This window comes from Zosterops lateralis, assembly GCF_965231275.1.
Source record: "Zosterops lateralis genome assembly, chromosome: 24".
NCBI classification, from domain to species: Eukaryota; Metazoa; Chordata; class Aves; order Passeriformes; family Zosteropidae; genus Zosterops; species Zosterops lateralis.
The window spans coordinates 4,502,822-4,710,581 of record NC_139784.1 but is presented as its reverse complement, the minus strand read 5'-3'; the positions used below and the strand labels follow the sequence as shown (position 1 = coordinate 4,710,581).

The following is a 207,760-nucleotide window of genomic DNA, read 5'->3' as shown; positions in this document are numbered from 1 at the left end:
TTGGGACCATTGAAAATTTTAAGATGGAAAATAATAGAACAAAACCCTCAAGTTATAGGGCAGAGAAGGAAAGAGCAGTGGGATCTGAAATCACAAGTGATTGGTGAAGAATATATCAAAAGAACAGGGAAAAGGTATAAAACCCAGGTGGGAGCAATGACTTACAAAAGGTATTAATAATAAAAGATTCTGGTAGATATTGGGTTCCTTTAGAGCCAAATTGGTATTGGTCCATCGGGAAAAAGGAAAGGGGGTGTATTTACCATGAAGGATATAGACTATACGAACGTGCTGGAAAAGGAATAAACCCTTTTTGGGGAGTGAGAGAGATATCTAAATATTGGGAATATCCTACAAAAGTACAAGATGATTTCTGGAAAGCCTCTGAGCACCTATTTTGGATCTGTGGGAATACAGCATACACCCATCTCCCAGGGGACTGGGGAGGGTGTTGCACTGTAGGGATTATTAAACCTGCTTTCTTCCTCCTCCCAAAGGAGTTGGGATCAAATCTAGGAGTCCCTCTCTACAATGACCTAAGAAAAACCAACTGAAAGAAACGGCATATAATTGACATGGGGGGTACCCAGAGTTGGAAGGGAAAAATCTGGACCCCAGAAGAAATAGTCAAAACTTACAGGCCAGCCACCTGGGCCCAAGATGGATCCTGGGGATACTGTACCCCAATTTACATGTTGAACAGAATCATTTGACTCCAAGCAGTACTTGAGATTGTTTCCAACAAAACAGCCCTTGCTTTGGACCACATTAGCAATCAGCTGGCCCAGACTAGAGCTCTAGTCTACCAAATCCAACTCGCAGTAGATTATTTATTGGCTGGTGAAGGGGGAATCTGTGGCAAGTTCAATTCTTTGGAGTGCTGCTTGGAGATCGACGAGAGTGAAGTAATCAAAAACATCTCTAAAGAAATATGTAAAATTGCATACATGGGTACCCAAGATTGGACTCCCCTAGTAAATTCTCATTGGTGGAATGATTTTTGGTCATTTAAAGGAGGGTGGTGGAAGAAAGCAGTGTTTATCATAGCAAGTGCATTCATAAGTTTTTTGTTCCTACCATGTCTACTCCCATGCCTAATACGAACAATAACATTCACAGTCCAGGCAAGTCTCCAAATCCCAGGGATAATCAATCAAAAGTAAACCAAAATGATGACAGTAGAAACTCAAAATCAAGAACACAAAACTGCTCGAAAGGTATATGACCAATACCAAAAGTTTAAAAAATTATATTCCCAAGAGCCAGAAACTGCAAATTGATGGGGGCCAAAAGGCCTGATCAAAAAGACAGAGGGGGGATATTGTAAGAAATGGGAGTTCCTGAGATTCAGTTGAGTGTTGTTAGAATGCCTTCTCAGTTGGATACTGTTTACCTTGCCTGTGGTGAAGCTTTTCTCTGTCAAACACCGTTTAGCTCAGACCTATTGTTATTGTAATTGCAAATGCCTTTGCTAAATGTTTTTTCTGTTAAATGTTACTTACCTGGGACCCCTTTCTTTGAAACTGTATGTTCCCATCAAATAGCCCCTACCCCTGCCACTGCTCCTGCTCCCAGCGCAACCACATGGCAACTGATGACACAACCCGACATGCAAACGAGGAGGCCTCAAGTGCTCATGGGACACTATTCGGACATAAAACTCTTAAAAACAACAAGCCAACTCAAAAACAAGAACTAAGAATAACCACAGTGGGTCAGCAGAACCATAGAGAACCTCAAACCAATCACAGCTGAGTTCCACCTCATCATCATAATTAAACATCACTCAACCAGACAGACACCCCTAGACCAAACGCCCAACAGTGTCCCCCCAAGGACTCTCCTGACAAGGAAGCCCCAGCTCTACCACAAGGCAGAGCTGAACACCTCCTCCCCTGGGTCGTCCATTGGGAGCAGCAGCGGTGTGCACAACCCCTCAAGTCCCCACCTAGAGCTGATCTTAATAAAGGCATTAAAAAGGAGCTGGTCTTCTTGCCCATTCATTTCAAAAGGACTCCATAGTTGAAGTTATCCACAGCCCCTGTAATAGGCTCTGCTCAAGGAAGTGTTATGGAAGGAACAGCCATTTTGAGGAAAAAGAACACTGGGGAGGAGGATACAATTGCTCCACCTGGAATAACACTGGGCATTAATAACTCTGGTGTGAACACCCAGGGAACACTGCTCCTGCCCAGGTGGTGATTCAGGGACACCCCCCCCTCCCCTGGCCCCGGTTAGCAAAGTAAGAGAATCAATTTACTCTTTGCTTTCTGTTTGTGAAGGTGCAAGGTTCACAGTTCCTGTACTTAGCAAATACTTCCACACCTTTGGCAGACAGCCAGAGGACTTCTCCCCAGCCCAGCTGCTCTCCAGAGGCCACATCACCTCAGCAGCCCCACGGTCTGCTCTGCACACCCACCACCCCACAAACAGGTAAGTGCATTACCCCAGAGATTTGGGGAGGATTGGTGGGAGCTCGCTCTTTATGCACTATTGTTTAGTTTCTTTTCTTCTGGGAGACTTCCAAGGGAAAGAGCCCGGAAATGCTACTAACATTGAGCACACAAAGCTATTTGTCTTTGGAATGCTTCAAAATGAAAGAAAGTAGGCTTAGATACAGGGACACAGGGAAGAAATTCCTCTGTGTGAGGGTGGTCAGGCACTAGCACCAACTGGCCCACATCCCTGGCAGTGTCTAAAGCCAGGCTGGATGGGGCTTGGAGCAACCTATGATAGCAGAAGGTATCCCTGACCATGACAGAGTGAGGAATGGGATGAGCCCTAAGGTCTCTTCCCACACAAACCACTCTGGATTGATGAACTTCCATTCTCCAGCTCCATCCCGTAAAACACCAGAAAAGCGAAATTGAAACTCTCTGATTAAAAACAAACTGTCTCAGAAAAGAAACATGGATTTCTTTCTGCCCCTCAAACACCAGCTCTTCCCTGCAGACCAACAGGGGCTGCCCAAGGAGCTGGACTGGGCTGATTTCTCTCTCTTTTGGTGGACATTTGTCCCCAAAATCACCATCCTCACACTCTGCCAGCTCTGTTCTCTCTGCACAATCACTGGTATTCACCTGCAAAGGCAGATGAGGCCAAACAACTCACAGCCCCTGCTGCTTCCATTACAAATACTACCTGTAACAACCCTGTGAAACTTGTGTTCCTGGGTAATAGCAATCATTCTTTTGAAAACTTCTTAAAAATGACATTATAACTTTGTTACAATGTCCTGTTTAAGCTGTTCCAGGGGAAGTTTAGCTTAGACATCAGGAAAAGTATTCTTCACTGAAAGAGTGAATGGTTACTGGAGTCATCTGCCCAGAGAGGCAGCTGAGTAATCATACCTAGACATATTTTAAAAAAAGACTGGATATGGCACTCTGTGCCACGAGAAGGAACTGTTTGGTCATGGAGTGGACTAGATGATCTCAAAAGTCTTTTCCAAACTAGTTCATTCTGTGATTCTGTGACTCTATGCTATTATTTCAAGTAATTTGGCTTAATTTGTATTGCCTCTTTCCCAAGGCACAAATCCATTTGGCTTTGCTTCAAAACCTCAATCACAGAAGAATGTTTAAAAAAATCACCAAATTCACTGTTAATCAAATGAGTCCCTTCAAAGACTTGGTTCCTGTTGAGAGCATCGCAGACAATGAGCACTTCAGGCCTCTCTGTCTACTGAGAAAAAAAAGAAAATCAAAACGCATATTCCACCCAGCACCTTACTACAAGCGAACAGGGTTCACACTGGATGATGTGCTGCTGCCTGGAAAAGATGGTCAACCCATAGGTAAAACCCAGATTTATTAATATAAATTGATCAAATACCATAGAAAATCCTTCTGAACCGTTTGTGTGAAAACCGCACCATGTTCCACCTTTCCTGTGTGATATATTTACAGTGCTGAGTCTGTGTAGTCCTGTTTAACATAACACATGAATTATTTCAGAATCCATCTATCAAGATTCCAGCCAATTTACTCTCACAAAAACCAGCACTGACCAAGTTGATGGAGGTCTCAGCATTTCGGTTGACCCTGCAATTGTAAGAATGCAAGGAGCTGACTTCTTCTACAAGGGATTTTCTATCAAGCCGCAGAAGAAGAGCGTATCATTGCAATTACTGGAGGAACTGAGAAGAGAAAGGTAAGGAATGACAAAGGAAGCACACAGACTCTACCTTCTCCATTCAGCACAGACCACGTTAACAATAGGTTTTCAACAGCCAAAAGATTAAGACCATAGGGCATGAATTCCCTCTAACTAGGCCAGGTTAGACAGCAAATGGAGTGACAAGGTCCCCCTGACCCTCCTCTTCTACAGGCTTATTCCCTTGTTGGGCTTTGACACTGGCAAAATCCCAGGCACTGAGGAAGATTGTTTGCTCTCTCTTCCTTACTACATCTGGGCAGAGCAAAAAGAAAAAGTTAAATGAAGGGCTCATGAGTTGAGATAAGGACCTTGAGAAAACACTCAAAGGGCAAAACAGGTTCAATTTAGATGTACAAAGTGAGATTATTACCAACAAAAGCCGAGCAGGATAATGAGAAATGAAAAAAGCCCTTAAAAACATCTTTTTCTCCCCCAGACCCTCCCTCCTTGCCAACAACACTCCCAGGGAAAGCCCATGGGGTTGGGTTTTGGCCACTTCATCACCCAAGGTTTTCTTCTCCTGCTCAGGAACAGGAGTCCTGCCCCTGCCACACTGTGGGCTCCCTTCCCATGGGAGACAGTTCTCCATGAACTTCTCCAGCATGGTTCCACATCTCACCAGCAGCAGCCCTGCCAAAACTGCTGCAACAGGAGTCCTTCCCATGGGCAACAGTCCTCTCACAACTGCTGTGCTGTGGGTCACTCCTCCACAGGTGCAGTCCTCCAGGGACAGGCTGCTCCAGCCTGGCAGCAGGGCCCCCTCTCTCCACTGGCTCTCCCACTGCATCACAACCTCCTCCAGGCATCCACCTGCTCCAGCATGGCCACCTCCCCATGGGCTCTGGGTGGATCTCTGCATCCCTGTGGAGCCCCATGGCCTGCAGGGGCACAGCTGCTTCACCATGCTCTCATCACAGCCTGCACAGGAATCTCAGCTCTGGCACCTGCAGCACCTCCTGCCCCTCCTTCTCCACTGACCTTGGTGTCTGCAGGGTGTTCCCCTCACATGTTCTCACCTCCTCCTCCTCTTCTCTGGCCAGGAAAAATCTGTGTCCCAATCTGTTTAGATTTCCTCCTGAAGTATGTCATCACAGAGGTGATACCAACATCTCTAATTGGCCCAGCCTTGGCCAGCAGCATGTCCATCTTCAGAGTCATCAGGGATTGGCCCTGCTGGACATGGTGGAAGCTTCTGGCAGCTTCTCACAGAAGCCACCTCTGTGGACCTCTGTTACTAAAAACCAGACCATGGAAAACCAACACATCCTGCCAAGCTGTGTGAGCTGCTCCTGGTGCTCCAGACCCTTCCCATCCTTTTCCTCTTTTAGGAAAATCAACATGGATCATTCCTTCATCCGACAACTACAGAGAACAGACATCGAATTATACCTGGTCACTGAAATCCTCGAAGCCTCAGAGGAGGCTGTGTACAAGGAATCCACCAAGGCAGGAGGGGGCTTCAAGGCCAAATTTTATGCTACATTCTCTGCACAGGTTTGGCTTTTCTTTCCTCCTTCCTTCCCCAATATCTGCACCCAGGTGTTCTAACAGATTGTTTTCCTTGACCAGGGTACCAGAGAGAACTCCCAAAGCATAGCCATACCCAAGGGCTGCACCCTGGCCTTCAGGATCATCCAGATACACATTAGAAATGGAGAATGGGGTAAGCAACTTCCAGAAATAACCAATTCCCACATTCTAGAAAAGGTGCAGAAGGGTAAGAATATTTTATGAAGAATCACCTGGCCCCAGATAAACCCTAAACTTGTTTTCAAGGAGAGGGAGGCAGCGTGAGGGACTGAAATCACCTGGGGGAGCCCAGACAGCCCATTCAAGGTCAAAGAGCTACACAAGAAAGATGCTGTTTGGTGAGGGCTCAGTAAGAAAAGGAAAGAAGGAAGTCTCAGATTTACTTTTCAGGAGCTGCAAAGCTCCTGCTGATAAATGGCACAGAAAGCAGAGTTTGGATTTGTTTATTTTCTAATCTGAAGAAGTGAATAAAGGGGAAAAGAATCAAGGTGAAACCAGTGGGAAGGCTGGTGTAGAATACCATAAATGCCCTTTTTGTCCTCTTTCAGATCTGGGTTATTTCCCAAGAGGAGACATGGTAAAGCCAACTCTGCAAGGTGAGCAAAAGTAATGTATTTTTGAGCTTCCACTTGCACAGCTTTTACATGCTTTGGGTAAAAAGGAATCTCCTAGCACAAAACAAACAAAAGGAGTTATTTGCATGTGCTTCTTCCCTGAGACATCACAACTGCCCAAACCGACTTTGCTTCAAAAACACACATAACAAGTGTTTCAAACTCTAGGTTTAGAAATGCCTGTGAACTCCTAGAACTCAAGTGACAGATTTGGATTCCTGGTTTGCAGGCTCATGGAGAAAATTAAGAGTAGAGGTGACAGAAGTTAAATACTCCTGCCGGATTTTCCTCGAGTTGTCTTCTGACCTGCTGCTCATCATCTTAAACACCATCAAAGCTGTCATGAGAGACAACAACCTCCTTCAAGAGCTCAGCCAGAAAGTAAGTGAAGCTCTTCTTACTGCCACCTTTTAGAAATACAGACACATCCAGGACCACACCTCTTGCCCCACAACTCACCTGCCCTGGGCCACAACTGTCCATCCAAAATTCCCTCACTCAGCACATCTCTCTGTGCTGGACAAGCAGCAGCCTCTGACCTCAAATCCTCACATTGCTTTTCCTTGCTCCTTGCAGATGGAAGAAGTTGCTGAGCAGAATGATGGTTATGAGCTGAAAACTCAGAGCCCAGACTTACAAGCCCTGTTCAGCTCCTTACAGCATTCTCCAAGCGATCGTCTCCTTCAGCTGGCAGAGGGAATCACCTACGTCCTTGACGCTTTGCATGGTGAGCCTTTGGGTCTTTAAGAGGGAAATCAAGGCAGGGATGACTCCCAGTCCTGCCATTCCCTCCTGCCGCCTTCTCATACTCCTCCTCCTCCTCCTCCTCAAGTGGAATCTACATCCCTGTCCCATGGAAGGGAGGGGAGAGGAGGGAAACCCCCTCTGCACCCATCCAGGGCCTCCTGCTCCCTCGAAGTGTGCTCACAGCTTCCTCCCAGGGCCCAGCCCACATCTCTGCTCTGCTGACCAGCCACAGCACCCAAGCAAAGGGCTGCAGCTCTGGCTGGGACAGTTAGCTTGGATATCAGGGAAAGGTTCTTAGCCCAGACGGTGCTCAGGCACTCAACACACTCCCCAGGGAATGGTCACAGCCCCAAGGCTCACAGAGCTCCAGGAGGGTTTGGACAATGCTCTCAGCACATGCTCAGATTGCTGAGATTGTCCTGTGCAGGGATGGGAGTTGGACATCAATTATCCTTGTAGATCCCTTCCAACCCACTATTCCATGATTCTGTCAGTAACAGCCAGATCACTCTCACACTCAGCCTGCACAAATCATTTCCATTAAAAGATCCAAAACACCTTTGGCCAAAGGAGCATTTCCTACAATGAAATGATCACCCTTCCCATCCTCTTCACTCTTTCCCATCCTGCTCTCCATTCCCATTCCACCACTGACCTTGGTGAGAGGCTTTGGATCCAAACCCAGTTTCTTTCTGCAGAGTTAATGGAGGATCAGCTGCTGCTGCTGCTGGAATCCTTGGAAAGGAAGATTGTGTCCCAACAGCAGAAGCTGGTGAGAACATACATCAGACTTGGCTCCTTTCAATGGGGCGCAGATTATTTTAATTCTAGCAACATCTCCATAGTGATATCACAAGTTCTCTACTGGTTAAAACCTTGATTGTGCTTTTTAAATTGTTGTTTTAAGGTTGAAAACCTACTGACACCTCTCCAGATGTATCGGGGGTGGCATTTCAACGTGGATGCCAGCCTGCTCTCCTTCCCACACAAGGAGGAACAGATGTTAACCATTGCCCTGGTGGAGATGAGTGGAGTGCAGCTCCAGGAAGATGGATCAGCTCTCCCTAGGGATCAGCCCTTTGAGGATGTGGCAGCCCTGTTTGTGGCCCTGTACGCCCTCAACCTCCTGAGTGCCTCCAAGTAGGAGGTGCCTGTCCCTGCCCAGGGAAGCCCCACACAAGATCTTGGGAAATCTCTGCTTACAAGAGAGTTTTCTCTCCCAATATCATCCTCAACGCTGCATTGGTAGGCAAAAAGATTATTTAAGGCTGCAAAATCAATTATGAATGCTAAAGGCTGGATATCAAAGTGAATTTCTCTGTCTGTCTCCCCAAGAATACTGAGGGGCAACAGGAAACATCCACAAACTCAAATAATCACAGGCATGTCACAGGTGCCTCATGTAATCCTGCTTCCCTCAAAATGCTGCTGCTATTTCTGCAATCAGTAACTGGGAAAGGGATGGGCAAAGGGAATGGAAAGGGAAAGGGAAGGCAGAGGGAAAGGGGGAGATCCAAGGGGAAAAGGGAAAGGACATACAAAGGCAAAAAGGAAATGCAGAGGAAAAGGGAGAAAATAAAAAGGAAACAAAAGCCAAAGGAAAACATCAGCAGTGATTCACCCTGGTCCTCCTCTGGTTAAGCAGGAGGTTCCCTTAAATGCTGGTTGTAGGAAGTGGGGAGGATCCCAGAAGTTTCACTGTCCCTTCCCTGGTCCCATCTCCCCAGGATGCTCAAGAACCACAGGCAACACTCCAGAGAAATACCACAAAAACTCTCATTATCACTTTATAAATAAAGAGTAGCTTCTTGATTGGGCGTTCTCTAACGCAATTTCTGAATTTTGTGTGTTTTCATTCCCATGGCACATCTGACAACCTCAGGTCTGAGGCTGCACCAGAAATAAGGGGCCTTGCTGTAGATACAGTAGTCTCATATGAGGAACTTTCTAAAATAAAGCACAAATATTTTGATTACTCCTTTGCACAACAGTTTAAGGGAGGCTAATAAAAGTGAAGCGTTTAGGTAAAAAAGTGCATTTGCCTTCTGGAATCTTCACATGGATGGCTTTTGCTGTCATACAGGCATGGCAATGACTATGGGCACCATGGAATGGCTCAGGTTGGAAGGCACCTTAATGGTCATCCATTCCTGCCTCCTGCCATGAGCCAGGACACCTTCCACTAGCCCAGGTTGCTCCAAGTCACATCCCACCTGGCTTTGGACACTCCCAGGGATGGGGCAGCCACAGCATCTCTGGGTAACCAGTGCCAGGGCCACATCACTATCCAAGAGGAAATTCTTGTCAATATCCCCTCCCGAGTCCATTTCTCCATCTGTAAAAGAGGAACATTACCTGGCTCAATAAAGTTGAAGCATGGAATGATGAAATGGTTTGGCCAGATGAGACTTAAAGTCCATCCAGTCCCACCTGCTGCCTACAGTAGGGACATCTTCCTGTCCAGACTGATGTTGGAAGCTTCCGGATATTGTTTACATCTCCTGCATCTGTAGAATTTTGAGTTATCCACAGCCCCTGTAATAGACTTTGCTCAAGGAGATGTTACGCAAGCAACGGCCGTTTTGAGGAAACAGAACACTGGGGAGGAGGATAAAATTGCTCTAGCTGGGAATAACTCTGGGCAATAATAACTCTGGTGCGAGGAGCCAGGGATCTGACAGCACAGATCACATCTAACGCTGCCCTGCCCAGGTGTTGCTTCAGGGAGCCCTCCCGTTAGCAAGGTAAGAGAATCAATTTACTCTTTGCTTTCTGTTTGTGGAGGGGCAAAGTTCACAGTTCCTGTACTTAGTAAACACTTCCACAACTTCAGCAGAAAGCCAGAAGACTTCTCCGCAGACCAGCTGCTCTCCAGAGGCCACATCACCTCAACAACACCACGGTCTGCTCTGCACACCCACCACCCCACAAACAGGTAAGTGCATTACCCCAGAGCTTTGGGTAGGGGAGACGATTGGTGGGAGCTCTCTCTTTATGTGCTCTTGTTTAGTTTCTCTTTTCATCCTGGAGACTTCCAAGGGAAAGAGCTGAGAAGCGCTACCAACATTGAGCACACAAAGCTATGTGTCTTTGGAATGCTTCAAAATGAAAGAAAGTAGGCTTAGATACAGGGACACAGGGAAGAAATTCCTCTCTGTGGGGGTGGTCAGGCACTGGCACCTACTGGCCCACATCCCTGGCAGTGTCTAAAGCCAGACTGGATGGGGCTTGGAGCAACCTGTGATAGTGGAAGGTCTCCCTGACCATGACAGGGAGAAGAATGGAATGAGCCCTAAGGTCTCTTCCCATCCAAACCACTCTGGATTGCTCAATTTCTCCTCTCCAGCTCCATCCCATAAAACACCAGAAAAATGAAGCTGAAACTTTCTGATAAAAACAAGCTGTTTCAGAAAACAAACATAGATTTCTTTCTGCCCCTCAAACACCAGCTCTTCTCTGCAGACCAACAGGGGCTGCCCAAGGAGCTGGACTGGGCTGATTTCTCTCTCTTTTAATGGACATTTATCCCCAAAATCAGCATCCTCACAGTCTGCCAGCTCTGTTCTCTCTGCACAATCACTGGTGTTCACCTGCAAAGGCAGATGAGGCCAAACAACCCACAGCTCCTGCTGCTTCCTCCCCAAACACTCCCTTTAATAACCCTGTGAAACTTGTGTCCCTGGGTAATATCAGTCATTCTTTTGAAAACATCTTAATATTTAAATTCTGACCTTGTTACAATGTCCTGCTTAAGCTGTTCCAGGAGCAGTTTAGCTTAGACATCAGGAAAAATATTCTTCACTGAAAGAGTGAATGGTCACTGGAATTGTCTGCCCAGAGAGGGGGTGGAGTAATCATCCCTGGACATGTTTTAACAAAGACTGGAACTGGCACTCTGTGCCATGAGGAGGAAGTGTTTGGTCATAGGTTGGACTAGATGATCTCAAAGGTCTTTTCCAACCTAGTGAACTCTGTGATTATGTGCTAATATTTAAAGTAATTTGGCTTAATTTGTGTTGTCTCTTTCCCAAGGCACAAATCTCCTTGGCTTTGCTTCAAAACCACAGCCAGAGAAGAATGATTAAAAACATCATCAAATTCGTTCAAAAAGAAATTGATGCAAGTGAAGAACTGGTCCCTGTCAAGAGCACGGCAGTCAATACAAACTTCAGGCCTCTCTGTCTACTGGAAAAAAAAAGAAAACCAAAAACTGTATTTCGCTCAGCTCCTTACTACAAGCGAACAGGGTTCACACTGGATGATGTGCTGCTGCCTGGAAAAGATGGTAAACCCATAGGTAAAGCCCACATTTATCAATATGAATTTATCAAATACCAAAGATAATGTTTTTGAACCATTTGTGGTTCAACTGTTCCATGTTCCAACTTTCCTGGGTTTCATATACTTACAGTGCTGAGTCTTTGTAGTCCTGCTTAACATAACACATGGAATTATTTCAGAGTACATCCATGAAGTTTCCAGCCAATTTACTATCACAAAAACCAGTGTGGACCAAGCTGATGGAGGTATCAGCATTTCATTTGAACCTGCAAATGTAGACGTGCATGGCGGTGCCTCCTTGTCCAATGAGTTTTCTATCAAGCTACAGATGAAGAGTGTACCTCTGCAATCGCTGGTGGCACTGAGAAGAGAAAGGTAAGGAATGACAAAGGGAGCTCATCCCCCTCCAGCACACACCAGGTCAACAATAGGTTTTCAACAGCCATAAACCAAGATTAATGGCATGAATTTCCCCTAACCAGGCCAGGTTAGACAGCAAATGAAATTATAAATTCTCTCCTGATCCTCCTCTTCTACAGGCTCATCCCCCTGCTGTTGTTTGATACTGGCCAAATGCAAAGCACTGACAAAAGTCACTCACACACTCTCCCCTGATACAGCTGGGCAGAGGAGACAAAAAATATTAAACAAACACTCCATTAGTTAAGGACCTAGAGAAAACACTCAAAGGGCAAAACAGGCTCATCTTACAGGTACAAAGTGAGATTATTACCAACAAAAGCCGAGCAGGATAATGACAAATGATCTAAGCCCTTAAAAACACCTTTTTCTCCCCCAGACCCTCCCTCCTTGCCAACAACACTCCCAGGGAAAGACCATGGGGTTGGGTTTTGGCCACTTCATCACCCAAGGTTTTCTTCTGCTGCTCAGGAACAGGAGTCCTGCCCCTGCCACACTGTGGGCTCCCTTCCCATGGGAGACAGTTCTCCATGAACTTCTCCAGCGTGGTTCCACATCTCACCAGCAGCAGTCCTGCCAAAACTGCTGCAACAGGAGTCCTTCCCATGGGCAACAGTCCTCTCACAACTGCTGTGCTGTGGGTCACTCCTCCACAGGTGCAGTCCTCCAGGGACAGGCTGCTCCAGCCTGGCAGCAGGGCCCCCTCTCTCCACTGGCTCTCCCACTGCATCACAACCTCCTCCAGGCATCCACCTGCTCCAGCATGGCCACCTCCCCATGGGCTCTGGGTCTGGATCTCTGCATCCCTGTGGAGCCCCATGGCCTGCAGGGGCACAGCTGCTTCACCATGCTCTCATCACAGCCTGCACAGGAATCTCAGCTCTGGCACCTGCAGCACCTCCTGTCCCTCCTTCTCCACTGACCTTGGTGTCTGCAGGGTGTTCCCCTCACATGTTCTCACCTCCTTCTCCTCTTCTCTGGCCAGGAAAAATCTGTGTCCCAATCTGTTTTGATTTCCTCCTGAAGTATGTCATCACAGAGGTGATACCAACATCTCTAATTGGCCCAGCCTTGGCCAGCAGCATGTCCATCTTCAGAGCCATCAGGGATTGGCTCTGCTGGACATGGTGGAAGCTTCTGGCAGCTTCTCACAGAAGCCACCTCTGTGGACCCCTGCAACCAAACACCAGGCCATGGAAAACCAACACATGCCCCCATCTGTGTCAGCTGCTCCTGGTGCTCCAGACCCTTCCCATCCTTCTCCTCCTTTAGAAAAATCAACATGGATCATGACTTCATCCAACAACAACAGGAAAGAGGCATCGAACTATACCTGGTCACTGAAACCCTCGAAGCCTCAGAGGAGGCTGTGTACAAGGAATCCACCAAGGCAGGAGGGGGTTTCAAGGCCAAGATTTATGCCACATTCTCTGGACAGGTTTGGATTCTCTCTCCTTCTTTCTCCAACACCTGCACCCACCTGTTCTAACAGGTTGTTTTCCTTGACCAGGGCACCAGGGAGAACTCCCAAAGCATAGTCATAAAGAAGGGCTGCACCCTGGCCTACAGCATCAAGCCGCTTTGCATTACAGATGGAGAATGGTGTAAGTAACTTGCAGAAATGACCACTTCCTTCATTCTTGTAAAAGGTGCAGAAAAGAACATGTTATGAAGAATCACCTGGCCCCAGATACACCCTAAACTTGTTTGCATGGTTAGGGAGGCAGTGTGAGGGACAGAAATCATCTAGGAAATGTCAGATAACCCATGCAAGGTTCAAGATGCTCTTTGGGGAGGAGTCAGTAAAGAAGGAAGGAAGCCTCACAGCTAAATTTCAGGAGCTGCAAAGCTCCTGTTGATAAATGGCACAGAGAGAAGAGTTTTGTTGTTTCTTTTCCTTTCCTACTGAGAAGAGACGAGACAAGGAGGAAACTGGGTGAGTGACCACCACTAGGAAGGCTGGTATAGAAAACTGTCTCTTTTCTTCTCTTTCAGATCTGGAATATTTCCCAGAAAATGATGTGAAAAATAAAGGTTTGGTAGAGCAGGGTAAGTAATGTATTTTACTGCTTCCACATACAAAACTTTTACCTGCTTTGGTTAAGAAGGAATCTACCAGCATAAAACAAATACACAGGAGTGATTTGCATTCGCCTCTTCCCTGAGACATCACAACTGCCCAAATTCCTTATCGCTTCAAAAACACACAAACAAGTCTTTCATATTCTGGGTTTAGAAATGCCTGTGAACTCCCAGAAGTCAAGTGACACATTTGGACTCCTTCTGGTTTGCAGTTGCCTCACTAGGAAAATTAGGAGAAGTGGTGTCAGAAGTTAAATACTCCTGCCGAATTTTCCTCGAGTTGTCTCCTGACCTGCTGCTCATCATCTTAAACACCATCAAAGCTGTCATGAGAGACAACAACCTCCTTCAAGAGCTCAGCCAGAAAGTAAGTGAAGCTTTTCTTACTGCCAACTTTTAGAAATACAGACACATCCAGGACCACACCTCTTGCCCCACAACTCACCTGCCCTGGGCCACAACTGTCCATCCAAAATTCCCTCACTCAGCACATCTCTCTGTGCTGGACAAGCAGCAGCCTCTGACCTCAAATCCTGACATTGCTTTTCCTTGTTCCTTGCAGATGGAAGAAGTTGCTGAGCAAAATGATGGTTATGAGCTGAAAACTCAGAGCCCAGACTTACAAGCCCTGTTCAGCTCCTTACAGCATTCCCCAAGAGATCGTCTCCTTCAGCTGGCAGAGGGAATCACCTACGTCCTTGACGCTTTGCATGGTGAGCCTTTGGGTCTTTAAGAGGGAAATCAAGGCAGGGATGACTCCCAGTCCTGCCATTCCCTCCTGCCGCCTTCTCATACTACTCCTCCTCCTCCTCCTCAAGTGGAATCTACATCCCAGTCCCATGGAAGGGAGGGGAGAGGAGGGAAACCCCCTCTGCACCCATCCAGGGCCTCCTGCTCCCTCGAAGTGTGCTCACAGCTTCCTCCCAAGGCTCAGCCCACATCTCTGCTCTGCTGACCAGCCACAGCACCCAAGCAAAGGGCTGCAGCTCTGGCTGGGACAGTTAGCTTGGATATCAGGGAAAGGTTCTTAGCCCAGACGGTGCTCAGGCACTCAACACACTCCCCAGGGAATGGTCACAGCCCCAGGGCTCACAGAGCTCCAGGAGGGTTTGGACAATGCTCTCAGCACATGCTCAGATTGCTGAGATTGTCCTGTGCAGGGATGGGAGTTGGACATCAATTATCCTTGTAGATCCCTTCCAACCCACTATTCCATGATTCTGTCAGTAACAGCCAGATCACTCTCACACTCAGCCTGCACAAATCATTTCCACTAAACCATCCAAAAGATTTTTGACCAAAGAAGCATTTCCTACAAGGAATGATCACCCTTCCCATCCTCTTCACTCTTTCCCATCCTGCTCTCCATTCCCATCCCAACACTGACCTTGGTGGGAGGTTTTGGATCCAAACCCAGTTTCTTTCTGCAGAGTTAATGGAGGATCAGCTGCTGCTGCTGCTGGAATCCTTGGAAAGGAAGATTGTGTCCCAACAGCTGAAGCTGGTGAGAACACACCTCACACTTGGCTCCTTTCAGATTATTTTAATTCTAGCAACATCTCCATATTGATGTCACAAATTCTCTACTGGTTAAAACCCTGATTTTGCTTTTTTCATTGTCATTTTAAGGTTGGAAACCTACTGACACATGATCTGGAATATGACATGGAGCATTTCTACGTGGATGCCAGCCTGCTCTCCTTCTCAGATGTAGAGGAACAGATGTTAACCATTGCCCTGGTGGAGATGAGTGGAGTGCAGCTCCAGGAAGATGGATCAGCTCTCCCTAGGGATCAGCCCTTTGAGGCCGTGGCAGCCCTGTTTGTGGCCCTGTGCGCCCTCAACCTCCTGAGTGCCTCCAAGTAGGAGGTGCCTGGCCCTGCCCAGGGAAGCCCCACACAAGGTCTTGGGAAATCTCTGCTGACAAGAGAGTTTTCTCTCCCAATATCATCCTTGTTGATGCTCAACGCTGCTTTGGCTGGCAAAAGTATATTTAAGGCTGGAAAATCAATTATGAATGCTAATGGCTGAATATCAAAGTGGTTTTCTCTGTCTGTCTCCCCAAGAATACTGAGGGACAACAGGGAAATCCACCAGCTCAAATAATCATGAGCATGTCACAGGTGCTTCATGTAATCCTGCTTCCCTCAAATTGCTGCTGCCGCTTCTGCAATCAGTAACTGGGAAAGGGATGGGCAAAGGGAATGCAAAGGGAAAGGGAATGCAGAGGGAAAGGGGAGGTACAAGGGAAAAGGGAAAGGACATACAAAGGCAAAAATGGAATGCAGAGGAAAAGGGAGGAAACGAAAAGGAAACAAAAGCCAAAGGAAAACATCAGCAGTGATTCACCCTGGTTCCCCTCTGGTTAAGCAATAATTTCCATTAACTGCTGGTTATAGGAAGTGGAGAAGATCCTAAAGGTTGCACTGACACCTCCCCAATCCCGTCTTCCCCGGATGCTCAAGAATCACAGACGGCACTTCAGAGAAACACCATGAATACTCTCACTAAAATTTTATAAATAAAGAGCAGGTTCTTGCTAAGCAACTGTGTGTTCTCAAAAGCAATTTCTGAACTATCTGTCTTTTCATTCCCATGGCACATCTGACAGCCTCAGGACTGAAGCTGTACCAGAAATAAGGGCCCTTGCTGTAGTTACAGGAATCTCATGTAGAGAACTTTCTAAAATAAAGTGAGAATATTTTGATTACTCCTTTGTACAGCAGTTTAAGGGAGGCTAATAAAAGTGAAGTATTCATGTACAAACTTCCACTTGAGTCATGCAATCTCTACATGGATGGCTTTTGCTGTAAAACAAAAATGGCAATGCATCCAGGAAACATGGAATGGCTCGGGTTGGAAGGCACCTGAAAGCTCCAGGGACATTTCCCACTCCTTGCCATGGACAGGGACACCTTCCACTAGTCCAGGTTGCTCCAAGCCACATCCAACCTGGCTTTGGACACTCCCAGGGATGGGGCAGCCACAGCTTTTCTGGGAAACCTGTTCTGGGGCCACACTGCCCTCACAGAAAAGAATTTCTTGCCAATATCCCCCCCTGAGTCCGTTTCTCCAGCTGTCAAAGAACAGCACTGTTACATGGCTCTGTAAAGTTGAACCGTGCAATGATGGGATGGTTTGGCTGGAAGGGACCTTAAAGCCAGTCCAGCCCCACCTCCTGCCAGGGGCAGGGACATCCTCCTGTCCAATCTGCCCTGGGACACTTCCACCAATGGACTTACATCTCCTGCGTTTGTAGAACTTTGAGTTACCCACAGCCCCTGCAACAGACTCTGCTTGATGATTTAAATGGAAATATTGCGCAAAGAACTGCTGCTTTGTGGAAGTGGAACACTGGTGCTGAGGATGTAAAATTGTTGAAGTGATCTCACAGCTGGGGACACTTCCTGACAAGCTGCTGGGAACAGCCAGCGATCCTCCAGCACGGATCGGGTCAAACACTGCCCTGCCCAGGAGTTGCTTCAGGGAGTCCCCCAGTTGGCTCCTGTACTTAGCAAACACTTCAGCAGAGAGCCAGAGGACTTCTCTGGGCTCTCTGGAGAGACCAGCTGCTCTCCAAAGGCCACATCACATCAGCAGCCCCATGGTCTGCTCTGCACTCCTCCCACCCCTTACAGGAAAATGCACTATCCCAGAGCTCTGGGCAGGGGAGAGGATTGGTGGGAGCTCTCGAACTGCTCTTGTTTAGTTTCTCTTTTCATCCTGGAGACTTCCAAGGGAAAGAGCCCAGATGTGCTACCAACATTGAGCACACAAAGCTATGTGTCTTTGGAATGCTTCAAAATGAAAGAAAGTAGGCTTAAATATAGGGACACAGGGAAGAAATTCCCCTGTGTGAGGGTGGTCAGGCACTGGCACCTACTGGCCCACATCCCTGGCAATTTTCAAGGCCAGGTTGGACGGGGCTTGGAGTAGCCTGTGATAGTGGAAGGTGTCCATGAACATGACAGGGAGAAGAATGGAATGAGCCTTCCCATCCAAACCACTCTGGATTGCTCAATTTCTCCTCTCCAGCTCCATCCCACAAAACACCAGAAAAGTGAAGCTGAAACTTTCTGATAAAAACAAGCTGTCACAGAAAACAAACAGGGATTTCTTTCTGCCCCTCAAACACCAGCTCTTCCCTGCAGACCAACAGGGGCTGCCCAAGGAGCTGGACTGGGCTGATTTCTCTCTCTTTTGGTGGACATTTGTCCCCAAAATCAGCATCCTCACAGTCTGCCAGCTCTGTTCTCTCTGCACAATCACTGGTGTTCACCTGCAAAGGCAGATGAGGCCAAACAACCCACAGCTCCTGCTGCTTCCTCTCCAAACACTCCCCATAACAATCTTGTGAAACTTGTGTCCTGGGGTAATATCAATCATTTTTTTGAAAACTTCTTAATATTTACATTATAACTTTGTTATAATGTCCTGCTTAAGCTGTTCCAGGGGAAATTTAGCTTAGACATCAGAAAAATATTCTTCACTGAAAGAGTGAATGGTCACTGGAATTGTCTGCCCAGAGATGTGGCACAGTAATCATTCCTGGATGTGTTAAAAAAAAAGATTGGATGTGGCACTCTGTGCCATGAGGAGGAAGTGTTTGGTCATAGGTGTGACTAGATGATCTCAAAGGTCTTTTCCAAACAACTTCATTCTGTAATTCTGTGCTAATATTTCAAGTAATTTGACTCAATTTGTGTTCCCTCTTTCCCAAGGCATAGATCCATTTGGCTTTGCTTCAAAACCTCAACCACAGAATAATGTTTTAAAAAGCCACCAAATTCATTCAAAATCAAATGGATCCATTGAAAGGATTGGTCCCTGTCGAGAGCATCGCACACAATGAGCACTTCAGGCCTCTCTGTCTACTGACGAAAAAAAGAAAATCAAACACTATATTCCACCCAGCTCCTTACTACCAGTGGACAGGTTCACACTGGATGATGTTCTGCTACCTGGAAAAGATGGTAAACCCATAGGTAAAGTTCAAATTTATCAATATGAATTTATCAAATACCATAGGTAATATTCAAGAATGGTTTGTGACAAAAATGTACCAAGTTCCAGCTTTCCTGTGTGATATACTTACAGTTATGAGTCTTTGCAGTCCTGCTTAACATAACTCATGGAATTATTTCAGAGTCCATCCATCAAGATTCCAGCCAATTTACTCTCACAAAAACCAGCACTGACCAACCTGATGGAGATCTCAGCATTCCATTTGACCCTGCAAGTGTCGGGCTGCAAGGAGCTGCCTCCTTGTCCAATGAGTTTTCTATCAAGCTACAGAAGAAGAGCATATCACTGCAATCACTGGAGGCACTGAGAAGAGAAAGGTAAAAAATGACAAAGAGAGCACACATCCTCAATTCATCCCCCTGTAGGACACACCAGGTTAAAAATGAGGTTTCAACAGCCTAAAACCAAGATTAAATTAATGAATTTTCTCTAACTCAGCCAGGATAGCTAGGAAATGAAATTAGAAGGTCCTCCTTGACTGTCCTCTTCTATAGGCTTATTCCCCTGCCGTTGTTTTACACTGGAGAAATCCCAGGCACTGAGGAAGGCTGTTCACTCTCTCTCCCCGCTGGTACAGCTGGGCAGAGGAGAGAGAAAAATATTAAACAAATGCTTCATGAGTTGAGATAAGGACCTTGAGAAACACTCAAAGGGCAAAACAGGCTCATCTTACAGGTACAAAATGAGATTATTACCAACAAAAGCCGAGCAGGATAATGACAAATGAAATAAGCCCTTAAAAACACCTTTTTCTCCCCCAGACCCTCCCTCCTTGCCAACAACACTCCCAGGGAAAGCCCATGGAGGTTTTGGCCACTTCATCACCCAAGGTTTTCTTCTGCTGCTCAGGGACAGGAGTCCTGCCCCTGCCACCCTGTGGGGCTCCCTTCCCATGGGAGACAGTTCTCCATGAACTTCTCCAGCGTGGTACCACATCTCACCAGCAGCAGTCCTGCCAAAACTGCTGCAACAGGAGTCCTTCCCATGGGCAACAGTCCTCTCACAGCTGCTGTGCTGTGGGTCACTCCTCCACAGGTGCAGTCCTCCAGGGACAGGCTGCTCCAGCCTGGCAGCAGGGCCCCCTCTCTCCACTGGCTCTCCCACTGCATCACAGCCTCCTCCAGGCATCCACCTGCTCCACCATGGTGTTGTGGTTTGAAAGCAAAACGAGTGAGAGGCTTCAAGTCAGAGATATAATTTAATGAGAAGAAAGGTAAAAAGGTAAAAATAAAATAAAATAAATGCAATAACACAAAGGATCACTGACAGGGTCAGAATACAACCTGAGCAGGATGGTGGAAGCAGTCCAGGTGAAGTGCTCTTCCTGAAGCAGTGATCCTGTAGAAAGGTCTGGGAGCTCTGCTCCTCTGGGAATCCAGTGGGTAAGTGCTACTTGCACTGTTCTAAATCTCAGCTTATATCCAGGTGAGAATGCTTGGCTCCTCTCCTTGGGCAGAGCATCTCACAATAGCATGAGAAGTGTGAAATCGGTCCTTGATGGCCCATTAACAGAGATAACTCCTGGAGGGAGTTACCTGTGACTCATGGGTCATTAGCAGAAGACACCTCAAAAGTCATTAGCAGAAGACACCCCAAAGGCATTAATGGGCTATTAGCAGAAAAGGCAGGGGGATTGGGAAAACACTAGCCCACTTGGTTTAACAGTTCATGAAGATGGTGATAGAATAAATACTTTGTGTACATCCTACACTGCAACCCAGGACATAATCCACCCCTTATTCTATTACCATCTACATCATGTCCAAATCAATACATTCTTACAAAGATATGCATACACATAGAGAATAAAATGTTACACACTGTTCTCACTTAAAATTAAGTCTTCTTGTGGTACACAATGGGTTTCCCCATTTTTCTGCATTACCTACCAAGTGTGACTAGGTCCTTGAGCAAAGACAATCCCACGGATGGGTCTGCCTTTTCCTGAGGGGGGATTTATCCAAACAGTCTTCCTTAAAATGCCTTTCATATGTACTGCAGGGACTTTATCCACTGTGTGCAAGGGTTCAGACTGGGCAGGACCACCTTGATTAATAGACTTTCGGGTGTTGACTATCCAGGTAGCTTTGGCTAAGTTCATTTCCCAATTCTTGAAGGTCCCCCTGCCAAGTGCCTTCAGGGCAGTCTTTAGTAGTCCATTGCACTGTTTAACTTTTCCGGCAGCTGGTACGTGATAAGGAATGTGATATATCCATTCAATACCATGTTCTCTAGCCCAGGTGTTTGTAAGGCTGTTCTTGAAATGGGTCCCATTGTCTGACTCAATTCTCTCAGGGGTGCCATGTCTCCACAGGACTTGTTTTTCCAGGCCCAGGATGGTGTTCCGGGCAGTGGCATGAGGCACAGGGTAGGTTTCCAGCCATCCAGTGGTGGCTTCCACCATGGTCAGCATGTAGCGCTTTCCTTGGCGGGTTTGGGGAAGGGTGATGTAGTCAATTTGCCAGGCTTCCCCATACCTGTACTTCAGCCATTGTCCACTATACTACAGAGGCTTCACTTGCTTGGCCTGTTTGATTGCAGCACAGGTCTCACAGTTGTGGATGACCTGGGAGATGCTGTCTATAGTAAGGTCCACCCCTTGGTCATGGGCCTATCGGTATGTCGCATTTCTTCCTTGATGACCAGACACATCATGGGCCCAACGAGCTAGGAACAATTTTCTCTTGTGCTGCCAGTCTAGATCCACCTGTGATACTTTCACCTTGGCAGCTTTGTCCACCTGCTCGTGGCTGCGATGCTCCTCATTAGCCCGGTTCTTGGGTACGTGTGCAACCACATGTTGAACTTTCACGGTCAATCTCTCTACTCGGGCAGCGATGTCCTGCCAAATGTCAGCGGCCCAGATGGGTTTTCCTCTGCGCTGCCAGTTGGCCTTTTTCCAGCGATTCAGCCATCCCCACAGAGCATTAGCTGCCATCCACGAGTCAGTGTAGAGATAGAGCCTCGGCCATTCCTCTCGTTCAGCAATATCCAAAGCCAGCTGGACAGCTTTAAGCTCTGCAACCTGACTCGACCCTCCTTGTCCCTCGGTAGCCTGTGCAACTTGTGTGGGGTTCCAAACTGCAGCTTTTCATTTCTGGTTAGCGCCTACAATTTGACAGGAGTCATCAGTGAAGAGAGCATATCGTCTTTCAGTCTCCGGTAGTTCATTGTATGGTGGGGCTTTCTCGGCACGCGTTACTTGCTTTTCTTCTTCGTCAGACGATAATCCAAAATTCTCACCTTCTGGCCAGTTTGTTATAACTTTCAGAATCTCAGGGTGATTTGGGTTTCCAATACGGGTGCACTGTGTGATGAGAGCAATCCATTTGCTCCATGTGGTGTCAGTGGCGTGATGTGTGGAGGGAACCTTTCTCTTAAACATCCACCCCAGCACTGGTAATCGGGGTGCCAGAAGCAGCTGTGTTTCAGTACCAATCACTTCTGAGGCAGCTTGAACTCTTTCATAGGCGGCCAAGATCTCCTTCTCTGTGGGAGTGTAGTTGGCTTCGGAGCCTCTGTAACTTCCGCTCCAGAATCCCAATGGTCGGCCTTGAGTCTCCCCAGGCACCTTCTGCCACAGGCTCCAGGACAGACCGTTGTTCCCGGCTGCAGAGTAAAGCACATTCTTCACATCTGGTCCCGTCCTGACTGGGCCAAGGGCTACTGCGTGAGCAATCTCTTGTTTGATCTGAACAAAGGCTTGTTGCTGTTCAGGGCCCCAGTGGAAATCATTCTTCTTGCAGGTAACCAGATAGAGAGGGCTCACAATCTGACTCAGGAATGTGCATCCTCCAGAAGCCTATGGCACCTAGGAAAGCTTGTGTTTCCTTCTTGTTGGTAGGTGGGGACATGGCAGTGATCTTGTTTATTATCTTTGTGGGGATTTGGCAACGTCCATCTTGCCACTTCACTCCCAGGAACTGGATTTCTGGAGCTGGTCTCTTAACCTTACTTCGTTTAATGGCAAAACCAGCTTTCAACAGAATTTGGATAATCTTCTCTCCTTTCTCAAAGACCTCCCCTGGGGTGTTCTCCCATACGATGATGTCGTCGATGTACTGCAGATGTTCTGGAGCCTCACCCTTCTCCAGTGCAGCCTGGATCAGCCCATGGCAGATGGTGAGGCTGTGTTTCCACCCCTGGGGCAGTTGGTTCCAGGTGTACTGCACGCCCCTCCAGGTGAAAGCAAACTGGGGCCTGCACTCTGCTGCCAAAGGAATGGAGAAGAAGGCATTGGCAATATCAATGGTCGCATACCACTTTGCTGCTTTGGACTCCAGCTCATATTGAAGCTCTAACATGTCTGGCACAGCAGCGCTCAGAGGTGGCGTGACTTTATTCAAAGCACGGTAATCCACCGTCAGTCTCCATTCTCCACTGGACTTACGCACAGGCCATATTGGGCTGTTGAGAGGTGAATGAGTCTTACTGACCACCCCTTGGCTCTCCAGTTTACGAATCATCTCATGTATGGGAATTACAGAGTCTCTGTTAGTGCGGTATTGGCGGCGGTGTACTGTTGTTGTGGCAGTTGGTACCTGTTGTTTTTCGACTCTCAGCAGTCCTACAGCAGAGGGGTCATCTGAGAGACCAGGCAAAGTATTCAACTGTCTGATGTTTTCTTTCTCAACTGCAGCTTTTCCAAAAGCCCAGCAATATCCCTTCGGGTCTTTGAAATATCCATTCCTGAGATAGTCTATGCCAAGAATGCATGGGGCCTCTGGACCAGTTGCAATGGGGTGTTTTTGCCACTCGTTCCCAGTTAAACTCACTTCAGCCTCTAATACAGTCAGTTCCTGGGACCTTCTTGTCACCCCAGAAATAGAGATGGATTCTGTTCCTACATACCTTGATGGCATCATGGTACATTGGGCCCCAGTGTCAACCAATGCCGTATATTTTTGTGGGTCAGATGTGCCAGGCCATCGGATCCACACAGTCCAGTAGATCCGATTATCCCTTTCCTCTTCCTGGCTAGAGGCAGGGCCCCCCTATTCCTGGTCATGGCATACATTGTTCTCCTCCTGTACGTATGTTTCTGAGGTCCCTTTCAGAGGATCAGTCATATCATCATTCCTGTACCGTCTGGAGTTCTGAGAGACTGGGCCAACATTGATTCTAGATGGGCTTCTTGTGGTAGGTGTTCCTCTTTTCAGTTCACATACCCGGGCTGCTAAGGCGGAGGTGGGTTTTCCATCCCACTTCTTCATATCTTCTCCATGCTCTTGAAGAAAAGACCAGAGGTTACCTCGTGGTGTGTATCCTCTCTCCCTGGCTGGGGGATGCCTGCTCCTAATGGCAGAGACTCTCGTCGGCTCTGGTGAGATATGATAAATTTCTTCCTTAAGTTCTTTTAATTTCTGATGGCCTTCTTCAATCAAGCTCCGGACTTGCTCAGCCAGTCTTGTTTCCACAGATGAGACATGGGTGCAAACTGGGGCGATGACAGTGTCCTCGTAAATTCTTAATTTATTAGCCAAGACACCCACCTTGTCCTCACCTTCCCTCCATTGCAGTGTTGCCAGGTAACGTGAGTGCATCTCTGGTCCAAGCCGTGCAAGTCTCAGCCACATCCGTGATGTGCACTGGACATCATCTGGGTTTTTAGGAAATCTCTCGTTTTCTGAAAAAATGATCTCCAGCACAGCCAATTCCCTCAGACATTGGATACCTTATTCTATTGTGCTCCATTTGCCTTGGTGCACTTGGAGGTCTTCTTTACAAAGGTATCTGTCTTTCACACTTGTCAGCAGTCGCTGCCAGAGGCTGAGAGGTTCTTGGGTTTTCCCAATCCCCTGGTCAATGACCACATCCCGGGACAGCGATCCCAGTTGCCTGGCCTCAATTCCATCCAGAATGGTGTCATTGGCTGCAGCGTCCCAGATGCGGAGCAGCCAGGTCAGGATGGACTCGTTGGTCTGGCGGGTAAATTCCCTTTGCAGGTCACGCAACTCACCCAGGGATAGAGAGCAAGTAATAATCTCTATCTCTGTCTCCTCTGCTGGCTGCAAAGGTCCTGCTGCATTCTCGTCAGTCACTACGCGGACTGATTTGCTCCTTGACTTCTTTTTCTGAGTGGTGGCAACTGCTACTGGTTTAGGTGGTTCCAGTTCAGTGACGGTTTGTGTGGAGATGTTGACGGCACCTTTGGTTCCTTTCTCCTCTGTGACAGTCTGCGTAGACGTGGACACTGTTGCCTCACTTTTGGCTTCTTTCTCCTCTGTGGTGGTCTGTGTAGATGAGGACACTGTTGCCTTGCCTTTGGTTCCCTTCTCCTCTGTGACAGTCTGTGTGGATGCAGACACTGTTGATTCACTTTTGGCTTCTTTCTCCTCTGCAATAGTCTGTGTAGATGCTGATGATGTTGCTTTGCTTCTCTTTCCCTCTTCCTCTTCCTTAGGAACACGCTGTATCACACCAGGTAGTGTTTTGTTCCTCAGTATGGTGCAGAAAAAACAAAGGGCTGTGCAGAGAAGAGAAAGCAGGGATGACAATAACATAACACTGTCCTTGGCATCCAGAGGGTACTCAGTATTTTCAAAAACTGCTGTGTTATGCCTGAAAAGCTGGAAAAAATCATTCTTTACTCCTCCCCACAGGGGCTGAGTGAGATTGTTGAGGCCCCAGATGTAGCATCCTAGACCAGGACATGAATCCAAAACTGGGTATATATTTTGAATGCTGTTCATTGCCTCGGAGCTTATCAAGCAATGGACATAGTAGACCAATAAGGCAATTTTAGTACCATACCCTGGTCTACACAGGAGCATTAAGACCAGCAGATAGTGCCCCATGTGTGGAAAAATATAGAGAGATAGGTATAAGACACATGTAAGCATGTTGAGCATCATAGCAAACAGGTGTCTTCTCAAATACAAAACTGTAGTTCTGACTTTTCTCAGTGCCTCTGCCCCACGTCGGGTGCCAAAAAATGTTGTGGTTTGAGAGCAAAATGAATGAGAGGCTCCAAGTCAGAGATATAATTTAATGAGAAGAAAGGTAAAAAGGTAAAAGTAAAATAAAATAAATACAATAACACAAAGGATCACTGACAGACTCAGAATACAACCTGAGCAGGATGGTGGAAGCAGTCCAGGTGAAGTGCTCTTCCTGAAGCAGTGATCCTGTAGAAAGGTCTGGGAGCTCTGCTCCTCTGGGAATCCAGTGGATAAGTGCCCTTGCACTGTCCCAAATCCCATCTTATATCCAGGTGAGAATGCTTGGCTCCTCCCCCTGGGCAGAGCATCTCTCAATAGCATGAGAAGTGTGAAATGGGTCCTTGATGGCCCATTAACAGAGATAACCCCTGGAGGGAGTTACCTGTGACTCATGAGCCATTAGCAGGAGAAACCCCAAAAGTCATTAGTAGAAGACACCCCAAAGGCGTTAATGGGCCATTAGCAGAAGAGGAAGGGGGCTTGGGAAAACACTAGCCCACCTGGTTTCAAGAGTTCATGAAGATGGTAATAGAGTACATACTTTGTGTACATCCTACACTGCAACCCAGGACAAGCAGTTTAAGGGAGACTAATAAAAGTGAAGTGTTCAGGTAAAAAAGTGCATTTGCCTTCTGGAATCTTCACATGGATGGCTTTTGCTGTCATACAGGCATGGCAATGACTATGGGCAGCATGGAATGGCTCAGGTTGGAAGGCACCTTAATGGTCATCCATTCCTGCCTCCTGCCATGAGCCAGGACACCTTCCACTAGCCCAGGTTGCTCCAAGTCACATCCAACCTGGCTTTGGACACTCCCAGGGATGGGGCAGCCACAGCATCTCTGGGTAACCAGTGCCCGGGCCACACCACTCCATCCAAGAGGAAATTCTTGTCAATATCCCCTCCTGAGTCCATTTCTCCATCTGTAAAGGAGGAACATTGCCTGGCTCAATAAAGTTGAAGCATGGAATGATGGAATGGTTTGGCCAGATGAGACTTAAAGTCCATCCAGTCCCGCCTGCTGCCTACAGTAGGGACATCTTCCTGTCCAGACTGATGTTGGAAGCTTCCGGATATTGTTTACATCTCCTGCATCTGTAGAATTTTGAGTTATCCACAGCCCCTGTAATAGACTTTGCTCAAGGAGATGTTACGCAAGCAACGGCCGTTTTGAGGAAACAAAACTGGGGAGGAGGATAAAATTGCTCTAGCTGGGAATAACTCTGGGCAATAATAACTCTGGTGTGAGGAGCCAGGGATCTGACAGCACAGATCACATCTAACGCTGCCCTGCCCAGGTGTTGCTTCAGGGAGCCCCACATTAGCAAGGTAAGAGAATCAATTTACTCTTTGTTTCTGTTTGTGGAGGGGCAAAGTTCACAGTTCCTGTACTTAGTAAACGCTTCCACAACTTCAGCAGACAGCCAGAGGACTTCTCCCCGGACCAGCTGCTCTCCAGAGGCCACATCACCTCAACAACACCACGGTCTGCTCTGCACACCCACCACCCCACAAACAGGTAAGTGCATTACCCCAGAGCTTTGGGTAGGGGAGACAATTGGTGGGAGCTCTCTCTTTATGTGCTCTTGTTTAGTTTCTCTTTCCATCCTGGAGACTTCCAGGGGAAAGAGCCGAGAAGCGCTACCAACATTGAGCACACAAAGCTATGTGTCTTTGGAATGCTTCAAAATGAAAGAAAGTAGGCTTAGATACAGGGACACAGGGAAGAAATTCCTCTGTGTGAGGGTGGTCAGGCACTGGCACCTACTGGCCCACATCCCTGGCAGTGTCTAAAGCCAGGCTGGATGGGGCTTGGAGCAACCTGTGATAGTGGAAGGTCTCCCTGACCATGACAGGGAGAAGAATGGAATGAGCCCTAAGGTCTCTTCCCATCCAAACCACTCTGGATTGCTCAATTTCTCCTCTCCAGCTCCATCCTGTAAAACACCAGAAAAATGAAGCTGAAACTTTCTGATAAAAATAAACTGTCTCAGAAAACAAACAGGGATTTCTTTCTGCCCCTCAAACACCAGCTCTTCCCTGCAGACCAACAGGGGCTGCCCAAGGAGCTGGACTGGGCTGATTTATCTCTCTTTTGGTGAACATTTGTCCCCAAAATCACCATCCTCACAGTCTGCCAGCTCTGTTCTCTCTGCACAATCACTGGTGTTCACCTGCAAAGGCAGATGAGGCCAAACAACCCTCAGCTGCTGCTGCTTCCTCCCCAAACACTACCTTTAACAACCCTGTGAAACTTGTGTCCCTGGGTAGTAGCAATCATTCTTTTGAAAACTTCTTAATAATTGTCTTATAACATTTTTACAATGTCCTGCTTAAGCTGTTCCAGGAGAAGTTTAGACATCAGGAAAATACTCTTCACTGAAAGAGTGAACGGTCACTGAAATTCTTTCCCCAGAGAGGCAGCCGAGTAATCATACCTAGACACATTTAAAAAAAAGGACTGGATGTGGCACTCTGTGCATGAGGAGGAACTGTTTGGCCATAGATGTGACTAGATGATCTCAAAGGTCTTTTCCAAACTAGTCCATTCTGTGATTTTGTGCTAATATTTCAAGTTATTTGGCTTAACTTGAGTTCCATCTTTCCCAAGGCACGAATCCACTTGGCTTTGCTTCAAAACTTCGGCCACAGCAGAATGTTTAAAAAACTCATCAAAGACATTCTAAACGAAATGGATCCATGCAAAAACTTGGTTCCTGTTGAGAGCATCGCAGACAATGAGCACTTCAGGCCTCTCTGTCTACTGACGAAAAAAAGAAAATCAAAACGCATATTCCACCCAGATCCCTACTATAAGCAAACTGGGTTCACACTGGATGATGTCCTGCTACCTGGAAAAGATGGTCAACCCATAGGTAAAACCCAGATATACCAATATAAATTGTTTAAATATCATAGATAATCCTTTTGAACCGTTTGTGTCTAAACTGTACCAAATTCCAGCTTTCCTGTGTGATATACTTAGAGTGCTGAGTCTGTGCAGTCTTGCTTAACACAACACATGGAATTATTTCAGAGTTTATCCATCAAGATTTCAGCCCATTTACTCTCAAAAAAACCAGTGCTGACCAAGTCGATGGAGGTCTCAGAATTTCTGTTGAACCTGCAAATGTCGGGCTGCAAGGAGCTGCCTCCTTGTCCAATGAGTTTTCTATCAAGCCACGAAAGAAGAGCATATCACAGGAAGCACTGGAGGCAAAGAGGAGAGAAAGGTAAGGAATGACAAAGGGAGCACACATGCTCCATTCTTCCCCCTCCAACACAGACCAGGTCAACAAGGGGTTTTCAACTGCCAAAAATCAAGATTAAGACCATAGGGCACCAATTTTTTCAAATGAGGCGCGGTTAGACAGCAAATGGAGTGACAAGGTCCCCCTGACCCTCCCCTACTAGGGGCTCATCCCCCTGTCGTTTTCTGACACTGGCCAAATCCCAGGCACTAAGAAAGGCAGTTCACTCTGGCTTCCTTGCTACGGCTGGGCAGAGGAGAGAGAAAAAATTAAAAGAAGGGTCCTATAGTTGAGATAAGGACTATGAGAAAACACTCAAAGGGCAAAACAGGCTCAACTTACAGGTACAAAGTGAGATTATTACTAACAAAATCAGAGCAGGATAATGATGAATGAACTAAGACCTTAAAAAGGCCTTTTTGTCCCCCAGACCCTCCCTCCTTCCCAACAACACTGCCAGGGAAAGGCCATGGGGTTGGGTTTTGGCCACTTCATCACCCAAGGTTTTATTCTGCTGCTCAGGGACAGGAGTCCTTCCCCTGCCACACTGTGAGGCTCCCTTCCCATGGGAGACAGTTCTCCATGAACTTCTCCAGTGTGGTTCCACATCTCACCAGCAGCAGTCCTGCCAAAACTGCTGCAACAGGAGTCCTTCCCATGGGCAACAGTCCTCTCACAACTGCTGTGCTGTGGGTCACTCCTCCACAGGTGCAGTCCTCCAGGGACAGGCTGCTCCAGCCTGGCAGCAGGGCCCCCTCTCTCCACTGGCTCTCCCACTGCATCACAGCCTCCTCCAGGCATCCACCTGCTCCAGCATGGCCACCTCCCCATGGGCTCTGGGTGGATCTCTGCATCCCTGTGGAGCCCCATGGCCTGCAGGGGCACAGCTGCTTCACCATGCTCTCATCACAGCCTGCACAGGAATCTCAGCTCTGGCACCTGCAGCACCTCCTGCCCCTCCTTCTCCACTGACCTTGGTGTCTGCAGGGTGTTCCCCTCACATGTTCTCACCTCCTCCTCCTCTTCTATGGCCAGGAAAAATCTGTGTCCCAATCTGTTTAGATTTTCTCCTGAAGTATGTCATCACAGAGGTGATACCAACATCTCTAGTTGGCCCAGCCTTGGCCAGCAGCATGTCCATCTTCAGAGCCATCAGGGATTGGCTCTGCTGGACATGGTGGAAGCTTCTGGCAGCTTCTCACAGAAGCCACATCTCTGGACCCCTGCAAACAAACACCAGGCCATGGAAAATCAACACATCCTGCCAAGCTGTGGCAGCTGCTCCTGGTGCTCCAGACCCTTCCCATCCTTCTCCTCCTTTAGGAAAATCAACATGGATCATGACTTCATCCAACAACAACAGGAAAGAGGCATCGAACTATACCTGGTCACTGAAATCCTCGAAGCCTCAGAGGAGGCTGTGTACAAGGAATCCACGAAGGCAGACGGGGGCTGCTGGGCCATATTCTGTGCTGCATTCTTCACAAAGGTTTGGCTTCTCTCTCCTTCTTTCCCCAACACCTGCACCCACCTGTTCTAACAGGTTGTCTTCCTTGACCAGGGCACCAGAGAGAATATCAAAGTCATAGTAATACCCAAGGGCTGCACCCTGGCCTTCAGGATCATGCAGCTTTGCATTACAGATGGAGAGTGGCGTAAGTAGCTTGCAGAAATGACCACTTCCTTCATTCTTGTAAAAGGTGCAGAAAAGAACATGTTATGAAGAATCACCTGGCCCCAGATACACCCTAAACTTGTTTGCATGGTTAGGGAGGCAGTGTGAGGGACAGAAATCATCTACGAAATGTCAGATAACCCATGCAAGGTCCAAGATGCTCTTTGGGGAGGAGTCAGTAAAGAAGGAAGGAAGACTCACATCTATATTTCAAGAGCTGCAGAGCTCCTGTTGATAAATGGCCCAGAGAGAAGAGTTTTGTTGTTTCTTTTCCTTTCCTACTGAGAAGAGACGAGACAAGGAGGAAACTGGGTGAATGACCACCACTAGGAAGGCTGGTATAGAAAACTGTCCCTTTTCTTCTCTTTCAGATCTGGAATATTTCCCAGAAGATGCTGTGAAAAGGCAAGGATTTGTAGATCAGGGTAAGTAATGTATTTTACTGCTTCCATATCCACAACTTTTACTTGCTTTGGTTAAGAAGGAATCTACCAGCATAAAACAAATCAACAGCAGTTATTTGCATTCGGCCCTTCTCTGACACATCACAACTGCCCAAATTCATTATCGCTTCAAAAACACACAAAAAAGTGTTTCATACTCTGGGTTTAGAAATGCCTGTGAACTCCTAGAACTCAAGTGACACATTTGGACTCCTTCTGGTTTGCAGGTCCCTCACTAGGAATTTTAGGAGAAGTGGTGACAGAAGTTGAAAACCACTGTCAAACTTTCTCCAAGTTGTCTCCTGACCTGCTGCTCATCATCTTAAACACCATCAAAGCTGTCATGAGAGACAACAACCTCCTTCAAGAGCTCAGCCAGAAAGTAAGTGAAGCTTTTCTTCCTGCCACCTTTTAGAAATACAGACACATCCAGGACCACACCTCTTGCCCCACAACTCACCTGCCCTGGGCCACAACTGTCCATCCAAAATTCCCTCACTCAGCACATCTCTCTGCTCCGGACAAGCAGCAGCCTCTGACCTCAAATCCTGACATTGCTTTTCCTTATTCCTTGCAGATGGAAGAAGTTGCTGAGCAAAATGATGGTTATGAGCTGAAAACTCAGAGCCCAGACTTACAAGCCCTGTTCAGCTCCTTACAGCGTTCCCCAAGAGATCGTCTCCGTCAGCTGGCAGAGGGAATCACCTACGTCCTTGACGCTTTGCATGGTGAGCCTTTGGGTCTTTAAGAGGGAAATCAAGGCAGGGATGACTCCCAGTCCTGCCATTCCCTCCTGCTGCCTTCTCATACTACTCCTCCTTCTCCTCCTCAAGTGGAATCTACATCCCAGTCCCATGGAAGGGAGGGGAGAGGAGGGAAACCCCCTCTGCACCCATCCAGGGCCTCCTGCTCCCTCGAAGTGTGCTCACAGCTTCCTCCCAAGGCCCAGCCCACATCTCTGCTCTGCTGACCAGCCACAGCACCCAAGCAAAGGGCTGCAGCTCTGGCTGGGACAGTTAGCTTGGATATCAGGGAAAGGTTCTTAGCCCAGACGGTGCTCAGGCACTCAACACACTCCCCAGGGAATGGTCACAGCCCCAAGGCTCACAGAGCTCCAGGAGGGTTTGGACAATGCTCTCAGCACATGCTCAGATTGCTGAGATTGTCCTGTGCAGGGATGGGAGTTGGACATAATTATCCTTGTAGATCCCTTCCAACCCACTATTCCATGATTCTGTCAGTAACAGCCAGATCACTCTCACACTCAGCCTGCACAAATCATTTCCATTAAAACATCCAAAACACCTTTGACCAAAGGAGCATTTCCTACAATGAAATGATCACCCTTCCCATCCTCTTCACTCTTTCCCATCCTGCTCTCCATTCCCATCCCACCACTGACCTTGGTGAGAGGCTTTGGGTCCAAACCCAGTTTATTTCTGCAGAGTTAATGGACCATCAGCTGCTGCTGCTGCTGGAATCCTTGGAAAGGAAGATTGTGTCCCAACAGCAGAAGCTGGTGAGAACACGCATCACGCTTGGCTCCTTTCAGATTATTTTAATTCTAGCAACATCTCTATAGTGATCACAGAAGTTGACAACTGGTTAAAACCCTGATTTTGCATTTTTAATTGTTATTTAAAGGTTGAAAAACTATTGACACATGATCTGGAGTACGACATGGAGCATTTCAACGTGGATGCCAGGCTGCTCTCCTTCCCACACAAGGAGGAACAGATGTTAACCATTGCCCTGGTGGAGATGAGTGGAGTGCAGCTCCAGGAAGATGGATCAGCTCTCCCTAGGGATCAGCCCTTTGAGGCCGTGGCAGCCCTGTTTGTGGCCCTGTACGCCCTCAACCTCCTGAGTGCCTCCAAGTAGGAGGTGTCTGGCCCTGCCCAGGGAAGCCCCACACAAGGTCCTGGGAAATTCTTTCTGACAAGAGATTTTTCTCTCCCAATATCATCCTTGTTGATGCTCAACACTGCTTTGGCTGGCAAAAGTATATTTAAGGCTGGAAAATTCATTATGGATGCTAAAAGCTGGATATCAAAGTGGATTTGTCTCTCTGTCTTCCCAAGAATACTGAGGGACAACAGAAACATCCACCAGCTCAAATAATCACAGGCATGTCACAGGTGCCTCATGTAATCCTGCTTCCCTCAAAATGCTGCTGCTGCTGCTTCTGCAATTAGTAACTGGGAAAGGGATGGGCAAAGGGAATGGAAATGGGAAGGGAATGCAGGGGGAAAGGGGAGATGCAAGGGAAAAGGGAAAGGGCATTTGATGCAAAAATGCAGAGGAAAAGGGAGAAAATGAAAAGGAAACAAAAGCGAAAGAAAACATTAGCAGTGATTCACCCTGGTTCCCCTCTGGTTAAGCAATAATTTCCATTAACTGCTGGTTATTGGAAGTGGGGAGGATCCCAAAGGTTTCACTCACATTTCCCTGCTCCCATCTCCCCAGGATGCTCAAGAATCACAGGCTGCAATTCAAAGAAACACCACAAATACTCTCACTAAAATTTTATAAATAAATAGTAGCTTCTTGCTAAGAACAGGGGGTCCTCAAACCAAGTTTTTGAATTTTGTGCCTTTTCAGTCCCATAGCACATCTGACAACCTCAGGACTGAGGCTGTACCAGAAATAAGGGGCCTTGTTGTGGATACAGAGTCTCATGTAGAGAAATTTCTAAAATAAAGCGTGAATATTATGATTATTTCCTTGTACAGTATTCTAAGGGAGACTAATAAAAGTGAATTATTCAGGTTAAAACCTGCACTTGAGTCATGCAATCTTCATATGAATTGCTTTTGCTGTCAAACAAACATAGCAATGCATCCAGGAAACATGGAATGATTTGGGTTGGAAGACACTTGAAGGCTCCAGTGACATTTCCCACTCCCTGCCATGGACAGGGACACCTTCCACTAGCCCAGGTTGCTCCAAGTCACATCCAACCTGGCTTTGGACACTCCCAGGGATGGGGCAGTCACAGCTTCTCTGGGAAACCTGTTGACAAACCACCCTGCTTCACAGGGAAGAATTTCTTGCCAGTATTCCCGCGAGTCCATTTCTCCATCTGCCAAAGAACAGCACTGTTACATGGCCCTGTAAAGTTGAACCGTGCAATGATGGGATGGTTGGCTTGGAAGGGACCTTAACGCCAATCCAGTCCCACCTGCTGCCAGGGGCAGGGACATCCTCCTGTCCAATCTGCCCTGGGACACTTCCACCAATGGACTTACATCTCCTGCATCTGTAGAAGTTTGAGTTAACCACAGCCCCTGCAGCAGACGTCACTAGAGGACTCAAACGGAAGTGGGGCACAAACGTCAACTGACTTGCGGAAGTAGAACACTGGTGCTGGGGACCTAGAATTGCTGAAGTGATCTCAGAGCTGGAAACACTTCCTGACAAGCTGCTGAGAACAGCCAGGGATCCTCCAGCACAGATCGGGTCAAACACTGCCCTGCCCAGGAGTTGCTTCAGGGAGCACCGCCATAAGCAAGGTAAGAGAAATCAATTTACTCTTTGCTCTGGGTTTGGGAAAGTGCAAGCTTCCTGTGCAATTGACGCTTCCTGTACTTAGTAAACGCTTCCACAACTTCGGCAGACAGCCAGAGGACTTCTCCCCAGACCAGCTGCTCTCCAGAGGCCACATCACACTGGCAGCCCCAAGGTCTGCTCTGCACACCCACCACCCCACAAACCCGGAAGTGCATTACCCCAGAGCGTTGGGCAGGGGAGAGGATTGGCAGGAGCTCTCTCTTTATGTGCTCTTGTTTAGTTTTCCTCTCTTCTTGGAGACTTCCAGGGGAAAGAGCCCAGAAGCACTGCTAAAACTAAGGACACAAAGCTATTTGTCTTTGGAATGCTTCAAAATGAAAGAAAGTAGGCTTAGATACAGGGACACAGGGAAGAAATTCCTCTGTGTGAGGGTGGTCAGGCACTGGCACCAATGGGCCCATATCCCTGGCAGTGTCCAAGGCCAGTTTTGTGAGGCTTGGAGCAACCTGTGATAGTGGAAGGTCTCCCTGAGCATGACAGGGAGAGGAATAGTGTGAGACATCTGACTCAAATCATTCTAGATTGCTCAATTTCCCCTCTCTACCTCCATCCTGTAAAACACAAAACAGAAAAATGAAACTGAAACTTTCTGATTAAAACAAGCTCTCTCAGAAAACAAACAGGGATTTCTTTCTGCCCCTCAAACACCAGCTCTTCCCTGCAGACCAACAGGGGCTGCCCAAGGAGCTGGACTGGGCTGATTTCTCTCCATTTTGGTGGACATTTGTCCCCAAAATCACCATCCTCACACTCTGCCAGCTCTGTTCTCTCTGCACAATCACTGGTGTTCACCTGCAAAGGCAGACGAGGCCAAACAACTCACAGCTCCTGCTGCTTCCTCCCCAAACACTCCCTTTAACAACCCTGTGAAACTTGTGTCCCTGGGTAATATCAGTCATTCTTTTGAAAACATCTTAATATTTAAATTCAGACCTTGTTACAACGTCCTGCTTAAGCTGTTCCAGGAGCAGTTTAGCTTAGACATCAGGAAAAATATTCTTCACTGAAAGAGTGAATGGTCACTGTAGTCATCTGCCCAGAGAGGTGGTGGAGTAATCATCCCTGGACATGTTTTAAAAAAGACTGGATGTGGCACTCTGTGCCATGAGGAGGAAGTGTTTGGTCATAGGGTGGACTAGATGATCTCAAAGGTCTTTTCCAACCTAGTGAAGTCTGTGATTGTGTGCTAATATTTCAAGTAATTTGGCTTAATTTGAGTTCCATCTTTCCCAAGGCACAAATCCACTTGGCTTTGCTTCAAAACCACAGCCAGAGAAGAATGATTAAAAACATCATCAAATTCATTAAAAAAAAAATGGATCCAAGTGAGGAACTGATCCCTGTCGACAGCGCGATAGTCAATAAGCACTTCAGGCCCCTCTGTCTACTGGAAAAAAAAAGAAAACCAAAAACTGTATTTCGCTCAGCTCCTTACTACAAGCGAACAGGGTTCACACTGGATGATGTGCTGCTGCCTGGAAAAGATGGTAAACCCATAGGTAAAGCCCACATTTATCAATATGAATTTATCAAATACCATAGATGATGTTTTTGAACCATTTGTGGTTCAACTGTTCCATGTCCCAGCTTTCCTGTGTTTGATATACTTACAGTGCTGAGTCTTTGTAGTCCTGCTTAACATAACACATGGAATTATTTCAGAGTCCATCCATCAAGATTCGGGCCCATTTACGATCACAAAAACCAGTGTGGACCAAGCTGATGGAGGTATAAGCATTTCATTTGAACCTGCAAATGTAGACGTGCATGGTGGTGCCTCCTTGTCCAATGAGTTTTCTATCGAGCTACAGATGAAGAGTGTATCGCTGCAATCACTGGTGGCACTGAGAAGAGAAAGGTAAGGAATGACAAAGGGAGCTCAGATACTCATTCATCCCTCTCCAGCACACACCAGGTCAACAATAGGTTTTCAACAGCCATAAACCAAGACTAATGGCATGAATTTCCCCTAACCAGGCTAGGTTAGACAGCAAATGAAATTATAAATTCTCTCCTGATCCTCCTCTTCTACAGGCCCATCCCTCTGCTGTTGTTTGACACTGGCCAAATGCAAGGCACTGACAAAAGTCACTCACACACTCTCCCCTGATACAGCTGGGCAGAGGAGAGAAAAAATTCAACAAATGCTTCATGAGTTGAGATAAGTATCTTGAGAAAACACTCAAAGGGCAAAAGAGGCTCAACTTACAGGTACAAAGTGAGATTATTACCAACAAAATCAGAGCAGGATAATTACAAATGAACCAAGCCCTTAAAAACACCCTTTTCTCCCCCAGACCCTCCCTCCTTGCCAACAACACCGCCAGGGAAAGGACATAGGGTTGGGTTTTGGCCACTTCATCACCCAAGGTTTTCTTCTGCTGCTCAGGGACAGGAGTCCTTCCCCTGCCACCCTGTGAGGCTCCCTTCCCATGGGAGACAGTTCTCCATGAACTTCTCCAGCATGGCTCCACATCTCACCAGCAGCAGTCCTGCCAAAACTGCTGCAACAGGAGTCCTTCCCATGGGCAACAGTCCTCTCACAACTGCTGTGCTGTGGGTCACTCCTCCACAGGTGCAGTCCTCCAGGGACAGGCTGCTCCAGCCTGGCAGCAGGGCCCCCTCTCTCCACTGGCTCTCCCACTGCATCACAGCCTCCTCCAGGCATCCACCTGCTCCACCATGGCCACCTCCCCATGGGCTCTGGGTGGATCTCTGCATCCCTGTGGAGCCCCATGGCCTGCAGGGGCACAGCTGCTTCACCATGCTCTCATCACAGCCTGCACAGGAATCTCAGCTCTGGCACCTGCAGCACCTCCTGCCCCTCCTTCTCCACTGACCTTGGTGTCTGCAGGGTGTTTCCCTCACATGTTCTCACCTCCTCCTCCTCTTCTCTGGCCAGGAAAAATCTGTGTCCCAATCTGTTTTGATTTTCTCTTGAAGTATGTCATCACAGAGGTGATACCAACATCTCTAATTGGCCCAGCCTTGGCCAGCAGCATGTCCATCTTCAGAGCCATCAGGGATTGGCTCTGCTGGACATGGTGGAAGCTTCTGGCAGCTTCTCACAGAAGCCACCTCTGTGGACCCCTGCTACCAAAAACCAGGCCATGAAACACATCCTCCCAGCTGTGTCAAGGGCTCCTGGTGCTCCAGATCCTTCTCCTCCTTCTCCTCCTTTAGGAAAATCAACATGGATCATGACTTCATCCAACAACAACAGAAAAGAGGCATTGAACTATACCTGGTCACTGAAACCCTCGAAGCCTTGGAGGAGGCTGTGTACAAGGAATCCACCAAGGCAGGCGGGGGCTTCAAGGCCAAGATTTATGCCACATTCTCTGCACAGGTTTGGATTCTCTCTCCTTTCTTCCCCAACACATGCACCCACCTGTTCTAACAGGTTGTTTTCCTTGACCAGGGCACCAGGAAGAACTCCCACAGCATAGTCATAGAGAAGGGCTGCACCCTGGCCTACAGCATCAAGCCGCTTTGCATTACAGATGGAGAGTGGTGTAAGTAACTTGCAGAAATGACCACTTCCTTCATTCTTGTAAAAGGTGCAGAAAAGAACATGTTACAAAGAATCACCAGGCCCCAGATACACTCTAAACTTGTTTTCATGATTAGGGAGGCAGTGTGAGGGACAGAAATCATCTAGGAATGGTCAGATAACCCATGCAAGGTCCAAGATGCTCTTTGGGGAGGAGTCAGTAAAGAAGGAAGGAAGCCTCACATCTACATTTCAGGAGCTGCAGAGCTCCGGTTGATAAATGGCCCAGAGAGAAAAGTTTTGTTGTTTCTTTTCCTTTCCTACTGAGAAGAGACGAGACAAGGAGGAAACTGGGTGAGTGACCACCACTAAGAAGGCTGGTATAGAAAACTGTCCCTTTTTTTCTCTTTCAGATCTGGATTATTTCCTTCTAGGGGTGAGAAGTCAAGGTTTGGTAGAGCAGGGTAAGTAATGTATTTTACTGCTTCCACATACAAAACTTTTACTTGCTTTGGTTAAGAAGGAATCTCCCAGCATAAAACAAATACACAGGAGTGATTTGCATTTGTCTCTTCCCTGAGACATCACAGCTGCCCAAATTCCTCATAGCTTCAGAAACACTCCAACGAGTGTTTCATACTCTGGCTTTAGAAATGCCTGTGAAGTCCTAGAACTCAAGTGACACATTTGTACTCCTTCTGGTTTGCAGGTGCCTCACTAGGAAAATTAGGAGCAGTGGAGAAAGAAGTTAAACACGCCTGCCGAATTTTCCCCGAGTTGTCTCCTGACCTGCTGCTCATCATCTTAAACACCATCAAAGCTGTCATGAGAGACAACAACCTCCTTCAAGAGCTCAGCCAGAAAGTAAGTGAAGCTTTTCTTACTGCCACCTTTTAGAAATACAGACACATCCAGGACCACACCTCTTGCCCCACAACTCACCTGCCCTGGGCCACAACTGTCCATCCAAAATTCCCTCACTCAGCACATCTCTCTGCGCTGGACAAGCAGCAGCCTCTGACCTCAAATCCTGACATTGCTTTTCCTTGCTCCTTGCAGATGGAAGAAGTTGCTGAGCAGAATGATGGTTATGAGCTGAAAACTCAGAGCCCAGACTTACAAGCCCTGTTCAGCTCCTTACAGCATTCTCCAAGAGATCGTCTCCTTCAGCTGGCAGAGGGAATCACCTACGTCCTTGACGCTTTGCATGGTGAGCCTTTGGGTCTTTAAGAGGGAAATCAAGGCAGGGATGACTCCCAGCCCTGCCATTCCCTCCTGCCGCCTTCTCATACTCCTCCTCCTCCTCCTCCTCAAGTGGAATCTACATCCCAGTCCCATGGAAGGGAGGGGAGAGGAGGGAAACCCCCTCTGCACCCATCCAGGGCCTCCTGCTCCCTCGAAGTGTGCTCACAGCTTCCTCCCAAGGCCCAGCCCACATCTCTGCTCTGCTGACCAGCCACAGCACCCAAGCAAAGGGCTGCAGCTCTGGCTGGGACAGTTAGCTTGGATATCAGGGAAAGGTTCTTAGCCCAGACGGTGCTCAGGCACTCAACACACTCCCCAGGGAATGGTCACAGCCCCAAGGCTCACAGAGCTCCAGGAGGGATTGGACAATGCTCTCAGCACATGCTCAGATTGCTGAGATTGTCCTGTGCAGGGATGGGAGTTGGACATCAATTATCCTTGTAGATCCCTTCCAACCCACTATTCCATGATTCTGTCAGTAACAGCCAGATCACTCTCACACTCAGCCTGCACAAATCATTTCCATTAAAACATCCACAAGACCCTTGCCCAAAGGAGCATTTCCTACAATGAAATGATCACCCTTCCCATCCTCTTCACTCTTTCCCATCCTGCTCTCCATTCCCATCCTACCACTGACCTTGGTGAGAGGCTTTGGATCCAAACCCAGTTTCTTTCTGCAGAGTTAATGGATAAACAGCTGCTGCTGCTGCTGGAATCCTTGGAAAGGAAGATTGTGTCCCAACAGCTAAAGCTGGTGAGAACACACCTCACACTTGGCGCCTTTCAGATTATTTTAATTCTAGCAACATCTCCATATTGACGTCACAAATTCTCTAATGGTTAAAACCCTGATTTTGTTTTTTTCATTGTCATTTAAAGGTTGAAAACCTACTGAAACATGACCTGGAGTACGACATGGAGCATTTCAACGTGGATGCCAGGCTGCTCTCCTTCCCACACAAGGAGGAACAGATGTTAACCATTGCCCTGGTGGAGCTGAGTGGAGTGCAGCTCCAGGAAGATGGATCAGCTCTCCCTAGGGATCAGCCCTTTGAGGCCGTGGCAGCCCTGTTTGTGGCCCTGTACGCCCTCAACCTCCTGAGTGCCTCCAAGTAGGAGGTGTCTGGCCCTGCCCAGGGAAGCCCCACACAAGGTCCTGGGAAATCTCTGCTGACAAGAGAGTTTTCTCTCCCAATATCATCCTTGTTGATGCTCAACGCTGCTTTGGCTGGCAAAAGCATATTTAAGGCTGGAAAATTAAATATGGATGCTAATGGCTGGATATCAAAGTGGATTTCTCTGTCTGTCTCCCCAAGAATACTGAGGGGCAACAGGAAATATCCACCAGCTCAAAAAATCACAGGCCTGCCACCTGTCGCTCATGTAATCCTGCTTCCCTCAAAATGCTGCTGCTGCTGCTTCTGCAATCAGTAACTGGGAAAGGGATGGGCAAAGGGAATGGAAAGGGAAAGGAATGCAGGGGGAAAGGGGAGATGCAAGGGGAAAAGGGAAAGGACATACAAAGGCAAAAATGAAATGCAGAGTAAAAGGGAGGAAATGAAAAGAAAACAAAAGCCAAAGGAAAACATCAGCAGTGATTCACCCTGGTCCTCCTCTGGTTCAGCAATAAGTTCCCTTAACTGGTAGTTGTGGGAAGTGGGGAGGATCCCAGAGGTTTCACTGACACCTCTCTGGTGCCATCTCGCCAGGATGCTCAAGAGGCATGGGTAGCACTTCAAAGAAACACTACAAACACTATCATTATCACTTTATAAATAAAGAGTAGCTTCTTGCTAAGCAACTGGGTTTTCTCAAACTCAGTTTTTGAATTTTGTGTCTTTTTCATTCCCATGGCACATCTGACAACTTCAGGACTGAGGCTGTACCAGAAATAAGGGCCCTTGTTCTTGATACAGGAGTCTCATGTAGAGTAATTTCTAAAATAATGTGTGAAATTTTTGATTACTCCTTTGTACAGTATTCTAAGGGAGACTAATAGAAGCAAAGTATTCAGGTAAACACTTCCATTTGCCTCCTGGAATCCTCACATAGATGGCTTTTGCTATGATAAAAGGATGGCAATGTATCCAGGAAACATGGAATGGCTCAGGTTGGAAGGCACCTGAAGGCTCCAGGGACATTTCCCACTCCCTGCCATGGGCAGGGACACCTTCCACTATCCCAGGTGGCTCCAAGTCACATCCAACCTGGCTTTGGACACTCCCAGGGATGGGGCAGCCACACCTTTTCTGGGAAACCTGTTCTGGGGCAAACCACCCTGCTTCACAGGGAAGAATTTCTTGCCATTATCCCCTCCTGAGTACATCTGTCAAAGAACAGCACTGTTACATGGCCCTGTAAAGCTGAACCATGTAATGATGGGATGTTTTGGCTGGAAGGGACCTTAAAACCAATCCAGCCCCACCTCCTGCCAGGGGCAGGGACATCCTCCTGTCCAATCTGCCCTGGGACACTTCCACCAATGGACTTACATCTCCTGCCTCTGTAGAAGTTTTGAGTTCCCCACAGCCCCTGCAACAGACTCCACTCGATGATGTAAAGGGAAGTGTTACGCAAACAACGGTCGATTGGTGGAAGTGGAACACTGGTGCTGAGGATGTAAAATTGCTGAAGTGATCTCACAGCTGGGGACACTTCCTGACAAGCTGCTGGGAACAGCCAGCGATCCTCCAGCACGGATCGGGTCAAACACTGCCCTGCCCAGGAGTTGCTTCAGGGAGCACCCCCCTCTTCTCGTCCCGTTAGCAAGGTAAGAGAAATCAATTTACTCTTTGCTCTGGGTTTGGGAAAGTGCAAGCTTCCTGCATGACTCACAGATCCTGTACTTAGCAAACACTTCGCAGACAGCCAGAGGATTTTTCTCCAGCCCAGCTGCTCTCCACATCACATCGGCAGCCCCGCGGTCTGCTCTGCACTCCCCCCAGCCCACAAACACGGAAGTGCATTACCCCAGAGCGCTGGGCAGGGGAGAGGATTGGCGGGAGCTCGCTAAATGCTCTTGTTTAGTTGCGGTTTCCTTCTTGGAGACTTCCAAGGCAAAGAGCTGTGATAGTGGAAGGTGTCCCTGACCATGACAGGGAGAGGAATGGGATGTGCCCTAAGGTTCCTTCCCACCCAAATCATTCAAATTTCCGCTCTCTACCTCCATCCCGTAAAACACCAGAAAAATGAAACTGAAACTTTCTGATGAAAACAAGCTGTCTCAGAAAACAAAGAGGGATTTCTTTCTGCACCTCAAACACCAGCTCTTCCCTGCAGAAAAACAGGGGCTGCCCAAGGAGCTGGACTGGGCTGATTTCTCTCTCTTTTGGTGGACATTTGTCCCCAAAATCACCATCCTCACACTCTGCCAGCTCTGTTCTCTCTTCACAATCACTGGTGTTCACCTGCAAAGGCAGATGAGGCCAAATAACCCACAGCTCCTGCTGCTTCCTCCCCAAACACTCCCTTTAATAACCCTGTGAAACTTGTGTCCCTGGGTAATATCAGTCATTCTTTTGAAAGCTTCTTAATAATTACATTAAAACTTTGTTACAATGTCCTGCTTAAGCTGTTCCAGGGGAAGTTTAGCTTAGACATCAGGAAAATATTCTTCACTGAAAGAGTGAATGGTCACTGTAGTCATCTGCCCAGAGAGGTGGTGGAGTAATCATCCCTGGACATGTTTTAAAAAAGACTGGATGTGGCACTCTGTGCCATGAGGAGGAAGTGTTTGGTCATAGGGTGGACTAGATGATCTCAAAGGTCTTTTCCAACCTACTTCATTCTATGACTCTGCAAGACTGTGCTAATATTTCAAGTAATTTGGCTTAATTTGTGTTGCCTCTTTCCCAAGGCACAAATCCCCTTGGCTTTGCTTCAAAACCTCAGTCACAGCAGAATGTTTAGTAAACTCACCAAATTCATCGTAAATGAAATGGATCCAAGTGAGGAACTGGTCCCTGTCGAGAGCATCGCACACAATGAGCACTTCAGGCCTCTCTGTCTACTGAGAAAAAAAAGAAAATCAAAACGCATATTCCACCCAGCTCCCTACTACCACCATACACGGTTCACACTGGATGATGTGCTGCTACCTGGAAAAGATGGTAAACCCATAGGTAAAGCCCAAATTTATCAATATGAATTGATCAAATAGCATAGATAATGTTTTTGAACCATTTGTGGCTGAACTCTACGAAGTTGCAGCTTTCCGGTGTGAGATATACTTACAGTGCTGATTCTGTGTAGTCCTGCTTAACATAATACATGGAATTATTTCAGAGTACATCTATCAAGATTCCAGCCCATTTACTCTCACACAAGCCAGCGCAGACCAAACTGATGGAGATCTCAGCGTTCCATTTGAACATGCAAATGTAGACGTGCATGGTGGTGCCTCCTTGTCCAATGAGTTCTCTATCACGGTACAGAAGAAGAGCATATCACTGCAATCACTGGAGGAACTAAGAAGAGAAAGGTAAGGAATGACAAAGGGAGCTCACAACATGCTCCAGTCATCCCACTCCAGAACACACCTGGTCAAACATAGGTTTTCAACAGCCTAAAACCAAGTTTAAGACTTTAGGGTATCAATTTCCCCTAACTAGGCCAGGTTAAGACAGTGAATGGAGTGACAAGGTCGTCACTGATCCTCTTCTACAGCCTTATCCCCCTGCTGTTGTTTGACGCTGGCCAAATACCAGGCACTGACAGAAATCACTCAGTCTCTCTCCCCTGCTACAGCTGGGCAGAAATGAGAGAAAACTCAACAAATGCTTCATGAGTTAAGGAGCTTGAGAAAACACTCAAAGGGCAAAACAGGCTCAACTTACAGGTACAAAATGAGTTTATTATGAACAAAATCAGAGCAGGATAATTACAAATGAACTAAGCTCTTAAAAACACCTTTTTCTCCCCCAGCCCCTCCCTCCTTGCCAACAACACTGCCAGGGAAAGGCCATAGGGTTATGTATTGGCCACTTCATCACCCAAGGTTTTCTTCTCCTGCTCAGGAACAGGAGTCCTTCCCCTGCCACCCTGTGAGGCTCCCTTCCCATGGGAGACAGTTCTCCATGAACTTCTCCAGCGTGGCTCCACATCTCACCAGCAGCAGTCCTGCCAAAACTGCTGCAACAGGAGTCCTTCCCATGGGCAACAGTCCTCTCACAACTGCTGTGCTGTGGGTCACTCCTCCACAGGTGCAGTCCTCCAGGGACAGGCTGCTCCAGCCTGGCAGCAGGGCCCCCTCTCTCCACTGGCTCTCCCACTGCATCACAGCCTCCTCCAGGCATCCACCTGCTCCAGCATGGCCACTTCCCCATGAGCTCTGGGTGGATCTCTGCATCCCTGTGGAGCCCCATGGCCTGCAGGGGCACAGCTGCTTCACCATGCTCTCATCACAGCCTGCACAGGAATCTCAGCTCTGGCACCTGCAGCACCTCCTGCCCCTCCTTCTCCACTGACCTTGGTGTCTGCAGGGTGTTTCCCTCACATGTTCTCACCTCCTCCTCCTCTCTGGCTAGGAAAAATCTGTGTCCCAATCTGTTTTGATTTTCTCTTGAAGTATGTCATCACAGAGGTGAAACCAACATCTCTAATTGGCCCAGCCTTGGCCAGCAGCATGTCCATCTTCAGAGCCATCAGGGATTGGCTCTGCTGGACATGGTGGAAGCTTCTGGCAGCTTCTCACAGAAGCCACCTCTGTGGACCTCTGCTGCCAAAAACCAGGCCATGAAACCAACACATCCTGCCAAGCTGCCTCAGCTGCTCCTGGTGCTCCAGACCCTTCCCATCCTTCTCCTCTTTTAGGAAAATCAACATGGATCATTCCTTCATCCAACAACTAGAGAGAACAGACAGCGAGTTGTACGTGGTCACTGAAATCCTCGAAGCCTCAGAGAAGGCTGAGTACAAGGAATCCACCAAGGCAAATGGAGGCTTCTTGGCCAAATTCTGGGCTGCATTCTTCACAAAGGTTTGGCTTCTCTTTCCTTTTTGCCCCAACATCTGCACCCAGGTGGTCTAAGAGGTTGTTTTCCTTGACCAGGGCACCAGAGAGAACAACCAAGGCATAATCATACCTAAGGGCTGCACCCTGGCCTTCAGGACTACTGAACTAAATATTAGAGATGGAGCATGGGGTAAGTAACTTGCACGAATGACCAGTTTCTCCCTTCCAGAAAAGATGCCAAAAAGGAAGAATATTTTATGACAAATCACCTATCCCCAGATATACGCTAAACGTGCTTGTAAGGAGGGGGAGGCAGTGTGAGGGAAAGATCACCTGGGGGAGGCCAGACAGCCCTTCAAGGTCAAAGAGCTACACAAGAAAGATGCTGTTTGGGGAGGGATCTGTAAGAAATGGAAAGAAAGAAGTCTCAGATTTACGTTTTAGGAGCTGCAAAGCTCCTGCTGATAAATGGCACAGAGAGCAGAGTTTATGTTTGTTTATTTTTCTTTCAGAAGAAAAGAATACAGGGTGGGTGAGAAGCAGTGAGAAGGCTGATATAAAATACAGTAAATGACCATTTTTTTCTCTTTCAGATCTGGGTCATATCCCAGTGGAAGTAATGGTAATCCGAAATTTACAAGGTGAGCATAAGCAATGTATTTCAGAGCTTTCACTTGCACAACTTTCACCTGCTTTGGGTAAGATGGACTCTCCCAGCATAAAAAAATTCACCAGGAGTGATTTGCATTTGCCTCTTCCCTGGGACACCACCTGTCAAAATTCCTTATTACTTCAAAAACTTTCCTACGAGTGTTTCAAACTCTGGGTTCAGAAATACCTGTAAACTCACAGAAGTCCAGTGACAGATTCGGTTTCATTCTGGTTTGCAGCTCTCCCAGGAAAACAGATAGTGGAGAAAGAAGTTAAATACTCCTGCCGGATTTTCTCCAAGTTGTCTTCTGACATGCTGGTCATCCTCTTAAACACCATCAAAGCTGTCATGAGAGACAACAACCTCCTTCAAGAGCTCAGCCAGAAAGTAAGTGAAGCTCTTCTTACTGCCACCTTTTAGAAATACAGACACGTCCAGGACCACACCTCTTGCCCCACAACTCACCTGCCCTGGGCCACAACTGTCCATCCAAAATTCCCTCACTCAGCACATCTCTCTGCTCCGGACAAGCAGCAGCCTCTGACCTCAAATCCTGACATTGCTTTTCCTTGTTCCTTGCAGATGGAAGAAGTTACTGAGCAAAATGATGGTTATGAGCTGAAAACTCAGAGCCCAGACTTACAAGCCCTGTTCAGCTCCTTACAGCATTCTCCAAGAGATCGTCTCCTTCAGCTGGCAGAGGGAATCACCTACGTCCTTGACGCTTTGCATGGTGAGCCTTTGGGTCTTTAAGAGGGAAATCAAGGCAGGGATGACTCCCAGTCCTGCCATTCCCTCCTGCCGCCTTCTCATACTCCTCCTCCTCCTCCTCAAGTGGAATCTACATCCCAGTCCCATGGAAGGGAGGGGAGAGGAGGGAAACCCCCTCTGCACCCATCCAGGGCCTCCTGCTCCCTCGAAGTGTGCTCACAGCTTCCTCCCAAGGCCCAGCCCACATCTCTGCTCTGCTGACCAGCCACAGCACCCAAGCAAAGGGCTGCAGCTCTGGCTGGGACAGTTACGTTGGATATCAGGGAAAGGTTCTTAGCCCAGACGGTGCTCAGGCACTCAACACACTCCCCAGGGAATGGTCACAGCCCCAGGGCTCACAGAGCTCCAAGAGGGTTTGGACAATGCTCTCAGCACATGCTCAGATTGCTGAGATTGTCCTGTGCAGGGATGGGAGTTGGACATCAATTATCCTTGTAGATCCCTTCCAACCCACTATTCCATGATTCTGTCAGTAACAGCCAGATCACTCTCACACTCAGCCTGCACAAATCATTTCCATTAAAACATCCAAAACACCTTTGACCAAAGGAGCATTTCCTACAATGAAATGATCACCCTTCCCATCCTCTTCACTCTTTCCCATCCTGCTCTCCATTCCCATCCCACCACTGACCTTGGTGAGAGGCTTTGGATCCAAACCCAGTTTCTTTCTGCAGAGTTAATGGATGAACAGCTGCTGCTGCTGCTGGAATCCTTGGAAAGGAAGATTGTGTCCCAACAGCTAAAGCTGGTGAGAACACACCTCACACTTGGCTCCTTTCAATGGGGCGCAGATTATTTTTATTATATCAATATCTCCATAATGATGTCACAACTTCTCTACTGGTTAAAACCTTGAGATATATATATATATTTTAATTGTCGTTTTAAGGTTGAAAACCTACTGATACCTGAGCTGGAGCAAGATATGCAGCCTTTTCACGTGGATGCCAGGCTGCTCTCCTTCCCACACAAGGAGGAACAGAGGTTAACCATTGCCTTGGTGCAGCTGAGTGGAGTGCAGCTCCAGGAAGATGGATCAGCTCTCCCTAGGGATCAGCCCTTTGAGGCCGTGGCAGCCCTGTTTGTGGCCCTGTACACCCTCAACCTCCTGAGTGCCTCCAAGTAGGAGGCACCTGGCCCTGCCCAGGGAAGCCCCACACAAGGTCCTGGGAAATCTCTGCTGACAAGAGAGTTTTCTCTCCCAATATCATCCTTGTTGATGCTCAACACTGCTTTGGCTGGCAAAAGTATATTTAAGGCTGGAAAATTCATTATGGATAGTAAAAGGCTGAATATAAAAGTGGATTTCTCTGTCAATCTCCCCAAGAATACTGAGGGACAACAGGAAACATCCACAAGCTCAAATAATCACAGGCATGTCACAGGTGCCTCATGTAATCCTGCTTCCCTCAAAATGCTGCTGCTGCTGCTTCTGCAATCAGTAACTGGGAAAGGGATGGGCAAAGGGAATGGAAAGGGAATGCAGAGGGAAAGGGGAGATGCAAGGGGAAAAAGCATACAAAGGCAAAAATGAAATGCAGAGGAAAAGGGAGGAAATGAAAAGGAAATAAAAACCAAAGGAAAACATCAGCAGTGATTCACCCTGGTCCACCTCTGGTTCAGCAGTAAGTTCCCTTAACTGCTGATTGTAGGAAGTGGGGAGGATCCCAAAGGTTTTACTGACTCTTTCCTCGTCCCATCTCCCCAGGATGCTCAAGAGACATGGGCAACACTTCAAAGAAACACTACAAAAACTCTCCTTATCACTTTACAAATAATGAGTAGCTTCTTGCTAACCAACTGGGTTTTCTCAAACTCAGTTTTTGAATTTTGTGTCTTTTTCATTCCCATGGCACATCTGACAACCTCAGGACTGAAGCTGTACCAGAAATAAAGGCCCTTGTTCTTGATACAGGAGTCTCATGTAGAGTAATTTCTAAAATAATGTGTGAAATTTTTGATTACTCCTTTGTACAGTATTCTAAGGGAGACTAATAAAAGTGAATTATTCAGGTTAAAACCTGCACTTGAGTCATGCAATCTCTACATGGATGGCTTTTGCTGTAAAACAAAAATGGCAATGCATCCAGGAAACATGGAATGGCTCGGGTTGGAAGGCACCTGAAGGCTCCAGGGACATTTCCCACTCCCTGCCATGGACAGGGACACCTTCCACTAGCCCACGTTGCTCCAAGTCACATCCAACCTGACTTTGGACACTCCCAGGGATGGGGCAGCCACAGCTTCTCAGGAAAACCTGTTCTGGGGCCACACTGCCCTGCTTCCAAAGGGAAGAATTTCTTGCCATTATCCCCTCCTGAGTCCGTTTCTCCATCTGTCAAAGAACAGCACTGTTACATGGCCCTGTAATGTTGAACCGTGCAATAATGGGATGGTTTGGCTGGAAGGGACCTTAAAGCCAATCCAGCCCCACCTGCTGCCAGGGGCAGGGACATCCTCCTGTCCAATCTGCCCTGGGACACTTCCACCAATGGACTTACATCTCTTGCCTCTGTAGAAGTTTTGACTTCCCCACAGCCCCTGCAACAGACTCCACTCGATGATGTAAAGGGAAGTGTTACGCAAACAACGGCCGATTGGTGGAAGTGGAACACTGGTGCTGAGGATGTAAAATTGCTGAAGTGATCTCACAGCTGGGGACACTTCCTGACAAGCTGCTGGGAACAGCCAGCGATCCTCCAGCACGGATCGGGTCAAACACTGCCCTGCCCAGGAGTTGCTTCAGGGAGCACCCCCCTCTCCCCCGTCCCGTTAGCAAGGTAAGAGAAATCAATTTACTCTTTGCTCTGGGTTTGGGAAAGTGCAAGCTTCCTGCATGACTCACAGATCCTGTACTTAGCAAACGCTTCCACAACTACAGCAGACAGCCAGAGGACTTCTCCCCAGCCCAGCTGATCTCCAGAGCCCACATCACATCAGCAGCCCCAAGGTCTGCCCTGCACTCCTCCCACCCCTCACAGGCAAATGCACTATCCCAGAGCTTTGGGCAGAAGAGAGGATTGGCAGGAGCTCTCTCTTTATGTGTTCTTGTTTGGTTTTCCTCTCTTCTTGGAGACTTTGAAGAGAAAGAGCCCAGAAGCACTGCTAAAACTGAGCACACAAAGCTATTTGTCTTTGGAATGCTCCAAATTGAAAGAAAGTAGGCTTAGATACAGGGACACAGGGAAGAAATTCCTCTGTGTGAGGGTGGTCAGGCAATGGCACCAACTGGCCCACATCCCTGGCAATTTTCAAGGCCAGGTTGGACGGGGCTTGGAGTAGCCTGTGATAGTGGAAGGTGTCCATGAACATAACAGAGTGAGGAATGGGATGAGCCCTAAGGTCTCTTCCCACCCAAATCATTCTGGATTGCTGAACTTCCACTCTCCAGCTCCATCCCATAAAACACCAGAAAAGTGAAACTGAAACTTTCTGATAAAAACAAGCTCTCTCAGAAAACAAACAGGGATTTCTTTCTGCCCCTCAAACACCAGCTCTCCCCTACAGACTAACAGGGGCTGCCCAAGGAGCTGGACTGGGCTGATTTCTCTCTCTTTTGGTGAACATTTGTCCCCAAAATCACCATCCTCACAGTCTGCCAGCTCTGTCCTCTCTGCACAATCACTGGTGTTCACTGCAAAGGCAGATGAGGCCAAACAACCCACAGCTCCTGCTGCTTCCTCCCCAAACACTCCCTTTAACAACCCTGTGAAACTTGTGTCCCTGGGTAATATGAATAATTTTTTGAAAAACTTCTTAATAATTACATTAAAACTTTGTTACAATATCCTGCTTAAGCTGTTAGAAAAATATTCTTAGACATCAGAAAAATATTCTTCACTGAAAGAGTGAATGGTTACTGGAATTGTCTGCCCAGAGAGGGGGTGGTGTAATCATCCCTGGACATGTTTAACGAAAGACTGGATGTGGCACTCTGTGCCATGAGGAGGAAGTGTTTGGTCATATGTTGGACTAGATGATCTCAAAGGTCTTTTCCAACCTAGTTCATTCTGTGATTCTGTGCTAGTATTTCAAGAAATTTGGCCTGTGTTCCATCTTTCCCAAGGCACAAATCCACTTGGCTTTGCTTCAAAACCTCAATCACAGAAGAATGTTTAAAAAAGCCACCAAATTCATTCGAAATCAAGTGGATCCATGCAAAGAAATGATCCCTGTTGAGAGCATCGCAGACAATGAACACTTCAGGCCTCTCTGTCTACTGACGAAAAAAAGAAAATCAAACACCATATTCCACCCAGCTCCTTACTACAAGCGGACAGGGCTCACACTGGATGATGTGCTGCTGCCTGGAAAAGATGGTAAACCCATAGGTAAAGCCCAGATTTATCAACATGAATTTATCAAATACCATAGATAATGTTTTTGAACAATTTGTGGCTGAACAGTACCAAGTTCCAGTTTCTTGTGTGTGATGTACTTACAGTGCTGAGTCTGTGTAGTCCTGGAATTATTTCAGAGTCCATCCATCAAGATTCCAGCCAATGTACCCTCATACAAACCAGTGCTGAACAACTTGATGGAGACCTCAGCATTTCTGTTGACCCTGCAATTGTAGGGCTGCAAGGAGCTGCCTCCTCGTCCAATGAGTTTTCTATCAAGCCGCAGAAGAAGAGCGTATCACTGCAATCACTGGAGGAACTGAGAAGAGAAAGGTAAGGAATTAAAAAGAGAGCACACACAAACCAGTCATCCCTCTCCACTACACATCAGATCAACAATGGGTTTTCAACAGCCTAAAACCAAGATTAAGTCTGTAGAGCATGAATTTCCCCTAACTAGGCCACGTTAGACAGTGAATACAGTGACAAGCTCCCCCCGACCCTCCTCTTCTACAGCCTTATCCTCTGATGTTGTTTGGCACTGGCCAAATGCCAGGCACTGACAAAAGTTACTCACTCTCTCTCCCCTGATACAGCTGGGCAGAGAAGAGAGACAAAGGGTTCATAAGTTGAGATAAGGGCCTTGAGAAAACACTCAAAGGGCAAAACAGGCTCAACTTACAGGTACAAAATGAGTTTATTATGAACAAAATCAGAGCAGGATAATGACAAATGAACTAAGCTCTTAAAAACACCTTTTTCTCCCCCAGCCCCTCCCTCCTTGCCAACAACACTCCCAGGGAAAGACCATGGGGTTGGGTTTTGGCCACTTCATCACCCAAGGTTTTCTTCTGCTGCTCAGGGACAGGAGTCCTTCCCCTGCCACACTGTGGGCTCCCTTCCCATGGGAGACAGTTCTCCATGAACTTCTCCAGCGTGGCTCCACATCTCACCAGCAGCAGTCCTGCCAAAACTGCTGCAACAGGAGTCCTTCCCATGGGCAACAGTCCTCTCACAACTGCTGTGCTGTGGGTCACTCCTCCACAGGTGCAGTCCTCCAGGGACAGGCTGCTCCAGCCTGGCAGCAGGGCCCCCTCTCTCCACTGGCTCTCCCACTGCATCACAGCCTCCTCCAGGCATCCACCTGCTCCAGCATGGCCACCTCCCCATGGGCTCTGGGTGGATCTCTGCATCCCTGTGGAGCCCCATGGCCTGCAGGGGCACAGCTGCTTCACCATGCTCTCATCACAGCCTGCACAGGAATCTCAGCTCTGGCACCTGCAGCACCTCCTGCCCCTCCTTCTCCACTGACCTTGGTGTCTCCATGTTGTTCCCTCACATGTTCTCACCTCCTCCTCCTCTTCTCTGGCCAGGAAAAATCTGTGTCCCAATCTGTTTTGATTTTCTCCTGAAGTATGTCATCACAGAGGTGATACCAACATCTCTAATTGGCCCAGCCTTGGCCAGCAGCATGTCCATCTTCAGAGCCATCAGGGATTGGCTCTGCTGGACATGGTGGAAGCTTCTGGCAGCTTCTCACAGAAGACACCTCTCTGGACCCCTGCAACCAAACACCAGACCATGGAAAACCAACTCATCCTCCCAGCTGTGTCAGCTGCTCCTGGTGCTCCAGACCCCTCCCATCCTTCTCCTCCTTTAGGGAAATCAACATGGATCATTCCTTCATCCAACAACTACAGAAAAGAGGCATCGAACTATACCTGGTCACTGAAACCCTTGAAGCCTCAGAGGAGGCTATGTACAAGGAATCCACCAAGGCAGGAGGGGGCTTCATGGCCAAGATTTATGCCACGATCTCTGCACAGGTTTGTCTTCTCCTTCCTTCCTTCCTTCCTTCCTTCCTTCCTTCCTTCCTTCCTTCCTTCCTTCCTTCCTTCCTTCCTTCCTTCCTTCCTTCCTTCCTTCCTTCCTTCCTTCCTTCCTTCCTTCCTTCCTTCCTTCCTTCCTTCCTTCCTTCCTTCCTTCCTTCCTTCCTTCCTTCCTTCCTTCCTTCCTTCCTTCCTTCCTTCCTTCCTTCCTTCCTTCCTTCCTTCCTTTCCTTCCTTTCCTTCCTTTCCTTCCCCAAGACCTGCACCCAGGTGTCCTAACAGGTTTTTTTCCTTGACCAGGGTACCAGAGAGAACTCCCAAGGCATAATCATACCCAAGGGCTGCACCCTGGCCTTTAGGACCATGCAACTACACATTAGAGATGGAGCATGGTGTAAGTAACTTGCAGAAATGACCAATTCCTGCATTCCAGGAGCAGTGCAGAAGAGGAAGAATATTTTATGAAGAACCACCTGGCCCCAGATACACCCTAAACTTGTTTGCAAGGAGAGGGAGGCAGTGTGAGGGACAGAAATCATCTAGGAAATGTCAGATAAGCCCAGCAAGTCAAAGATGCTGTTTGGGGAGGGGTCAGTAAGAAATGGAAAGAAGGAAGTGTCAGATTTACTTTTCAGGAGCTGTGAAGCTCCTGCTGATAAATGGCACAGAGAGGAGAGTTTGGGTCTGTTTCTTTTCTATTCAATAGAAAAGAATCAAGGCAAAAAGAGGCTGGGTGACTATCAGTGGAAAGGCAGACATGGAATACAGTAAATGTCCTTTTTGTCCTCTTCCAGATATGAGTTATTTCCGAAGAGGAGACTATATAAATGCATTGTATGAAGGTGAGCATAAGTAATGTATTTCAGAACTTTCACTTGCACAACTTTCACCTGCTTTGGGTAAGATGGACTCTCCCAGCATAAAAAAATTCACCAGGAGTGATTTGCATTTGCCTCTTCCCTGAGACATCACAACTGCCCAAATTCGTTATTGATTCAAAAACATTCATACGAGTGTTTAAATCTCTGGGTTTAGAAATGCCTGTAAACTCCTAGAAGTCCAGTGACAGATTTGGATTCCTTCTGGTTTGCAGGTCCCTCACTAGGAATTTTAGGAGCAGTACTGAAGGAAGTTAAATACTCCTGCCGAATTTTGCCCATGTTGTCTCGTGACCTGCTGGCCCTCATCCTAAACACCATCAAAGCTGTCATGAGAGACAATAACCTCCTTCAAGAGCTCAGCCAGAAAGTAAGTGAAGTTCTTCTTACTGCCACCTTTTAGAAATACAGACACATCCAGGACCACACCTCTTGCCCCACAACTCACCTGCCCTGGGCCACAACTGTCCATCCAAAATTCCCTCACTCAGCACATCTCTCTGCTCCGGACAAGCAGCAGCCTCTGACCTCAAATCCTGACATTGCTTTTCCTTGTTCCTTGCAGATGGAAGAAGTTGCTGAGCAAAATGATGGTTATGAGCTGAAAACTCAGAGCCCAGACTTACAAGCCCTGTTCAGCTCCTTACAGCATTCTCCAAGAGATCGTCTCCTTCAGCTGGCAGAGGGAATCACCTACGTCCTTGACGCTTTGCATGGTGAGCCTTTGGGTCCTTAAGAGGGAAATCAAGGCAGGGATGACTCCCAGTCCTGCCATTCCCTCCTGCCGCCTTCTCATACTCCTCCTCCTCCTCCTCCTCAAGTGGAATCTACATCCCAGTCCCATGGAAGGGAGGGGAGAGGAGGGAAACCCCCTCTGCACCCATCCAGGGCCTCCTGCTCCCTCGAAGTGTGCTCACAGCTTCCTCCCAAGGCCCAGCCCACATCTCTGCTCTGCTGACCAGCCACAGCACCCAAGCAAAGGGCTGCAGCTCTGGCTGGCACAGTTAGCTTGGATATCAGGGAAAGGTTCTTAGCCCAGACGGTGCTCAGGCACTCAACACACTCCCCAGGGAATGGTCACAGCCCCAGGGCTCACAGAGCTCCAGGAGGGATTGGACAATGCTCTCAGCACATGCTCAGATTGCTGAGATTGTCCTGTGCAGGGATGGGAGTTGGACATCAATTATCCTTGTAGATCCCTTCCAACCCACTATTCCATGATTCTGTCAGTAACAGCCAGATCACTCTCACACTCAGCCTGCACAAATCATTTCCATTAAAAGATCCAAAACACCTTTGGCCAAAGGAGCATTTCCTACAATGAAATGATCACCCTTCCCATCCTCTTCACTCTTTCCCATCCTGCTCTCCATTCCCATCCCACCACTGACCTTGGTGAGAGGCTTTGGATCCAAACCCAGTTTCTTTCTGCAGAGTTAATGGACCATCAGCTGCTGCTGCTGCTGGAATCCTTGGAAAGGACGATTGTGTCCCAACAGCTGAAGCTGGTGAGAACACACATCACACTTGGCTCCTTTCAAAAGGGCATAGATTACGTTAATTATATCAATATCTCCATAATGATGTCACAACTTCTTTACTGCTTAAAAACCTGATTTTGTTTTTTTAATTGTCGTTTTAAGGTTGAAAACCTACTGAAACATGACCTGGAGTATCGGATGCAGCCTTTTCAACTGGATGCTGAGCTGCTCTCCTTCTCAGATGTAGAGGAACAGAAGTTAACCATTGCCCTGGTGGAGCTGAGTGGAGTGCAGCTCCAGGAAGATGGATCAGCTCTCCCTAGGGATCAGCCCTTTGAGGCCGTGGCAGCCCTGTTTGTGGCCCTGTACACCCTCAACCTCCTGAGTGCCTCCAAGTAGGAGGTGCCTGGCCCTGCCCAGGGAAGCCCCACACAAGGTCCTGGGAAATCTCTGCTGACAAGAGATTTTTCTCTCCCAATATCATCCTTGTTGATGCTCAACACTGCTTTGGCTGGCAAAAGCATATTTAAGGCTGCAAAATTTATTATGAATGCTAATGGCTGGATATCAAAGTGGATTTCTCTGTCAGTCTCCCCAAGAATACTGAGCGGCAACAGAAAAATCCAAAAGCTAAAATAATCACAGGTGCCTCATGTAATTCTGCTTCCCTCAAATTGCTGCTGCTGCTGCTTCTGCAATCAGTAACTGGGAAAGGGATGGACAAAGGGAATGCAAAGTGAATGTACAGGGAAAGGGGAGATGCAAGGGAAAAGGGAAAGGACATAAAATGGCCAAAATGAAGTGCACAGGAAAAGGGAGAAAATGAAAAGGAAACAAAAGCCAAAGGAAAACATCAGCAGTGATTCACCCTGGTCCTCCTCTGGTTCAGCAATAAGTTCCCTTAACTGCTGGTTGTAGGAAGTGGGGAGGAGCCCAAAAGTTTCACTGACACCTCCCTTGTCCCATTCCCCAAGATCCTCAAGAAACACAGGCAGCACTTCAGAGAAACACTATCAACGCTCTCATTATCACTTTACAAATAAAGAGCAGCTACTTGGTCTGCAACTGGGTGTTTTCAAAAGCAATTTCAGAATTTTGTATCTTTTCATTCCCATAGCATATCTGAAAACCTCAGGACTGAAACTGTACCAGAAATAAGGGCCCTTGTTCTTGATACAGGAGTCTCATGTTGAGAAATTTCTAAAATAATGCATATTTTGACTACTCCTTTGTACAGTATTCTAAGAGAGACTAATAAAAGTGAACTATTCATGTACAAACGTGCACTTGAGTCGTGGAATCCTCACATGGATGGCTTTTGCAGTCAAACAAACATGGCAATGCATCCAGGAAACATGGAATGGCTCAGGTTGGAAGGCACCTGAAGGCTCCAGGGACATTTCCCACTCCCTGCCATGGACAGGGACACCTTCCACTAGCCCAGTTTGCTCCAAGCCACATCCAACCTGGCTTTGGACACTCCCAGGGATGGGGCAGCCACACCTTCTCAGGAAAACCTGTTCTGGGGCCACACTGCCCTGCTTCCAAAGGGAAGAATTTCTTGCCATTATCCCCTCCTGAGTCCGTTTCTCCATCTGTCAAAGAACAGCACTGTTACATGGCCCTGTAATGTTGAACCGTGCAATAATGGGATGGTTTGGCTGGAAGGGACCTTAAAGCCAATCCAGCCCCACCTGCTGCCAGGGGCAGGGACATCCTCCTGTCCAATCTGCCCTGGGACACTTCCACCAATGGACTTACATCTCCTGCCTCTGTAGAAGTTTTGACTTCCCCACAGCCCCTGCAACAGACTCCACTCGATGATGTAAAGGGAAGTGTTACGCAAACAACGGCCGATTGGTGGAAGTGGAACACTGGTGCTGAGGATGTAAAATTGCTGAAGTGATCTCACAGCTGGGGACACTTCCTGACAAGCTGCTGGGAACAGCCAGCGATCCCCCAGCACGGATCGGGTCAAACACTGCCCTGCCCAGGAGTTGCTTCAGGGAGCACCCCCCTCTCCCCCGTCCCGTTAGCAAGGTAAGAGAAATCAATTTACTCTTTGCTCTGGGTTTGGGAAAGTGCAAGCTTCCTGCATGACTCACAGATCCTGTACTTAGCAAACGCTTCCACAACTACAGCAGACAGCCAGAGGACTTCTCCCCAACCCAGCTGCTCTCCAGTGCCCACATCACATCAGCAGCCCCAAGGTCTGCCCTGCACTCCTCCCACCCCTCACAGGCAAATGCATTATCCCAGAGCTTTGGGCAGAAGAGAGGATTGGCAGGAGCTCTCTCTTTATGTGTTCTTGTTTGGTTTTCCTCTCTTCTTGGAGACTTTGAAGAGAAAGAGCCCAGAAGCACTGCTAAAACTAAGCACACAAAGCTATTTGTCTTTGGAATGCTCCAAGTTGAAAGAAAGTAGGCTTAGATACAGGGACACAGGGAAGAAATTCCTCTGTGTGAGGGTGGTCAGGCACTGGCCCCTACTGGCCCACATCCCTGGCAATGTTCAAGGCCAGGTTGGACGGGGCTTGGAGTAGCCTGTGATAGTGGAAGGTGTCCATGAACATGACAGGGAGAGGAATGGGATGAGCCCTAAGGTCTCTTCCCACCCAAATCATTCTGGATTGCTGAACTTCCACTCTCTACCTCCATCCCATAAAACACCAGAAAAGTGAAACTGAAACTTTCTGATAAAAACAAGCTCTCTCAGAAAACAAACAGGGATTTCTTTCTGCCCCTCGAACACAAGCTCTTCCCTGCAGACCAACAGGGTCTGCCCAAGGAGCTGGACTGGGCTGATTTCTCTCTCTTTTGGTGGACATTTGTCCTGAAAATCAGCATCCTCACAGTCTGCCAGCTCTGTCCTCTCTGCACAATCACTGGTGTTCACCTGCAAAGGCAGATGAGGCCAAATAACCCACAGCCCCTGCTGCTTCCATTCCATATACTCCCCGTAACAATCTTGTGAAACTTGTGTCCCTGGGTCATAGCAATCATTCTTTTGAAAACTTCTTAATAATTAAATTAAGACCTTGTTACAATGTCCTGCTTAAGCTGTTCCAGGGGAAGTTTAGTGTAGACATCAGGAAAATATTCTTTGCTGAAAGAGTGAATGGTTACTGGAATTGTCTGCCCAGAGAGCTGGTGGAGTAATCATCCCTGGACATGTTTTAAAAAAGACTAGATCTGACATTCTGCGCCATGATTTAGTTGATGAGGAAGTGTTTGGTAATAGGTTGGACTAGATGATCTCAAAGATCTTTTCCAACCTAGTTCATTCTGTCATTCCGTGCTAATATTTCAAGTGATTTGGCTTGTGTTTCATATTTCCTAAGGCACAAATCCACTTGGCTTTGCTTCAAAACCTCAGCCACAGCAGAATGTTTAAGAAAGCCACCAAAATGATACTAAAACAAATGGATCCAAGTGAGGAACTGGTCCCTGTCGAGAGCATCGCACACAATGAGCACTTCAGGCTTCTCTGTCTACTGATAAAAAAAAGAAAATCAAAACGCATATTCCATTCAGATCCCTACTACCTGCGGACAGGGTTCACGCTGGATCATGTGCTGCTGATTGGAGAGGATGGTAAACACATAGGTAAAGTCCAAATTTATCAACATGAATTTATTAAATACTATAGATAATAGTTTTGAACCGTTTCTGGCTGAACTCTACCATGTTCCAGCTTTCTCATGTATGATATACTTACAGTGCTGAGTCTTTGCAGTCCTGCTTAAGATAACATGTGGATTTATTTCAGAGCCCATCTACCAAGTTTCCAGCCAATTTACTCTCACACAAACCAGTGCTGACCAAGCTGATGGAGATCTCAGCATTTCACTTGACCCTGCAAGTGTCGGGCTGCAAGGAGCTGCCTCCTTGTCCAATGAGTTTTCTATCAAGCTACAGAAGAAGAGTGTACTACAGGAATCATTGGAGGCGCTGAGAAAAGAAAGGTAAGGAATGATCGAGGGAGTACATATGTAGCACATGCTACACTCACCCCTCTCCAACCCATACCAGTTCAACAAAGGATTTTCAATTGCCAAAAACCAAGATTAAGACTTTAGGGGATGAATTTCCCCTAACTAGACCAGGTGAGACAGCAAATGGACTCACAAGTCCCCTTGACCCTCCTCTTCTAGAGGCTCATCCTCCTGTTGTTTGACGCTGGCCAAATGCCAGGCATTGATAAAAGTCACTCAATCTCTCTCCCCTGCTACAGCTGGGCAGAGGAGAGAAAAAATTCAACAAACACTTCATGAGTTCAGATAAGGACTTTAAGAAAACACTCAAAGGGCAAAACAGGCTCAACTTGCAGGTACAAGATGAGTTTAATACCAACAAAATCAGAGCAGGATAATGACAAATGAACTAAGCCCTTAAAAACACCTTTTTCTCCCCCAGCCCCTCCCTCCTTGCCAACAACACTGCCAGGGAAAGGCCATGGGGTTGGGTTTTGGCCACTTCATCACCCAAGGTTTTCTTCTGCTGCTCAGGAACAGGAGTTCTTCCCCTGCCACACTGTGAGGCTCCCTTCCCATGGGAGACAGTTCTCCATGAACTTCTCCAGCGTGGCTCCACATCTCACCAGCAGCAGTCCTGCCAAAACTGCTGCAACAGGAGTCCTTCCCATGGGCAACAGTCCTCTCACAACTGCTGTGCTGTGGGTCACTCCTCCACAGGTGCAGTCCTCCAGGGACAGGCTGCTCCAGCCTGGCAGCAGGGCCCCCTCTCTCCACTGGCTCTCCCACTGCATCACAACCTCCTCCAGGCATCCACCTGCTCCAGCATGGCCACCTCCCCATGGGCTCTGGGTGGATCTCTGCATCCCTGGTGGAGCCCCAGGGCCTGCAGGGGCACAGCTGCTTCACCATGCTCTCATCACAGCCTGCACAGGAATCTCAGCTCTGGCACCTGCAGCACCTCCTGCCCCTCCTTCTCCACTGACCTTGGTGTCTGCAGGGTGTTTCCCTCACATGTTCTCACCTCCTCCTCTTCTTCTCTGGCTAGGAAAAATCTGTGTCCCAATCTGTTTTGATTTTCTCCTGAAGTATGTCATCACAGAGGTGATACCAACATCTCTAATTGGCCCAGCATTGGCCAGCAGCATGTCCATCTTCAGAGTCATCAGGGATTGGCTCTGCTGGACATGGTGGAAGCTTCTGGCAGCTTCTCACAGAAGCCACCTCTGTGGACCTCTGCTACCAAAAACCAGACCATGGAAAACCAACACATCCTGCCAAGCTGCCTCAGCTGCTCCTGGTGCTCCAGACCCTTCCCATCCTTCTCCTCTTTTAGGGAAATCAACGTGGATCATTCCTTCATCCAACAATTACGGAGAACAGACATCGAACTATACGTGGTCACTGAAATCCTCGAGGCCTCAGAGGAGGCTGTGTACAAGGAATCCACCAAGGCAGGAGGGGGCTTCAAGGCCAAGATTTATGCCACACTCTCTGCACAGGTTTGGCTTCTCTTTCCTTCCTTGCCCAACATCTGCACTCAGGTGTTCTAACAGGTGGTTTTCCTTGACCAGGGTACCAGAGAGAACTCCCAAAGCATAATCATACCGAAGGGCTGCACTCTGGCCTTCAGGATCATCCAGATACACATTAAAGATAGAGCATGGGGTAAGCAACTTCCAGAAATAACCAATTCCCACATTCTAGAAAAGGTGCAGAAGAGGAAGAATATTTTATGAAGAAGCACTTGGCCCCAGATACACCCTAAACTTGTTTTCAAAGAGAGGGAGGCAGCGTGAGGGACTGAAATCACCTGGGGGAGTCCAGACAGTCCTTCAAGGTCAAAGAGCTACACAAGAAAGATGCTGTTTGGGGAGGGGTCATTAAGGAAAGGAAAAAAGGAAGTATCAGATTTACTTTTCAGGAGCTGCAAAGCTCCTGCTGATAAATGCATAGAGAGCACAGTTCTGGTTTGTTTATTTTCCACCCAGAAGGAAAGAATCAAGGTGAATACAGGGTTTGTGAGCAGCAGTGAGAAGGCTGGTACAAAAAACGGTAAATGTCCTTTTTTTCTCTTTCAGATCTGGGTCATATCCCAAAGAAAGTAAAGGTAATCCGAAGTTTACAAGGTGAGCATAAGCAATGTAATTCAGAGCTTTCACTTGCACAACTTTCAGCTGCTTTGGGTAAGATGGACTCTCCCAGCATAAAAAAATTCACCAGGAGTGATTTGCATTTGCCTCTTCCCTGAGACATCACAACTGCCCAAATTCGTTATTGATTCAAATACAATCATAAGAGTGTTTAAATCTCTGGTTTTAGAAATGCCTGTAAACTCCTCAAAGTCCAGTGACACATTTGGACTCTTTCTGGTTTGCAGCTGACTCAGGAAAAAAAATTCTAGAAAAAGTTGAGAAAGAATTTCAAAACCACTGTCAAATTTTCTCCAAGTTGTCTTCTGACATGCTGGTCATCCTCTTAAACACCATCAAAGCTGTCATGAGAGACAACAACCTCCTTCAAGAGCTCAGCCAGAAAGTAAGTGAAGTTCTTCTTACTGCCACCTTTTAGAAATACAGACACATCCAGGACCACACCTCTTGCCCCACAACTCACCTGCCCTGGGCCACAACTGTCCATCCAAAATTCCCTCACTCAGCACATCTCTCTGTGCTGGACAAGCAGCAGCCTCTGACCTCAAATCCTCACATTGCTTTTCCTTGCTCCTTGCAGATGGAAGAAGTTGCTGAGCAAAATGATGGTTATGAGCTGAAAACTCAGAGCCCAGACTTACAAGCCCTGTTCAGCTCCTTACAGCATTCTCCAAGAGATCGTCTCCTTCAGCTGGCAGAGGGAATCACCTACGTCCTTGACGCTTTGCATGGTGAGCCTTTGGGTCTTTAAGAGGGAAATCAAGGCAAGGATGACTCCCAGTCCTGCCATTCCCTCCTGCCGCCTTCTCATACCCCTCCTCCTCCTCCTCCTCAAGTGGAATCTACATCCCAGTCCCATGGAAGGGAGGGGAGAGGAGGGAAACCCCCTCTGCACCCATCCAGGGCCTCCTGCCCCCTCGAAGTGTGCTCACAGCTTCCTCCCAAGGCCCAGCCCACATCTCTGCTCTGCTGACCAGCCACAGCACCCAAGCAAAGGGCTGCAGCTCTGGCTGGGACAGTTAGCTTGGATATCAGGGAAAGGTTCTTAGCCCAGACGGTGCTCAGGCACTCAACACACTCCCCAGGGAATGGTCACAGCCCCAGGGCTCACAGAGCTCCAAGAGGGTTTGGACAATGCTCTCAGCACATGCTCAGATTGCTGAGATTGTCCTGTGCAGGGATGGGAGTTGGACATCAATTATCCTTGTAGATCCCTTCCAACCCACTATTCCATGATTCTGTCAGTAACAGGCAGGTCTCACACTCAGCCTGCACAAATCATTTCCACTAAATCAGCTAAAAGATTTTTGACCAAAGGAGCATTTCCTACAATGAAATGATCACCCTTCCCATCCTCTTCACTCTTTCCCATCCTGCTCTCCATTCCCATCCCACCACTGACCTTGGTGGGAGGCTTTGGATCCAAACCCAGTTTCTTTCTGCAGAGTTATTGGACCATCAGCTGCTGCTGCTGCTGGAATCCTTGGAAAGGAAGATTGTGTCCCAACAGCTGAAGCTGGTGAGAACCTAAGCACACTTGGCTCCTTCCAATGGGGCGCAGATTATTTTTATTATATCAATATCTCCATAATGATGTCACAACTTCTCTACTGGTTAAAAACCTGATTTTGTTTTTTTTAATTGTCGTTTTAAGGTTGAAAACCTACTGATACCTGAGTTGAAGTATGGGATGCAGCCTTTCCATGTGGATGCCAGGCTGCTCTCCTTCCCACACAAGGAGGAACTGATGTTAACCATTGCCCTGGTGGAGATGAGTGGAGTGCAGCTCCAGGAAGATGGATCAGCTCTCCCTAGGGATCAGCCCTTTGAGGACGTGGCAGCCCTGTTTGTGGCCCTGTACACCCTCAACCTCCTGAGTGCCTCCAAGTAGGAGGTGCCTGTCCCTGCCCAGGGAAGCCCCACACAAGGTCCTGGGAAATCTCTGCTGACAAGAGAGTTTTCTCTCCCAATATCATCCTTGTTGATGCTCAAGGCTGCTTTGGCTGGCAAAAGCATATTTAAGGCTGCAAAATCAATTATGGATGCTAATATCAAAGTGGATCAAAGTCTCCCCAAGAACACTGAGGGGCAACAGAAAAATCCACAAGCTCAAATAATCACAGGCATGTCACAGGTGCCTCATGTAATCCTGCTTCTCTCAAAATGCTGCTGCTATTTCTGCAATCAGTAACTGGGAAAGGGATGGACAAAGGGAATGCAAAGGGAAAGGGAAGGCAGAGGGAAGGGGAGATGCAAGGGAAAAGGGATAGGACATACAAAGGGAAAAAGGAAATGCAGAGGAAAAGGGAGAAAATAAAAAGGAAACAAAAGCCAAAGGAAAACATTAGCAGTGATTCACTCTGGTCCACCTCTGGTTCAGCAATAAGTTCCCTTAACTGCTGGTTGTAGGAAGTGGGGAGGAGCCCAAATGTTTCACTGACACCTCCCTTGTCCCATTCCCCAAGATCCTCAAGAATCACAGGCAGCACTTCAGAGAAACACTATCAACACTCTCATTATCACTTTACAAATAAAGAGCAGCTACATTGGTCTGCAACTGGGTGTTTTCAAAAGCAATTTCTGAATTTTGTATCTTTTCATTCCCATAGCACATCTGACAACCAAAAGACTGAGAAATAAGGGCCTTGCTGTATCTACTTGTATTTACTTGCTATAGATACAGGAATCTCATGTAGAGAAATTTCTAAAATAATGCATGAATATTTTGACTACTCCTTTGTACAGTATTCTAAGAGAGACTAATAAAAGTGAAGTATTCATGTACAAACGTGCACTTGAGTCGTGGAATCCTCACATGGATGGCTTTTGCTGTCAAACAAACATAGCAATGTATCCAGGAAACATGGAATGGCTCAGGTTGGAAGGCACCTGAAAGCTCCAGGGACATTTCCCACTCCCTGCCACGGACAGGGACACCTTCCACTAGCCCAGGTTGCTCCAAGTCACATCCAACCTGGCTTTGGACACTCCCAGGGATGGGGCAGTCACAGCTTCTCTGGAAAACCTGTTCTGGAGCAAACCACACTGCCCTCACAGAAAATAATTTCTTGCCAATATCTCCTCCTGAGTCCATTTCTCCATCTGTCAAAGAACAGCACTGTTCTTTGTAAAGTTTACAAAGCACTGGCTTTGTAAAGTTTAACTATGCAATGATGGGATGGTTTGGCTGGAAGGGACCTTAAAGCCAATCCAGTCTCACCTCCTGCCAGGGGCAGGGAGGACATCTTCCTGTCCAGTCTCGTGTGGGACACTTCCACCAATAGACTTACATCTCCTGTATTTGTAGAAGTTTTGACTTCCCCACAGCCCCTGCAACAGACTCCACTCGATGATGTAAAGGGAAGTGTTACACAAGCACTGGCTGATTTGTGGAAGTGGAACACTGGTGCTGAGGATGTAAAATTGCTGAAGTGATCTCACAGCTGGGAACAACAACTCATAAGGTTCTGGGAAAAGCCAGGGATCCTCAAGCACAGATCAGGTCAAACACTGCCCTGCCCAGGAGTTGCTTCAGGGAGTCCCCCAGTTGGCAAGGTAAGAAAAATCAATTTACTCTTTGCTCTGGGTTTGGGAAAGTGCAAGCTTCCTGCATGAGACACATTCCTGTACTTATCAAACGCTTCCACACCTTCAGCAGACAGCCAGAGGACTTCTCCCCAGTCCAGCTGCTCTCCAAAGGCCACATCACATCAGCAGCCCCACGGTCTGCTCTGCACACCCACCACCCCATAAACCAGCAAGTGCAATATCCCACAGCTTTGCATAGGGGAGAAGATTGGTGGGAGCTCTCTGCTAAGTGCTGTTCTTTAGTTTCTCTTCTCTTCTTGGAGGCTTTCAAGGGAATGAGTCCTGCAAGGGCTACTAACCTTGAGCACACAAGGCTATTTGACTTGGAATGGTTTAAACTCAAAGAGGGCATGGTTAGATGGGATATTGGCAAGAAATCCTTCCTCTGAGAGTGCTGAGGCCCCAGAACAGGTTGCCCAGAGAAGCTGTGGCTGCCCCATTCCTGGAAGTGTCTATAACGAGGGTAGAGGGGGCTTGGAGCAGCCTGGGAGACCAAAAAGTGTACCTGAGAATGGCAGGGAGAGGAATGGGATGAACCTTAATGTCCCTTCCCACCCAAACCACTCTGGATTGCTCAATTTCCCCTCCCCAACTCCATCCCGTAAAACCAGAAAAATGAAACGGAAACTTTTTGATAAAGCTATCTCAGAAAAGGAACAGGGATTTCATTCTGCCCCTCAAACACCAGCTCCCCCCTACAGACCAACAGGGGCTGCCCAAGGAGCTGGACTGGGCTGATTTCTCTGTCTTTTGGTCGACATTTGTCCCCAAAATCAGCATCCTCACAGTCTGCCATCGCGGTTCTCTCTGTACAATCACTGGTGTTCACCTGCAAAAACAGATGAGGCCAAACAACCCATAGTCCCTGCTGCTTCCTCTCCAAATATTCCCATTAGCAACCCTGTGAAACTTGTGTCCTTGGATAACGAGGGGGATTTTCAGTCATTATTTTGAAATCTTCTTAATTGTTAAAGTAACACGTTGTTACAATGTCCTCCTATTATATCAAGTAATTCAGCTTAGCTTGTGTTCCTTCTTTCCCAAAGCACAAATCCACTTGGCTTTGCTTCAAAACCTCAATCATAGCAGAATGTTTAAAAAACTCACCAAGTTCATCGTAAATCAAATGGATCCATGCAAAGAATTGGTCCCTGTTGAGAGCATCGCAGGCAATGAGCACTTCAGGCCTCTCTATCTCCTAAAAAAAAAAAGGAAGCCAAAATCTGTATTTCACCGAGCTCCCTACTACCAGCGGACAGGGTTCACACTGGATGATGTGCTGCTGCCTGGAAAAGATGGTAAACCCATAGGTAAAGCCCAAATTTATCAATATGAATTTATCAAATACCAAAGATAATGTTTTTGAACCATTTGTGGCTGAACTCTACCATGTTCCAGCTTTCCTGTGTGTGATATACTTACAGTGCTGAGTCTTTGTAGTCCTGCTTAACATAACACATGGAATTATTTCAGAGTCCATCCATGAAGATTCCAGCCAATTTACTCTCACAAAAACCAGCACTGACCAAGCTGATGGAGGTCTCAGCATTTCTGTTGACCCTGCAAATGTAGAGCTGAAGGGTGGTTCCTCCTTGTCCAAAGAGATTTCCATTATACCAAAGAAGAAAAGCATATCACTGGAATCACTGGAGTCACTGAGAAGAGAAAGGTAAGGAATGACAAAGGAAGCACACAAGCTCCAGTCATACCCATCCAGCACACATGAGATTAAAAAGGGGTTTTCAACAGCCCAAAACCTTAGGGCATGAATTCCCTCTAATTAGGCCAGGTTAGGCAGGGAATGGAGTGACAAGGTCCCCCCTGAGCCTTCTCTTCTATAGGTTTATCCCCTACAGCTGCCTCAGCTGCTCCTGGTGCTCCAGACCCTTCCTAACATTTTTCTCTTTTAGAGAAATCAACACGGATCACTCCTTCATCCGACAACTACAGAAAAGAGACATCAGTCTATACCTAGTCACGGAAATCCTTGAAGCCTCGGAGGATGCTGTGTACAAGGAATCCACCAAGGCAAATGGGGGCTTCAAGACCAAACTTTATGCCACAGTCTGTGCACAGGTTTGGCTTCTTTCTCCTTCCTTCACCAACACCTGCACCTAGATTTTCTAACAGGTTGTTTTCTTTGTCCAGAGCACCAGAGAGGACAAACAAAGCATAGTCATACCCAAGGGCTGCACTCTGGCCTTCAGGACCATCCAGATACACATTAGAGATGGAGCATGGGGTAAGCAACTTCCAGAAATGACCAATTCCTCCATTCCGGAAAAGGTGCAGAAGAGGAAGAACATTTTTTGAAGAATCACCTGGCCCCAGAAAACACTAAACTTGTTTGCATGGTTAGGGAGGCAGTGTGAGGGACAGAAATCATCTAGGAAATGTCAGATAACCCATGCAAGGTCCAAGATGCTCCTTGGGGAGGAGTCAGTAAAGAAAGGAAAGAAGGAAGCCTCACATCTACATTTCAGGAGCTGCAGAGCTCCTGTTCATAAATGGCACAGAGAGCAGAGTTTCAGTGTTTCTTTTCCTTTCCTACTCAAAAGAGAGGACTCAGGGAGGAAAGTGGGTGAGTGACCACCACTAGGAAGTCTGGTATAGAAAACTCTCCCTTTTGCCCTCTTTCAGATCTGGAATATTTCCCGGCAGAACCTGTGAGAAAGCAAGCTTATGTAGCTGATGGTAAGTAATGTATTTTACTGCTTCCACATCCACAACTTTTACCTGCTTTAGGTAAAATTGAAACCTCCCAGCATAAAACCAAGCAACACGAGTGATTTGCATTTGCTTGTTACCTGAGATATCACAACTGCCAAAATTCATTATTGATTTAAAAACACTCATATGAGTGTTTCATAATCTGAGTTTAGAAATGCCTGTGAACTCCTAGAACTCAAGTGACACATTTGGACTCCTTCTGGTTTGCAGGTCCCTCACTAGGAAAATTAGGACTAGTGGTGACAGAAGTTAAATACTCCTGCCGAATTTTCCCCGAGTTGTCTCGTGACCTGCTGGCCCTCATCCTAAACACCATCAAAGCTGTCATGAGAGACAACAACCTCCTTCAAGAGCTCAGCCAGAAAGTAAGTGAAGTTCTTCTTACTGCCACCTTTTAGAAATACAGACACATCCAGGACCACACCTCTTGCCCCACAACTCACCTGCCCTGGGCCACAACTGTCCATCCAAAATTCCCTCACTCAGCACATCTCTCTGCTCCGGACAAGCAGCAGCCTCTGACCTCAAATCCTGACATTGCTTTTCCTTGCTCCTTGCAGATGGAAGAAGTTGCTGAGCAAAATGATGGTTATGAGCTGAAAACTCAGAGCCCAGACTTACAAGCCCTGTTCAGCTCCTTACAGCATTCTCCAAGAGATCATCTCCTTCAGCTGGCAGAGGGAATCACCTACGTCCTTGACGCTTTGCATGGTGAGCCTTTGGGTCTTTAAGAGGGAAATCAAGGCAGGGATGACTCCCAGTCCTGCCATTCCCTCCTGCCGCCTTCTCATACCTCTCCTCCTCCTCCTCCTCCTCAAGTGGAATCTACATCCCAGTCCCATGGAAGGGAGGGGAGAGGAGGGAAACCCCCTCTGCACCCATCCAGGGCCTCCTGCCCCCTCGAAGTGTGCTCACAGCTTCCTCCCAAGGCCCAGCCCACATCTCTGCTCTGCTGACCAGCCACAGCACCCAAGCAAAGGGCTGCAGCTCTGGCTGGCACAGTTAGCTTGGATATCAGGGAAAGGTTCTTAGCCCAGACGGTGCTCAGGCACTCAACACACTCCCCAGGGAATGGTCACAGCCCCAGGGCTCACAGAGCTCCAAGAGGGTTTGGACAATGCTCTCAGCACATGCTCAGATTGCTGAGATTGTCCTGTGCAGGGATGGGAGTTGGACACCAATTATCCTTGTAGATCCCTTCCAACCCACTATTCCATGATTCTGTCAGTAACAGCCAGATCACTCTCACACTCAACCTGCACAAATCATTTCCATTAAAAGATCCAAAACACCTTTGGCCAAAGGAGCATTTCCTACAATGAAATGATCACCCTTCCCATCCTCTTCACTCTTTCCCATCCTACTCTCCATTCCCATTCCACCACTGACCTTGGTGAGAGGCTTTGGATCCAAACCCAGTTTCTTTCTGCAGAGTTAATGGAGGATCAGCTGCAGCTGCTGCTGGAATCCTTGGAAAGGAAGATTGTGTCCCAACAGCTGAAGCTGGTGAGAACACACATCACACTTGGCTCCTTCAAGGGGAGGCTGGGTCTATGTTAATTATAAGAATATCTCCATAGTGATGTCAAAAGTTGACAACTGACTGAAATTCTGATTTTGCTTTTTTTGTTGTTGCTGCTGTGAAGGTTGAAATCCTCCTGAAACATGGCCTGGATAAGGGGCAGGAGAGTTTCCTTGTGGATGCCAGCCTGCTCTCCTTCTCAGATGTAGAGGAACAGAAGTTAACCATTGCCCTGGTGCAGCTGAGTGGAGTGCAGCTCCAGGAAGATGGATCAGCTCTCCCTAGGGATCAGCCCTTTGAGGCCGTGGCAGCCCTGTTTGTGGCCCTGTACGCCCTCAACCTCCTGAGTGCCTCCAAGTAGGAGGTGCCTGGCCCTGCCCAGGGAAGCCCCACACAAGGTCTTGGGAAATCTCTGCTGACAAGAGAGTTTTCTCTCCCAATATCATCCTTGTTGATGCTCAACGCTGCTTTGGCTGACAAAAGCAAATTTAAGGCTGGAAAATTCATTATGGATGCTAAAGGCTGGATATCAAAGTAGATTTGTTTCACTGACCCCTCCCTGGTCCCAACACTGCCATCATCCTTGAGATGCTTGAGAGACACAGGCAGCACTTTAGAGCAACAATACTCTCATTACCCCTTTATAAATAAAGAAGACCTTCTTGCCATGCAACTGGGTGTTCTTTAAGTCACTTTCTTAATTTTGTATGGTTTTGGTTGCACAGCACATCTGATAAGCTCGGGATGTTGTACGAAAAATACAGGCACATAGCCCTGTAGGGAAGTCGGGGGTCCCTCAGGCTGTGGGGCACATAGCCCTGTGGGGAAGTCGGGGGTCCCTCAGGCTGTGGGGCCCTGGGAGGGTCCCTGGAGGTAAGGGCCGTCTGCAGCAAGGGGCTGCACTGCTCACCTGTGTGGGCACTGACAGCTCTGAGAGGATCTCCAGCACCAGGGGCCGGATTGTCCTGCGACGGCTACAAGGGGAGCCCGGCCCCAACCTGGAACCGTCGTGGGATCCTTTGACCCCAGACCCCTCACAGAACCCCCAACTTCAACCTGGCCCCTCATGAGACCGCCGCTCCCAGCCCCCAGCCCGCCCCCTCACCGGACCACTCACGGGATTCCCGACCCCAGCCCAGACACTCACAGGATTCCCAATCCCCCTCACGGGATCCCCGGTTCCAGCCCGACCCCACATGAACCACAAGGGACCCTTCACGGATCTTCTGTCCCAGTGCACCCCCTCACGGAACCCTTCACGGTATCCCCGACCTGGCCGCAGCCCAGGCCCTCACGGAACCCTTCACGGGATCCCCGATCCCAGCCCAGCCCCTCACGGAATCCTTCACAGAATCCCCGATCCCAGCCCGGCCCCTCACGGAATCCTTCACAGAATCCCTGATCCCAGCCCGGCCCCTCACGGAATCCTTCACAGAATCCCCGATCCCAGCCCAGCCCCTCACGGGACCTAAGCCATTCCCGAGCTGGCCCCAGCGCGGCCCCTCATGGGACCCCTCACAGAATCCCCGTTCCCAAACCGGCCCCTCACGGGACTCTTCACGGGACTCCCCGGTTCCAGCCCGACTCCACATGAACCACAAGGAACCCTTCACGGATCTCTGGTCCCAGTGCAGCCCCTCAAGGGACCCTTGACGGGATCCCCGATCCCAGCCCAGCCCCTCACGGGACCCTTCACAGGACGCCCCGTCACAGCCGAGCCCCTCACGGGACCTCGCGCTGCGCCTCAGCGAAGATTCGCCCTCGCGCGCGCCCCCAAAAGGCGGGAACAGCTCAGCACCCGGCGGAAACCCCCGAAAGCTCTACGGAGATCCCCGAGTGAGTGAGGCGAAAGAAGCCGATCAATGACGGAACTCTCCGAAAGGGCTCGGCCAAAACGCCCGAGAATACGGCGGAAATCTACGAGCGAAGACGGAAATACCCGAAAGCGTCACGGAGAGGAGGCGCGACGGAACTCTCCGAGCGGTACCGGAGATATCCGAAAGCGCGGCGGAACAAGCCGAGCGATGGCGGAAACGGCCGAACGAAAGGCGGAAGGAGACGATCGTGTGTCGCTCGGCGCTCGGCTGGTCGCGCCTGGCGGCCCGTTGTGCAGTGTCACGCCATGAAGCAGGACGGCGCGTCCCGCCGCCGCGGCGACAAGGCCAAGGCACCCCCGGAGGGACCCCCGCCCGCCCCCCCCGACGTCGAGATGCACGAGGAGGCGGCGCCGGTGGCCCCCGAGGCGGCCGGAGAGCGGCAGCCGCAGCGGGAGCTGGACGCGATCACGCTGGAGGGTGAGGGGGGGGGCGGGTGTTGTAATGGGGGTGTCTGTGGCGATGGGGGGGGGACCTGGGGGCTCTTGGGGGTAGAAGGGATCTGGGACAGATCGGGGGAACCCCTGAGGGGGGAATGTTGGAGAAGGGAGACTGTGGGGAGGTATAGTAAACCCTGACGGGGTTGGGGAGGGGGTCAAGGTGGGGGTACCTGAGGGGAAGGTGGGAAAGGGGGCTGGAAAGGCGTTGGAGGAGGGAAATGGCGGGATCGGTGCGGGGGGGACAGTTGGAGGGGGCTCTGAGGGAAAGAGAAATGAGAGGTGAGTTTAGGGTGGGGGAACACTTTGGGGAAGGGGAGCTGGAGGACAGCATGTGGGAAAGGGAGAAAAGAGGTTGTTGGGGGGGTGTCACTATGGGGACAGGGGTTTAGAGGGCACAGAGAAGGAAATGGAGATGGAAGGTGTGTTTTCTGTGGGGGAGAAGGGCATTTGGAGCAGTGTGTGAGGGAAAGGAAGGGGAAGATTGGTTTTGGGGGCAGTCACTGATGAATGAGAGATGGAGTTGTGTTTTGGGGGAATCACTGTGGAAGGGAATTGGGGCAGCTCTCTGAGGGTGAGGGTGTGTTTTGGGGACAGACTGTGAGGGACAGAGGGACTGCAGACCTGCTGTGGTGGGACCCCACGGGGGTGCAGAGGGAGAATGGAGCCCTTTGGGAGGAGGGAGAAAACTTTGCAAAGGCCTCACCAGCCCCCTGCTCCAAGCAGGGACAGCCCTGAGCGCAGGTCAGGCCACTGGAGACACCAAGGCCATGGGCAGTGAGACCAGCAGGAGGGGGCAGCCCTGGCTTTGCTCCGGGGTGCTCCGGGCAGAGGATTTGGGGTGAGGGGTGTCCCTGTGCCCCCGCAGACATCAAGGAGCACGTGAAGCAGCTGGAGAAGGCGGTGTCGGGGAAGGAGCCGCGCTACGTCCTGCGGGCACTGCGGGCTCTGCCCTCCACCTCCCGCCGCCTCAACCACAACGTGCTGCACAAGGCCATCCACGGCTTCTTCACCTCCAACTGCACTGTCAGGGACTTCCTGCTCGGATTCCTGGAGGAGGTAGGGACAGGAGTGGGGGAGGGATGCCTGTCCTCACCTCTGCTCTGCTCTGGTGACACCCCCCAGCAGAGCTGCCCCAGCTCAGGGTCAGAGCTTCCCCAGCACAGGAGGGATGTGGGGCTGTAGGGGTGAATCCAGAGGATAATCAAAGGGATGGAGCAGCTCAGCTGTGAGGCAAGACAGACAGAATTGTGATTGTTCAGCCTGATGAAGAGAAGGTTTAGGGGTGACCTGATTGTGGTATCTGAAGAAGCAACAGGAAAGATGGAGAGGGAATATTTACAAGTGCTTGGAGTGACAGGACAAAGGGGAATGGCTTGCCCCTGACAGAGGGCAGGATTAGATGGGATATTGACCAGAAATTCTTCCCTGTGAGAGCAGTGAAGCACTGAAATGGATTTCCCAAGAAAGCTGTGGCTGCCCCATCCCTGGAAGTGTCCATTGTTGGGTCAGATGGGGCTTGGAGCAACCTGGTTTAGTGGAAGGTGTCCCTAGCCATGGCAGGGGGTGGGACAGGATGAACATGAAAGCCCCTCCAACCCAAAAATGTCTGGGATTCTATGATTCTTTCCCTCTCCTAGGAGCCTTTGGAATAGGGCAGTGGGGTTTGGGGACACAGGGGACAAGCAGCCCCTCACGTGCTCAGACACACGTGAGCAGAGACAGGTCCTTGCAGTCCTGGCCTGGCTCCTGTCACACCTGGAGCAGAGCTGTCTCCACACAGGGACAGGAATCCAGAATTTCTCTCTCCCCTCAGTCCATGGACACAGAAGCTGAGCTGCAGTTCCGCCCACGGACAGGGAAAGCAGCCTCAGCCCCTCTCCTGCCAGAGGTGGAGGCCTACCTGCAGCTGCTGCTTGTCATCTACCTGATGAACAGCAAGAGGTACCCTGAGGTGAGACCCCTGAGCTGCCCCTGCAGTGCTCCTGCTCCCTGGGCATCTCCTACTTCTGCCCCCTGCTGTCCCCTCATCCCAGCAGTGTTAGGTTGTTTCCCCAGGCTCAGCCTCACAGCCCAGGTGGTCTCTGCCTCTCCTGGGATCAGCCCCCTCCCCTGACCTCCCTTTTCCTCCTGCAGGCTCAGAAAGTGTCCGATGACCTGATGCAGAAGATCAGCTCCCAGAACCGCCGGGCCCTGGACCTGGTGGTGGCCAAGTGTTACTATTACCACTCCCGCATCTACGAATTCCTGAACAAACTCGATGTGGTCCGGAGGTGGGATGGGTCCTGTGGGGGAGCTGTCCCTGGACTTGATCCCCCTGTTTTCCTCCCTCTTCCCTGACTCCCTGTCCCACCCCGCAGCTTCCTGCACGCCCGGCTCCGCACGGCCACACTGCGCCATGACGCCGACGGCCAGGCCACGCTCCTGAACCTGCTCCTGAGGAATTACCTCCACTACAACCTCTACGACCAGGCCGAGAAGCTCGTCTCCAAATCCGTGTTCCCCGAGCAGGCCAACAACAACGAGTGGGCTCGGTACCTGTACTACACAGGTGAGCGGGGCTCGGTGCCTGCCCTGCCTCCTGGCACCCCACACCAAGGGTTCCAGTTCCTCAGAGAACCCCTTTGAGCAGCTGGAGGTGGGGCTTCCAGGCAGGATTTGGAGCCCCATCCGTGTAGGTCAGGTTGGATTCACTGGGTGGCTTTCCCCACCGGCCCCGTGTGGGCGCAGGGCGGATCAAGGCCATCCAGCTGGAGTACTCGGAGGCGCGGCGGACCATGACCAACGCCCTGCGCAAGGCCCCGCAGCACACGGCCGTCGGCTTCAAGCAAACGGTGAGTGGGGAGGGGGCAGGACCCCCCTGGGTTGGGTCTGAGACCCCTCAAGGTTGGGATCTCACAGGGGTTGGATGTGGGACCTTCTGGGATGTCAGGCCCCGTGGGATTTGGTCTGGGACCTCCCAGGTTTGGGAACTCCCAGGCTTGGGACTTTCAGCGATGGTGATGGTCATGGTCAGGCCCCATGGAGTTTAGTTTGGGACCTCCCAGGTTTGGGATGTGCTGGGGACAGGTTTAGGACCTCCTTGGATGTCAGGTCCCCTGGGATTTGGGACTTCCCAGGGTCAGGTCCTGGAATTCCCAGGGTTGGGTTCGATGGGGATGGTTCTGGGACCTCCCAGCCTTGACACCTTCTAGGATGAGATCTGGGACCACCCAGGGTTGGTCTCTACAGGGATAGATGTGGTATCCCAAAGGTTCAGGCCCCATGGGGGCAGGTTTGGGACCTCCCAGGGTGTTGGGTCCTGGAGGATTGACAGGTGCAGGACCTCCTAGGTTTGGAACTTCCCAGGGACAAATCTGGGACCTTCCAGGCCCCACAGGGGGTTTGGGATCTCCCGGGGTCTTGTGCCACACGGGGATGGGTGCAAGACCTCTTGGAGTGTACGGGAATGGTTTCAGGCCCCATGGGGACTCACTGAGGGTCTCACTCTGGCCCAGGTGCACAAGCTGCTCATCGTGGTGGAGCTGCTCCTCGGGGAGATCCCGGACAGGCTCCAGTTCCGGCAGCCCTCGCTCAAGCGCTCGCTCATGCCCTACTTCCTGCTGACCCAGGGTATGGCTGCCCACCCCTGCCCATCTCTGTCCTTCCTACAGTGTCAGAGGATCACGGAATATCCTGAGTGGGAAGGGACACAGTGGGAATTCTCTCCCCTTGATGGGACTTGGATGCAGATGCCACTTGGGAAGGAGGAGAAGAAGAAGTCAGCCAGCCCTGACTCACTTTCCCAGCCTTTCGCCTTCCCTCATTCCCGCCTTCTTGCCTCCAGCTGTCAGGACGGGGAACCTGGCCAAGTTCAACCAAGTCCTTGACCAGTTTGGGGACAAGTTCCAGGCCGATGGCACCTACACCCTGATCATTCGGCTGAGGCACAACGTCATCAAGACAGGTACGAGGGTGTTTGGGGACCCCCACCAGGCTGGGCAGGCCTGGGGGGCTGCATCCCGTTCCCTTCTCCCTGCAGGTGTCCGCATGATCAGCCTCTCCTACTCCCGCATCTCCCTGGCCGACATCGCCCAGAAGCTGCAGCTGGACAGCCCCGAGGACGCCGAGTTCATTGTTGCCAAGGTACCAGCACAGGGAGTCCCATCCATCCCTGTGGGGTCCCGGGGTGCCCACAGCCCCCTACCCTGCCCCGTTCCCCCACACCCCCTCCCTGCAGCACCGTTGGGTTTGGGTTGAGGCTCCTGCAGGGAAAACTGGGGCCACTCAGGGCACCATGTCCCCGCTCTGTGTGAGCCCTGGGGGACACCCCATGCCCTGCCCTGTGCCTGGGCTCACAGGCCATCCGGGATGGCGTCATCGAGGCCAGCATCAACCATGAGAAGGGCTACGTCCAGTCCAAGGAGATGATCGACATCTACTCCACACGGGAGCCCCAGCTGGCCTTCCACCAGCGCATCTCCTTCTGCCTCGACATCCACAACATGTCTGTGAAGGTGAGCACAGCGTGTCCCCTGGTCCCTGGTGGGGACAGCAGGACACGGCTCAGGGCTGGCTCAGCTCTGAGCTCCTCCCTTTCTTTTTCTCCAGGCCATGAGGTTCCCGCCCAAATCTTACAACAAGGACTTGGAATCTGCAGAGGTGAGATCTCACCAGGGTCTCTGCAGCCACTGTGGCCACAGGAAGGATGTGGCTCCTGTCCCCACCTGCCACCAACCTCGGCCTTTGCTTTCCAGGAGCGCCGGGAGCGTGAGCAGCAGGACCTGGAGTTTGCCAAGGAAATGGCAGAGGACGATGACGATGGTTTTCCATGACCCTGGGCCCTGGCTGTACTTTTTTATTTGTCCCTTGGACATACGGTGGCTGAGCAGGGCCCTCCGTCCCCCCCCAGACCCCCTTTTATAAATCCCTGCATGTCTGTACTGTGGGAGAGGACATGGGGGGTTCCCTGGGCCCACACCCCCTGACCACCTGCACTTGTGGTGGGACCCTCTCCCCAATAAACATCCTTAAAAGGATCCCTGTGGTGACATCGGAGCCGATGCCAGGGGGGCTGCGAGGGGAGCAGGGTTGGAGGGAGCAGGAGTGGTGTCTCCACTGATGCCCCCCCCGTTCCCATGACAACACTGGGGTCAAACTTTGTTAAACTTCAATTATGACTTTTAAAATAAAAGATGGAAAAACACCAGCCTGGGTGGCTCCTGCTGTGGGTTTGTTGGGATGAGGGTTTGGGGCCTCTGCTCTCTCCCTGGGCTAGGCACCAGAGATGGAACTAGATCTGGGGGCCTGGAGCCTTGTCTCAGTGGTGCCGGGAGTGGCCACAGCAGCTCCAGTATGGTATCCCAAGAGGAGTCCATTGGGAAAAGGCACAGAGCCCTCCCTTGTGCCCCACAACAACACCAACCCTCGGAGTGATGGGGGCAGGGGACAGGCAGCTGCTCCAGGTGGGTCCCATCAACATCTGGGATGAGTTCTCTGGGAAAATCTGGGAATCTCCCAGCCACGCCCATGCTGGGATGGCAGCCAGGGCTGCAGGTCAAGAGCCGGGCTGTCCCAGCCCATTCCCGCTCTGGAGGAGACCAAAGAAGGCAAGAGCCCAGCCAGGCGAGCTGGGGGACACAGGGACATCTCAGGAGCACTGATGTGGTGGCAGATGGGAAGGGGCTGGGGGTGCCCAGGTTGGGCCCTGGGAAGAGGAAGGGTGACCACAAGACCGAAACACGAGGTGGATGCCCAGGACCGTCCCGGGACTGAGCAGCTCCGGCCCCATGGTGGAGGGGGATTTGCTGGGCCAGCTTCTTCCTCCCCCCCCCAATACCCAGAGTTTCAGATTTGAAACCACTTCCTTCCTTGGAAAGCTGACAGGGCCTTTGGGCGCTGATTCAACCCCCCCACGCCCCCATCACAATTCCTGAAAGCACCATCCTACTGCGAGGACAGATCCGCTCTGGGGTCACCCCATGGTCAGAGTGAGGGGACCATGCTGAGCCCCTCAATGGCCACCGGCTCTCCTTGGCTCCAGGGTGGGGACAGGCACAGCTGGGGGAAGTGTTTCTCCCAAAAATCCCATGAACAGTCTCTACTGCCAAGGTCCTTTCACACATCCGGAGGGCAGAACGTTTAGTGCTGCCAGGTTTGAGGGGAGGTCATCAGTAGCTTTCAGGAAGGCTCCGCTTGGTACTCATGGATTGGCTACAGCTGATGGGGGTTTATTTCCCAGCTGGAGGCAGGAACTTCCAGGACTTTCAGGAACTTCTGGGTCTGGTGCTGTGGATGGGCCCCACAAACTGTACTACCCCACTGGGTGTGAGTGTGTGGCCCATCCCAGTGGCCACCAACATCTGGAACCTGCATAGCCCGAGTTCCCTGTCCCATCCCTGTCCCCATACACAGCTTCCAGCAGGGCAGCAATGGGACCCAGCCAGGGCTCAGGGGTGCAAAAAGAGCCTCCCCAGCCCAGTGCTGCCCTGGGGTCACCCCGGGGTCACCCTGAGGTCCAGGGCTGTGAGGGGGGCGGGTGCCTCCCGTGTCCTGGCCGGCCCGTGCCGGGCAGGAGCCAGCCAGCTGGCACTGACCCAACAGATCCTGGAAGGACTTGCGGGAACAGGCACGAGCCAAAATTCCCTCGTCAGCACAACGGGGCCAGGAGCAGCCACCCCTTGCCAAGGGCTGCCCTGGAAACCTCTTCCCTGTAGGGGGAGAGGGGGCCTGGGCCCTCCCAGGTGAGGTCAGCCCGATGTGGCCGGTGCTTGATGCTGCACATGGGGACACTGGGCAGAACTCAGCCCCACAGTGCCCAGCAGGGCAGGATCTGGCCCCGTGGTGCTGCCCCGGGGAGCCACAGCTCTGGGCAGGTGCCTGGACCGGGTCACACCTTGGCCACCTCCAGCTGGTGCCACCACCATGAAGGTCACACCAACACCCACCCTAATGCCAGGGTGAGGGCCTGGGGCAGCTGACAGGGGGTGCTGCCCACGTGGGCTGGGCATGGGAACAATCCCAGAGTGACAGCAGCAGCGGGAAGCCACCATCCCTTTGGCCGCTCACCTGCGAGTGACCCTGCGAGTGACCCTGCACATGACCCTGCTGTGCTGGACACTGGCCCACCTGGCCGGTGTAGTGGGAGCCCTGCGAGCAGGTTAATGAGTCACCAAGGCACCACCTGCCCTGTGCCGGCACCCACCTCAGTGCCTGGGCTCCACCGGGCAACTGCAGCCGCACCGAGGGGCACCGCTGCCCACCGGGAAAGCCCCACACTGCGGCCGCGGTCGAGCACCCGGTTCTCGGGATTTGCATGCTGTGATTAAGGCAGTGAAGCAATCGCCCTGTTGCCTCATCGGTGAGAATCCCCGAGGCCCGTGCGCTATAAATGCCCCCGGATCAATGAGCACAGCCAGGCAGGAGCGAGCAGAGCCGGGCCGGGCTGGGCAGGGCCGCGCTGAGCAGAGGAGGAGACACCGAGCCGGGCACCCAACATGTGCTTCCTCACCCGTGAGTACGCGGCACCCGCTGCAGCACCCCCATCTCCCACTGCTCCCATTGCACCCGCTTCCCTCACTGCTCCAACTGAACCCAAACCACCCCTAAAACCCACTTTGCCCATAGGATGCACTGCCTCCTCAACCACAGCACCCACAGCACCCAGACCACCCATTCTTAACAGTAGCACCCACTGTCCCCACTACACCCACTGCACCCAGAGCACCCAAAAACTCACCCTAGGTGTAGCACCTGTTGCACTCACATACCCAGAGCCCCCTGCTGCTGCCCTCAGCACTGGTCAGATGCAGGGAACACTGGTCCTTCTCCCCTTTTGGGGTCTCTGCCCCTTCCCCAGGCCACATTGCTGCCACCATCCTCAGGTTAGTCCTGTTTGCTGAGCCCATCCTGGCTGAGGGGTCGGGGTTCCCTGGGGTGTCCGGTGGATGCTGAGCCGCTGTCCCCGCAGGTGGGCTGGTGCTGCTGCTGGGTGTGCTGCTGTGGGCGCCGTGGCAGGCGCTGCATGGGGCACCACTGATGGAGCTCTCAGGGGACCAGGACTTCCAGCTCTTCCTGCAAAGGAACCTCGAGTTCACCCGCAAGATCCGCGGGGATGTGGCTGCGCTGCAGCGCGTGGTGGTGAGTCCCACAAGCTGCGGAGGGGGGATGGCAGGGGCTGTGAGGTCACAGATAAGGTGACTTTCCTCCTCCCTGCCCTTATCGGCACGGCAGGGTCAGGAGCCAGCAGGGTCCCCTGCACTGCCCAAGGCTCAGCCCCGGGGTGTTGGGGCACCCACCGGGGCCACGTAGTGACCTTCCTGGATACACACTTGCCGGGGCAGCCACACCTCCCCATTGCAACGGGTCCACTCCATCCCCTCCCTCCTCCTGGCTGGGCTGCACAGGGTCCCACATCCCAGGGACGGGATGCCAGGGGGTGCTGGGAGTGCCAGGGTCCTCTAGTGTCCTGACCCTGTCTCTTTTATCCACAGTGTGACACCTTCCAGCTGTGCAAGGAGGACGAGCTGCAGCTGGTGAGACAGGACCTGGACATCACACACGTGCCACTGGAGCAGTGTCACAAGCGCACCTTCCAGGCAGTGAGTGCAGACAGCCCAGCCCTGCCATGAGCTGCTCAGCTCTGTCACGGCTCAGGGCACCCCAGAGCCCCTCGTGGCTTGGTGGCCTGGCCACACCCAGCCCCACTGACCACGCCATGCCCACCACAGGAGACCTGCTTCAGCCAGATCCGTGCCGGGCTCCGTGTCTACCAGGGATCTCTGGCCACCATCCAGGCCCTGCTGCCCGTGCACGCTGGGCTGGTGGAGACCCTGCAGCTGGACATGGCCAACCTGTCCTCCAACATCCAGCAGCAGGTGAGGGGGCAAAGGGGAGGCTTTGTGGGGACAGGTGGGTAAAGCAGGTGCTGCACCCCAAAGGAGAGGCGACCATGGTGGAGCATAGGGCTGCATTCACAGGGATGGGTGGGCATGGTGGGGACTGCATCCCAAGAGATGAGTGAGCAGGGTAGGGGCTGCATCCCTGGGAGGGACACACTTGGGCACAGGGGCATCTCCAGGCCTGGAGCTGATGCCTCTGCCTCTGCCTGGCTGTAGATGGAGGACCTGGGCCTGGCCACGGTGACGTACCCCTCAGAGAACCAGGACTCCCTCCCCACCTTCTCCACCCAGTTCCACCAGCAAGTCAGCGGCTTCTTCATCCTGGCCAACTTCCAGCGGTTCCTGGAGACGGCGTACCGGGCCCTGCGGCACCTCGCCAGCCTCTGACCCCTGTTTGTGGATGTCCCACCTGAGGGACATCCCGGGAGCACCCCATTTCCTGCTTATTTAATATTTATGGCTATTTAATATTTATCTGTCTGGGGATGCTCCCCCACCCGTGGCCCCGGGCAGGCGCCAGGGGATCCCGCGGTGGATCCGTGCACAGGTACCTGTGCAGCATCACCCTTGTTTAATATTTAAACACAAGCGTATCTCTGCTACGAGGTTCTAGAGCTGGGCTGAGCCCCCACAGCTGCTGCCGGCACTGCCTGTGCCTCAGTTTCCCTACAGCTCGCACTGCTGGGGCTGCTGCAGCATCCTACAGGAAAACACCTTCATTCCAGGATGAAGATGCTCCAGAACACCATCTCCCTGTCCGGGCTGCAGCCTGTGGGGACACATCTGATGGGTGTTATTTCTAGTAATTAATATTTATTAGCCATTAGGGAGGGAGGGGAGGGAAGACAGAAGAACTGTAGGGATGCAGCAGCCTCAGCAGGATGAGAGTTTTCCAGCACTTTGGGGAGCTGCATCTCTGCTCTGTCCCCCTTCCCTGCTAAACTTAGAGTACTTATCGCAGTTTAACTTATTTGTGCCCATGCCTGGCCGGAAAGAGCCACTTGGACACATTCCATCCTCCTGAGCCTGACGCAGCCCCGGTCCCGTGGCTGTGTGGGAGCTCCGGGTGTGGGGAGTTTTGTACTGTATTTATTGCTGCAGCTGGGTGAGCCCCAAGAAACACCCGCTTTTTTTTCTATGTGATAAAAATGGAAATAAACTCTATTTTTGCACTCTCTCTCTGTTCCGCTGTCTCCTGCTTGTGTGGGAGGGAGGCAGAGTGGCCAGGGTGTGGGGACACAGGAACAGAGAAACGGGAGATGAGGGAAGGGAATTTTGGGCAGGGCTGTGGCTGCTGGTGTCAGCTCGGAAAGATGAAATGCAGCCCCCGCAGTGCCCCCACCCCAGGGCCTGAGCCCGCTGAGGGCTCAGGAGGCACCGTGGGATGGCCACTTCCTCCCACGCCCGGCAGCGCTGCTTGGGCAAGAGCCGATTCCTAGAAAGCTCCGGAAGCCACTCGGGCTGGCAGTGCCCGCTGAGGGCACAGGCACCATGCCCAGAGCTGGTTTGCGGGCTCATCCTGGGGCTGGTGGCACTGGGGGTCCCCAGCCACACTTCTGCTGCTGCTGCTGTCACAAGAGGGAATCTGCTCCAGAGCTGCCCAGTGATGTGCCCGGAGCCCTCCCGGAGCTGCTGTGGTGGGAGGATGCTTTCAGCAGTGAGGAAGGCAGAGTGGATGGACAAAAGGGGCAGCCCCCATGTGGCTGAGCAACGTCAGGAGAGCCCTGGGCATCTCCCCTGCCCCGGAAAGCCCCTAAGGGCACCCTCAGCCTCTCCCCAGTGGGTGTTTGCCCACCCTGGGCTGTCCCAGCTTCACCAGCCCCATTTCCTGCCACTGGGCCCACGCTCGCATCCCATGACCACCAGCATCCCTCACCACACTCATCCCAGCCACACACGGACAGAGCCCAGTGCTGCGGGCTGCCAGGGCTCTCAGTTCCTGCCTCTCACCACAGGCTGGAGCCCCATGGTCACGAACTGCCAGATGGAAGCCCTCGCCCACGGGCATTTGGCTGCACACACCCCACGGGCAGCAGTTCCCTCCTTCCTCCCCCACCTCACGGGCGCTTACAGAAAACTCCCTTCACCTGCTCCAGCCCCTTCCTGTAAGGGAAAGCACCGGTGCCAACACCAGGCATGGGGCTGCCTCGGCAAATATTGACAGAACTGGGAAGGCCACGCCAGGTCCTGCTCTTTGCTCTGGGCTAACGGTAAAGAGCTGCCCCTGGACGAGCAGAGGTGCCCAAGCAGGTCGGTGCCAGCTCAGGGTGGGACTCACACCAGTGTCAGGTTTGGTGAGGCCATCCCGGCCCATCCCGGTTCGTGCCACGGCTCTGTCATCCACCCCACCCTGCAGCTGCTCCCAGGTGCTCCGGATTGGGATCAGGGGCTGGACCCCGGGGGCCAGCAGGAAGGGGGAGGATGCTCTGGCCAAGGACCAGCAACACCCGCAGCTACCCCAAGCGCATCGAGGTCTCTCCAGCAATGCCTGGGAGCTGCCAGGAGCTGAACTCATCCTGGGATCAGACGGAGTCAGCCCAGCCCTGAGTCACTGTTCTGCTGCCTCTTCCCTGGCCAGCACTGACCCAACTCCTGCGGCACCACTCCAGGATCCCCCTGTGCCCCATCTCCCTTCAGAGTCTCCCAAAATAGGGCTGGGAACTCCACTGGAGCCGTGGGGGGACAGAGGCACAGCTCAGACCCAGGAGTGGTCTCGGAGTCACAGTGCCCTGAGGGAAGGGCTGGCACCCGCTGCTCCGCTTTCCCCTTTCTTGTGAGTCAACACCAGTGGAAAGGGCAGAGGTGCAGCCCTGGCCCTGCCATCCCCTCGGGGACAGGAGTTCACGACAGCTCTGGGAGGACTCACTGCTGGAGCAGCTGACAGGGTGTGGGGTCAGTCCTGTCCCAGCAGGATGCCAGTGTGGTGCTGGCGAGGCCACAGTTACTCACCCACTGCCCGTGCAGTGCTCACCACAGACTGAACTCATGGGAGGGAATTCCAACAAGAACTCACACTCATGGGGAGGAATTCTGACAAGAACTCACGCTCATGTGGCAGAATTCCCAACAAGACCCTGCTTGTGGCTGACAGCACAACAGGGAAGCATCCCTGCTCCACCCAGCACAGTGCCTGCTCCCAGTCAGAGCACCACAGGCAGCCCACCACCCACCCTCAGGTTCAGGACAGGGTGAGGGAGATTTCCCCTCCTGCCCAGCACAGGGCTTGGCCACTGGCTCCCCATCACACCCAAAATCGAGCAGTTTTGGGGAGTCCCAGGAACCCAAACATAGATGAGGCAAAAGCTGGTTGTACAAAAGAATTGATTTATAGAATAAAAAAAAAAAAAATTAGGGGGTGTCTCAGTATCAAAAGTGCCATGAGGCAGAGCAAGGAGATGTCTCCATGTTCCAAGGGTGCAGCCCTCCAGCAGCTGCAGTGTCAGGGGCCATCCCAGCCATCCAGACCTCCAGGGAGACCCCTGGGCCCCTCAGGGATCCCCCCTGAGTGGAGCAGCCCCGCTCACAGCGCAGCGATGGCCTTGGCAGCGACACGGCGGCCCAGGGGCAGGCTGAGGTCAGTGATGGCCAGGACAATTTTGGGACTGGACATGGTGGACACTTTCACCAGCTCTGAAACCTGCCCAGGGACAGAGGAGAAACACAGGTGAGTGTCAGCAGGAGCCTGGGATGTGCCCATCCTGTGGGACCCTGGTGTACAAGGGGACAGGGGTGTCACGGCCGCTGAACCCACCATGGTGAAGGGCATGAACTGGAGGATGCTCCCACGGCTGCCCTGCTCCAGGCACTCCACACACTCCTCCATGAACCACTGGACAAACTGGGTGTGAGTGCCAGCTGTCTTGGCCCCCAGGATGGAAGAGATGAGCAGGAAGAGGTTTGCTGTGGGGACAGGGAGAGAGCAGCAGTCAGGTCACTTTTGGGAGGCTGCGGGTGGCCTGAACTTCTCATGGTGCCCCAGAGGTTGGATGTGACCCCACAGACCCATCCCCACCTTACCCAGCACTCGGTTCAGCGGGTCCCTCATGCTGACAGTGTGGAGCTGAGAGGCAGAGAGTGAGCTGCTCATGGAGCGATCTGTGGGCAGGAGCACAGAGTCAGGAACAGCCTCATGGCCCCCTTGGCTGAGACAATGTGCCCACACTGGCCAGCTCTGGCCACTCAAAGTCACCCAGCTCTGGGAGGGGCTTTGCCATGAGACAACTCTGTGAAGCAGAAGAGGTTTAGGTCCCTTGTACCCGACAGAGTCTGTGCCAGCGGGGCACCCCAGAAACAGCACAGATGGTCTCCCTGCCCCATCCCTGTCCCCTGTGCCAGCTCACACGGAGCCCAGGCAGGTTTCCCTTGCTGCTTTCGGGGTGTGATGTGTGGTGTCACGATTGGGAGCGGGGAACGGCAGCGACACACACGTTACACATCCTGTGTGCAAGCCAGATGTTCAACAGCTGCACAGCAGCCCTCCCATCTCACTGTCAGGGTGCAATCCAGCTATCAGAGCTGAGGCATGTCCAAATCTAGCAGCAAATCCCAGGACAGACCAGCAGGATTGAGCTGACCCCAGCTGTGAAGCACTGCTGGGCCCTCCTGTGGGAAGAACTGGGTCAGGTCCACTCCAACGGGATGGGAATCCCTTTGGGAAGGCTCTAGTGCACACCCCACAGCCCCTGCCCGAATCTGCAGGATCCACCTTGTGCTGCTCTGAGGATGCTCACCAGAAAAAGAAAGCCCTCCCACACTTTTCTCATGGAATCACATGAGTTACATGGTGGCTGCAGGAAGCGGCATTTCCACATCACTGCAGCAAATAGCTCAAAAAAGTCCTGAATGTCACTGGGAAGAGGTGGGACTGTCTCAGGAGGTAAAAGAAGATAAGTGAAATAAAGGGAAAAGCCCGTATTTCAACATTAATGAAACCAACTGAAACTGAAGGTCAATGGATGTGTCGAAAATTAATATATAGAGTAATTTGGGATAAAGGGAGAAACAATGACCTGAGCATGTCCTGACTCACTGTCCAGGAGTGTGGACAATGTATGTGGGAACTGTGACAGCACCCACAGGGCAGGACATGGACCCCCCCACAAATCCCCTGCCGGAGCTGTTGCAACCCGTGACACTGCAGGGACACGGATGTGACCAGGGGCCTCATCCGGTCTGCTTCAGTCTTGTTAACAGCAGTGGAATGTCAGGATTTGGCCCCAGACATCAGGAATGTCACCTCCAGCTGTGGTCCCATGCAGGGTGGCTGGAGGGACACAAAGCCCTCGAGCCCCTTGGGTGTGGGGTGCTGGGCTGGGGGGCACTGGCACAAAAGGAAGCTGTATTCTCACCCTTTTAAAGTTGTTCTGATCAGAAAAATAAAGAAATTGACCTTTCCCTAGTGCAAAAACTCCAGGATAACTCAAAAAACACTTGAGAGCTCTAAATCCTCACTCGGCCGGTTTGGGAAGGGAAGGGCTTTGTGCAAATACACATTTCACACCCAAAAGGGACAGCAAGGCAGAGGAGCTGTTCTCCCTCCCCTCCTGCACTTACTGGGGCTGGAGAGGATGTTGGAATCCTCCTCATTGGAGCTCAGCAGCCGCATGAGCTTGGAGGGCTGTGTGTCATCCAGCGGGAACAGGCTGATGTAATCCTGGGGGGAGAGGGGGGTCAGCCCCACCAGCCCCTCACCCTGCACAGGGCTGGTGACCCACCCTGCACAGCCCCACAGCCCAGGATCTGATCTCTGTTCACCCCAAGCACCCCAGTCTGAGCTGGACATATGCTGACCAGCTCATTACAGCCCTTTGCCCAGAAAACAAAAGGGAGAATCCTAAATTTTAACATTGGAAAGCCTCAGAGAACCCAGAGAAGCTGGGCAGGGAGTCTGGCTTTACCCATTCACTTCCACCACCCTCACTTTCCCTTGCTGCTTTTGGGCAGAGAGACTCCCAGCCAACCCCTGCTCCACCCAGACACACCTCAATGTCCTCCCGGTGCCTCTTCTTCTGCCGGGCCGAGGCCTGGACCTTGTTGTGGGAGGAGTAGGAGCTCAGGGCACACCAAACAGAGAGCCTGGAGACAGAGCAGGGACACGGCCAGGTGCTGCCAGCCCACCTGACAATGGGCTGTGGGACATGGCAGCTTCCTCCTCAGAGGGGGACAGCAGGGAATGGAGACCAGTGTGAGAACTGCTGGCACTGCTGAAGCCAGAGAAGGACTCTCATCCCAGCACAGACCATCCCCCCATCTTGCCAACCAGGCCTCGAGAAGGCAGTCTCCATGGGTCTGGGGTCTTACTTGGCCAGAGCCTTCCCGGGGGGGTCCATGAGGGTGTGCCACTTGGAGGAGTCTGTCAGCAGGTTGGGCAGGATGTGGCCCAGCAGTGTCAGTGTCAGCTGGGGCATGTCCAGGCAGAAGATGGCATAGAGCAGCTCCACAGCCCTCAGCGTGTGCTCCTTCCGAGTCTCCTTCAGCAGCTCCTGCAGGGCAGGGGGGAGAGGTGGGGCTGCCCCACTCCCCTCCAGTGCCAGAACTGTCCCAGCACCCAGCCCAGGGACACCCAGGACACTGGGGACACAAACTAGACCCACCAGTCCTGGCCTCAGCACCCCACCCAGCACTAGAGGCTCCTCCTGCCCCCTCATACCTTGACCAGGTTGTTGCAGAACCAGTAGACACCCCCCATGTGCAGCAGGGTGTCGAAGATGTGGATGGAGCGGCTGTCGACCCAGCCCTTCTCCAGCACCTTGGTGAACACACTGGTCAGCACCTCCTTGATGGGCTTCTTGGGGGGCAGAAGATTCCAGTAGGGAATGGTGTCCATGCCAGTGGAAGGGAATTTGATCTGTGTGGCCGTTTGCTGCAGGACGTCGGCACACATGTGCTCCAGGATGGAGCTCATGATCACCACACTGCAGTGGAGAGACAGCGTCAGGGAAGGGACACCAGGGCAGAGAATGGCATGGCTTGGGAGGTGTAAGCTGAGCAGGAAATGGCATGCCACTAAGAAACGGAAACAGGAATTTACATAGCACCAGGGAAATGGAAGCAGAGCAGGAGAGGGAATGGCACAGGGAAGCAGAAACAGGGAAAATGGCAAGGCATTGGGAAGAGGAAGAAGGGCAGGAGACAATGGCACTGGAAAATGGAAACAGAGCAGGAGGCAGCATGGAATTGAAAGTGGAAGCAGAGCAGGAGATGACATGAGATCAGGAAGTGGAACTGGGGCAGGAGGCCATGGCACTGAGAAGCAGAAGCAGGGCAGGAGATGGCACAGCCTCAGGAAGTGGAAAAGGGGAAGCAGGGTAGGAGATGTGGCACTGGGAAGTGGCAGCAGGGCAGGAAGAGGCCCGTGTCCCCAAGCTCACCGCTCATTGTAGAACTGGAGCGTGTTCTCTCCGTACAGGGGGGTGGCGAGCTGCCGGATCATCTGCAGGGACTTCTCCCGCTCATCCAGGCCCAGCATGCGGACATGGGCCACCAGCCAGGCCACAGCACACACTGCCATGCTGCACACCTTCCCCTTGATGTTGTCTGTGATTTTCTAGGAGAGAAGACAGAGCAGAGGATGAGCACAGCCAGGTGGATGCACAGGCATCACCTCCTAGGACTGTGGGTCCTGACTGCAGGGTCCAAGCCCTTCTCTCCTCTCCTCCATGGGTGACACTGTCCCTTGCCAGTCCCACTGCCACCCACAGTGGGCAGTTTAGAGCAGGAACAAGGGGCTGAAGCCACATCAGTTTGCCACTTCCAAGTCACAGTAAGCTCCAAGACAGCTGCCAGAGGGATCAGGGCAGGAGAACAGGATACCCCAGAGCTTCTGGCCCCTCCTCAGGACACAGCACAGCTCCACTCTGGCCCCCACCAGCCTCACCTGAATTGACTCAAAGGTGAGGACTCCATTCTCCCAGGCATTGAGGATCTCCAGTATGGCTGCTGAAATGCTCAGACACACCTCGTGCCACTTCATCTGCCTGTTGGGGTGGGATGGAGATTCAGACACAGCTGTGGGGCCAGGGGAGCTGGGCTGGGGGCTCCCCTCAGGCCTGGCAGGGTGGACACATGGGTGGGCTCTTACACCAGCTTCATCTCAGAGGAATTGTTGAGGAGAGCAACCAGGGACTCCACCTTGGTGGAATCTGGGCGGAAGCAGGGGTGGTCGGGGTTGAGGATCTTCCCCTCCTCAGGCATGCAGGTCAGCATCCAGGTCTCGAAGAAGGGCACCTCTCCTGAAGGGTTGGAATCCGACAGGATCACCTGGAAAGGAACCAGCACGGGGTCTGCATCGCACAGGGACCCTGCTGGAGACCCCCACCCTGAGGTCTGTCCCCCACCCTGGGGTGCTTGTGGCTGTGGGAACAGCGCCGCCCTGTGGCCTGGAGGCAGAGACAGGCACTGGTCAGGCCCCAGTAGGGCTCTGGTCAGCCCCTCAGAGGTACTGGTTTCCCGTCTGTGGGCTGTGGTTTCCCCCAAAACTACGGGGAAACCCCAGCAGAACACAGCCCGGCTCAGAGGAGAGATGCCAGGCCAGCTGTGAATGTGGCCACGGGGTCACCATGTCCAGCTCAAACAGGTCCCCCCCACCCTGCCAAGCCATGCACAGGGTCCCCCTGGGGCCAGGGTCACACAGCCCAGCTGGGAGGGTCCTGTGGGGGCCATGAGCTGGGAACCCCACACGTCACTTCCTCCCCTCGGCCTGTGTCACCCAGGGGACACTATTTTTATCCAAAAAAGTTTTACACATCTGTTCAGCAGCAGCTGGGCAGGAAAGTCACCGGGCTAGGGAGGGGGGGGTGAGATCTCATTGGACAGCCCTGGGCACATCCGTCCCTGCCTGGCCCCCCCTCCCTGCTCCCAGGGCCAGCTGGGCAGGACCCCTCTCTCCCCCCTCTGCATTCCCAGTGTTTCGGTATCGTTTCGCCTCCCAACACACACAGATGTCGAAAACTGCAAAATTTTCATGCAACTGAAGTAGTGCTGTTTCCTGAGCAGGGCTGTGAGTTCCTCTTTGAATGGGAAGGGCTGACACTGCCAGGCCATGCAACCCCCCAGCCAAGCAGTGCCAAACTGGAGGGGCAAACTGGGTGAGCTCCAAGGCCATTGGAAGCAGCATTCCCACTGATCCCACAGCCCATCAATGAAGCACAGCCCAAGTCCTCGGGGAGGCAACAGCAAGTCTCCCTCTATCATGTGGCACCCAGAGAGCCCCAGGGACAGATTTCCAGGTGACAGGCACTGGGTGCTGTGCCCTGGGCTATGAAGTGGCTGCAGGGACAGGAGGGACAGTGGTGACAGTGGCAGGCTGGCCACTAGAGGAGGCTGACAGGCTGCAGCAGCACAGAGGCTGAGCTGGCAGAGTGAGAGGCCTTCTTAGGATCCAGCTTCATCCTTCCCCTCCCTCACAGGCTCCAGTCCCACCCTCTCATCCCCTCGGAGGATCCTTACCTCTGAGCCATAGGTCTGGGCCACATGGCACAGCATGAGGAAGGAGATGTCAAAGAGCAGAGCCCGGACTGGGCCACTCTTGGCTGAGGAAGAAGAAATAAATCTCTTGGGGCTCTCTGGCCTCAGCAGGAGGAGGGAAGCAGAACCCCACAGGAATGGGGGCTGGAGCCCTGCTTCCCCCACACAGCTTTTCTAACTGCCCCCTGTGCTTCAGTGAACAAGGGGATGTTCCAAGTGCCTCCCCCCATCTCATCTGCCTCTGCTTGAGCCCCCAGAGCAGCTCTGGCCTCCCTCTGGGCAGCCCCAGCCCAAGTGGGCCCCCCCTCACCATGGAAGGTCAGAGCACTCCACAAATTTCATCACACGGAGTCAGAGTCCTTATCTGGGCTGTGCTGACACATCACCCCTTCCAGGGAGGGAGCCAAGGGGCCTCCAGGCTCAGATGGGGATAGGGAACCCATGGGAACACCCCAGATTTGGGATGGACATAAAGGCAGCAGGAGCCCAGATCCCTGCTGGCACATGGCCCCCTCCTGCCAGCACCCCCAGTCGGGCCTGGCACAGCTCAGCTTGCTCCAGTGCCACAGCCAGTCCCAGTTTAAACCAGCCAGGCCCCAGAGCATCCCAGCACAGGCAGCAGGGGGGGAACAGCTCCAACCACCCCACGCACGGATGCACACGCACTTACAGATTTCTCCAGTGATTTGCTTGGTGAATTCATTCAGCCTGGAGGGGCAGAGAGTGGCAGCAAAGCATTATCAGCCCAACCAGACAATTCCCAACCCTGAGACAAGCAGGGGGCTGACCAGCTTGCAGACTCCCCCCAAACTCCATCCCAGCACAGAGGGGCAGGAGATGCAAGGCCCAGCTCTGCAGACACCATCCAGCACCATAGGGAGAAGTCACCTCCTCCCTGTCTCTGCTCCCTGTGGCCACACAGGTCCAGCCATGCTGCTCACCCCACACCAATGGGCTCTCCCCAGAGACAGCCCTGTGGGCATTTCAGAGCACAGACCCCCAAACAGGCCCCCCACGCACCCCAAGGCTGGCATGGGTCAAGACACCTTGGGTGAGCCCATCACACATCCCCCGTGTCTGTGGACAGCAGGGACACACTGCCCTGAATCCAGGGCTCTGCCATAGCCTTCACCCTTCTGGGGATGTTTTCTGAACACCCCCAGACCAACCTGGCTCCAATTCTCTGTCCTGTTCATGCAGAGGCAAAGATGGGGTGCTGTGGGGTGCAGCCTCCCTGAGATCCCAGCCCTCCCCAGTGCTCCACAGGGCCAAAGGCACATCCAGCTCTGTCTAGAGGGCAGTTTAGGGGGTTGCCTGTTCCCCCCAGCCCACTGGTCACCAGTCAGTGTCACCCAGGTGGATACTCACTTGACAAACTTCCGAGCGAAGGATTTCAGTTTCCCAGTGGCTGCTGCTGCTGCCAGCAGCAAGTCCAGGCTCTTCCCAGACAGCATGTGACCCAGGACCCCCAGCAGGCCCTCGGGGGACTTGGAGTGATCCGCATCCATGGTCTACAAGCAAAAAAATAAGAGGAAAGGGAAGTCATGGGCAATGTGTGCTACAGAGCAGCCAAACTCCACAAACAGCTTTTGGGGTACAGAGTTGATCAGCTGCAAGAGCTGTCCCTGAGACTTTGAGGAGCAGCGACCTGCTGGATTTGGGAGAGGTGGGATGGAGACTTCTGAGCCCCCGCCACCAGCAGGAAAACAACCCCATCACTCAGTAGCAGCAAAACAACCAGAGTGACATAGGAACATGAGGAGTCCCCAGGGAACAGGGGAAATGCACACAGGGAGCAGCTGAGCGGGACGGGCAGAGCTGGCTGGGTTCAGGCTGCTGGCACTGATGACATGCCACCTGACAGCTCCTCCAGCTTCCTGGGAAGGAGGAGGGGAGCTCCTAATCTCCACAATAGAGCAGCAAGGCTCCAGTGATTCCTCCACTACTCCACCCCAGGGCAGGGGGAAATCCGGCGCCTCCCAACCGCCCTGGCTGCCTGGTTAGACTGATGCTGCTGGCAAAGGGCTCCAGGCCTGAGCTCAGCCCGCCCAGCACGGCTGCAGAAGGCCACTCACCTTCAGGATGTTGGTGACAGTGGGCTCAGCCCTCAGGATGAGCCCAGGGTTTGGCTGGATGTTGGCGTTCTCAGCTGATTTCAGGGATGGGGAGTTTTCCTTGTCTGCGGCCCTGGGGGATCCCAAAGAAGGGCCAGTGTGTAGAAATCCACCACCTTGCCTCCCTCCCTTCACCCACTGGCACCCTCAAGGGGCAGCCACTGCCTCAGGCCACCACCAGCTGCCTCTCTGAGGGGACAGACCCTGCCTGTACCCAGGCTGTCCCAAAAGCAGCATCTCGTCCCTCCAGGCTGCCATGTCCCAGTCACAGCCCCCTGATGTCAGCACAGCTGCTCCCTCATGCTCCCCACAAAACCAGGTGCTCCAGCCCCACTTCTGTGGGTTTCCCAGACTTTGGTGTGGCTGTACCGTTTGTCGATGAGGTTGTTCATGTTGGCCTCGGAGAGCAGCCCCTGTTTGCTGCACTCCTGCAGCAGCAGGCTCATGCAGTTGCAGCTGGAAGAGAGAGGAGAGCTGTAGCCCCAAGGACAGCATTCCTGTCACCCCAAACAATGCCACAGGGTAGGGGGACTTATGAGCTGCCCTCCTGGCCCTGTCCCATCCCCTCAAGGGTGCTACAGGGTCCAGAGCAGCTCTGGGTGTCACACATATGACTCAGCTGTCACACACTGCCTCACTCATGTGGCAGCAGCAGGTCCTCAGGAAGAAGAAATGAGACCAGAAACTAACCCAGCCCTGGCAGGAGCTGCCCCAGCACCCCACACTGAGGACAGGGTGGTTGGGGCATGTGGCTACACAGCAGCTCTGGCCATGGTGAGCACTCACTTGCAGCGCTGGTCAGCCTTGTCCAGCAGAGGGGTCAACTTCAGCAGGAACTCAAAGGCACAGTTCACATCCTCAGTGAAATCCTGACAAACACAAAGCCAGGCACTCAGCCACCACGCCACTGGCACAGGCCCACCTCCACCTGCCCCCAGCTGCTCTGCCAGAGAGGTTCTTGGGAGAGGGAGCATTTCCCCGTGCAGGCCAGGCACAGCACCATTGTGACACACACTGGTCCCACAGATGTCCCTCCAGTCTCACCTTGTCCCCTTGGGGATACTTCTTGAGTTTAACCAGCACTTGGGGCATCTGAAAGACACAGAGTGACATGAGGGCAGACCTTGTTCCACAGCTGGGACTCCCCCCAGCAGCACCAGCACACATGAACACAGCTGCACCCAGCTGCTCTCCCAGCCCCAGGAAAGCAGCATTTCTGCAGCAGTGTGTGGACCCAGGGGAGGACTCTGTGCCCCTGTTCCCCTCCACAATGTCCTTCCACCATCACCTGGAGCCACATTTTCCCCACAACATCCCAGGAACACTCACTAAAGGGCACATTTTGGGGTGTGGGGGCATCCCAAGGGGCACAGTGTGAGGTGTGAGGGTATCCCAAGTGGCATCCTGAGGGGCACACTGTGGGTGAGGGGCACACTGTGGGGTTGGAAGGCATCCCAAGGGACACACTGTGGGGTGGGGGATACCTCAAGGGGAACACTGTGTGGTGTGGGCACCCCAAGGGGCACACTGCAAGGACTGATTGCTCTGGCAGAGCTCAGGGCTCAGCAGGAGCCAGACTTGAAGGGAAAGGCAGCAGCAGGCAGAGACTCAGTGCTGGGGCTGGGCCCTACCTTCAGGAAGGTGAAGGCTGTCCACTTGAGCTCCTCTGTGCCCTCAGGACACTCGATGAGGCCCACAAAACAGGCCTTCCAGATCTCCAACACGAAGAGCGGGTAGGGGATGCGCTGTGGGACACACACACAAACTCTTCCAGTGCTGGGCTGGCAGCAAAGCACATCCCCCAACACAGCCAAACCCTGAACCCCTGCTGAGGTGTTGATGGGCTCCCGCTGCTCCCCTGGACCAGGCCCAGCACAGGGAAGGCACATGACACGGAGCTGTGGCCTGGCCCCACAGCCCCAGGCTGCCTGAGGAGAACACACTGTCACTTTTGTACCTGCATCCTCTTCACCATCATCAGCTGCTCCACTAGTGGCTGGGTCTCTCCTGTGAGGTTCATGGTGCCCTCCAGCAGCACCACAGCATGCACGGTGGGGAAGCCTGTCTTGTTCAGCTGCTCCGAGTGGACTGAGAGCATGGTGGGGATGCTGGGTGGAAGAGGACAGCCCAGGGTCACTGGAGCCCTGCAGGGACAGATTCCTGCTCCTCCTGTCCTACTCCCATTCCCTGACCAAACCCCTGACCTTTGCTGCCCCAGGGCAGGACACTGGAACACCTGTGCCTGGGAGCTCCAAGGCACACCCAAGCCCTTGGGCCCTGGGAGCAATTCCAGGGGTATGCAGAGCAGGGCCAGCAGCTCTGGTGTGGCCAGAGCAGCTGAGGGATAGTAAAAGGTCTCAGGGTCACCAGAGGAGCAACCCCTGGGTAAGACTCTTCTGCAACAGGTCATCACTAGACCCATCCTCCCTCCTCTGGGCAGCCCCTGCTGGAGCAGGGCTCTGGGCTGGGAAGGGACAGGGAAGCTGGGAGCCAGTGTGAAGGGAGGCAGGAGCCTCTCAGTCCTCAGAGCCGGCAGGTCAGAGTGGGGCTCAGACCCATTTTGCCACCTGAGCCCATGGAGAAGCAGCACACAGCCACCTCTTGATGAGGGACACGCAGTCATCAGCCTGGCTCCGCAGCGGGGAGCTGCCAAGGTTGTTCAGGTTCTCTCCCAGCTTGACAAGGGACTGCTCCACAGTGCTCCAGGAGGCTGGGGAGGGAAGGCAGGGATTCAGCGAGGTGACAATGACACATGGGGAAACCAGGCAGGCCAGCTCCAAGGCCTACAGCACCCCAGACAAGCTAAAGAGGCTAGGATGCAAGCCCAGCCCAGGGGTCTATGTACTCTCAGCAGGTCCCACCCCAAGCCCAGCCTGGCACAGCCTCCTGGCCAGACACAGGCACAGATGAAGGCGTGGGGTTGTGCCAGGCTGTCGGAGCACAGGGCTCGCCACACACCCAGGAACAGCTCACGCAGCCTTCACATTAATTCTGCTCCTCTTCCAAGGGCAGCACGGAGGGGAGGGGGCAGAGAGTGGCACAGAGCCAGAGAGGAGACAGTTACAGCAACAGGGCTGGAAGATGGATAGGCTTGGAGCCGCAGGGACAATGCGGCAGGAGCCGGGCAGGGGGAAGGGAGAGGTGGCAATGACATCTCTCCAGGCCAGCATGCGGGGCAGGGACGTACACGTCTCCTCCAGCTTGGCAATGTGGATCAGGGCACGGTTCTTGGTGCTGCTGAGCACCTTCTCCAGCCTCTCCAGGCACATCTTCAGCTGGTTCTCAGCCGCCGCCTGCTCCAGTGGGTCCTTCACCTTCTCGGCGTAGAAGGTGGCGCAGCGCAGGAACCAGGTGAGGGCACTCAGCAGCGCCCGGCACAGGCTGATGCACTCCTCGGCCTTGCCGTGGCAGCTGGGACAGGAGAGAAGTGGGAATATGCTCACTGTGTGTGGGGAAGCTGAGGCACAGACACTGGGTAGGCTGGAGAACCCAAAACCAGGTCCCGCACTCCCAGCCCACTCTTCTGCTGCAGATCCCAACCTGCCCATCCCACCAGCATTCCTGCTGTGCCAGGGGGAGGGAGACACCCCCACCCTGCACACTCCTCACTGGCCTCTCCACTACAGGGAAACTTTCCAAGCTTTTAATCAAATTATCTTGCTAAGAGAGGCTCAGCATTGATCAGTGCACTCTGAGAGGTGAACGCTTTCCCCTCCTGATGCACAAATCATCGAGGCCAGAAGTTTTGATCAAATCAAGCAGAGGATCAGAGCAGGCAGGAACGGATTAAGGACCGGCTCTGCAGTTGGCCAGCGACAGCTCCTTGTCAACATCTGCCACTGATGCATATTCATTGCTGCTGCTTCATTTCATCTCATTGAAGAACCTTCCTCATCCTCCTTCTCCTCCCACTGTCCCTGCCACACGCTCCCGCCTCTCAGAAGAGGCTGTCAGGGGTTAACAGGAAGATTTCTGAGCTCTCTAAAAAAGTTTTTGTGGCCTGAATTGTCTGGACTCCCCTGGGTCCTGCAACACCAGCGGAAGAGCATAAAGGAAGAAAACAAGGCAGCGCCTGGGGCAGCACAGGCAGGACCAGACCGGGACATGCAGCCAGGGCCTGGGAAGGTGCAGAGGGAAAGGAAGTAGAGACCCTCAGACCACGGGTCTTACACCCACCCCATCTACTGAACTGGGCAGGAAAACCACGGTTTATCCCAGAATAGGGGGTTTCTAGCAGCTTCCTACAAAGCTGGTGGAGTTTGCATTCCCTCTGCTGTCCCTGTGCTGGCACTCACAGCACAGCAATTTGGTAATGGACACAGAGCTGGAGGAGGAACCTGCCCTCCTGTGCCAGGGTGAGTATCTGGGATCAGACAGGACTCCCAGGCTCTGCTGGTTCCTGGTTCTGCCCATGGCACAGCCAGGGCAGAGATGGCAGCGCTGGAATGTCACACGGTACCTGAGGCGGTCACAGAACATGTCCATGATCTCCAGGAGCGACTGGACACACAAGTCCCGGGAGAAGTCATCGAACTAGAGCAGAGTAACACAGAGAGGCTTCAGATAGGGGCTGCTCCAGCAGCTCTCGACACAAGCTCAAGCCCTTCCTCCAGGGCTGGGCCAGGCGCTGCGGCCACAGGACACTCCCCCTGGCAGCTGCCCAGAAGCCACTTGAATGAGAAGTAGGTCAGGACTGTCTGTCGGCCAGGTCGTGCCCTCCCGAGGTGGCGAGAGGCGGTGGGGCCGCGGCAGCAGGGCCGGGGCTGGGTTTTCTCCGCAGCCTCAGGCCGGGGCGGTGGTGGCCGGACGCCAGCCCCCTGCCCACCCCCGGCTCGGTGGGGCTGGCAGCGCCAACAGCCCGGCCGGCCGCGGGGCTGGGGGCGGGGGGCAACAGAAGCGCGGCCCCCCCGCCTCCTCCCGGAGCAGATGGGGAGCCCCGCCGGGCCGGAGCTTGCCCGCAGCTCTGCGCTGGGCCCACGCTGCGCTGAAGGAGGAAGGCTCGGCTGTCAAGGTCAGCGCTGTGCCCGCCCCTCCGAACGGGCAGCGACGCGGCACCGGGTAACAGCAACGAGCCCGAGCCCTTCGGAGCAGAGCTGGGCTGGGCCCTGCTCTGCCCTCCCCTGGGAAAACACCCTCCCCCCAGGATGGGCGCTGGGACCGCTGGAGGGGTCCCACCACTTTGCCAGGGCTTCACAGCACAACTCCGAGCTCAGCCTGCAGTCCCTCAAAATTTTCTGACTGCCAGAGGCGGCGTTCTCCTCCCATCCCCATAACAACAAAGAGGTGGGGGAAGAGAAATCATTCTCCTTGAAATCATTCCTCTTTTGGTCACCCTGAGTAGGGGACCTGTGGTGACCCTGACAAGGAAGAGAGTGGAGGGTCTGTCATAGCCTGTGAGGGGCTTCCCAACACCAAGCAGCGGCAGCCATGGAGGGTGCTCAGTGTCCCTATAGAAGCAGCACAGGGACACAGAGCACCCGTGGGAAGCCACAGCTGAGCGTGGTGTGTGGCTGCAGCCGCATGGCCCAGGCCCTGGCAGCTCCTCCACGGCCAGCTCCAATCCCCACAGCGCTGCCAGCACCGCCGGCCGCAGCAGGATGTGGTTTCCGGCGGTTGGGATGGGGTTACACACAGGCCAGGAGCCTGCCAGGCCCCCCAGGGCAGAGGGACCAGGCACTCACACCCCTAAAAGCCACCAGGAGCCACGGCAGCCCATCCCCAGGGGGACACAGAAAGGCTCGGGCGCTAATCCGCGCCGCCTGCCCGCTGCTGACTCAGCCCAGGGACGTCGCTTTCCACTTGACCTATATTTGGTGGGAGTTGTGGGGAGGGAAAGGGATTTGTGGGGTTGTGGGTAAAGAGTGAAACCTCAGAGAGCACCTGCCAGAGCCGTACCTTGCTGATGGCCGTCAGCACCGTGGAATAAGACACCATCTACAACACAGAAAGCCAAAACAAGCGCGGTGTCACAGGGGCCGTGCGCCAGCACCGCGCTCGTTGCTGAGGAACGGCAAGGTCAGGGCACGGCCCCACTGCCTGTCACCGCAGACAGGGCCGGGGCCGGGGCGCTGACCCGGCACAAATCCAAACAGACATTTTTAGGTGATCGCTGATGTGTTTCACACAAACTTTAGGCGATATTAAATGCCAGGATATGAAAGCGTGGCGCTCACAGCGAGTGCGGAGGCTCTCGGGGGGCAGAATTCCCACCCTGGGCGATGGCAGAGGCTATTTATGGAAACATCCCTGCCCAAGGCATGCGCTGAGCCCTCCACTGCCTGCCCCGGCCCAGCAGAAACTCAGATGGGGGATTTGGGGTCTCTGCCCAGCCCCAGAGAGGCTCACATGGGGGATTTGTGGTGCTTGCCCATTACCAACACCCCAGTCGCTTTGCCCAACCTCACTGAGGCTGCAAGGTGACCCCCCAGCAGCACCAGCAGGTCCTTACCTGGGAGCTGATGGCATATTTCAGGTAGGACAAGATGAGTGGGTTTGGGGATGGCCCGATCATGGCCTGCTCCAGGAGAGCCTCTGCAAGGAAAGAGGGTCCTAGGTCAGCACATGGGGACACACAGACACACTCTCCTCGTCCCACAAGGAAGCTGGCAAAGTCCAAGTGTACCAACCACAGCAACTCCACACTAGTTTTCTACTAAATTCACTGAATCCCACGACTTTCTAATCCCTGATGGGCACAGGCTGGGCAATAATTCAGGCAGAGCACGCAGCCTCTTGCTAACACAGTTCTCTCTGGGTGCCCAGGCCCCGAAACTGCTTCTCTCCACATTCCCCTCCCTCCCACTTCTTGCCAAGAGGCTCCTGAAGCCTCTACTGAGTGTCTTTTGCCCAGGCACCTGGGGCTGAGCTTGGGGCCACCAGTCCCCTGCACTGGGCGCAGCCCTGCCCGTCTGGCCCTCGGTGGCCTGAGGGGCTTTGCCCGTCCCATCTGCTCAGCCAAGCCTTTAATTGCCCATTTGAACCATGGCAGAGTGCAGGAAGCACCTCCCCGAGCAGGCCCCGGGCTGCAGCACAGGCTGCAAGTAGGTCAGAGCACCCAGATGTAAAAGGGGGAGCAGCAGCCGGGTGGGAAGTTGTCGCCCCAAAGCCGAGGAGGAGGAGCCACCACTGGATCCCGAGTGCGGAGGCAGGAGACTTCCTGGATCTTGCTCCAAGGCTGAATCCTGGGCCAAGAGCGTCTGGGATGAGGACAGAAGGCTGGTGGCAGCCGTCCCCTCCCCAGCCCATCCCAGAGTGTCACCATGAGCCAGCCACATGCTGGTCCCCGCTGCAGACATGTCAGCAGCGATCTGCCAGGCCCTGCCGTGATCCTGGCAGCTCGTGCCAGCTTTCCCTCCTTTGTACTTCCAAGCTGAAAGGCATGAGCTTGGGAAAGGACAGCTCTGGGGGCTGTGGTGAGGAAGGGAGCTGCTGTTCCAGCCATCAGGACCTCGGGAATGGGCTTTCCTTGTGTGCATACAATGCTCAGAGTCAGAGCCAGCGTCCTGTCCGTGTGGCTCCCAAAAGGAAAAGGGGACATGGCGACTTCTCCTCTTGGCAGAGGAGCTGCCCCAAAGAAGCCACTGAGCCCTGGCTAAATGTGAGCCAGGAGAAACCCGTTCCTGCAGAAATAATAGGGAATTATCATCTCTGTGTCTGTTTTTGGGGATACACAGTGAGCCCAAGCCAAGTACCCTGCAGGCCTCGCTGCCAGCAGAGCAGAGCTGGTGCCACCAGGGTGGGAACAGGCACCAGGGAGCCCCGGGGACCAGCTGGGCAGCAGCAGGACTGGCCCTCGAGCCAACCACCCCCACCTCCAGCAAATCCATCCTGAGCAAATCCATCTCCCCACGGCCACAGCTCCACTTGGCCCCTCCAGCCACACCTCAGAGATGACAAACCCAGCAGAGGCAGCTCAGCAGTGGGGACAGGGTGTGACAAAAAACTGACACTGACAGAAAATCCAATGGGAGGATGGAGAGAGGGGAAAAAGATCCACAGGGGAAAAATCCCCACACTCAGAGGAGTGAGAGCTGCTGCCTTTATGGGACTGGGCTCCTTTAAACCCCCTGGAGCAGCAACCCCCAGCTCTGTTTATTTATCCAGAGACTTGCTACACAGGGAAAATCCCAGCACCAAGTTTCTATAATTAGCAGGAGAGCCTGGCAAATCTTTAAACCAGTCCTAGCCTTTGGCAGGATTTGCGTGGTGTGCCCTTGAATTGGGCTGGGAAGCAGCCTTGGGAGCAGCACCTGGCTCCTGTGCAGTGCTAGAATCAGGAAATTGGGGAATCACTAAGGCTGGAAAGACCTCCAAGAACATCTCACCACTAACCCAAACCCCCAGGAGCTACATCCACATGGTAAACTCCACCACAGCCTGTTCCAACGCCTAACCACCCTTTCAGTGAAGAAAGTTCTCTTGAATTCCAATCTAATTCTCTCCTGGCTCAACTCGAAGCTGCTTCTCTTGTCCCAAAAGCCAGGCTGTGCTGACCCCTGTACCTTCCCATGGGGAAAAAACAGGGAATGACCCCAAAATGGAGCTGGCGGGGTGGGAAAGGAATGGGGGAACAGCTGGGAATGGACTGGCATGGTTGAGAATGGGCATTTTGGCGTGGAAAATGGTGTGGGAAGGGGGGACCCAAAATGCAACAGGGACCCCCATGATACCCCTGTCTGCACCCCAAAGGCGTGAACACTGGGAGTAACACCCCAATACCGCGTGGGGACCCCCAAAACACCCCAGTGTGCCCAGTAAGGCGGAAGAACCCCCCCGCCTCCCCCCGACCTGCCAAGTTGAGGATGTCCCAGGTGGCTCCGCGGGGGAAGAACCGCTTCATGTTTATGGCCCATTGATAGTCGCTCCAGCGCTCCTTCCAGGCCTGCAGGATGGCCTGCTTCAGGTTCACCACCTTCATGGTCACCCTGCGGACGGACAGCTCAAGCCGAGGGGGACGGAGCCCTGACCACACCGGGCAGGGCAGAGCGGGCCGGGAGCGCGGGGCAGCGGCCCAGCGGCTTCGGAGGGGCACAGCTGGGGGTCTGCCCGCTCCCTTGGCCTGGGGGAGCTCGGAGCCGCCCCGGAGCCCCCCGGAGCCCGCCGAGGTCCGGTGCCCGCGGGTCCCGCAGGGTCCCGCCGCCCCTCACCGTGGCCCGGCGCCGCCCTCAGCGCCTGGGCACCGCCATTGCGGCACCTGCCAACAAGCCGCGCGCTGATTGGGCGGCGGGCACAGCGGGCGCGGGGAATGATGGGAGTGGTAGTTCGGAGGGCTAGGCCGGGCGGGGGCGGGAGTGAGTGTGCAAAGGGTGGGTGGAAACGGGGAGCGAGTGTGCAAACACCGGGGTGAGAGTGCAAACACCGTGTGGGTGAGCAAACGGGGGAGAGTGGGCTAACACGGGATGTGTTTGTGTTGAAACATGGGGCCGATTGTGGGAATAGGATTTGACTATGCAAACACCGGGGGTGAGGGTGCAAAGAGGGGGTGTGTGCAAACACCGGGGGGTGTGAAAACGGGGGTTGCAAACACGGGGGTGTGCAGACAGGGGCGGGTGTGCAAATAGCACGAGTGTGGAAAGGTGGGGAGGTACAAACATGGGGGAGGGTGCAAATACTGTGTATATGTGAAAATGAGGAGTCGTGCAAAAACAGGGTGTGTGTAAAAACAGGATGTACAAACAGGGGGTGAGTGTAAAAACAAAGTATGTGCAAACAGGGTGCAAAGGGGTGAGTGTGCAACGGCTCTGGGGTGGCAGCATGGGTGTCCCAGCACATCTGTGTGTGTGCAGGTGTGCAAGTGTGTGCACGCACATGGGATTGTGTGTGTGCACATATGTGTGTGTGCATAGATGCACATAAGTGTTCATGCACACACACACGTGAACACAGGTGTGCACACAAGCGTGTGAGAACAGAGGTGTGCAAGTGTGTGGGTGTGCAACCACACAGGTGTGCACTGGGGATTGTGTGTGACACAAGCAGGTGTCTGCACGCGTGTGGATGCACAGGAGTGTGTGTGTGTGTGTGTGTGTGTGTGTGTGTGTGTGTGTGTTCCTGCACACCCGTGCAGACAGCAGCACCCCCGGGCAGGTGTGCACACGGGTACCTGAGCAGGGCTGGGCACACGCGGGTGTGCACGGCCGTGTGCTGCAGACACGCGTGTGCACACACGTGTCACAGCCATGGGCCTGGGCTGCCCCCCACCTCCTCCCTGCAGCACCAGCAGCTAAAAATATCCCCAGGGATGGTGCCAGCCGTTGCTATGGCAACGGGAGGATGGGGAGCGGGGCCGGGGGGCAGCCCCCCCACAACCGCCAGCCCCCCAGAACCCCAACACCCTCAGTACTTCCAGCAAACCAACCCCCTCAGAGTACCCCCGATAGCCCCCCAACCCCTCCGGCACCCCAGAACCCCCTGCAACCCCAACACCCCCAGGCCTCAGCACCCCCAGAACGCTCCCAGCCCCCCACCCCAAACCCTCAGCACCCCCAACACTGTCAGTATCCCCAGAACTCCCCAGGGGAGAACCCCAGGGGAACCCCCAAGGCTCCAGAGCAGGGCGAAAGCCCCCAGGGAGTTGGGGTGGGAGCTCAGTCACCCAGTGCCCCCACTGCCCGGGGGGGCTTCGCGGCCCCTTAATTCCCCGGTTAATCATTCATGGGGCCGGGGCGCAGCAAATCCCCCCGTGCCGGGGCCGGGATTAGGCGGGCAAGCGGCTGCCCAGCCGGCGAGGGGCCCCGGCAGCGGGGGGGGTCCCGCCGGGGCCGGGGGGAGCCCTATCCATGAGGAGGGATTTCCTGTGCAGGGGGGGCCCACTTCCCACAGCTGGCGGGGGAACAGACACCACGGGGGTCCCCAGGCAGGAGGGGCTGGAGGAGCCCTGCTGGACACCCCCCTGGCACAGCACTCCCAGACTCTGGGGGCAGGGATTGCTGGCCCTGGTGGGGTTGAGGGGAGTTGCAGGGTGTGCTCGGGGGGTCGCAGCTCCCCGGAGCTCCGCGGGGGCGGCCGGTGGGGGGAAGGCGTCGAGGCCTCGGCGCCTTGGCAGGGCGCCCCGGCACAGCTGCCTCCGGCCCGGGGCCGGGGGGGCCGGAAGGGGCTGGGGCCGTTCCCAGCGCCGGGGGCAGGCGAGGGGCGAGCGGGGGCCAGCCTGGGGGGCTTCCCCTTCCCACGGGGTCACTGGGATGGCTGGGACCTCTGGTGCCGCATCCTGCTGGGGGGCACATGGTGGTGACTGGTGTTCCGTGGGGTGTGAAGGATCTGATCCGGGGTGGGGGGGACACCCCCATGGGGACGCCCAGACCCCAGGCTGGTGGCGGGTGCTGCCCCATGGGGGTGTCCAGTGCTGGGGGTGGAGGTGCCTGGTGTCATCCCCTTCGTGGGGTCCGGGGGGGCACCACTGCTGACTTGGGGCTATATTTAGTGTCTCTGCCGCAGAGCAGCGGGATGAATTTTAATGAGTATGTTCCGGCCGACTGCCTGCGCCCCGAGAACAGCACGGCCCCTCTAAATCCCAAATCCCCCCCAGATCAGCGTCTGCCACAGGGCATGGGATCCCCACCCTGCTGGGGCAGTGCAGAGAGACCTGTGGTGGCACTGGGGGCACCTCACGGGGGATGGGGAGCTGGTGATGAGTACAAGAGGTGCCTGTCCATGCCCCAGAGGGGCCGCAGGCAAACTCCAGCCCTGCCTCAGTTTCCCCACTGGGATGGGGCTGCCACGCAGCCTCGGGCAGGGGGATCTGGGGACGTGACGTGGTGTTGAGATGGCCGAGCCCCACGGGCTGGGGGCAGGCAGGCCTGGCCACAGCCTTATCTCGGGCAGACGGTTGCGGGGGGCCGTGGCCGTGCCGTGTTTGCTGAGGATAAAGTGTACGGAACAGGCGGGGAGGGACGGGGGGGCCGTCACGGTGCCGCTGCTGCCCCGCCACGCTGGGACCGACAGCCATGCGGATGAGGGCCCCAGGGTGACAAAGGGACCTGGGGATCGATGGGCTCTTTGGGGACCACAGGCCTGTGGGGACCAGGGGCCCATCGGGGTCTGTGGGGACACCCACCAGCAGTCCCGAGTGTCATTCTCCTCCGTGTTCTGGGTACCCCCATCCCCTGGGGACTCCCATTACCTGGGGACCACCATCCCTGGGAACCACCATCCCCTGGGGACCCCCATTCCCCGGGTAGCACTGTCCCCTTGTTGTCCCCATTCTGAGCAACACCGTGTCCTGAGAGCCGCTGGCCCTTGGGGACCCCCCCCTTTCCCTGGGTGCTGCCTGTGTTCCCCGAGTACGGGAAACCATCCCCTGAGTACAGCCCCCCCAAGGAAACCTTCATCCCTTGGGACCCTCCTCTCCTGGAGGAGACCCCCATCCCCCCCGTCCCCTGGGTGTCCCCGCACCGCCTGTGCGGCCCAGGGAGGGGGGTACCCGCGGGGCTGGGGGTTGGGGGGCGGCCGGGCTGAGCCCCCCGAGGGTCCCAGGGCCGAGCCGCGGGGCGGGGGCGGGGGCGGGGGTGGGCGGCAGAGCCGCTTTAAGCCCGGGCATGACGGGACGTGTAGTCCGGGGAGGAAAAGGGGGGGCTGGGAGCAGGGGCTGCCGGGAAGGGGGTGGGGTGGCACGGGCGGGTCGGGGGGCTCCGGGGGGCGACCCTCAGCGCCCTCCCCAGTGATCCCCCCGAGCTCTCAGTGCACGCCGCCATCGCCGGCCCCACGGCGGCTCCGGGTGCGGCCCCACAGCGGAGCGCGGCCCCCGTCCTCCCCAGCCCCGCACATCCCCCGGGGGGCGCAGGGGCAGGGCCCCCCGACGTGCGGGAGTCCTGCGGGGCCGGATCCTGCCCGGGGCGGTGCGGATCCGGGTGGGACCCCCGTGTGTGGTGTGTGCCCCTCCCCGGGCCAGGCTGGGCACCCCGGGGTGTGGAGCTGCCGCCTGCCCCGTGGGCACCGTCACCAACCCCCGTGGGGACCGTCCTACATCTCCATGAGCATCATTTCCACCCCACCGCCACCCAGCGAGGGCACCGTCCCAGCCCCTCATTGGTGCTGTCCCCAAATCCCGGGAGGAGCCTCCCCAGTCCCCACTGTCACTGTCACAGCGTCCCCGTGGGCGCCGTCCCCAGCTCCCTGCGGGTGCCGTCCCCTGTCCTCGTGGACACCAGGTTGTCACTGTCACAGCATCCCCGTGGGTGCTGTTCCCTGTCCCCGTGGGCACCATCCACACCCAAATCCCCCTGGGCCTCCCTGGGCACAGTCTCCGGTCCCTTTGTACAGCCCCCCAGGCTGTGATCGCCACCCCCCGTCCCCGTTGTCACTGTCACTAAATCCCCGTGAGCACCGTCCCAAACTCGTGCGGACACCAGCCTCGCCCCACCACGGGCACCTTCCCGGGGACCCCACGGTCACCGTCCCCATCTCCTGTGGGTGCCTTCCCCAACTCCCGTGGGCACCTCCCCTACAGGCCCCCCCTTACACAGCCCCCCACCCTGCGCTCACGGCCCCCCGTCCTCATTGTTGCTGTCACCACAGCCCCGTGGGCACCCTCAGGGCTCCCAGCGCGCAAACGGCCGCCGTCCCCAGCCCGTGATCCCCGTGTCCCACCCCGGGGTCCCCGTCCCACGGTCCGCTGGGCCCGGGCCGCTCCCCCGTGGGTCCCCACGCGGGGCCGGGCGCGGCGGGTGCAGGGAGCGGCTGCGGCCGGCGGAGGGGGCTGCGGCCGCGGCGGAGCGGAGCGGGCGGGCGGCGGGGCCGGGGGAGGGAGGAGCCAGCGCCGTTCGTCCGCCGCCGCCGCCGCCGCCGCCGCTGCGCCCCGCTCCGCTCCGCTCCGCGCCCCGCACCGCCGCTCCGAGCCCCGCTCCGCGCCCCGCACCGCCGCTCCGCGCCCCGCTCCGCGCCCCCAGGTACGGCCCGAGCCGCCCCGCCGGCCCCCCCGGCCCCGCCGCCCCCCGGTTGTTTACCGCGCCCCCCCCGGGCCCCCCCGGCTGAGCACGGCCGCGGTTCGGTGCGTGGAATGGGGGGACTGGGGGGCGATCGGCTGGGGAGGCTCGGGACCCGCGGAGGGCTGGGGGGCCGCCGACCGCGAGGAAAAAACACGGGCAAAGATTTTTATTTTTTTTTTCTTGGAAAATCCGGGCGTTTGGCGTGGGGCGGGGGGGCCGCGTTCCCCCGTGGGGGCGGGGGGGGGGTACCGCGCCCCCCACCCCCTCCGCACCCTCGGCTGCTGCACCGGGGAACGGCGCTGCCCCCCGCCCGCCCCGCCACGCCACGGGGGCAGCCCCCCCCCCCAGCCCCGGCCGTGGCCCCCCGGCCCCGCGGCCCCCCCGTGGCCGTGGCGTGGCGGCGTGGCGGGTCCGGCCCGCGGCGTGGCTCCGGCTCTGCGGTGATGGGCGCGGGGCCGCGCCGTGGGCAGGTCGCGGGGCCGGGCCGTGGGCAGGCCGTGGCCCTGTCGCGGCGGGGGGGGGGAGGGAACCGTGGACGGCGGGGCCGTGGGGTGTCCGTGAGGGATTTAGGGGCCCCTGTGGCCGCTCCCCCGCACCCACCCCGCAGGGCGGCAGGAATGCTGCGATTTTTTTTTATTTTTTAAATTTTAGAATTTTTTTTTTTTTTTTTTTTTTTTTTTTTTTTTTTTTTTTTTTTTTTTTTTTTGCGCCGAGAGCGGAGCGCGGGGGGGGCGGTTCGGCCGCTCCCGGTTAGGGCGGGGGCAGCGGGGGGGCGTCCCCGGTGCGGCGGGGCGGGGTGGGGGGGCTGGAGCCCCGCACCACAGGCTGCGCCCTGAGCGGGGCGCGGGGCGTGGCGGGGGCTCCCCCGTGCTCGGCGCCCCGCGAGGTGTCCCCCACCCCAACCCCGGGGGGCGGATCCTGCCCCGGTCCGGTGCCGCCGCCGGGGCCGGGGATGCGATCCCGACCGGACTCTGGTGCGATGCGGGGAAACTGAGGCAGGGGCGGGCGGGCGCCACGGCCAAGGTCACCCCGGGACCGCGACCTTCAGCCGTGACCCCCCCCCCGCCGGGGGTTGCCACCGACACCGACACCGGGAGCCGCACCGGGAGGCCGGGCTGCGCCTCACCCTGCCTGACCTCCGAGGGCACCGGGGACCCCCGCGGCTCCGCTGGAGCGCTGGGGGGGCTGGGGCCGCCGTGGGGCGCGGGCAAACCCCGGTGGAACCGGTTTGGGGGTGCTCCCCTGCCCGGGGGTCTTGGCGCAGGGTGGGGGCGCGGCGCGTTCCCCCCTCCCCAGGGCAGCGCCTGCAGCTGCGTGTGCCCCCCGCGATGGTGCGGGCCCCGCGGGCCGGCGGGGCGGGATTCTCGCGTGGGGCTTCCCCCCAGCGCCCCTGACCCTCCCGCCGCCGTGACCTTCGCGTGGTCCCGCCACGGGTTCCCCGAGCGGGGAGCGCGGACCGTGCACGCCCCGTGTGTGCGGGGCAGGAACGGGGGGGGCTGCGGGGGCACCCCCAGACCCCTCCTGACGGGCGGTGGCTGCAGGAAGGGGGACCCCCCCCGGCTCCGCTCCTCGCCCCGCGAGCGCGTTCCCGGGGCTGCGGAGATCGAAACACGGCGGAGCCGCCCCGGGGGTCCCATCCCACGGACCCCCGGCCCCGCCGGACCCCGCGCAGCCGCCGGTGCGTGGGGGCGGGGCCGGACGCCCGGGTCCCTCTCCGGGCTGGGGGGGAAGAGGAGGAGGAGGAGAAGGGGGGGATGCGGTGTTGGCGAAGGCGGGCGCGGGCTGCGCTCCCAGGGCCCCGCTCGGGCTGGGTGCGGGTGGGGGGCGCAGCGGGGTCGGGCCCCCGGGGGCGGTGCCGTTCGGGCTGTCCCCCGTGCTGCAGACCCTCGGACACGGTGACTGCAGGAACACGGCGAGGACTGTCCCTCGCGTCCCTTTCTGAGGGGGGACGGGCTCCCATGGGCGGTCCCGGTGCCGTGTCCTGGTGCCCGTTCCCGTGTCCTGGTGCCTGTCCCTGTGTCCCCTCGTCAGTGCCCGTGCTGGGCACCTCGTGGTGGCCACCTCCCCCCTTCCAGCAGGGCTCCCCGGGGAGGGGATCCAGGAGGCCCCCCCGTCCCCGTGCACGTGAACCAGAGCCCCCGATTTAGAAACGTCCCATGCCGTGCCAAGGGCTGAGAATAGCTCCCAGCGTCCCGGCACACCTCCTGGGGCCAGGGGCACCCCGTGGGGCTTGGGGCCTGCAGCCACTCCAAAGAGATGAGACTGGGCACACTCAGCACACACCAGGTGCTCAGCGGGGGTCCCCGTTGGGTGACCTTTGTGACCTGGACAAGCAATGACAGGGATGAGCCACATCCTGTGTGTGCTGGCACAGGGGACACGGTGCTGGGGATATGGGAGTGTGTCTCTTCCTCTGCTGGGCAGCTCCAGTGGGATGGGAAACTGAGGTGGGATGGGGAAAAGGAGGCACAGCTGAATGCTCAGACACTGCAGGAAGGAGCGGCCGGTGTGGCCTTGGCTGGGTGTAGTGTTATTGGCAGTTCTGTGGGGTTTGTGGGGGCTGCAGGGCCAGGGGTGGGTCATGGTGCAGGTCTCCACTGTGGTGATGCAGGATCCGTCGGACGCAGGACCCGTTGGACACAGGACCTGTCAGAGGCTCAAGGCCACAACATTGGGTACCCAGTCAGTGTTGGGACAGGTCATCAGCCCTGCAGCCACCAGCCATCATACGAGTGGTGTCTTCTCTGAGCCATGAGCCACAGGGAGGACACAAACCCAGGCCCAGCCATCCTATGCCACAGCACAGCCCAGACCCCACATGTGTGGGGACAAAGCACCACGCAGGGCTCCCATGGCACTGGGTGGGCTGCCCTGATGTCAGGCCCGTGGCATCCCCCTTGCTTGGCCTGCCCAGCTGCTGCACATGCCTGGGATTCCTGCAGCCTCCCGGCCCTGCACGGCACAGCACAGCTCACTGTCCCCACTGCCACACGTGCCCACGGCACTGGGCACTGCATGGCACCGGGCACGGTGCACCGGGCACCGGCACAGGTGTGCTCATGATGAGCGCGCAGCACCAGGCGCAGACACGCGTGTGGCACTTGGCACAGCCTCACACACACGGGCATCGGCGCGTGCCGGGTGCTGCCAGCCGTGGCACGGCAGGTGCCCTGGGCCTGGCCACGCTCCCACGGCACGGTCCTGCCAGCCGGTGTGGCCAGGGCTCCTCAGGCAGCGGCAGGTTTGTACCACCCCGGAGCCCATCGTGATGCTGCCCCAGTGCCCGCTGTGACACTGCCCCAGTGCCCACCCAGACTCTGCCCCGGTGCCCACCGTGATGCTGCAGTGCCCGTGATGACCCTGCCCCAGTGCCCGCCTGGCCGGGCATCGCTGGCCAGTGGCCGCGGGTCTGCCCTGCCCCCAGCCCGCGCTAATCACACTAATTGGCACCGTGGCTAAAGCGCTTAGGGCCTGCCTCACCTCCCTGACCCGGCTGGCAGCTGGGCTGGGGGGGGGGCGGTGCTGGGACCCCCGGAGCCCATCTGTGCTGGGGGGCAGGGACATGGCAAAGGCCCCGTGGGGCGGCCCCGGTGTCCGGCACCCACGTCTGGCTGCACGGAGCCGGTCAGTGCCTTTATGGAGGGGCGTCCCATTGTCTGGGGTCCCCGTTCTGGGGGTCCTCGAGGGTGGGGTCTGTGGGGAGTGGGGAGTGGGGTGCCCCCGCTAGGGCGAGGTGGCTCCCGCCGTCGGCCCAGCCCCGGACTTTGCCCCCGGGTTGTTTTCAGCCGCCTGCAACCACCCGACTCAGCAGAAACGCTCCCCTGGGCGTGGGGCTGGGCTGGGGGGGCGCCGGGGAGGCTCCCGCTGGCTGCCACCCCGCTCCCACCCAGCACCCACCCAGCACCTGGTGCTGCAGGTGGGACGCGCAGGTTTGGGTGCCGGCGGCGCAGGGTGGGCTGAGACCTGACTGCGCTCATCACACGTGTCCCGCTGGAGGAGGAGGAAGAGGAGGAGAAGGAGGAGGAGGAGAAGAGCCGCCTCCCGTGTCTGTCTGTCTGTCTGGGCCGCCCCAGCGCGCCCGGGATTCCTCGAGTGACGGTTCCTGGAGCGGCACCGCAGGCTCCGCCGGGCGATCCCAGGGTGCCGGTGATGCCGGGGGTGTCAAGGGGCTGCTGGGGTCTCGCTGGGGTGGCGAACCCCGGATCTAACGCCGTTAACCCCCTGGCTTTAGCCCTGAGCCTCTCTCGTTTGGGGCTGCACCCACCAGGCCACCCCAATGGGGAAACTGAGGCGGGGTGGCCGAGCCCACCCACCGCACACTGGCTTTGGGGTCACCCCATATTCCACCCCACAGCGGTTTCACCGCCACGTCGATGCGCCCCGAGCCCCACAGATGCACCGAGCGTGTCGGGGCTCTGCCGGCGCGCGGGGTCCCGGGGGAGAGGGGCGGGGGGCGGCGGGGGGGCCGGTGCCCGGCGGGGGCCGCGCAGCGCTGGATCCCTGCCAGTGCCTATACTTGGAAGTTCTCCGCGCGCCGTTCCCATATGGAACAAACATTTGCTGCAGCCCCCGGCTCTATAGGTACCGCCGGCCCCAAACCCGGCCTGAGGCTGCGGCGAGGGGCGCCCAGGCCCCATGAGCCCCCCGAGGCGGGGAGTGTACCCCGGGGTGGTGGGATGCGGTGCGGTGCCTCAGTTTCCCTGAAGGGGCTGATGCAGGCGACGCCCCCTCCTCAGGCGTTCTGGGGGCTCCTCGTGCGCACCCCCAGTGCGGTGCAGGGTGCTCTGTGCACCCATGGGTGCAGCATCCCTGCGCCGGTCGGGGTGTCCTCGGCTGGAGGAGGGGTGCAACAAGGGGCGCCCCGTAGCGTGGGGGTGTCGGGGGGGCCCCCAGCCCCGTCCGCCGCGTTTTAAATCCGCCGGAGGAATTTCTGTGGCGGCCAAGACAAACGTGACCTACTTTCTGCTGTCCCCGCGCGGAGCGGAGGAGCCCGGGGCTGGGCACCGCGCCCGCCGCCGCCCCCCGGCCCCCCCGGCTCGGGCTGAGGGCCCCCCGCGCCCCCCACACCCCCCGCCCCGGGAGGGTCACCGGGGGGTCACGGGGGGGGGGGTGTGAGCAGGGCCCCCCATCCTGCCGTGGGGCTGGATGGGCGCTGCGTGTCCGTGGGGTGTGGAATGGGGTGGGCACGAAGAGTCGGGGGTGCTGCCGCCGTCGTGTTCAGGGTCCCAGGCACGGGGCGCTGTGGGGGGGTCGGGGGTGCCCCCCCGGTGCTGCCCGTGGCCTGACCCCCCCAAACATCGTGTCTTTGCCACAGCAGAGCTCGCAGAGGAGGGATCGCCTGGACCCCCGGCGCCCCCCGCCCCGTAAGTCGCCACGTACCCCATAATCACCCCCACCCCATAAGTCACCCCCACCCCATAGATCACCCCCACCCCATAAATCATCCCCTCAGCAAGAGTCATGCCCAGCAGCATCCGAGGGGCTTCCCTGGATGGTGAGGGGCTGCCCTCTGCACCCCCTCCCCAAAGGGCTCCCTCACTCCCCAAAGGGCTCCCCGCACCCCTTGGGGAGCCCCCCAGCCCTGCTCCAAAGGTGGGGGTGGAACTCCCTGTGTGTGCTTGTGCTTTGCTTTGCACACTCACAGCTCTGGGCATGTTCTCACACAGCCTTGCACCCCTGAGTGTGCTTTTGCACACCCACCCACACCTGTGCACATTCACACAGCCTTGCACATTTCTGCACACACCTGTGCATGCTCTTGCACAACCCTGCACACGCCTGCTATGCTCCCACAGCCTCACACGCCTGTGCACACACTCACACACCTATGCACACTCTCAGAGCTGTGCACACTCTCACACACCTGTACATGCTCTTGCACACCGTGCAACACTCTCACGTGCCCTGCACACTTGTGCACGCTCTCCCACAGCACGGCACACCTGTGTGCACACTTGCACACCTGTGCACATTCCTGTACATCTCTGCGTGCCCTTCCACAACCCTGCACACTCTTTCATTCCCATAATGCTCTCCCAGCTTTGCACACCTGTGCATTTCCCCCGCTGTGCACACTCTCACCCCGCTGTGCCCTCTGGCCCAGCCCCGCTGCTGTCGCACACACCCTGCACGCCGCTCCCTCCTTGTGTTCTCTCACGTCCCTCGTGCCCTTGCCCAGCCCTGGGCGCCCTTGCACGCTCCACACCTTCTTGCACACTCACACCCACCACTCCCCAGTGCCCACAGCTCATGGGGGTACCCTATAGCTTCACACCCCTCCCTGGGGGTCCCCTCTGTGTCCCCCACGGCTGGTCCCTTTCCCCCATCCCGGAGCTCGGGCTGACACCGCTGTCCCGCAGGGTCCGGCCCGGGATGCTGCGCGGTGCTGAGCACTGAGGGGCACCATGGGGTGCGCGGCGTAGCCCCCCGCCGTGGCCCCCTCGCCGTGGCCCCCCCGCCGTGGCCGCCCCGCCGTGGCCCCCGCGTGGCGCCGGAGCCCCCTCGGTCGGTGCTGAGCGCTCCTTGATGGAATTGCGGTGAATGGAACAGAAGCCCAGCACCCTGGACCCGCTGTCGGAGCCAGAGGACACCCGGTGAGCCCCCCACCCCAGCACGGGGACACGTGTGTCCCTGCACATCCCTGCAGGGCCTGCACCTGGCTGTGCCCTCTGTGTTCAAATATGTGCGTCCCCAAGTGTCCCCGTACCTGCCACACCCCTGCACCCACTGTGTCCCTTGTATCCCTGTGCCTGCTGTGTCCCTTGTGTCCCCGCGCTCAGTGTGTCCCCCTGCATCCCTGCATGGTCATGTATGTGTCTGTGCCCTGGGTATCCCTGTGTCCCCATGTGTCCCTGTGTCAGTGCCCCATGTGTCCTTGTGTCCTAGGTGTCCTGGGTGTCCCTGTGCCCACTGTGTCCCCATCCCCAGGCATGTTCTGAACCTGCGTGTCCCCATGTCCTGTGCATCCCTGCGCATCCCCCTGTACCCCGCATGTCCCCAAGTGTCCCTGTGTGCCCTTACGTTCTGGGTATGGCCACATGTGCCCCTGGGTGTCCCCCTGCACGGCACATGTCACCAGGTGTGTCCTTGCCCAGGTGTCCCTGTGTCCCCACGCTCACTCGTGTCCCCCCATGGTGTTCGCCCCACCCGAGCCTCTCCCAGCCGCCCCCTCCCCGTGGGGGCCCCTCGCCCCCCCCCCAAAGGGGCTATTTCGGGCCCCCGGTGGGGTGTGGCGATCCGGGGTCACCTTGGGCTGGAGCCCTCCTGGGGGGGTGGGGGGTCCTTGGGGCGCTCCCCCGCCCGCCCCCCCCCGCAGGTGCCGATCCTCGGCCCCCCCCCCCCCCCCCCGCGGGGACGGGCGCGCGCGGACCCCCGCCGCCCGCCATTGGCTGAGCCCCCGATGACGTCACTTCCCCGCTCAGCCAAAAGGACATTTTGTCTTTGACTGTGAATGAGCCCCTCCCCCACCCGCCCCTCCCCCAACCTTCCCCCGCCCCTCCCCCACCCCCCACCCTTTCCCTTCCCCTCCCCCACCCCCCACCCTTTCCCTTCCCCTCCCTCCCCCCCCAGCCCTGTCCCAGCCCCCCCGGGGCGGTGCCGTGTCCCGGAGGGGGGTCCCGGGGGGTGTTCAGGGTGGGGGGTCCCCAGGGCCCTCTCCTGCCCCCCCATCCCGCACCCCAGGGCCGCACCCCACCTGTGACATCGCCGCGTTGGGACCTCCGGGCGGGGGCTGCCCAGCAGAGAAGGGGGTCCGGGGGGAATTTTGGGGGGCTGTTGGAAATTTGGGGGGGCAGCGGAAATCCGTGGGCCCCCTCCCAGCCTGTCCCCCCCCCCGCTCCCGCAGGTGGCTGGATGGGAAGCGCAAAAGAAAGAGCAGCCAATGTTTGGTGAAGAGCAGCATGTCAGGTACGGGACCCGCGGTACCCCGACACCCCGCCGGGCACCCCCGGGTCACCTCATGTTCTCGCCGGGTTCTGCAGCCATCCCCTGTCCTGGGGGCCACCCTGGGGGCCCCGAGTCCTTCCCGGGATCCCTGGGACACCCCATGTGTCACTTGGGCCCCCCAAATTCTTTGGACACCCCTTGTCCCCCATGGGCACCCCAGGATTTCTGTGTCCGTGCACCCCAGTGTCCCACGGACACCCCAGTTCTCAGCTGGGTTTCCCGGAGTCCCACAGACACCCCGTGTCCCCTGTGGGCACCCCAGGAACTCCATGTTCCCAGGGTCCCACGGTCACCCATGTCCCCGGTGGAGAGCCCGAGGTCCCCATGTCACCCAGACACCCCAGATTCCCGCAGGGTCTCCCGGGGTCCAGTTCCCCTCGTCCCCGTCGGCGCCCCGTGGCTCGGGGCGGTGCTATCGGGACGGCAGCGCCCTGGGGTGGGCGATAAGGGGGGCCCCGCGGGCGCTGCCCCCCGCCCTGCCCCATTCCCCGGCGGGGAGCGGCCGGCGCCGGCGGGACCTGCCGGGGGGGCCTTGAGGAACCCGGGCGTCCAGCTCCCGCCCCTCCCCTGCCCCCGCCCTGCTCCGGGAGGGAGGGAACACCCGGGGACCCCCACGTCCAGCACCTGCAGAGCGACAGAGTGGGCTCGAGGGGTCCCCACGCCTGGGTTTGTGGGTTCCCGGGTGGGTGTGGAGGTCTCGGGGTGCTGGGGACACCCCCCCGAATAATGGGTGCTCTCTACAGGGGGGACCCAGGCATCCAGCCCCCTCCCCATCTCTGCCACCCCTCGGGGATTCCCACTTCCAGCCCCCCAAAACACAATGGTGGGGTCTTGGGGGGGGACACGAGGGGCCCAGGGTGCTGGGGACCACCCAGGGCATCATGGATGATCCGTGCCTCAGTTTCCCTCAGCAGCTGCTGGTGGGGAGGCTGGGGGACTGTGGCGGGGGGCTGGTCCCCGGGCTGCCAGGCAGGGGGACCCCGGACAACGGCGGGGACAGTGGGTCTTTGTGTGCCAGGGGGACAGGGACCCCCCCGCTGCCGGTGCCCGGCCGGATAATGGGATAATGGGGGCTTTATTGGTGCGGGGGGCTCGGGCACCCCCCACACACCCCCAGCGTTAACCCTTCCTGTGCCGGGGCAGGGGCAGTGGTGGGGCAGACAGTGGTGGGTGCAGACAGAGGGGAAACTGAGGCACAGAGAGGGGAGGGCGTACTGGGCATCCCTGGAATGTGGTGTGGGGGGTCCCTGACGCTGCATTTGCCAAGGGTCTCTGATGTGGAGTGTGCAAGGGGGTCCCCAACTCAGGGCTCTTGGGGGGACCCTGATGTGGGGTGTTCAGAGGGGTCCCTGAGTCAGGGTTTCTGGGGGTCCCTGATGTGGGGTGTGTGGGAGGGTCACTGGGACAGGGTGCTCCAGGGGTCCCTGACTTGGGGTTCCCTGGGGTTACCCTGCCATGGAGCACTCTGGGGGCCACTGACCTGGGATGCCCTTGGGGGTCCCTGACATGAGAATTTCTGTCATGGGGTGCTCTGGAGGTCTCTGTCATGGGAATCCCAATGGAGCACCCCACAAGTCCCTGGTGTGGGGGGTGTCCCTGACTCGGGGGTCCCCGCAGGGTACATCCCTAGTTACCTGGACAAAGATGAACAGTGCGTGGTGTGCGGGGACAAGGCCACCGGCTACCACTACCGCTGCATCACCTGCGAGGGCTGCAAGGTGAGTTGGGCCAGGGGGCCTTGGGGGGCTCGGGAGAGCTCAGCAGGGCTCACTCTGTCACCCCCTGTGCCCTCCCCAGGGATTTTTCCGTCGGACCATCCAGAAGAACCTGCACCCCACCTACTCCTGCAAATACGATGGGTGCTGTGTCATCGACAAGATCACCCGCAACCAGTGCCAGCTCTGCCGCTTCAAGAAGTGCATCTCCGTGGGCATGGCCATGGACTGTGAGTTGGGGGGCACAGGGGGGCTCGGCTGGTGGGGCAGATAGGGGTCCTGGCACTGTGGGGCACATTGGGGTACCCAGATCAGCTGCAGGACAAGGCTGGGATGTCAGTGGGGTGGGATGCATGAATGGGGGGTCCCAGCTGACTAGGAAGGTCTCAGATGATAGTGGGGAGTTTTTAGGAGCTGGGTTGGGGTCCTATGGGGTGAGCTGGGGTGCCCAGAGCAGCCTGGAGGAGGCTGGGGGGTCACAGTGGGGTGCTGTGCTGCAGCTGTGGGATGCACGGGTGGGGGGATCCAGGCTGATGCTGGGGCTCCTGGCAGTGGTGCTGGATGACTCCAAGCGGGTAGCCAAGAGGAAGCTGATCGAGGAGAACCGGGAGCGGCGGCGGAAGGAGGAGATGATCAAGTCCCTGCAGCATCGCCCCAACCCCAGCGCCGAGGAGTGGGAGTTGATCCATGTTGTGACAGAAGCCCATCGCAGCACCAATGCCCAGGGCAGCCACTGGAAGCAGAAACGGAAATTCCTGGTGAGGGAATGCAAGGGAGGGACTCTGTCACCATCTCAGCCCCCCCACCCTGCCCCCAAGCCCTAGCTGGGATCTGCTGAGCACTCGCACCCTCAGCACACACATGGAGGCTGTGCCAGGGTTTGGGATGTCACCGGTGTCCTTGGGCAGTCGAGGGGGGTTGGGACATGGCTCAGTGTCCTTGAGCTGGTCACCCCCAAAGGGTTCAGGGGTGAGCAGTGACCGAAGGGGACAGCTGTGCCTGCAGGTGGCCCTGGCCACAGCCCTGCCACTGGCCCTGTCACTGTCCCTGTCACGCAGCTCCCTCTCCTGGCTGCTGCACCAGCCCTGCCATGACTGCTCCGGTGACATGGGGGCCCCAGAAGGGTAGCAGGGTCACATCACGGCCCCCAGGGCATCTCAGGGAGGGGGAACAGGGTGACACCGCACCCCCAACACCACTGCCCACCATGGGGGTCCCAGAGTGGGGGGGACACTGTCACTCTGCACCCCCAAACAACACTGTCCACTGTGGGGGCCACAGGTTGGACATGGTCACACCATACCCCCAATGCCACCATGGGCCTCCCAGAGGGTGACACAGTCACACTGCACCCCCAAACCCCAGTGTCCACCATGGGGGATGCACACCACACCCCCCCTAATGCCTTGTCTGCTGTGGGGGTCCCAGGGGTGACACGGTCACACCGCACTCCCTGATGCCACCATGATGGTCCCATGGTGTGACATCACACCTCCCCAACGCCACCGTGTCCCCCCACAGCCTGAGGACATCGGCCAGTCCCCCATGGCCTCCATGCCCGACGGGGACAAAGTCGACCTGGAGGCGTTCAGTGAGTTTACAAAAATCATCACCCCGGCCATCACCCGCGTGGTCGACTTTGCCAAAAAACTGCCCATGTTTTCAGAGGTAACGTCGGGCCAGGGACTTTGGGAGGTCTGGGGTGGTCTGAGTCACACCAAACCCCCCCCAACAACTGCCCCCGTGTCCCCCCAGCTGCCTTGCGAGGACCAGATCATCCTGCTGAAGGGGTGCTGCATGGAGATCATGTCGCTGCGGGCGGCCGTGCGCTACGACCCCGAGAGCGAGACGCTGACGCTGAGCGGGGAGATGGCAGTGAAACGTGAGCAGCTCAAGAACGGCGGCCTGGGCGTCGTCTCCGATGCCATCTTCGACCTGGGCAAGTCCCTCTCTGCCTTCAACCTGGATGACACCGAGGTGGCCCTGCTCCAGGCCGTGCTGCTCATGTCCTCAGGTAATGGGTGGAAGGGGGTGGGCACCCCAGTGCCCGGGGAATCTGAGGGTGTGTTGGGTGGGCACCCCAATGCTCAGAGTTCTCGCTGTCCTGGGGAGGTGTTGGGTGGGCACCCTGATGCCACAGATGCCCAACAGCTTCAGGGGGAATTGGGTGGGCACCCCCATACCCAGAGGCTGTCCATGGGGATTGTTGTGTTGGCACCCCCTTGTTGGATGGGCACCCTGATGCTAGAGCCCCCAGCATTTGGGGTTGCACTGGGTGGGCATCCACCCTGATGCCCAGAGTCCTCACTGTCCTGGGGGGTGTTGGATGGTCACTGTGATGCCAGAGCCCCCCCAACAATCTTCAGAGTGTATTGGGTAGTAAACCATGCCCCCCTGGATTTTGGGTGGATTTGGGGTGAACACCCCAATTCTCAGAGCTTCAGGCAGCTGTGCCAGGCTGGGAGGGGTCCCAGGAGCATGAGGTGGGCACCCTAATTCCTGGTACCCTGGAGCACAGGCTGAGCCTCTTGTTCCCCTGGGGACCCCTGCCAGGCTGATGTGGGTCTATGAGGTGAGCACCCCAAAAGCCAGGGGGTGTGTGGGACACTCAGCCCTGTGGGAGGGAGAATCCCTCCAAATGCTGGACCGGGAGAGGGACTCTTCCATTGGCAGAGAATTCCAGAACAACAGAGAGATTTAAACTAAAAAAGGGAGATCGTGATGGGGTATTGGGAAGAAATTCCTCTCTGTGAGGGTGGGGATGCCCTGGCACAAGGTGCCCAGAGAAGCTGTGGTTGCCCAGTCCCTGCAAGTGTCCAAGGCCAGGCTGGATGTGGCTTGGAGCAGCCTGGGGTAGTGGAAGATGTCCCTGCCCATGGCAGGGGTGGCACTGGATGAGCTTTAACATCCCACACAAACCATTCTGTGCCTCCACAATCCCCTGATGATTCCCCGTTTCCCGCAGACCGGACAGGGCTGATCTGCGTGGAGAAGATCGAGAAGTGCCAGGAGACATATCTGCTGGCCTTTGAGCACTACATCAACTACCGCAAACACAACATTCCCCACTTCTGGCCCAAGCTGCTGATGAAGGTGACGGATCTGCGGATGATCGGCGCCTGCCACGCCAGCCGCTTCCTGCACATGAAGGTGGAGTGTCCCACCGAGCTCTTCCCCCCCCTCTTCCTCGAGGTTTTCGAGGACCAGGAGGTGTAGGGCTGACACCCCCCACCCTGTGCCCCCCCAACCCCACTCTGGCCCCCCCTCAAATCTTTCTCGTCCCCCTGTAAGGACAAGGGGATGCTGCGCCCAGGGTGGGGGTCCTGCTGTGCCCCCCAACAGCCATCCCCCCGCCCCAGGACTTGACGAATTTTGTTTGTTTGCACAGGGAAGGGCCCCGACGGTCGAGCGTTCCCTTTATTGTCCTTCTCTTCGTAGATTATTATTTTTTAAGCATTTATTTCCCTCCCTGAGAGGCTAAAATATTAAACTAACTGCACTTTGGAAGGAGGAGGAGGAGGAAGAGCAGGGAGGAGAGGAGGGGGCTCTGGGCTGCACAGGGAGAGGCTGCCCCAGCCGGGGGGCCGTGGCCATATGCACTTTTGGCCGGGCAGCAATTTGGGGGGCTGGGGTGGGGGCCAGGACCCCTCCCCATAGCAGGGCAGGGGCTGGGACCCCCATTCCCCACAGTGGGGTGAGGGCCAGGACCCCCCCATAGCAAGGTGGGGCCAGGACCCCCCTACAGCAGGGCGGGGGCACAGGGGGGGCACAGTGGTGGGAAGGGGGACCCCAGCCCATCGGGGTGCAGGGCTGGTGGACCCCCCCCAGCCCGCTGGGTGTGCCCCGGCTGGGGTGACCCCCCTGTGTCCCTCCCTTATCCCCAAATTTGGGGCCAGATTTGGGGTTTTGGGGGTTCTCTTGTCTTTTTTTTGGGCTGAGAGGAGACAATTTTGTGCCAAGCGCCGCAGATGGTGGGCGCTGCAGGACACTGGGGGGGACCTCTCCCCCCCCAAACCCCCCCAACTTTTCCGTTGTCCTTTTTTTTTTTGTTGTTTTTCCCCTCGTCCTCGTGGGTTTTGTCGTGTCCGTCAGGAGTTGCAAAGGCCCTGGAGGTGCCGGGGGGGGGGCGGTGGGTGCCCCCCCCGGGACCCCCCACTGCACTACTGCCCCAACCCCCCGGCAGCAGCACTTTGGGGGGGCTGCACCCCCCAACCACCCCCCCAGTGCTCCCGGGGGGGCCGGGCTGAGGCGGGGGCCGGCAGGGGGAGTCCCACAGGGGGCTTTTGGGGGGGGGGCAAAGCTGCGAGGGGGCACCCGGGAATGGTTTTATCACCTTTTTTACCCCCCCCCCCAAAAAAAAAAAATTTAGGTTTGTGAATTTTTTTCTTACCTCAGGCGGAGGCCGAGGGGGGGTGCGGGCCGGGGGGGGGCCGGCAAGGCAGGCCGGGCCCACCTAAGCTAATATATATATATATATATATATATAAATATATATAAAATATATAATTTTTGTAATTAAAAAAAAAAATCTTTTTACGGGTCGTTTAAAAGCAGAAAATCCCAACACCAGACACGTCCCCCCACAGGCACAGGGGGCCGGGCTGGGCTCCCCCCACACCCCAAACTCCCCACAACTATACGGGGGTCGTGCTGGGGGGCCCCGCCAGACCCCCTGCAGCTGGGTTGGGGGGGGCACAGCGGGGCTGCGGCACCCCGGGGTGCCCTGAGTGGGGGGTGCCTGCCCCCAGCCCCAACTACCAGCGCCGGTGGTGCAAAATGTCTTAAACCCCCACCCGGGTGCCCGGCTCGGGGGTCCCGGCTCGGGGGTCCCGGCAGCACCGGCCGCGGGCGGTGCAATAGGAGCCGAACACTAACGCCCGCACTGGGGGGGCACAGGGCTCGGGGGTTCGCCCCCCACCCCTGGCAGCACCGGCCCCACCTCGTGCCTTCGGGCCACGGGCGGGGCTGCGGCACCCGGGTGATGGATGCCCCCCACGCCCGCTGCTGCCGTGGCCGTGCCATTGTCGGTGCCATGGCCGTGCCGTATTGTGCCAGTGCCGTGGCCGTGCCATGTCGGTGCCACGTCGGTGCAATGCCGGTGCCACGGCCACGCGTGTCGGTGCCGTGGCCGTGCCGTGTCAGTGCCATGGCAACTCCTATTGGTGCAATGACGGCGCGGCTCCGTGGCCGTGCCGGTGCCATGGCTGTGCCGGTGCCGTGGCCGGTTCCGTGGCCGGTGCCGGTGCCGTGGCCCCGCGCTGCCCCGCGTGTTCCCGCGCACACTCCCGTGTGACACCGCGCGCTCCCGTCGCGACACGGCAGCGCCGTCGCGGGACGTGTCTTAATCAGCCCCCGTGACCCCCCGAGCGGCCGCACGGGGCCCTGGGGCAGCTTGTCCCGGGCTGGGGGGGCTCAGCCCGGCCCCCCGCACCCGCTGTCCCCCGCACGCCTCCCACCCTGTACTCCCCCCGCGCCCCCCCCCGGGCCGTCCCCGCGTCTCCGTCTCGCGTCGCCATCGCACGTCCAGCATCCAGCGTCGGTCCCGGGGGGCCACACCGGTGCCCCCCACCCCTGCGCCACCTCCCCCGGGCCACCCCCGCCCCGCGTGTCCCCCCCACGTCCCCGCGCCCCCCGCCCTCCCCAAGCACATACCTCATGGCTCCCGGAGCTGCCCCTGTCCGCGGGCGTCGAGCCCGGCCGGCACCTGGCCCAGCACAGCCCGGCCCGGCCCGGCCCGGCTCGGCGCGCCCCACGCGCGGTCCCCACTATGCAGGGTGCCGGGGGGGCCGCGGCCGGCGTCGCTGAATGTAGGGGCGCGGGCCGGGGGGGCCGCGGAGCCCCCGTGACAATCACAGTCTGTGACGTGCGATTTTAAACCCTTTTGTGTTTTGGTCAGGATTTTAAAGAAAGATATTTTTATGGTAATTGTTGCTGGTCTATTTTACTATATATTTATGTAATAAATATATGATGAAAAAAAACCAAACAACCAAACCCCCCCCCCCCCCCCCCACCCCAGACCCACCCCCTCCCCCAGCGCGGCTGGATCCGGCCTCTGTGTCCCACCCCCGGCCGCCAGAACGGGGGTGTCGGGGCCAGGGGACCCCCCGGCGCTGCCAGCGGAGCCGTGGGGGTGGTGCCCGATTTGGGGTGGGGGGGTCCCAGCATCCTGGCGCCCACCTTGGGGTGAATCCCTGCCAGTCCGACGGGCGCCACGGGGTCGGTGCTGCCCCGGGGGAGAGGGGTGAAGTCTGTGTGTCCCCCCGCTGTGGTGTATGTACAGGGGTGAGCAGGGGGGGTCCGGGGGGGTCCGGGGGGCACTACTGGGCGTCGATGCGGAAGGAGAGCAGCTTCTCGGAGTGGAGGTTGTTGAGGGTGCGCAGGTCCGGCAGCTTCAGCAGCAGTTTGGTGAAGCGCGAGGTCTCGGCCGGGCGCGTCTTGAGCACGAGGGCGCGCAGGGCCCGCAGCAGCGTCTCCTGCAGCTGCTCCACTGATGCTGTGTCCTCCATGCCTGAGCGGTCTGTGCAGGACAGGGGGTCAGGGGCAGGGGAGGACACACCCCAGCTCCACCCCCAAACCCCCCGATCCCACCCCAGCATCACCCTGATCTCAGCACTGAACCCCGTGATGTTCCCCTGCTATCACCTCAGTGCCACCCCAGTCACTTCAATCCCACCCCTGAATGTCCCGAACACCCCACTAACCTCCTGCTCTCAGCCCTAAACCCCTCAATCCTTTTCCAAACTCCTCTGATCCCAGCCCCAAACTCCTCAATCCACCCCCAAAACTCCCCAAACCCTCCTGTGCCCACCTGCCGACACAAGGACGACGGCGGTGAAGAGCCCCAGCTCCTCGTCACTGAGCTCGAGGGCGCTGAGCTTCTCGCTGAAGTCGAACATGGCCCCGAGCAGGTCTCCCATGCCCATGGCCCACAGCTCCTCCAGCCCGTACCGCGTGCGGCTCATGAACGTCACCGTCTGCTCCTTCACGTCGAACAGCGACGCAAAGCGAACCATCAGCACCTGTGGGCGAGGGGCAGGATATGGGACAGGGCACCAGGCAGAGCCATGGGCACCATGCTTCATGCCAGGGACACCAGTCTCCATGCCACAGCTCCCAAATGTGGGGCAGTGCCGTGCCGTGGGGCACCAGACAATGGCAGGGGTGTTGTGCCAAGCCGTGGGCTCCGTGATCCATGCTGTGACTACCAAATGTGGGGTACCATGCCAGGGGCACTGTGCTTCATGCCATGGCTCCCAAATGTGGGATTACAATGCCATGGGACACCAGGCACTGCCATGAGGCTTCGTGTCAGTCCGTGGTTCCCAAATATGGGGTACCATGCCATGCCAGGGCCATCATGCTCCACACCAAACCTCCCAAAAATGTGTCACTGCAGTGCCAATGGGGCACTATATAATGCCAGGAGCACTGTGCTGCATGCCACAACTCCTGTTTGTGAAGCACTGCAGTGCTGCAGGGCTCCGTGCCAGCCCACAGGGCACTGTGCCATGACAGGGACACCGTGCTCTGTGCCACAGATCCCAAATGTGGGGCACTGCAGTGCCGGGAGGCACCAGGCAATGCCATGAGCGCCGTGCCTCCCAAATGTGGGGCACTGCAACACCACGGGACTCCTGCCTTGTTCCCATGCTTTGGGGCTCCGTGCCAGTCCACAGGGCACAGGGAATGTCATGGGGCACCATGCTGTCCTTGCCGTTCCGGGATGTACCTCAAAGGTGCCAGCCTTGAGCAGGGTGACTTGGTCGTGCTGGGAGAGCGCCTGGAAGCCGGGAATGTGCTTGGCGAACTCAACGACCTCGCGGACGGCGGGGGTGAAGCTGAGGGAGAAATCCTCCCAGATCTCCTGCACGGAGCGCCCGCTGCGGCCGGGCACGTGGCTGTTCATGGGGCAGGCCTGCGGGTGACCAGGGGTCAGCGGGCACCGGGGGCTCCCCCGGGCTCTGCGGGGCTCCCCCGGCTCTGCCGCCCCAGGCGGGGGGGCACCGACAAGGGGATTAATGTGATTAGCGGCTAAAAATAGCCGGGAGGGAGCGGGAGCCCCCGGGCGCTCACCGGCAGGACGTCCTTGGGGCCGCGGGGCCAGGGGCACCCCCGCGGGGCCGGGGGCTCGGGGTAGGCGGCGGGGCACAGCCGGGGCTCGGGGGGGCCGGGGGCCCAGGCGGGGGGCGCGTCCCAGCGCAGGAGACCGCTGTCGCAGGCGGGAGGGGGTCCCAGCTTGTCGTGCGCGTAGATGAAGATCTCCTTGTGGGCCTTGGCCACCTGCGCGATGACGTCCTCGGTGGCCCCCCCCGGGCTGGGCGAGCGGGGCGGCGTCAGCTGCTGCGGGAACTGCGAGAAGCAGGCGGGGGGGGCGAGCGGCGGGGGCCCGGGGGGCGGCGCACGACCCCCGCCCGCGGCGGGACCCTCGCCGGGCCCCGGCATCGGCGGTGGGGCGCTGGCCATGCCGCCCATGGCGCTCTGCATCTCCGCCAGCATCCGCTGCTTCTCCCGCTTGGGGATGCGCCCGAAGCGCACGGCTGAGGGAGGACAGCGGTGTTAGGAGGACAACAGCGGCAGCAGGCACAGTGATCCCCTCCCCGCCCCCCAGACCTGCACCAGGAGGGGCCAGGGGCGGGAGAAGGGCTGCATCCCTCCCTCGGGCTTGGAGGGGACACACCGCCCTGAGCACGGCGGGGATCCCATCCCGAGAGGGATGCTCAGCCTTGAAAATGGGAATGCTCGGTCCTGAAAGGGACATAGAGCCCTGAAGATAGGGGGACCCACCCCGGGAGGGGATGTAGAGACCTGAGCATGGAGGGGATGCATCCAAGGAAGGGACATGCAGCCTCGATGTTGTGGGAGGGGATACACAGCCCTGGCCATGGGGGCCCATCCCAGGAGGGGACATACAACTCTGGGCACGGGGCACCCAGGCTTGGAAGGGACACGCAGCCCCACACACGGGGGGGGATCCCAGGAAGGGGAGACACATCCCTTGGGACAGACACAGCACCCAGCACAGGCAGGGGGACCCAGCTCCAGGGGGGACCTACAGCCCCGGATACATCAGGGAAGGGAGGAGCAGCCTGGGACCGGGAAATCCCATCCCCAGAGGGAATCCCCGGCTCGGGACGTCAGGACGGTCCCTCCGCGCTCACCATCACGGGACATGCCGACCAGCAGGCACTTCTTGAAGCGGCACTGCTGGCAGCGGTTGCGGTTGATGCGGACGATAGAGCAATTCTCGTTCTTGAGGCACTTCTTGTACTGGATGTTCTGCTGGATGCTGCGGCGGAAGAAGCCCTGCGGGGCGAGAAGGAGGAATCACTGGGGGTCCCCGCGGTGTGACAGGGGCTCCGTGCCCCATCCCCGGCCCCATCAGTACCTTGCAGCCCTCGCAGGCGTGCACGCCGTAGTGGAAGCCGGAGGCGACATCCCCGCAGACCTTGCAGAGCAGCACCATCCCGTTGAGCTCTGCGGGGGGAACGGGGGTCAGAGGGGTCCAGGGGTGGGGAGACCACCCACCACCACCCCCCTGCAAGCCCCACTCACTGGTGACGGTGCTGCCGGCTTTGCTCGGCGAGCTGCGGCGCCGCTCGTCCGCGGGGACCGCCTGCACCCCGGGGAAATTCACCGAGGAGCCGTAGGAGGAAGAGGAGGTGGAGGAGGAAGAGGATGAGGAGGAGGAGGAAGGGGAGCCGTCTTCATGGGGGGCCAGCGTGGCTCCGCCATAGGCGCGGGAATCCTGGAGGGAGCCGGTAGGGGACGGTGGGAAGTAGGTGGGGAAGGGCTGCGAGCCCGACTGGGAGCTGCTGTTGGAGCTGTCGCTGCAGAGGGACACGGGGCTGGTGCGGGTGGGAGAGGCGCCGCTGGAGCCCACGTAGCTGATCACCCCACCTGCAGACAGAAGGAGCCGCTCATGCACTGAGCTGTGCCGGGCTCAGCCTCCCCCGACTCACGGAGGTGGGTGGGATGCCCAGGGAAAGCACCCCGAATCCACCGGCAGTCAGGATCCATCCCCGCGGAGCCACACACGCACCGAGCTGTGCCAGGCTCAGCCTCTCCCAGCCCAGGAGGGGGAAACCCCTCGGAGGGGCATTGCAGCCCCAGGCGGGGTGGGATCCATAGAGAAGCATCCCGGATCCACGGGCATCCCGGTGGGCCACTTATGTGCTGAGTGCACAGGCTCAGCCGCCCCCAGCGCGGGCAGAGGGGGGGAAGCCCCCCAGAGGGGAATGGCAGCCCCAGGCGGGGTGGGATCTCCAGGGAAGCTCCCCGGATGCATCCCGGATCCGTGGATATCCCGCCGCGCCGCACGTGTGCCGCCCACCCTGAGTCAGGCGCCGCACCCACCGGCGGCCACGGGCCACGGCCCCACGTGGGACGGGGACAGCCGGGTTTATCCGGGTGCGTGCCGGCTGGGGACACGGGCAGGGCACCCCGGAATTGCCTGCAGGAGGAATGTGGGCTGGGAACTCTCTGGAGAGGTGAAATCAGGAGGTCACAGGAGTTACTCCTGCCGTTCCTGGCTCCGTGCCAGAGGCGCAGCCGGGCTCTCTCCCGCCCCACGGCTCCCGAGACAGCCCCACGGCGCAGCCCCCCATGATGCAGCCCCCCGGGGCATTGGGGTGCTTCCAGCGCAGCCCCCCACGGCACCGGGATGCTCCCAGCGCAGCCCCCCCAGCTGGGGGGATACATCCCCACTGCGGGACTGACGAGCCGTGTGAGGACCCCCCAAAGTGGGGAGCAGCATGGGGGGACACTCGCGTGGCCCCCACTGAAGTGACAGTCGTTGTCACCCCACTCACGGGGCAGGGACGGCAGCACCGGGACACGACTCCGGGCTGGGACACGTGGCCGGTGATGTCGGGGACACACGGGATCACCAGGGCCATGTGTCTCCCGCCGCACACGGTGCCGCTGGCACAGATGCCACGCGCCGGAGCCAGCTTGTCACCATCCCCCATCACTGAACCACCTCCAAAGGGGGTCACAGAATTGGGGACAGTGGGTCCCACCTCCAGGGCAGCTGTTCCTGGGGACCCCCCGGCTGCTAAAACACCAAAATAATGGGGGGATCCCCACACCCCAAAGCCTCGGGACACCCATTTTATGGTTTGGGGTGCGGGGATTCCCCGTAAGGGCTTGCACCAGAGCGAGGGAAACTTTCCTGACCCCAAAAGAGAGGGAACCCCCCCAAAGAGCCTCCCCGCAGCCCCCCCCAAGCTCAGGCGGCCTCACGCCGCCGCCCCACGTGCTCCAGCCGCACGTGGCCCCCCTAAACCCCGCCCCTTCACGCGTTACCACGCCCACTCTCCTCTCATTGGCCAAACTTCGCCCCGCCCCCTTTCGTTACCCCGGAGACACGGCTGCCCCCCCAATGAACGGCGGCGTCCCCAGTTCCGCGCGTGACGTCATCGATGATGTCATGTACCGACCAATGGGAGGGGGCGGGGCGGGGCTGCGGGGAAAACAAACTCCGCACGTGGCAGCGGCGGGGAGGGGGACACGTGCGGGGGGGCGGGCACGGGGGAGGGGGGGCACCGCCTCCGGTCCCCCCTCCGGCCCTCCCGGGGCGCGGGGAGCCCCGACACGCGCGGCACCGCCTCGGCCGTCCACGGGCTGCCCGGGCCCCGTGGCCCCGGTGCCCTGATAGGGACACACCGGTCCCGCTGATAGGGACACACCGGTCCCGCTGATTGGGACACACCGGTGCCACCGCGGTCCCCTCCGGTCACCCTAACCGGTCCCGCCGCCCCGGACACACCGATCCCTGAGCGCTGCTCTGCTGTCCCGGTTCCTGGAACACTCCGGTCCCGCTGCCCGGGACTCACTTCACTCCCCTCCGGTTCCGCTGCCCAGCAGACAAAACAGTCCCGGTTTTCACCCTTCCCACCCCTGAGTCCAGGACTGTTTGGCGTTCGGAAATCCTCGGTCCCGGTCTCCGGGACACCCGGGACCCGCCGCGCTCCTCTCCGGTCCCGCTGCCCGGGACACCCCGGATCGCCAATCTCTGTTTTCAACCATCCTACCCCCGCGTCCAGCACGCCCCGGTGTCCGGGACACCCCAGTCCGGTCTCCATCCCCTCTGCCCCCACCACCGATGCACCGGTGCCGGTGTTGGCATCGCCCCGGTGCGCAGGACGCCCTCCCTGCCCTCCTCCCGGGGACACCCCGGCCCCGCTGTCCGAGCCTTACCCCGCTCTGCAGGACCCCCCGGTCCCGGTAGGACGGAGCCCCGTTCCGGGACGCGCTCCCGGCGCGCATCCAGCCCAGCCGGGCGTGCGGGACCCCTCGGTCCCCGTGTCCGGACCCCTCCGACTCGCGGTCTCGCGGTCCCGGGGCGCTGCCCCCCGCTCCGCTCCGGTGCCCGCACGGTGGTCCCGGGGGCGGGGGGCTCCGGCGGGGCACTGACCTGTGCTGCCAGCCTCGGGGGCCGCCATCCTGTCCCGGCCCCGTGAGCCTCCCGGAGCGGAGCCGCGCTGAGCCGTGCCGCGCCGCCGCCCGGTGCGGGCTGTTGTGCGCCCGCCGCCCGCCCCGCCGCCCCCCGCACCGGCCGCGGCTGCGCACTGGGCCGCACGCGGCGCCGCCGCCTCCCCCATGTGATTCCCGGGGACAGCCTCGTGCCCCAGTGACACACTTTCCGCCGGCGGCCCCGGCCCCGCGCCGCCGCCGGGGAGCCCGGGCTCGGCGGGGACCCCCGCACCGGGGCCGCCCGACGGACCGCGGGGACCGGGACCGGCCCGGTCCGTGCACCGGGGACACGGGGGACCCCCGTCCCGCAGCGCAGCAAAGTCCCCGCACCGGGAACCCCCTGCAGTGCGGACACTCGGGTGCAGCACTTGTCACAGCTGTCACCCGGCTCGACACAGTCCCCCGCGCTGGGGACCCCCGGTGCCGGCACTGGCAGCGCTGTCACCTTGCACGGCGCTGTCACCTGCGCTGGGAACACCTGACCGCGGCACTGCCTGTCCCCTGCAGCGGAGATCCAGCACAGCACTGTCACTCTGCGTGGCACCTTCCCCTGGGGACACCTGGGCACTGATGTCACCCCGCACAGTACTGGGGACCCCTCAATGCTCTGTCCATTGCCCTGGGGACACCCAGGCACCCCTGTCACCCCTCAATGCACTGTCCATTGCCCTGGGGACACCCAGGCACCCCTGTCACCCCTCAATGCACTGTCCATTGCCCTGGGGACACCCAGTGACCCCGCGTGGCGCTGTCCCCTGCACTGGGGATGCCGAGTTACCCCTGTCACCCCACACAGCACCTTCTCCTTTGCCCACCCATTCGGCTCCAGCACCGCAGCCCCCCACCCTGCCCCAGGGATGCCTGTGCACGGCACAGCCCCCGGCACAGCTCCTGCCCATGTCCCCCTGCCCATGTCCCCCTGCCCAGCCCTGCTGTCCCCCTGCTGTCCCCCTGCCCGCTGCCCCCTCCCCACGTCCCCCTGCCCATGTCCCCCTGCCCAGCCCTGCTGTCCCCCTGCTGTCCCCCTGCCCAGCCCTGCTGTCCCCGCTGTCCCCACGGCTGGTGCCCGCTGTGGCACGTGTCTGGCATCCACGTCCCAGCCTGGCCCCACTCCCGCCCGCCGCGGGGGCTGCGGCAACGCGCTGCCAGGACAGAGTTGGTGGCAGATCTGGGTCGCGGCGCCGGCCGGGGCCAGCCCAGCCCGGTGGCACCGGGGGCTCCGTGGGTGCTCCCGCTCCCGCCACGGGGAGGGTTTTTTGGGGGTGCCAGCGCCCTCCCGGTGCCATGTGCCGGGCGCTGCCCTGGCCCCCGGCCAGGAGGAGAAGGAGCAGAGCACGGATGTGCCAGCGCCGGGAAATCCTCCGAGCTAATCCCACAGGAGGGGAGGCCTCCGGTGCCCCCGCTGTGCAAAGTGCCCGGGGAGGGACAACAGAGCTCTGCACCCCAAAGACCCCCTGGCACCCCTGGGTGACGAGACCATCCCTCATCTGGGAGAGCCCGGGGATTGCTGGGGGTGGTGCCGAGTTTTGGGGTTCCCCAAGGCACTGGGGTGATGGGAACACCCCGACACCCCACAGGACGTGCCCTTGCCCTGAGTCACGGGGCGGTTGCACGGGGCCGTGGCTCCTCCGGCCGGGAGAACCGCGGCAGCTCCCGGAAGGATGTGTGGGGCCAGGCTGGCACCGGGACGGGGGGACCCGGGGGGACCCGGGGGGGACGCCGGTCTGGGGTGAAGGGGCCCAGCAGGGCCGTGCATGGACCGTGCAGGTGCCCCCGGCTCCACGCAGCCTCTCCCGGCACGTTCCCGGTGATTATCCGTGACTCAGCCGCACGTCTGGAGTGGGAAAACATCCCCGCGCACGGCGCTGCGGCACACGGCGCTTGTGATACTTGTCTGAAATCCTGATCCCCCAGGAATCCCCGGGACGGGACTGGGATTGGGAGGGACGGGATAAACTTCTTGGGGTCTCTCTGTGGGGTCCTGGTGAAAGTGCTGCGAGCAGGGGACCCCCGGCTGGGCACAGCTGGGATATTTCCGGGATATCCCGACTCTGGGACCACCCATGGGGAGCGGGGTGAGGGAGAGGGGCCACCAAAGCCACGGGGACAGCGGGGAACTGCGGCTGACGTGAGCCGAGAACGCCCCAGGGGCCGGGTCTGTGTCTCGGGGGGCTTCCCGCGGCTCCCTGCACATCCCACCGTGGCAGTGCCCGTGCCAAGCAGTCCATGGCATGAAGGGGGCACCTGAACGCCCCTCAAGGTCGTTACATGCCACCAGACTCAGCCCTGAATCCTGCACCGCCATGGATCTCTGCACCCCTGCAAACCCAAACCCTGCATCCTGCACCCCAGACCCTTCATCCTGCACCCCAAACCCTGCATCCTGCACCCCAAACCCCTGCATCCTGCACCGTAAAACCCTGCATCCCTGTATCCTGCACCCCAAACCTTGCATCCCCGTATCCTGCACCCCCAAACTCTGCATCCCTGCACTTTCCTGGGGCCCCTGCAAGCCTAGATCCTGTCCTGCAAGTCCAGCTCCTGTCCCCCTGTATCCTGCACCCCCAGATCCTGCACCTCCTGGGCTCTCTATTCCTGCTCCCCCCAAATCCTGCACCCCTGCACCCTCCTGGGGGATCCCTGGACCCCCAAACCCTGCACCCCTCGACCCTGCACTTTCTGGGGTCTCTACCCCTCAATCCAGGTCTGCCCCATCCCGCCGTGCCAGGATCCCATGGGGTATCTCCACCCGCCGTGGGGTGCACGGAGTGTCGAGGGGACACACACCGAGTTTTGAGGTTCCCAAATGGGGTCACCCCATCTGTGTCCCTGCCCTTTCCATGCCTCAGCTGCACCCCCTGGATCCTCCCCACTTCCACAGCCCCACGGGGGATGCAATCCGCATTTCCCTCCCCTGGCACTGCTCCGGGGGGCAGGAGGCAGCAGGGGGGCGCTGGGGCCGGTGCCGGTGCGGGGTGCCCGGTGCCGGTGCGGGGTGCCCGGTGCCAGGTGCGGGGTGCCCGGTGCGGGGTGCCCGGTGCCCGGTGCCGGTGCCGGTGCCGGTGCCGTGGCCGTGCCGCGTGACGCTCGCCCCGCTTCCCGCCCGGCGCCTGCGTGCCGAGAGTTTATTTTTACTCGGGGCTGGAGCCTTGTTTACCTTGTTGAACCTTTTCCAGGAAAAGGGGGGCGTCTCCGCCGGGAACGGGGGTTCGTTCTTGCTTGTCACCCCCTCGGCCCCCGGGCTGGACACCGGGGGCTGGCAGGGGACAGAGCCCCCAGCCCTGCACCCCCAGCCCCACCTGAACCCCCCCAGCCCCACTGTGGGGCTGCAGCTGCCCTATGGGTCTGGGGACACCGGCTCCAGCTCTGTCCCCGTGTCACCCTGCACACATCGAACCTCAGTTTCTCCACCTGTAAATGTACTCGGGGGGGGGGGGGCAACCAGAGGTGCTGGCTCCCACCCAATTTGGGGGTCCTGCACCCCTGACCCCCCTTTCATCCGCCCCCACTGACAGCACTGGGGGGAAGGGTGGGACAGGACCCCCAGTGTTGCTGTGGGGGGCCAGGAGAGGGTTTCCAGGCTTGGGGTTTGGGGTGGTTTGAGGGTGTTTTCCTGCTGGGAGCAGCCCTGGCTCGGCCCCTGGCTCTTGGCTGGGGCAGCAGCTCCTGCTGCCAGAATCGTCCTCCCTCCCCGGGAACGGGAAAAATCGGGTAAACAAGGCAGGCCTGGCCCCGGGCGGGGGCACCCCACGGCAGGTGGGGGCACCCCAAGGCGGGGGGGCACCCCATGGTGTCCTGGCACTGCAGAATGGGGCAGACCAGGGTTGGGGGGCAGAGACCCCAGAAAGTGCAGAGTCTGGGGGTGCAGGGTGCAGGGGTGCAGGGTTTGGGGATACAGGGAGCCCCCAGGAGGGTGCAGGTTGCAGGATTTGGGGGAGCAGGAATGCACAGATTTGCAGATATGCAGGATTTAGGGCTGAATGCACCCCAGGAAATTGCAGGGACCCAAAAGGGGATGCAGGGTCAAGGGACCCCACAAGGATTCAGGGGTGCAGGACCACAGGAAAGGTGCACTGGGATAGGGTTTGGGACTGTCAGGACCCCAGAAGGGTTCAGAGACCCAGAAATTGGGGTGATACTGTGACATGGGGGTGCAAAAGGGGTGCAGGACCCCTGGGGGAGGGGGGACCCCAGTGTGTTCATCATGTGGGGGGGTCTGGGGAGCAACTCCAGGTGGAGTAGCCATGGCAGGTGGGACCCCTCTCACCTGCCCCCGCCCAAGGTCTCACGTGCTGATGTTTGTGTTCCCTCTGCAGCCTTGGGACCCCGCGGGGGGGCGAAGGGGAGTAGGAGGCGGGACAGCACCGGGAACTCCTTCAGCCTCCAGATCCCCCACCTCAGACCCTCCACCTGGGAACCCTCCTCCCCTTTCCCATTCTGCCGTCGCCCCGTGTTTGACCTTCCCAAAGGTCAAATGTGTGAGGAAGTGGGGGGGGGGGGGGGGGGCGGCACCCCATCAGCCCCCCAACCCACAGGTCACACAGAGGCCACGGCGTCGTGGCCAGCGGCCGGGTTGGCATCTGTGCCAGCCCATGTGAGCGGGCTCCCTCCTCCTCCTCCTCTTCCTCCTCCTCCTCCTCCTCCTCTCGCGGGGAGCCCTCTCCATGCGCGTCACGTGGCGCTGGCATGTGCGCCCTGCTCCATTTTTAGCCCCAGCAGCCTCCCTGCTGCAGAGCCATGTGCGGGCGGGCGCCGGCCGGCACGTGGGCCTGCCGCAGCGGGGATGGGCCCGGCACCGGCCCCGGCACCGGCACCGGCCCGGGCGGGACGGGCACGGCGGGGACACGGCACCCGTGTGTGCGGATAGGGGCCTGTGTGCGAGCCTGGCTCTGTGTGTGTGTGTGTGAGCATGGTGCTGTGTGTGTGTGTGTGTGTGTGTGTGTGTGAGAGCATGGTGCTGTGTGTGTGTATGTGTGTGTGTGTGTGAGCATGGTGCTGTGTGTGTGTATGTGTGTGTGTGTGTGTGAGCATGGTGCTGTGTGTGTGTGTGTGTGAGCGAGCATGGTGCTGTGTGTGTTTGAGCACTGTTATGTGTGTGTACATGGCTCTGTGTGTGTGTGAGCATGGTGCTCTGTGTGTGTGTGTGTGAACATGGCACTGTGTGTGTGTGAGCACTGTTATGTGTGTGTACATGGCTGTGTGTGTGTGTGAGCATGGTGCTGTGTGTGTGTATGTGAACATGGCACTGTGTGTGTGTATGTGAACATGGCACTGTGTGTGTTTGAGCACTGTTATGTGTGTGTACATGGCTGTGTGTGTGCGTGTGAGCATGGTGCTGTGTATGTGTGTGTGTGTAAACATGACTCTGTGTGTTTGTGAACATGGTCACATGTGTGTGTGAACATCGCACTCTGTGTTTGAGCACTGTCATGTATGTGAATGTGGTTCTGTGTGTGTGTGAGCACTGTCATGTGTGTGAATGTGGCTGTGTGTTTGTGAACATGGTCACATGTGTGTATGAGCATGGCTATGTGTATGTGTGAACATGGCTGTGTGTGTTTGAGCACTGTCAAGTGTGTGAACATGGCTCTGTGTGTGTGAACAGGGTGGCGTATGTGAGCACTGTCATGTGTGAACGTGGCTATGTGTGTTTGTGAACATAGTCACGTGTGTATGAACATGGCTATGTGTTTGAGCACTGTCATGTGTGTGAATGTGGCTCTGTTTGTGTGTGAGCATGGCTGTGTGTGTTTGAGCATTGTCATGTGTGTGAACATGGCTCTGTGTGCATGTGAACATGGTCACATGTGTGCATGAACACAGCTCTGTGTTTGAACATTGTCATGTATGTGAACATGGCTCTGTGTGTCTGTGAACAGGGTGGTGTGTGTGAGCACTGTCATGTGTGTCAGCATGGTCACATGTGTGTGAACATGGCTCTGTGTGTGTGTAACATGGTCACATGTGTGTATGAACATGGCTATGTGTTTGAGCACTGTCATGTGGGAACATGGCTCTGTGTGTGTGTGAACATGGCTCTGTGTATTTGTGAACATGGCTCTGTGTGTGTGTAAACATGGCCACACGTGTGTGTGTGAACATGGCTCTATGTTTGAGCACTGTCAAGTGTGTGAACATGGCGCTCTGTGTGTCAGCATGGTCACATGTGTGTGAACATGGCTCTGTATGTGTGTGAACACAACCATGTGTGTGTGAACATGGCTCTGTGTGTATGTGTGAACATGGTCACACGTGTGTTTATGAACATGGTCGCATGTGTGAACACAGCTCTGTGTGTATCAACATGGCCAGGTGTGTGTGAGTACAGCCATGTGTGTACAACCACAGTCATGTACATGTGTGAGCACAGTCACACGCGTGTACAGCTGTGGTTATGAATATGACAACAGCCATGCACATGTGAATGTGACCACATGTGTGTGCAAGCCACAACCATGGCTCTCTGTGTGTGTGACAATGGTTACACACATGTATAAACACAGACACACGTGTGTGTGAGCACAGCCACACAACACGGGGACGAGCACTGCCAGCCCTGTATGTGACCCCAGCCACCTGTGTGGGTGTGCACAGTCACGGGGGGGACACCCACAGCCCCCCACAGTGTGTGATAACAGCCATACCTGTGCACACGCCGGGGGGTAGAGCTGCTGGCAGGGCTCGATGTGACCCATGGCACAAACAGGAACCGCGGAGGGGCTTCCCCAGTGCCACATGTGGGGGTGTCACCGCCAGTGTGACCCGGGCACCAGGACCAGGGGTGCCCTGATGCTGGCAGGGGGCTGGGTGAAGGGAGATCTCTCCCCCCGCGTGTGTTTGTGTGTCCCTGAACGCGGCTCTGCAGAGAGGCACGTCCCCCACGTGTCCCCTGTGCGTCCCCAGCACGTGCCACGCGTGTCCCCTGTGTGTCCCCGGTGACACGGCCCCGTGTGCTGCGGGGGGTGGAGTTTCAGCCGGCAGAGGGGGAAATGCTCCTGTGTTTGTGTGTGTACGTGTACATACATGTCCGTGCATGCCCATACGGGTCTGTACCTGTGCTCTGAGGCTGCGGCCCCAGCTCTGCCTGCACATACGTGTGCATGAGCGTGCACACATGTGCACACGTGTGTATTCTGGGACTGCGGTCGGGGGGTGTGTGTGTGTGTGTGCACGGGGCTGCAGCGTCTGCGGGCTGCGCCTGTGCTGCAGTGGGGGCTGCAGCCGCTCCCTGCAGGGGGACACGCGTGTGCGTGTCCGTACGGGTGTGCTGGGGCTGCAGCCTCTGCAGAGGGGGTGCTGCGGGCTTGTGCGGTGTGTGCACGTTCTTGCACACGTCCGGCAGGAATTGCAGAGCTCTGTGTGTGTGTGCACGGTGAGAGTTCAGCCCCGTGGAGAGGGGTGTGCGCGCCAATGGGGAGGTGCGGACCCCGGGAATCGCACACGGCACAACCACCCCCTCCCCGCGTGTGTGTGTATGTGGGGGGCTCATAGCGGTGGGTCCCTTTGTGTCGCCCCCCCGCCCCGCCGTGTCCCCTCCCGCCGCGGGACCGGCCCGTGACCCGGGACCCCCCCGTGGGGCGGGGAGCCGGTACCGCCACTCTCGGGAGCCCCCGAGCGGCCGCCCCCGGTACTGCGGCGCGGGCCCCCCGCCCCACGCGTGTCCGCGTGTCACGACCCCCCCCCCCGGCCCGGGGGGAGCGGCGTGGGCAGGGACCGTCCCGGGGGTGCCCCGGTAGGGACCGGCCCCGCTCCTCACCCCCCGGGATCCCACCGCCCCCACCGCCGCCGGCGCATGCGCGCCGAGCCCCGTTCGCCGGTTCCCGGGGTCCCGTGCCCGGTACCGACCCCCGCCCCGCCGCCCCCCCGCGCGGCTGCTCATCCCCGGGCCGGGGCCCGCTCCGCGCCCATGCCCCCCGCGCCCCCCGCGCCGCCGCCCTGCCCCGCCGGCGGGCGGTAACGGGGCCCGGCCATGCGGTCCACGGCGTTCCGGGGGGGCGGGCGGCGGCGGCCCGAAGGGGCGGGCGGGGAGGAGGAGGAGGAGGAGGGGGAGGAGGGGGAGGAAGGCCCCGCTCCGCCGGCCCGGCGGCCCCGGGCCCCGCCGCCGCTGGGGGCACACACGGGCCGCGGCTGCGGGGTGGCGGAGCGGGAGCGGGAGCGGAGCGGGGCCGCGGCGGGGCCGGCGGCCGGCGGGGGCAGGGCCGCGGCGGGGGATGCGGGCGGGCTGCCCGGGGAGGCGGCGGCGGCGGCGGGGCCGGGAGCGGGGCCGGGGCCGGGGCCGGGGCCGGGAGCGGGGCCCGCCGAGCCGGGGAAGCGGCGGCCCGCGGCCCGCGCAGCGATGGGCGCCGGCGGAGGGTCGCCCGGGCAGGCCGCCTGCCTGCGGCAGATCCTGCTGCTCCAGCTGGACCTGATAGAGCAGCAGCAGCAGCAGCTGCAGGCCAAGGAGCGGCAGATCGAGGAGCTCCGGGCCGAGCGCGACACGGTACGGCGGGGGAGGGGGGGGGGTGGGGTGGGGGGGGCACCGGGGAGGAGGAGGAGGGCGGGAATGCGGCACGGAAGGGGTTAACTCCCGCCAAGGTTAACCCTTGCTTGGGTTTAACCCCCCCCTCCCCCAGATTTAACCCTGTGGGGTGACACCACCACCCCCCCCGGGGTTAACCCCCCCTTTGGGTTTAACCTCTCTCAGGTTTAACCCACCCCCCCGTGGGGTGATCCCAACCCCAGGGTTAACTTAACTCCCCCTTGGTTTAACACCCCTTTATGGGGTGACCCCCTCTATAGGGTGATCCCCACTAGATTTAACCACCCCCAGCTTTAATACCCCTCCTGTAGGGTGGTATTAACCCTCCCCCAAGGGTTAATGGCTCCCCAAACACCACCCAGGGGTCCCTGGGCTTGTGGTGGAATTTTGCCCATGGACAGGAAAGTTCCCAATGCCCGTGACACCCAAGGGGTTAATGCCCCCCCCTTTTAGGGCTAATGCTCCCCCCTATTTGGGGTTAATACCCCCCACTTTGGGGGTTGATTTCACTTCTCTTTGGGGGTTAATTCTTTCCCCTCGACGGTTAATTTACTCTCCTTTTTGGGGTTAATACCTCCCTCTTTGGGGTAATAACCCCCTTTATGGGGGTTGATTTTACTTCTTTTTTTGGGGGATTAATTCAGTGCCCTTTTTGGGGGTTAATGTGCCCCCTTCTTTGGGGGTTAATTCCACCACCTCCTTGGAGGTTAATTCTGCACCCCATGAGAGTTAATGCCCCCCCAGTTTTGAGGGTTAATACTGCACCCCTTTTTTGGCGTTAATGCCCCTTCCTCCCCCCACTTTGGGGGTTGATTCCACCTCTCTTTGGGGGTTAATTCCATCCCCTTGAGGGTTAATAACAACCCCTCTTTGAGGGTTATTTCTGCTCCCCTCGGGGGTTAATGTTCCCCATTTTTGGGGGGTTAATGTCCCCCCCATAGGGGTTAACGTCCAACCGCCGTGTCACCCTGGGGCTTAGCGGGGGTTAATTAACCCTGGGGGTTAATATGCCCCTGATGGCAGTTAACCTGCTCTCCCCACGGCACCGCTGGGGTTAATGCCCCCCCATGGCTGTTAATGCCCCACATCGGGACTTGCTGTTCTCCCCTCATGGAGGGCGCCCCTGGGGGGTTTAACTGCCCCCATTTCGGGGTTAACGACCCCCGCTGGCACCCCAGGGGTTAATGCCCCCCCCTTGGGGGTTAGTGCTCTCCCCCCATGGCACTGCAGGGGTTAATATCCCATTCTTTGAGAAGTAATGCCCTCGATGGGGGCGTCTGCCCCCCTCTTCATGGGGGGGGGGGTACATAACCCTCCGGGGGGTTAATTCCCCCCTCCCCAAGGGGTTAAACACTCCCCAGGGGCAATTCTGCCCCCCTTCCCGAGGGCTGAGGGCCCCCCCGGAGGTCTCTGCCTGCCCCAGGCCTGGGTTCCCCCTCGGGGGTCGCGGGTCGCCCCGGGGGTCGCACCCCCCCCGGACAAAGCGGCGGGGGCACAAAGGGCGGGGGCGGGGCGGGGGTTAACGGGTTAACGGGCCGCCGCCCGTTGCCGGGGTAACGGCTCGGGGCGGGGGGGGGGCTTAAAGGGGCCGCGTCACCGCGGGCACCGGCCGGGACACGGCCACAAGGGATGTCGCCCTGGCTGCTCAGAGCTGCACTCTCACCCCGGGGATGTGGGGCCCCTCACATCATTGAGAGGCTGTCAGCTTTGGGGGGGGGATGCTGTGGGATCCTCACTGCTGAGCTGTGCTCCCTTGTCCCCTCCCTCCTCCCTGCACCATAGGTGTCCTGTGTGTCACCCCAGACATGCCATGTGTGCCCCTGCCACAGGTAGCCTACTTGTGTGGCCCCCCCACATTGCCCTGCCTGTGCTGTGCCCCCATGGGTGTTGTGTCACCCTACAAATGCTGCATGCTCCCTTTTCACAGCCATGGGTCACCCCCTGCCAGCCCCACAGCCCTGTGGCCATGTGCCATCAGCGGCGGTGGCCGTGCCCAGCTGCAGTGTCTGTGTCAGCAGCGGTGGCCCCGGTGGTGGCAGGAAGGACGGGGACACCCCACGTGATGTCACCGCAGGCAATGCCGCGTCCCCCAACATGGAGGAGCCACTGCGGCAAGTCCGTGATGGGACTCCAGGGGCTGCCCCTGCCTGGGCACAGCCTCCCGGGGTGACACTGGTGGGGAGGTGGGACCACCACGCCCTGGGTGCACTGGGCTCTGTCCCCCAGGGCTGGGTCCCCCCACAGCCATGTCCTCGAGGGGTGCCAGGACCTCCCCCCCCCACTCTGCTGTGCAAAGCAACGCCTTTAAATGGTGCAGGGGGGGCTGGGGGCAGGTGAACATGGGCAGGGGTCACCAGGTGCTCTTTAAGCCCACAGCTAATTGCAACCCCCCCCTTCCTGCATCCTCCGTGAGGATACACAGAGGGTGGGACCCCCAAATTCTCTGTTTTCTGCTGCCCCATCTCTGGAAATATTCAAGGCCACGTTGGACAGAGTTTGGAGCAACCTCGGATAGTGGTAGATGTCCCTGTCCCTGTCCCTGCCCCTGGTAGGGGATGAGACTGGGTGGGCTTTAAGGTGCCTTCCAACCCAAACCATTCCTGGATTCTTTGATTCGATGAAATCCCCCCCTCAAACTGGGGTTTGCAGCTGTGTACAGGCAGAGGCAGTGCTGGTGCAGGAGAAGCAGCCAGAGAGTGGCCATTTTGTGCCATTGGACATCCAGTGGCAGCTGCCCTGGGATGCCCACGGGGGTGACCCCTCCCCAAGGTGACCCTCCCTCACCTGCCTTGCAGCTCCTGGCGCGGATCGAGCGCATGGAAAGGCGGGTGCAGCTGGTGAAGAAGGACAGTGAGCGGGAGAAGCACCGCATCTTCCAGGGCTTTGAGGTGGATGAGAAGCCAGAGGTGGAAACGTGTGAAAAGCTGCCTCTGGAGTGTCCCCAGGACCTGCTGGAGCCTCCCCCGACCCTGCAGCCCAAGCACTTCCCCTACGGCAGGAACGGGAAGGGGCATAAAAGGTACAGAGTGCGTGGGGGGCTGTGTGGGGAGAAGGGAGGACATTCCATATGGCTTCACCCTCTGTTTATGGGGCTGGCACTGCCCAGCACCTTTGAGGTGTTTGAGGAGGCCACCCAGCACCAGGAACACATCCCTGTGTCCAGGAGAACCTCAAGAAAGCCTATGTGGGGAGTGCAGGGTCCCAAAATGGTGGGGAAGCCCCTCTGTAAACTGCTAAAGTCTGGCTCTGATGCAGCAGCCCTGGCTTGGGGGTGCCAGGAGCTCCCCACAGTGGCAAGGATCCATGTGCCTGGCTCAGCTCTTCTTCCTCCTGCAGGAAGCCAACGTTTGGGAGCGCGGAGAGGAAGACGCCTGTTAAAAAACTAGTGTCAGAGTTCTCCAAAGTGAAGAGTAAAACTCCAAAGCACTCCCCGGGGAAGGAGGAATCGGGCGGCTCCTTGGCTGAAACTGTTTGTAAACGAGAACTGCGGAGCCAAGAGACTCCGGAAAAACCCCGGTCGCTCCTGGAGACCCCACTCAGAGCTTCAGCCCCACCAAAGGGCCCTGGCACCCACCCCAAGGAGAAAGGCTTTGTCAGCGAGGCCGACGACCTGCCCTATCTCTCCACCACCGAAATGTACTTGTGCCGCTGGCACCAGCCGCCCCCATCGCCGCTGCCGCTGCGGGAACCTTCTCCCAAAAAGGAGGAGACCGTAGCAAGTAAGGATGGAGAGAATGATGGAGAAGCTGCTGGGGCTGAGCCAGCCTAGGAACAGGGCTCAGCACCCTCATTCTGAATCTGGGAAAGGGCTCCCACATTTCCAAAGGGAGTGCCTGTGGCGCTGGGAAAGGTGCCATGCTGTTGGCTCCTTCTGCTGCAGTGGGTGCTGGCTCTGGGCTCTCCCAAATTTCATCTTGGGCTCACCCCACTCTGGACAGGGCTCGTGGCTGGTGTTTGTTGGAGCAAGTGGTGAAGCAACTTGTGGGTGGGTGGGAAACGTGTCTCTGGCTCATGCCATGGTGACACAGCACCTGGGTCACCTGCTGTCCCCAAATCCAGTGCTTGTCCTGCCTTGAGCCCAGTGAGGTTTGGTACCAGTGATGGGAACTGGGCTGTGGCAGGTGGCTCAGCTCTCCAGCTCTGACAGATCCTGGCACATCCCTGGGAGTGCCTCAGGTTTGCTTGTGTGCTTGGCCAAGGGGGTGGAGATGAGCTCTGCAGTCCTGTGGCAGCTCACACTGCTGGCTCAGGATGGGGATCTGGGCATCCCAAGCTGTGCTTCAAGAGGAAGGGTGGGTAGGAGGGGAGCGGGGAGATGGTGAGATGGAGCAGGGGTGGTGGGGATTCAGTTGTGGGGTAACACCCTCCTCCTTGTCCTGCAGTTCCGTCTTGGAGGGACCATGTCGTGGAGCCCCTGAGAGACCCCAACCCCTCAGACGTCCTGGAGGTACGTGAGCCATCGGAGCTGGCAGTGCCACAGGGGCTTTCCAGGCTGTCCCACAGTCCCAGAGCTGGTGGCATCTCATCCCCTCATCCTGCATAAACCCTGGCTGTGGTTGGGGGGCTGAGATGGGAGATCTGGCCCTGGGATGATGCACTGATTGATCCCCATCTGGTGTTGTTGCAGAACCTGGACGACAGCGTCTTTTCCAAACGGCACGCAAAGCTGGAGCTGGATGAGAAACGAAGGAAAAGGTGGGAGCAAAGGGAGCAGTGGGGGTCTGGAGTCCCAATCTTACAAGGGAAGGGTCCTGGGGCATCACCTGGAGCAGGGGGCAGGGCAGGGATGGGCACCAGGAATGCTGCAGGAGGAGGGATGCTCTCACATCACTGGCAACCAGTGCAGCCCCATGATTTGGGGGAGTCTGGCACTGCCCATGGCTCCTCACCTCCCCAGCCATCCTGTTTTCCAGGTGGGACATCCAGCGGATCAGGGAACAGAGAATCCTACAGCGGCTGCAGCTCCGAATGTACAAAAGGAAAGGGATTCAGGAGTCGGAACCTGAAGTTACCTCATTTTTCCCTGAGCCAGATGATGGTGAGGCTTGGGAAGGGGTTGTCGGGGATTTGGGTACAGATGGGGAGGTCTCAGAAGTCTCACACGCTCTGGTGTCTCTCCACAGTGGAAAGTTTGCTCATCACCCCTTACCTGCCCGTTGTCGCCTTTGGCCGGCCCTTGCCCAAACTGACCCCACAGTGAGTACTGGGGGCGGGAGGCGATGGGGCTGGGGAGTGCTGGTGTGACTCCTAGAAAGGTGCCCTGCCCGTTTTGGGTCTGGACGTTGCCATTTTGGGTGGAGACAGTTCTGCAGTGACACCAGCTGTGCCCACAGGAACTTCGAGCTGCCCTGGCTGGACGAGCGCAGCCGCTGCCGGCTGGAGGTGCAGAAGAAGCAGACGCCTCACCGGACCTGTCGGAAATAAGGGAGATGCTGGGAGCTCCAAACCACCTCCAGGAGCTCCAAACACCTCCAGGAGCTCCGTATGTCCTTGGAGGGGCTCTGAACACCTCCACGGCACCAGAAGTTCTGCCATCGCCGGGTCACCACCAGCTGCTGCCTGCTCCGTGCTGACGGATGGTTTCGTTCTTTGATCCCAGTTTTGTTCATTTGGGTTTTGGAACGTTTCCCGGACTCATCCCCCTGCACTGGCACCGGCTTCCCAGTGCCACTAGCCAGCAGCTCCACTCCCTGGGGCAGCAGGCAGATCCCAACCCCATCCTGGAGTCCCCGCCGTGTGCTGCCCCTGCGCTCTGCAGCCTGTGGCCTTGGAATCTGGGGCTTCTCACCGTGTCTGGTGGGAGCACGGGGATCACCAGCACCAGATCCCGTGTCTGGGGGTGCCACATCCCCCAGGACTCACCCGCTGCTGCCTTCATGTTGTGTTTAGTTAGAAAGCAGGATAAACAGCGGATTGTGTTGGAGCTGGCTGGGCCCTGGAAACTGGGATTCTCTTTTGGGAGGTTTTCCCCCCTCTTTGGGGGTTTTCCTCTCTGGAGTTGGTTGGCGGGGGCAGAGGGGACAGTTAAAAAGGAAAAATTTAGTTTTTTTTTTTGGTTTTTTTTTGTGAAATAGAAACCCTGTGCGCACAATTTGGGGGGTTTTCATGTTTTTTTAAAATGTAATTTAAATGTTTTGAGGCGGGCGAGGGGTTTGCTGTGAGGGGGGGCGATTATTGCCTATCCGAGCCCCTGGGTGCTGCTGGACCCTCTCGGTGCTGGATGGGTGGGGAGGGGCTCCATGGGCAGGGGCTCCATGTGCCCCCCTTTTTCCCCTTTTTTCTCCCTATCTCCCCCCTTTTTCCTCCTATCTCCTCCTTTTTTCCTCACCTTCCAAGCCCCCTTTTTTCCACATTTTTTCCTCCTTTTTCCCGCTTTTTCCTGTCCCTACACTGAGCCTGTGCCCCCCCAGTCTTATCCCCCACTGCCCCCCTCTCTGTAATTAACCCCGAGCTTATTGGACGCCGGAAAACTCGTTTACAAAAAAAAAAAAAAAAGAAAAAAAACCTTAGAAAAAAAAAACTTTAAGGAAAAAAAAAACCTAAAAAAACACCCCACCTTTAAAAACCCGGAAATTGTTAAAAAATCGATAAAAGTTCTAAAACCGCCGAGTTCTAAACACGTTACGGGAGGGGGTGCGGTCACGCGCGGACGCGCCCGCTCGCTGGTTTTATTTTATTATTTTTTATTGCTTTTCGTTGTTGGATTTTTTTGTTTCTGTTGGGTTTTTTTTACAATAAACAAGGAAAAGTCTGTTGGCTGCTGGTGTTTTCTCACCCCACCCCCATTTACCCGCCCTGCGGCGTGACGTCATTTCCGCGGGGCGGTGACGTCACCGGCGCGCGGGCGGCGCGCGCCCCCTGGCGGGTGGCGGGGAGGGGGGGAAGGGGGGGGGCACCGCGCGCGCCGCTCCCGTGGTGCCCCGCGGCCAAGATGGCGGACCGGCGGCGGCAGCGCGCCTCGCAGGACAGCGAGGACAGCGAGGGCTCGGCGGCCTCCGACAGCGCCGGATCCGCGCCCGGCTCCCCCCGCTCCGCCCGCTCCCGCTCGGCATCCGGATCCCGCTCCCGCTCCCGGTCCGGCTCGCCCCGCCTGCCGCACCGCCCGCCGCGCGGCGCCGCGGGGGCCCTCGGCACTGGGCCGCGGGGCCGCGGGACCGAGAGCGCCGGTGGGGCGGGGGGGAAGAGCGCGGCCGAGTCGGAGTGTGTGAGTGAGGGGTGGGGGCTCGGGGACAGGGGGCTCTGGTGTCTGAGTGTGGCCGGGGGGAAGTCGGGGAGCTTGGGGACACTGAGGGCCCTGGGGAGAGAGGGAGCGGTCTGCGCGGGGTGTTCTGGTGTCTGCGGGAATCAGAGGGGAGGTTGGGGGCCCTGGGGAAAGGTGGGAGGGGGCTGAGGGATGTTCTGGTGTCTGGAGGCCCGGGGGGAAGGCGGGGGAGTTGGGACACGGAGGACCCAGGGCAGGGAGGGGGCTGAGAGAGGGTTCTGGTGTCTAAGGGGGGCCTTGGGGAGGAGTGGGGGGGCTCCGGTGTCGGGGAGGTGTGGGGGAAGTTGTAGGACTGATATTGGGACCTTGGGGATTTGGGGACAGTGGGGACAGAGTGGGGGGTGGAGAGCTGAGGGAGCACTGGTCTGGGGAATTGAGCTGAACTCCCCTGCAGTGTGTGTGGGAGAGCTGGGCTGGGGCAGCCTCAGGTGGGGTGGGCACTGCACCCTCCAGCACCACCAAGGGGCTTTGCTCCAGCTCCTTGTGCCCTGTGGCTGGATCTCCCTGCTCCGAGATCCTCTCCCTGCTCCTGGGGTCCTGTCCCTGCTCTGGGGTCCCTGCAATAAGGGCAGGTGTGTGGTGGATGCTGCTGTCTCACCCACCGTGCAGTTCTGTTCTTGCAGTTCACATCCAGGTGCAATTCCCTCCTGGCTTGGGTTCTGATGGTGGTTATTTCCAGCTCTTTCCTGCTTTGGGTTCTAGGACTGGTTATTTCCAGCTCCCCCTGACTCTCTCTGTGTTTTTCTGTGGTGATTTTGGGTTTATCTTGTTGCCTTGATCAGGTTGTTTGTGCTCTGGGGTGGTTTTTCCTGTACAGTTGGGTTGATCTTTGTCCTTATGCTGGAATCACGGAATGGTCTGATTTGAAAGGAACCTTAAAGCTCATCCAGTTCCACCTTCTGCCACGGGCAGGGACATTTTCAGCTATCCCAGTTTAATCTAAACCCCGTCCAACCTGGCCTTGGACACGTCCTAGGATGGGGCAGCCACAGCTTCTCTGGGCAGCAGTTTTACTGAGCACTTTTCCTGCTCTGACCTGTTTGCTTCATCCAGCCCCTTCCCTGAGCTGAGTCCTGCTCAGCCTCTCTTTGTTATTCCCTGTTCTTGCCCTTTCCCTGGCTCTCAGCTGTCAAGGAAGGGATCCTGCCTCCCTTGTCACTGTCACTGTCATTCTGTTCCCTGGAGACCCAGCACTGTCATTATGTGCTTTGCTCTCAATAATTCCCCACTGTAGCTGCTCTAGAAGGTTCTTGGAGAAAGGCTCTGGGAGCCTGGAATTTGTTTCTTCTTGGTCACTGGAGCTGAACTGCCCAGGGTGGATGGAATAGGGTCGGGACCAGACCTTGTCATTGTGTCTGGGATCATGGGGTGCTGGTATTAGGAAAAATGGACATTAGGATAAAGGAGTAGCTGTAAGGAAAAGGTATTGAGGCAGTAGATAATAAAGAAAGTGTATTTTGACTAAGAAAGTGTGTTTTGACTGTGGAAACATGTTTTGACTGTGAAAGTATGTTTTGACTAAGAGAGTATGTTTTGAGGGAAATTTTTTTAATGGAAGGGGTGGTCGGGCACAGACTGTGCATAGAGGGATGGAATCCCCATCCCTGAAGTGTACAGAACGTGTGGATGTGGCTTTTGGGGACGTGGTTTAGTTCTGACATGGGGCTGGTGCTGGTTGAAGGTTGGACTTGATCTTCAAGATCTTTTCCAATCTAAAAAAATTCAGTTATTCTGTGGTTTGATAAATCTATGATTCCACGTTGCTGGGACCTGGCTGCTGCCCTCCCCTCCTCTGACACCCCTCTCTTTTCTCTCTCTGCAGGAAAGTGAGGATGGCATTGAAGGAGATGGTGAGTGATGGCTCTTGGGCAGGGTTGTTTGCGTGAAAAAAAAGTAAAAAACAGACAGAACAGCTTTTCCAACCATCTTGTGGTTGTTGCCATGCCAAATATTCCCATGTAACAGCAGGGAAATGTGGGGTACAGGGACAGTGTCCCAAACTGTCCCCTGCTCCCTCCTAAGCTGGCTGTGGCATTGATCTGGGGTGGTGCTGGCATCCACATTCCCTTTGGAAGGGGTTTAGTGCCATGGCAGGGGAGCCCTGCCCTGACCCCACCTCCTTTCCCTCCCCACAGCTGTGCTCTCTGACTATGAAAGCGCCGAGGACTCGGAGGTAAGGGCCATCTCTGTCCTGCCGAGCCACTGATTCCCATGGAATTTCAGCACAAACCCAGTTTTTGTCCTTGGATCTCTTCCACTGACCCCTCTGTCTCCTGAGGAAATGGCCTCCCCCAGTTCCAGCCCCTGGCACTGGGACCAATGTTGCTGTGCTGCTGGGGAAGGTGTAGGGTGTAGGGCTGGGATGTGCAAGGGAAAACCCTTCTGGCTCCTCACACTGGGAACTGGATTTGCCATGGCCAAGAAGAGCGTGGGAGGAGTGTGGGATGCTTGTTGGGTTTTAATTAGTTGTAATTAAAAAGCAAAGTGGTGGTTGGGAGCATCCCAAGAGCTTCCCTCTGTTCTGAGAGAGCAGCCAGAGGGGAGATGCGCTTTGGGAGTTAGGGGATGCCGAGGGAATCCCATCCCACCCATGCCTGGGGGATGTAGGTTCCCCTGGATTTTTAGTTCAGAACTCTAAAGTTTGAGATGTACAGGAGTTTAGAGAAGTTGCGGTCTCTAAGGATTATAGTGAAGGCTTTCTAAGGAAAATCCATCTCTGTTTTGGGAATCTTGAGGGAAAACAGTAGCTAGAGAACATCCAAACCACCAGGCAGAGAAAATCCAAGCTGTTTATTTGGGAATTAATCTCAGTTTGGGGGGTAATTTGTGCTGTTGATGAGGAGGGAGCTGCAGGCTGCAGAGGTGACGAGGCAGCTCCCAGAGCTCTTCCAGCCTGGAATCCTGCGTGGAGGCTCCCGGTGGCAGCGGGGTTGTTGCATCACTGCCGTGCCAGGATGACTCTATTCCTGTACCTAAAAATAATGCCCAGCCTGGGCTTCCCCGGCGTAAACACCGGGAGCAGCCGATGTGCAAAGGGCTGTGTTGAAAGAGGAAAATGGAGCAGGGTTTGGTTAATCACCCCGAGCTATTTTTAGTTCGGCTCCAGCCTCCAGAGGCTCCTGGGGGTGAAACCAGGTCATGCTCCTGAGCGGAGTGAGTCAGCTGAGGAACTCCAGGGAATTTGGAAACGTGGCCCTGGCTGGATCCAGGCCCTCAGTGTGGAAGGAAAGGCCTGAGATCACCAGTCTTCCCAGTCTGGAGGAGCCTTTTTGGAGTAGTACGATGCCACATTTTTGTGGGGAGTTGATCCTAGCTCCATTCCAGAGAGCCTCCTGGATCCTCCCTCTCTTGGGTGATGATGGATTTAACCTTTGTTTTTCCTATGAAAATATGGGGATAGGAAGAATTTTAGGAGCTATTTGTCTGCTTTGGAAGGGTCATGTCTAACAGCTGAAACAGGGATCTAACTCCAGAATTGAGAGAATTTCTGAGTGATCTGTTGCTGGATCTAACTCCAGATTTGGGGAGATTCCTGGCAGATCTGTTGCTAATGCAGCGCATTTGAGTCACTGGGTGTCTCCCAGGCAGAGGAAGAGGATTACAGCGAGGAAGAAAGCTCCAAGGTGGAGCTGAAGCAGGACAGCAACGATTCCTGCGAGTCGGTGGCCAGAGGGGAGAAGGGGAGTGAGAAGGCGGATCCCAAGGGAGCGGTGACGGGCGAGCGGCAGAGCGGGGACGGGCAGGTGGGTGTCCCACGGCTCCGGGCTGGGGGCTGGCAGCAGGACTGCTGCAGTGGTGAGAGCTCCCTGCTTCTGACAGGAGAGCACGGAGCCTGTGGAGAAAAAAGTTGGGAAGAAGGTTCCCAAGCACCTGGACGACGATGAGGATCGGAAGAACCCAGCGTACATCCCACGCAAGGGGCTCTTCTTTGAGCACGACCTCCGAGGGCAGACGCAGGAGGAGGAGGTCAGGTACGTGAGTGTCCCCCTGGGGCTCTGGGAGGGACAGGCCAGCTTCCAGGCCAGCCTCTGGCAGCAGGGCTCCTTGCTTCAGTGGGATGCACTGGGAAGTCTGTGCTGCTGTTACCTGCTCTGTGTCCTGCCAGCACACTTCAGCTCTTTGTTTTGAAGGAGAGATACAAAAAAAAAGCCTTGTGCCAGGCAACAGTGACTATTGGAGCTGCTTTTCCCAAATAGCATTGGGTCACCAGCAGCTGCTGTCCAGGAGGAGCAGGAGGAAGGAGGGTTGCTGCCTCTAGTGCATTCCCTGCCCCAGGAATGCTCAGGCTCTGTGTGTGGAACTGCTCAAAACTGCCACATCTTGGCCTTACAGCCCCTTTCTCCTCCCTGTGTCCCTTTTCCAGGCCAAAGGGCCGTCAGCGGAAGCTGTGGAAGGACGAGGGGCGCTGGGAGCACGACAAGTTCCGTGAGGATGAGCAGGCCCCCAAGACCAGGCAGGAGCTGATTGCACTGTATGGATATGACATCCGCTCCGCCCACAACCCCGACGACATCAAACCCCGGAGGATGCGCAAACCACGGTGAGCCCCAGAGTCACGCCAGGGCCTGGATTGTCCCAGGGACAGGGGCCAGGTCTGGAGCTCCAGATAGGGAAAGCTCTGTCACACGGGACCATGTTTCTGGGGTTTCTAGTTGTGCATGCTGGGGTGATGTTCCCTGACACAGTTGATTCCTCCCACCCAGGGGTTTCTTTCTAGTGAGTTGTTCTATTTTTCTCCCTCAGGTTTGGAAGTCCCCCTCAGCGAGACCCCAACTGGTCCAACGAGAGGCCCCCCAAGCCCCCGAGGCACCAGGGTGCCAAGAGCCCCTCGGCTCCCCCACGGTCCTTCAACAGCCGCAGTTCTGCCAGCGCTGGCAGGATGCCCCCTGCCAGGAACTACCCCAGGATGGGCGGCTACAAGGAGACCCGTCCTGGCTACCGGGCTTCGGAGGCGACTGTCCCGCACCGGAACGGGGAACAAGCCAAGCAGGAGAGTGGCTACCGGGGGAAGCGTGCAGAGCAGAGCCCGTCAAGGGACACATCCCCTGAGCTGGAGGTGACACATGTCCACGGCAGCCCTGGGAAGGAGGAGGGGGCTCTGGAAAACCAAGCCACGGCTGCTGATGCTGCGCAGCCACCACCGGACAGACCAGTAGAGAAAAAATCATATTCCCGAGCAAGAAGGACCAGAGTCAAGGCTGGGGAGGCGGGGAAGCTGGCAGAGGAAGTGCCTGCATCTGAGGGGCTGGCTCCCATGATTCCAAAACCCACGGCAGCCGAGACCTCCCCCCCGCCAGCCAAGAGCAACTGGGAGTCACCAGTGGAATCCAACGTGGATGGACTTGAGCAGGAGATGACCCAGATGAACCTGACGGAGCAGAACTGGAGCCCGGGGCAGTCGCAGTTCATCCCGCCCCGGGAGATGAGGGGTAAGTGGGAGCAGCCTCACGGTTTTCCAGCAGCCCAGTGCCTCCTGATCTGGGCAGTTGGTTGGAGCTGAGCTGTCTCTGCCCAAGCTCCGTCCCAGAGTGGGTGCAGAGCTGATGTTTCCTGCTGAGAAAGTGCAGTATGGACACAACAGCAGAGAAAAAGGGAAATTAAGCATTTCAGTGTAGGTGAATGGAATTAGTGCTGTGAAGGATGGGAGATCCTTTCCCTGTCATGTGAATCACAGCAAGACTGACCCCTGCTGCAGGAGAGCATGAGATAAGGATCAATGACTGGCCTCTGTGGTGTCCTGCTAGGAACAGGAAGGAACTTTTCCTTGTTTATCAGCTCATTTCCTGGCACTGGGATTTGGTTGCCAATAGCCGAGGCCTGGCTGGGATTGACAAATCACTTTGTGCTTGGGAAGAGGGAGGGACGTGGGACAGAGTTACCCTGGTGCCAGCTGAGGACAGTTCCAGTTGCACATCCACAGAGAGGTGATCCAGGTATAATTATCCCTTTGCAGAATTAGAGTCTGTTCTGAGAAGTGTTAGAATGCTTCCCGAGGGGAGTAAAACTGGAGCAAGGAGAAGGAAGCGACTTGCTGCTTTCATAAGCATCTGTGAGGTTGAGGTCATGGAACCAGAAGTCATTTGGTACTGATGGGACTGTGAAGTCTGTGAGAACAGACCCCTGGACAGGCTGGAAAGATCACAGTGGGATGAGAGTTCAAAAGTGCTGAGTTTCTCTGGTTTGGGTTTATTTTTTTAATGCGCAAAAATGAAGCAAATTCCCAAATTTCCCACAGGCCAGCTCTTGGCTGCAGGTACACGATCATGTTCTGCTGTGAGAAGGATGATGTCTCTGCTGTCCCTTTTTTGTCCCTAGCAGAGAAGGGAGGAGTTATTCTGGGAAGCATTTGCCTCTCATCAGTCCATTCTGTATCCCTCTGCCTGTATTTGTACTGTCAGTGATCCATGAGCACTTCCAGTATTTGTTTTGTCCAGTTTCACTCCCTTGGAATCACCTGTGATCACCTTGGCACTGTGGTTTTAAGCCATGGTTTAAAATACACTTCACTTTGAATTCACATGAATTCACTTTGCTGTTTGAATCCAAAGGAGACTGTGATAAAAGTGTTTACACCCTGCAAAGGGTTTAAACTGCAGCTTCAGATCCCATATGGATCCTTGATCCACCTGGAAAAGATCTGTGTCTCAGCAGACACAGAGCTCAGAGCAGGACCTGAGTTTCAAGCTGGGGATTTAGTTTTGAAGCAGGATTTAGGCGTTGCTGAGCACTGTGGGTTGAGTATGCAATGACAAAACAGCCTCTAATTTTTCCCAAAATATTTAAAATCACCGGGGCGATGAAGTCCAAAGGTTCTGTGTCATGGGAGCGAGAGCTGAGCCACAGCCACGCCCCCAGGCGAGGCAGCTCCAGCCTGGGAACCAGCACAAACCACAGTAATAACCAGTCTGTTCCTTCCTCAGGTATTCCCAACCATATGCACGTGGGAACTGGGCCACCGCCGCAGTTTAACCGGATGGAGGAGATGGTAACGCGTGATCCCGGAGCGTGACTCCGGCCCCGCGGCGCGCGGGAGACGGGCTCTAGTTGTGGTGGGGTTGTGATAATCACAGGCTGTTGATAGCTCGGCCTTTCACCTTGTGGGGGTGTTTGGGGGTGAGCCAGGAGAGGTTTGGGGTTTGGGGGTGCCCCACAGCCCCCCTGACCCCTGGACTCTCACAGGCAGTGCCAGGGGGCCGAGTGAAGCGTTACTCGTCGCAGCGGCAGAGACCCCCCGTGCCGGAGCCTGCGCCCCCTATGCACATCAGTATCATGGAAGGGCACTACTACGACCCATGTGAGTGTTTTCTTCCTGCTTCTGTGGTTTCACGTGTGCTCGGAGCTGAGCAACTGGAGCAGGGATACCCCAAATCTTGTCAGGGTTAGGGCTTTGTCTTCTCTTCAACTTTTTGTAGTGGCACTGTGTCCCCTTATCCAGTGTCTAAAAGGCAGCTGGGAGCCTGCCTTGTTGTGTTTAAACCCATGGAATTATCCCTAGCGTTACCCGCTCTCTATGCCAGGGCTCTTAGGACACCCCAATTCTTCCCGAGAACTGGGATTTAAATTGAACTTTAAATCAGGTCTTTGACATGTGAGCATGGGGAGAACAGGACTGGGGATGGATTAGGAATTCCCTCCAGCATTTAAAGTGTTAGAGAAGAAATTCCCTGAGTATTTTCCTGTTTTCTAAAGGGAGTAGGAGGCTTTTCTTTAGGGAGCATGTGGCATTTGTGAGCCCTGGAGCCTCTCTGTGCTGTGGGAGCCCTTGGGGCAGGCTGGGCTGTGTGCTCAGCTTCAGGGGAATGAAATTCCATGGAGTTTTTCCTCACAGCCTGTCATGTGTTGTTGCAGTACAATTCCAGGGACCAATCTACACCCACGGTGAGAACCCAGCCCCGCTGCCGCCCCAAGGGATGATTGTGCAGCCGGAGATGCACCTCCCTCATCCAGGTGAGGAGCCAGTGGGACATCCTGGACCTGGGGAACAGAGAACTCTGCTCTCCACAGCCTCTATCACAGGGGGGAATCCATTTTCCTTAATTTCTACAACATGGAAGAGATCTGCTCCTTCCTACAGTGAGGCTGAACCGGTATCAGTTCTAAGGAAAGAAAAAATAGGTATTTCTGGAGGTTCCAGCCGGTGCAGGGGAACTGAACCTTTGGCAGCTCCCAACTGGATATTTGCAGGTCCCTGTAGGGCCTCACCAGGCTGGGCCACTCCCTTCCGTGGGCACTGGGCTGGTTCCTCACTCCCTGGCCCTGTAGCTCAGGAAAAAGCAGAACTGGGAGCTGTCGAACATGTTCTCCTCTTGCCCACACAAATTGTTTCCTGCAGTGGAGTTGCAATGGGGCCGTGTCTGGTTCTGGTGAATCCAGAACTGTTGAGGGAGCTGTGCTCTGCTGCTCTGTATCCCTCCCCAGCGTGGGGCTGCAGGGAAGCCTTGGAGCAGAGCACGCTCCTTCCTGCTACTACCCAGAGACGCTCTGGCTTTTTGGGTGACATCTGTCTGCTTCCCGTCACCTCCAGGTTTACACCCCCACCAGACGCCCCCTGCCATGGCAAACCCCGGCCTCTACCCCCCACCAGTGTCCATGCCCCCGGGCCAGCCCCCGCCGCAGCAGCTGCTCACTCCGACTTACTTCTCCGCCCCTGGAGTGATGAATTTCGGGAATCCTGGCTACCCCTACCCCCCTGGAGCTCTGCCCCCTCCACCCCCTCCTCATCTCTATTCCAACACGCAGGTAAGCCGGATGCGCCGTGGCTCCTTCCCAGGCAGGAGCAGATGGGATGGTCTGGAGTGTGGGGTGGGGTGTGTTCTTCGAGGTGTTCCTGGGAGAGGATGTGGAGCAGCTGGGCTGCTCCATGGGGAAAGGCTGCTCGTCATCCCAGAAGGGATTGTTCTCATGGCTGCTGTGCAGCTCCCTCAGTGTGGCAGGCAGTGGGTGAAATCCTGTCCTGGGGGATCTGGAAATGAGGTGTTCCCTTATGGAACAGGGAAACAGTTCCTTCAGGGCCCTGCTGAGCCAAGGATACCTTGGGAATGGCTTTGGAAGTCAGTTCTGTTTGAGATGGAGGCTTGGGAGCTGGCTGGTGTGAGCACCACGGGGATGGATTTTCCTGCTCCGTGGCCCAGCTCTGTCTAAAGTCACTGCTGGGCAGCGAGGAGGCAGATTGGATTGGGTCCCTGAGGAGGCAGATTGGAATGGGTCCTTGAGGAGGCAGATCAGTTCAGATCCCTGGGAAGGCAGATCAGACCAGATCCTATAGGGACATGGATCAGAGCAGACCAGATCCCTGAGGAGGCAGATTGGATCTTAGGATCAGACCAGATCTGATCCTTGTGAGGGGGCAGATAGACCTAATCCATGAGGAGGCAGATCAGACCAGATCCTTGAAAAGGCAGATGAGACCAGAGCAGACCAGATCTGGTGCCGTGGCTGGAGCAGGGCTGACACTCTGTGACTGGAGCAGGGCTGACACGCCGTGGAAGGCTGGAGAGCTGCATGTTCCCTGAGCTCCCAACCATCCCTGCCCTTCCCACTGCTCTGACTGATCCTGGCAGGACCTCACCCTGCTTTGAGGGCAATTTCCCCCCAGGCTAGAGGGCTGGATGTTCAGGGGAGCTGTGTCCAGGCAGAAAAGCATCTGTTGGGAAGTTCAGGCATTCCATGGACTGCAGGGTGAGGGAATCCCATCTGCATAGGCTGTGTCCTGTCCCTGCCAGAGTGATGGGGACATTGGTGAGGGGTGGGGACACACAAAGGGCCTCGGGAGCTGATCTCTGGGGGGCACAGCCCCTCTTGGCTCTGGCTGGGGGCAGCTGTGCAGCCCCAGTGGGTGCTAGGAGGGGCTCACAGGGCCCCCCAGCCCGGAGCTCTGATCCTGCTGCTCCTGCAGGCGCAGTCCCAGGTGTATGGGGGGGTCACCTACTACAACACTGTCCAGCAGCAGGTGCAGCCCAAGCCCTCCCCGCCGCGCCGGACGTCCCAGCCTGTGACCATCAAGCCACCCCCTCCAGAGGTACCATCCCCTCACCGTTGGTCCTTGCGTGTGTGTGTGTGGTGTCACTGGTGTGTGTGAGGCTACAGTTCCCCTCTCTCATCCCAAAAAAATAACATTGTTCCTTTGTAAGGGGAAATCTTAAACTGTCTCATCTCTGACCTGTCCCAAACCTCAGCTTCTCGTTGCAGGTGGTAAGCAGGGCTCCAGTTAATTTGAGTTACTTAAATCTTTAAAACTAAAACCACGTAAAAAGTAAGTCTGAAGTTGGTTCTTTTTTTTATTTTATTTGCTCAGGGTAGAAAACAGGACGATTTTGAGAGGGAAAAATCCAGCCCTGGCTGGAGGAGCTAGGAGGCAGGGAGTTCTCTGGAAGGATAAACGCTGAGAACTCAGCAGATACAGGCAGTAGAGTTAAAGGTTTTTCAGGATGCAAGTGTTTCCCTCTGCTGGGAATGATCTCCTTGCTCCAGTGCTGTGAGCTGTGCATGTGTGAGCGTGCTGGAATACCATGTGTGTTTTTGGTTTCCCGTTCCATACCTTCTTCACGTATGGGAGCCAAGCAAGCCCAGACCCGGGCAGGCATGTGCCGGTGGGTTCCTGTACATGGGGAGGGCTGAGAAGCAAATTCTCTGATGGAGAGGCCCTGTAAAGATGGAAAAATCATGATGGAAAAATCTGGAACCATGAGGAGAGGTTGGCACAGGGGGCTGGTTGTGCTCAGAGAGGTGGGTGGGGGGTTGCTGGCAAGACCCAGCTGTAGCACTGCTCCCCCCATGCAGGAGTTTGGGGGGCCCTAAACCTCTTCTGCTCTTTCCTCTTCCCCCCCTCCCAGGACAGCAAAGGTGAAAAATCGAAGGAGAGGAGCAACACGTAGGGATATGGCCACAGGAATCCCAGCACCAGACTCAGCCCCTCGGCGAGGAGGAAGCTGCCCCTTGGAATGGCTCCTTCCCTGCGCGGAGGTGAGGCAGCGGGAGGAGACACCTGCACTGTGCTCAGGACCAGGCACTTCCCCCGTGGCCCGAGCGGTGCCTTCCCAAAATCCATCTCGCTGCTGCCCAGCCCCTTCTCCCCCGCGCTGGGGCCGCCAAAGAACCAACCCCCGAGTCGGTCCTTGGCCACACGTTCTCCCAACTTCTCCCAGTTACTAAACGTTCCCCACTCCCTCCTGGGGTGTTAAACTCTGCTGGCTTGATCGTGGTCTCTGTTTTTATTTAAGGAATGAAGCAGCTCCTTCAGTAAAGCTGATTTGTTTCTTTTGGGTATTTCGTTTTTATTTGGTTTTGGTAAGCAGCAGTGACATCTCCCCTACCCCAGTTCATTCTTTTCAATTCTCTTTTCAATTAGCAAGTTGATTTCTGCAACTTTCAGAGCAGGGGAAGGGCAATGCAGCTGTGGGAAGCTGTCAGGAATGCCCTACCTGGGCAGGAACCACTTAACTTAGGAGCTCCTCCTGATTGTTTTCCCAACAGACTGTTGGTAACTGGTGTGTGTGAGCTCTCAGGTGGGAATCCATGGGGTGACCCCCATCCCTGCCCCCCCCAGCAGCACAAGAGGACGTTTCCACCCTCCCTCTGCCAAACCCACGGAGAGAGGGGGAGGTTTGTGGGTGCCCAGCACCCCGATGCTGCCCGAGCAGCCCAGCCAGCACCCAAACCAGCTCGGCAGGGCCAGGTTTGCTCCCAGCACTTGGGTGTTGCTGTGGAGGGTGTTGGAACCCGCCCAAACACACCAGGCTGGGCTCTGGCCCTACAAGGAAGCACCTCAGCCCTGTGCCAGCTCCTGCCTCACTTCCCCACGGCAGCCTCGTGTCCCCTTTGGGATTCCTGACCTCATGGGGTGACTGTCACCGCAGCTGTGCCACGCTGATCCTGGCTGGCTCTCCTGTACCGCAGTGCCGCCGCTCTGCATCCCGCATCCCTCCGGCCCCGCAGCTCCAGCCCCGCTCCGGCTTGGCCACGTCCTCACAGCCGTTTGCAAATTGCATTAGGAAACTTGGCAGGGCCGGCTGCTGATTCCTGCCCATTCCTGCCGATTCCTGCTGCTCTCCTGAGCACGTGCCGGGACGCCGTGGGGATGTGCCAGCTGCCGGCGCAGGCACTGGGTGAGGGGGACGTCACCGAGTGAGTGGTGGCTCGGCTGCCCCGTCCCCATCTGTGGCCAGGATGGGGGACTGGCACCCACCTGCCTGTTCTCTGTGTGGATCCCTCATCCACGCCTGGCTCTGCAGCAGAAATTCCTTCTTTGTTTGGTGTTTGTGACTCTGTGACCTTTTGTGTCTTGTTTCAGCCACTGAAGCCACGTTCCCAAAGCAGAATCCCCTCATGTTTTAGATGTCAGTGTGTCATTGACACATTGGTCACACAACGGAAATCCTGGACCTCACACCCCCATGCTGGGGTTTTGGTGTTGTTTGGATTCCTATCCTGTAGGATGCACATCCCTAACAGCATTGTAGGAAGCAGACAGCTCCTGTGTGTCCCTCCTAGGGCTGAGACCCACAGGGGACAGCGTCCATCTGAGCTTCCCTGGCAGGATCTGTGCCACCTCTGCTGTGTCCCAGGAAGTACTCCCTCCCCAAGAATCACTCTGCTCTTCCTAGGTACAGCTCTGCCCTTCTCAGGACCTCACAGTGGCGCTGAAATTACAGCTCTGCTGTGCCTGGCGCCAGCTACCCTCGCCCCCACATCCCTGGAAGCAGCTGCCACCTGTCCCCAACCCAGCTCTGTCCCAGTAGCAGGGCTGGAGGGAGCCCCCTTGTCTCTCTGGGGGCTGGTGTGAGCTCCCTCTGCTCCCTCACTGGCTCAGGGGGAAGGACCAACTGTTGTGTTGGTGGTGCAGGAGCTGCCACCTGCACATTTGTGCTGTGCTGCCTCCGCCTCGGCAGCAGCCGCCTCCTGCCAGCCCCCCGCCCACCTGCCCGCGCCAAAGAGAGGTGGGGGCCACGTACCCCAGTCCTGTTACACCCTGATCCTGTGGATGGAGCACCACGGTGAGCTCTGCCCTCCTGCAGCCAGGCTGGGCAGGGGAAGGATGATGGTGAGTCCTGCCAGTGCCATGGTGGAAGGGCGGCTTTGAGGGGCAGGGGGACCCCAATTCCCCCCTTTGCATCGCATCCCCTTTTCTTCCTTCCCTTCAGGTCTCTCAATTCCTGCCCTTGTTTCTGGCAGTAGGGTGGGGGTCCCAGAGCAGTTCCAACAGCAGCAGCAGCAGGAGGCATCACCTTCCTGCCCACATTGCTGTGCTACCCCATCCCTCCCCAGTGCCACTGCCTCAGTTTCCCTCCCTGGCAGCAGGATCAGGTCTGAGCATGGTCCAGGATTTGGCTCAGCCCTCCACAGGGTCCTCATGGAGGAGCTGCCCCAATCTCGTGGTGGTTCTCCCCTTCCCCAAATGCCTGACTCCCTTCTCCCAGCGCTGCAGCTGGGAAGTGGGTTAAGGCGCTGGCTTGGGGAGGGATTTTTCCCGGGGTGTAATTTTTCCCTCCTACACACGGTCTGTTTTGAGCAGTGCCTGGAGGCTTCGCACCCCCAGCTCACTGCCGGGGCGGGGGAATGCGCTGGCTGCCAACCCAGGGAAGCGCCCGCTCCAGATCCCAGCTCGTTAGGAGAAATAGCAGCAAATTAATTAAGCCAATAGTTTGCTCTGCGCCAGCGGTGCCCCCCTCCCTGCCGACATGGGGAGAGGGAATGGGACAGGCCAGATCTAGGGCAGCTTTCCCAGGGGGAGCATTGCCCTCAGCATGGCACAGTGCTCCAGGTCCCTCCTGCTCGTGTGGCCCAATGCATCCCCATTGCCACCGGTGAGTGGGGTCTCAGGGTCTCTCTGTGCCTCAGTTTCCCCTCCTGCTGTCAGGAGAAGCCCCTCTCTGCGTGGCTGAACCTGGCCAGCAGCACCACTTGGCACCCAGGTCCGAGAACCCTTGTCCAGATGCCGTGGGGAAAGGGGATGGAGGAGCTCAGCAAAGTGGGATTTTTGGGGGGTGTTGGATGGGCTGTGGGGGATCTGAACGCTGGAGGCTGGAGGAACAGAGGAGGGACGAGCCGGGCCACGCTGTGCTGTGCCATCCCGACAGGACCGTGCAGCCGGGGATGGGGATGTGGGGACATGTTTTGCCGCTCTCTGGCAGCCGCATGGATGGAGTTGCCAGGCAACTGCCGGGTGGAGGCGAAGCGGGAACAAAGCGGGAGCTGCCGGGACCCTCGTTCCTCCATCTCCACCCGAACCTCTGGGCAGTGGGGCCCCGCAAAGGCCATGGGGTCACTTGCTGCGTCCCTGCAGGCGCCGCCACCGTCCCACCCCCGGAGATGCCGCAGGGCCGTGTTTTTGCAGGGGATGGACCCGGGAGAAGGGCACTGGCACCTGCTGGCCTGTCCAGAGGGTGCAAGGTGGGGCTGGGGGCGGCGGGCATGGGCAGGATGGGTGCTCAGCCCCCCGCGGGAGCGCGGCAGGAGGATCAGCCCCAGGCAAGCGCCACATCTCGCTCTGCCCTGCCCCGGAACCTGCCCCGGCACCTGTCCCGGCACGCCGGGGCCCGTTCCAGCCTGGCAGGCGGCGGAGTGGGGGGGTCTGGCAGCCACCCCGACCTGCCCACCCTGCCCGCGGGGGATCCCAGCCCCGGGGGTGCCAGGCTGGGGGGTCTCACACCCACCCCCGGCCCTTTCCCACGCTGCGGCGAGTGCAGAGAGCTGGGCTGGGAGTCGGGGGGTGGGTCACCCCACAGCTGGGGATGTGCCCCCGGTGCAGGGGACACTGGGGAGGGGCAGCACTGGGGGAAGGGCGGTGCCAGGTGCCCCTGGGCTGGCATGGGGGAGCTGTGTGGGTGTGCGGGGTTGTGAGGCAGCACATGGCAGGGGCTGTGGGGCTGTGCCCCCTGGTCGCAGTGGGTGTGTGACAGCAGGGGGTGACAGGCCCTGGGCCGTGTCCCTCTCAGCCGTACGATGTGTTTGCGGGGGAGGCGCGCGGTGGTACCCGGGGATGCGGCAGGGGAATGCGGGGAGATGGATGCGGGGGTGTGTAACGCATCACCTGTGCGGGGCTGCGGGGGGTGACCGTGTCCTGCTGCGCGCCGCTGTCACCGCAGCCCGGGGGCGGGCTCGGTACCGGGTGCGGTGCTGCGGGAGGGGGCGGGCAGGTGCCGTTGGCGGACCCGGGGGCGGCGGCGGTGCGGAGAAAGGGGCGGGCAGGTGCCGGGGTCGGCGGCGGCGGGGCCGTACCGGGGCGGGGCGGTGCTGGCGGCGGGGCCGGTGTGGGGCGGGCGCAGCGCGCAGCCGGTGCGGGGCGGGCGGGGAGCGGCGCCGCGGCCCGAGCCCGAGCGGAGCCGAACGGAGCCGCCGCCGCCGCCGCCGATGGGCCCCTGAGCCGCCGCCGCCGCCGCGCCCGGGCGGCCATGAAGCCGCTGGAGAAGTTGCTGAAGAAGCCGGGCTCGCACCTGCCCGTCCGCCCCGCTGCCCCCCCGGGGCAGGTACCGGGGCCGGGGTCGGTGCCCGCGCCGCGGCGGCAGAGCCTGTCGCGCCCTCCCGCCTCCCCCGAGGAGCCGGCGGGGCCCGCGGGGCCGGTACCGGGGGGCGAGGGCCGCTGGCTGGAGCTACGGCCGCCCGAGGCGCCGCTCCGCTCCCCCGAGGACCCGTCACCGGGCTGCGACCGCGATCGGGACCGCGACCGGGAGCGGGACCGGGAGCCGCCGAGCCCGGAGCCGCCGCCCGCCGCCCGGTGCTGCTGCGGCTGCGGCTGCGCCCCCGCCGCGCCCGCGCCCCCCGAGCGGCTCCTGGCCGCGCTCCTCGACCGACTGCCGGCGCCCGCACACGGGAGGGGCTGCGGGGCAGGTACGGGGCTGCGGGAGCGCCGGGACGGGCTGCGGGGGTGCCCGCGGCGGGAGCGCGGGGGGCGCGGGCGATGCGGCGGAGCGGGAACAGACCGGGGGCGGCCGCTGCTCGCGGGGAGGATGCGCTGGGGGATGCCGGGGTGGGAGACAGCGGGGTGCGGGACCCCCCGCCCGCTGAGGGTGGCGCAGAGCACAGCGGTGCCCGCTTGGGGTGACAAGGTCAAGGCTGGGTCCCCGCTGGGGCAGCGGGGTGGGCAGGGGTCTGTGGGGTGGGCAGGGGTTCCCCGGGCAGGACAGCGCGGCAGAGGGGCTGGCAAAGGGGTTGTGGCAGCGCCAGCTCGGTGGGGGCCGGGGGTGGCCGGGCACCGCCACTCACTGCAGCATCCACCTCCCGGTTGGATGGTCCTTAACATCCTCCTGGTGCTAAAATTAGCCCCGACTGGAGCTGCAGTGGAGGGGGGGCTGGTTGGACGCCCCTTTCCTCTGGCACAGCCCTCCCGGTGCTGTCCCTGTGGCTCCCCATGCCCAGTGTTGGGGTGGTTTCGGTGCCAGAGCTGGGTCTGAGCCAGGCCGGGTGCAGGGGGGTGGGAGCCTTCCCACACCACAGGGATCCCTGTCCCGGCCAATCCCACCCGGCTGCTGGACCAGAGGCCGTCGAGGAGCCCAGGCCACTGCCAGCCCCCTGCCCCAGTGATGCCAGGGCCGGGACTGGGTGCAACCACCGACAAGAGGAGCCCTCGGGTAGGGGCGAGCTGGGACTGGCAGCATCAGGTCCTCCCTGCACAAACACGCTGCCAGGCCTGCTGGTGCCTGGGCTGGCAGAGAGCAGGGGGGCAGGAGCCAGCATGGGGGTCCTGACACAGGGAAACATCCCTGTGACTCTGGGGTACAGCGTGAGTGCTGCAGAGGGATGGGGAAACTGAAGCAGGACTGGAGGGGGCTGCAGCCTGATGGGATGGGGGGAGTGCTCAACTCCTGCCCCACAGGCAGAACCTGGGAGGGGGCTGCACTCAGGGCAGGGGGCTGGGAGAGCTGGGGGCCGTGTACCTGCACTTCTCTGTGCTGGTGGTGCCCCTGCCTGTCCCAGTGCCCCAGACTGCCGTGTCCTGCTTTCAGCAGCAGCAGCTGATGCCCCTGGGTGCTGTGCCTGGCGCGGGAGTGCCAGGGGACCCTCTGCCCTGCCCTGGCTCTGATCCGTGACCGGGTTACCAGTCTGGGGGGTGACGGGGGAGTGGCTGGGTGGATGCTCTGCATGGCTCCTCCGTGGATCACATCCTTGGGCCTTGGGAGGGCTCTGGGGTCCCACCACAGTGTCCCCACTGGGCACCCCCGGCTGGGGACCCGCTCGGGGCCGAGGGTTGCTCTGGTGCCAGGTGAGGGAGCGGTGTCTCGTCCAAAGGTCGCAGCGGTGACTGATGCCAGCACCGGGCCCTCGGCTCACCCGGCCTCGCCAAAACACCTTCACAGGGTGGTGCCACCCACGCTGCCCAAAACAGCCCGGCTGCGGCACCCGCCCCGCGTGCCCCAAGCTGCGTGCCTCAGTTTCCCTTCGCCGTGCCCTGCTGTGCCTGCGGCCGGGCTCTCACGGGGCTCCGGGTGTGCCGGGGCGTCGCGGCCCCGGTGCCGCCCTGCCGGCGCCTCTGCCCCCACACCGGCTCGGCCGGGCCCGGCTGCCCCGGGGCTGGGAGCGGGCCCTGAGTCAGCGCCGGCGCGGGGGGGTTCGCGTGGGGCTCGGCCTCTCCCGGTGTCACCCTGAGAATTACCATCGCTCCCCGCACCCATCCGGCCCGCCGGGCACCACCCTCGGGGCTGTCGGGGGGCTCTGTGGTGGTGGTGGGGTGCCCACTCCTGTCCCCCTGTCCCCCCAGAGTCGCTGCTGGATGACATCGTGCTCACCCACTCGCTGTTCCTGCCCACCGAGCGCTTCCTGCAGCAGCTGCACCAGCAATATCCTGGGGGGCCGTCAGGGTGGGCACGGGGGTGGGCGAGGAGGGGTCTGAGGTTGGGCAGGAAGAGGGCACTGGGGTTCAGTGAGGGTACAGGGGTGCTGTGAAAGGGGCAGGAGAGTGGGTGCAACAGGGAGGGGTCCGAGGTTGAGCACAGGGAGGGCATGAGGGGGGCACGAGGGTGGGCACAATGAGGAGGGGTCCCAGGCTGGGCATGAGGAGGGCATTGGGGTGCAATGAGGGTGGGAATAAGGGGGCCATGAAAGGGACATGGTGGTGGCACAAGGGTTGGCGTGAGGGTGCAACCAGCAGGGCACCAGCATCAGCACCAAGGTGCTCTGAGGTTGGCACAAGGGAGGCCATGAGGGTGAGAAAAGGGTGGGCATGGGGTTGCAAGGAGAAGTGGGACATGGGGAGGGCAGTGGGGTGTTATGGGGGGCTCACAGGAGCAGCAAGAAGGGGATTGGGGTGCCATGAGGGTGGGCTACGGGTTTGGGTGCAAAGTGTGCAGTGTGTGCTACAACGACCTCAGTGAGGCCCCTCGGGTGCAGCGGGTGCTGGGGGGTGGCCGAGGGTCCCTCCTTGCCGTGGCACCTCCTTGACACTGGCACCTTTGTGCTGGCGGCCGGCAGCCCCCCGGCGCGCTGGGAGGAGGGGTCGGGGCTGCGGCGCAAGCGGGCGGTGCTGGCCGTGCTGCTGCACTTCCTCGAGACCTACAAGGGGCTGCTGCAGGAGGAGGAGAGCGCCGGGAAGGTCATCAAGGTGGGTGTCCCCTTCCCGTGTCCCCCCCTGGGTCTCCGGCAGTCCCGGCCCTGACACCTCTCGCCCCACAGGAGCTTTACCTGCTCATCATGAAGGACACGTCCCTGTACCACGAGCTGGAGGATGAGATCCTCAAGCTGCACCAGCTCGTGGAGACTGTGGAGCTCAAGTGAGAAGAGGGTCAGGGGGTCCTGGGGGTGCCTGGCGGTCGGGGGTCCCCAGGGGGACCAGAGGTCACTGGGTCAGGGGTTCCCAGGGAGGGCAGGGAGCCCTGTGGGACAAGGGATCCCCAGGGAGGACAGGAAACCCTGAGGGTCCCTCTGGGTCAGGAGGCCCCTGGAGAGGGCAGAGGGTCCTGGGGGTCCTTGTGGGTCAGAGAGTCCCCAAGGATAAGGAGTTGTGGCCCTTGGGGGTGCCCAGGGGCTGGAGGAGGGGTCAGTATCAGCCCACCCCGGTGCCCTCCTGGTTGCACCTTCACATCCACCTTTGTGCCCCCTCATCCCCTCGCCCTGCACAGCCTCGGACCCCTCCCCACTGCACCCTGGTGCCCACCCTCCCCCTGTGCCCGCCCTCCCCCTGTGCCCACCCTCCTCCTGTGCCCGCCCTCCCCCTGTGCCCACCCTCCTCCTGTGCCCACCCTCCTCCTGTGCCCGCCCTCCCCCTGTGCCCACCCTCCTCCTGTGCCCACCCTCAGGGTGCCCCGGTGCCCTCCCTGTGCCCACCCCGCCAGGAGTGACCCCTGGGTGGGGCTGCCGGGGCACCCCGGGGGTCCAGGGCCCTGCCTGAGCCTGTCCTGTGCCCCCACAGAGTGTCCGACGAGACCCCTCCCCCGAACAAGCAGGTGAAGCCGCTGTTCCGGCATTTCCGACGCATCGACTCCTGCCTGCAGACCCGGGTGGCATTTCGGGGCTCTGACGAGAGTGAGTGACTGTGGGGGGAGCTGAGGAGGACTGGGGTCCCCTCCGTGACCCACCAGCCGTGCCCTCTCCGGCTCTGCCCAGGGCCCGCTCCGTGCCTCAGTTTCCCCGGCGGGCAGTGCCCGGGGTGGTGTGGGGGTGCTCGGCGCTGACCCCCCGCCCTCTCCCCAGTTTTCTGCCGCGTGTACATGCCCGACCACTCGTACGTCACCATCCGCAGCCGCCTCTCGGCCTCTGTGCAGGACATCCTGGCCTCGGTCACCGAGAAGCTGCAGTACTCGGAGGAGCAGAGCCCCCGCGGGGACGCGCTCATCCTGGTCACCATGGCCTCGTCCGGAGGTGCCCGGGGGGGGGCCGGGGGGGCTGCGGGCGGGGCTGGGGGGGGTCCGGCCGGTGCTGACCCCACCCTGTGCCCCTCGGCAGAGAAAGCGGTGCTGCAGCCCAGCGAGGAGTGCGTGTTCACCACCCTGGGCATCAACAGCCACCTCTTCGCCTGCACCAGGGACACTTTCGACTCCCTGGTGAGCCCCGCGGTGGGGACACCCCGGCAGGGACCCCCCAACACCTGCCCGGCCCTGTCACCCTCCCACTCCCGGGTCCAGCGCCCCCTGAGTGCCCCCCCGTGTCCCCTCGCAGGTGCCACTGCCCGAGGAGATCCAGGTGGTCCCGGGAGACACCGAGATCCACCGCGCCGAGCCCGAGGATGTCGCCAACCACCTCACAGCCTTCCACTGGGAGCTCTTCCGCTGCATCCACGAGGTTTGGGGGGCTCGGGGGGCTCGGGGGAGTTGCCTCACTGCAGAGTTTGGGATGGGGAGGCTCTGATGGAAGGTGTGCATCCCTCCCCCAGCTGGAATTCGTGGATTACGTGTTCCACGGGGAGCGGGGCCGGCGGGAGACGGCGAACCTGGAGCTGCTGCTGCAGCGCTGCAGTGAAGTGCAGCACTGGGTGGGCACGGAGCTGCTGCTCTGCGAGGGGCTGGGCAAACGCGCCCACCTGCTCAAGAAGCTCATCAAGATCGCTGCCATGTGAGTGGGGGGCCGCGGGGGGGCTGCAGGGGGGTCCCTGCCGTGCCCGGCCCGCCCCTGACAGTGTCCCCCACCAGCTGCAAGCAGAACCAGGACATGCTCTCCTTCTACGCCATCGTCATCGGCCTCAACAACGCCGCCGTCAGCCGCCTGCGCCTCACCTGGGAGGTGAGGGCTGGGGTGCCCCGACCCCCTGTGCTCCCACATCTTCCTGTGCCTTTCTCAACACCCCTGGCCCTTTCCTGGGTGACCCCAGACCAGCCCTGGGTGCTCCCTGACACCTCCCAGGAACCTTGGGGTGCTGGTGCCCACACCTGGCTGCTCCTAGACCCCTCCTGGGTTCTTTCAGACCCCACCTTGTGTGTTCTTGGAACCCCCCAGGAACTCCCTTCCCCCTCAGTACTCCCAGAACTTCTCTGGGTGCTCCTGGACTGTTCATGGATGCTCCCACCCCACTCTCCAGTGCTCCCAGACCACCCCTGGGTGCTTCCTGACACTGCCCAGCTGCTCCCAGGATCTTTGGGATGCTCGTGCCCACAGCTGTCTCCTCTCAGACCTCTCCTGGAGCTCTCCCTGACCCCACTCTGGGTGCTCTTGGAACCCTCCAGGAGCTCTCACCCCACCCCAGTGCTCCTAGGACTCCTCTAGGAGCTCCCAAACCACCCCTGGGCCTTTCTGGACACCCTCAGATGTTCCCTGACCCTTTCCTGGGTGCTCCCAGAACCTCCTCAATGCTCCTGCCCTCCCCTTCGGTGCTCCCTGGCCCTGCTGGATGCTACCTGCCTTCTCCCCTGTTTTGTCTTCCAGAAGCTCCCAGGGAAATTCAAGAATCTGTTTCGGAAGTTTGAGAACCTGACGGTGGGTGAGAGGTGTGGGGGCTGCTCTGGGTGTTGAGGGAGGAGTCCCCAGACCTCCCCTGGGGGTGTTTGGGATGCTGGTGAGGAGGGGACACTTCTGAGGTGTCCTGGGGTGTCCTTGCCCCTCTCCCCCAGGCCACCAGCCCCATACCCATGGCCACCAGCTTGGGGGGGATCCAGGGCACCCCTGAGGAGCCCCCCCAAAGCCTGACACCCTCATTCCCCACCAGGACCCCTGCAGGAACCACAAGACCTACCGGGAGGTGCTGGCCAAGATGAAGCCTCCCCTCATCCCCTTCGTGCCACTCATCCTCAAAGGTGAGGGGGGTCTCAGGGCCTTCTCCTCGGTGGGCTGGGGTCCCTCTGATGCCCCACAGGATCCCCCCCATCACCCCCTCTCTCCCCCAGATCTGACCTTCCTGCATGAAGGCAGCAAGACCCTCCTGGATGGGCTGGTCAATGTGGAGAAACTGGTGGGTTCTAGGGGGGAATGGGGCAGAGGGACCCCCAGGATGAGAGGAGGGAACTCCCCTGTGGGGCTGGAGGAGCCCCTCCCCCGAGGGTTTGGGGCTCCCCTGTCTGGGGGGTGGGAGGGTTCAGAGTCTTTTGGGTGCAGAACAGGATGCAGGGGGGTCCCTGAGGGTTGTGCAGGAGGCTCCTGGAGGGGTCAGTGGTCCCTGGGGGGGCTGGGTGGGCTCTCAGGGGGCTGGGGCTGACTCTGGGCTCTCTCTGTGCCCCAGCACTGCATCGCCGAGAAAGTGAGAACCGTGAGGAAATACCGGAGCCGCCCCCTCTGTGAGTGGGGGGCACGGGGAGGGGGCACTGCCGGGGCTGGGAGGCACTGCTGGGGCTGGGGGGGCACTGCTGGGGCTGGGGGGGCACTGCCGGGGCCGGGGGGGCACTGCCGGGGCTGGGGGGGCACTGCCGGGGCTGGGGGGGCACTGCCAGGGCCGGGGGGCACTGCCGGGGCTGGGGGGGCACTGCTGGGGGGGCCGACACAGCCCTGAACCTGCAGTGCTGGCCCTGAGGGATGGGGATGTGGCCAGAGCATCCTCACACCTCTTTGTCTCTGTTCCTGCATCCCTGAATCCCTGTGTTCTCGTCCTTCATCCATCCCTTCATCTCTCATTCTTTCACTCTGCATCCCTGAATCCCTGCATCCCCATTCCTGAATCCCCATTCCTGCATGCCTGAACCCTTATCCCTTCATCCCTGTCCCCACATCCCCATTCCAAATCCAATTTCATCCCCACCCCTGTCCCTGTGTCCCTATCCCTTCATCTGCACCCCCTGCATCTCTTCCTTCCTTCAATCCTCACTTCCACGTTGCCACCCCCATTTCCTTCCTGCATCCCCTGCATTCCCACATCCCCAACATTCCCACTAATCCCTTGCTATCCCTGCGTACTTCTATCCCTGTCCCTCCATCCCTACATCCCTCCATCATCATTCCCACATCCCCATCCCGCCATCTTCTATCTTTCCATCCCCATCTCTCCATCCCCTCCATCCCCTCCATCCCTCCATCCCCATCCCCTCCATCCCCATCCTCTCCATTCCCACACTGCATTTCCCATCCCCATCCCTCCATCCCTGTTCCCTGTTCCATTCCCAGGCCTGGAGCTGGAGGCGTCCCCGGCCCAGCTGCAGACCAAGGCCTACGTGCGGCAGCTGCGGGTCATCGACAACCAGAACCTGCTCTTCGAGCTCTCCTACAAGCTGGAGCCCGGCAGCCAGTGAGGGGGGGCCCGCCCCGGGACCCCCAAACCCCGGGACCCCCCCCGGGGGGCCCGGAGCCCCCCAGCACTGACGCACTTTGCCCAGCCCCGGCCCTTGGGTGCTGCCCCCACCCTTGGGGGGGTTGGGGTGGGTTTGGGGACCCCCCCCGGCGCATCACCCTCTCCTCCCGCCCCCTCCCCTGGCTGGGGCACAGGGGCCCCTGGGGGGGCCATGTCCCCCCCTCTGTCCCCTCTATTTTTGTATGTGTGGCCCGCCCCCCCGACCCAGACGTGTATATTTTCTACTGCCGCTGTCCGGAATTGTACATTTATTTTTTAAGAAAAAGGAGGAAAAAGGAAAAAAAAAAAATCAAGCTGGGGATGGGGTGGGAAGCCCCAATAAAAGTCTGTCCCGGCATCTGTCTCTAATGTCATGCTAAGGAGTGAGGTCATGTGGGAGTGACGTCACAGCTCGCTGCCGGTGACGTCATGAACCCGGCACTGACTGGGTGGAGCTGACCCTCTCAAGATGGCGGCAGCGCGGAGTCAATCTTTGACCCTCCAAACATGGCGGCCGCAAAACTGTTTCCTCAACCCTCCCAACATGGCGACTGCTGGAATGCTCAGCTGACCTTCTCAATATGGCGGAAGGGTGGGACGGGCGGCGTAGACGCGCTCTGTCACGGCATCACAGGCCTTCAGAAGAGTTTCGACACAGAGTAGGGATTTTCTTCACGGTGGTGCCTCTCTGCCTTCGGTCACCGGGACTCCGCGGCTCCCGACGCTCATGAAGCCAGAGTGACCTTCCCAAGATGGCGATGACGGATGTGTTCCCCACGGCCACCCGACCTCCTCATCATGGCGCTGCTGCCCCGCCGTGCCCATCCCACATCCGGTTGGGTCGCGCCGGCGCAGAAGGGCCACGGCCGCCATTTCGTTCGGCGGGGCTGGGGCCGGGGCCGGGAGCGGCGGGAGGAGCCGCGGGTGAGCGGGGGAGGGCCGGGGGGGATCGGCGGGGCCGCGCCGGGCCGGGACTCGCGGGGCTCGGGGGGCCGGGACTGCGGCCGCGGGAGCCCTGTCTGGGGTGTGGTGTCTTGGGGTGCGCGCGTGGGGCCTGTGCGGAGCCTGGGATCGGCGGGCCGGGGGGTGCGCTGAGGCCTGCGCGGATCTGGGGGGTGCCCGAGGCCAGCTCAGGGTCCTTGGAGCCGTCTGAGGGGTCCCTGGGGCCGTCTGAGGGCCCGCAGTGCCGGCTGTGGAGTGCCAGGAACCGGGGGGCTCGAGCCCCCCCCATGGACTCCCCTGAACCCTCCCGCCCTGAGCCCTGGGACGGCTGTGAGATCTCCCACTCCCCTGACTCCGGGGTCACGTCAGGGACCCTTCCCCAGAACTGCCCTGGACCCGCAGCTTGGGTGTGCCCGGACCCGGCGGGTCTGGGGGCCGTGACCCCAGTGGGGACCCCCACTGTGAGCTCTAGATCTCCTGTGAGACCCGTCCCCAGGACCCACATGGGCCTCCACCGAGACCCCCGAACTGTCCTTGACCTCTCCACCTGACCCGTGTATTGTATGTTGGAGCCCTCCCCAGGACCCTCGTGTACCCCCACCCTGGGTGTGCCTGGAACTGGCAGGACCAGTGGCCTGGGACTCCTGAGATCCCCACACTGACCTCCTGGCCTTCTCTGCCCTTCCTTGCACTCCTGTCTTTGGGTTGGCTGGAAGCAGCGGGCCCAGGAGTCTGGGACCTCTACCCTGACCCCAGGGCATGCTCTGAGATTCCTACACTGACCCCTGGACCCCTTCACCCTGACCCCTGGGTCACTTCAGACCTGAGGGTCTCCAGAACTGGCCGGGCTGGGGGCCTGGGACCCCCAGTGTGACTCCTGGCACCCCTCTGAGACCCCCATATTGATGCCCTGGACCCTTCCACCCCTCCTCAGGACCCCCCTGGACCCCCAGCCTGGGGCTGCCCAGAAATGGTGGGGCCAGGTGCCCGAGATCCTGCCTTGGGGACCCCCAGAATGGAGACTGTGACCCCAGAGTGTCCCCTGAGACTCTCCCTATGACCTCTGAGCCCCCCACCATGACCCCACTGACCCTTCCCCTCTGACTCCTGGGTCACCTCAGTGTCCCCTCCCCATGACCCCTGTGGGGCTGTCCAGAACCAGCAGTACCAGGGGTCAGTGACCCCCAGTGTGACCCCTGTGTCTACCCGGGACCCCTGCCATGACCCTTGGTGCCCCTCCACCCTTCCCAGGATCCCCTCTATGACCCCTGGGACCCTCACACAGACCCCCTACCCTGTTTGTGCCCAGAACCAGTAAGGGCTGGGGATGCACTGGGGCCTGTTGGGAGAGGGGGGACCCTATTTGGGATACAGAAAAAGGAGACCTTTTGGAGCCTGTGCTGGCTTAGGGATTACCATGGACACAGAGTTCCGTGGAATCCTGAAATGACTCGAGCTGGAAATGACCTTAAATCCCATCTTCCACTGAAAGGGGTTGTTCCAAGCCCCGTCCAACCTGGAACACTTCCAGGGATGGGGCAGCCACAGCTTTTCTGGGCAGCGCTGGAGTTGAGTTGTTCCTCCTGCTCCAGGGAAACACGTCCAGGACTCCCTGCTCCCTGTCCAGCGGCCTTCCTGACCACCGTGCCCATGGATGGGACGGCCGGTGGACCCGGAGCACTGCGGGATCCCACTCTGTTGGGATCGCTGTCAGGATCGCTGCACCCGGAATTCCCAGCTCCGGCTCAAAGGAACCGGGAAGTCCCCGCGTCTCCCGCCACTTCCTCCCGCTGGAACAATTCAGCTGTTCCTGCCCAGCCCCTCGGTTCCTGCCCTGCCCCTCGTGTGCCACCTCTCCCTTCCCGGCTTCCTTTTGCCTCTTCGGCCAAGGGGGAGCGGCAGGGAAGGCTGCAGGCCTGGCAGGACGGGCTTTTCCTGCTTTTCCTTTTGCTGCAGTGGAATTTCGGGACAGGGTTCCTTGCTCCTGATTAAAGGTTTCCTCTGCTGAGTGACCTGAGATGGGATGGGAGCAAGGGACAGACTGAGCTGGGGGTTCTGTGCTTGGGGATGGGAAATCCAGGGGTGGGGAAACTGAGGCCGAGGAAACTGTGGAGAGGAAAACGGAGGATGTGGAAACTGAGGTTGTAGAAACTGTGGGTGTTTGGGGAAACTGAGGCTGTGGCGCTCGTCCCTGTGGAGTTAGAAACTCTGGACTTTGGGGTTTTTGTTAAAAACGCCTCGTCAGAGCCTGCGGGTTGTTAATAATTCACAGGGAGCGTCTGGATCCCGCGGGGTGGGAGCGTGTCTGTCTGTCTGCACGCAGGGATGCGCCGGCTCCGCGGGATGCTCCAAATGGAGCTGGCAGCTCGGCTCGGGAAGCATGCTGATAGGATTTTAAAAGCCTGAATGACCTTAAATCCTGCGATGGCTGTCGCTCAGGATAAATTATTTATGTAGCATCCTCAGCTCCTCGGGAGCGGGCAGGAATGTCAGGCTGCGGAGGACAGGGTTGGAATTTGGGAGGGGGTAACGAGGAGGAACTGCGGGTTTGGATGGGAAGAGAGGGAAGATAAAGGCGCGGGGGCGGGTGTTGGAGAGGTCCAGCCTTGGAAGTCGTTCCCAAACCGGTGCGGCCGCATTTCTGCACCGACATCAGAGGGTGGAAATTCCTCTTGATCTGCAGTTCAAAGCCTCCCTGAGGATGAGGCGCTGCAGCTCGGGCTTGCAAATGTGAAATACAAATCCGCCCGGAGCCCAAATCCCCCTGAAAAAGCGAGGAAATAGGCGGCTGAAGGTCACTGCTGCTGCCTGTCCTGCTCCAGCAGCAATCCCCCCGGGATGAGCAGAATGGGGGCTGCTGCTGGGGAGGGCGTTTCAATTCCCTCCACAGCAAACAGGGACTTGAAAAATGCCTGGAAAACGTGGTGTGTCTCCCTGGCTGGGCCGGATCTGCCCAGTCCTGCTGCTTTTAGGGGACAAGGGGCAGCTGAATGTCAAGTTCTTGCTATTTAGTAATGTTTTGATCCCAGGGTTGACAGGGAAGTGCTGATCCAAAACATTGCCGAGGGGTCTGTGGCCATGGTGGGCCCCAGCCTGTGGAACAGCAGCTCTGAAGGAGCTTTCCACAGGGTGACCTCGATCTCCTGATCTCTCCCTCCTCCCTAGGGACAGCTTTTCACACCTTGTTTTCCTCATGCTTTGCTCAGAGCTTTCCTGAGGTTTGGTTTGGATTGGAAAAGCAAAGGCACTGCGTAAACCTGCCTGCCCTGCCTCAGCCCAGCTTTCATCCGCTGCCGTCTCTGGATTCAGCTCTTCCCAGCCACTTTCCCTGCCAGCACAGGGAGCTGCCACCATGGCATATGGAGCCCTCAGAGGCTCGGATGTGTTTTGGTGGAAGGGTCCTGGTAAGGAAGAACAAAGGAGAAGGAGCGCAGAGAAGTCAGAGCACTGTTAGCAGGGATAGCTTCTGCCAGGCATGAAGGGGTGCTGGGAGGAAAACTCCCCCTTTTTTCTTTTCCTGGAGGATTTAGCTCCTGTCTCCCTAATCTGTATCAGCTGGGTCTGTCTTCTTGCACATGAAAGATCCCGGCTGTATTTCAAAGGCACCATTCCCACCCGGAGCTCTCAGCTTTTCCCAGCCATGTGCTGAGTTCGGGGCCTCTCGATTTTGGTTTTTCAATGTGACCTTTGCTGTTAATCCCCAGCCTGAACGGGGCCGTGCGCTGAAATGGAATGACCTGTTTCTTGGGAATTCAGCTCCAGTTTATCCTCAAGCTGCTTTAGCTTAAACTCTTCTCTCCCTTCCTCTCGTTCTTCTAGGTCAGGGCCTGGATCTGAGTGCAGGTTTTGCTGTAAGGGCACCTTAGAGGGGAGATAGTGGCTCATGACCTGTTTGTGGAAATATCCCCTTGTCCTACAGGTCCCTGTGGATTGTCCCTGTGGATTGTCTGGAGCCTGTCACAGGGTGTCAGCAGGTCACACTGAGAGACCCCAGCAGTGCTGGCCTGGCACGGGTGGCACTGGATGGTTTGTGCCAGCTGACAAACCCCTGTTTGTCTGTCTGTGAGAAGTGTCCCTGTCACAGGGGCCACCACAAGGGAAGTGTCACCCTGGGAGTAACCAGCTGGCACAGGAGCAGAGCGGGGACACAATGTGTGACGTTCCCGTGGGTCGGAAGCAGAGGTGGTGGCCCTGGCATCACTCCTGTGCTGGCTCAGGGCTGTGACACACGAACCCGAGTCAGGAGTCTCATTACCTGGCGCATTCCTCCGCCGGATCCCTGCTAATTCCCTCCGGCAGCTGATCCAGCACGGCTGGGGCTCTGCCCGGAGCCACTCATGCCATCCCGGCCCTGTGATCCCATTTGCGGGTGGGAAGGAGCACAGGGAAAAATGTTCCTGTTGCGGCACGTCCCAGACGAGCACGTTCAGAGCCGTCTGTGATCCTGCTCCAGTGGGAAAGGCACAGGCCGGATGGGTTTGCTGGGCGTTGTTCCCGACTGGAGTGTCCGCAGGGATCGATGGACGTCGGCTCTTGCGTGCGAGGCCTCGAGCTGGGGCTGGGGTGAAGGAGCACCACGTTTGTTATGGGAGGGCACTGGGGAACTGGGAGTCTTGGGTGACTTGGAAAATGCTGTGAGATAGAGGGAGGGATGTCTTCCTGATGAAGCTGTAGCTGTGAAGTTCTCACAGGGTAGAAGAGCTGATTTTAATTAAAAGGCAGTTTAGGTATTTATTTATTTCCCTGAACCCCAGAGCCAGGGATTTGCCCAAGGGCAGGGGAGCTGCTGCTGTGGCAGCCATGCTGCTGCTCCCTGCTTCCCGTTCTCACACCTTGGGAGTGTCTGACAGAGGATGGACCCGTGTCCTGTGGGATTAGGAAGTTGTAGTTTATCTAGCAGGAGATGAGTGTGAGAAGGGATCTGTTTGTTAATACCTGTAAAAATATGAGTCATAAAGGAACTTTCCCTGCGGTGGGGCCTGTTCCTGTGCCCTCTGTCACCTGCCCTGGAGGTCAGGACTTGGAAATTGGAAGTTTCAGGTGTGAAACTGCCCTGTCCTTTCCTCCCATTAGTGACTGTGGAATAGGTTTTCCTGTGGGAACGACATCTGTGGCCCAGAGAGGGACATTTGTCCCCTGCCTCAGGATCTGCCCTGAGTGCCTGGGACTTTCCATGTGGTGAGCAAGGCCTCCAGTCATGACATTCCTATTCCCTGAGCCGATGCTACAGAAGGCCCTACCTGAGTGCTGTTGTCAGTGGCACGAGGGCCTGTGACCTGCCAGTGATTCAGGCTCCTCTTCCTGTCCCCAGTCCCTCTGTGTTCTGTCTCCAGTGCTGACTGGAGCTACCGGGCCCTGCGGAGCCCCAGGAGCCGTTCCAGGTGAGCTGCGGTGCCAGACAGGTTTGTTCTGGGCTTCTGATGGGTTGAGTTGGAGTGTCTCCAGATCGCTGCTGGGAAAGCTGGTTTCCCTGATTGCTTGGACAGTTTTGAGGGGCCTTTGGAGTTGTGGGGCACAGAGAGTCTTCAGTGCTGGGGGGTTATTGATGTAGGAGACAAGAGATCGGGAAATTCAGCAACGGGAGCCGGATGACAGCCTCGTGCCACACTCGGGGGCTGCTGTGAAGCCAGAGCCATCTGGCAGATTTACCCTGGTTGTGGCTGGAGAGGCCATGGGGCCACGTGCCAGCACTGGCGGGCTACTGTCACACTCCCAAGTGAGCAGCCTCCGGCTGCAGCTGGAGGAGCTGGATGGATGGTGCAGGATCAGCCTGGCCAGGTTTTGTCTGCCGAGCAAGGTGGTTGTGTTAGACGTATCCTGGGTTTTGACTGCAGGCGCTGTGGGAGCCCTGGGGATTTGGGGTGGGGATGTGCTGGCTCCCACCTCTGGGACCTGCTGCTCCAGGGTGTCGGGACAGCCTGGGAGAGCAGCTCCAGCTGATCTCTGCAGGAGCTCCAGGCACAGGGCACCAGTACAATTCCCCAGGGCTGTGTTTCACCACCGGCTTTCCCTGTGTTCCCTGACCGCTTCCTCCCTTCCCACAGGCATGAATGCCCAGGCCTGCCCCCAGCACTGAGCAGCCGGAGCCGCCAGGATGCCGATCCCTCCTCCCCCGCCGCCGCCCCCCGGCCCCCCGCCACCCCCCACCCTCAGTCAGGTAGGGGTCACCTCGCTGGGCGGGGAGGTGGCCTGTCCCCACACTGGGGCCGCTCGCCAGAGGAATTGCCCCTGGAGAAGGCTGGCTGTTGCAGGGGTGGGATGCTCCGGGAGGTGGGAATGTGGAGCTGGGTTGTTCCTGTGCTGGGGGGTCCTGGGGAGGTGCTGAACTGCTGCTGCTCCTCTCCAGGCGAACACAGAACCGCCAAAGCTGAGCCGAGAGGAGCAGCGGGGCCGCGGGGCACTCCTGCAGGACATCTGTAAAGGGACCAAGCTCAGGAAAGTGACCCAAATCAATGACCGAAGCGCGCCCATCCTGGAAAGTGAGTTCCCAGCAGGCTCCTGGCCTCATGCTGAGCACTGCCGAGCCCTTCAGGGCCCTTGCCCATCTGGTTCCCAGCAGCTCCTCATTGGAGGATTGGATAATTCCAGGCTTAACCTCTTTGCCTCCCTCCTTTCAGAGCCCAAGGGCAGCGGCGGCGGCAGCTACGGCTCTGGCTCAGCTGCCATCCAGCCCAAGGGTGGCCTCTTCCAAGGTGGTGTTCCCAAGCTCAGACCTGTGGGAGCCAAGGACTGCTCAGGTAATGGCCACAGGCCTGTGGTCTGCGTGGGGTCCCTGGGGAGGGCCCTGAGCAGGAAGGGGTTAAGGATCTCACTGTATATTCCTGGGGATTTCGGCTGCTCAGAGGCAGGACCCCAAATCATATCCCCATGCATGGCACAGGCCAGCTGTGCCCTCCCTGAGCCTTAGTCCTACACACAGACCTCTTGGAGGGTGCAGGAATTTTGTGTGTTATGGAACTCTATGTGTTCTCGGTGGTGGGCATGGAATAGACGGGTGTGAGAGGAGCTGTGTGTGGCTGTGCTCGGAGTCAGCTCCCTGTGTGTACCAGAAAACCACCCCTCTGGCCTGGCCCTCCTCGGCCATGGCTCTGTGCATGGAAAAGGCCCTGCTCCCGTCCCTCACTGTGCTCTCCTTCCCCGCAGACAGCTCCACTAAACAAACGCTGCAAGTCCCTGGCTCCCGAGCAGCTGCTCCCAGGCCCCCCGTGCCGGCCAGCAACAGCCGCCCTCAGGACGATGCCGACAGCAGCCGGGGGTCCCCGCCGGAACTGCCGCGCACGCAGAGGCCCTCCCTGCCTGACCTGTCCCGGCCCGGCACCGCCGGCAGCACCGGCATGAAGCACAGCTCCTCGGCCCCGCCGCCCCCACCACCGGGACGCCGCGCCGCCGCCCCCCCGGCCCCCCCTCCAGTGCATGCCAAGGCCTCGCCCTACAACCGAGAGAAACCGCTGCCGCCCACCCCGGGACAGCGCCTGCCCGGTAGCAGGGACGGACCCCCCGCCCCGCCGCCCATCAAACCCCCTCCTTCCCCAGTCAGTCTCCGGTCGGGTGCTCAGGGCCAGTCTCTGGCCCCTCCGCCTCCCCCTTACCGGCAGCCCCCCGGTGTTCCCAACGGTCCTTCCAGCCCCAGCAGCGAGTTGGCTCCGGAGCTGCCGCAGAGACACAACTCCTTGCACAGGAAGGCGCCGGGCCCGTTGCGGGGCCTGGCGCCGCCACCACCCACTGCTGCCTCCCCGTCCCTGCAGAGCAGCCGCCCCCCGCCGCCGGCCAGAGACCCCCCGAGCCGTGGAGCAGGTAAGAGCCACTCGTTCTGTGGTGCGTGGGGGCAGCTTGGGTGATCAGGGGTTGGTACGAGGTGACGGGCAAGAGTTGGCTTCAGTGAGTCTTCTGTATGTGGTGTAGGGGCTGAGCAGGGGCAGGAGTTGCAGTTCCACGTTTAACGCATGTCCTTGGTCATGTCCTATGACCATCCAGCTCCTTCCAAGCCTGGTGCTGATGGTGGGTTGTGGCTGGGCAACTCCTGTCCATGCTCTCCTGGAGTGGGAGATGAGAACGTGGCAGAGCACAGCTCTCCTGAGCTTCCTAAATGTCACTGGGAGGGTGTAAAAAGCTGTGGCAGAGCAGGGAGAAGTCTTTCTGTGGATGTGCAGCCCTTGGGAGTGTGTCCCCTTGGCTGGGACTGGTGTTGGCTGCACGCTGGTGCCCCCCCGTGCACTCCTGGGCTCCCCGTCCAGACCGCAGCTCCTGCCTGGGCTGCTGCCAAGCCGCTCCGTCCTTCTGGCCTTGCCAGAATCCCTCCTCAGAGCTACAGCTGGGGATCTGTGCTGTCAGCCCGGGTGTAATTAGGCTAATGAGGAGCACGAACTGCCATGGAGCCTCTGCGGGAGGCTGGGCAGGAGCAAGAGGTGGGTCAGAGGGGCTGTGGATTCTGTCACTGCCTTGGTGACACTGCAGAGCTGGCTTCCAGTCCTGGCAGGCAGCATCTTGGCTCCATGTGGAGCCGCTGCCCTCAGACTCAAGGATGTGCGGGATCATAGCTGCTCCTGGGATCCCCCTCTGGTGTGGAGGGACCACTATGGGCTGGGAGCATGCAGGGCTGGAGCAGCCCCTGGGGTGGTGGGGCAGCAGGGCTGACTGGTCCCTGCACTGCAGCTGGTGGAGGAGTGAGGAATGCAGATGTCAGGAGTGAGCAGGAAATCTCCGGGCACACGTAGGAGCATCCCTGGGCCGCGGTCTGGCACAGCAGCTGGCCCCGAGCGCTCCGGGGGATGTCCCTGGGTTTGCCCCGGGAATCCTGACCCCGCTGTCCCCGCAGCTCCGCCGCCCCCCCCGCCGATGCTGCGGAACGGAGGGCGCGACGCCCCCCCGCCCCCACCCCCCTACAGAGTGCACGGCCCCGCCGAGCCCCCCAGCCGGGGGAAGCCCCCGCCGCCACCCACCCGGACCCCGGCCGGGCCGCCGCCGCCACCGCCGCCCGTGCGGAACGGGCACCGGGACTCCATCTCCACCGTCAGAGCATTCCTGGGTGAGTGGGAACCCCGCACAGATCCCTGTCGGAGTTGAGCCCTGTGGGTTTGGCCAGGCTCCCCCAGAGCCCCCTTCCCTCACCTGCCCCTTTTCCCGTTTCTTCACAGATGACTTTGAATCCAAATACTCCTTTCATCCCGTTGAAGACTTCCCGGCCCCAGAGGAATATAAATACTTCCAGAGAATCTACCCCAGCAAAACAAACAGAGGTGAGGAGGGGGTGTCCCAAATTCCCTCTCCCTTCCTATGCCCTTGGGGCTGGCACTGTCCTGCTTCTCCCTGCTCAGGGTGGGTGGTGCAGTGGCTATGCCCTGGGCCCTGCCTGTGTTCTGGGGGTGCTGAGCCCCATTCCCAGTGGTACCACGCCCTGAAGGCAGCTCTCTGTGCTGCAGGGGGGCCAGAAATTTGGGCTGTGTGGATGCCCTATCCCACCTACTCCTGGTTAGCCTGCTGGGCTCATTCCTGCCTTTGCTGAGCACCTGAGCACCCCTCACTGGAGGGGATCCCCTTTGGTACTGGAGGGGATATCAAAGGATCCCACAGCCAGGGCAGGGGCTGGGGCGATGCAGATCCTGTGTGTATCCCAGGATAGGCCCCGAGCACCGGCACTCGGACCCGGCAGAGCTCAAAGTGCCCTTGGTGCTGCGCGTCAGCGCTGCGGATCCCGGCGGAGACTCCGGGGAGAATGGGATGCTCGTTTATTTTTAGAGCCATGAATGTTTAATGCGGGTTTGAAAAGCCCCGAGCTCGGTGCGGCTGCAGCGGCTGCTGCCAGGCGCAAATCCCAGGCTCCAGATCTCCGCGGGGAGGTCGGGGGGGGCCGGCAGCTGGCGCGGGGGTGTGGAGGAGGGAAAGCAGACGTGCTGGATCCGGCTCTGCGGAGCTCCTGCTTCCAACAGGCTTCCTTGTCTTCCAGCTACGCGTGGGGCTCCCCCTCTGCCCCCCATCCCCAGGTGAAACCAGGCTGTGCAGGTGGATTGTTCCAGAGCAGAGACATGGACCTCCTTCCCCTTCCTCAGCTGGACCCCCCCCAGCTCCCAGCCCCCCGGATCCTGCATGACACACTCCCAGCCTCTCCGGTTTTCCCAGGACAAGCGGATCCCCCCAGTCCAGCGTGCTCCGCCAGCCCCGCCTCATCTATGCACCTCGCAGGACTCTCTGACCTCGTGGCAAGCCTGGATGGGTCCATCCCTCATTCCTCCTCATGGATCCTGGGTTGGGATCTGCCTGGGGGGCAGGCACAGGACTTGAGGCCAAGCCGTGTGCCAGCTGTTGGGACCAGGGGGGCTCATGGAGAGGGGCTGGGGTCAGGCAGGGAATGGACATGCTGTGAGACCCCCCCCAGAGCAAGGAGAAGCAGGGACAGGCCGGCAGAGCCTCGTTATCCTGGGAAAGCCTTGTTATCCTGGTGGAACTTTGTTATCCCGGCACAGCCCATTGCTTTTTTGCACAGGAGCCAGTAGAAGTAGGGGGGGAACGTGAGTGGGACCACACAGGGACACCCCAACAGCGCTGGGCTGGTGGGGACCCCCTTTCTCTGACCCCACAGAGGGGGGCACCCCCATGTGCCCCCCTCAAAACCACTGCTCCCCTGGCACTCCCCCCCAGGGTTCTCCTGGCTCTCACTGCTGACCCCCCTCCAAACTTGAGCATTTTAACAAGAAAACACTAATTACATGGGGGAGGCCGGGCACACGGGGGGGCCCTGGGGGCCGGTGATGTTTTGCCTTACACTCCCTGTCCGACGGGCGGTCCCGGCCGGACTCTCGGTGTTCCCGCGGCGGGGGTCACACTAACGTAGTTACTGATCTCTTTGTACCATAGCAGGAAGGGCACGGGGTGCAGGGGGGCCACCCCTGCAGATGGGTTTAGGGCTCATTCAGGGGATTTTTTTCTATGATGATGGACCTTCCCCTGTTGAGGCTGGAGCAAGGTGGGTGAGGGGTGAGTGGGGGGTTTCCCTGGAGAATGAGCCCCCCCCCCCCCCCCCCAGCACTGCCCTTTGGGTTTAATAAAAGTTCAACACGGTTCTGCCCCTCCCACAGCGAGGGGCCCTTTTAAAAGGGAACAGAGGAATTTGGAGGAGCTGGAAATTACATTTAAATAAAAGTAATAAAGTGATAAATGATGTCAAGGACACTGTCTAAGGTGGAGGTCCCCAGGAACCCCTTTTCTTTCTTGGAGGAGATGCCCCAAGGGCTGGGGGCAGGGCACTTTGGCAGACAGGGTGGAGGGTACTGAGAGCACAGAGAGGCAGGATCGGGGTTACTAGTGGCACTGGGAGCACTGGGAAGGAGGACTGTGGGATACTGGGAGCAGGGGGAGGGGGGATTGGTGGGTGTGGGCACTGGGAGCATGGGGGAAGCGTGGTGGGGAATACTGGGAGGAAGGGTGGGGAGTGCTGGGAGCATGAGAGACAAGAATAGGCGGCAGTTGAAAGGCAATATAGGAGGAACTGGTGGCACTGGGAGCACGGGGAAAGCTGGGTTGGGGCCGCGGGCCGCAGGAGCACTGGGGGTCCTGGGAGAGCTGAGTCCCCACAGGCAGACCACAGCTCCCAGCATGCCCTGCGCGCCGCGCTCGGCGCCTTCCGCCGTGCCTCGGGTGCGCTCGTTGATTGGCTGCTCTGTTGCGGCCCTTCCTCCGGCCGCGGTGATTGGCGGCTGCGGCAGCGGCGCAACCAATGGGGCGAAAGGGGCGGGGCCAGCTCGGCCTGGTGGCGCGAAGTGCGGAGCCGGGGCTGATTTGGCGCGAGAAGGTTGGTGGCGGCAGGCGGGGGGACCCGGGCGGGACCTGAGGGGGCTTGGGGGGACATGGGGGGCAGAGATGGGGGGCAGCGCGGTGGGGACTGGGATTAGGTGGGCAGGGGTGGCTGGGATCCGCAAGGCTGGCGGTCTTTCTCACCTAGCCGGGGTCCCGCCCTCTGACCGCTGTCCTCCTCCAGCCGTAGCCCCGCCATGGCCACCAGCAGCCCACAGAGCCAGCCCACCATCGGCTTCCCCCGCACGAGGAGCGCCCGCCGCCTCGCTGCCCCCTCGGCCAAGAGCGACCGCGATGCCTCTACCCCGCGCCCCTCGCCGCGTTCCAAGGCCTCCGGCCCCGCCGACCCCGGCCAGGCCACTTCGGACACACGTACAGGCCGGGCCACAGCGCAGCCTCTGAGCCCCAAAGTGCAGCCCCTGAGCCCCCGCAAACGCCTGGGTGAGTCCCTCCGCCGGAACCCCCCGGGAAGGGCGGGGGCCACATCCCCCTTCTCACCTCGAGGGGCTGAGGCAAACAGATGGGCTCAGCCCCGTCCGGCTCTGGTCCAGCCTTTGTGGCTTCACCCCCATTTCGGGAGGAGGAGCTGCTCCCACGGGGTTTTGGGGGGGCTGAAGCACAAAGTCCCCCAGGGGAGAGAGGCCCCGTGTCACCACCAGCCTATTGCCTTTGCAGGTGATGAAAACCTGTGCAATGTCCCCCATGCCCTGCCTGGCTCCCCGGCCAAGCGCAGCAAGGAGAACCGGGGCCGTCGCCTGCTCTTTGGGGACCCCTCGGCCTCCCCAGAGCAGCCCAAGAGCCCGGAGCCATCCCCACGGAGTGGGGGGCCAGAGACCCCTCGGAGCTCAGGGCTCAGTGGGCAGCAGCCACGCACCAGGCTCTTTAGGCAGGAAGGTGAGTGTGGGGTTATGGATGGGATGGGGATGCAGGGATGGGATAGGGATTGGGAATATTAATGGTGATAGGGGTAGAGTTGAGGGTGGAGCAAAGGATGGGATTGGAGGTGTAAGTATGGGGATAGGGATGGGAATGAGGTAGAAGACAGAGCCAGGGATAGGGATGGGTATATGGAGCTAGGGATAGATACAAAGGCAGAGATGGGGACATGGATTGGGATGATGACCAGTTGGGATGGGGTCCCAGCAGTGCCACATCCCTCCCTGAGTCCCCTTGCTCCCCGTGCAGGTACCTGTTACCAGCAGGCCAAGCAGGTGCTGCACGCGGCCGTGCCCGACCGGCTCCAGGGCAGGGAGCGGGAGACGGGGATCCTCCGGCAGTTCCTGCAGGAACACGTCCTGGGGCGCCGTCCTGGCAGCCTCTACGTGTCCGGAGCCCCTGGGACTGGGAAAACAGCCTGTCTGAGCCGTGTTCTGCTCGACTGCAAGGTGTGTGCCATGGCCATGGCTGTGGGGCTGCTGGGGGGGTGGGCAGTGAGATAGGGCCAGTGTAACATTCCCATTCCTGGCAGGACAAGCTGGCAGGGAGCAAGACTGTGGTGCTGAACTGCATGGCACTGGGCAGCCCCCACAGTGTCTTCCCTGCCCTGGCAAAGCACCTGGGGCTGCCCGTGGCCACTGGCCGGGAGCGTGTCCGGAGCCTGGAGAAGCATCTGACAGCCCAGGGGCCCATGGTGTGAGTTCACAATCCCTGGTGGGTGGAGTGGGATCCCCCTGGATGCTCTCCCTGCTTGGAGTCCTGTGAGGGGACAGAGCAAGGGTTGATCTGGGCTCTCCCACAGCCTCCTGGTGCTGGATGAGCTGGACCAACTGGAGAGCAAAGGCCAGGACGTGCTCTACACCCTCTTTGAGTGGCCCCAGCTGCCCAGCTCCAGGCTCGTCCTTGTGGGTGAGTATGCAGGATGTAGCACTGCTGCCCTGGAGTACCCTCCCTCTTTTAGGGGGGTCGATGGGGACTTCTCTTTGCAGCCCCCTCCTGCTCCCTTCTTGGAGAACAGCCCTCATCCTCCTCTTCCCCTCACTCTGCAGGGTTGGCGAATGCCCTGGACCTGACAGACCGGAGCCTGGCCAGGCTGCGAGCCCACCCAGCTGGCAGCCCCCAGCTGCTGCACTTCCCACCCTACACCAAGGAGCAGCTCACCCGCATCCTGCAGGAGCGGCTGGGGCAGGTGGGGACACAGGGAGGACAGAGGGGGGGAAAGGGGGTCCTCTGTCCACATGGGTAGCAGCACTGATGGCCCTGGTGTCTCACAGGTGTCTGGTGACCCCGTGGTGGACTCTGCTGCACTCCAGTTCTGTGCCCGCAAGGTCTCTGCAGTCTCCGGTGATGCTCGCAAGGCCCTGGATGTCTGTAGGTCAGTGTGTGCCCCAAAACCCAGTGGTGACAGGGCCAGCTTGGTCCCTGTGAGTCTCTATGGCTTCCCTGCACCAGGATGCCAGGGATGCCTGCTCTGCCTGGTGCTCAGAGCTGTCCCTCCCCAGGCGTGCCGTGGAGGTGGTGGAGCTGGAGGTGCGAGGCCAGACCCTGCTCAAGCCACTGCCCGGGGGTGAGTCACTGCTGCCAGAGCCAAAACCCCTGGGGTGCTCCTCTGGGGTTGCTTCAGTGAGAGTCTGGGCTCCCTTTGTGGGGCACCTTTCTCCACTACTGCCTCCCTTTTCTCACCTCCATGGGATCCTCTCTCTGTCCCACAGGTGACTCCCCGGCATCCCCTGTCCCCAAGCGTGTGGGGCTCCTGCACATCTCCCGGGTGCTCTCAGAGGTGTTTGGGGACCGGATGGCACAGGCGGCCCAGGGGGCCCAGGACACGTTCCCACTGCAGCAGAAGATGCTGCTCTGCTCCCTGCTCCTGCTTGCCCGGCACTCACACGCCCGCGAGGTGACCCTGGGGAAGGTGAGTGGCAGTGGGACCCTCTCAGGGCTGGTCCTGGGCACTGGTGGGTGTCTCTGGGGTGTCTCTTGGGTGCTTTGCTGTGGTGTAACTCCCCTCTGCCCTCCCCAGCTCCATGACACCTACAGCCAGGTGTGCCGGCGGCAGCAGCTCTCCGCCGTTGACCAGGCCGAGTGTCTGTCCCTTGTCACCCTCTTGGAGTCTCGTGGTGTCCTCGAGGTCAAGAGGGCCAAGGAGGCCCGGCTGGCCAAGGTACCGTGGGGTGGTGGGGCAGGGTCTGCTGACAGCGCTGGGCTCCAGTGATGGGACTGGGCCAGGATCTGGCAGCACGGTGCTGAGCATCCCTGTTCTCCCACGCAGGTTTCCCTGATGCTGGATGAAGCAGCACTGGAGCACAGGCTGCAGGACACGGCGCTGGTGGGCAGCGTCCTGGCTCAGGGGCTGCACTAACCCTCCAGCAATCCCCTCCCCATGGCCCCAAGGGGGATTCTGCTGCTGTGGCAAGAGCAGACAAGTGGCTCTCAAGATCTTGGACATTTGCCAACTTCTGCCCTGGGGCTGCCAGTCTAGGGTCTCGTTATTAATATTTTTAATATAATAATATTATTAATGTTATATTGCGATTTCTGCGTGACGGGAACTTAGGCGGGAGGCTGGGACACCCCCAGCCCCTCTGTGCATCCCCCAGCCCCTTTGCAGGGAGTGGTGGGTGCTCCTGGCCCTCCTTACCACCCTGGTGTGTGATCCTGAGGTCTGGTGTTGCTCCTGCCATGGATCATGGGCCGTGTTTGCTCCCGAATCTTTCAGAACTTTCCGAGGCCCTCCAGAACCTCCTTGACCTCTCTGTCTCTAGGGAGAACCTTCCCAGTGCTGGCAGTGGTAGAGGGTCCCCTGGGGGAGGAGAGAGGACAGGGGGGGATCCCTTTATCTCCTGCTATGAAATAAAGTCGTTTTGATTCAGCTCTTGCTCCTCTCCGCCCTGTTTCACCCCTGTTCCCCCTAATTCCTGCCTGCCCCACGGCCCTGTCCTCCCCAGCCCCTCTCCTGGGCTCCAGCCCCAGCCTCAGCTGCTGGCCCCAGCTCCTCCATTTCTGTTAAATAATGGACGCTTTGACCTAATTTTGCAGCTTCCTCATCACGGGGGGGGTGCTGGGGGCTCCAAATGGGGGGGGAGTGGGAGGGGATGAGGCTTTGCTTGTGCCCCAAGTCCCTCCATCCCACCCTCTCCCCCAGGACCCCTGGGTGCCCCTCGGCAGCTCCTGGCCAGGGATGGGGTGCTGGTGGTGGGGGAGGATGTGGTAATAGAATCCCTGGTGTGCCTTAATTTCCCTGTAACCCCAGGGGGTGTCCCTGCTGTGTCCCAGCTCCACCCTGGCTCTGTCCCCCAGCTCTGTGGCCTGTGGCATCCCTGCAGGTCATGGGGACATTTGCACCAGGTGCCCAGGACAAGGACAAGAAAGAAGAGCCTGTTGAGGCCCCTGGGTGCCACCACAAACTGGGCAGCCCCCTCTTTCTGCTGCTGCAGAGCCAGGGGACACCTCGGGGACACATCGGTCCCTGTTGGCCGTGGGGAGCAGTGGGGAAACCGAGGCAGGGGCGCCACGGGGGAATCTGGGAGCCCCGAGGGCCCCGAGCAGGCTCAGCCCTGGCTGCTGCCGGCGCTATTTATAGCCGGCACTGCCATGTGTCGGACGTGTGCAGCGGCACGGGCGGGCGCCGGGGTCAGCCCAGGCTGTGCTGCTCTGGGCTGTGTCCCGGTGCCCTCACCACGTCAAGGGCCCTGGGCGACCCTGTCCCTGCCCCTCCCCACCCCGTGGGGCTCAGCGGGCACTGTGACCCAGCCACCTATCACCAGGCTCTGGGGCTGAGCAGGTACCAGCATCATCCTGCCCGTGAGCTGTGTGGGGGTCCCCAACTCCCCACAGACCACAGTGGCCACGTCCTGCCCTGTGCCAGCCCCAGGGAGTGACGCAGCCCCAGTGACATGGCACACAGTGACAGCGTCAGGAAGGAAGTGCCTGGCAGCGTGTGGGTCCACGGTGACGTGGTGGTGATGCAGGCAGGCATCCTTCTCCCTCTGTCCCCACAGCTGCTCCATCCCCGGCCCCCCTGTGTCCCCCCCATGGTGATGGGTGAGGTGATGGTGGCACAGGCAGCTTCAGGCAGGGGACACCCCCACATCTGGCCCAGACTGGCTGTGGTGGCCACCCCACGGTGAGGCTGGAGAGTTCCCAGTCCTGGCCCTGTCCCTGGGGTGTGTGTGCAGGGATGGGGACAGCAGGGCAGCGTAGGGGACACGGCCCCCCTGGCCACGCCAGTGCCAGCCCCAGCTCCACTCTGCCGCAGTGGATGAAAAATCGATGGCGCAGCTGGATCCGGGCGCGTGGGTGCCGGAGCTCCCGCCGGGGCCGTTCGTCACCGCGGGCTGGCGGCGCTGCCGTGGGAGCAGAGATGAGGGGACACCCGGGGACACCCAGCAGAGATTCGGGGAGGCCGAGGGACCCCAGTCCAGCCCACTGTGTCCCCTGTCCCCGCACACACACGGGCCGGGCAGTGCCCAGAGCTGTGCCGTGGGCAGCCCCACGCGTGTCTGTCCGAGTGTGCGGCGGGGGCTCGGTGTCCCCTGGGCTCGGCGGTGTCCCCTGGGCTCGGCGGTGTCCCCTGGGCTCGGCGGTGTCCCCGCTGCCCCGGCCGCCCCGCTGTCCTCCCTTGCACTCTCCCTTACATAAGCGGCCACGTGGCGGGCACGGCCGCCTCCCGCCGCGCCGTCACCGCCGGCACCCAGATTCCATCTGACAGCCCCTTTCCGCCCCGCTGCTCCCGCCTGGCACCGGGGCCGGGGCTGCGGGGCAGGACCCCACACGACCCCGCTCTGCGGGGCCCGGGCGGGATGGGGATGAGGCCACCCTGCCCTCGTTGCACCCGCCGCTGCCCTGCCCCAGCGCTGCCGGGCCTCGGGGCCGCGACGCCCGGGACAGACGGGGCCGGGCCGGGCAGGGATCACCAGACGGGGCTGGGGATGGGCTCGGCCCCGTGGGGATGGGCTCGGGGGTCCCCGGTGGCCGGTGGGAGCGCAGGGGGGTCGCGCTGGCCGCCGTGCACATCTGGGAGTGATTTGGCACATTCCACTGGGCTGAGCACATGCCGGCGCCTGGGCCCCGGTGTGCAGGGAGGGAGGGAGGGAGGGAGGGGGCCAGAGGCTGCTCCGGGCTGGGATTGCCCCGGCCTGGCTGCCCAGGATTGGGCCAGAGTGCCCGGCCTCGTTGTGGTGAGCTCACGGGGGAAACTGAGGCACGGGAATGTGCTGAGTGGCCCGATGGGCATTACCCCTCTGTGGGATCCTGACAGGCAGCCAGGGGTCCTGGGTGGCAGAGACACAGTGTGACTCCCCCAGGGCGTGTGCTGAGGCTGCCGACACTCCTCACATGTGTGTCTTCCTTCCCAGGGGAGCTCCTGCCCCAGTGCCCTACCAGCTCTTCTGCCGCAGGATCTGGGCCGTGCTGGTTGGTGCCTGGCCTTGGGTGCCCTTTCTGGCCTCCCCGAATATGGCTGGGTAGGCTGTGCCCATGGCCGTGTCTCCACTGCCATCCCCTTCCCGGGATCAGCATCCGGGGGCAGACAGGGCAGGGAATCCCCTTGAGTACAGGCACACCCAGGGTGCCATAGGTGTCCTCTGAGCCTGGGGGGGCAGCTCAGGGACTCCCCATCCCTCTCCCCTCTTCCCCCCAGTGTGTTCCCATCTCTCCCCCACACCCCTGGAGCACCCACCTCCTGTGTTTCCCCTCATGTGGGTGCCCCAATCCTCCACCCGGGGGATCCAGAGGCAGAGAAAAGGGAAGCGGGTTGGGGGGTCGTTGGAGCACATCCTCCTGTGAGCGTGGGGGGAAGAATGGTAAGAGGGGCATCGAGGTTGCGGTGCGCGGCCCCTTTAAGAGCCCCCCCCCCCCCGGCCGGCGCGGCGCGCGCACCCACTTTCTCCCCTTCCGCTTTCTGGAGACTTCAAAGAGTTACAAAGCGGGGCTGGCCCCGCCTCCGCCCCGCCCCCGCTCGCTCACCATTGGCCGGCGGGGCGGAGCAGGGGGCGTGGCCTCACCGAGGGGCGGGGCCTCCTCCCGCCCCCCCCGCCCTCCGCCGCCGCCGCCGCCGCCGCCGCCGCCCCGCCCGGCCCAGCCCCGGGTAAAGTTTCCCCGCGAGCACATGACTCGCAATGGCCGCGGCCGCCGCTCGGTGAACCCCCCCGGGAGCCCCCACCCCACCCCTCCCTCACCCCTCTAAGCCGGGGCGAGCCCCCCCCTTCCCCCCGCTTCTTCCCGGTGCCGCCGCCATGCAGCCACCACCGGGAACTCCCCGGGTTTAAGGATTTCGGTGTTGGAGTCTTCGTGAGCAGGTAATGAGGGGGCTCTGGATCTACCCGCGGGAGCGGGGTCGGGAAGGGGGGTCTTGATGCGGCTCCGGTGCCGCCTCTGGGGATCCCCCTCCGGTACCGGGTGATCCCGGGGTTCCCGCAGCGGGGGAGGGACTCCGCGGGGCTGCGGCTGCCGGGAGCACCGGAGCCGCAGCGGGTTCGGGATCGCGGCTCTGGCCTCTGTTTCCCACCCCGGGCTCGGGGGTGCCGGAGTTCCCTCTCCCGGTACCGACCGCGCGGGCGCTCCGCGCTGCCCCCCCAGCCCCGGGCCGGGCTCCGGGGAGGCTCCGGTAGCCCCTACAGCCCACCGGGGATGGGAGGACCGCCACAGAGCGCGGGGCTGGGGACACCTCTCCGGGATTACCGGGCTCCCCGGGGCCGCCGGTGCGCGCAGCCACATCCCCCCACCTTCCCGCTTGGGGGGGGCCGGGGCCGCTTCCCCTTTTCGGGGTCCGGGGGGGGCCGGGGCCCGGCGGGGGAGCGGGGCCGGGGGCGCGGGGGGCGGCGGGGGCCGGGGCCGGGGGGCGGGAGCGGCGTCTGCGCCGTTTCCTGGCCGGCGGGCGGAGGAAGCCATCGCTCTGCGCGGCTGACAGGGCGGCGGCGGGCGGGGGGGCCCGGGGGAGCCGGGCGGGGGGCGGCGGGGCCGGGGAAGGGACCGCCGGCCGCCCCCTCCCTCCCGCAGCAGCTGCCCGGGGCCGGGCCGGGGGCGGCGGGGCCTCGGGGGCTCCGGGCGGAGCGGGCGGATGGGGGGGCTACCCCCCGGGTGCTGGACCCCGACAGAGCGGGGACCCCCCTCCGGGAGCGGGGAGCAGCGCCCCGGGCTGGGGCGGGCCGTGCGGGGACAAATCTGTGCCTCTGTCCCCCAAATCTGTGCCTCTGACCTTTGACCTCGTTGGTGGCCGGGGCCGCCCCGCAGCGCGGCGGGTGCTGGGGGGACTCGGGGGTTCCCCAGGCCGGTCCCCCCGCCCCGGGGAGCCGGGCAGGCACCGGCCGGTGGCTCCGGGTGCGGCACCCGCCGCGTCCTCGGGCCGGGATTAGCGGGTGACGGCTCGGTGGCTTAGCGGCCCCGCGGCCCCTGCTCCCGGGCCATATGTCACCCGTGGGCCCCCACCCTGCCCTTGGGGGTGACCTTGCTGGGGCTCCAGGATGCGCCTGCTGCCGGGGGTGCTCTCAGCAGGGATGCCCGTGGTGTCCCGATGCTCGCAGCCCTCCCGGGTGACACGGTGACACTGACAGGGGGATGGCAGGAGCAGGGCAGTGCCCTGTGCTCCATCCGGCACTGCCGGGTGCCTGCGGCTGCTCCATCCCGCGGGGACGCCTGGCTTCACCCAGCTGTCCTCGTACATCCTCCGTGTCCCCGCACTCGCTCCCTGTGGCGGCAGCGGCGTCGCGGCCGCGGAGCCTGGGGACAGCCGTGCCACCGCCTGCCCTGCGGCGCTGGGATTCACCATCCCGCCGCTCCGGATCTATTTATATCCGGGAGGTTCTGGTGTGACAACGTGCCACATTTGGCCGCTCGTGCCCCGAGCCACCGTGCCCTGGGCCGCTGTCCTGGCAGTGCCCAGTGCTGGTGCCGGTGCTGCCGTGAGGAGGGTGGCTGGGCTGGGCTCTGGGGGCCCCCAGCCCTTTTTGGGGCGCTGCTGCAGCACGTCAGGGCTGTGGGAACTGAGAGTTCCCTGCAGTGCGTGCCTGGAGCCTCAAGGTGCCCCACGCCAAGGGGCACCCCTGTGCCGCAGGGCCCCCCGGCCCCGGGGGGGTGCGCAGCGGGCGCGGGGGGTGCGATCATATCTGCGGTGACACATGTGCTGATTACGGAAAATGGGTTAATCTCCCTGCGGCTGGAGGCGGCTTAGCGGGGGGTAGCTCGTGGCAGGGCCCGCCGAGGGGCCGCGTGCGCCCGCCGTGGCCTCCGGTGTCCCCGCTGAGCCCCGGCTGCCGGGGGAGTGACAAGGGACACGGCAAAGGGACGTGGCAGCGGCGCCCGCAGCCCGCCCGGTGGGTCGCGGTGGCTGCGGCACCGAGCGGTTTGGCCCCCCCAGGTACATCAATCAGGTCTGTGCTCTCCGGAGCCTGCCCGGGCCGGGGACACGGTGCCACCAAATCCCGGTGTCCGGGGTGCCGCGCAGCCGCCCGCCCGCCGGGTCCCCCCGCGCTGTGTCCCGAGCGGCCCCGTGCCAGCTGCACTTGTCTGCCGGCTGTCGCCGAGCCAGCGAGGGCTGTCTGGGGCCGCGCTGTTCCCGGCACGCCATTCCCAGGGCGCCGGCTGCCGCCGCAGCCTCGGCTAAAAACAACCGGGACTGCCGCGAGTGGCTGCCGGGGCACCATCCCCCTGCTCCCCGGGAGCCCTGGGGAACTGGGATGGGGCACTCCGGGAGCCCTGGGATGGGGCACTCCGGGACCGCGAGCCCTGGGCCTGTGGTTTTCTGCTTTCATCCTGAGGGTTGGGATACAGGGTGGGGATTGGGCTGTGCCCGGGGATGTCCCCTGCATGGGCAGGCAGTGGTGGCTGTGGTGTGTCCCCAGGGTGCTGTGGGGACAGCCCGCAGTGTGAGAGGCCGGTGGGTCGTGCTGGCCCAGGACACCGCTGGACCTTTGGGACTGGCCTGCTCCTCTCGAGGCACCCACGGTGCAGCCAGGCCGGGCTGGTGCTGGTGGTGGTGTGGCACAGCTGTGGCCACCCCAGGGGCCGTGGCGGGGGCTTGGGGCACCTGTCCCCGCACAGGAATGGCGCGGCTGGTGCTGGGTGCGGGAGCTGTAACCGGAGCGGCGCGTTCCCGGCGTAACCGGAGTCGGCCCGGCTGCAACAGGTGGAATTTCAGTTTGTGGCTCCTGGTGGCAGTGAGATGTGGGGTGCTGGGGTGAGGACCCACACTACAGGTCCAGCGGTGACTCCCTAGGGTGCCCATGTGCCTCCATGGGCTGTGGAGGCCAGCAGGGACACCATCCCTGCCAGCATGGACAGTGTCCCATGGGCCAGTGTGGTGTCCCTGGCCCTGTGTCTGTGCTGGGGGAGCAGTGGTGGCTCAGTGTGTCTTGCAGTTGGTGTTGGGATACAGGAACACCAGTGCTGCTCAGGGACCTGTGGTGGGGCTGAGCAAGCCCCTGGGTCGGCTGCTGGCCCCTGGGAGTAGGATGTAGGTCCTGGGGTCAGCACTGGCCTCAGCATCCTCAGATTCCTGTTCCCAGCAGCCTCAACTCCGGCACACTCTGCCTGGCCGAGTGTGTGCCGCTGGCTCCGGCCGTGCCGCAGGCTGGGCATGATTCACGCCTGCCCGGGGACGTGAGAAACGTGACGGTGACTCACCGTGGAGAGCTGTGGGGATACGGGGAGAGGGTCTCTCTCAGCAGCCCTGTCAGGGGGCCATCTCACCACCCCTGCACAACGCTGGCTTGCCCGGGGGGGCCCAGAGGGGCCGGTGGTGGCGGGGGGCAGCGGGGGCAGCCAGGCCCTTGGCCTCGCGTGCGAGGCCACCCCGGGCTGCCTCCGCTGCCAGCGAGGAAACCGCAGGCTGCAACCGCAGTGGCTCCGCAGGCGCTTCCTGCCCTGCCCCGAGGCTGCCATCCTGTGCCCCCATAGCCCGGCACGGCAACCCCGCTGTGCCCACACACCATGGGGGCAGCCTGGCACAGGGAGGGTCCCCACTGCCTGTTCTGGTGAGGGTAGGGGGACACACGCAGCAGCTGCTGCCAGATTTGGGGAGTGCAGGATGCTGCCAGATTTGGGGAGTGCAGGATGCTGCGGTGGTGAACCCTGTGATGGCAGCAGGGACAAGAGCCTAGAGTGGCGGGTCAGTGGGGTCATTAGTCAATGGGTTGATACGTCAATGGTGTGACTGACTCTAGGGTGGCGGGGGAGCAGGGTGAGAGAATCTGGGGTGACAGGGGCTGTGACAACTGGGCCAGGGCTGAACTGAAACCTGTCTGCCTGGGAATCGAGAGTGGCAAGGGGAAGCTGCGGCCTGGAGCGCGGTGCCCGCCGGCATGACAGGAAGGGCTGGGTCGCTGCCCGCTGCCCTGCCAGGCACCCCCAAACACCCCTGGGCCCGCTGGCCCCCCACTGCTGGGGGTGCCAGGGCGGTGCCCCCACTCAGCAGCGTGTCACATCCGGGCGCTGGGGCTGCCACCATCGTGTGCCCTGACAGGAAGCACAGCTGGGTTTGGGGGTGTGACATGGGCTGGGGTGCTGCCTGTACTGGGGATTTTGGGGAGTGTCAGGATGGGCTGGAGGTGTAGCTGGCTGGGGTGGTCCCTGGGGAGGGGGTGTTGCAGTGTGGTGGGATCCTGATTGCTCTATGTTTGATGCTGGCTGTGCTGGATGTGGCTGTGGGCACTGAACTCAGCCTGGGGAGTCACACTGGGGGGCTGCCTTTTTGGGAGGGGTCTCCTGGGGGACTGTGCCAGTGCTGCCTGGCCTGTCTGGGTGTGCGCACATTTTTGCAGAGGGCTTTGTGCTCTCTTTGGGGTCACAGTGGGATGGTGGCTTGTGCAGCCACCCGTGCTGTGTTTTCCCCCCCAGCCATGGCCCCCCAAATTGTATCTCCCACCAGCCCCACTGCTGCTGGCCCTGGGAATGGTCTGATCTGCGTGTCCGTGCGTCTGTCCACCCGCTCCCGGGGGCCACCCCCGGCCTGGATGGGAGGTTCCTCATGGCTGGATTTGGCCCGGGCCCTGCAGCAATGTTTTCCGGGGCTGGAACGAGGCACTGGATTCCAGGAAGCTCCGGGCCTCGTCCAGCTCCTGCAGGGACTGGAGGAAAAGGCGTTGGGGCGGGTGAGCATGGGCCCTGCCGAGGGGCTGCACAGCCCCTGGCCCCACACTGCTGACCTGGCAGGCTCTGGGAATGCAGCTTGGTCAGAACACCCAGCACCCACAATTTGGGATGCCCACGATCCCCCAAGCCGGGGAGCAGCTGTGTGCTGGGGGCTGTGGCAGCACATGGTCCCAGGGGAGCTCCTCTGGGCAGCAGCTCCTCCTGCCCACCAGGACCCACAGGAGCAAGGCCGGTCACCATCCCTGGACCCTCCTGGCCACTGCTGGTCGTGGGGAGCATTGAGTAGGGGGGTCACTGGGGTGCACGATGACCAGCCCGGCGGTGTTGGCCTCACTTGGTCCCTGGCTGGGGTTGTGTGGGGGGGCCTGAGCGGGTTGAGTAATTGGGCCCCGGCACGGCTGGCGCGGTGCCCAGCAAGCACTTGGCACCGGCAAACATAAACAGTTCTTCCCGCGCCTCCCTCCCCTGGCTCCCCCCGGCCAGCACAACTCGGGGGCCACGGCCTGGCCGGGGGGGCCGTGGGGAGCCCCCCACACCGCAGACCAGGGTCCCTGCAGTGCCGTGTGTGGACACCTCGCAAGGGCTGTCCCCAGTCTGATGCTGAGCTGGCGTCCGGCACCGTGCCCTGGCAATGCCTGTGGGAATTCCACACTCACTGGAGCACCCTGTGCTGGGGGGAACGTGACCCCCAGCCAGCCACTGATGGGTGCCCACCCCAGGGGTGACAGGACCGTAGGTCTCCCCATGGGTGCTTCCCATTGGGTGCTGGTGTGAGTTGGGAGAACAGGGGTCCTGCCTCCAGTGGGTGCAACCAGCTGGGTTCTGGGGGGGCGGGCAGGGCCATGCCCATCCCGGCCCCTCCCCAGCGCCTTGCCGGGCGGCCCAGCCTTGTTCCTCTGGATCCTTTTCCGCCTCCGCGGGGCTGGGAGCCAGCACTCTCGGCAAATAAACAGCCCCCGCCGGGCCCCGCGCCAGCACTTAAATAAACAGCCAGCCTGGGATTGTGAAAGCCCCGCGCCCCCCTTCCCACTGCCCCCCGACTGGCCAGGGCCGAGGTGTCCGTGCCCCCCGGCCTGGCCGAGGAGCTGCAGGCACACGGCGTGGCCTGGCACGTGGCACATGGCACATGGCATGGGGCGGGGGCCGTGTCTCGACGGGCACGGCCCAGCCTGAGGCCTGCTGAGCCCCCTGGGGCTGGTCCTGCGGGGGCTGAGCCCCCTCCCTCTGAGGCCGGGTGGCTGAGCCCCCTTGAGATCCGCACAGGGATGGGGGGAGAGGAGCCGGAGTGGGCGCGTGGCCGTGACGGCAGAGCCGGCCTGGAGCGGAGCCGCTGTCCTCAGGGGACCCCAGTGTGCCCGTGTGCCCCCCCTGTCCCCAGCTGCCCCGCAACTCCCCAGGCTGGGGCAGGGGCTGCTTCCCCCAGGCCCCGCTGTGTGCCCTGTCTCCCATGCCTAGTCTGGTGGAGCAGGTTTGGGATCATGGTGTGCCCTTTGGCTGGAGGGGGTGCCCTGTGGGGCCACAGTGTCCCCAGACCGTCCCCACACCGTCCCCCCGTCCCCCCCTACTCAGCTAAGCTGGGATTAGGGAGCTGCGCCTGCCGGTGCCGCCGTCCCGGTGTCGTTAATCGGGGGGATCGGCGTTAATCCCACACGGAGCCCCAGGCCCGGCCGGCTGCGCCCTCCTGGGGCTGGGAGGGGATGTGGCCGTGGGGGGGTTGTGGGGAAACTGAGGCACGGCTGGTGGGTGACCCCGTGGGGTGGGGGTCAGTGGTCTTGGCCCCTCTGCTAACGCCCCTCTCTGCTTCCCCCGCAGTGCTGCAGGACCAGCGCCAGCTGTGAGGACAGCCCGGCAGCAGGGCACCCACGGGCCCCATGCTCTGCTCGCCCCCGGGACCCCGCACCTGAGAGCCCCCCACACCGGAGACCCCAGCATGGCCAGCAACAGCAGCTCCTGCCCCACGCCGGGTGGGGGGCACCTCAATGGCTATCCTGTGCCCCCCTACGCCTTCTTCTTCCCACACATGCTGGGGGGGCTCTCACCACCCAGCACCCTGGCCGGCATCCAGCACCAGCTCCCCGTCAGTGGATACAGCACCCCGTCACCTGCCAGTGAGTACCATGGCCCTGCAGGGGCTGGTGGAGCCCCCAGTGCTGGGGGAGTATGTGGGGACCTCTCTGGGCCAGGCTGTGTCCCCAGCATGGCATGTGGCACTGGTTGAGGGAGAGTCTCCCTGCTCCCAGCCACACCTGTGGGGAGCTGATTTTGGGGACTCCATGATTCAAGCTCCGGGTGTTTTTCCCCATGTATCCCTGTGAGTGCTGCTGCTGGGGAAACTGAGGCAGGGAGTGGTCAGTGGCCCTGGTGGGGTTGTGTCATTAATTGTGGCTGCCTTCATTAGTGGCTGTTTTGTATGCTGGTTATTAATGGCCTGTGGGCCCTGGCCAGCCCGTTCCTGTCCCTCACTGTGACCAGCCTGGGTGCCCGTGGGCTCGGTGGGTGCTGTGTCCCCATGGTGGTTCTTTGTTCGCCGGTGGCGGGGCTGCCGTGGGGGAGGCGATGAAGGCAATGAAGACAATCATCATCGCCGCTGCTCCCGATTCCATTTCCCCATGACAGGGTCGTCCATCACGGCCCCAGTAATCACCGCCTGCCATGACGGCAGCTGGGAGCTGCTGGAGGTGGGCTCCCACCCGGGGTCCCCCCAGCCAGCACCCCTCAGAGTGCCTCAGTTTCCGGGTGCCGTCTTGGATGCCATGGGGTGGCTGCTGGACCTCTTCTCACCCCGGCCCCACGGTGGTGGGTGCCCGTGCCTGTTCCCTGCAACATGAGTGCCCTGCGGCGCCAGCTGCCGGGGAGAACCCCGTGGGTCGGGGTGTGGCGGGGCCCCCCCGGCCCGTCCTTGGCCCCGGGGGCCGGTGCAGGTCCGGGCAGGGCCGGCCCTGGGTGCTGTCCCCCGCCGGAGCCGCCCCGGCGGCGGTGGGACCCAGTGGGACCAGTTCAGCGACTGGGTGTCGGCGGGTGGGGCCACTCCCCCGCGCTGGCTCTGGGGCCATTCCAGGCGTGTGGGAACAGGCTGGGGGGGCCGCCTGTGTCCCCCCCTTCCCTGACACTGAGGACACGTCCATGGGCACGGCTGGAGGGTGTCCTGGGGCGGGTGGCTGACCGGTGAATCGTGCCTCAGTTTCTCCTTGGCCTTCCCTGCTGAGTGCCCAACGGATGCAGGGGGTGGGGGCATCGTGTCTTGCCGCCCCCCCTGTAGCATCCACACAGCCTGGTGGGTGCTCTGTTTGGGTAGGTCCTGCAGTATTGGAGTGTCTCGTGCAGGGAGGTTCTGGTGTCTGTGTCCCGCCTGCGGGGGGCCCGGTGCTGCCACCCCCTCCTCACCATGTGTCCAGCCCTCAGCAGATGTGCTGCAGCTGCACGGCCCCAGGGCCGATCTGGCTGGGCCCTGCTGCGGGTGCAGATGCCCCTCCCAGGATTCAGGATTGGACTGGGCAGCCCAGCGGGTCTGTGGGTGCCGGGATGGGGATCTGGTGGGTTGGGAGCTGCATGTGGGCACGTGTGTGCTCCCATGGTGGATGTACACGCGTGTGCCCTCTGTGGGCTGGGTGTGTGTGCAGGGAGCTGCGTGTCCATGGCACCGTGTGCTGCTGGCAGTGTGTGCACACCTGGGGCTGCTCAGGGTGTGCATGACTGTGTCACACGTCTGTGTCACACGTGTGTGTGTGTGTCAGTGCCCGCTGTGCCTGTGTGTGCACACCTGGGGCTGCACAGGGTGTGCATGTCTGTGTCACACGTGTGTGTCAGTGCCCGCTGTGCCTGTGTGTGCACACTGGGGGCTGCGCAGGGTGTGCATGTCTGTGTCACACGTGTGTGTCAGTGCCCGCTGTGCCTGTGTGTGCACACCTGGGGCTGTGTGGAACATGCACATGTGTGTCTGTGTGTGTGTGTCAGTGCCTTCTGTGCCTGTGTGTTGGTGACACATGCAGAACAGGGTTGCCCATGTCCCTGTGCCAGGTGTGTACACGCATGTTGGTGCATGTGTCAGTGCTGGGTTGTGCCTGTGCCCTCATCCCCATCCCTGGGGGCTCTGTGGCGCCTGGCTGTCCCTGGCTGTCCCCTCCCCTTGCCCAGCGCTGGCCCGTGGCGTGTCTCCGGGGTCCCTGAGGGGCTCCCAGTGCAGCCCCCCCCAAACAGACCCTCCCTCGCCCTGATTCCCAGGCCTGGCTGCGGGAAGCGGGACCCCAGCCCAGCCCCCGCTGCAGGCGCCCCCCCGGCCCCGCTCGGGGCTGCCGGGACAGGGGGCCCCGCGCCCGGGCTGGCCTGTCACCCTACCCGCTGGCTCCGGTTTCCTCGCGCCGCAGCCGCTCCCCCGCAGCGCCCCGTAATTAATTAATTTTTAAAAATTAATGAGCAAAACGTGCTCCCTGCAGGCCGGGGGCCGGGGCCGGGGGGGCCGGGGGGCCCCGCTCAGGGCAGTGGCCGGGGAGCCCCGCGGGGTGCGGTGCTGGGGACCCCCCGGCCCCCCCATCCCTGCCCGGCAGAGATTGATGAGGCGCTGGGCCCCCAGCCTGGGAAAGCCCATTAGGCGGAGGTTCTCTATCACTGTCAGGGGCCGGGGGGAGCCGCCTGCTCCAGCCGGGAATTCGCCGGGCTCAAAAGCGGCTGAAGGGGATAAATGGGGTCTTTTGAAGTGGGCGGGCGAGAGGGGGGCTGCGGGGCCCGGGGGGGCTGCGTGGCCCGGGGGGGCTGCGGGGCCCCGAGGTGCCGGCGCGGCGCTGGGGGAAGGGCTGCGGCAGCACCCCGGGCTGGGCTGGGGGGGTTTGTGTGGGGGCCCTGGGCATCCCTGTCCGTGGGGACTGTGATCCCAAATCCCTCCAGGGACGGGGGATCCTCCACGGGGTCCCCATGGGCTGTAGGGTTGGGTTTTCATCAGCCTTTTGGGGGCATCTCTGTCCCCCCGGAGCATCGCTCAGGGAGTGGGGCCAGGAGGATGCGGGGCTGGGGATGTTGCTGGAAGGGCCCTCTTTTCGTGTCCCCAGGCTGCTGGTGGGATGTGGCTCTGGGCGGGGTGTCCCTGTCCCCCTCACACTGCGGGATTGCGTGGGGTGTCCCCTCGCCCAGTTCCTCTTGGCTCTGGAATTAAGGGTTTTTTTTTTGTTTGTTTTTTTTTTTTTGGTTTTTTTTTTTTTTTTTTTTTTTTTTTTTTCAATCTGTTTCTTCCTGTTGCCGCCGACGCGGGACGGGAAGGGCTGTGGGAAGCGGTGCAGGAAGCGATGCGGGATGGGAAGCGCTGCCCGTCGGGGCGGCCGCCGCACGGCCCGGCCGCGCTGCCACCGCCCGCGTCCCCTGCGCCGTCCCCTCCGTCCCCTCCATCGCAGCCACATTCTTTCCAGCGCTGGTAAATGAGTCAGAGCAGACATTTGTCATGTTCGCTGCAGGAAGTTGGAGCAGCGCTGGGCTTTTGTTCGAAACCTGCTGGCTAAGCAAAGCCCCGACTTGCCATTATTATTTAAACAGGCGCTGCCGCGCTGCGCAGCCCCGCACGAACACACGGACACGCACACGCGTGCACAGCCACACACACTGAGACAGGCACACGTGTGCACAAACACACATGTACAGCCACACACACTGAGACAGGCACATGTGCACAGCCACACATGTACAGCCACACATGTAAAGCCACATGTGCACAGTCACACATGTACAGCCACATATGTACAGCCACCCGTGTGCACTGCCACACATGTACAACCACACATGTACAGTCACACACACAGAGACAGCCACATATGTACAACCACACATGTAAAGCCATATGTGCACAGCCACACATGTGTACAGCCACACATGTACAGCCACACAGAGCCAGACATGTACAACCACACATGTAAAGCCACACATGTGCACACATGCACACAAAGACAGCCACATGTGTGCACAGCCACACATGTACAACCACACATGCACAACCACACACGCACAGCCACAAATGTGCAGAGCCACATACACACAGACAGCCACATGCATGCACAGCCACACATGTAAAGCCATATGTGCACAGCTGCACACATGCACAGCCACAGACGTAAAGCCACACATGTGCACACATGCCCACAGAGACAGCCACATGTATGCACAGCCACACATGTACAACCACACACGCACAACTGCACATGTGCACAGCCACACACACCAAGACAGCCACATGTGTGCACAGCCATACATATACAACCACACATGTGCACAGCCACATGCATGCACAACCACTCATATACAGCCACACACATCCACAACCACACATGCACACAGGACAGTAACATGCCCACACGCAGTCACAGAGCCACATGCATGCACACAGCTGCACACACACATGGACACACACATGTGTGCAGCAGCGCCTGCATCCTCCCATCCGTGTCCAGCTGTGCACACATGTGTGCTCCTCCTGCCCATGGCAAGGCCCAGCTGAGGGGTCAGTGGGGCTTTCCACGCCTGGCCCAGGCAGTGTGGCTGCCGTGGCGTGCCCGCTGTGCAGCAGGGACACGGCTGTGGCGGGAAGTGGCACCCCCGGGGCCTGTCCTTGGCGTGTGACCGTCCCCGCTCTGCGCTGGCAGCGCTGTCACCGCTCAGGGGTCCCCGGGTTTGTGGTGTCAGCTTCAGCAGGGGCTTGTGTGAAGGGCTGGTGGGTGGGGAATGGTGGTGCATGCCCTGCACGGGTGACACGCCAGCACACACATCTGCACGCACACACAGATACAGCGAGCTGTGCACACACGTGTGTTCACATTCTCAGCTGCTCCTGTGCTCAGTGTCACACACGTGTGTGTGTGCAGGATGAATGCACACACATGTGCACACAGGCTGCCCTGCACAGGCACACACACCTCCCCGTGTGTCTGTGCAGCAGCAGCACATTTGGCCCCTCTGAATGAAGCAGGGATGCAGACAGCATCATGCACTGGGAACATGCATGAACACACGTGCACATGCATGTACACAGAGCCACCCACCCCCCCCGGGTGGGGGGGCCGAGGGTCAGGCCGGGGTGAGCCCTTCCCGCGGGTTCACCCGCAGTTCACCCGCATCCCATTAGGCAAATGAGCCGCGGCCGCCGGACAGTCCCCGGGACCCCCCCCGGGACCCCCAGGACCCCCGTCATCTCCGCCGGGCAGCCCCCGGCCCCCCAGCCCCGCCTTGAGCCCCTCCCCATTTCTCTCCCGCGTGGCGCTGTCCCCGCGTGTCCCCGTCCCTCTGTGTGTCCGTGTTCCCTGAGTGTCCCTTTGCCCCCTCGTGCCCTTTCCGTGTGTCCATTTCTCCACCGCGTGTCCGTGTCACCTCCTGTGTCCGTGTCACCTCATGTGTCCGTGCCCCCACCACGTCTGTTACCCCCCGGATATCTGTGTCCCTCTGGGTGTCCGTGCCCCCCTCCCGCGTGTGCCTGTCCGTATCCTGTGTCCGTGCGCCCCCCGCGTGTCCGTGCCCGGTGTCCGTGCCCGGTGTCCGTGCCCCCTGTCCGTGTCCCCGTGTGCGGGTTCCGGCGCGGAGCGGGTTAAGCGCGGGGAGGCGGCGGGTGCCGGGAGGGACCGGGGCTGGCGAAGCCGCAGAGCCGGCGGGGCTGCGCCTTCCTCCCCTCCCCCCGCCTCCTCCTCCTCCTCCTCTTCCTCCTCCTCCTTCTCCTCCTCCTCCTCCCGCCGCTCGGGCGCGGGGCGAGCGGCGGGGCCGCTCCGCGGGGCGATGGCAGCGCGGTGCGGGGCGCCCCGGGGCCGCGGGGGGGGGCACTGACCGCCCGGGGCCGCCCCGGCCGGGGGAGCCGCCCCCGCCGCCCCGGGACCATGTACGAGGGCGCGGCGGTGGCGGGGCTGCCCCCCGGCCCCTTCCTCCGCATGGATTTCTACGGGCCGGGCCCCCGGGGCTGCCGCCCCCCGCCCTGGAGCAGCTCCGGCCGCTGTAGGTACCTGCGCACCGGGGGCGGACGGGCTCCCTCCGCCGGGGCGAGCGGCCCCCAAAGCCGGGCGGGCGCGGGGGGAGGCTGCGGGGATGGGTGAGGGGTGCGGGGGCCTCGGCCGTGGGCGGGGGGCTGAGCTCAGTGCTGGTCCTGGAAGAGTGCGGGGCTCAGCCCCCTCAGCCTCCTCCCCACCGGCTCCATGCGCAGAAACCACCGGCTCTTTAAACACCCCCTGCCCTATTTCGGGGGCAGTCGGGGCTGAGGTCGGTGAAGGGGGCAGGGGGGTCGCCTCTCACCCCCCCCCACCCCTTCCCGCAGTGGGGTCCGGGCAGCGCCGGCTCCGTCGGGAATTTCGCTCTCTCCTGATAAAGGCTCCGGGAAAATCCAATTAACTACAGACGGAGCCGCCGCTGCTGCCCAGGCGCGGGGGAGCCCCAGGCTGGGCCCCCACCCTGCCGCGGACCGGGGGGTCCCCCCGGGCCGGGGGTTCCTGGCTGTGGATGTGGGGCCGGAGCGGTTCTGTTCGGGCTGGCGGGACCCTGCCCTGTGTCCCTGAGGGGTCAGGGCCCGTGTGCCCCCGTGCGCTGTGCGGGGGTGGGTGGGGAGGGGGCACGGCCGTACCGGGGTGGGCGGCGGGGGGACACGGGCAGCGCACTCTGAGCCCCGGCCAGACCAGGAGCTGCTCCCCCGCGGGGATGGGGAGCCCTGCTGTGGTTTGTGCCCGCGGTGTGGGGGCAGAGTGAGGTTTGGGGGGCCGGAGGAGTCCCGTACCCCCGATGTGGGCAGCCTGTGCCCAGAGGGCACCACAACGGCCCAGGGAAAGTCCTGCCGGGCTCCGCGGGACTTTCACCCCGGTAAGGGCGGGGGGCCGTGGCCGTGCGGAGGGTGTGTGGCCGCGGACCCCCCGCTCTCACTCCGCTCATTGTCTCGGGGCCGCTCGACCTTTGCGCTGGCACCGAGCGCGGCCAGGGCCCTTTGTCTGCGCTGGGGACATGCGGGGGCTCCCGCTGCTCCGGGAGGGGTGGGGGCTGCCCCCGGGGCCTCGCCCAGGCGGGGTGGGCAGGGGGGTCCAGTGCCACACTTAGCACAGCCCCCCCGGCTCTTCCTGTCCTGAACGGGGTAACTGGGGGCCATTGTCCCCTCTCTGTGCCCCCCAGTCCTGCGGGGACCGGCAGCCCCTCTCGGTGGGCCGCAGCACCGGGTGGCCGTGGGTGCCCTGCCCTGCCTGGGGCACCTCGGGGCTCTGCTCACGGTGACCGTGACCCGGCGAGCTGATGGACAGCGGGCCCTGGCGGGACTCCCTGGCTCTGTGCCCTCTCCCGACGTCACACGAGGTGCCGTGTCTCCCCAGGCCGGAGGTGCCAGCCCGGGCAGGGCTCGGTGGTGTCAGGCCAGCCGTGCCGTGCCTCAGTTTCCTCAGAGCAGCTGCGGCTGTGCCCGCTGGCCCCGCGGTGCTGGCTGCTGGCCCAGCGTGGATCGGCACTGCCCTGCCCCGCGGGGTGTGCTGCGCTGCCATCGGAGCCAGAGCCGCTCTGGGGGCACCGGGAGCCCACCCACACCCCCAGGGAGGGCTGGGGCTGCCGCCATGGGGAAACAGAGGCACGAGGCAGCTCCTGAGGGTGGTGGAAGATCTTGGAGGAGCCCACCACGGCAGTGGGAGCCCCCTGCCCCCGTGGAGCCGTGTGCTGTCGGGGGTTTTTGGAGAGCTGTGGGGGTGTGAGGGGGGTACACGGGGTTGGACTGTGCCCCGCTGGGCCATGGTGGCCTCACATGGCCCTGTGAAAGCCGTGGGTCACACACAGATGGGTGTGTCGGGGTTTTGGGGACGCCAGGCTCTGGTGCTGGCAGGGGCAGACAGCGGGTCCTGGGCAGGGTTCCCCCTGGGGACCAGGCGGTGCCCGGTGGGCTGAGCCCCGTGGCCGGTGACCCTTGAACAGGACCGGGCACCCCAGGGCTCAGGTTCCCGGCACCCTCTTCCCTCCCTCCCCCTTCTGCAGAGCCGCAGGAATTTGGGGGATGTGGAAGCCCTGGGTGAACCTCCACTCTCCTGTCGGGGGCTGGGACCCCTGGCACACCTGGCCAGGGCTGCGGGACCCCCAGTGATCCCCGCTGCGACCCTGGGGTGGGCTTCCCTCTCCAATCCCCCCATCCGTGTCCTCCCCGCTCCTCTGGCCGGTGTGTCCCGGAGCCGTGGCGGGATGGTGGCGGTGTCCCCCCCGGGCCTGGCACACGGGGTGTCCCCGCAGGCGCTTTCCCACGCCAGGGCGGGGGTGCGGGTGTCGGGGTGCCCCGGGGTCCCCCGGCGCGGGCAGGAAGCAGCCGGCGGGGCCGCGGGCGGGGGCGGCGCGTTCAGCGCTCACCCGGGATCTGGCGGAGCCGCAGCATCTGGTCTGCAGCTGGAGCCGGGCCCCGCTGCCTCGGCCGGGGGGGACAGCGGGGTTCCCTCTGCTGTGGGGAGGGGGGACGGGATGAGCCTGGGCATTGGGGTCCACCGTGTCCCCAACTCACCGCGTCACCCAGCCCTGGTCCAGCAGGGGAGGTTGGCACCCATCCTGCCCTGCTCAGCACCTTTGGGTGCTGCTCTGTGCCCTCCCCGGTCCCCCCAGGGGCGTGAGGGGCACCCCACGAGGGGGGCTCCTGGGGAGGTGGCCAGGCTGGTGGCCGTGCCTGTGTCCGTGTCCCCTCCGCGGTGGCACCGTGGTCCACTGGCTGTGGCAGGGGGTGGCAGGGGATTCCCGAGGTGCTGGCGCAGCTCTGCCAGCGCAGGGACGCGGAGGGAGCCGGGTCCCCTCCCCCCTCCGCACCCAGCACATCAAAATCTTGTCAAATCCGCGTTTTGTGAGTGCAGCTCTCCACGAGGAAGTTCTTAAATTATATAAAAGAGGCGATAAATTATAGACGACGTTCGCTCAGTCACTTTAATGGCTCCGCTCCCTCGAGTGGCAGCGGTGATTTATTCAGCCCGGGAGCTCTGCCCGGCGCTCGCCCCCGCGCCCGTGTCCCACCCGCACCCTCGTGTCCCACCCCTCACACCCACATCCCACCTCGCAGCCTTGGATCCCACCCTGCACACTCACAGCCCTCCCTGCACGCTCCCAGCCCACCACACACGCTCATATCCCACCTTGCACACTCCCCCGGTGCCCCACACACTCATATCCCTCCCTGCACAATCATCTCCGTGCCCTCATATCCCACCTCATCGTTCCCCTTGTGCCCCACACACTCATATCCCACCCCACACACTCATATCCCACCCCACACACTCATATCCCACCCCACACACTCGTATCCCACCCCACACACTCGTGTCCCACCTTACACACTCATTTCCATGACCTCAAATCCCACCCCAGGTATCCCTCACCCTGCCCTGCACGCTCCTGTCACACCCCGCGCATTCCCCGTCCCCGTTGGCGCCTGGGGACAAGCGTCAGGGGTGGCTTTGTCCTGTTGTCCCCTCCCTGGCCCCATCCCGTGGCCTTGGCTGGTGGCCCATGGCACCGCCCCGATGGGGACCCCCCACTCCCCAAAACCCCCCACTCCACTGGGGTCCCTTTCCCGGGCTGGGTGTCCCCGGCTGGGGCTCCCCGCAGCTCCCCGGCCCCGGGGGCGCTCTGGCGGCCGTGGGGCCCTTTTTGGGGTGCAGGGGCCGGCGGGGCGGGGGGGGCCCGGTCTCCCCCGCCGGGCCTGGCCTTTAATATCCTGTTTGACTGGTTCGCTTGGCTCCGCTGCAGAAAAACATTCGCAAACATCCCGGAGCAGTCGGGGAGCGCTTAACCCCTGCCTGGCTGCGCCCCACGCCAGGAGTGCACCCCGACTGTGCTGAGCCCCTCCCCAGCTCCAGGGGTGCACCCCGACTGTGCTGAGCCCCCTGTGTGCCAGGAGTGCACCCAACTATGCTGAGCCCCCCCTGTGTCAGAGGTGCACCCCAGCTGCATTGAACTCCCCCCATGCCCAGACTGTGCAGGACAGGGGCCAAGGCTTGACCTGGGGGGCTTGGGCACCTCCTGCAGGGTCCTGGGGGACAGAGGTGCTTCTGGGATGCAAGAGGCACATGCCTTGAGGTTTTGGAGTGCAGGAGGGGAACAGACGTGTTCCATGAGGTTTTGGGGTGCAGGGGTACTGGCTGTGTCCCCTTGTGTGGTCAGGGCCAGGGTCTGCTTGTTACGGGGACAAAGGCAGTGCTGCCCTTGGGGATGTCCTCCCTTGGGGGACCTCGGGGTGGCCAATGGAGTGCCACTGTGCCTGTCCACTCCTGGAGGAGCTGTGCTTTGGCTGAGGGTGGTGGGTGGCCCTCCAGCTGTGGGGGTCACCCTGTAAATACGGCGATCACACTGTACAAGTGGGGGTCACCTGTACGTGCAGGTGTCACACTGTACATGTCCCCACACGTGTGAGTGAGTGTGTGGCACTGGCCTCCCTAGGCTGGCCCTGCACCCTCCATCCCCCCATCCTCTGCCAGTGCTGCCTGGGCTGGGGGCTCCTGGGATCCCGGCCCTTTTCTTTGCTTTTTTTTTTTTCCCTTTTTTTTTTTGTCTGCCTGAATTCCACATCGTCTCTGTGACCTGGAAATGTCACGTTGCATCTTCCCAGCACGCGTCCTCTCCCCGCTGGCCCCGCTCGACCTGGCGCCAGGGCCGGGGTGGGCAGCACAGGGCTGGGGCTGCCAGGACCCCTGGAGTTGGGGAGCAGCTGTGGGGTGCAGGGTGGGGGGTCCCTGCCCGGGGGGGTGCTCCATGCCCTGAGTGTTGCCCCTTCCCCACAGCCGTCGAGACGCAGAGCACCAGCTCGGAGGAGATCGTGCCCAGCCCCCCCTCGCCCCCACCCCTGCCCCGCATCTACAAGCCCTGCTTCGTGTGCCAGGACAAGTCCTCGGGGTACCACTATGGGGTCAGCGCCTGCGAGGGCTGCAAGGTGAGCGCTGCCACCGGCCCCGACTGCCACCACGGCTCCCCGGGCTGCTCGGGGTGCTCGGGGTCCCCGTGCCAGGCGCTGACCGGGGCCTGCGGGGTCCCCAGGGCTTCTTCCGCCGCAGCATCCAGAAGAACATGGTGTACACGTGCCACCGGGACAAGAACTGCATCATCAACAAGGTGACGCGCAACCGGTGCCAGTACTGCCGGCTCCAGAAGTGCTTCGAAGTTGGAATGTCCAAGGAGTGTGAGTGGGGATGGGAACGGGGATGGGGATGGGGACAGGGATGGGGATGAAGACCAGGGATGGCATGGGAATGCCCTTCCTGGTGTCCTGGTCATGGGGCTCTGGGTGTGGGTGTGATGGGCCATCCCAGCAGCCCCCACAATGTGCCCAGCAAGGCCCAGGGGGGATGGGGACCCCCTGGGATTGTGTCACAGCCTGGCAGTTGCCCGGGCAACACGTGATTGATAATGTCAGAGATAAATGATGCTTACGAGGCCTCCCGGCTCTGCTGGCAGTTGTCATGGTGCCCGGCTGTGCCCCCGCGGTGGGTGCCTGGGGGATAGGGCTGCTAAAGCACAGCTGCCTCCCTCAGTCCTGCCCCATCTGCCAACCCCTGGGGGCCTGGGACCCCTGGGAGGAGCTGGCAGAGCCTGGGGAGCCAGGAACTGCCAGGGGGCTTCAGCATCCCAGGGGCTCACCCTGCACCTAAGAGGGGTCCTGGCCCTCTCAGCCCACAGAGGCTGAACCCTGCATGGCTGGGGCTCCTCCCAGCTGCTCCCCCCTTCCCAGCTGCCACCCCCAGGGTCCCTCCTGTGCCACTCACGAGCACCTCAGCTGCCATTCTCTGTCCCCAGGGTCCCTCTCTGATGTGCTGGCTTTGCAGAGCACTGTCCCCTTGGTGAGGGGTGTGGGCACCCCAGGGTCTAACTGCACCCCTAATTGCTCCTAATAACTTGGGGGTTGTTTAAAGGAATCTGTGGGGCTGATGGCTCCGCTGGGAGTTTGTCACTACAGCTGAGCCCATTGCTGGTGGCAGGTCCCCACCCTGCCCTGAGGGGCAGAGTGTGGTGGGGCAGGGGCTGGGTGGCCCTGGGGACAGGTGACAGTGACCCTGCCATTCCTGCAGCGGTCCGCAATGACCGAAACAAGAAGAAGAAGGACGTGCCCAAGCCGGAGTGCTCAGAGAGCTACATCATCACACCTGAGGTGGAGGAGCTCATCGAGAAGGTGCGCAAAGCCCACCAGGAGACCTTCCCCGCGCTCTGCCAGCTCGGCAAATACACTACGGTGAGTGTGGTGGGGTCCCGGGGGTCCTGGGGGCTTGGGGAGGGTGGCATCCCCCCTGTGCCCTCATCCCCCACCTCCCGCCACAGAACAACAGCTCAGAGCAGCGCGTGTCCCTGGACATCGACCTGTGGGACAAGTTCAGTGAGTTGTCCACCAAGTGCATCATCAAGACGGTGGAGTTCGCCAAGCAGCTCCCCGGCTTCACCACGCTCACCATCGCCGACCAGATCACCCTCCTCAAAGCCGCCTGCCTCGACATCCTGGTGAGCGTGGGGACGGGGACAGGGACAGGGATGGAGAGGGGACACCAGGCTGAGCCCCCTGCCCTCTCTCCCCAGATCCTGCGGATCTGCACGCGCTACACGCCGGAGCAGGACACCATGACCTTCTCGGACGGGCTGACGCTGAACCGCACGCAGATGCACAACGCGGGGTTCGGGCCCCTCACCGACCTGGTCTTCGCCTTCGCCAACCAACTGCTGCCGCTGGAGATGGACGACGCCGAGACCGGGCTGCTCAGTGCCATCTGCCTCATCTGCGGAGGTGGGTGCAGGATGGGCACCTGCCCAGAGCCCCGTGGGCCCCCGGTGCAGCCTGGCTGTCCTCCTCCAATGGCTGAGCGAGGAGACCCCAAATGAAGCCCAAGCGGTGGGAGCTGGGAGCCCACAGGATGGCAAGGGGGATGTGCTGTTCCCCCCCAACCACTGTGTGCCCCCTCCCCAGACCGCCAGGACCTGGAGCAGCCTGACAAGGTGGACAAGCTGCAGGAGCCACTGCTGGAGGCACTGAAGATCTACGTGAGGAAGAGAAGGCCCAACAAGCCCCACATGTTCCCCAAGATGCTCATGAAGATCACAGACCTGCGCAGCATCAGCGCCAAGGGTGAGGATTCTGTGGCTTTGGGTCTTGAGGGAGCATCCAGAGGACACTGGGGAATTGGGTCACTCAGCATCCTCCAGAGGGGATGAAGAAGAGCACACACCCAGCACTGCATCTTCCAGGGGATGTGACCATGCCCCTTGTCCTCAGTGCCCAGGGAGAAGCAAAGCTGGAAGTGTCAGTTTGAGGGTGATGCTTTCAGGGTGCTATTTGGACCATGTCACTTTTTGGATGCCATTTTGCCATTTTACTGGTTCTGGGGTGGCACTTTCAGGGTGCTATTTTGAGGGCGTGCCATTTTTTTAGGTGCCAGTTTTTGGGCACCCATTTGGGGATGCCAGTTTTAGTGGTGCCATTTTGGGCTTTTCTAGGTGCCTTTTGGGGTGCCATTTTGGGGTATTTTGGGTGCCTTCTGGGGTACCACTTTGGCTTTTTATTTTGGGGGGGTGCCAGTTTCAGGGTGCTGTTTTGGGAGTGCCAATTTCTGGTAGCACCCTGCTGACCCTGACCCTCCCGCAGGCGCCGAGCGGGTGATCACGCTGAAGATGGAGATCCCGGGCTCGATGCCACCACTCATCCAGGAGATGCTGGAGAACTCGGAGGGCATGGACACGCTGGGGGGACAGGCGGGCGGCCCCCGCGGGGGCAGCCTGGGGCCCCCCCCGGGCAGCTGCAGCCCCAGCCTTTCTCCCAGCTCCAACCGCAGCAGCCCGGCCACGCACTCGCCGTGACCCGCGCCCGGCGCGCACCAGGACAGAGCTTGGGGGAGCCCCTGCGCCCGGCCCGGCTGCAGCCCCCCCCCGGGGCGGACTCTGGGCAGCCCCCCCCGCGGGGACCTCCCCAGCCCCGGGCCCAGCGCGTTGGTTGAGTCACATTTCAGGGGCGCGGGGACCTCGGCC

At 58.4% G+C, this 207,760-nt stretch overlaps 18 protein-coding genes across 25 annotated transcripts; 16 read left to right on the top strand and 2 right to left on the bottom strand.

The window, feature by feature from the left end:
* Positions 1-2,302: 2,302 nt before the first annotated feature.
* LOC310918567 (gasdermin-A3-like) lies at positions 2,303-26,553 on the top strand. The gene is made up of 11 exons (XM_083877468.1): positions 2,303-2,433; positions 3,532-3,796; positions 3,957-4,152; positions 5,487-5,652; positions 5,728-5,821; positions 13,746-13,799; positions 14,045-14,199; positions 14,395-14,545; positions 15,263-15,336; positions 15,462-16,583; positions 26,403-26,553. The coding sequence occupies exons 2-10, from the start codon at positions 3,577-3,579 to the stop codon at positions 15,696-15,698; spliced, it is 1,347 nt and encodes a 448-aa protein (XP_083733594.1). The 5' UTR covers positions 2,303-2,433; positions 3,532-3,576; the 3' UTR covers positions 15,699-16,583; positions 26,403-26,553.
* LOC310918786 (gasdermin-A3-like) lies at positions 6,263-8,747 on the top strand (the record flags this gene model as incomplete). The annotated part of the gene is made up of 5 exons (XM_083877761.1): positions 6,263-6,284; positions 6,532-6,683; positions 6,879-7,029; positions 7,748-7,821; positions 7,957-8,747. 5 exons carry the CDS (start codon positions 6,263-6,265, stop codon positions 8,191-8,193), a joined length of 636 nt encoding a protein of 211 aa, XP_083733887.1. The 3' UTR covers positions 8,194-8,747.
* A 655-nt stretch (positions 26,554-27,208) lies between the features above and the next one.
* On the top strand, positions 27,209-41,318 carry LOC310918566 (gasdermin-A-like). 2 transcript variants are annotated; one of them, XM_083877467.1, is made up of 10 exons: positions 27,209-27,318; positions 28,411-28,675; positions 28,837-29,032; positions 30,374-30,539; positions 30,612-30,705; positions 31,097-31,150; positions 38,941-39,095; positions 39,291-39,441; positions 40,160-40,233; positions 40,359-41,318. In XM_083877467.1, the coding sequence occupies exons 2-10, from the start codon at positions 28,456-28,458 to the stop codon at positions 40,593-40,595; spliced, it is 1,347 nt and encodes a 448-aa protein (XP_083733593.1). In that variant the 5' UTR covers positions 27,209-27,318; positions 28,411-28,455; the 3' UTR covers positions 40,596-41,318. The 2 variants fall into 2 exon arrangements, with proteins under 2 accessions (XP_083733593.1, XP_083733592.1); XM_083877466.1 differs by lacking the exons at positions 38,941-39,095; positions 39,291-39,441; positions 40,160-40,233; positions 40,359-41,318 and adding exons at positions 31,396-31,550; positions 31,746-31,896; positions 32,614-32,687; positions 32,813-33,064.
* A 758-nt stretch (positions 41,319-42,076) lies between these two features.
* Positions 42,077-47,987, top strand: LOC310918571 (gasdermin-A3-like). Its single transcript, XM_083877472.1, has 10 exons — positions 42,077-42,249; positions 43,336-43,600; positions 43,764-43,959; positions 45,291-45,456; positions 45,529-45,622; positions 46,026-46,073; positions 46,323-46,471; positions 46,667-46,817; positions 47,533-47,606; positions 47,748-47,987. Exons 2-10 carry the CDS (start codon positions 43,381-43,383, stop codon positions 47,982-47,984), a joined length of 1,335 nt encoding a protein of 444 aa, XP_083733598.1. The 5' UTR covers positions 42,077-42,249; positions 43,336-43,380; the 3' UTR covers positions 47,985-47,987.
* A 1,368-nt stretch (positions 47,988-49,355) lies between these two features.
* LOC310918565 (gasdermin-A-like) lies at positions 49,356-64,285 on the top strand. Its single transcript, XM_083877465.1, has 11 exons — positions 49,356-49,638; positions 50,925-51,189; positions 51,303-51,531; positions 52,859-53,024; positions 53,328-53,421; positions 53,822-53,869; positions 54,121-54,275; positions 54,471-54,621; positions 55,340-55,413; positions 55,549-56,031; positions 63,636-64,285. Exons 2-10 carry the CDS (start codon positions 50,970-50,972, stop codon positions 55,783-55,785), a joined length of 1,374 nt encoding a protein of 457 aa, XP_083733591.1. The 5' UTR covers positions 49,356-49,638; positions 50,925-50,969; the 3' UTR covers positions 55,786-56,031; positions 63,636-64,285.
* Positions 57,082-63,643, top strand: LOC310918569 (gasdermin-A3-like). Its single transcript, XM_083877470.1, has 10 exons — positions 57,082-57,426; positions 58,727-58,991; positions 59,155-59,350; positions 60,696-60,861; positions 60,934-61,027; positions 61,441-61,488; positions 61,740-61,897; positions 62,093-62,243; positions 62,958-63,031; positions 63,167-63,643. Exons 2-10 carry the CDS (start codon positions 58,772-58,774, stop codon positions 63,401-63,403), a joined length of 1,344 nt encoding a protein of 447 aa, XP_083733596.1. The 5' UTR covers positions 57,082-57,426; positions 58,727-58,771; the 3' UTR covers positions 63,404-63,643.
* Positions 64,286-64,853: 568 nt separating the features above from the next.
* On the top strand, positions 64,854-69,966 carry LOC310918570 (gasdermin-A3-like). The gene is made up of 10 exons (XM_083877471.1): positions 64,854-65,067; positions 66,147-66,410; positions 66,574-66,769; positions 67,011-67,176; positions 67,249-67,342; positions 67,741-67,794; positions 68,041-68,195; positions 68,391-68,541; positions 69,263-69,336; positions 69,477-69,966. Exons 2-10 carry the CDS (start codon positions 66,191-66,193, stop codon positions 69,711-69,713), a joined length of 1,347 nt encoding a protein of 448 aa, XP_083733597.1. The 5' UTR covers positions 64,854-65,067; positions 66,147-66,190; the 3' UTR covers positions 69,714-69,966.
* Positions 69,967-71,452: 1,486 nt separating this feature from the next.
* PSMD3 (proteasome 26S subunit, non-ATPase 3) lies at positions 71,453-76,845 on the top strand. The gene is made up of 12 exons (XM_083877754.1): positions 71,453-71,646; positions 72,532-72,722; positions 73,480-73,617; positions 73,800-73,936; positions 74,024-74,214; positions 74,394-74,497; positions 75,161-75,275; positions 75,490-75,609; positions 75,685-75,788; positions 76,004-76,159; positions 76,254-76,304; positions 76,400-76,845. The coding sequence occupies exons 1-12, from the start codon at positions 71,475-71,477 to the stop codon at positions 76,475-76,477; spliced, it is 1,557 nt and encodes a 518-aa protein (XP_083733880.1). The 5' UTR covers positions 71,453-71,474; the 3' UTR covers positions 76,478-76,845.
* Positions 76,846-79,138: 2,293 nt separating this feature from the next.
* CSF3 (colony stimulating factor 3) lies at positions 79,139-80,929 on the top strand (the record flags this gene model as incomplete). The annotated part of the gene is made up of 5 exons (XM_083877744.1): positions 79,139-79,154; positions 79,612-79,781; positions 80,135-80,242; positions 80,372-80,518; positions 80,759-80,929. 5 exons carry the CDS (start codon positions 79,139-79,141, stop codon positions 80,927-80,929), a joined length of 612 nt encoding a protein of 203 aa, XP_083733870.1.
* A 2,753-nt stretch (positions 80,930-83,682) lies between these two features.
* MED24 (mediator complex subunit 24) lies at positions 83,683-101,302 on the bottom strand. Its single transcript, XM_083877723.1, has 26 exons — positions 101,268-101,302; positions 100,909-101,045; positions 98,570-98,652; positions 98,017-98,055; positions 96,581-96,654; positions 95,309-95,532; positions 94,720-94,831; positions 94,079-94,229; positions 93,753-93,866; positions 93,166-93,213; positions 92,908-92,990; positions 92,491-92,577; positions 92,083-92,194; positions 91,376-91,518; positions 90,678-90,715; positions 89,990-90,072; positions 88,623-88,801; positions 88,419-88,518; positions 87,913-88,088; positions 87,192-87,456; positions 86,843-87,024; positions 86,524-86,617; positions 86,096-86,195; positions 84,560-84,637; positions 84,294-84,442; positions 83,683-84,179 (listed from the first exon to the last, which is right to left on the bottom strand). The coding sequence occupies exons 2-26, from the start codon at positions 101,036-101,038 to the stop codon at positions 84,063-84,065; spliced, it is 2,961 nt and encodes a 986-aa protein (XP_083733849.1). The 5' UTR covers positions 101,039-101,045; positions 101,268-101,302; the 3' UTR covers positions 83,683-84,062.
* An 11,218-nt stretch (positions 101,303-112,520) lies between these two features.
* On the top strand, positions 112,521-118,959 carry THRA (thyroid hormone receptor alpha). Its single transcript, XM_083877651.1, has 8 exons — positions 112,521-112,636; positions 113,887-113,948; positions 115,605-115,705; positions 115,785-115,932; positions 116,255-116,460; positions 117,224-117,370; positions 117,458-117,716; positions 118,668-118,959. The coding sequence occupies exons 1-8, from the start codon at positions 112,584-112,586 to the stop codon at positions 118,916-118,918; spliced, it is 1,227 nt and encodes a 408-aa protein (XP_083733777.1). The 5' UTR covers positions 112,521-112,583; the 3' UTR covers positions 118,919-118,959.
* Positions 118,960-122,022: 3,063 nt separating this feature from the next.
* NR1D1 (nuclear receptor subfamily 1 group D member 1) lies at positions 122,023-128,460 on the bottom strand (the record flags this gene model as incomplete). The annotated part of the gene is made up of 8 exons (XM_083877650.1): positions 128,121-128,460; positions 125,258-125,602; positions 125,091-125,179; positions 124,864-125,008; positions 123,779-124,242; positions 123,435-123,620; positions 122,514-122,724; positions 122,023-122,222 (listed from the first exon to the last, which is right to left on the bottom strand). The coding sequence occupies exons 1-8, from the start codon at positions 128,305-128,307 to the stop codon at positions 122,023-122,025; spliced, it is 1,827 nt and encodes a 608-aa protein (XP_083733776.1). The 5' UTR covers positions 128,308-128,460.
* Positions 128,461-136,461: 8,001 nt separating this feature from the next.
* On the top strand, positions 136,462-142,260 carry MSL1 (MSL complex subunit 1). Its single transcript, XM_083877505.1, has 8 exons — positions 136,462-136,658; positions 139,493-139,716; positions 140,034-140,416; positions 141,080-141,144; positions 141,325-141,392; positions 141,611-141,735; positions 141,821-141,893; positions 142,031-142,260. The coding sequence occupies exons 1-8, from the start codon at positions 136,515-136,517 to the stop codon at positions 142,119-142,121; spliced, it is 1,173 nt and encodes a 390-aa protein (XP_083733631.1). The 5' UTR covers positions 136,462-136,514; the 3' UTR covers positions 142,122-142,260.
* Positions 142,261-142,288: 28 nt separating this feature from the next.
* CASC3 (CASC3 exon junction complex subunit) lies at positions 142,289-155,221 on the top strand. Of its 5 annotated transcripts, none has more exons than XR_014591688.1 (14): positions 142,289-143,901; positions 145,781-145,808; positions 146,094-146,131; positions 147,543-147,701; positions 147,778-147,929; positions 148,322-148,498; positions 148,702-149,387; positions 150,879-150,943; positions 151,138-151,252; positions 151,807-151,905; positions 152,483-152,697; positions 153,854-153,976; positions 154,134-154,683; positions 154,791-154,832. XR_014591688.1 is itself a non-coding variant. In XM_083877504.1 (14 exons), the coding sequence occupies exons 1-13, from the start codon at positions 143,629-143,631 to the stop codon at positions 154,167-154,169; spliced, it is 2,166 nt and encodes a 721-aa protein (XP_083733630.1). In that variant the 5' UTR covers positions 142,289-143,628; the 3' UTR covers positions 154,170-154,210; positions 154,791-155,221. The 5 variants fall into 5 exon arrangements, 2 of the variants coding, with proteins under 2 accessions (XP_083733630.1, XP_083733629.1); XM_083877504.1 differs by having other exon boundaries at positions 154,134-154,210; positions 154,791-155,221; XR_014591687.1 differs by having other exon boundaries at positions 153,854-154,651; positions 154,791-155,221.
* A 4,126-nt stretch (positions 155,222-159,347) lies between these two features.
* Positions 159,348-167,033, top strand: RAPGEFL1 (Rap guanine nucleotide exchange factor like 1; the record flags this gene model as incomplete). Of its 2 annotated transcripts, none has more annotated exons than XM_083877612.1 (15): positions 159,348-159,783; positions 161,651-161,750; positions 162,361-162,490; positions 162,562-162,659; positions 163,298-163,410; positions 163,579-163,746; positions 163,831-163,928; positions 164,044-164,166; positions 164,258-164,436; positions 164,514-164,604; positions 165,244-165,294; positions 165,524-165,611; positions 165,702-165,766; positions 166,034-166,088; positions 166,909-167,033. In XM_083877612.1, 15 exons carry the CDS (start codon positions 159,348-159,350, stop codon positions 167,031-167,033), a joined length of 1,920 nt encoding a protein of 639 aa, XP_083733738.1. The 2 variants fall into 2 exon arrangements, with proteins under 2 accessions (XP_083733738.1, XP_083733737.1); XM_083877611.1 differs by having other exon boundaries at positions 162,340-162,490.
* Positions 167,034-169,763: 2,730 nt separating this feature from the next.
* On the top strand, positions 169,764-179,164 carry WIPF2 (WAS/WASL interacting protein family member 2). The gene is made up of 9 exons (XM_083877649.1): positions 169,764-170,007; positions 173,087-173,394; positions 174,058-174,170; positions 174,360-174,492; positions 174,631-174,750; positions 175,157-175,807; positions 176,829-177,038; positions 177,148-177,249; positions 177,957-179,164. The coding sequence occupies exons 3-9, from the start codon at positions 174,108-174,110 to the stop codon at positions 177,995-177,997; spliced, it is 1,320 nt and encodes a 439-aa protein (XP_083733775.1). The 5' UTR covers positions 169,764-170,007; positions 173,087-173,394; positions 174,058-174,107; the 3' UTR covers positions 177,998-179,164.
* A 535-nt stretch (positions 179,165-179,699) lies between these two features.
* On the top strand, positions 179,700-183,572 carry CDC6 (cell division cycle 6). Its single transcript, XM_083877648.1, has 12 exons — positions 179,700-179,798; positions 179,985-180,241; positions 180,476-180,694; positions 180,986-181,185; positions 181,269-181,432; positions 181,539-181,645; positions 181,786-181,925; positions 182,011-182,111; positions 182,239-182,303; positions 182,449-182,648; positions 182,757-182,897; positions 183,006-183,572. The coding sequence occupies exons 2-12, from the start codon at positions 179,998-180,000 to the stop codon at positions 183,093-183,095; spliced, it is 1,671 nt and encodes a 556-aa protein (XP_083733774.1). The 5' UTR covers positions 179,700-179,798; positions 179,985-179,997; the 3' UTR covers positions 183,096-183,572.
* Positions 183,573-186,936: 3,364 nt separating this feature from the next.
* On the top strand, positions 186,937-207,592 carry RARA (retinoic acid receptor alpha; the record flags this gene model as incomplete). Of its 2 annotated transcripts, XM_083877850.1 has the most annotated exons (9): positions 186,937-187,032; positions 193,634-193,929; positions 204,541-204,689; positions 204,794-204,935; positions 205,822-205,982; positions 206,069-206,245; positions 206,321-206,525; positions 206,706-206,864; positions 207,381-207,592. In XM_083877850.1, the coding sequence occupies exons 2-9, from the start codon at positions 193,752-193,754 to the stop codon at positions 207,590-207,592; spliced, it is 1,383 nt and encodes a 460-aa protein (XP_083733976.1). In that variant the 5' UTR covers positions 186,937-187,032; positions 193,634-193,751. The 2 variants fall into 2 exon arrangements, with proteins under 2 accessions (XP_083733976.1, XP_083733977.1); XM_083877851.1 differs by lacking the exons at positions 186,937-187,032; positions 193,634-193,929 and adding an exon at positions 199,688-199,774.
* Positions 207,593-207,760: the final 168 nt, after the last annotated feature.

Bases quoted from the DNA above. Each gene is read 5' to 3' on its own strand.
- LOC310918567 (XM_083877468.1), top strand. From the start codon at position 3,577: ATGTTTAAAAAAATCACCAAATTCACTGTTAATCAAATGAGTCCCTTC. The intron at 3,797-3,956 runs GTAAAACCCAGA...GAATTATTTCAG, and splicing joins AAAAGATGGTCAACCCATAG to AATCCATCTATCAAGATTCC. The intron at 14,200-14,394 runs GTAAGTGAAGCT...TGTTCCTTGCAG, and splicing joins TTCAAGAGCTCAGCCAGAAA to ATGGAAGAAGTTGCTGAGCA.
- LOC310918566 (XM_083877467.1), top strand. From the start codon at position 28,456: ATGTTTAAAAAACTCATCAAAGACATTCTAAACGAAATGGATCCATGC. The intron at 28,676-28,836 runs GTAAAACCCAGA...GAATTATTTCAG, and splicing joins AAAAGATGGTCAACCCATAG to AGTTTATCCATCAAGATTTC. The intron at 29,033-30,373 runs GTAAGGAATGAC...CTCCTCCTTTAG, and splicing joins GAGGCAAAGAGGAGAGAAAG to GAAAATCAACATGGATCATG.
- LOC310918571 (XM_083877472.1), top strand. From the start codon at position 43,381: ATGTTTAGTAAACTCACCAAATTCATCGTAAATGAAATGGATCCAAGT. The intron at 43,960-45,290 runs GTAAGGAATGAC...CTCCTCTTTTAG, and splicing joins GAGGAACTAAGAAGAGAAAG to GAAAATCAACATGGATCATT. The intron at 45,457-45,528 runs GTTTGGCTTCTC...TTCCTTGACCAG, and splicing joins GGGCTGCATTCTTCACAAAG to GGCACCAGAGAGAACAACCA.
- LOC310918565 (XM_083877465.1), top strand. From the start codon at position 50,970: ATGTTTAAAAAAGCCACCAAATTCATTCGAAATCAAGTGGATCCATGC. The intron at 53,422-53,821 runs GTAAGTAACTTG...GTCCTCTTCCAG, and splicing joins CATTAGAGATGGAGCATGGT to ATATGAGTTATTTCCGAAGA. The intron at 54,276-54,470 runs GTAAGTGAAGTT...TGTTCCTTGCAG, and splicing joins TTCAAGAGCTCAGCCAGAAA to ATGGAAGAAGTTGCTGAGCA.
- LOC310918569 (XM_083877470.1), top strand. From the start codon at position 58,772: ATGTTTAAGAAAGCCACCAAAATGATACTAAAACAAATGGATCCAAGT. The intron at 60,862-60,933 runs GTTTGGCTTCTC...TTCCTTGACCAG, and splicing joins ATGCCACACTCTCTGCACAG to GGTACCAGAGAGAACTCCCA. The intron at 61,028-61,440 runs GTAAGCAACTTC...TTTCTCTTTCAG, and splicing joins CATTAAAGATAGAGCATGGG to ATCTGGGTCATATCCCAAAG.
- LOC310918570 (XM_083877471.1), top strand. From the start codon at position 66,191: ATGTTTAAAAAACTCACCAAGTTCATCGTAAATCAAATGGATCCATGC. The intron at 66,411-66,573 runs GTAAAGCCCAAA...GAATTATTTCAG, and splicing joins AAAAGATGGTAAACCCATAG to AGTCCATCCATGAAGATTCC. The intron at 67,795-68,040 runs GTAAGTAATGTA...TCTGGTTTGCAG, and splicing joins GCAAGCTTATGTAGCTGATG to GTCCCTCACTAGGAAAATTA.
- PSMD3 (XM_083877754.1), top strand. From the start codon at position 71,475: ATGAAGCAGGACGGCGCGTCCCGCCGCCGCGGCGACAAGGCCAAGGCA. The intron at 72,723-73,479 runs GTAGGGACAGGA...CTCTCCCCTCAG, and splicing joins TGCTCGGATTCCTGGAGGAG to TCCATGGACACAGAAGCTGA. The intron at 74,215-74,393 runs GTGAGCGGGGCT...GTGTGGGCGCAG, and splicing joins TCGGTACCTGTACTACACAG to GGCGGATCAAGGCCATCCAG.
- MED24 (XM_083877723.1), bottom strand. From the start codon at position 101,038: ATGAAGGTGGTGAACCTGAAGCAGGCCATCCTGCAGGCCTGGAAGGAG. The intron at 93,867-94,078 runs GTACAAAAGTGA...TGTGTCCCACAG, and splicing joins TGATGGTGAAGAGGATGCAG to CGCATCCCCTACCCGCTCTT. The intron at 84,443-84,559 runs GTAAGGTGGGGA...CTGTCCCCACAG, and splicing joins CCCGCTGAACCGAGTGCTGG to CAAACCTCTTCCTGCTCATC.
- THRA (XM_083877651.1), top strand. From the start codon at position 112,584: ATGGAACAGAAGCCCAGCACCCTGGACCCGCTGTCGGAGCCAGAGGAC. The intron at 113,949-115,604 runs GTACGGGACCCG...GGGTCCCCGCAG, and splicing joins GGTGAAGAGCAGCATGTCAG to GGTACATCCCTAGTTACCTG. The intron at 117,717-118,667 runs GTAATGGGTGGA...CGTTTCCCGCAG, and splicing joins CGTGCTGCTCATGTCCTCAG to ACCGGACAGGGCTGATCTGC.
- MSL1 (XM_083877505.1), top strand. From the start codon at position 136,515: ATGGGCGCCGGCGGAGGGTCGCCCGGGCAGGCCGCCTGCCTGCGGCAG. The intron at 136,659-139,492 runs GTACGGCGGGGG...CCTGCCTTGCAG, and splicing joins TCCGGGCCGAGCGCGACACG to CTCCTGGCGCGGATCGAGCG. The intron at 141,894-142,030 runs GTGAGTACTGGG...CTGTGCCCACAG, and splicing joins TTGCCCAAACTGACCCCACA to GAACTTCGAGCTGCCCTGGC.
- CASC3 (XM_083877503.1), top strand. From the start codon at position 143,629: ATGGCGGACCGGCGGCGGCAGCGCGCCTCGCAGGACAGCGAGGACAGC. The intron at 147,702-147,777 runs GTGGGTGTCCCA...TGCTTCTGACAG, and splicing joins GGCAGAGCGGGGACGGGCAG to GAGAGCACGGAGCCTGTGGA. The intron at 149,388-150,878 runs GTAAGTGGGAGC...TTCCTTCCTCAG, and splicing joins CCCGCCCCGGGAGATGAGGG to GTATTCCCAACCATATGCAC.
- WIPF2 (XM_083877649.1), top strand. From the start codon at position 174,108: ATGCCGATCCCTCCTCCCCCGCCGCCGCCCCCCGGCCCCCCGCCACCC. The intron at 174,751-175,156 runs GTAATGGCCACA...CCTTCCCCGCAG, and splicing joins GGGAGCCAAGGACTGCTCAG to ACAGCTCCACTAAACAAACG. The intron at 175,808-176,828 runs GTAAGAGCCACT...CTGTCCCCGCAG, and splicing joins CCCCCCGAGCCGTGGAGCAG to CTCCGCCGCCCCCCCCGCCG.
- CDC6 (XM_083877648.1), top strand. From the start codon at position 179,998: ATGGCCACCAGCAGCCCACAGAGCCAGCCCACCATCGGCTTCCCCCGC. The intron at 180,695-180,985 runs GTGAGTGTGGGG...CTCCCCGTGCAG, and splicing joins CAGGCTCTTTAGGCAGGAAG to GTACCTGTTACCAGCAGGCC. The intron at 182,112-182,238 runs GTCAGTGTGTGC...GTCCCTCCCCAG, and splicing joins AAGGCCCTGGATGTCTGTAG to GCGTGCCGTGGAGGTGGTGG.